The sequence below is a fragment of the Podarcis bocagei genome, assembly GCF_964188305.1.
Source record: "Podarcis bocagei genome assembly, chromosome: 7".
Classification (NCBI taxonomy): domain Eukaryota; kingdom Metazoa; phylum Chordata; class Lepidosauria; order Squamata; family Lacertidae; genus Podarcis; species Podarcis bocagei.
The window spans coordinates 89,559,162-89,777,694 of NC_138132.1; the positions used below are offsets into that span (position 1 = coordinate 89,559,162).

Here is a 218,533-nt window from a genome sequence, read left to right on the forward strand (position 1 = left end):
CTTCATTTTTCACTTACACTGTATGTATTTTTGGAAACAGCCATGCTCCCCCCCCCCCCATCATTGGGAAAGGGCGCATATGCCTGGTTAGAAACACTGCCCTAACCTAGTATAAAAACCCAAGAAGAGTCTGCTGGATCGGCCCAAAGGCCCATCCAGTCCACTTGACACCGAGATGCTCATGGTGTGATTGGACGGTACCACTTTAATCTGCAGGTGGGGGGGGGAGAGACTGTAATTGAATGGATGCTCTTCCAACCCTCAAAAATTTCAGACACAACAAAGTAATATTATAGTGGCCAGGTTACATCTTTCCCCCCCCCCCATATGATGCTACTATTCTGTCGTGCACTTGAGCCCCCACTGGACGGCTGGAGTGGCCCAGCACGGCCACCCTTTCACTCCTCCCCCCTTTAAAAAGCCCCTGAAAGCTGCGGCCTTTTGCCCCTTTCCAAGGTTGGGCCGGCGCGCAATCTCTTCGCGCTCATGCCCAATAAGGGCGCTGGTGGGTGCACGTGTGAATGGCTCATGCGGGAACAGGCTCGGCTCTTCAAGAAGCTGAAGCGTTTCTAGAGCGCTGCCACTTTCCGGAGCGCGAGTGTGGCCCGAACAAGTTTTTAAAATGCCCGCCGAGGGCCCTCCGGCTCCCTTTCCTCCTCTCCCGCGAGAGAGGCTGGCAAGCGCGGCTGAGGCGTCTCGTGTGAAGGCGCCGCGGGGCCGGGGAGGGGCGCGCGCCGAGGGCGGTAGCCGGGCTGGGGCCACGCGGCTGCGCCCGGGGGACCCTGGCCCTCCCGCTGCCTTGCCCGGAGCTCCTTCCCACAAGCGCGCGTCCGCGGCCGGGTCCCTTCTTCCGCGCCGCGGGGACCCCCGGGGGCAGAAGCGCGGCCGGAGGAGCTGCAACTTGGCGAGCCCGAGGCGCGGCCGGTCCGGAGCAGCGCTCGCCCCGCCGCCAGTCAGTGCCGCGCGCCCCGAGTCTGGCTGGCAGGGCGCGGGCGGGCGGCGCTGAGTCAGCCCCGCGCCGGCAGCTGGCCGCTCGCTGCTCCCCCCGGCCCGGCCCAGCCCCCGCCCAGCAACCGCGGGGGGAGAGAGAGGCACCTCCAGAACAAAGAAGCAGCAGCAGCAGCAGCAACGTGCGCTTCCTCCTGCTCCGCCGCCTGCGAGACGCTTCCCTCCGCCGCCCCGCCGAGCAAGCTGCAGGCGGGGGCTCCCGGCCTCCTCCCCCCCCCCGCCCCAACGGGCCCGATCCCAGCGGTTCCCCTTCCCAGGAGGAGGCGGCGGCGGCGGCTGGTGCTGGTGGTAATAAAGGGCTCCTTTGTGTCTTGGGCGGGGGCGGCGTTTGGAAGCTCCTTCTGGGGGCTTGACCAGCCGAGAGACTAGTTGGCCCGAAACACAACCCCCTCTTCTCTCTGGCGGAATGAGAGTCTTTTAGAAAGCCAAAGGAGGAGGGAGAAAAGTTCTCTCAAGCTTTGCCTGCGAGGCTTCAGGAGGAAGGTCCTTCCACCAGGGAGTGGATTCCCGCCGGGATCTCGCGTGGGGGTGGGGTAGGGTCGCGTTTCTAAAGTTTTTAAAGGGCGTTGCCAGGGAAGAGCTTCCTTCTCCTCATAACATATCAAAAACGACACTTTTTAAAATTTTTGCTGTCTTGGAAACCCAGGAGCGCTGTGTTGCCACCAGTTCGATGTGGAATGAGCTTGGGCTGACGTGTGTCTCCAACCTTGATGTGCATATGGAGGGGGGGGGGTGCTGTGAGTAATGCCCCCATTCCTCTTTAGAATACTTTGCTGAGGAAGTGTGACTTTGGACCACCAGGTGTGGAGGCTCCAACTGAACTCTCTCTGGATCCTCACCCTGTCCAAAGTGCTTTTCTCTCCAGGATGGTCAATGTTCAGAGCACCTCTGACCTCTGTTGTCCTAAAGATCCCAGCATTTGGGGGTGTAGCACCCTGGGAAGAGAGAGAATATCGGGAAAGAAATGTAGATGAAGGTACAGCAAGGAGAATAGTATATCTTTTTTGTTGTTGGAGCGAGTTGGACTCATTAGGTAACCCAAATTATTCACCAAGGTGTTTTTGAGATCTTTGTTCTGAAGAGGTGCAAAGTCTTGCACAGCTTCATGCCAGGGCATCACCCTAAACTGGCTCCATTGCCGTTCTCTGCCACTGCAAAGTCATGAAAAAGACCTGTTTCGCGCCGCCACTTAACAGCACCCTGGAGGGGGCCTGTCACTACCCTGACTACAGTGAGATGCTGAGCACAGCCAGCGGTGGCTTCCCAACAACAGTGCAGAATGAGGGTTGCATTGGTGTGGACTCTGCCTCCCAGTCCCGGAAGAAACGAAAGCGCTGTGGGCTCTGCACACCTTGCTTAAGGCAGGAAAACTGTGGGACTTGCACCCATTGTGTGAATCGGAGAACCAGCCACCAGGTCTGCAAGATGAGGAAATGTGAAGCTCTGAAGAAAAAGAAACTGGGGTGCATGAGAGAGGTAAGTGTTCCTTTTCTTAGATGTTTGTTTGAAGGGATTCCTTCTGTTGCCGGGCTTCTGTGGCACTGCTCAGTCTGGGAGTGACGGGAGCCCCGGGACCCTTTGCAATATTGAAGAGGATGTGCACTCTTGGATTGTGCCCAGTTGCACATGATCTGTGAGATGTGGCTCAGCTCCCACTGTGGCACTGGCAGAAGTGTGGATCTGGGGCCACCTGTGGGTTCCTTGCGTACTTTCAGGTGCTCCTTGAAACTACAGTGAGGAATAGCGTAGGGCAGTGGCTGATGAGCGAGAGGTTTCTTAGGAGTAACCTGAGAGACAGCCCACTTTTCAGTGTAAGCTTTTAATGTTTAAAAAGAAGTGGCTGCTGTCCTCTTCTGCAAGTGACTGTGTTCAAAGAATGGAAGGGGGGTGAACAAAACTGAATGGACCAGAATTTGATTCCTGGGTGGGATGCGTTTGGACCAAGGCACTTGTTGAACACCGTCCCCACCTAACTGCTATAGGTGGTGGTCTGCAAAAGGGTGAGCAAACTAGAATTGTGGTTGACTATAGAACATAGCTGGAAGAGCCACAGCTGCGTGCCATTTTGAGGGGTCATCATGGGGTGCACTCCTCTTACTGTGTTCTGCCTTGTCAGTCTCCCTAAAAACATGTGTCTTGAAATGGTTGCTTGTACTGTATAGTTGGGCCAAAACCCTCTAAGTCTTAGAATGGTAGAGTTGGAAGAGACCCCAAGGGTCATCTAGTCTAGCCCCCTGCAATGCAGGATTCTTTTGCCTAATCTGGGAGTTGACTTCACGACACTGAGCTTAAGAGTCTCATGCTCTACCAACAGAGCTATGCTTGCTTTCTTACTGCCCAAGTGAGTGGTGGGAGCTTCTAGAGAGCAGCTGCCTGCACTTCAGTCTGGATACTGTAGCTCATAGCTGGGTATTGTGGTACCTCGGGTTGCAGACACTTCAGGTTACAGACTCCGCTAACCCAGAAATAGTACCTCGGGTTAAGAACTTTGCTACAGGATGAGAACAGAAATTGCGCAACGACGGCGCGGCAGTAGTGGGAGGCCCCATTAGCTAAAGTGGTACCTCAGGTTAAGAACAGTTTCAGGTTAAGAATGGACCTCCAGAATGAATTAAGTTCTTCACCCGAGGTACCACTGTACCTTGAAAGCATCTGCTGCCCTTCCTGCAAGTGAATGTTTAATAAGGGATTCTCTCCGTATAAAGGTAGTTGTTACATCATGGTTAGCACTTAGACACATGATGTTCAGCCAGATGGGAGGTGTGTCATGAATTGCTAGTACCATGACATAATAGCAACTCATGTGGGTGGAAGACTTTAAGCTGCTTCCTCTTATCAGAGTATGGGAAACTGTAGAAGCAGCAAAAGCAAACTACGCTGCTGCACAACGCCACTTCTAAATGAAGGCAATGCACTTTCAAAGTTGATTTTACTGGATAGTATGGTAGCACATGCTGGAGTTCATTGCTCTGTGGCTGCTTTGCATGTGATTCAGTGTTGAGATGCGGCCATGGGAAGTTGTAATTTGCACAAGACTCTTTTCTGTTCACTTTTTTCCATGTGAAGGAGCCCGCGGTTCCAGTGTTAGAAATTAGTCAGGTGCATTTTGTGACCACATGGAGATTTCTGGATGCCAGGTTGCAGACTGACATCTCCATCTGGCAGGTCCTTCCAGCTTCCTTAAGCAAGTAAGCAGAATAACTTATTTATTGCATTTATATCTCACCTTTTTCTCCAAGGAGTATGTAGTTTACTCCCCTCCTCAGCTAATCCCTACAAAAACCCAGTGAGGTAGATTAAGAGGCTTTGACTGGCCCAGGGCCACTCAGTGAGCTTCATGACTGAGTGGGGATTTGAACCCTGATCTCCCAGGTCCTAGTCTGGCACTCTAACCACTACTCCACACTGGCTTCCTGGAGTACCTCTGCTATGGGGCAGCTATATGAATTAAGTAAATAAATAAATATGGGGAAAGCAAAATGTAACTCAGAGAAGGATCTGAAATATTTTCCTTGAAGCTTGAATTTGTTTTATTCTGGATTATTTTATTTTATATTATATTTCAATGTGTTGTAAATGGCTTTGAGATTTTTGCTTTAAAATATAAAGCAGGATATAAATGAAATGAAGAAGAAGAAGAAACTTCATTGGTGAAAAAATGGCACCTGGATATTCTTTTGCAGCGACCGTAACCTAGGTTTAAGGTGTCATTTGGTGATTAGTTTATACTTCTGAGTTTCTAATACTGCTCCTTGCCCAACAGAGCAGGTTGTTAGTGATTGTTAATTTCTCTTCATGGAAGGTTAAGAGGTAACACCTCGTCCACCTTCAGCATCTGGCTCTTCTTGTAATTATTATTATTATTACATTTGTTACATTTGTTATCTCAGGTGTCAAGGTAAAGAGATGTGTCTTCAGCATTCACCAAAAGTCATATAATGAAGGTACCAGAGGCATCTCTGTGCAGAATGAATTCCACAGCAGAGGCTGCCATAGAAAATACTACCCCCCAAACTTTGAAGGAGGTAGAACTACTATGTGGGCCTCCTCTGCTGTACTCAACACCCTAGAGCAGGGGTGTCAAACTCAAATTCATCGGGGGCCGCATCAGCAGTTTGGTCACCCTCAAAAGGCCGGTTGTATCTGTAGGACTTACCGTACAGGAGAGAAGGGTTCAGGCAGCCATTGGATCTGTCACATCACAGGATGGCATGTGCTCAATATAAAAACAAGTGGAGGTTTCCTGAATGCATGTAAAGTGGAGGTTTCCTGTGTAGAATGGCTGGCGCCGCTAGAGGGCAGACGTTCTCTGGCTTGTAGGCTGCCGCGCATGCGCTGAAGAGGCGGCTTTCTTGTGTCAAAAAAAAAAAGCGAGAATAAAAGGCGGGCCTTGTGTTTGACAACCGTGTCCTAGAGAATCTGCAGGGAAGGAGGCAGCTGTCCAGCTATTTGGAGCCAAAGTCACTTTGGGCTTTAGACTTGAGCATAAGCACTTTGAATGGGCCCTGAAATCAACTGGCAGCCAATGCAGCTGTTTTAGATCGAGGCTATAGGAGGCAACCCCAGCCACTTAACTGACCACTGTGTTTTGAACCAGTTGAAGTTTCCAAGCCATCTTCGAGGGCAACCTCCCATAAAGCACATTGCAATAATCTAGTCTGGAAGTCATCAAAGCATGGAGTACCATGGCCAAGGCATCTCAGTCCCAAAGGGGCTGTAGCTGACGAAACAGCTGCCACTGCAAATACACATTTGTAGGCTCCAGTGACAATGTTGGAACAGGAGTACCCCCAAGCTATGAACCTGTTCCTTCTGGGGGAGTACAACCCCATCCAGAACAGGCCATCTTCCCATCTCCTGGATTTGAGAACTTGGAGCACATAACATCTGTGTCTCTTCAGGATTCAGCCTGAAAGTTTTTGCCCACATCCAGCCCATTGTTGCCTCCAAACACCTGTCTAGCATCTCAGGCACCTCTCCTGACTCAGATGGAATAGAGTTGGGTGTCATCTACATATCTGTGATACCAGACTCCATATCTCCTGATGACAGCTCCCAGAGGTTTAATATGGATGTTAATGATAGGCAAGATAGAACCCTGTGGGACACCACAGGACAACTCCCATTGATCGCATTGGACAGTGCCCCCATCTCTATTTTCTGAAGTATACTGCCCCCAACCCCCTTCTCCTTGAGCTGCTCCATTATACTGTGGTCAGTGGTATCAAAAGCTGGGGAGAAGGCATGAAGAAGGAACCAGGTCCCACTGCAGTCAGATTGAAATGTATCCCATTATTCAGCCTCCTCCAAGTGTGCTGGAATCTGGACAGCCACCATCCTCTTGAGTTGTTGTTGTTTAGTCGTGTCCGCCTCTTCGTGACCCCATGGACCAGAGCACGCCAGGCACTCCTGTCTTCCACTGCCTCCCGCAGTTTGGTCAAACTCATGTTCATAGCTTCAAGAATACTGTCCCACCATCTCGTCCTCTGTCGTCCCCTTCTCCTTGTGCCCTCCATCTTTCCCAACATAAGGGTCTTCTCCAGGGAGTCTTCTCTTCTCATGAGGTGGCCAAAGTATTGGAGCTTCAGCTTCATGATCTGTCCTTCCAGTGAGCACTCAGGGCTCCAGTGATTTCCACTCAGGGCTCCAGTGATTTCCAGTGAGCACTCAGGGCTGGTTTCCTTAAGAGTACTCAGGGCTGATTTCCTCTTGAGTACCTTGCCCCAAAAGGGGAATATTTGCCACTGTGTGATAGTGGCTTAACCCTTCCTGGTCCAGGCACATTCCTATAGACTTCTGTTTTCGCATGCGGACAAGAATCTAGGCAAGTGAATCCTCAGTTCTTTTAGGCAAGAGTAGATGTGTTCGAGACACAACCAGGCATGGTGGAGAGAGAGAATGAGAGAGAGAGTGAATGAATGGAGCCCCTTAACTTGTTCATTTGCATATTCTAAAAGGCAACTCCTTTGATCTTTTAAGAGAGGGAGAGAAAGAAAGTTTTGTGGTTGCCATGTACAGAAGAATGGTGCATGTTGAAGGATGGTTGTGCCTGCATGAGGCTGCACTGTTTGGGGCTGCTGTTACAGACTGTTCTTTAGTTGGCTCAAAGTATGGGTCCAGAATGCTATTGGGAACCTATCAAATGGATATACCTTGGTTCTTGAACTTAATATGTTCCAGAAGTCCGTTCAACTCCAGAAACCATTTGAAAAACAAGGCACAGCTTCTGATTGGCTGCAGGAGCTTCCTGCACTCAAGTGGAAACTGCTTTGGACGTTCGGCTTCCGAAAAACGTTCCAAAACCAGAACACTTACTTCTGGGTTTTCAGTGTTCGGGAGCCGATTTGTTCAACAACTAAGCCGTTCGAGAACCGAGGTACCACTGTAATGCCAATCTTATTTTATCAACTACATTACTTCTGGGCTCATTTTTAAAGTGCTGATGGTTTTAATGGCCTGGGGTCAAGTCAATTTTAAGTGTCTTCTTTGCCTAAGCTGTGAGATTGGAATTGGGTGTCCTGCACCAGCTATGAGGTGCAGGACCTTTTATGAGTGGCAATGCCAAAACTTAGTAGGGGTCCCCCTGGAGAGATCAGTTGGGCCCCCTCTTTTCCTCCTTTTAGATGGACTTGAATGCCTGCCTCCCCTTCTGTTGTTAGTTGCGATTGTATTCTGTTTGTAATACAGTGGTACCTTGGTTTACGAACTTAATCCGTTCTGGAAGTCTGTGCTTAAACCAAAATAGTTCTTAAACTGAGGCATGCTTTCCCTAATGAGGCCTCCTGCCACTGGTGCCCTTCCACCGTTCGGATTCTGTTCTTAGACCAAGGTAAAGTTCTCAAACCAATACACTATTTCCAGTTTTGCGGAGTTTGTAAACCACATCGTTCTTAAACTGGACTGTTCTTAAACCAAGGTACCACTGTAGTAGGATTGCATGTTATATCTTTTTAAACATTATCTTGTTTTAATTGCATATGAGATTGCCACTGTTTACTTTGATGCATACCACTTTGGATGCAAATATATGTGAAAAAGTGAGGTTTCAATTGATGTAATCTGCAGCCAAGGGACTTGGCTGATTGGTTTGGGTCATCCTGCAACCATGTGCTAGCATGACTCCTTCCTTACTGTGGTTGTGTGCCTTCATTCTACAAAGTAGAAAGTTCCATCTAGTTGTCATGATGACAGAAACTGTCAACTGGTGGTTGGCGCTGCCCATTTTGGAGACTAGAGCGCGAGGGAGATGGTTTTGTTTGTGTAGGGCAGGGCTTGGCAGATAACCTTAAGATACATAAGGATTTACTGATAGATCTCTGGGTGAGTTGCAGCAGATAGGCCAAGATTTCTGACTTTTCTGACGTCCAGTTATTTAATAATGCCAACAACAAAATGACTTCCAACTCCAAAATTATATTGTTGTGATGAAGAAAGCTGGGGGATAACCTGTCATCTGGCTGGCCGCTCTGAAAACAAGATGCTAGAGAGATGGGCTGCTGGCTCTTACTAAGTTCTGAATAAGGACTGAATTTGTGTGGGACAGCTCCATTTAGTTCTGCTTCTCAAAGCAAATTGCTAGGTTCAAAATTCTTTTCATTCCAAATGTATGTCTCTTGCATTTGGATCTTGAGCTTCTAGTAAAAAATGAAGTACATCCCATAAATCTGAAATTTGCTCCCCCCTGGGATGGCAGGGAGTTGGTGGGTGTGTCTGCAGTTGCTGGTGCACTGGTAGGCATGTACCAATTGTCTGGTCAGTAAAACCACAGCAGAGATTTGGGCCTAATGTTTTTTGAAGCAGTGAGGGTTTAGTTTAAGTGTGTGTGTGTGCAGGTTCTGGTTAAGGGTTCCTTTCCCACGCACTGGCCTTGCAGCCAAGAATTGCCTCGCTTGTAGCCTTCTGAGGTTGCAGGAGTATCTGCCATACTTACCACGTGCATATGTTCTGTGGGGGTTTCCCCCTTATTCCCTGACCTATGAAAACTGAGACAGTGCTGCTGTTGTTCTAGAAGTAGGAGGCATGTGGAGAGAGAATTTCTGTGAAAGGGAGACTTGAAACTAAATTTAAAACCCCTTGTCACACTTCTGCATTATGTAGTTCTGCTTCTCAGAGAAAGGAAACTCCTCTGTTGGTGCTTTTTTGTCTTGTAAGCCACTGGTGCTGGCCTTCCTGTCAGTTAGTGACTAATTTTCCAATTTTTGCATGTTGCATTTGTGCAGCCAGAGCAAAGAAGCGCAGGCAGGAACTTCTGACTCACAACGTTTACCTACTTGGGAGGAGAGAGGGAGGAAGGAGCTGCAACGCCTAGGGCCACCTTTACACGTTAGGCCACGTGCTGCCCACCTAAGGACACTAGAAGAACCTAGCTGATGGATCAGTCCATAAGGACCCATCTAGTTCAACACCCTGTTTCCACAGCGGCCGGCCAGAAGCCTTTTTAGCACAGCAGACACTGTGTCAGTCCTGTAATCTGAAGGTCCTGAGTTCAAGCCTCAGAGAAGGCAACTTGCAGCTCTCCCATTTGGACAGGCAGTGTGGTGTAATGGTTAGAGTTGACCATGACCTGGAACACCAGGGGTCAGATCCCCACTTGGCCATGAAGCTCACTGGGTGACCTTGGGCCAGTCACCATCTTTCAGTCTAATCTACCTCACAGGATTGTTGTGGGTACAAGATAGGGGGGGGGGGGACACACCATGTAAATCATCTTGAGCTTCTTGGAGGAAAAGGTGGTATAGACATACATACATATGCCAGCCAGCCATCCACCAAGCCCATTATGTGAAACCTGCAAGCAGGACCTGAATGCAACTGCAGTGCCCCCTCCACCTGTGTTTCCCAGTCACTGGTAATTAGAAGCATGCTGCCTCTGACACTGGAGAAAGAATATGCTCATTGCTAGTCGCCATTGATTGTCTTGCCCTCCATCCATTTGTCTGGTCCTCTTTTAAAGCCATCCACATTGGTGGCCATCACCTACATTGGTACTTTAGTTGAAGTTTGACTTGCATGTGCCCACAAGTCAAATCCCCCAAGAGAGAATGCCACTCTAGTGTTCGCCACAGCACCTGTGCAGATCGTTGGGAGGCTTTGTCCCAATGCTTGTAATCCAGGGAAGCAGCAGCAGCCCAACACTGTAGCACAACCGGGCCTGCGGAACCCCTTACCCACATTTGTGTGCTCCATCCATGGAAGGTTCAGAGGATGGCAACAGAAGAGCAAGCCTTTATGGTGGTAGCCCCATTTGTGAAATGCTCTCTCCAGGGAGGGAATGATGCCTGTTGCCATCTCCATATAGTTTTAGGTGCCAGGCAAATACTTTTCGTTTCCCTTGGACTTTTGTCCCTTAATCTGAGGGACATTGTGGCTGCTTTTGGTGAGGTGGGACATGTAGTCTTGTATTTTTCATAGATTTATAGAATGGAGCTGGAAGGGACACAAAGGTTTATCTAGCCCAACCTCCTGCAGTGGAGGAACCTCCACAGTTTAGCTGCGTTTCCCCATCATTTTTATACTGGTGGTGTCTATAGGTTTTTATTGTTTTAAATTGCTTTTAAAGTAAGTTGCTTTGAGTTACCTCTGTAAGAAAAGTGACAAACAAATACAATTCCTCCTCCTCCAGATTTGCCACGCCTGGTCTTCCTGCTAATGCTGCCATTCTTCCATAGAATCACAGAACTGTAGAGTTGGAAGGGATCCCATTGATCATTTAGTCTAGCCTCCTGCAAGGCAAGAATCACAGTTAAAGAATCCCTGACAGTTTGCAATCCAACATCTGTTTGGAAACCTCCAGTCACCTTCCAAGGGGATTCCATCCCACTGCTAAACAGCTCTTATCACCAGAAACCCCTTCCTAAAGTTTGGTCGGGAACTCCTCTCTTGTCCTTTGAATCCTTTCGTTTGGATTGTGCCCCCTGGAGCAACAGAAAATGTGCTTTGAGCATGTCCCCCCCCCCCAAATGCTGCTTCCTGAAGCATGTGCTTTCCCTATGTCAAAGTTGGGGACACACTTTTACACCAGAGAAGGGTTGTGGGGTTTTTTTGGGGGAGGTGGTGGTTTAGAAACGACCCACCTGCAGAGGAGCTCCCCCCATCCCAGCACCTCTCAGCATGACTCAGAATTGCTCTGACATCCAGGAGTGCACATTTCCCCACCGTACCGCTTGCCCTTCAACACGGTGGCTACTGACTGTAGGTGGGGGTTGGGGGGGCAGCGTGGTTGGGTTTAACAGGGTATGTGAAATGATGCACATGATTTCACAGCACTGCCAACACATCATCCCATACTTACTAAGCACACCGGCTCACTCTTCAGAAATATGCTGCATTATCAATTACCAAATCCACCCACACAGCAGATCTGTGAGCAGGTCAACACTTGCCTTTAAAAGCTCGCTTGTGACGACAACAAGCACAAGAAGCTTCTGTGTCCCCCCCCTTTTTCTCTCCCCCCTCCCTCCTTTCCCCTTTCCCTTTGCCTTCTCTTTTCCTTCCCAGCCAGAGGCAGCCAAAGGCATTTGGCTCCTGAGGCACAAAATCTAAATGACATCATCCCTGCCACCCCTCCCCAAAAAAGTTAAAATAATGAACTCCATTATTTGGTGTGGAGGGACCCTCAGCTCAGTGGCAGAAAACATGCTGTGAGCGCAGAATATTCCGGTTCATGCCTTGGTATCTCTGGGTCAGGCTGGGAAAGATTGAAGCCAGAGACTGTGGAGAGCAGAGGCTGCTGCTGATCAGTGTGGGTGAAAGGTGGGAATGCTCCCACCCTGCTAAGGGCCACATTCTGTTGGGGGCAATGTGGGGGGGTGTCCAGTGGGGGGGGGGACGCTTTCAGGATCATCAGCTTTCAGTGTTGTTATGTTTTGAAGTTCTCACCCTGGGCCAGCAGGGGGATACTGTAGATAGTTTCACTCAGGTCCGCATATGCAAATAAGGAATTCAAAGTGACGTTCAGTGATTGGATAGTTACAGAAAGTTGTTACTGTTGCTTTGTAGTTGAACTCTATATAAGCAGGTTGGCTGAACCCTTCAGTTCAGTCCTGTTCTGGCCTGTGAATAAACAAGAGCTGTTTGAAGAATTGCTGTGTCGTCTGATATGTTCACCCACAACTTAACAAGTGTCACACACACACACACACACACACACACACACAGCGTGCTTCCATCCATCCATTCACCTTCCTTCTCTCTCTCCCTCTCCCTCTCCCTCTCTCTCTCTCTCTCCTTCTCCTTCCCCTGCTGGAGTGGCAATTAGGGTTTTGTTTTCAGTTTTAAATTTAAAAAGCTCCCATTGGTGTCTGTGGAAGCCCCCCCCCCCCCCGTCCCCAAACCTGATTGCCACACTTGGGAGTTAGGTGGGGTTTTTATCGTGTTGGCAGTGTGTGGCAGGGTGGGGAGCAGAGGGTTAACATTGTAGATCGAGTGGAGCTGGAAGCATCTGTGGGCTAACTCATGACAAGACAGCTGCCTACATTTTGAGCACAATTGCTGACAACCGGCTCTTCCCCTGCCACCCCCAGAGGCAGGCCGCCGCAGCTTGCCTTAATTTTGCGCTCAGTCCTGTCCCCAGATTTGCCTCATGCTCTGGACATGTTTATGCTCTGTCTCTGGCTCCCCCTGCCCTGCCCCAAATCAGCCAGCGATAGTGTTTGGAGCCAGACAAAGTTTAGTCTGCCCCAAGTCTCACTCCAGTGGCTTGCAGGCAGAGGGAGCTAGAGACCTTCTCTGAGACTTGGCTGTGCCATAGTTTTGTGGGCCTCACACAAGTGTCCAGGATGTGATTGTTCAGTGGGTTTTGTGCTGGCGACTTGGGGGCTGGCAGGCAGGGATTCAGACTTGGTTCACCACCAATTGTATGATGACTTGAGTCTTGATAGTTGCAAAAGGCTCACCAAGTCATGAATTGAGGTCCTCCCAAGTCCTCCATCACTTCTGTTACGGAGACACAACCTCTATTTAAGCCAGTTGGAAAGCTGTTTTAAATAGCATCCTTTTCCTTTCAAAAAAACTCTGGAATTTGTTGCTGTGTGTTGAAACTTGGGTAAGCTGGCAGGTGTCCAATTTTCTTAGATGTAAGCCATGATAGTTGAAAAGTCGTTTTTGAAATGGATTTCAGTGTGTGGTGTAGGTATGTCATAAGACCTTTCTTCCATGGGAGGTCCAGAGGGTGGCAACACGAGAAAGGGCCTTTTCTGCAGTGGCTCCCCGTTTGAGGAATGCTCTCCCCAAGGGAGGCTTGCCTGGCGCCTTCATTGCATATCTTTGGGCACCAGGCAAAAATGCCTCTCTTTAACCAGGCCTTTGGCTGATTAACATTCTATACCATTTTAAATGTGTTTGCGGGAGGGGGGTTATTGGCTTGTTTTTGTTCTTGTTTTTATTATGTATTTTGTGGTCTTGTTTTGTATTTTTATGTTGTGAATTCCCTATGATCTTTGGGTGAAGGGCAGTATATAAATTTGATGAAAAGTGAATAATAAAAGATATGGTTGTTGTTGTTGTTACAGCAATTATACACTGAGCTGTGCTCCTTTCTGTGGAGCAGGAGGAAGGAGAATGCAGAATCAAGCCTCTGTTTCTATTTGGTACTGTTCAGACATAGTGGCCAAGCCATAGCTTGTTGTGTTGTGAACAGACTTCAGACTCACCTCCTCCAATCTCTTTCCAAACCTTGCTGCCCTCCATCCAGTTTAAATAAGCTGAGGGTCTTGGTGAACCACTGAATTTTCTTCTTCTTTCTGTTGTAGCAATTGCAACACACTGTGCTAGTTGCAGTATGACTGTTAATTGTATTTTTAATTGCCTCTTTTATTTCTTACATATTGTGTTACAACTTGAATTCCAGGGAACCTTTTCCAAGTGTCTCATGTTCACCCTGGCCGTTTCTAGTCTATCCTGTTCACCTTGTGGGCAGACTGGGCTGCTGAGTACTCACAGATGCTCTGCAGAGCACCTCCATAAAGCTCATGGACCACTGCCGATCTGCAGGTTTGGGAGCCCCTGGTGTAAACCATAGTTTGTAATATCCAGATTGGGGAAACCACGGGTTGCTTAAAACAGGAAGGGAATTGTAGTTCATGGTGTTGGGAGGGGGAGTGCAGTAGTGTTTTAATGACAGCCAAACCATGTTGTTTGAACTAGGCCTTAACTTTTCTCTTTAACCTTTGTGAAAGTTTTTTTCTGGTGGAAGTAAGGTATTGGTTGGACAGTTTCTGTAAATCAAAATTTTTGTTGGGACTGCTTGCACTGAATTGTGTATGTTTCAGAATTCACATGTGACTTGGAAAGCTGTCACAGATTCATTTTTATGGGTGCCATCAATATTTTAATAATATATTGCAGGGAAGAACTATTTAAATAAGAGCCACCAGAGAAGGATTGGAACAACTGTTACAGCACTTTTGGTTTTTGAATACACACTCCAAATCTAGCTGTCTGTTTCTGTCATTAATAGGTATTTGGCTTAACCCTTGGCCTTACATGTATATAGTGTTAAAATCAAGGGGGCTTACTCCCAAGTGCCTGGTTTTTTCATTATTTAAAGAAAATAATGATGTGTTTAGCACGCTCCAATCGTAGGCCTTCACCTCCACCTCGCTTATGACTTTCTTCCTGATTCTCTTGCCAGCCAACTTTTAAATTGCTCTTTTTCCTTCCTTGAGACAGGGATCAAAGCTAATGGAAGCTCAATCATCTTTGGTCCAGTACCAAAGGAAATGTTTAAGAGGTGTTGATAGTGTCTATTCCTCCAATCTAGCTGCTTTGTCTGAGGTGAACCATGAAGTTAAATGGTTTAACGCAGCAGCTTTATAATACCTTTCAAAGCCTGGGAATACAATACCCTCATTCTCAGCTCACAAAAGGTCAGGAGCCAATTCTTGCCATCTGATCAATATTAAATATCAATATTGCCATCTGACTCACCTTTCTGAAAATGCTTTATGTTTAAAAAGTAACAATGCACCCATGGGTCCCTGGGCATCAAGCCCCTTGTACTCCTGTTTGAAGGATAAGCTGGAACCCCCAAAAGCATTGCTTCTAGCATAATAGAATAATAGAATCATAGAACTGTAGAGTGGGAAGGGACCATGAGGGTCATCTAGTCTAACCCCCTGCAATGCAGAAATATTTTTGCCCAATGTGAGGCTTGAACCCATGACTCTGAGATCTAGAGTACAGTCTTACCTCGGGTTGAATGTGCTTCAGGTTGAGCGCTTTCGGGTTGCGCTCCGCGGCAACCCGGAAGTAACAGAGCACGTTACTTCCAGGTTTCGCCACTCGCGCATGTGCAGACACTCAAAATGACGTCACACGCATGCGCGGAATCCGCAAAACGCGACCTGCACGCGCGCAGACAAGCCTTCACATCTTGCATTCTGTTCAGGATGCGAACGGGGCTCCAGAACGGATCTCGTTCGCATCCCGAGGTACCACTGTACCATTCTCTACTGACTGAGATGTCCGCTTCCCGTCAGACTGCCCATTCCTTTCATGTCCTCCTTGTGAGCTTCCCATGATGAATCTGGCTGGCCAGTGTTGGAAACAGAGTGCTAGATTATTTATTTATTTAGTCAGTTAAAAGCATTTTTATCCTGCTCTTCAGCAAATAATAAAATACAAATGTGACCTTAGTGTGGCTTTATAAATAGACAACAGCAGTTTACTACAAAGCCCAGCTTTCAGTTGCCTTTTGTGGCTGCTTATTCCAGGACTTGAGCATCCTTGTCAAAGTTCTGCTGTTTTCACCTGTACTTTGCTCTTCAAACAGTGCACAGAAAATGCTCACTTTCAAAAAGCAGTTCTCTGCAACTGCCCAGGAGTAGCAGTATTATCCCTACAGATCCTTGCGAGGCTTTCTACTTCCACATCTCTCTCTGAAGCCAAGAGATTTCTGCAGAGATTCACCACCCACCTCTCCCCTTCTTGCTGCATCACTGACGTCCCTGGCTGTTTTGAGAGTGATGCTGTAGTTGGGAAAGTGCGAGCTGTGTTACCATGCCGACAGTGATGATGTTTTCAAATTGTCTAAAATTGCTTTTTATCTGGCAAACTCATATTAGTGTGGTGGCTGGGTGGTTTCATGCCAGTCAGTTTACAGGGTTTACGTGTGTGTTTGCCAGCTGCATAAGGAATGTGAAAATAAGTTGGGTCCATCTTTGCAAAAATTTGATAGGTAGGGATTGTGGCTTGTATAAATTTGCTTTCATTCCTGTGTCTAATTGCCTTGTTGTACACTTCCATTATATTATCAAATGAAGAATAACTTGCATCTGAACTTGTGTGTGTGTGTGAGAGAGAGAGAGAGACAGAGAGAGAGAGAGACAGAGAGAGAGAGAGAGAGAGAGAGAGAGAGAGAGAGAGAGAGGTGTTTCATAAATCTGGAATAGATCTGACAGATCATCTGGTCCCCAAATCTTGATGTGATGCATCATGAGCATAGTGAAAGTACTATTTTTGGAGTGGATTGTTTTTAGTTGTTGTAGTTGTTGTTTTTTTAAAAAAGACGTGAACTGCCAATCCTGCTCTCGCACATTTCCTAAGCCAGGATTAGCCAAATGCCACCTAGATGTTGGACTGTATCTCCCATCATCCCTGACCATTGAGCATGCTGGCTGCAGGTCCAACAGCATCTGGAGGGCACCATGTTGACTAACCTTGCTCCAAGGAGCTGCACCAGCACACCCTCTGATTGCTGTGTAGCTTGTACAGTATTGACCAGAAATGATGTATCTCCAGCTCTGCAAATATCATGACAAGAATCATGTGTCTTCTGCTCTCTCTATAAGTGTTTTATTAGATCCCACAATGAGAGACCCAGAATGTTGGACCACAGAAGAGCCTGATGGATCTGACTAATGGCTCATATAGTCCAGCATCCTGTTCTTAAAGTGCCCAATCAGATGCCTGTGGGAAGCCTGCAAACAGAACCTGAGCACAACAGGACCTTTCCTCCCCTGGGGATCCCAGCAAATGCATACCCTCCAACATTTCTCCAATGAAAACAGGGATGTCCTATTTAATAATAATAATAATAATAATAATAATAATAATAATAATGCCCTGCCCATCTGATTGGGTTGCCCTAGCTCCTTTGGATAGCTTCCAATGTATATAAAGGTAAAAGGAACCCTGACCATTAGGTCCATTCGTGGCCGACTCTGGGGTTGCGGCGCTCATCTTGCTTTATTGGCCAAGGGAGCCGGCATACAGCTTCCGGGTCATGTGACCAGCATGACTAAGCTACTTCTGGCGAACCAGAGCAGTGCACGGAAACGCTGGTTTTTTTTTATATAAATTTTTTTATTCAATTTTCACCAATTTTTTAGACAAACAGAACAACACAAACAAACACAAAAACAAATAACAAGTATAGTTTCATATCCTTGTTTTCTTATAACTTATTTCTCCGACTTCCCCATACCTCCCCTTTCTGCATCCCATTTTGAAAATTTTTGTTTCAACAAATCCTTACTCTTAGTTTTATCTAATTTATAACCTCCCTTTTTTCTTTAAACTTAACCCTTACAGCTGTTAACCACTTAATTTTTTCAAACCAACATCATTCTAACATTCATTAATTTTGCAATGTTTCTTAAGATAGTCCTTAAATTTCTTCCAATCCTCTTCCGCCGCCTCTTTTCCCTGGTCGCGGATTCTGCCAGTCATTTCTGCTAGTCCCATATAGTCTATCACCTTCATCTGCCATTCTTCCAAGGTGGGTAGATCTTGTGTCTTCCAATACTTTGCGATGAGTATTCTTGCTGCTGTTGTAGCATACATAAAGAATGTTCTGTCTTTCTTTTGCACCAATTGGCCGACAATGCCCAGGAGAAAGGCCTCTGGTTTCTTAGGGAAGGCATATTTAAATACTTTTTTCATTTCATTATATATCATTTCCCAGAAAGCCTTAATCTTTGGGCACGTCCACCAAAGGTGAAACAATGTACCTTCAATTTCTTTACGTTTCCAGCATTTATTATCGGGCAAATGATAGATTTTTGCAAGCTTGACTGGGGTCATGTACCACCTATAAATCATTTTCATAATATTTTCCTTTAAGGCATTACATGCCGTAAATTTCATCCCGGTGTTCGGAAACGCTGTTTACCATCCCGCCGGAGCAGTACCTATTTATCTACTTGCACTTTGACGTGCTTTCAAACTGCTAGGTGGGCAGGAGCAGGGACCGAGCAACGGGAGCTCACCCCGTCGTGGGGATTCGAACCGCCAACCTTCCGATTGGCAAGCCCTAGGCTCTGTGGTTTAACCCACAGCGCCACCCGCGTCCCTCCATTGTATATAAAAACAGAATAAAACATCAAACATTAAAAAAAGCTTCCCTATATATGGGGCTGCCTTCAGATGTCTCCTAAAGGTTGTATGGTTACTTATCTCCTTGGCTCAGGGGGTCAGATAATGCCATACCCTCCAACATTTCTCCAATGAAAATAGGGACATCCTAAGGAAAAGTGGGACATTCTGGGATCCAATCAGACACCAGGTTGGCTTCTGCAAATCTGGGTCTGTCCCTGGAAAACAGGGACTTTGGGAGGGTCTGCAATGGGTATTGCTGCTTCTGACTGGGGGGCGGAGCAGAGCCTCCCCCCTGCTTGTGGAGTTCCTATTAGGGCACCCGGTTGGCCACTGTGAGAAATGGTAGATGCTAGACTGGGTGGAGCATGGTTTTGATCCATCAGGGCTCTTACGGTAGCCATGTGCATCACCATGAGTTGGGTGAAATTGTAACAGAAAGCCAACTTTGTTCCAGAATTGTTGCTCTCTCTTTTGGAGTGACTGTGTAACCTTCTGGTTATATATGCTCCTTAGTCTTAAAACTGTTGGGTTAAATGCCAGCCTTGACACACTGGTAACAGCTGTGATTTATGTATTTGTTGTGCTTTAGTCCATGCCTGCAGAAGAGTTCTGTGTAACTCAAAAAGTCACTTCTATCATTTTATCATCACAGTGCTTGCTCTGTGTTTTTTCTTCTGCTGGACTTTGGGGCTATAAAGGGTGGGTATTAGCAGAGCTCTTTCAGTGGGGCTGTCACGGGTGTTGTTTAAATGCAAGGGGAGGAGACATACAGTGTTTCTGTAGCGAATAGGGGTGATTTTCAGCTGCTTGTGTGTTAGAGGCAGGCAGGGGCCATGGACCTCTGTAAAGGAAAAGAGGAATGGGTCTTCCCCCCTCCCTGCCTGTTTTGTTCTAGAGGTCACTATTGATTAGAGGGGAAAAGGTGAATGACCATGGCTTTTATTTATTACAAAAGATCACAGTGGGGGATCTTCACTGCAAGAAGCAAGTACTCACTGACCCATGAAAACCTGTCCTCTCCCCACACCCTTTCCCTTTTTACTGCAGCGAGACTTTCTCATTTAAACATCAGCTGCTGTCCACATTGAGGTGCTGGTTAATGACTAAGCAGCCACTCAGCCCCCAAGTGACTTCATTGCTTTTCATGTGATGGCAGTTGGGTCAGTGGTAAAGCCCATGTCTGGAACAGGATGTATGAGCCATTAGTGTTGAGTTCTTTGCTTTCGGTGGGTCCAGTTGCTCTAAAGTTTGGTTGTTTGTGTGGTTTTGATACCTACCCAGTTCATTGCAGAGACAGCAACTGATTGAGATCATAGAATTGCAGAGTTGGGAGAGACTCAAAGGGTCTTTTGGTCCAAACCCCTGCAATGCAAAGATTCTGGTTGTGGTTGAAGCCTCTCTCCAGTGAAAAATTGTTCTTAAGCTAGTTTTGATTCATTTCCCCAATATTCCACCCCAGATAGCAGAGCTATAATTGCACTGGGAATTTTCCACCAGTGGTTAAGTTCACTTTTAGAGTAATAGTAATATTCACACTTTCTCTTACCAATTGAGTGTTAAGTGCTTCACATTATCTCTGTCAGTGGAAGGCAACTTTAATCAAGTTAAGGCAGCCTTTCCTAGCCTGGTGCCTTCCAGATGTTTCTGACTACAAGAGCTGTGCTCACTGAGACTGATGAAAGTTACGTGGTCATATCCATACCATATATTTAAAAGACTCTTAAAGCACCATAATAGTCATGGCTTCCTCTAATTTATTTATTTGTTGCATTTATATGCCATCTTTTTCTCCATGCAGATCAAGGTGGCTTACATGGTTTTCTTCTTCCCCCACAACAGCCCTGTGAGGTGGGTTGGCTGAGAGTGAGTGGCATCACTCAGTGAACTTTGTGGCCAAGTGGGGATTTGAACCCTGGTCTCCCAGGTCTTAGTCCAACCCTCTAACCATTATGCCATACTGTTGGTTAAAGGTGCTGACCTCACAGAGCTCTGACATCCCCAACAAACTACATTTCCAAAGAATCTCCATGGCTGGTAAGAGTACTTTAAATGTGTGGTGTTGCTGTGACTATATTCCAAAACATCTGCAGGACACCAAGCTGGAAAAGGAGAGGCTAAGGATGGCAGAGGAGTGTGAAATCTGTAGGGTTCCTCATTGACCAGCTTAATACCTGCTGGCTTTCCTGCTGGTGAAAATTGCTCTTGAACAGGCTTGCAAATGTGTCCTTTGCCTGGAGGAAGTTTTTGCTCCTTCCACACAAGTAGATAGAGGTGCTTCCTGATTTCTCTTCTCTTGCTTTTTGGCCTTAGAGGCTTAGATGGCTAACAAAGAACCACTATGTTCTGTGGTTAAGAGTTTTGGATCAGGCCTGGGGAGACCCTGATTGAAATCCTGATGGCACTTGGCTGCATGATCCCTCTCATCCTAACCTGCCTCACAAGGTTGTTGGGAAGATAAAATGGTGGCAACCACATATGCTGCCCAGTCTTCCACAATCCCTCTGGAAGGGATGTCATGATGGAAGATCTATAGCCAGGGTGATGAGCAGAGCCTCCATCTCGTCTCCTGCTTAGAGGCAGGGTGGGGGCAGAGGCAGCTGCATTGAGTTTATGGATGTCCCAAAGTTGGACACAGCTGTAGGGAGGAAACCCTACCCACCTCTTACAGGGTGGAAGGGGGCGTGGGGAGGTCCCCAGAGTGCGCAGGACTTTGAAGACCCTGTGATGTCTGGGTCTGATTGGAATATGGAAGCATAAGTGGGCCAGTTAACTTTTTATGTGAGCTCAACTGCCCTAAGTGGCAATCTGCAATTGTTTTGGACCCAGGTTCAATGGCACCCAATTATGTTGTGTGTGGCTTTTTTTACCCCATGTGTCAATCTTTCTCCTTCCTTTATAAGATTCCAATGCCTTGCAATAGTAACTTATAGTTGTTCATGTTGCTACCCAGGGCTGTGCTTCATTTAATCACAAAGGGAAAAGGAAAAAAGAAAATCTGAACTTTGCAACCTGTATGCATTATGCAAATTAAGGAGCTTTACCCATATTATCTTAGCTGGCATAAGACGTTCTCCTTCTGCTGGGCATGCAGAGAGCAGTGGACAGGAGTGCAGGGTTGCTGGAGCTCCTCAGCCTTCTTTGGCTTTGGACATTTCATTCGGCAACATTTCCAGTGCACTCTGATCTCCGGTGTTTTCAGCATCACCTATGTCTCTTCCCTCAGAGGCTCACAGTGGCTTCCCTCTTCTTTCCTGGAGGCAGCTTTATCAACTGGGATTGGGAGTGTGTAGTGTGTGCTTGCTTGCTTGCATGCGGGCTCAGGTATGGGCTGGCCATGCCCACTTTTGCTTTGGCCACACCCACTTTTGGCATGCAAGCCTTGGAGGGTTGGCTGACGGGAAATGCGGGCCTCCAGCTGAAAAGGCCCGCCACCCCCTTGCACGGCACCTGTAGTCATGAGGTGCATTCAGCCTCTGGCATGCACAAACAGGTCTGGCAACCAGTTTACTTGCATCTGCTGATTCCAGAAATGTGCTGGATTGTGGTAGAGTGAATTCTTTTCATGTAGGCAGCTGATTTCAATCTGGGACGGATTTCTACAGATGATGGGACAAGTCTGTGCAGATCTTGTAGAGCAGAATGTGACTGGGCACGCAGCTTTCCTCTTTAAGAGCACATTTCCATGTATTTTGCATGTCTGCATGAATGTGCTTGGGTGTCTGAGATGTTCCTGTGCATGAGGAATAAGCTATGAAGGTTGATTGTGCAAATGTGTTTGGGAGCTGGGTGTCACCCTTCTGTGTCTCCTGTGTTCCTGTAGGGCCCTCTGTTGCAATAAGGACACACCTTTTTTCTTGTTTGAATGAGACAACAAAGACCATTCTGAGAGGAATGATGTTAGTCCTGCAAACATTGCCTGCAAACTGTGATCCATCAGCCTAAGTATGACATGCCTAAGGAAACATAGCCTTTATCCTGGGATTGCTTAATCAGTAGAGCATGGACTCTTAATCTCAGGGTTGTGGGTTCAAGCCTCACATTGGGCAAAAGATTCATGCATTGCAGGGGGTTGGACTAGATGACCCTTGGGATTCCTTCCAACTCTACAATTCTGTAATTCTATGATACTATGAAGACTCACGTTCCACACACCCTGCTACCTAGATCAAGTTTATAACCTTATACTTTCAGCAGACTCTTGAGCAGCAAAAGCTTTGTTGGATTGCTCAGTTTCGAGTTGGATGTGAGGAATTGCCTATTAGAAAGCCTACCTGTCAGGGAAAAATATCTGTTCTGAACTAGAAGAGCCCTGCTGAATTGGACCAAACATTCACCTAGTTCAACATTTGGATTACAGCTATGGCTGGTCAGTGACATACCTCTGGGGACTCACGTGGGCCAAAAAAGGTCTTCCCCCGTTGTTTGTTTTCATCCAGCATCTGGCATTCCCAGATGTACCGTCTCTGTCTCAGGCAGCCACCCCCAGTCAGCGGCCCTCCAGATGTTGTCAGCCTCAAACAATGGAGCTGTAGGATGTTGGAACTAATAGGAGTTGTAGTACAGAACATAAGGAAGGCACCAGGTTGGAGACTGTGGATGTAAAGACTGTCATGGCTGATAATCCTGGATAGCCCTCTCCATGAAGTTTTCTACCCCTGCCCCTTTTAAAAGCCACCTAAACTGGCTACGTCTTCTCTTCATTAGATAGATTGCATCTTGCATTTTTTACCAGGGTTTAAATCCCTACTCCGCTTGTTGGGTGACCTTGGATCAATCTCTGGCTCTCAGCCTAACCTGCCTCAGGGCTGTTGTTAGAATAAAATGTGAAGGACCATGCACAACACAACACCTTGAGCTGCTTTGGAGGAAAGGTGAGATATAAATGTAATAATAATAAAAAAGACTATCTGAAAGCATAGTTGTGAAAGAACGTAGCAACCATCATTTTATGGAAGCAGAGTGCTTCCTTTTATCTGAACCTGCTGATAAGAAATTGATTGTGTTAGAGTGAGGGGTTCCTTGGCAGGCTGCTTTGGAGCAAGGACGGTTTCGACGCAAAAGTGCGGAGGAGAATTGATACATGAAATACAGACCTGCAGTGTGGGGAATATAAAGGGTGACCTGCCTGACCAGGAAGCTGAATCTCTCTGAACACTAAAAAATGCAGAGCATTGCTAGAAAAGATAAAAAAATTCCTTCCAGTAGCACCTTAAAGACCAACTAAGTTAGTTCTTGGTATGAGCTTTCGTGTGCATGCACACTTCTTCAGATACACAGTATATCTGTATATCTGAAGAAGTGTGCATGCACACGAAAGCTCATACCAAGAACTAACTTAGTTGGTCTTTAAGGTGCTACTGGAAGGAATTTTTTTATTTTGACTATGGCAGACCAACACGGCTACCTATCTATTGCTAGAAAAGGTTTGGGATCTTTGCTGTGATGGCAAAATCTATGACATGTTATTTGTGAGCAAAAGAAAAACCAGCAATAAAATTGGAAACCATTTGTTGAACACTGTGGCCGGGGGAGGGGGGAAATACATTGCTTCCCCAGTCAAAGGGTGGCTTTGTAATGTTTCGGGTGTGGATTTGAATCCTGATCTCCCAGGTTCTAGTCCAGCACTCTAACCACTACACAACACTGCTTCTCATGATTACATGCATTGCATGGTTCCTAAAGAGTTCTAATAGGAACAATTATTGCTAACTAAGTCTTTGAACTTTATATCTTTTGAATTTTTTTCTTTTTATGTGGTTTGTTTGTGGGTGCATTTTTCAATCTGTTATTAAAATTTTCGTACTGTTGTAATATTAAAAACTGTGGTGGTGGGGAATGCACAGCGTTATTTGTTTCGTGCAGAGCCACACGTGGCCGTGGTGCCCTTGCCAGGCGTTCATGGCATTCTTGGAGATGCCTGCCTTACTCCTTGCCAAACTGGCCCTGGCAGGCGTAGTTCCTCCTCCGTGAGAATCGGCCCACGTGAGTGAATGGCCTCATCCTTGCTCTGGACTTCCTCCTCCGAGAGCTGCTTCCCTCAGTAATGTGTCCATGCAGGGGAAGTAGCAGAGTCCCAGCTCCATCCCTGGTGGACAGATCTTGGCCGGAGTGGCACTGGGTCAGTAGGGCAGTGGTGACAGCTCTGGGTGACCCTCCTCGTCCTTCTCTTTGCTTTGGTCTGCTGCCTCTGTGAGGCAGGTGAGAGCTCTGGGGAGGCAGCTGCAAGGCCCTGCCCACCCTCACCGCCCTCCTGCTCTGGCTGCTGCTGCTGCTGCTGCTGGGAGAGTTGGGTTTCTCCCACCCCTCCCCTCGCCCTGCTCCTCCTCCTGTGAGGCAGGCAGGCAGGCAGGCAGGCAGGCAGGCAGGCGGAAGCCTGGGCATGCATGTCACGTCCACCCTGCTTGTTTGGTGGGGAGGGGGGGAAGAGGGCTGGGAGCTCGGCAGTATGATAATGACTCTAGCGTCTGGCAGGAGAAAAGCCCCTGACTGCACCAGGGTGTCTGTACCGCCGCTTCAAGGAGAATGAGGCAAGATGGCTGCTTGGTAGCGATGGAGGAGGCTCGCTGGGGCTGAAGGAAGGCTGGCTTTTGGGGGGAGGCAAGCTGGCTGGGAGGCAGCAAAGGGAAGCGGGCCAGCGGAGTGGGAAGCTGCAGAAGGAAGGTTTGGGGCGAGGTAACAAATGGATTCCTTTCTTATGTTTATGTTCAAAGACCTTTAAAAAAAATAAATGCAAGCCTCCCGCACCATCCCTTCCTCCTCCTCCTCCTCTGCCTGAGAGGATTATTGTAAATGGAGGATGAACATTTAAATAGCCCACCAAAGGCCTGGCAAATTAAAGCTCTCTTGCATCTTGCTGGATACCTCGTTGTGGTTGTTTTGCTTCGGCTGCTTTCTAAAATTTAGTTTTGATAGTTGTTGTTTTCTTTCTTTCTTTTTCTTTTAAAAAAATTCCTCTGCAGGTGGAAATAAAGGACAATAAAGACACCAGCACACGGGATCGAAAGCCAGCGGTGGAGGTACTGTTTCTTTGTATACTTTTAGAAAGACAAAGCGCTGAAGGGGGATTTGGAAGTGGAAGTACGGCCAACTGTGAAAGCTGATTGTGTGTGTGTGTGTGTGTGTGTGGGTGCGTAATATTGCACTAAATGATACACACACACACACCTCCTGGTTGTCAGTTTCTGAGGCTTGCTTCTCATCCACAGTTGGTGTGTATGTGTTATTTTTCTTGGAGTTCCTTTGGAGTTCCTTTGCATCCAAAGAGCATCCAAAAGGTGCCCCAGGTTTATGACAGGCAAGCCATGATTTCTCTCTCCCCCTGTTCCCCAGATCTCTGTATGAGCTTGTAAAATTATCAAAGGAGACGAGACTCTTTGAAACAGGTGTGACATCATCCTGATGTAACCATGGTGACTGTCTTAACCTTTCTGTGATGTGGCTTGAAGTGACCGCTTGGTAGTGATGGTGCAAAACAGGAACTTTCCCTCTCCTAATTTTGGGGAGGTATCAAAAAGGGGGAAAGCAGGTGAGCACTTTGATCATGTGCTTGTTCAGGACAAGGCCAGTTTCTGCCTCCTGGTATGCTGATCTTTGCGAAGAGCAACTTGACAACTGAAGAGCTTATTTTCCATGTGCCCCCAACAGAATCTGGTCTCATGGGCTGCTCCAGATCTGAGAGCTGCTTGTGGGAAAATCCCTAAGAGGAGGCACTTATGGTGATGATGAAACACCAAGCTCAACATTGCAGCTTGTGGCGGTTGGGTGTTCTTGGTAGATATGAGAGGGAGGGGAAAGTGAGTTGGAGAGGCTGGCTTTTCTGACTGGTCTGATAGAAGGTCGCACAACCATCCTAAGATTTGGCAATAGTTGCCATCCTACCAACCGCAGGTGATATGTGGGTTGCATTTCTCTATTTTCTGTTATCCAAGGTTTTGTTCTTTCCCAGGCTGTCCTTACACTACACACTCAGGTTTGGTTTATTAAATTTGGTTTGGTTTATTAAATTTCCTAGACACTTTATTCTAGAGAAAGGCTCAAGGTGTCTTACAATTTAAATATGCAAAGGTTAGAAACAAAACCGTATGGCTGAATTTCCAGGACTTACTTAATATTTTCTTATGAAACAATATGAATCTGCCTTTCATTGGCCACTTATTGCCAGTGGCTAGGCTGGTATTCTGAAGATACTGGAAATTTCTGGAGGGAAGTCTGCCAGTTAGCACTTGTGAAAAATATCTGACTAAAAAGTTATAATTAGTGAGGGGTTTGAAACAAAAGGACATATTTTCAATGGATCGGTGCGCCTTTACTAAAGAAGACATGCTGGAGTCTCCTTCACACTGCAAAAGTGTTGGTTGGTATACCTTTAAGCTATAATCTGTTCTGATATGTAATGGGCACTGACATCAGAGTACTCTGTAACCACGTATCCTGGGGCACTTTGGGGAGGTGTTCTTATATTGCTCTTTGTTGACCTGTAACGTAAGAAAAATGTAATCACCTCATTTGCTGAGGATGAAAAGGTAAAATAGAGCTGTGTGTTGTCTGTGCACTGATGACAGAACATTCCAAGCCTCTTGATGACTCCACTCAATGGCTTCATGCAGATGTTAAATAACATGGGGAATATCATACTGGGGAATCGGTGGGGCTGAGCAATATCCCCTCAGCACTACCAGCTGGAGCTACCCATTCAAGTAGGAGTGGGACCAGTGCAAAGCAGTGTCCACCCTCCCAAATGTTATAGTCCCTGCTGAAGGTTATAATGGTTGATAGTATGGAAAGCTGCTGACAGATCAAGGAGACCCAACAGGGTCAGATTCCCCTGTCCCTCTCCTGGTACAAGGTGGCCAAAGCAGTATCTGTGCCAAAACAAGGCCTCTTCCCCAATTGAAATGGCTCCAGAAAATTGGCTGGTTCAAGGAAGGGTGAACTTGCCTATGTCCTAAAGTTATTAAAGTCTTCCAGGGAGGGTGTCACTGCCTCTTTTAGGTAGCCTAGGACCTCTCCCTCCCACAAGGAGACATTGAGCCATCACCTCCTGACTGGATCTTAATGAGCCTCGAGACACAAGGATGCAATACACAAGTAATTGCATGAACAAGAATTGCACTTTGTCCTTGGGCTTCACCAGCAGAAATTCATTCAAGTAAAACCAGAGAGGTGATACTTCTCTAGATCTCACGCTTGCTGCAATAGTGGGATCCAATCCCTAGTACATGCAAGCAGCTTTATCCGCAAAATATCTTACAGATATGGTACAGTGGGCACTATTCAGCCTCCTTTGAGCTCCAAACATCTGGAAAAGTTCAAGCTGGATGGCATAAAGAGGATGCAGTAGAGGTGGAAAAGAGGGTTTTTCCATCACCTTCATTGCTACTGAATGGGCATGAAACATGAACACATACCAGTGTTTGGTTGTCTTCACTGGGAATTCCTCCCCCTACCTGAGCTCAATATGTCTCCCAGCCTGGTTCATCACTCTCAGATCTGGGGGAGACCAAAGAGCTTTCTGAGCTTTGCCAGACAAGGAAGCCTTCTCAGGAGCAATTGTGCCAGCTGCTGCTCAGCTCTCTTCTGCATTCTACGTTTCAACCAGGACTTCAACTGGAGAGCCAGCATTGTCTGGCGGAATAGCTCACAGGGCCCTCTGGAAATACATATCCTCTCTTGGAGGCACATAACCGGGCTCCTGCCAAATGGGACCACCGGCTTCTCAGACAGCAGATTTTCCTTGGAACTGCAACATCCGAAAAAGGGAGGGAGGAGGGAACCTTTCAAGAGAGATGTCAATGGAGTAGTCCTTGTGACTCTCCCCCCCAGGGGTGAACTCCCCTTTGCCACCCCTTTTGAGATTGCCAGAAACACTGCCTCCCACAAGGAAAAGGACATTGCCCCTCTGCTGGCAATGTTCTTCTAGTGTCCTCCTCACCTTCAAGAGCAGGGCCAGATGGAGAACAAACACACCTGCTTTGCAGATTGTCCTGCTGCTGCTACTCCAGCTTGCTCCTGAACTCCTCTTCAGTGGCGGAGCTTCATGCTCTGGCACTGGGGGGGGGGCGGGGGCGGAGAGCAGGTGATGGTGCACGTCCTGGGGCTGGTGCACGTCCTGGGGACATGGCGCGCTGCCTGCAGGGGTGTGATGTGCATCCTGGGGGCGTGGTGCCCAGCGTGGGCAGGGGGGCAGCCATGATGGCACCCCACTGGGATCGCGCTGCCGGGGGCGGTGTGCTCCCCTCGCACTTCTCTTCCTCTGCTAGTGCTCCTCTTACCAGCCTGTTGAGGCCCCTCCATAGGTATTTTCATTAGGAGAGTCTCATGAATCTGTTCCAGGCCTGCTGGAGCAAATCATAAGACTCTCAACTACTCAAAAGAACTTTCGGCTGGACCTATTACCTAGACTCTCCTTGATTAAATTGTTCCTACAAACTGGTCTTTGTATCTGCATGTGACCCTTCGGTCGTGACTCCCTTCTTTGAGCAATTGATGCACACTGTTATGTTATGGATCTGTTGCTTTTGTTACTGTATCCTATATTTTGTACTGTGCAACAATTTGATTTAAAATAGTAATTTTATAAGAAAAAAGTAGTCTGATCATATAACACCTGACTGCTGTACATTTCCTTCAAGCTTGGTACCCCGATACTTGACAGAACAACACTTCTAACAGGTCCAGAATCTAGAGTAAGGCACTGCCCTTTAGAACCAATTAAAACCTCGCAGAATAGCAAGCGAATATTCAGCTTACTCAGAACTCTTCATCAGTTAGGATGTTAAACAAAACAGGAAGCCAACAAGCGGAGGGGCCTTCTCTGCAGTGGCTCCCCGTCTGTGGAATGCTCTCCTCATGGAAGTTTGCCTGGCGCCTTCATTATACACCCTTAGGCACCAGGCAAAAACGTTCCTTTTTAACCAGGTCTTTGGTTGATTTGATTGACAGCCCTTTTAAAATGTAGTTCTTTTTGGGGGGGGCATTCTATTGGGTGGTTTTTATTTTGATTATATATTTTGTGGTTTTATATTTTGATTTTGTTATGTGAATCACCTCCAGGTATAAGGTGCTATATAAATTTAATAATGATGGTGATTATTTTTTTGGGGGGGGGGGAGAGAAGCTGCGAGTGGTGTTGAACTTAGAATGCCAGGGGAATTTTGCAGATGTTACTGAATCAGGTGCTCAAGGTGTGAGGCAGATTGTAAGAAACAACCTAGTGCTGTTATGTTTTCTCATTTTTGAGAGCATATAAATTACAGTTTTTACTCAGGTCTAGTTCAGGCCCTAATCTCCCTAACTGGGTTCCCTTGGAAGGCAGAGTGAAAAAAGGGAAAGGGCAGTGTAGTTGTCTTCATATTAGCAAATCTGGATATTAGTTTTTAGCTGCTATGCTATGGAGAAAATCTGATAGGAATTACGTTCAGGAACATTGCCTAATGGGTGGAGCACATCCAAAGTTAACTCCCATCTTCAGGTGGTAGACTACCATTTCCTTGTGGTTTCAGGATCCCTCTCGTGCATGTCATATAACACTCTCAGCTTTTCTCTTTCCTTTCTCCGTTTTATAGCATCTTGCCTGTTGAGAAGTGCTCAATAACTCAAGGGTTTGCTCACAATTCTGTGATATTTTAATTGGTCCTTATTAAACTCAACATCCCTATTGTGGATTTTGAGTGTTTCTTTGCCACTGTAAAATTTCATTATCTGATTGTTATTCTGTGTTTTCAGATTACATCCATATATGTGGGGGTTTGGGAGGGAGGATAATGGAAAGAATTCTGGAAACACAAAGATCTTTGTATGGTAGGAAAAGCTAAGAAATGGAGAATTGTGATTCCTGTTAGCTTGTGGCAGCTTGGAACACAGTAGAGTTGAAGGCATTCCCCTTTCCTCCTCCTGTCTCCTGCCCATCACTCAGAAGCAGCACCTCTTAAGTATAGTAGCAGTGCCAGTGCTTTTTTCAGCTGGAACTCACTGGAGCTCAGTTCCGGCACCTCTCAGGTGGGCTCCTTTGCTATTATAAGAGAATAAAGGCCGTGTTCATGGTGAGTTCCGGCCCCTCTTTCTCTAGAAAAATAGCACTGAGTAGTACTGAGAAATTCCATCCATGTGTGGCAGGACCTTAGAATGCTCCCTTTGTGCATTCTGAGCTTGGCTTTGTATAATTAATGTACGTGGGGTGGGATTCAAAGTTTGTCTATTCCTCTGAACTTTTTATTATTATTAAATGAAGTATCCCATATCTTACTCCAGCATGTTTGACTGCGGCATTTCAAAGTTAGCTGAAACCTATTGACAGTAATACCACTTAGCATTTTTAGAGTGCATTTCAAAAGTCCAAAGTGAAACACATTCAGTATAGTGTCAGTCGCCGTTAAAAAAGCCCTGGTGGGCAGGCTCTTTACCCCCCCCCCATCATAGGCTGGTGGGTACTAGAGTTAGTTGATGAATATTTGGGTGAGGTGAAATTTGGAACAGGAGAATTTTCCGTTCTTCCTGGTGGCTCATTTGCTTCTGCTTCTCTTACATTGTCCTGTGGAAGCAACAAGTGCCCCTCCCTTTTTGCAGCAGGAGTGAGTCCAAAACATTAAAAGACATTCATGAACTGTTGCAGTTAAAACCTGAATTTACTGTACTTTGATACAGAGCTGCCTTATGCTTGGAGATCTATACACTGTAAGGCTCCCTTCTTCAAGAAGCTCAATGCAAGCATAGCAGTGCAATTTGTGTAAAATATTTCTATATTAGTCTCAAACATGATAACGACCATCTGCAATTGTTCAGTAAAGCATGCAGTTATAACCTGGAAAATATAGCTCTCCTATGCAGTCTTATGCTCAGTTCTGGGCATCACAGTTCCAGAAGGATATTGACAAACTGGAACGTGTGCAAACAAGGGAGACCAATATAATCAAGGGTCTGGAAACTTAGGAGGAACAGTTGAGAGAGTTGGGTATGTTTAGACTGGTAAAGAGGAGACTGAGAGGATATATGCTGGCTATCTTCACATATCTAAAGGCCTGTTTTATGGAACGTGCAGCAGTCTTGTTTTCTCCTGCTCGAGGAGGGTAGGGCCTGAGCCAACGGAGTCAAATGGTAAGAGAGGAGATTTCAACTAAACCAGGGTTCCTCAAACTCGGCCCTCCAGATGTTTTGAGACTACAGTTCCCATCATCCCAGTATGTTTCCGAGCACAATTCAAAGTGTTGGTGCTGACCTTTAAAGCCCTAAACGGCCTCGGTCCAGTATATCTGAAGGAGCATCTCCACCCCCATCATTCTGCCCAGACACTGAGGTCCAGCTCTGAGGGCCTTCTGGTGGTTCCCTCGCTGCGAGAAGCCAAGTTACGAGAAACCAGGCAGAGGGCCTTCTCAGTAGTGGCACCTGCCCTGTGGAACGCCCTCCCACCAGATGTCAAAAAGAAAAACAACTACCAGACTTTTAGAAGACACCTAAAGGCAGCCCTGTTTAGGGAGGCTTTTAATCTTTAATAGACTATTGTATTTTAATATTTTGTTGGAAGCCGCCCAGTGGCTGGGGAAACCCAGCCAGATAGGCAGGGAATAAATAATAAATTATTATTATTATTATCCCTGACCACTGGTCCTGCTAGCTAGGGATCATGGGAGTTGCAGGCCAAAAACATCTGAAGGGCCGAGTTTGAGGAAGCCTGAACTAAACGTTAGAAGGAACTTTCTGACAGCAAGGGCTGTTCTACACTTCTATTGTTCTAAGATCCTATGATTCATAGTAAGTGCATGAAATAGTCCTGATCAATAGAGTACTGGTAATTGATGTTTAAATACAATGCTTTGAGTTTCCATGTATGTTGATTTCTAATTGCTTGGGTAGGGCTGGGCAATATCTTGTCTCCAACACAGCGATATATCACTATTGCAATTTGGTGATATATAATGATGTCTGAAACATTGAACTATGTGGGGTGGGCGTGGGAAGATCAACTGCCCTGAGACCTCTGGGTATAGGGCAGTATATAAATTCAATAAATAATTGTCATCATCATCAGGTGAAGGAGCAGCCATGGGGGGTTAGGTGGGGTGAAAGAGCAGTGCGGGTGGGGAGTGTGTGAAGGAGCAGCCTTTGGAGACTGCGCAGGTGTGTATGTCGGGGGGGGGGGGAGAGGTCAGGTGTGTTGGTGGGCAAAGGAACATGGAGATTGGGCAGTTGCGGGGCTTGAAGATCAGGCATTTGGGTAAGTCAAGGACACACAGACAGAAGGGAGCAAGGGAGGAAGGAGGCTGGAATGACACAGGGCTACTTACTTTGTGGCATCTCAGCTACCCAGCATTGGCAGTGGCTTCACAAAACCCTGCTTTCTGCCAGCTGCTTCCAGGCAAAGGCACATTGCATGCACACACACGCTGTGATCCGTGATGTATCGCCACATCAGTTATTTTCAAACTGTTATCATGATGTGGTCTAGAAACCAGTACTGGACGATCAGTATCAATATATTGGCCAGCCCTATGCTTGGGTTAAACTTTTTCAGTTGGGTTCCAATTTCTTCTGTGTCTGCCATCACGTGTGGTGATTCAGATGTGTTTCCTTCTTCTGAAACTTCCACCACCAAGAACAAGAATCTTCCTTCTTCTGAGACAGAACGTTGAACACTGACTGGCAGCGATTGTCCCGGGTTTCCCTACCTAGAGATGCTGGGGATTGAATCTGGACCTTTTGCATGCACAACAGATGCTCTACCACTAAGTTACGACCCTTCTCTGAAATAATATTATTCATCTGTTGGGTCTGGATTAAAAGACCCCTTTCTGAGACCTATTCCCTTGCTGTAGCTCAGTGCATATTTATAGCCCCATACTGGTAACATTGCATGTTATACTGTTTTTTCCAATGCTCTCGTGAAAGGGGACCATAATACTCGGTGCAGTGTCTTGCGCTAAGCCAAGGTTCTGCTGCTCATGATCCAAGAGTTGGGTGCCTCTTATGAGCCAAGCATTTTCTGGGATGTAGCAAGAGGTTCTGGAACTTTCAGAGGTTTTGCTTGTGTTCCTAAAATATATAATTACCCCGAGCAACTGTTTAGGTTGCTTGTGTAATTGGGTCAGTCCAGGAGAAAATTTTCTAAATTTATGTATGTTTGACAAATTATTTTCAGTTGTTTATTTGCAGTTGTCAGGAAGCAAAGCACAAAGTGGGGCAGTGTAAGGGTGTTGCTGAAAATTGCTGGTTCCACAGGACTGAACACCTTGAGCCTCCTATGTCTGTTTTGTAATGCTGTAAGGGATTTTCAGATGTTGATGAAGGCTGTGGTCTCTGGCTGAGCTGCGTGGGTGTCAGAGGGGCAAGAAAGGCAAAGGAATGTCTCTTTGCCGCTGGCAGTCTTCCTTGCATCCCACTTTGTGGATACTTGACTCCCATGCAATTTAGCTTAATGAGTGAGATAGGAGGCGAAGGTGACTCCTCCACTTTGCTGTCAGGAGAGGGTCTTAATTGTGATTGCTTTGCTGATGTGTGGAGGCAGCAATAATTTAGACTCAGACGGTGTCCTCCTGCTCATTCATCTTTTGACTCCTAAAAATACTTGTTGTGTTGCAAGGTCACAAACTGAGCTGTTGGCATGGTTATAGATCAAGCTGTCTTACCTAGTTGGACCATTGGTCAGTATAGCCCAGGTTTCCCTCTCTGATAATGGCTCTGAAGGTCCAGGTTGGGTCCTTTTGCAGCCATTGCCTCCTGAGACCCATTTAACAGGATTAGATGCTGGAAATTGAATCTGTGACCTGGTGCCTACAGAGCCTGTGCTTCTGCACTGAGCTATAGATCCTCTCTGAGACTACAACTCCTAGGATCCCTGATCATTGACCATGCTGACTGGGGATGATGGGAGTTGGAGTCCAACAACATCAGCTGGGACACTAGGCTGGGGAAAGTTGCTCTGGTGTGAAGTGCCACACAAAGACAAGGAGCTGGTGCAGGATGAAGCAGAGATGCTGGAAGCCAAAAAGACATAAAATGCTCTTATAAGTCCAGGTGCTGCTGTTAGGAGGAGAGGCAGTGGGCGTGTGCTCAAAAGATCAAAGGCTTGTTTTAAGTTGCAAAAGACCTTTAATTCTTCAGGAACCATCCCATCGTGCAATCCAGCTCAGAGCAAGCTATGTACACTGCAGCAAACAAGTAATAATCTCTGAAGGGCTAACTATCAGAGTTTCTCATCAAGAACAAATATAAGTGAAACAAGTTGGGGGCGGGGAGGAGAGAGAGAGAGAGAGAAAGAAAGAAAGAAAGAAAGAAAGAAAGAAAGAAAGAAAGAAAAAGAAAGATGAGAGATGCATCCTCTTGTCTCCTGGAGCTAGACCCCAAGGCCTGTTTAATATGTGTACGTACAGTATGTACTTTTATAATCAGGGCTTTGTGGGTGCTGCAGCTCTGGCCCAGAAGGGAGTATGATAATAATACTGAGCACAGAAAATGGCTTCTTGAAAACCTCAGTCCCACACCCTTCTTAAAAAAACACAAATTGCAAAGCACGTCTTCTGAACCAAGTTTGTGGACCATACGTGGTGGGATGTCGGAAACTACCTAGGGGTGTGTGTGTGGTGTGGTGTGTGCAGTAGCGATGGGGGTGGAGAGGTATACTGTTAGTGCCTGGTGCAGACTCTCCAGGCTTTTCTCATTGCAAGTAGATCAGGATAAACTATGCAGAACAAGACATATATATCAACTTTAATTTACAAAGCTGATCCGGGTCTCAGAATTCTGCATTTCATATAATTGTGGTGTTGGAAGGAATCTAAAGGGTCATCTAGTCTAACACCTTGCAATGAAGGAATCTCAGCTAATTTCCTGGTACAGTCATACCTCTTGTTACATTTGCTTCAGGTTGTCTTTTCAGGTTGCGTCCTGCGGCGACCTGGAAGTACCGGAAAGGGTTACTTCTGGGTTTTGTCGCTCGCGCATGCTCAGACACGCAAAATGACATCACACGCATGCGCAGAAGCGGCGAATCGTGACCCGCGCATGCGCAGATGCAGTTTGCGTTCCTTTCAGGTTGCGAACAGATCCCATTTGCAACCAGAGGTACCACTGTATAGGATTTTTGTTTTCATATTTTTAAGTACACATAGTTCATTGTCCTGTGCAACTCCTTTGGACAGCAGTATTTCCTTATCTCATATGTATCCCCTCAGCAACCTTATGTGGTAGGTCACTAGCATAATTCTTGTTTTATTTCCGTGGAGAAACAGGCTAATTTGCTCGAAACGAAGAAGTCCAGAGCAAACCTGGAGTTTTTCTTTTTTAAATAAAGATTGGAATGCCAAGTTATAGCAGAGATAAGAAAAGTTTTATGAAACCTATGAATTACCCCCAGTATCTTCTTCAGTCATCTGTGATAGTCTGCTTCTGGTTACTGTCTCTGATTCCTGGGTTTGGACTGTTCCTGTCCCACAGATAAATTGGACGCTGATGTTTGGATGGATCTCTAATTCTTCAAGAGCCCATATTGAAATGTGATGCCCAGGTGGGAAATCTGTGACCCTCTGGATATTGTTGACTACAATCACCATTAGTCCCAGCTAGTTATGGCCATTGGTTGGGTGGGGGATCCTTGGCAGAGGATCATTAGTAGTGCTGTACGCTCATGAGGTTTTGCCTTATGTCCACAAAGACCAGGGCTTTTAGCGTGGTAGCACCTGCCCTTTGAAATGTGCTCCCAATGAACATCAGGTGGGCATTGGCATTTCAACACCCACTGAAGACTCGTTTGTTCACCCAGACTTTCCCTGAGGGTGATTCAGTTGTGTTGATGTACGAGGGGCGTTCATTAAAGATTTCCCCTGACCCACTTCCAGTGATTGTAGGAGGATGAAATTGCGCATACATCTCTCCATAGGTAACGTAGTAATTTGTAGCTCTGAATTCCTAACAGTTTCTCTGTTATGAGTAATGTCTGCACATCATGCAGCGGTCATCAGGTTCTTGTACTTGAAAGGGCGCACACCATGGGAGACGTTCGATGAGATGAAAAGGACTTATGGGGAGGATGCTCCATCATATGATGTAGTCAAGCACTGGCATCGTCAGTTCAAGTGTGGTCGGACTTCGGTAGAATGGCTCCCATTCCTGGGTGACCACAGTCCTCCATTGATGAAGACACCATCCGGCAAGTGGAGGCCGCCATTTTGGAGGATCATCGCATAACCTTTCGCCAACTAGCTGCAGATGTCAGCACCAGTGTGGGCTCTGTATAAAAAATAATCCATGACCATTTGCACATGGGAAATGTGTCCGCACAGTGGGATCCTTGGCTGTTAACGCCTTTCAAGAAGCAGGAATGAGTCAGATGCTCACGGGCTCTTTGGGCCATGTGTCACAAAAACCATGATGACTTCTTCACCAGATTAATTACTCAGGATGAAACATGGGTCCATCATTATGACCCAGAGACTAAATCCCGGTCCAAACAATGGAAGAACTCTGCCTCACCACCTCCAAAGCAGGCACATATCTAACTGTCAGCAAGCAAGGTCATGCTCCCGGTCTTTTGGGACCAGCATGGAGTAGTGATGATGGATTTCCTGGCAAAGGGTACCCAACTGCTGTGACATATTATGCTTCACTGCTGCAGAGATTGCGGAAGGCCATCAAAATTGAGAGGTGTGGTATGCTGACCAAAGGTGTCCGCCGCCTGCAGGATAACACCCCGATTCACAACTCGCATGTTGCTCAGACTGAAGCATGGTCCTGTGGCTATGAAATCCTTCCTCACCCCCTTATTCTCCTGACCTTGCACCATCGGACTTCCACCTCTTTCCCACCATGAAGTTATTTTTCAAGGGCAAGCTTTTTCCAGATGAAATGCTGATTTCTGAGGTCATGTTGTGGCTTCTGACGCAACCTGCTGACTTCTGCAGACACGAGGTCTCCACAGACTCTTGTTGGTAGCTATGTAGAGAAGGACTAATAACTGTGTCCAGTTTCATTTGTCTCAATCCATGGGAAATATGTCAGGGGAAATCTTTAATGAACACCCCTCGCATTAAGCTGATCTAGCGATTTGTGGTGCCATTATGAATGTAATTTTTATTGCTGATATTGTGCTGTTCACCACAATAATATCTTCCATACCATTGGTATGGCATGGAAAGTTTATAAATACGTAAAATACAGTGGTACCTTGAGTTACAGATGCTTCAGGTTACAGATACTTCAGGTTACAGACTCTGCTAACCCAGAAATAGTACTTCGGGTTAATAACATTGCTTCAGGATGAGAACAGAAATCGTGCTCCGGCGGCGTGGCAGCAGTGGGAGGCCCCATTAGCTAAAGTGGTGCTTCAGGTTAAGAACAGTTTCAGGTTAAGAACGGACCTCCAGAACGAATTAAGTTCTTAACCAGAGGTACCACTGTAATTATGGAAGTTGTCACTCAACAACACCTGCAGGGTTCTGCATCCCTGTGATAGACTGAACAAGTAGAATTCTGTGTTGAGCCATGTTAGAAAGCGGGGGGGGGGGGGCAGTCACATTAAAATATATTTGAGTATCTTTGTTGGCATCTGTCTGTCTCAGAAGACAATGGAAGAGTGCACCTTCAGGGGTGAAGTCACAGCGCCTGCTGTGGCATTCGAGACCAATATGGGAGAGACATGTTTTGTTGCAGCTAGGGCAGATGCAAGTGTCTGATACACCAAGGCGTTTCTTCTCTCTGCGCTCCTTCCAGCGGTCATTCCTTCTCTGGTCACTGCGGTGGATGCACGACCCCTGACCGCTGTCTCCAGGCACTGCAATTGTCTGCAAGGGATTCCCACACAGCAGTTAGTTATTTGAGTATGCACTAAAATAATAATTTCAGAAGTTAAGTAAGGGTGTGCTATATTACGTGATTGCACCTCCCATTTGTTTGCTTTTGAAAAACTACTATTCCAAAACTTTCTCTCAGATATTGCTAGGAACTTTTTATTGATGTGGGAAGCATTACGAAAAACACGATTCCCCCTCCCACCCACCCACCCACTACTGCAGTCTGAAGTGGAACTGTCCCAGATTCTGCTGGCTTCTTCTACCATTGTTCTTTGGAGTGTGGAGAATTGATCCATTCAGTGCTCTCCCTACCCCCGCACACATGTTCCGAAATTCTCTATGCCTGTAAACCTAACCTACTTATCCTTTGTTGTATTTGTGACTCTACTGGAAGACAAATGATGATAATATTTAGCATTTATAGAACTAATTTCTAGTGGTTAAAGCACATTACACAACATTATTGGCTTCTCCTTCTATGTATGCACCTGGGTAAAGTATTACAATATTACAATACAGTATTACAAACATCAATAATTTATTGCTCTGTGGAGCCCCAGCTTGCGTTTGCCTTTCTTTATCCATGGTATAACTATTTCATTAAAGGCAAAATCAAGAGAGGAAGGAAGGTGCCTTTTTAAAATGGGAGAAGCTTTCAGCTTCTGCCTTGGCATTGTCTCCCACATTGGTTTCCTAAGGCCACAAATCTGGTCAAAACTGCAGAAGCACCTTGGATAATGGGCGTGCCTCATTCTAGAGTGTTTGGGACATTTGAAAGAGTATCCCTTCTCCTCCTCCTCCTCCTCCTCCTCCTCCCACCTGCCTGGAGATGAGGCCTTACGCAGCGGTGGTTGGCAGTCAAAACTACCAATTGGTTCTTGCTGCAGTCTGCTTGCTTGCTTGCCTGCCAGCACGTGGCTTTTAGGTTTACAAACATTGCAGGCTGTGTGTACACCTCCCTGTGAGTCAGCAAACCTCAGCATGGTCCTAGGGCTTGCAGATTGTGGATGAGAAGCTGGAAGACAAGGGAGAACAGCATTTTCTTGCTTCTTGGACCCAATCCCTGAAATGATGGTGGCACCAAAACCTATCTTGCTCAAAGCAGATTCCTTCCCTTTTCCTTTTCCTTTTCCTTTTCCTTTTATTTCCTGTTGATTCATTTGGCTACTTGGGAGACGCAGCAGGAAATCTGTGCAAGTCGTGGTGCTGCCAGAAAGTGTGTGGGATTCTCCTCTGCATAAGTGATTTGTAGAAGCAGACCTCTCACCCCCCCCCCCCACACCTCTGCTTGCCTGCATGCAGAAGACTATTTAAGTGCCTGCTTTTTGCAAATTTAATCTTAGGTTTTGGAGCGGCACACTGGGAATAGAAAATATGAGGACTTAACGCTGGACCAACTGTTATTGCTACACAATGGGCGGAATACATTTTCATGTTCAGCTTGCTGTTTGTGTTTAGTAAAAAACAAATTTTCATAAAAGCATTTTGGAAGATGGAAGTGTGTGCTTTTTTGGGCATTGGCTGGGATTTAATTACTGTGGCTATTTTAAAATTTATTTTGTTGCTTTTAGAGTGACTGGAAAAGGGGGCTGAGAGATTGGGGGACAAAGAAGTGGAAGGAGGAAAATGCTTCAGATGAAAATAATGATTCACGGCCAATTCTGGCAAGCAAGGCTACCTAGTAAATCGTGTCCTCTAGAGTCAGCTAATTGAGAAGAGAGTGTGGACAGGAGGCACCACCACAATCCGAACACATTGGTTATTTGAAGGGGAGATGTGGGGCGGGTGAGTGCTGTATTGGTTCAGCTTTAGTATGTCAGCAGCAAGCAGAGCTCTCTCCTCCCCCTTCCTTGCCGCTGCATTTGAAGAGGGCCTTTTCCACAAGGGCTATTTTTAGCCACCCGTCTCCAGGCATTAATGGCAAAAAGAGTGACGCCATAGCTCTTGTGCGTGAGCAAGATTTCCCCTGCAGCTCACTCACGTTTGATCCTCTGGCGCTGGGGAGGGGAAGATGGGAGGAGGGTTATGAAAACTAGATTTGGGGTTTAGCCAGAGATCCTTTTTTGTCTCAATAATGCACCAATATATTCTCTCTCTCTCTCTCTCTCTCTCTCTCTCTCTCTCTCTCTCTCTCTGTGTGTGTGTGTGTGTGTGTGTGTTGCCTGATCTGCTGGAAGAGAAGAATATATTCCTTCCTTAATATATATTCCTTCCTTAATGGAAACAACATGACTATTGAGAGAGACGCAGAGGAATTTCTCTGGCATTCATTTCTTGGAGGCCTCTTAGCCGCATTAATTCTTGAAGCACACTGAACGCATGTTGTTTGATTTACAGTTGTGTTCAGATTTTGGGAGGTTTTCTGTAGTGGGGGCAGCCTTATTGTGAGGCAAGGGGAGGCAACTATCAGAGGTGCTGGATTTTGGAAGTCATGGACATTGATATGGCTGTGCAAGAACACAGAAGTGCTCCTTTCCGTGGGGCTTACAGAGGGGGCCTTTTTCCTAACTGATTTGTGCCTTGTGTTCATTAGTTGAGGGGAGGTGTCACTTGAATTGGCTAGCTTGGGTACCAAAACCAGGCGAACCTGTCCTTACATCAGGAACACAGTGAGGGTGGATCTGTTACCGACTGCTTTGCTACTGGTTGTTTTTGGTTGCCCTTCTGCCTTATTTATATTGTTGTTGTGCTTGGATTTTGGGATTTCTGTGTGCTTTAATGGCAGAAGCAGTTTTGAGAACTGAGTGAAGGTGACAGGATATACATTTCAAAATAAAAACATTTACCCCTTTGCAGGGGTAGGGGGCTTGCTTCTGGGGACCGTAACTGCCACACTGCGGGGAGAACCTGGAAAATGGACCTCTGTAGATGTATACAGTAACTGTGTTCAGAAATGTTACAGATTAAATATTAGGAAATCATTTATTTAAAGCGGTGTTTCCCAAACTGAGTGGTAGTGCCCCCTGCGGGGGAGGGCAATAGGGTTACCTAGAGGGACACTAAGAGGCAAGGGGGTGGCAGGAGGGCACTGGAGGTGTAAATATCAGACTTGAAATGTTTGTGTCATTGGATCAAGTTCATTAGTTTTGTTGAATTAATTAAACAGTTTTAATTGGATTTTGCATAAATGTGCAATTAATTGATGTTTTTAATTTTTTGTGTTATTAACTGCCTTTGTGGACAATGCAAACCATTATTCTGAATAATGCTTTGGATAGGATAGGAGGCACAGGGAATGAGTTTATGGAACCAAGTGGGCTGTGGCTCAAAAAAGTTTGAGAACCACTGATTTAGAGCATTTTTACTTTGCTGTTCAAGAATTGTTTGATCCAAGTTTGGAGGCTCTTCTGTTATTTTGGGGGGTGTCTGAACTCAGAATTATTGTCATTCAAAGGCCCCCATTACTACTTTTGTTTGATTCTCTCCCTGCCCCCCCCCCATTACTGCTAACCTGGTATAGCCACACTTCCAAGTGTTTGCGTAGCCAGAGGAAGAATTGATGGTTTGTTTTAAGCCATTCATTCCCTTCCCTGAGTAAGTGTTGGAAACATGAGTTCAGAAGCTAAGAGTGCTTCTGCTAGGGGAGACAGCTGGTCTAGATGTAAGGAAGAGGACTGACTCCAAGTCTTTTCATTCCCTTGGAACTTGCTCCATCAAGTTCTGACTCAAACAGCTGCTCCAAGGAGCTTGGAAAGCCACAGGGTTTGCCCTGCCAGCTGGCTCCCCCCTGGACATACTTGCTTCTGCTGTGCGCTGTGTGGCTACTATGATGGGGAGTTCAAGTTACGGTTTGGGCACCAACATGAATGGCTGTGTTCTTGAAGACACTTCCTTTCCCTGGCAGCCCTTTTCTCTGACATTGTGGTTTCACTTTTTGTATTTGTATTTTTGGTTTTTATGGAAGCCGCCCAGAGTGGCTGGGGAGGCCCAGCCAGATGGGCGGGGTATAAATAATAAATTCTTCTTCTTCTTCTTCTTCTTCTTCTTCTTCTTCTTCTTCTTCTTCTTCTTCTTCTTCACTTTGTCACCGGAAGGTTTGTGCGCATGATGCAATTTACAGCAAGACACATCGGGAACTTCCTTACTGATCTGAAATAAGGGTCCATCTATCCACCTGAGTATCTTTTGGCTCCCAGCTACTTTCCAAGTTTGTGGCAGAGGGGCTTTCTTGTTGGAAAATTAGGGGCCTTGCATGGAGACCACCGAAGATGTTTTGCATGAGCATGCTTAGGGGTGGGATTCAGATAATGAGCCCCACCAGTGGAAGTGTACACAGGGACTTCCGCTAGCGCAACAGGACTCCCCTCCACCACCTCCTGCAAACTGGCTCTGGGGAGAGAACCCCAGGAGAAGCATGCAAGATGAGAAGATGGGAGATGATTCTGTTAGGCAAGCAGAAATGACAGGCAGTGCAATCTGCTTAGCAGATTAGACTGAATTCCTCCTAACCTCTGTAGACTGTTGTTCTAGAGGTTGGGCTGGCTTTGTGGGCAGCCTCAACACTGGTGTTAGCAGATTAGAAGAGCCTTGCTGGATATTAGCAAAGGTCCGTCTAGTCAAGCACCCAGGAGCAGGGGGTGAAGGCAACATCCATTTGCCAGCACTGCTCTCCAGGTAATAAAAGACCTGCTGCTTCCACTTCTTGAGTCGTGTGTGATAGACCTCCTCTCCCAAGAATTTGTCTGATCCCTTTTGTAAAAGGAGGCAATGGTGGCCACCAATCTAGATGGCTTTAAAGAATGATTAGACAAATTCATAAAGGAGAGGGCTATTGCTGGCTACTAGCCAGGGTGGCTCTGCTCTGCCTCTGCAGATGGAGGCAGCCGTGCTTCTGAATACCAGTTGCTGGAAGCCACAGGAGGGGAGAATGGTCTTGTGTTCAAATCCTGCTTGTGAGTTTCCCACCAGTGTTAGAAACTAAAATATATAAGCTAGTCACCAAATGGCACCTTAAACCTAGGTTCCAGTTCTCACAATGAAATGCCTTTTTTTACAATGAAAATTATTATTATTATTATTATTATTATTATTTTAATTCCATTTCCATACCGCTTTAAATTTTAAAGAAAAATCTTAATGTTCTTTACAATGCATTAAAACACCAAATGAAACAACCCAGAATAAAGTAAATTCTGCAAGCTTCAAGGAAAATATTTCAGATCCTTCTCTGAGTTACATTTTGCTTTCCCCATATTTATTTACCTACTTATTTTATATAGCTCCCCCATAGCAGAGGTAGTCTAGGAGGCCAGTGTGGCATAGTGTTTAGTGTCTTGGACCAGGATCTGGGAGATCAGGGTTCAAATCCCCACTCAGTCATGAAGCTCACTGAGTGGCCCTGGGCCAGTCACAGCCTCTTAACCTACCTCACTGGGTTGTTGTAGGGATTAACTGAGGAGGGGGTGAACCATGTACTCCTTGGAGAAACAGGTGGGATATACATGTAATAAATAAGCTGTGGCTCACTAGCTTAAGAAAGCCGACAGGGCTTGCCAGATGGAGATGTCAGCCGCCAGCCTGGCATCCAGAGAGCTCCACATGGTTGCAGTTGACCCACACCAGGAACACAACCCGCCTGGTGTTTCGTTTGACTACTGGGAGAACAGCATGCTGGTCTAGATGGACTTGAACCAACCGACTCCTCTTATGTTTTAAGCCATCTAAGCCAGGGGTGATTCCCACATTTTTCAGTTCTGTAAATTAATTATGTAATCATAGAATCGCAGATTTGGAAGGGGCCTCAAGAGTCACCTTGTCTAACCCTCTGCAATGCAGGAATCTCAACTACAGCATCCATGACAGATGGCCATCCAACCTCTGCTTAAAAACCTTCAAGGAAGGAGAGCCCACAAAACTCCCAAGGGAGACCATTCCGCTGTCAAACAGCTCTCACTGCCAGAAAGTTCTTCCTTATCTTTAGCTGGAATCTCCTTTCTTGTCCTGTTTTGACAATGGAATGGACTCTCTCAGAAAGTTGTGGTCTCATTCATTGGAGGTTTTTAAAAAGGAGGTTTGATGTCCATCTCTCAGGGAGTCTTTATCTGAGATTATTGCATTGTAGGGGGTTGGACTGGGATTTCTTCCGACACTATGATTTTATGAGGATGGTCTTACTTTTGTCTGCTGTGGATCTCCTGCCGGTCAGATTCCTATGATGTTCCTGAGTTCCAGTATTATGGGAGAAAGAGAAGAGAAACTCTGTACACTTTCCCCTCTGCCATGTATTAGCTGTCAGTCTCTGTCAATCTCTGTCATGCCCCCACTTTAGTTGCTTGGGGTGTTTGTGGTGTTGATAATGCTGAGTTTCTGCACAACTGGCTGGATCCATGTGATGGGCAGCTTACAGAATCATAGAATTGTAGGGACCCCAAAGGTCATCTTCAATGCAGGAATCACAGCTAAAGAATCATTGGCAAGTAGTCATTCAGGCTTACAGATGTTGTGGCTCTTAAGTTGGTGGATGCGGTTTTTTACAGCCTTCAGCTCCATAGGGATTGGGACTCAGCCTCTTGTGTTGCAATCTATTTTTTAAAAATCATTTTTATTGTTTTTTCGATATATACATCCTTTATGAAATATCTCTCTGACAATCTTCCATTTTTTTTCCTGCCCCCCTCCCATGGACTTCCCTCATACTTCCACTTTGTTTTACTTTCAATTTATTCATGCTGCGTATTATTTCCCCAATTTATTCCTAATACATTTACATCTATTTTTATTTTATTTTATTTTATACATTTGTGAATGTTTACTCAAACCCTGCCAATGAGTCCCAACTCTTCATGTTGTCTCTTCATATATATTGTAAATGGTTCCCATTCTCTTTTAAAGTCTTTGTTGTCCTTTTCATGTAAATTTGCTAATTCTGCATATTCCATGAGTTTCTCTTGCCATTGTTCTTTCGTTGGGGTTTCTTCTGTCTTCCAAGCTTGTGCTAGTAAAATTCTTGCCACTGTTGTTGCATACATAAATAATTTCCAGTTGTCTTTTCTTATTTCTTCATCTAAAATCCCCAGGAGGAATGCTTCTGGTTTCTTAACATAAGTCTTTTTAAACATTTTTTTTCAATTCATTATATATCATTTCCCAATAATTTCTGACCTTTTTGCATTCCCACCACATATGATAAAATGTACCGTCTTTTTCTTTATGTCTCCAACAAGTTTTCGAGCCCGTCTTACACATTTTAGCCATTTCACTGGTGTAATGTACCATCTATACATCATTTTCATATAATTCTCTTTCAGTAAAATATAATACATGCTGCTTCATAGTACAGTTTAAAGTCTGGGAGGGAAAAGCCTCCTCTGTCTTTTACATCTATAAGTATTTTATATTTTATTCTAGACTTTTTCCCTTTCCAGACAAACTCAGAAATATCTTTTTGCCGGTTTCTGAAGCAGACAAGATTACTTATTATCGGTATTGACTGAAATAAAAATAACATCTTTGGTAGTGCATTCATCTTTATCACTGCTATCCTTCCCATCAGGGAAAGGTCCATTCTGTTCCAAATCTCCACATCTTTCTTGATCTCATTCCAAACTTTCTCTTGTGTTGCTGCAATCTAAAGATATTGGAACTGATGACCAAGTGAGATGTGACACTGGGAACCTAGAGTGGTTTGTGAAACACTCAGATGAAACAACACACAATACAAATGGCACAGTTATTTAAAATATATATTATTCATTGAACCCAGCATATTCACAGTGAAAATTCTCCAACAGCTCAAGAGTGACATAAAGGAAAACCAAGGGACATTTATGTATCCAGTTCCCCCTAAAGGTCTGGGTAAAAACATGTGACTTGACACCGGAAGATTGTCAGTGAAGGAGACAAACAACACCTCCAGAGGATGAGAGCTCCACAATTGGAATGCCACCACATTGCCACACAATGGACAATACCTATTTACAAAACCACAAGAATCGTTTCCTCCATAGATCTCAAGGCTTTGAACTCTCCAAGGAGAGGATGGGAGAAGATGGAAAGAACAAGCACAAATCCTTCCGTTTTAATACAGAGAGTGTATTATAAATATATGAAGAGCAGTGGAGGAGCTTGTATCAGTGCTCTCCTGTCAGGGACTCGCAGGAGTGTGTACTAGGGGAATGGGGGCTGGAGTCTGACTCAGGAGAGGGTGCCAGTGATTTGTGGAGGAAAGAGTTGGAGGCAGGGGATGCTTCAGAGCTGGAGGTTGAGCACGGGATGGGTTGGAGGAAGAGGCAGGTCAGGCAAGAGTCAAGCCAGGTGCTTCCCCAACCTCTCCTGCACCACTTTCTCCCGGAATCAGGAGGGGACTGAAAAGGGATGAGCAGAGGAAGTTTTCACATAGGCACAGTCTGTGGCTGCATGTGCGCAGCCCATCTGGGGAAGGTACATAAGCTGGTGGAAGGGTGGTGGTCCCCTGTTGCTGGAAGAAGAGGCGAGGGGGGCCAGCCGCTGTGCTTACCTTCCCAGGGGCGTGATCCGTAGCGCATTTCATCTCAGTGGGCTTGAGCAGTTCTTCAGGCGCTGAACAAGTGGCCTTGAAACAATTGCTTCTTACTTGTGAGTAAGCGTGTCTTTAGGGCTATTAGTGTCCGTGCATCCAGTGGCAGGGCAGGGTGCGGCTACACGCTGAGATGTGGCGTCTCCTGGCGGTGTAGGTGGAAGCTGGCGGGGAAGGGAAGGCGGACTTCTGGAGGTGGCGAGGTGGGAGAAGCTGGTGGTGGGCACTACCTTTGTGTCCTTGTGACAGGAAGAAGAGGCCAAGCGGCGGCTCCTCTTTCAATCAAACGCTGCTGAGCTAAACCAGGCGCGGCGATTGAGTGGCAGAGCCGCCGCCCCTCGGCCTCTTCCTCCCTTCACCATCGCTGGGAGTCTCGGTTTTGCAGCATGGGGTGCGGGCTGGATTTATGACCCAGGTGGGCCTGATTTGGCCCACAGGCCTTAGTTTGCTGACCCCTAGTGTTGACCTAGGAATAGGAGCCTAGATGCTAGATTGGTGTGCATAGATAGGCATCCAGAGCTGTAGAAGCAACTGTGTTATCTTTGACAATCCAGAGTTAACTATCTGCCATGTGCATTCCTTTGGCTGTGAAGTGCCTAAGACTCCCCCCTCCACCACATCACTCCAAAAGAGCAGTTTGGAAGGCACTTTTGAGTGGAGAAAGAACAAGAGGGAGCAGACTTAGCAGCCCCTCCTTTCTACCGTTCTTTTTATTCCAATTAAGGATGCATTTTCACTACAAAATAAAATAAAATTGGAAGACTGACATGCACTCATGCACCATCTATATACTTTGGCCCTGAACCTATGCCCTTTCCATTACAGATAGTCTCTTCTTGTTATGGTATATATAGGAAACACCATTTTAAAGAGGGATTTCTCCTTTACGCACACAAAAAAGCCAGAGAAATTGTGCAACGTAAGAAATCATGCCATCAAATTTTGCTTTTCTTGCCATAGAATTTGAGCAGCAGGCATGCAGAAACTTAAGAGAGAGAGAGAGAGTGTACACATGCAAGCTCCACACCATCCTGCCCTGGGTCAAGGAGGAAACCAAGATTAGATTAGGCTCCTGTCCTGCAGACGTGCAGGCAGGCCTTGCAGCGGGTCATATGGGAAGAGCACTGACTCATGCCCAGCATCATGAAACTTCCAGTATTCTCTGGGTTTCACTGGAGCACATCTGTTGCCCAAGAGAAGATGCCCAGCATGTGAACTGGGCATAGCAGTGACTGCACTCTTTGGGGCTCGGGGCTCTGGCCAGTTGCTTGTGCTGCTTTGAGTTTTCCAGACTTTTTTTGGAAAGCATATGGAGCAGATTAACCACAGGCGTCTGAAAACGTTCTCCCTGTGCTATGGTGACAAGCAAAGGGGACACCTATGCTTTTATACTCTGTTTGCAGTTACTCTTCCTCAGGTATCTTCAGAACATTGTCCTCCTTCCATTTGCACAGTTCTGAGGTTGCATTCTTGCTGGACAGTTCGTGAACTTGCAAGCCTTTCTGTGGTGAGAGCATGGCGGGGCCAGCGAAGCAAATTGAACAGTTCAAGGAGTGTGTCCATCTTAGAAACAGGATTGCTGCTCATGGCCTTCTTTCCACCTTCCATGAACAATGTGAAAAACCATGGGCGAAGAAAGCTAACACAAAGGAGTTCAGTGGAACACACCGCAGAGCTCAGGCTGGGGAAGTCGTGGCACTGATAAATTCTTATCAGCATCATATTTGATTAGTGTTGGATACAAATTGTCCAGCAAGAGCCATCAGGGCACCTGAGGCAGATCCCCAAATGGTGCCCCCTTCCCTGCTTCTACACGAGGAATAAAGGGGGGGGGGAGAAAGATTGACACTGGGATCTGCTGCCCCTGTGGGATCCTGCCACTAAGGCAGATGCCTCACTTTTCTGTGGCAGGAGGAGCCAGCTACTGGAGCTGTGCCATGCTTGGCTCCATGCTTCGCCCCTGCACTTTTTGGTCATTGAGGGGCCCCAGCCCCTATTCCAATAATATTCGGAGTGGTGGCCAAAAGGGCTTAGCCCCCCGGAGCTGGTGCCCCTGTGTGTGGCTAGTTCTTTTTACATAGCTTCTGTTTCTGGGAAAGATCCTGTTGGGTTCCCCCCGCCCCAGTGGTTAAACCCACAGCCCTTGGTTTGCCTCCCATCTGCAGTCCTCATAGTGGCTTATTTTTCATTTGCCTCTTGAGTCTCTTGCTTGCTGCTTGTCTGAGTGTAATATCAAAACCGGCTGGTGCAGTCCCAGCCCACTATAATGTTTAATTTCCCTTTGTTTTCTTTTGGGGAGTTGGCAGGTATGCTCTTTGGCTCTTTAAAGACTCAGAACCTGCTGAGGCAGCTCCAAAGTCTCTCCCTCTCCCTCCCTCTCTCTCTGTGTGTGTGATTCAGTATTTGCATGTGCCCTTAAAAAAGTAAAATAAATAAATAAGTGAGCTATTAACAGACTTAGTTCAGCCTCAGAGCTGTGGTTCCAAGGTTGCTCCTGATTAGAGCCATGTGGTGAAGGAGGGGATTGTTTCAAGGCCACATGGCCCAAGCCCTTTCGCTCACTACCATAGCCAAGTCCTTCCAGAGTTCTCAAGACGGGTTTGTGTGCAAATGTAGGAAACATCTCTTAAAATACCTTTTAGCAACACTGACACTTCGGAAGAAGACCAGAAATATTTATTCAGAGGATTGTAGAAGATTTTTTTTTGGGGGGGGGGGGATGGAGCTCCAGAATTGGAGCATGTACACACACATCTCATTTTTGTCTTTCTTAGGCAGGTTTTGCCTGTCTGTGTTCTTTCAAGCCAACTGTGAAATGGGAGTGGGCCTCCTGCTTGGCTTTTAAATCAGGGCAGGGATAATCAGTAAATAAGTGAATGCTATTACATGATAAATACAGCACATGGAACAATGCTTTTAGCTTGGTTGTGTATGTATGTGCTTGTGGTTCTCCTTGGTATGTGAACTAGGGTGTCAGAAGAATGTCTCTAATTTTGTCTGTCAAAAGCTGAAGGATTGGCCTCTGAATAATTGGGTTTGTGCACCTCATTAATTAATTAATTGACTGGGGGTTTGAAAGGGTTAAGATACTTCACATAGAATCATATAGTTGGAAGGGACCTTGAGGGTCATCTAGTTTGCAGTGCAGGAATCTCAGCTAAAGCACCCAACCTCTGCTCAAAATCCTCCAAGGAGAGTCCACCACCTTCTCCATTCCATGGTCGAACAGCTCTTACTGTCATAAAGTTCTTCCTGATGTTTAATTGGAATCTCTTTTCTAGTAATGAGCTTAAACGTCATACAAAAGGTAAAGGGACCCCCGACCATTGGGTCCAGTCGTGACCGACTCTGGGGTTGCGGCACTCATCTCGCTTTACTGGCCGAGGGAGCCGGCGTACAGCTTCCGGGTCATGTGGCCAGCATGACTAAGCCGCTTCTGGCGAACCAGAGCAGCACACGAAAACGCCATTTACCTTCCCGCCAGAGCGGTACCTATTTATCTACTTGCACTTTGATGTGCTTTTGAACTGCTAGGTTGGCAGGAGCTGGGACCGAGCAACGGGAGCTCACCCCTTTGCGGGGATTTGAATCGCCGATCTTCTGATTGGCAAGTCCTAGGCTCTGTGGTTTAACCCACAGCGCCACCCACGTCCCAAAACGTCATATAGTTGTTGTCTATTAGAACCATATGGATATGTGACATTTATTCTTGCCCTTCAAGATGGGGGATTCAGAATGTGCTCTGAAATGGTTAAAGAGATATTCCCAGTCTGAGCCCTATATTGTATGAGACACCTTACAGTTAATAATAGAGGCGATACTTTCCTCCTAACGGAGCACGAACATAACGTAGAACAAGATTTGTGTGCTCAAAAGCTTCTCTTACTAGAGTGTTATAAGGTAAGTAGCCTTTGATGGGTAACAACTTGACGCTTTGATGCAAAGAAAACTTTGATTGGCTTCTAATTGGCTGCAATGGGAAAACGTGTCTCTCCCATAGCGTGATGACTAACACTTCCCCCTTGCTGTCCTTAAACTTGGCGCTTCCCACCAGCAGCGAGGAACCGAGCCTGGAGTCGTGTGACCCAGGACCGCATGCCCCAGGAAACGGGGTTGGAGATGCGACCATGTGATGTAGAGGAGGAGCAATGTCTCTGCAGTACTGGGGGCTTCTGGATCGCGTCAGAGGGATCATTTACGAAAGAGAGACCGGGGATGGGAGGCAGGTTTTCCGCTGCGCTTACCTTGGAAGGGATTTCGTTAGGATGAGACGATGCTCTGACGTCAGACTTGTAGTACTTGGATGGGGGGGGGGAGGGAGCTGCAATTGGCCACAGCCATGTTTCCGCACTTCTGTTGCAGCGAGCGCAACTGGTTCCTTTTAACAGAACGGTCAGGAGGGTCATCTGAGGTAGTTTTGTAGATGTCTGCAGTAGGAAAACACAGCACTTGCAAGACGCAGTGCTTTGAAGAGTGGGCGACTTCTTGTGCATACGTCAGTTTGTGGAATTAGATTTTATTCTTTCAAAAAATACATATTTTCAAAAGACCTTTTGGAAAGGTGAAGGCCTTCCTCCTCCAAGCCTGCTGGGGTGTGGCTTCCCCCACCCCTTCCAGGGGGGAAAAGTCTCTTCCTGTCTCCTGCAGCAATCCAGTCCTCTCTGACTCTATGCAGCACTGCAGCCATCCTGGGGATGTACGTGCAATGTGCAGGAGGGATAATGGCCCCCACAGCTGTTCGGAGAGGGGAGGGGGAGGTCTGTGTAGGCTGAATAACTAGATCACTGTTACCTCCTCTGCAATCGGTCTTCAGTTGTGGCATATCTCATTTTCCTCGGGATTCCTCCATGCTTTGCTTTTCTTCTCCTTCGCCGTATTTGGTTCTCTCTTGGCGAATTCTGGAAATGTAAGTGCTTCCTTGTGCTGTTTTCCCCTCTTCTCCCCCTCTCCTCTCTTGCCTGCAGTTTTCCAAGATGTCTGTCTGTCTCCTTCTTTGTGTTCGCTGGAGAAGCGATTGACTGGTTTGTTCTTTGCACAGAGCACTTAGCCAAAGGCAGCTTTTTCTGCACACAGGCTGGGCTGCCCTCCTGTAAGCCGAGTTCACAAATCTGGTGTGTAAGGCAGCAAACACACATGTCATTTTTAACAAACAGGATTTGCAGCACTGTAGCTAAAGCGGAGGAGAAAATTGGGGCACCATTAGGGGAGGCTGAGTGCGCTTTGGAAGCCCGGTGAAACGCGAACCTCTGTCAACATTTTGCTTGCTGTTTCTGAATCATGGCAGTGCCGCTGTGCAGAAGGGGTTGAGGCACGAAGATCTGCAGACAGAGCCCAGAGAGTGAATTGTGCCGAGTATATAGGGAGGCAGATGCAGTTCGTGGTGTGGAGGTTACTCTGTCATTTTGGTTTACTGCTTTTTTTGCACCTTGCAGCTTTGCAGTGGAGTTTTCCCATAATTGCATCAAACCACAAATGGCTGCTAACTTTTTGAAGTTGGATTTGAAACCTTTGCCAAAATCCTTGAGGTCATTTTCCCTTTAATGTTGGGAGTTCTTTACATTTTTTGTTTTAAATTCTAAAAGAATGTAAGCCTTTTGTGTTGGGGGTGGGGTGGGAAATATGTGACCCCCCTCCCCACTTTGATTTTCCTCTTGTATTGCTATTCCTTCCCCCCAAGCCACGGTGAGGTGTGGTGGGGAAAATGTTTTGTTTTAAAGCATTAGGATGACTTTGTATTTGGGGTGCTGCTTCCTCCAGGAACATTTAAGCAGGGGAGTGCATGCCACATAAATGATCCTTGCTCTGGGACCAGCATGTCCTCCAGGGGATCTTTGTTTGCAGAGGAGGAGAGGAAACCAAAGGGTTTGTTTGGATCATGGAGTTTTTGCAAGGGAGCTGGGTGGGAGGGGGATGAATGCACAAAAGGCTCTGGCAGACCCTGCTGCTACTGCTGTGCTGGGAAAGAACAAAGGAATGGATTGGAAAACACAGGAATGGGTTAACAAAAATGGGCAAATTTAATCTGCAAAAAAATAATACTTGTAAAAATCAGCAGCGTTCCATAAAAGCTGGTGTATTTATCTAGCATTTCAGAAGTTGGCCAGCCTAAGTTAGATTGTGATTTCAGGATAAGGTAAACTTGCCCCAGCTTGTTGCCAAGACTGGACTCAAATTTGCTGCTTCTTTTTTTAGCATGGGCTGCAAGCATAATTGGGGATGCATTTTATTTCTGCTGCTCCTGCTTCTTGAGGGAGGAATTTGCTTTGCAACCTGGTGTTTGTCCACATGCAGTTGCACCTGAATGTTGGAAGATTCAGGACAGCTGGAAAAAACAAACTTCTTCATGCAGCACAGAGTTAAACTGTAGAATTGACTCCCATAGGAGGCAGTGATGGCCGCCAATCTAGATGGCTTTAAAAGAGGATTAGACAAATTCATGGAGGAGGAGAGGGCTATTGATAGCTACTAGCCATTGTGGTTACACTCTGCTTCCACAGTCAGAGGCGTATGCTTTTAAATACCAGTTGCTGGAAACCATAGGAGGGGAGGGGGGCTCTTGCATTTGGACCCTGCTTGTGGGTTTCCCTTGGGGGCATATGGTTGGCCACTGTGAGAACAGGATGCTGGACTAGACGGGCCATTGGTCTGATCCAACAGTCTCTTCATGTGTTCTTTAATCAGGTACACTGCCACTGAACAATGTCTCCTCCCCTGAACACTTTGGAGGTGTAGACACACGTGCTCCCACTCCCAACACGTCATGAAAGCACTGGGCAATGGGCTTTGTGAGGTGGTGAATGCTTCCCTCTGTGAGAGAGTCTTCCTGGACCCACTTAAAGAAGCGGTTATTAAACTGCTTCTTAAAAAAACCATCTTTGGACCTGGCCATTGTGGCCAATTATCACCCAGTCTCAAATCTTCCATTCTTGGGCAAGGTGGGTGGTCACTTGAACAACTCCAGGCACATCTGGAGGATGCAGGACCATTTGGACCCCTTCCAGTCAGGGTTCAGGCCTCATCATGGGACTGAAACTGCCTTGGTTGCACTGGTTGATGATCTCCAGCGGGCTAGGGACACTAGCAGCTTTTGATACCATTGACCATGGTATCCTGGATTGTCTAGGGCAGTGTTTCCCAAACGTTTTTGGGCAACGGCACACCTGTTTACTGAAAAAAAATCTCGCGGCACACCACCATTAAAGCCCCGCCCCGTGACGTCAGCGCGCAGCGTCACGCCGGGAGGGACGCACAAAAGTGAAAGTTTTTTCCCTCCCCCTTGCCGGGGAACCTCCAAGCTTTGGGCAGGCAGGCAGGCAGAGCTGGGAAGGGGGTTTCCAGGGGACACGGCAGCTCCTTGAAAGGCTTCTCTCAGCTGCGCTCAATCCTCCTCGGAGAGGATTTCCCCTCCGGTCCCATGCCTTCGTTTGGGGCATCGCTCCGGCTGCTCCCTCTCCCGCCGCGCAGGAGCGATGCCTCTCTCTGGCTCTCCCTCCGCGCAGGCTGAGGGAGGGAGGGAGGTGCGCATGTGACCCGTCTCTGCTGGGAGACCAAACCCAGCGAGGCAGAGTCGCGCGGAGGCGCCCAGGCAGCGCTGCCGGCTGCGAGGAGGAGCGCCAGGCAGCAGCAGGAGGCGCGGCCTCTCCTCGCCGCCGCCGCCCCGCCTCTCGCCGCCCGACTCGCCCGCCTCCCTCCAGGCATCTCGCGGCACACCAGCCGATGTCTCACGGCACACTCGTGTGCCGCGGAACACCGGTTGGGAAACACTGGTCTAGGGGCATTGGGAGCTGGGGGTGCTGTTATGCTGTGGTTCTGCTCCTTCCTCCTGGCTCATGTCCAGAAAGTGGTGTTGGGACCCCTGGGCACTCATTTGTGGGGTGCCTTAGGGCTCTGTCCACTCCCCCATACTTTTAAACATCTATATGAAGCTGCTGGGAGAAATCATCAGGGGGTTTGGGCTAGGTGTTCACCTATATGTGGATGATACCCAGCTCTACCTCTCCTTTAAATTGGAACCAGTGCAGGCGGTGAATGTCCTGTGTGAGTGTCTGGAGGTGGTTGGAGGATGGGTGGTGGCTAATGGATTGAGGTTGAATCCCGACAAGACATAAATATTATTTTGGAGGACAGAGGGTGGGTGGGTGTGGAGGACTCCCTGGTCCTGAATAGGGTAACTGTGCTCCTGAAGGACCAGGTGCACAGTCCGGGAGTCATTTTGGACTCACAGCTGTCCATGGAGGTACAGGTTTATTCTCTGTCCAGGGCAGCTGTCTACCCTGGTATGCAGGCTGAGACCCTACCTGCCTGCGCACTGTCTCGCCAGAGTGGTGCATGCTCTGATTATCTCCCACTTGGGCTACTGCAGTTCACTCTATGTGGGACTGCCTTTGAAAGTGACTCAGAAACTACAACTGATCCAGAATGTGGCAGCTAGACTGGTGACTGGGAGCAGCTGCCGAGACCATATAACACCGGTCCTGAAAGACCTACATTGACTCCCAGCATGTTTCCGACCACAATTCAAAGTGTTGGTTCTGACCTTTGAAGCCCTAAATACACAGTATACCTGAAGGAGTGTCTCCACCCCCATTGTTCAGCCCGGACTCTGAGATCCAGCTCTGAGGGCCTACTGGCAGTTCTCTCACTGTGATTATGTGAAGTTACAGGGAGCCAGGAAGAGGGCCTTCTTGGTAGTGGTGTCCACTCTGTGGTATGCCCTCGCATCAGATGTCAAAGAGATGAGTAATTATATAACCTTCAAAAGACATCTGGAGGCAGCCCTACAGTGGTGTTGCCTGTTGCCAGTTGCTCTCTCTTCCTCCCTGTGTGTGGTGGTGAGGATTGTGCTGAGAGAGAGAGATGGTGGCTGTTGTTGTCTGGGCTAGAGGGAGAAAGTGAGTAGCCAGTGAACAGCAGCCATAGTGAATGGTGTGCCCCTTGCTAGGTTTGGGCCCTGGCGGGTGCTGCCTAATGATACCAGTTGCTGGCAGGTTTGTTCCTGGAATAGTTCACCTACATGAACAGCCCCATGACTTTTCTCGGAAGTCTTTGACACATAATAATCATAATCATATTTGGCACAGTTATTTGTCTCTGCAACCCACTGAAACCTTTAAAAAGTCCATGTAGCTGTAACCAATGGGCATTCTTTCCCTTCCTTGATCTCCTATCCCTTCCCTTGTCAAGTTTTAAATATATGTTCTGCAAGGTTAGGACCTGTTTTCTTTGCACAGTAACTTGGATGGTGTGGTATAAATAAAGTTGATCCCAAATAGCATTTTGGGTTCACAGGGTGGGAGAGAGGTTGGATTTGTACCTCATAAGAAAAGCCTGCTGGATCAGGCCAGTGACCCATCTAGTCCAGCACCCTGTTCTCACAGGGGCCAACCAGATGGCCCAGTGGGAAACTTGCAAGCAGGATCCAAATGCAAGAGCCCTCTTCCCTCCTGTGGTTTCCAGCAACCGGAATTCAGAAGCACTGCTGCCTCCAGCTGTGGAGGTAGAGCATCGCCAACATTGCTAATAGCTCTTAATAGCCCTCCATCAATTTGTCCCGTGCTCTTTAAAAGCCATCTAAATCATTGGCCATCACTGCCTCCTGTGGGAGTGAGTTCCATAGTTTAACCATGTGCTTACTACTCCCAAAACCACATATCCTCATTCTTCTCTTGTCCCCTGGATAATCTTCTCTCAGCTCTCCTCCCTTCATGCTCCAAAGGCCAACTCATAGCCCACCTTTTAAATCTGGCACCTACATGAATTGCTTCTCCACCCCAGTGAATAAGCTGCATGGAAAGAATTAGAAATATCAGCTCAGCTAGGATTTATCCAGATTAATAATACTAGAACAATATGGTGGCTGAGGCAGCACAGCCAGGCAAACAAGCAAACAAACAATACTAGGTAGTTATATATTTTATACTATTAATAAGTTTTTATATACCACCCTTCACCCAAACTGGTCACAGAGTGGTTTACAAAAACAAACATAATAAATGGAAACATTAAAACATTCTCATAAAATATAGAAGTAGCATAGTTAGAAACACCATAAAAATTACTTGACCCCATCAGCCACTGAAAGCCTGGTGAAAAATATGGGGTTTTGATCTGGTGTCTGAAAGAATACAAAGCTACACACCTCTGTGGCGAGGTCATTCTACCACCAAAAAGGCTGTCTCAGAGATGCCTACACCACATACCTTTTTTTATCTTGACTGGCCGAATCCAAAGAGTGCTCACTAATGGTTCCTTGTCATCCTGGAAAGAAGCGACAAGTGGGGTGCCACAAAGTTCTGCTCTGAGCCCATTGTTGTTCAACGTCTTTATGAACAACTTGGTTTGTATTGTGGGGATGATCATCATATTTGCAATTGACACCAAACTAGGATGAGTAGCTAATGCTGCAGAAGACAGAATCAAGATTCAAGATGACTTTAACAGATTGTAGAACTGGGCCAAAACTAACAAAATGAATTTCAATAGGGGCAAATGTAGGGTTCTACACTTAGACAGGAGGAACCAGCTGCACAGATATAAGATGGGGGACACCTGGCTTGCCAGTAGTTCATGTGAAAAGGATCTAGAGGTCTTAATAGACCACACACTTAACTTGAGCCAACTGTGTGATTCAGCGGCAGAAAAAAAGCTAGCACTATTCTAGGCTGCATCAACAGAAGTCTAATGTCCAGATCAAGGAAAGTAATAGTACCACTGTATTCTGCCTTGGTTAGGCCACACCTGGAATACTGTGTCCAGGGCACCACAATTTAAGAAGGATATTGACAAGCTGGAAGGTGTGCAGAGGATGTCGACCAAGATGATCAAGGGTCTGGAAACCAAGTCTTATGAGGAAGAATGGTATGTTTAGCCTGGAAAAAAGGAGACCGAGAGGAGATATGAGAGCCTTCTTCAAATATCTCAAGGGCTGTCACATGGAAGATGGAGCAAGCTGGTTTTATCCAATGGCATCAAGCTACAAGAAAGGAGATTCTGACTAAATATTAGGAAGCACTTTCTGACAGAGATGTTCAACAGTGGGACAGACTCCCTCAGGAGGTTGTGGATTCTCCTTCCTTGGAGGTTTTTAAGCAGAGGTTGGGTGGCCGTCTGTCATGGATGCTTTCGTTGAAATTCCTGCATTCCAGGGAGTGGGACTAGATGACCATTTATATCCTTTCCAATTCTATAATTCTATGATTCTTTGAATCACGAATACAGAGGGAAACCTTTCCTACATCTACACAGGCTCATTTCAGACATAGATCAGGCAACTTAACTTGATTCACTGTGATAAAGGAAATGATAAACTATGGCTTGTGTTGGGCTGGTAAACCAGAATCAGAAACCAGTGTTTGAATTATGCTCACACTGTGGTTTGGTGTGGTGTCTGAATTGCAAAAAGCAGTCATGGGACTGCTAAACAGAAGAGAGCAGACAATAATATATTCTATAGTAGATGATACCTAATATATCACGTTCAATGCACTGAACATACATTATCATGTTGTGAAAACAGTGGTGTGAGGTAGAGATCTGTATTACTAGTCCTAGATTGCAGATGGTCAGGGCTCCACAGTATTTGACTGTGGGAGCCAAGCCACAAACTGCAGCTCTCAGGATGCTGCTTTTTCACTGTTCCCCGACTTTGTATCTCTGCTCAGTGTCAGCCACTATGCTACCTCAGTTCGCTTACAGCTGAGATTTTCAAACTTTTTGAGTCCATGGGTCCCTTGACCAACTGCATTCTTTCTATGGCACTCCTATGGGGCTCAGGAGGCCAGTTAGGTCACCTCTTGCCTGCAGAGCTGGCAGCCTCTCACCCCTTTTCGAACACCCTCCCTTGGGGAGTGTTCCCTCAGCCTCCTCTCCTTGGGAGTCCTCCAGGCAGCCACTGCTGCCACCCTGGTCTCTGAGCTGCCCCCCTGCCCCAAAGAGAGGTGCCTCTTCACACTGCCCCTCAGAGGCCTGGGAAGCACCCCTGGCCAGCCCCAGAGGCACCATTCGCCTGGGGAGCTTGTAGCCAGGGCTGCTGCAACAAACAGCTACGCAAGGCTTTGGGAGGCAGAGATGCGGGAGAGCATCAGAGGAGGGAGGGAAGGAAAGAGGGACAGAGGCCAGTGTTGCCCATGGCACCCCAGACTATCATTCAAGACACCCCATGGTGCCACAGCACACTGGTTGAAAACCCCTGCCTTACAGCATCCTTCACCAACCTGGGATCCTGAAGATCTTTTGGACTACAACTTCCATCAATCCCAGCATCATATGGCCTTGGTGGCTGGGGCTGATGGGAGCTGTAGTCCAAATTGTTGAAGGCTGCCCCACAACCTTAATTTTTGAACTGGGAATTAATCTACTAAGAGGAGTGAAACAAAGGGAGCATTTCTCTCCCAAAAAGTTTGTTCATTTGAGGAGCTGCTGAAGTTAACTGATGCCTTCTCTTTCTTTCCTGGTTACACACACAAAATACCATTCCTCTTTTGTTGCCCTTTGTTGACTACTTTAGTTTCATGAATACCTTCTGGTGAGAGATTTTGTCAAAGACTTTTAGAAAGTCTAAACCTGCCTTATCAACTGAAACAGCCTTAGTTGCAAGGACATTGAAAGCCATGATAAACTTGATTAAAATTGTCAAAGGAAGGGAGAGGAGCCCAGGAATTTTACTCCTGAAATGTTTTAGGTTGGCTTTTTGGAACCTGAAATAGTTTTCCAGCACTTGATAGCTTCTCTACAGCATAATCTTAACTTGGAAAATATTCAGTGGTTTTGCTTGTGGCTGTTTCATTTTCTTTTTTTGGGGAAAAATTATGCCTGTGCTTTGAAGTGATGGCTTTGAAGAGGGGTGCGCCTCCTCTGGGTCCTACCAACAAGTTTCTTTCTAATGAAATGGCTTTCAGATGTTTCTTGGCAATGTGTTTAGTGGACATAATAGACTGCTTGTATGTCTGGTGTTGGAGTATTATAGTATGAAATTCAAAGGAGCAGCAATAGCCCTTCCTGCTAACCTTCAGGGCACTTGATCAATTGTGAATTTTCCCCACATGGTTTTTGCAGGAGAAACAAAAAACAACTCATGGATCAGTTCAGCTTTTAGGATTCTGAAATAGGCTTTACTTAGGAAACTGCCTTGGTCGTCCTGATGATTATTTTCTTATTGGCTCAGAAACAAAACTGGTGACCAGTACATGTTCAAGGTCTCTGAATAGCTCAGCTGGTAGAGCATGAGGCTCTTAATGCATAGGCAAGGGACAGTGAACCTCTTTGGAACCCAGCTGAAAGCTGTCTGTACTGCCAGGTGCTGTTTCATCTGGGCACATGTGGAGGAATGCTAAGCTACGAAGGGTCAAAGTCGCTGAAGCTGACTTTCCCATTATTTTCAATTCCACAGCATTAGGCCTCATCAATAGGTTGGGAGCAGGCTCTAACTGGCTGCAATATAACCTAGCAGGGAAGCAGCCTATAACATTTCCTAGGTTAGAGACATATGTGGGGTTTGCAGGACAGGCACAGCCAGTGTTGTGGTCAACCAGAAGTAGCCACAACCCCCACCTTCCTGCCTGTGCACAAGCTACCCCAGTAAACACTGGCAGCCCTGCTTGTTTCAGGAATGCTGAGCAGCCTTTGCGAGAGGAGGGTTGAACAGCTGCTGTATCCTTGACCGACTTGGATGGAGCCCAGGCAGCTTCCAGACCTGCCTTATCTGCTCTCTGAGCAGGGCTGCGCTTCACATTGGCAAGAGCTCACACAGAGAGGGTGTGCGTGTGTGGGGTGTGTGTGTGCGTGCACACCTGTGAGTGGGTTTATGTGCAGGGTAGCAAAAGACTGGTTTACAAGACAACCACAGGCAGCTTCTCCAAGAAGAGGCTTGTTGGAGCTTGCCCACTCCACTGGCCTGTCAGTGCAGAGCACAAGTCGCTTAACAGGCTTCTGGCCTACAGTGGCGGCAGCGGCAGCAGCAGCAGCAGCAGCACAGGAGAGTGAAATAACAGTGGGAAATCTTGCAATCTTTGGAGCGCTTTCCCATACTAAGTTAGAACTCCCAGACGGAGGATTTCTCAGGTACACAGTTTCAGCACTCTGATACGTAACTCTCTTCTGTGGCTGCCTAGAAGTTACTGGGCCCAAGTTAATGTGTTAATGTTGGCTTAATGAGAGCCAGTGTGGTGCAACAGCTAGAATGTTGGACTATGACCTGGGAGGCCAGGGTTCAAATCCCCACTTGGCTGTGAAGCTCACTGGGTAACCTTAGGCAGTCACTGTCTCTCAGCCTAATCTCAGGGCTGTGAGGATGAAATGGGGAGGAGGAGAACTATGTATGCCACTTTGAGCTCCTTGGAAGAAATGGTGGTATAAAAATGTAATATATAATATAAACTTACATATCCTGAATGATTTGGGACCCAAATGATTTGGGATGGAGTGCCTCTTCCCATACTGACCAGTCCAGTAATGGGAACAGCCATGACTCATTGGTAGAGCATCTGCTTTGCATGCAGAAGACACCAAGTTCAATCTCTGGCTTCTCCAGGTAGGAAACATTCCCTGCCTGGGATCTTGCAGAGCCACTTCCAAGCAGTGCAGACAAGACTGAGCTATTTGGGCCAATGGTTGTGTTCAGTATAAGGCAGCTTCCCATGTTCCTAAGGCTCTCAGTTCAGCAGGGGGGGGGGGCTTCTCTTTGCACACCAGCAAGTGTTGCTTGCTGTGTGTGGGTGCAGGATAGGCCCTTCTCCTTAATTCTTCTCCAGCTGTGGAACTCCCACCCCCTAGAGGCACAGATGGTCACATCACAGATGGGCTTCTGGCACCTAATCAAAACAAACCTCTGCAAATAAATACCCAGGTCTTGGAGGGTGTGGGGTGAGCTTTGCTTTGGTATTCTGGACACACAAGTGTTGTGCTTTGACCACTGCTTTTAACTGTGTTTTTTCTTAATTTACTGTTGCATTGTGTTGGAAACTGCTTTGGAGCTACATTGAGGGGAAAAGTGGTTTATAAATATTATAGCTAAAATAAATAATAGGCAGAATGGTACCCCAGGAAAAAAATCCTAATTTGGGAAGCGAATGGAGGGAGATACAAAGATAGTAATAAATAAAATTATTGGTAAAGGAAGTTACCTATCACTTCCCCTCCAGCAGCTCCCATGCCCCATTTCAAATTGTTCAACCCCACAGCTCTTCAGAGAAGGCTTAGAATCAGAATCTTCAAGTTTGAAGGGACCCCTAGGGTCATCTAGTCCAACCCCCTGCAATGCTGGCATCTCAGCTAAAGCATCCATGACAGATGGCCATCTAACCTCTGTTTGAAAACCTCCAAGGAAGGAGAGTCCACCACCCCTCGTGGGAGTCTGTTCCACTGCTGAACAGCTCTTACTGTCAGAAGATTTTTCCGAATGTTTTGTCAGAATCTCCTTTCTTGCAACTTGAAGCCATTGCCTCGAGTCCTCCCCTCCAGAGCAGGAGAAAACAAGCATGCTCCCTCTTCCATGTGACAGCCCTTAAGATATTTGAAGATGTCTATCGTATCTCCTCTCAGTCTCCTATTTTCTGGGCTAAACATACCCAGCTCCTTCAAGCGCTCCTCATAAGGCTTAGTTTCCAGACCCTTGATTATTTTGGTTGCCCTCCTCTGCACACGTTCCAGCTTGTCAACATCTTATTAAAATGTGGGGCCCAGGATTGGGCACAGTATTCCAGGTGTGGTCTGACTAAGGCAGAATAGAGTGGTACTTTTACTTCCCGTGATCTGGACACTAGACTTCTGTTGATGCAGCCTAGAATAGCATTAGCTTTTTTTGCTGCTGCATCACACTGTTGACTCGTGTTATGCTTGTGATCCACCAGGGTAACAATGTATTATTATTTTTAACCTCTCTTGCAAGCCTGAGCTCATTCTGAGCTTTAGCCAGCCTGACTTCCCCCCTGCAACTGTTGGCTACTCGTGTATACTCCTCCCTTGTGATTTCCCTTTTCTTCCATTTCTTATACATGCCCTTCTTAACTCCCAGCTCATCTGTAAGCTCCTTATGCAGCCACACCAGTTTCCTCAGATGTCTCCCACTTTTCTTTCTTGTTGATATAATCTGCATTTCGGCCTTCTCCTTTTAGAAACTCCCATCTTTCTTGGACTTCCTTCTCATTGAGTGTTTCTGACCATGGGATCACACCCAGTAGCTCCTTTAGCTTTTTGAAATTTGCCTTCTTAAAGTACAGAGTGCATGTCCGACTACACTCAGTTTTCCCTTGCCTCTGTTTCCTGAAACCCAGGAGAACATGACCTCTCCCAAGTTTCTCAGCACTTCCACTTCATCAGTTAGTTCCTCCCTACTGGTGCTGTGGTTTAAACCACTGAGCCTCTTGGGCTTGCTGAACGGAAGGTTGATGGTTTGAATCTGCATGATGGGGTGAGCTCTTATTGCTCTGTCCCAGCTTCTGCCAACCTAGCAGCTCAAAAACACACCAGTGCAAGTAGATAAATAGGTACCGCCGCGGCAAGAAGGTAAATGGCATTTCCGTACGCTCAGTATGGCTTGGTGGTCTATAGCAGACCCACACAGTAAGGTCACTGTTGTTTCTCTCTTCTACAATTTTTACCCATATACTCTCAATCTGCTCAATCATGCTCCAGGTCATGGATTTCTTCAGAAGTGTACACATCCTTTATATACAACGCTACTCCTGCTCCCTTCCTGTTTGGTCTATTCCTTTTGAACAGGCTTTAGGGATTGTAGGTGGCTGTCATGGAGAGAAGACAGTAAACTTTTCTTCCATAGACTTGCTTAAGTTAACATATCTTAGAACCTAAGAGCATATGCTGCATCAGGACAGTGGAACATCTAGACTAGCATCCTGTTCTCACAGTGGCCACCCTGTGGGAAACCCATAAGCACATGAGCATGGCTTCTTCCAACTGTAGAGGCAGAGTGAAGCTGTCATGGTTGTAACCATCGATAGCCCTCTCCTCCTCCATGAATTTGTCTAATCCTCTTTTAAAGCTGCCTTGCTTGGTGGCCATCACTGCCTCCTGTGTCAGAGAGTTCCATAGTTTAACTCTGTGCTGTGTGAAGGAGGACATTCTTCTGTTTGCCCTGAAGCTTCCAACCTTCAGCTTCTCTGGATGTCCACAAGTACTAGTATTATGAGAGAGGGAAGAAAAATGTTCTCTATCACTTTCTTCATGCCATGAATAATTTTATAAACTGTCATGTCACATCTTACTTTCTCTAAATTAAAATGTCCCAAATGCTGCAAACTTTCATTGTAGGGGAGTCTTTGTATTGTAATGGTTTTTAACCAGAGTAGCAGTGGTGCTTAGGCCCATTTTGAATGGCTGTGAGGGGTCAAGGAAGCAGCCTTGAAGGCTTGTGTTAACTTGAATTAAAGGATATATTGACTAAGTATCTCTGTTTAAGGGATACAGTTAACACTATCAAAATGTTTCCCTAATACAAGATACTTAGTCAGTATATTCTATTAGGCAACACTACTAAAATAACAGGCCTTTCTCCTATGTGTTCATATGGATGGTGCTACTTGCATAAAGCAATAGTGTATAAGGAAATGAATGTCAATTGAAGAATTCACCATATGTACAGCAATGGCCTTTCCTGGAATGATGAGATGGGAAGCACCTACCTGGGTGCTGAATTTTCTGGCTGTTTATTTAGAGCACCACCTTCTTGCTAGTTGAGAGGCTCCAGTTGGAAGAGTGAGAACCCAAGTGGCGCATACAGTAAGCCCACAACTTACAGAGGGGTTACGTTTTTGTTGTTGTTGTTTAGTCGTTTAGTCGTGCCTGACTCTTCGTGACCCCCTGGACCAGAGCACACCAGGCACTCCTGTCTTCCACTGCCTCCCGCAGCTTGGTCAAACTCATGTCTTGGTCAAACTCATGTTCGAGAACACTATCCAACCATCTCGTCCTCTGTCGTCCCCTTCTCCTTGTGCCCATAATCTTTCCCAACATCAAGGTTTGGAGGTCACACCTAAAGCCAAAATTGCGAATAGTCAAAACTCATTGAGTTCATGGCGGATGGGATTGCCAAAGCTTTCTGTCTGGGGCAACATCACCAAGATGCTGCTAGACTCTGGTTTGTTTGATCCACTAGAACTCATTATTTCTGTTTTTCTTCTCTTGTTTCAGACCGGTTTGGAGTGCAGTTCAGTTGATGGACCCAAAACAGGCCAAATGGAAGAAGGGCCATTTAGCCATGTTGAAGAAAGAAGGTTGAGCGAGGACCGTCTGCCTGGCCTGGCCAATGGAGGAGGATCCCAAGCCGCTGGAAGAGGGGCCATGCTGATGGAAACGCCTGCATGGCTCAACAGCTCCTGCGCTGAGCAGAAAGCCAACTGGGAGAGGCTGCCACCTGCCCCAAGCCAGGGAGACTCCTCCTCCAGCAATGCCAACTTGGAGGGCGCTCAGAACTTGGTGGATTTCTCGGCAGCAGCCGAAGCAGCCATGTCTTCACACGGGATGGTTTCCCTTCGGTCCCCTTCCTTGCTGAGCATGCAGCTCTATGAGAAATTCAACGCCGAGATGAATCGCAGCAGTGGGGTAGACCATGACCTGGCAGCGCCTCTTTCCAGCACCTGCTCTGGCAACGAGGACCTGGCTGCTCTCAAAGCTGCTCTGAATTATGCAAAGCATGGCGTCAAACCACCCAACTGCAACTGCGATGGACCCGAGTGCCCAGACTACCTGGAGTGGCTTGAGAAGAAGATCAGATTGGCCACTGGAGAGGAGCAGAGCTGCACCCCACAGCCTCTCAGCCAGGAACACCAACCCCCCTTAGACAATGGTGCTAATCATAAGCTGATGCCTGCTACAGAAGAGAAGGAGGCTCCGTGTTCCCTGGAGGCCCTCCCTCTTACGGAAAATGCACTGAGTATTGCAAAGGAGAAGAACATCAGCCTCCAGACAGCCATTGCTATTGAAGCCCTCACACAGTTGTCAGCTGTTCTTCCTGAGCCAGCCCAAGAGACTCCTCCCCCTCCTCAGAGTCCCTTGCAAGCCATGGCATTCATCTCCAAGGAACAGCTGGAGCAGCCTTCCCGTTTCCCGGCACACAACCACCCCAACTCGGTGCTATCTGAATCCGGTGCTGAGCTGTACCAGAGCCAGGCCTCGAAATCATACATGAGCCACAACCTGCTCCAAGCTCCTGCATCATCAGCACCATCTTCCTGGCAGCAGGGAGCAAAGGTTGCTCAGGATATGGCCCCCTATTGCCTTGATCGCAACAATGGACATCTGGAGCCATCAGAGCTGTTCCCCAACTCCTCCACCCCGCAAAAAGTGGAGTTCCCTGAGCAGTGGGGTGATGAAGGCAAGCTGAAGAGCAGCCTATGGGGCCTGCATTCCAACACCCCTCCTTCTCCACTGGTGAGTGATCCCATGGCTGAGCTGGAGCAGCTACTGGGCAGCGCCACGGACTGCATCAAATCCGTGTTCAAGCGACCTGAAGCAATGCCCAGCAAAGCCAAAGCTGCCAAGCCAAAGCAGGAGCCATTCGCCCAGAAGGACGACAGCCCCAGCTACCCCAAGGCAGCAGCCTCCTCCAGCCCACAGCTATCGCAGCTCCTGCAGGAGACGAGCTTCCACAAGAAGACCCAGAAGGCTCTGCAGCACCACCTCCACCATAAGCGCAGCCTTTTCGTGGACCAGAAGACGCCTCCGGGAAGCCCCCAGGAGCAGATGCCAAACTGGTGGGCTCCCAGCACCCAGGCCCAGCCACCACCACTACCAAAGCCATCAGAAAAGCCTGTCAAGGAGAGGAAGAAGAAGGTCCAGCCTGATAAAAATACTCCAGCCAAGCCGCCGCGCAAGCAAGTGCAGATCAAGAGGTCCAAGCAGAAAGATGCTCAGCCCCTCTTCCTCCCTGTCAGCCAGATCAGCTTGGAAGGACTCCGCTCGGTTGCCACTCCAGAGCGTCCGAGCAAAGAGATGCCGCCTGAGCAGCTCCTGATCTCCAGCACCCCTCCCAGGCTCCTGCCCCCTCTTCCCATGCCCGCCAGCCCTGCAGAGCAGTCTCCATTGCAGAAGTTACTTGAAAACAGAAGCCCGGCTCCCAACACTCAGGAAACATGCTGTCCCAACAACCAGGAGGAGAGCCATTGCTACTACCCTGAGAACTCTGCATGCAACACGGCTTCCCTTGCCACTCCTGTGCCTGGCTTTGCCCCTTGCTCATCCTCTGTGGCCTGCAGCAACGGGCACGAGGAAGCCTTCCACAGGACTGCAAACCCCGCAGACCACCCTCTCTTCGCCCACAGTTCCATCGCCATGGATGACAAGCTGGAGGAGCTGATCAAGCAGTTTGAAGCGGAGTTTGGAGAAAATTTCAGCTTTCAGAATTCTGAGCTTCCTGCCCCACTGCTCCTCGGGGACGGGCCACTTTCAGCTCCCCACCCTCCTCCTCCTCCTCCTTCTCCTCTGCCCCCATTGTCTTCTCTGAGCCATTCTCCAGAGCCCACGGTGGGCTTAGATGCAGCTCTCCAGCGTCCGGCTAGCAAGGACTGCCCCCTTGGTGCTGCCAGTGCGGGTCACAAAACGTTACCCCTCTTGCCAGGGGCTGGGCAGCCTTTTGAAAACCCCTTTGCAGCTCGGTCCCCTAAGCAGATAAAAATCGAATCTTCTGGTGCTATTACCGTGGTGTCCACCACGTGCTTTTACTCTGATGAAAACCAAAACACAGATACCGCTTCCATGGAAGGGACACCAACCAAGGATAAAGTGCCGCTCATGCCTACTCTCAGTGGATTTCTGGAATCTCCCTTGAAGTACCTGGACACGCCAACCAAGAGCTTGCTGGACACGCCTGCCAAGCGCGCTCAAGCAGAGTTCCCGACTTGTGACTGCGTGGGTGAGTCATGTGATTTCCCTGCCCCCTTGTGTCTTGCAAAGGAATAATCCTGAGTTCTAAAAAACGAAAACAAGTGTTGCCTGAGGGTGGGTTTCAGAAGAGGGTTTGTGTCTGTGTGCGCGTGTGCATATGTGCGGAGTTGCATGGCATTTGCACCCTCCACATCAGGATTTTGAGCTCTTGCAAATAACGCTGAGGCTTTCTGTGTTAACTCTGGCACAACTTTGAAACAAAAATGAATCTGCAGCACAGGTGCAACTCAGCTTGTATTGCCAGTCCCTTCTAAAGGATTACTTTTCACAAAACAACTAGCTGAGTCATTTTTACTGACTGCTCTTCTGGTAGGGTAATGGGGCCTAAACTACGTGTATCTAAGTCAGTGACCATCACCACACCTTGTAGCAGTGAGTTCCCTCAGTTAACTGTGCATGAAGTGAATAAGTGTTTCCTTTTTATCTTCTTCAGAAGCATGGGACTTGCTGCATTTAAGGAGTGCAGGGGCGCCCTTGCCACCATTGAGGAAGCTTTAAAAAAGTTGTTTGCACACAATAAGGAACTGTAAGGCTATGTTTCCTGCACAGCATCTGATTGTAGGTGTGGGGTTAGCTGTATGGGAAAAGAGCCTTCAGCTGAGTACAGGTGAAGGGAAGGGCCCCATAGGGTTTTGAGCTGGCAGCTGTGCCCTTTCCTACATCTTCCATTGATGACCCCTGCAGCAGAGGTTTGGGCACCAGATTGTGGGTGCCCAGCGGCTCACGCACGACATGATGTCTTTTCGTCACTTGCGTAACCATGTGACGCCCACTGCCTTGCCTCCACTGGCTCTCCGGCGTAACGGCAGTGACTGGGACAGGAACTTTGTTGGCCCCATGGAGATGGTGCCTATGTCATGCCATGTGATGTCACACACGCAATGTTTTGGGGTGCCTTTGGGTTGCCTGGCTGGGTATCTGGGCCCGCCAAAGATGGCACCTATGCCCTTCAGTGTGGTGGCTGTGAGCTGAATACAACACATGGAAAAGTCAGCTCTTTGTGCTGTGCGCATCGGCTTTCTCCATATGGGGGAGAAATAATGCAATAAGGGAGAAGGCAGCCAAGAGGAGTTACTAAGGACTTATGCCATCAGCTGCTGGTGATAAAACCAGACGGCATTGCATGTCCATTATTGGTCGTTTGTCTGGATGGCTGCTGTCCAGCTGAGATTTGTTTTCTCTTTCTCTTGGCACTGGGCCACAAAGATGTGCTTGGAATAAAAATTAGGGTTGGGCGAGAAAAGGGCGGTGGTGGGGGAAGCAGGAGTTCCTTTGTCCCTCAGAAACCTTCAAGTCAGCGACTTCCAACTTTGAAAGTGCTTTAACCCCTGTGGAAAGGAGCCCATGCCAACATGGCACACTCCCAGGGGACCATATGGTGGGAATTGTAGTCCAAAACATCTGGAGGGCATCAGGTTGGCAAAGGCTAGTGTAAAGTTTGTAGAGCACCAGCCATGGGCTAGATGTTGTACTGGGCAAGTTCTGAAATATCTCCAAACTCTCTTGCTATGGTCGCCACAATGTTTGAAGAAGCTGCACTTGGTGTGATCTCCACCAACACCGTTCATTATGTAGCAGAGAATTCTGATGGTGGCCACAGGTCTCAGCCCACTTACTGGCCTTGTGTCAGTTGTAGCTAATGTTGGTCCCTTCAGATGTTGCTGAGCTGCAACTTCCATCATCCCAAACTTTTAACCAGGCTGCCTGGGGCTGATGGGAGTTGGGATCCAACAACATCTGGAAGGCCTAGCGTGAATCATCCCTGCCTTTCATAGATATAATATATAAATGATGTTGGTTTTCCTTTACCATGGCTATGTGTTTAGTTTGAATTCCTGCCCCATAGTGAAGTATCGGCTTCAACTATGGGGTGTGGGGACCTGTGTGTGGTCAGGGCCCAACAAATTCATAAGCTAGCCTTCCTAAGCATGTTCAAAGTTATCTGTAAGTTACCAAGTGGCCAAAACTGGAATATATGGTGTTAAGCCTTCCAGCTAATAGCAGCAGCCACAGCTGCAAAAAAAGCAATTCTAGGATACATGTTGCTACCATTGGCTGTTCTCAGCGGGGTTGACAGGAGCTGAAGCCCAACAACATCTGGAGGGCATCAGTTTGCCTATCCATGCTTTGCATAGAATCATAGAATTGTGGAGTTGGAAGGAATCCCAGGGGTCATCTAGTCCAACCCCCTGCAAAGCAGGAATAACAGCTAATGAATCCCCGACAGATGGCCATCCAACTTCTGCTTAACAACGCCCCCCCCCCCCAGTGAAGTGGAGTTCATTCCACTGTCAAACAGCTCTTACCTTCATAAAGTTCTTCCTAATGTTTAGTCAGAATCTCCCTCCTTCTCATTTGAATCCAATGGTTCGGGTCCTGCCCTCTGGAGCAGCAGAAAACAAGCTTGTTTCCTCTTCCGTGTGACATTCCTTCAGATATATGAAGTTGGCTATCATAGCACCTCTCAGCTTGTCTCTTCTCCAGGCTAAACTGACCCAACTCCCTCAACCGTTCTTCATAAGGTTTGGCCTCCAAACCCTTGATCATCTTGATCACCCTCTATGTCTCAGCCAACCTCTCTGGCCTTCATGCTGTCTGCTCTTGTGAATATCTTTTGTTTGTATTTTTACATAGATTGATGTCTTCCTCTGCCAGCTTCCTCTAGCAACCTCTCCAGGCAGTGATGCTTTCAGAGGTGCCACTGAAATCCCCTTCTCCAGCTGTTTACAATGAGCCTACCTGTGTTATCCTGCTAAGTCTCTTGGAATATTTTGTTATACAGCAGGTCATACACCTTCAATTTGGTGGGGGAGTGGCTTTTCAGGTTAGACCTTCAGCCCTGCCCTGGACCCAGTCCAGTAAGGCTGTCCTTAGCTTCCCAACAGTATTAGCAGGTATAGGCAAACTCGGCCCTCCAGATGTTTTGATACTACAATTCCCATCATCCCTGACCACTGGTCCTGTTAGCTAGGGATGATGGGAGTTGTAGTCCCAAAACATCTGGAGGGCCGAGTTTGCCTATGCCTGGTATTAGGCTCAGTTTTTTCCACCTGGAAAACAGGCATTGTTTCTTCCTTCCTCACTGTATTTTCAGAGGAGTACTGAGCTCATCAAGTCCCCCCCCCCCCAAATCTGAAAAAAGGCTCAATGAAGGGATTTCATAATGAGTGCCTGGTTGAATCAGGCTGTAAGTAATTATGTACCTGGTTGCCAATGGTGAGTAAGAAATTTTTGCAAGTGACCAGTGAGTGGACCTGGGCCAATGCCAATTGTTTTCTTTTAGGGTATATCTTACTAACTTAAGGATCTCTGGGCAGGTGGGCTTGCAACTTTTGTGGACTTGTTTGCAAAACAATTTTACTGTTTTAACAGTTATAAAGCCATCTTACATGTTGCTATGTCACTGATTAACTGATCTTTGGCTGGCCACTTGTAGCTGAGATCAGGCCTTTAGGTCAGCATAGACCAACCATGCCAATGCCTTTGCATTTCCTGCCCTAGCAGTGGAACTGGCCAAGATTTAAGGATTTCTGTTTTGGGTCTCTTGTTATTTTAAAGTAGCTTGGCAACTGAGCCAAGTGTAGTCTGGCCAAAGCCAGTTTCCATCAGACTTCAAAGAAAGGACCAGCTGTGTTTACACCCAACAGAGGGCAAATCCTTGCAGCCTGCAACAGTGGAGCAAGTCTCACCTTACTGGAGGGTTTGGTTGCTTTCTCGTTTGCTTGTTTCAAGAACAAATATGGGAAGAAGGATATGACGCTTCTCAATTCTGGAAAGGCAACACCATAGGTGCAGCTGCCAACAATTGCCACAAAGCTGAAATCATGCTGCAGCTAGGTTGGTGGCTTTTGCTGAATTGGTTTTGATGAGAGCCAAACACCAGTGTTCTAAATTCCCAGGTAGGTACCAGGCACATATTGCTGCTGGCACAGGTCCAATCACAACCAAGTGGAGAGTTTTGGGCACCAGGTTGGCAACTGAGCCAACTGACTTGCATGCAGTCCTCCATCATCATATCAAGGAAAGTAGGTGCAGGGCTGAGTACAGAGATATTTGACTGTGCTGCAGCCTCTCTGCAGGCCACCCCAAGGGAACTCACAAACCACTGTTTAAAAACCTCTGCCTTGTTCCATAGTTAATATCATTTCCATTTCCACTGTGTGCGTTTCTCTGTCTTGCATACTGGGACAAGTGAATTGTTGTAAGAGCAAGCTACAGTCAAGCAATGTAGTTGAGATCATAAACATGTAGAATTGTAGCATTGGAAAGGACCCCAAGGCTCATGCAGTCCAAGCTCCTGTGAATCAACATCTTGTGGTGACCATAACCTAGGTTTGAAGCGCCGTTTGGTGCCCTGCTTATATATCTGAGTTTCTAACACCACCAAGCACTTGCTTGATTCAGTCAGTTAGGGTTGCAGGAGACTTTGGTGTGATAGTTGGCTGAAAGGGACTGTGAATCCCCCAGGACCTGCTAGGGCTTGACAGCATGAACTGTCTTTTCCATATACCCTCAGAGTCAAAGGTATGGAAGGTATCAAGTGGTAGTTTCCAGGGCTTTACCTGCGACTCTGCTAGCAGAATTGGGCCTTGGACTTGGACTTCCACTTGCACTTGAACTGTTGTTTCTGAGGGGAAGAGAGTGGCATAGCAATGAGCTCAACCCAAGGTGGGGACTCTTGTCTTTCCAGGTATGAAGTGATACGGTGTCCCAAAAGTCCACAAGCTCATAGAATCGTAGAGTTGGAAGGGACCTAAAGCATTGTCTAGTCCAACCCCCTGCAAGGCAGGAATCACAACAAACAATCCCTGACAGATGGTGTTGGGTCACTGTTGCCAACTTGTGCATGAAATGGATGAGACAGAGTGGGCCAAAATCTGATCCATGGTCAGTGACCTTGGAACTCCATTTATAATAATAATAATACCTTTATTGTCAATGTACAACCTGTGTACAATGAAATTAACCAATTTAAGCTCTAGTCAGGCCTCCTCCAGCTGCTCTCCAGCTTTTTGGGGCTACAGCTCCCATTAGCACCAGCCAGCATGGGTTTGCCATTGTTCTGATGACCTATGAGAAGCTGAAGAAGCCCTAGAGGCAGGGCGGTGAGGCTGAGGACCCTGATTTCATTCTGTGTAATGCGTAACACTGGCCTGACGTGCTCCTAGACCAGGCATAGGCAAACTCTGGCCCTCCAGATGTTTTGGAACTACAATTCCCATCATCCCTAGCTAACAGGACCAGTGGTCAGAGATGATGGAAATTGTAGTCTCAAAACATCTGGAGGGCCAGAGTTTGCCTATGCCTGTCCTAGACCTCTGACAGCTGCTTTCAAGGGGCTTGCAAATAAAGCGTCTGGAGCCCTTTTTGGCATTTATGCAATGTCAGATGGGAAAGGCTTGGTCTGGTGGACCAAATTGGCGTAATTAAGCCCGAAGGCACAGGTGGGAATGTTACTGTAGCTTTTCACCATCTTACTAAGACCTGCCTTTTCTCCCAGGCCAACTAATACTGCCTTAGGTCCAGGTGCTTTTGTACATCTCATGGTCTTGGTGCAGTAACATTGTGTTGTAGTGCCTGGAATTGCTTTTAACTGACCTTGGTCTGTTGAACTACCTTTATATTGTTGTACAACTCTTTGGGGCTTCTGGTGAAAATTGGTTTATAAATTCTATGAAATAAATAAATCAAATAAATAAATAACTACCATGAGTAGCCTTGTTGGTTTATTTGAAGATCCCAAAGTCATAGGAGAGCAATAAATTGATTAGGACCAAGTGAAATGTCACAAACAGCATGATCATTCTTTCTGCAGGATTTTTCTCTGTGATGTTTTGGTTTGCCCCAGACTGTTTTAACAGATCACTGAGGCCGCTACCTTTAATTAAGGTTTAAGGATGCAGTCCTAACTAGGGCTGGGCGATATCTGCTTTCCAACATCGTAATATATCGCCAGCTAAACTTCACGATGTGGCGGTATATTACGATGTCAGAAAGGAGATGGGGAGGAAGAAGGCAGTTGCCAGCCCTGGATATGATTAGCATCACCCTGTGCAACTTCTGCCTCTTCCTGGCAAGGCTGGGCAGGTGCTACTACCCTGGGCAGAGCACAGCACCCAGGGCACCACATGCCAGCTGCAGTTCGCCCCAATGATAGTCTCTCACTGTACAGGCGGTGGCTACCACAAACCACTGTTCTGCTCTGCGCAAGGAGGAATGGAGAGAGGAAGCGGCACTCACATGGCCAGGGAAATAAATGAAGGTACTGGCTTGCAGGCAGGCAAACCCCACTCCTGAGGCCAGCGGCTGGGCTGCGGGCTGTGTGTGTGTGTCTGTGTGTGTGAGCAGGGCCAGAGATTAATGATACATTGTATGATTGGAAATTATAAAATTGCTCTTTCAGTTTTAAATTTAAACCAGTTTCAGGCAACGTATCAGTACATTGACCAGGCCTAGTCCCAACCATGTCTACTTAGAAGTAAAGTCCCATGTAATGTAGCTAACTCCCAGATAAGTGAGGTGAGGATATTTGCAACCTTAGTTAATTAACTGGTGAAAGCAGTTTCAGCTGAGAGAGGCTACATAAATAGCTAGCTGTTGCTATTCTGGTTCCAGTTTGTTATTGTTATAAATACAGTGGTACCTCGGGTTAAATACACTTCAGGTTACATACACTTCAGGTTAAAGACTTTGCCAACCCAGAAATAGTACCTCGGGTTAAGAACTTTGCTTCAGGATGAGAACAGAAATCGCGCGGCAGCAACGGGAGGCCCCATTAGCGAAAGTGGTGCTTCAGGTTAAGAACAGTTTCAGGTTAAGAACGGACCTCCGGAACGAATTAGGTACTTAACCCGAGGTACCACTGTATAACATTATTTTATTAGGAAACAGAAGATATTGGCAGCCATCCTCTTTTTCCATCAATGAGTTGTATTTTTTGTTTACTAAATTGTAGGTTATCTTATGACAAAAGGACGCAGGAAGGGTAAATCTCAGCTCCCAGCTAGTTGGTATGGGATTCATTAGAACTGACTTATTAAGATGGGCATGTGGACCATTTGGGAGCCTTTCAGAGATGCAGAGCTGAAGGCATTCCTGTTTTTCAGTCAGATACCTTTGTTGTGCTCTGTGGAAACAGGAAACAGAAGCACTTTGTTTTCAGAGCTGGGAAATAAGTTTTGAGCTCAAGTCAGGGTTACCATTTGAGCAGTGAAGAATTTTGTATTTGTAGCTTACCTTAATTACTAGGTCAGCAGACCCGAGATCTTAACCAGAAGGGCTTTCCCCTGATCTTGCTTAGGGCCTCTAGATGCGGCTGCACTTTTGTCTGGGGTTGCAAATATCAGTCTGGGACCAGTCCCTTTTGCTACTCCAAGTAGGTGAGAGGTCCCTGCCACTTTAGGATCTCCTGCATGTTTCTTAAGGCATTTGAATGAATATCATGAAATACACAGCAGTATTGCAGAGGGAGGATGCACATCTTTTAGCTTGTACTTTTGCTTCTTTGACACCACTTATATATAAAATGCCACCAGCTCTCAAGGAGCCGACAGGGGGAACAGGGCATTTGCAGAACAGAGAATGACAGTGACATGGCAGCTAACTTACGGTTAGTTTCTTTATTAAGGAAGCAGAACAGAGAAAACACTGAGACTTCTAAGGGTTGCTGCTAACTAGATCAGGCATCCCCAAACTCGGCCCTCCAGATGTTTTGGGACTACAATTCCCATCATCCATGAGCACTGGTCCTGTTAGCTAGGGATGATGGGAGTTGTAGTCCCAAAACATCTGGAGGGCAGAGTTTGGGGATGCCTGATCTAGATGAACCAGTTGCCTGGACTGGCTTGTAACTCCCCCCCCCCCACTCACTCTCCAACCCTCTGTGTCAAGCACCTTCCTAAGGGACCTTCTCTGTTTCTGCCTGGCTCTCTGCTCTGTGACATGCAGTAGATGCCTTGTTCTGGGAGTGGGGGGGGGAGGGGGGTTTGCAGGCTGTCCGCAGAGAAGCTGTCAGGGTAGCTCTGTGGTGGGGCTGCCAAGTCTGATACCTGTGGGCACTCACCTCTCTTCCATCTGTGGAGGCAGAGCGTAGCCATTGTGGCTGGTGCCCATCTCCCTCCCCTCCCTGGTCAGGCTTGGAATTGAGATTGCAGAAAGAAGCCACAAACAGCAGAGTTCCCCTCTTGGAGAATTAGTATAATGCTTAGCCTGTTCTTGATGATGTCACGGGGAAGACAACAGAGTCAGGTGACTCCCACAGCTTCCCCTGTGAAACTCCAACCAGCCTGCCTGCCTAATTGACCCTTCTTGCTGCTGCGGGGGCAGCAAGGGAGTAGTTGGGACTGGAAAACCTCCAGCCAATGGACTCTGTCAGCCTCAGCCGGCCTGGCCAGTGAGTCAGGAGAATGGGAGTTGTAGTCCAGCAACATCTGGAGGGCACCAGTCTACTCCTAGAATAAAGGAAAATTAGTTCTTTGAAAATAATTTTAGGCAACTTTTGAGCATAAGCTTCGCAAAGTAGTTTGTAATTTATCATGTTGTGTAAATCACAGTGCAGTTTAAAATCCCAGTTGTGTTTTGGTGAGCTGTGCGTCTGCTCTCTCCCTCCCTACCCCCTCGTTTTTGCAGTTTCAGTGGGGCATCTGACCAAGGGCTTCATTCTGCCCACCTTCAGCTTAACAAACTTTCAGTTACACCTGTTCCCTTTGCTATAAAAAGGCAAAGACACCGAGGTGAAATAATTCATCTGGTTTTGTTTTTAAACAGAGCAAATAGTGGAAAAAGACGAAGGGCCCTATTACACCCACCTGGGATCTGGACCAACTGTGGCAGCCATCAGGGAACTCATGGAAGAACGGTAAGTTGCAAAACATCTGCAGTTTAAAAAGATTTCTTCTCTTTTCTTTTTTAAAATTATTGCATCAACATAGATAACCTTCAACACTTTGATTCTGTGATCACCGTAACTCCCTATAAAAGGGAGCCAATAGGAAAAGGGTGCAGGTGCCCCATAATTTTTTTAAAAAGTTTTTAAAACAGGTATTTTCAGCAGAAGAGGTATTGCACAAAACAGCTGTGTTAAAAATAGAAATTTTCCCTTGTCAGGTATAGGAGGTGGGGAAGGAAAAGAAAGTAAGAATAAGGTTTTCATGCAAGTGACTCCAAATCCTTGCCTGACTTGGAGTGACACAAATTTTATATATTTACTGAAGTTCTGTGCAAGTCTGTAATATTGAAAAACTTACATTTAAAAGAAGAATGAAAAGGAATGTGTGCCTGACAGGTATGCAAATACCTGTGCACATGTCCCCAGTAGACTTTTCTGTGATTCTGTGGGAATCTGGAATATTGGAAAACTTATAGTTCAAAATTAAATTAAAGAAGTGCTTACACACAAAGAACCAAATACTTGCACACAGTGCCCATAACGGGCCTCAGATGTTTGGAACTTACAGTGTGGGGGGAAGTACTATTTGGGAGCCAGTGTGGTGTAGTGGTTAGAGCAGGCATAGGCAAACTGCCCTCCAGGTGTTCTGGGACTACAACTCCCATCATCCCTCGCTAACAGGACCAGTGGTCAGAGATTATGGGAATTGTAGTCTCAAAACATCTGGAGGGCTGAGGTTGAGGAAGCCTGGCCTAACCTATCTTGAAGGGGTGATGGCAATTGGATGAGGAGGGAGAGAACCATGTATGCCACCATGAGCTCGTTGGAGAAAAAGGTGGGATATTAATGCAACAAGCAAACAGCAGCACACAGCCTGAATACATCCCATCAGGCGCTACCCACTAGTGTGGACAGGAAGCACCAAGATGGGCTTGGGAGGCATAATAATTTTGAAAGTGCTCATAGATGGTTGAAGGTATACAAATGTGAATGTGGAAACAGTGACCCACATATGCCTGAAACCTTGAATGTCCTAGTGTTGGTGCAGCCTTGCTGGAGATTCCTCTGCCTCTTCTCCTTTCTGCTTTAGCCCTCAGTGCTGCAGGCGTACAGTCTCAGTCCTCTGTTTTGACTGGCAGGTCCATATATGCTGAGTCAGGCATTCAGCCCAAAGACAAAGGGCCTGAGCAGACCTCTTCATTTTCCTGTTATATGGCAACATGCATTGTGGTCTGAAACCAGCCAACCCAGTTGAACTGATCTGAACTTGTTTGTGTGTTACTGATCCTGATCACTCTTTCCCACCACCTAGACTTTTAAAAACACATGAGAAAACAGTTTAAACATACTAGCAAATTGGTTTCCTCCTTTAGAGAGAAGGGTTTTAATATAAATTATACTACACAAATTACATATGTGTATGTAAAAGTAACAGTTGTTGAAGTACGTTATCTCTTAGTTGGTTGCCTCCAACTAAGTTCCATTCACAGTAGAAGCATTGAAACTAATGGGCCTGCGTTAGTCATGTCCATTCATTTCAATGGATCTTCTCTTGAGTAGGACCCACTGATATTATTTACATGGGGTGGGGGCAGCACACATCTTTTTTGTATATTCAGATTCAGTGAAAGTAAACCCTTCAGTGTAAATTTGGGTTTTGTTTTTTTTAAGGGAAGATATGCCTCTAATCTTTAGATTATTAAAAAAAACCTCCCAAATTAAGGTGTTTTTTTTAAAAGGTTTAATAATTACTTGTGAAATGTGGTAGAAATCTATTGGAAGACAACAAATGTCCTACTTTGCAGGGTTGGTGTGGGGATTAAATTAAGCAAGGGGAGAACCATGTACCGTATTTTTCGCCCCATAGGATGCACCGGCCCATAGGACGCACCTAGTTTTTTGGGGGGGAAATAAAGGGGAAAAAATATTTCGCCCCCAGGTGCGGGGCTGGGGTGGGGGAACAGAAGGAGACCCTTCTCTTCCTCCTCCAGCTTCCAGGCAGGCGTGTGGCTGAAGGGTCGCTGTGCAGTTCTCCCTCACTGCGCAACACCTCTCCTGCGAAGGAGAGGCGCTGCGCGGAGAGGGAGAACTGCGCAGCGCCCATCAAGCGAAGCTGGAGGAGGAACTGAAGGAGACCCTTCTGCTCCTCCCCCGGCTTCACAGGACAGGCGCCTCGCTTCCATAGCCGTGCGTCACCTCTCCAGCTGGGAGAGGGTCTCGGGGCTATTCCTTAGCCCCGCGCACACTCTCCGGGCTGGAGAGGTGGCGCGTAGCTAAAGAGGCTGCTGCCATAGCCGCGCGCCACCTCTCCAGCCGGGAGAGGCTGCGTGCGGCTATGGCAATACCCCCACCTCCCGCAAAAGCCCACAGGAGCCGCACACCCTTTAAGGAGCACGCGGCTCCTGTGGGCTTTTCTACAAGGAGGGAGAAGGGACTGACTGGCGGCGTCAGTCCCTTGTCCCTCCTGAGGAAAAGTCCGCAAGAGCCGCGTGGAGCTTGTGTGCGGCTTTTGGCGGCTTTTCCTGCCTGCCTCCCCCCTGCATTCGCCCCATAGGATGCACACACATTTCCCCTTCATTTTTGGAGGGGGAAAAGTGCGTCCTATAGGGCGAAAAATACGGTACTTCACCTTGAGCTCCTTTGAGAAAACGGTGGGATATAAATACAATTAAATAAATAAATAAATAAATAAATAAATAAATAAATAAAGTCCACATGAGTTTTCTGAGAAGGGAGGAGGGAGCATGCAGCTTGTTTCTCATCCTCCAAATCATGGTTTGGAGAATTGTTTGAAGACTGCCGTGTTTTAAAAAAGGGAAGGTTGGGCTGAGGCTCACATCCTCTCAGCATTAAAAATGTAAGATGTCCAGGTACTTCTTTTAATTGTTGCCAGTAGAAGTGTTGTCTCCCTGGCTCATCCAGAAGTTCATTTGAATTTTAAGTATAACATACAAGAAAGAGGTGCTTTCCCCCTATTGTTTCCATTGAGGAGTTTTACCCAGGCAACAGGGAGGGTTAGTGCTGCAGACTGCTTGCAGGTGGGCCAACACGTGTTCAGACTGATTAGGTTACTCCCCTGCAGTTGACTCATAGGCTGCTGAAGAAGCTGAGTCACCTCTAAACACATTGCCACTGAATCACCACCGCAGGCAGCACAACCAGGGCTGGGAGGCTGACGATCCTAAAGGCGGAGGTGGGAAACGTACCTCTGTGCATCAATAACTGATATGAAGAACATCTCCCACGCTCAGTGAGTCCTTTTGAGAAGCACGTCTTCTGCAATAAAGTGAAATGCAACCTTTTCCCAGTGAATAGCAAAGCCCCAGTGTGTGACCTCCGGTATCCTGGAGTTACTGCTCTTTGGGAAGGTTGAGTTGCAGTTAATAGAACTAAGGTAGGAAGTTGTATTTGCCTGTCTCTTAGCTATGATGCCCCGAAGCACTGGGATGGCAAAACAATAACCACACCAAGCATTTTAGAGTACATGTTGGGAGAAACATACACAAACCAGTCCTGGCTTTCATAAGCCTTGCACTTGCATGTAGGCTCCCTTTGCTCTTCCTTTCACACATGCAGCTGAACAAGTCATCTTTCATTTCCTAACCACAGCTTCCTGTTGCATCCAGACTCCTAAACTATGGTGAACAGCTAAAAAACAAGCTAGAATATTAAACCATGGTTTTGAAGTCCTGGCTAGCAGGGCCATCTTAAGCATATGCGGCGCGGGGTGCAAAGATCCGCCCGGCACCTGCCTCCCCAGGTTGCCCAGTCCTAGGCACGCAGGAGGGTGGAGTCGGCTGGTTGTCTCAGCGTCTTGCTGGCTCGGTCGCCCCTGAACTTGCAGCACAGAGCCACCCACAGCAGAAGAGCCCACTGCAGCGCTCCGACCGACAGGCGGGCTCTTCCCCGGACTCAACTCTCGTGCCCCGGACTCTTGGCCTGCCACCCCTGAGATCCCAGTGCCCGGGTCCCCCACACCCCTAGCACCTACGGGTAAGACGGCCCTGCTGGCTAGTTTGCAAGCCATTTGGCAAGTGGAAGCCCAACCCATCTTGTAATCTTTCTCCAGTCTTTCAGAAAGAGGTTTCACTCAGATAGTCCTCCAGAGCAGAGCTCTCAGTCATGTGCCCTGTTTGTCTTCCTAACGTTGTGACTTTTCCAACCAGGTATGGTGAGAAGGGAAAAGCCATCAGAATTGAAAAAGTGATCTACACAGGGAAGGAAGGAAAGAGCTCCCGCGGCTGCCCCATCGCGAAGTGGGTAAGTGGCTGCCCTCCTTTCCCCTGGCATTTAGCATTTATCTCAGAAACCTGGCTGAATAGCAGTTCCTATGCAGTCACTGCCAGCAAACAAGAATGTTCCCAAATTCTGCCCAAAAGACCCTCAATAACTCTCATTTCAGGAATAGTGGAAGGAAGATACAATTTCATAGTGGTGGTGGTAGTGGAGGAGGAGAGGGGCAAGGGCTTTCACCTAGGATGCCACTTCATTCCAGTTCCTTGGGCATAGCAATGGAGGAAGGCTTCTACAGCCCACTTATGGTCTTTCCAGAGGGATCCGGCTGGCCACCGTGGGAAACAAGATGCTGGACTGGGTGGGCTTTTGGTGGTCTGATCCAGCAGTTAGGCGTCTCTTATGTTCAGGCATTGATGTGGAGACTGTCACCAGCCAACAGAAGTGCAGCACTGCCACGCCCGGGCAGTCAGCAGCAACTGCAGTTCCTTCAGTTGTATGGAAAATAAGTCTACGGTGTGTCCCTTTGCCCCATTAATGTTGACTTCTCTTTGGGCAGTTCTGCCCAGGAGGCTGGGCAGCAGCACCACTCTGGCCCCGTTGGGGGAGGATGGCAGGGTGAGGTTGGAGGCTTTATTTCCCTTAACCAAGCAAAATCCTCTCCTGTTTTCCAGGTCATCAGGAGGCACAACTTAGAGGAGAAGCTCTTGTGCCTGGTGCGACACCGTGCTGGTCATCACTGCCAGAATGCTGTCATCATTATCTTGATTCTGGCCTGGGAGGGGATCCCTCGTGCCCTGGGGGACACCCTGTACCAGGAGCTCACTGACACCCTCACGAAATATGGAAACCCCACCACCCGGCGATGTGGGCTGAACGACGAGTAAGTTCCTTTAGCCCTGGCCAGGCTGCTGGAGACAAGAGGCTGCTGTGGGACACAGCATTTTCTCAGAGATCTTGGCCGGGAGGAGACAAAGCAGCTAACCACAGCCCTGTTCTGCTTGTGTGTGTGTGTGTGTGTTTATTTGCCCATGGTTTACTCTGCAGTATGAAGTTTGCCTCACTTGCCTGAGCAATGGAGTTGATTTACTGAAAGTTCCCTTGGACTGGGGAGAGGCGGGTCCTTTATTGACTCCTGATTTCTGCTTCTGACGAGGTGAACATGTTACCTCAAAAACTAACAAGTTTCTCCTGCTTTCCCTCCTTCCTTCCTTCTCTCCCCTGACTACCATTGATTAGGGCCCAAATAGAAGATCCTTGGGTCCATATGAAACTTGCCCCCTCCAGGCCAACATTTTGAGCTCTTCCCTGCTTAAAATTATCAGATTCAGTGATAGCGGGAATTGGCAATCCTTTTTTAAAAACAACAATCTTGACATGAGACAAAGAATACTAGAAGCACACCCTTGGAACCGCCCCCACCAGAGCACTTTTACCTTCTGGAGCTGTTGTGCCAAATGGGCCTTAACCCTCCCAAGCAAGGCAAAGGGTTTTTTTAATTTTCAAGTTCTTTGCCTTGCTTACCAGCTCCGGGAGGCTCTCATAGGGATGTGTGAGACATCATGAGAGCCTCTCAGAGCCCACATGAGAGCCTTCTAGTAAGCAAGACAGTAAGCAAGACAGAGATAAAATAAAACTTTATTCGCATTAGCCAGTGCCCATAGCAACAGTAAAACATTACAGTATACGCAGAAAAGGAAATTTGATATAAGAGCACAATTTAAAGTCCTGAATCAGCTGTCAGTTAGTGGCCCTTATTCTGATTGCCCCTGCTATGAACCAAGCAACCTTTGCTGTTATCTGCTCATTTTGATCTGATAGAAGAAAGGACATTGTGGCCGTAGCTGAGCGCCCTGGGATGGTTAGTACGAGTGGGGTGATGATCTCATTCCTCAGGTCTTTGTAGAGAGTGCAAGACAGGAGGACGTGTGCCGCTGTTTTGATGCTACCATCTCCACAGGGGCAAAGACATTTCTCAGGTGGGATCTTTTGAAATCGACCCTCAAGTACCGCAGATGGCAAAACATCCAGTCTTGCAAGTGTAAAAGCGCGTCTGTATTTTGGGATAATAAGTTTGTGTAGATATGGGGCCAGAGAATCAAAATGGAGAGGTGGAAAATGAGCATACCAAGGGCAGAATTTCCTTATAGTGGCCAGCTTGTTCTGATGCTCGATATCTTTTAAAATAAAAAAAATCCTTCCAGTAGCACCTTAAAGACCAACTAAGTTAGTTCTTGGTATGAGCTTTCGTGTGCATGCACACTTCTTCAGATACACAGATATACTGTGTATCTGAAGAAGTGTGCATGCACACGAAAGCTCATACCAAGAACTAACTTAGTTGGTCTTTAAGGTGCTACTGGAAGGAATTTTTTTATTTTGACTATGGCAGACCAACACGGCTACCTATCTGTAACCGATATCTTTTAGACGTTGACCAATTAGACTGTTTGCTTTAGTAGAGCCCATAGTGAGTAGGTGTTGTGGGGATAGGCCGCAAGAGTAAAGTTTTTGATAGATGGTTTTAAGCCAGGCACTTTTATGGGAGTCTTGAAGTACTAGGGATAGTAATCCGGGGAGATTTGAGTTTAGGCGGAGCCAGAAGTTAAGAGTTCTTTGCCAAGCCTGTACTTCTACTGAAGGGAGACTTGCCTCCAGTCTCAGTGATGCGTTTGGGACGCATGGTGGTACAGAAAAAATCTGCCTTAGAAACTTTGATTGAACAGCTTCCAAAGTGCTAAGGTGGTTACCAGGCCAAATCTGAGCCCCGTATAGTAGCTGTGCTAGGGGTTTAGCTTAGAAGACTTCTAGGGCTGATGGTATATGTTTGCCACCCTTTGTACAGAAAAAGTAAGTCAAAGTCTTGGCACTTTGGGATGCTTTTTCTTTTGCACATTTTGGTGTGCTCCCCATGACCCCATGGACTGGAAGATATTTGAAATATTTGAAAGCTTTGACCTGTCCAATTGGCTGATTGTCCATACACCAACTGTGGGGCCTATATTTTCTTGAGAAAACCATAACTTTGGTTTTCTGATAGTTTACGACCAGGTGTTCTCTCTGGCAATACACTGAGAATTCTCTCATCAATCTTTTTAGGCCTATTTTTGTTTGGGATAAGAGGACCGCATCATCAGCATATAATTGTACAGAGATTGGTATTGAGGCCAGTTTAGGGGCCTGGAACTCTGGAGATGTTAGCCACTGGACCATGTCATTTATGTATAGGTTGAAGAGTGCCAGAGCTAAAATGCATCCTTGCTTGACTCCCTTTGTGGCTGGTACAGATCCTGTAAGTTGGCCATTTGTAGAGCAACGCACTTTCAGCACAGGGTCTTTATAAAGGCAGTTAATAAGATCTTTGTCTATGCTTGAGGTGTTCAGTTTAGCCCATAGTCTTACTTGTGAGATTGAGTCAAAAGCAGCTTTCAAATCAATGAAAGCAGCATACAGCACATCGCGAGATTGCTTGGCGTACTTATCTATGAGGTGGGCTAGGACGAAGCAATGGTCTATGGTAGATCTGCCTTGCCTGAATCCTTCTTGCTCTTTCACAAGCATAGCCTCAACATCAATCCAGTGGATTAATTTATTGTGGAGGTGTTTTGCATATAATTTACTAACTATAGGTAAGAGGCTGACAGGTCTGTAGCTGGCCGGATCCGAAGTAGGGCCCTTTTTGAATATTGGGATGATTACCGCTTTGGCCCAGCTATCAGGGAGTAAACCAGAAGAATCAGTGTGAGAGAATATTGCCGCAAGCAGAGGTGTCCACCAGTCAATATTGGACTTCAAAAGTTCTGGGGGCAGGTGATCAATGCCTGGGGCTTTATTGTTTTTTAGCTGTGTAATTAGGTCTTTTACCTCAGTCGTGGACACTGGGGGCCAAGCTGGTAAGTTTTCTGGAGATACTGTTGGGTGATTAAGCTGAGTATCCTGGTCTACGAAAAGTGAGTGGTAGTACTGCGTCCATTCTTGGGGTTCGACAGTACAAATTGGCCCTCTCCATGCTCCAGTAGGCCTGATATGGTACGCCAGAAACAGGATGTGTCCTTGTTGTGCGAGGCCTTTATTAGGCTGTACCAGGCGTTTCTTTCAGCTCTGCAAGACAGAGAGCTTAAAAGCTCTTTCTGTGCTGGGGAATACCCTGTACAAAAATAGCTTTTAAGCTCTCCATTCTGTGCATTCAATTTGTGCAGTTTTAGCTAGCCAGCCTTCAGCCAGGTAAAGTTGAAACCGCACATGTTAACCTGTACACAATAAATTGTTACCTGTACACAATTCTGAGTTACCTGTACACAATAAATCGTAGCTATGTGTGTTAGAAAGCTCCCATGATTATGAACACATATTTAGAGAAAAGACCATAAGATTTAAGCTCATTAAAATACTGCAACATATTAGCCACTGATAAGACAGGTATACATAACAGTTAACACACTACGTTGCAAGCACATTAAAAGTTAATCTTGGGAATAAACTTCACATCACATTAATATGAGCACAACCCATACCTCCCACATTATCAGAAAGGAAAGGCAATCCCCTTAACTGCTTTATAAGTCAATGCTTTTTAGCGGTCAAGTGTTGGTTTATGGTTGGGCTCCCTTGATGGGCACCTCCTGATGGGGGGATTTGGCCTTCCCAACTCATTTGTGGTTGACACCTTTGGATTCAGTGGGTTGGGAATGACAAGAGCACAGGTCAGTAGCTCCATTTGGCTGCTGTGGACAGCATCTGAAATGCCTTCCTTTGTATTCATTGCAGCCGGACCTGCGCATGTCAAGGCAAGGACCCCAACACCTGCGGTGCCTCTTTCTCCTTCGGCTGCTCTTGGAGCATGTATTTCAATGGGTGCAAATACGCTCGAAGCAAAACGCCCAGGAAATTCAGACTTCAGGGAGACAACCCCAAAGAGGTTAGTGAGACACCCACCCACCACCACGCCTCCCTTTCTTTTGCTTGTTCATTTTTCAAGGGGGATAGGGCTCCAGGGTTCACCAGAATCTCTAAAGGGGAAGAGCAATGACATGGGATTCTGGCAAAGTTCATGACTTCCCCAAAAGTAGGCTGACCAAATACCTGCTTGCATTTGGTCAAGCAAGTCATTGCTTCCTTCTTGTAAACGTGAAAGGGCTGGAAAATAGCCTCTACAAACCATACCAAAAATAAGTGGATGGAAAAAGTTTTGGAATTTGTCCTAATGGCAAAAATATTTAAGAACTGAAGGAGGGGGCTGCTGGTGGCACTAATAGGGAAACTGCGTCCCGAATTGTAACCATTGTACTGATTACTCCAGAATGAATTTCTTGTTTCCTCATTTGAAAGGTGTTCACAGTTCTTATAAATAATATAGGTTACAGATCACTATGGATTGCATCCAACTAAGTTCTACTCAGAGTAGATCAAGTGAAATGAATGAACCTAAGCTTGTCATGCCCATGAATGTTGGTGGGTCTACTGTGAGTAGGACTGGCATTTGGCTACAACTCTATGATGCTAGCTTTTAATATTTGGTAGAAAGGATTGGGTCTGGGTGAAACGCTTGGAAGTATTACCCCTTGTTTTGGAAATGTCCTTGCCGGCACTAGTTTTTGATGCAGCCCCTTTGAAATGCTTTACTATGGATCCATTAAAAAAAGGTGAAAGGGTTAGAGGCTATTGTCCTGTAGAAAAGCCCCTGCTTTGAGTGCAGAAAGTTGCAGCCAGAATGAATCTCTGGCATCTCCCATGAAAAAGGATCACAGGCGGTGACAGCGAGGTAGGAAATGACTCTGGGCCTCAGGGAGATGCTGTTGGCTGCTGGACACAGGAGGCAAGATTGAACTAGGTAGTCTGACTCAGCAATGAGCAACTATGACTCTCCCAATCTCTCCCTGCAGGAAGAAGTTCTCAGAAGAAGCTTCCAGGACCTGGCCACAGAAGTCGCCCCACTTTATAGGAGGCTGGCACCCCAGGCCTACAAAAATCAGGTACCTGGAATGGCCCACTGTACAGCTCTTGTTATTATTGTGCTGCTGATTTAGGTATAGATCCCAGTGGTTTTCAAACTTTTTTCTTTGAACCATATTTCAGAATAAAAGTTTGCTTGTGCCACACTGAATTTTTTGCCAGGGGTGGGGTGGGGACCAGCTTCTAGCAGTGCTTGACTGGTAACATTGGACACATCTACTTGATATGCTCATGGGACATCCAGAAAGGATAAAACAATTCAGTTACATAAGAACATAAGTCATTCCAAAATATTATTATAAAGGACCTCTTTCATAGTTACTCCACAGTGAGAGGTGTGAGCTTGCAGCATTACTTGATGCTCTCATGTTAAAAGATAGCTATCAATATTCTGCAATAATGATACTATACAATACTGAAATGTTTAAATGTTTCTTTGATTATCCTCAAATCTTCCCACCACGCTTGCCATCCTCTCCTGCTGGTGTGCCACAGCCTTTAAAAACCATTGACCTATACTGGCTATGAGGCTGTTGCCAAGGTCCGTTGCAGGAAATACTCTGATTCGTTGCATACTGGTTTGACTGGTTTAAAGCAGTCTTTGCCCAGCCTGCTATCTTCGAGATGTTGTTGGAACTCAACTCAGCTCCCAAAACATTGGCCAGCACTGCCTGGGGCTGATGGAAGCTGGAGTCCCAGCAACATCTGGAGAGAACCAGATTGGCACTAGAAGAAATACTGAGCAAACAAAAGATGGAGCCCAGGGTAGGGCTAGGTAAATGAAGGTTCAGGTCTTTGTGTCATCATAGAATTCTAGAGTTGGAAGGGACCCAAATGGTCATCTAGTCCAACCCCCTGCAGTGCAGTCTTGTTTTCAAGGACAGTCCAGTCTTAGACTGCAACTCCCATCAGCTCCAGGTAGCATAATGTTGGATTCCAGGGCAGATGGGAGGGTGGCTCTGGTGGCTGGGGCTGATGGGAGTTGGAGTCCAAAATGTCTGGACAGCACCAGGTTGAGAAAGACTGCAGGAGTCCATTGAAAGTGTGGATGTTGCTTTTGTCTTGGCACTCAGACTTTAGCCCTTTGTCCCTTTACAGCTCTAACAAATGCCCCTCTCTCCCAGCTTGTGGAAAGCTGTCCCAAGAGAGGCATGCCTAGCCCCATCTTTGCCCACTTTTAGATTGGAGGCAGGGGCTTTTACCTTTCCCAAGCCTTTTGGTCTCTTCTAGTGGTGTGGGAGCTGTAGTACTGCCTCCTCTCCCTATCTAAAGCTATGTTTTTAGCCTTTATTTGTGTTGCTGTGTTTTTACTTATTGTTTTTATTTTATTTTAATGTAAGCCATTTGAGTTGCTGCTGTTGCTGCTGCTACATTTACATTTATTCATAGCCCGCTTTCTCCCAGGTGGCTTGCACAAATTAAAACGACACAGATAAAATTCAAAAATTTGAAAATGTATGAAAGACAATTGTTACAAAATAATTAAACTCCATCTGATGTCAACTCCAGGGTGACTTCAGTATCGTCTTATTTTTATTCTACTTCTGACTGTGTTCTGTGGGGAGAGGGAGGGTTAGGGAAATTAGGTGAGTTTTTCTTGTTTTGTTCAACTTCATGCTTTGTATTACATCATCATCATCATCATCATCATCATGTCACAACAACAGGTTTTAAAACTTACATATTAATATAAACAAACAAACCACACATCTTTCCCAAGGTACTGCTGTGATTTGAGTTGTTGCTGTCTTTTCTCACCAGGTTACAAATGAGGATATAGCAATAGACTGCCGGCTTGGACTGAAAGAGGGGAGGCCCTTTTCTGGTGTGACAGCGTGCATGGACTTCTGTGCTCACGCTCACAAAGATCAGCATAACCTGTACAATGGCTGTACTGTGGTAAGGAAGCATCATCGCTCATTTTATTAATCATTTATTGCATAAATGATACAATAACTGCGTTCATTTTCTCCAAGGAGCTCAAGGTGGCATACATGATTTCCCCCCCCCCCCAATATTTTTATCCTGTGAGGCAGGTTGGGCTGAGAGGCAGTGAGTGGCACAAAGTCACCAGGTGAACTTCATGGCTGGAGGTTTGAACCCTGATCTCTCCCAGATCCTAGACTGACATTCTAACCACTACATCTGGCTCTCATTTTGGTTTGTGTGTGTTTTTTTGTGTGTTTTTTTGTGTTTTTTTTTGCATTTCTCTCTGCAAAGTTCCACAGGGGTGGCTGTCTTAGCCTGTTACAGCAAAGCTGCTAAGATTCTTGTAAGCCATTCTTCACCAACCTGGAACTTTCCAAATGTTTGGGACTGCTGCTTCCATCAGCCAACTTAAGATGCATCTGACTTTGTGCATTTGACTAAATGAACTCTAATCCATGGAAACTTTCTGACGAAATCAACTTTAAGGTGTCACCGCAGTTGTGGAAGGAAGAGTAGGGGGCTTGTTCGCTAAGCAAAGATACTTTTTCTTTATTGTGGGAAAGTGAAGCAGAAACTGAAACGCAGCTCAGGGAGACCCAAATTAAAGGAGTACATGGCCTTAAGACAACCTTTGCCAACCTGGTGCCCTCCAGTTGTTTGGCTACAACTCTCCTGGTTGGAGCTGACGGGAGTTGTAATCCAGCAGCATCTGGTGGGCACCGGGTTGGAGAAGGCCACCTTAAGGAAATGAAATATGATGCCTGAATGAGGATGGATGGATGACTCTGTGATCCATGTCATGTTTGCTGGTTGGAAGATTCATGGAGGAGAAGGTTCTTGATGGCCACAATACACGATGGCTCTGCAGTTGGAGGCAGCAGTGCTTCTCTAAGTACCAGCTGCTAGAAAGCACAGGAGAGCAGAGTCCTTTTGTGCTCGCTTGTGGGTTTACCTTTGGGGCATCATGTTGGCCCCTGTGAGAACATAATGCTGGCCTAGATGGGCCAGTGATCTCACCCAGCATATGTTCTTATGTTAGGCATTCAGCCATATACTCATGGTGTCTCGCTTTAGCATTATTATTTTTTAAGTGTTTCAATATGTGCTTCAAATACCCATCTCTATACACATTTTTCTTTCAAGATACCACTTTTTCAAATGCCCCATTGTAAATGTTGTGAGCCAAGGATTGTTTTGCAATATTCAGAGCAGTGCAAAATCCACGGGATAGTGATGTTCCAATCTGCACACTTGTCAGGGAAGGGCCATGGCCCGCTGGTAGAGCGCTGGCTGTGCAAGCAAAAGCTCCCTGGCATATCATTGGGGGATGGGAGGCACTCCTGTCTGAAAGCCTTGAGATCCGCTACCAATCAGCACGGGCGCTACTGAGCTAGGTGGACCAATAAGACTACTTCCTCTTTCCCATGTTCTACATCAGGTCAGTTCATATCAGGAAGATGGAATTTCTCCACCATCCCTAAGACACCTTGCCATTAATAAGAAAGCAAACAGGTCTTGAGGAATTCAGATTGAGATTACAGTGGGGGGGGGGGCTGAGAGGAGGGAATGTGTGTCGTCCCCCCAGTTTGCTTAACTTGTAGAAATAACCCCCAAGCTAGAGGGGTGCTGGTGGTTTTCAATGGGAAAACAGTATGGGAGTTAAGGTTAACCCTTTGTCCGCCATATTGCCCACTCTAGATCCCCTCCCACTCTAATAGCTGCAGTTAATTCTTTAACATGCAGGAGATCCTGTCACAGTGGGTTTTCTCCAATTAACCACATCAGTTGAGGTGTTCAGGATAGCTTTAACTGGTTAAATAAGTGGCCGCTGAGGAATCTGCGAAGGTTTAGTCCAGGCATAGGCAAACTCAGCCCTCTGGATGTTTTGGGACTACAACTCCCATCATCCCTAGCTAATAGGACCAGTGGACAGGGATGATGGGAGTTGTAGTCCCAAAAACATCTGGAGGGCCAAGTTTGCCTATGCCTGGTTTAGTCCATAGGCCTATTAATTACACAGGCCTTATACAGAGGCATTTCCTCGCCTTAGCTTTACACACACACAGAAATCAAGTCACCTTCTCAGAGGGGAAGCAAGCCTCTGTTATCAGAGCTGCCGAATTCAGAGAGAAGAACAGGCTGCCTCCTGCACAAACATTATTGTCACAAAATCCCCCTATAAGGTATTTAGGTAGAAAAACTAGCCAAATATAATCATGATAAATAAATGAGAAAGATGGACTCTAATGAAAACCTCCTAGATGGAAAAGATGGCAACAGTTAAGATTATGATACCTCCCAAAAACTATTCTTCTTAAATCTTCCACTCAAAGTAGACCTAAGTATAATAATGGCATGCCCAAAACTATGGACAGATTTCCGTCTGGGAGAAGAAAAAGCCTAGGGCATCTGCTGAGACATTAAGAAATACAATAAAAGATGGATAATTGTCTTTCCCTTCATAAATAAACTTCTGTTAGCTGCTGCCAGAAGATTTCTTTGTCAAAGTTGGGCAAAAAAAAAAAAAAAGGGAGAACATCATCCATGAGAGAATGGATAACTAAAATCTGGGACGTAGTATGTATGGTTAAGCTTACATGTATGTAAGAACTAGAGAGGGCAGACAACAAGGAAACGTCTTCATTTTGAAACGGAGCCTTTTCATAATGTACTGGAGTAAAAGGTATAGGAGAATGCAAATCCATTTGTGTTACTTGGAACTTCGTGATACTAATTTATTATGTTTGATTTTGGTGTGGCAATCTTTTCCTTCATGTTTAGCTTTAGATACCACCTTTGACTCTACTTTTATTTCATTTTATTTGGCATCTGTTATTATATTTTTCTATGTTTTGTTATACATACACACAAACAAAAACAAACCAAACATTCCTGACACATTTATTAGACAGTCTCATTCATTAGACACTACTCTTTTTATCCCACATGTAGCCTGCCTATCATGGCATATATTATAAATTCCTACTACACTATTCACAGCTCTATCTCATCACATCAGTTTGACCTAAATATATAACCCGTGATTAATTGGCTCAGGTAAAGTGAAAGTATTTGTTCAACCAGCTGGCAATAGATATGCCGTCTTGAAATTCTCAAGCTTCTAGACAAGTCACTTTTTAGACTCTGGCTTTGCCGTTTTGTGTCCCCCCGTTGAATTAGCTAACTGGGACTCCCTGTGTGTCGTCTTCCCATTTCTTTAGGTGTGTACCTTGACAAAAGAAGACAATCGTACCACTGGGAGGATCCCTGAGGATGAACAGCTGCATGTCCTTCCACTGTATAAAATGTCCCCCACCGATGAGTTTGGCAGCGAGGAGAATCAAGCTGCCAAGGTGGGCACGGGGGCAATCCAGGTCCTCACCTCCTTCCCCAGAGAGGTGAGGAAGCTTCCTGAGCCAGCCAAGTCTTGCAGGCAGAGGCAGCTGGAAGCCAGGAAGGCAGCGGCTGAGAAAAAGAAAATGCAGAAGGAGAAGCTGATCACACCTGAGAAAATCAAGCAGGAGGTTTTTGAGATGCCACCACTTCAGCAGGATGCAGGTGAGGGCAACAGGGGCTGGAAGCTGAGAAGGCCACTTGTCTTGTGCTTTTGATGTGCTAATCTGGTTAGGTTTCTTACGCAGCTGCTGTTGGGATGCAGCCTGATCAATAGTTTTCAAAGTTTCTGGCCTTTGGGAATGCTTTATTAATCAATGTCTCTGTTGAGGCACTGCTAGGCACAAGCAAAGGATTCTGGGACATATTCTTGGGTGCCAATCAGATTATTAGCTGGGCCATTTGGGCCTCACCATTTTCCTGTGCAGCCTGTGTACTCTCTATCAGCTTTTTCCAGCTTGGGACCCTCCAGAAGTTTTGGACTACAACTCCCATCAGCCTTAGCCTGCACTGCCATATTGGCATGGCTGTGCTGGCTGGAGTTGATTGGAGTTGTAGTCCAAAACATCCAAAGGGCATCGGGTCCGGGAATGCTACTTTAGAACAATATTTTTCGAGTTAGTTGCATGCCACCCAACTTACTCCAAAGGCACCACCAGTTGGAAAGCACTGCTCTAGAGCATGGCAAACAAACACTTTCTGCACAACTTAGAGGAAGATTGGTAATTGTAGATGAGTCATTCCTGGAAGACTGCTGTCCTCAATTACTATTTTCATTTGTAAATTTCATTTCTATTCCACACTTCCTCCAAGCAGTTCAGGTCAAGCGTTCATGGTTCTCTCCTCATAAGAAAGAGCCCTGTAAGGAAGGTTAGGCTGAGAAATAGTGACTAGCTCAAGGCTTCCTCTAGGTTGAGTGGATTTTTGAACTTGGGTCTCCTAGTCTAATACTCTAGCCACTATACCACAATGACTTTCTCATTTACATTCTTGTTGATGAATCTCTAAAGCTGCCTGGAATGCAGAGGATTTCATGGAACCTAGGCTGATGATGATGAAGATATTTGCACATTCAACAAAGAAAGAAAGAAAATAAATTAAATTAAATTAAAGAAGGGGGGGAACAAAAAAATCAGCATAATCATAATAATATACTAATAATACCAATAATAGTAGACCATCATCCATTCAGTTACCATCAGCACACTAATCTTAAAATGAGACATATAAGTTAATACAAGCTATCCAGATGTCCAAGTAGGTAACCATATGAAATTGATGCCTATATGAAATATGTCTGAATGTAGCCAGGATGGTAAGGTAATTATGTAATAGACGGTGGGTGTTTATCCTTCCAGGTTTGAGGTATAAGCCTCTTAGGTTGTCTTAGTTTTGAAATTATCAGCATTGATAATTAATTACGGTGCGAATGACCACTGTCAGTTTGGGTGGCAGAAATCCTGTTCAGAAAGCTTCTCTTCAGTGCTGTGAGAAGCCCCAGGGCAAGAAGCGAATGGCATGCTCCATAAAAATTCTGGATCATCACAACTTGCTCCAGTGTTCTCTTTCCTTTGTTTTTGTGGTGGGGACTGGATTGTCCCCACCACAAAAACTTCCAGCAGATGTCAAAGCGATAAACAACTACCTGACATTCAGAAGACATCTTAAGGCAGCCCTGTTCAGGGAAGTTTTTAACGTGTGATATTTTACTGTATTTTTGGTTTCTATGGAAGCCGCCCAGAGTGGCTGGGGAGGCCCAGCCAGATGGGCGGGGTATAAATAATAAAATTATTATTATTATTATTATTATTATTATTATTATTATTATTATTATTATTATTGTAGCACTGCTGCCAACATCACAGGATTTGTCAGGAGGATTTTGCAAAGGAAAATAAATGTGGTTGGAATGTGCTTTGCAGGATGATTTGAGATTCCCTCGCCCATACCCTGTCTGTGGGGGCAGAGATAGATCCATGATGTATCTTAGACACTAGTAATGTGTCTTAGGCAGTGCAGTCACACTATGCAAAGGCCTTGCACAAGTCAAGTGCGCAAAGAGAGAGGATTTCTAAGTTTTCCTGAAGGTGGTCAAATTTTGCCACTTAGGAGGATAGTGCAGACTATTACAATGTGCATGTAGCCACTTGGTTAAGTTTCCCCCTCCTAAATGGTGTTCTTAGACACTCAGGCAAGGGACAGAAAGTCTGCTAGCCAGAAGAGCGACCCAGATCTTCAAAGGTCTTGTGCCAAAGAAGCAATCCTGTTTCTGCAAATTAACATTGGTTCTTGTTTTGCATCTGCAGATATGGCTTTGAAAAGTGGACATTCCCAGCGGCCAGTCAAACCTTCCATCAAAGTGGAACCTCAGAACCACTACAACACTTTCAAATACAATGGGAACGCTGTCGTGGAAAGCTACTCGGTGCTGGGGAACTGCAGGCCCTCTGACCCATACAGCATGAACAGTGTTTACTCCTACCATTCCTACTATGCACAGCCTAACCTGCCTTCCATGAATGGGTTGCATTCAAAGTTCTCTCTTCCATCCTTTGGGTATTATGGATATTCCAGCAATCACATGTTTCACTCCCAGTTTTTGAATTACGGTGACACTAGGAATGCACCCTGGGCAGGCACCAGCTACGAGAAGAAGCCTGATGTCCAAATGTTGCAAAATAACTTGAGCCATGGTTACAAGAATTCCGAACAGTTAGATGAAATCCCACCCACTGTACGAAACAAAAACCACCACCAGCGCACCTACGAGAGATCCAGCAGGCATTCAGGCAAGCCCACGGCTGTGCCCCAGAGGTGTAACTCTGTCCCTGCAGAAGCCCTGTCATTTGCACAAAACACAAACTGCTTCAATCACCGAACAATCAAGCAAGAACCAATGGACTCTTTGTCACACATGGAGTCTTTTCAGAGAGCGGCTGCTATTAATGGCCAAAATCCAAATCTGAACCTATCTGATTTGTCCATGTCATCTCAGAATGGAGGCCCAGAACAACAGTGGAGCCCTTACAAAGTCAACAGAAATGAGTCCCCTTCGGACAGGACTAGTCATGCTGAGAGCCCTTGGAACATGTTTACACCCAATGACAATGCCGGCGTTCTCAATGCAAACACACAGAATAAGTCCAGCTTGTTTGGTTCCCACTCAAATGCTACCAGGTTACCACAGTCCCACCTCTTGGAAAAACAGTGGAATATGTTTCCTACAGAAGGACAGCCTTTGCCACCTGGCCCTGATGTGCTGGGGAAATCATGGAGCCCTTGCAAAGTCAATGAGAACTCTTCAGCCTTTTCAGTGAATTCAAACCTTCAGGAGAAGCCCTGGAACTTGGGGCAGCTGAATTTTGGTTCCATCAAGGGAAACTCCAGACTTCAAGATGAACTTTGGGGTTCTGTCAAAGCAGATGACAGGAGGACTCCTACACCGGGCACAGGATTACCCAGCAGACCATGGCCTTCCTTTGGCTCATTGCCCTCTGTGGCATCAGGTGTGTGTGGGGAGAAGCCATTCCCTTCCTTGAAAGCCAATGGTGGTACAATGCTTCTGGATGCTGGCCAGGAAGAAAGGCCGTGGGACTCATTTAGCTTAGATGGCAGCATGGAAGAGACACCCGAAAAGAACATCAAGGAGGAAGAAGAGGAGGAGGATGAAGAGGTGTGGTCAGACAGTGAACACAACTTTCTGGATGAGAACATTGGCGGGGTGGCAGTGGCTCCGGCCCACGGCTCCATCCTCATAGAGTGTGCAAGGCGAGAGCTACATGCCACCACGCCGCTGAAGAAGCCCAACCGGTGTCACCCCACACGCATCTCCCTGGTCTTCTACCAGCACAAGAACTTAAACCAGCCCAATCATGGACTTGCCCTCTGGGAAGCAAAGATGAAACAGCTGGCAGAGAGAGCCCGGGCGAGGCAGGAGGAGGCAGCTAGGCTTGGGCTCCAGCAGGACATCAAAGCCTTTGGCAAGAAGCGGAAATGGGGAGGCAGCTTGGCCACTGAGCCCCAGCAGAAGGAGAAGACAGACACTGTCCCAACCCGGCAGGCCCTGGCCATCCCCACAAACTCAGCTATCACTGTGTCCTCTTATGCCTACACCAAGGTAACTGGGCCGTACAGTCGCTGGATTTGAGCAGAGCGCAGCTGGCATGGGGCCATTTTACCTCAAAGTCTGCAGCACTGGAACACAGTGCTGGTTTGTGGTGCTTTTTCCTTCGTGTGTCGGAGAGAAATACGAAGCCAGGCCAAGTGTGACATTTCCAGTATATTATCTGCACTTGGGAGTTGAGCTGAAGAAACTTATTGCTGTTAACATTTTTCAGTAATCTAAAAATATTTATATCTGTGCATTTTTAATCTGTACATCATGATAATGGCAAGAGAAATTTGTAGTGTCCTTTCACAAAGGAGAGCTTTTTAATTCCATTCCAAATACACATGTGTATATTGGATTTTTAACAGAAATTATGACAACTCTGAAGGGGATTATGTAACATAGAAGCAAAATTTAAAACTCAGCTGCACCCTAAGCCACTACGAATCTGCACCATCACATCCAAGTGGGGTAGAAATCTCACGTTAGAGACCTCCCAGAAACCAAGACTTACAATTAAAGTAATTGCTGTGTGATGGTTTCTTAGAGATTTAGTAGATCTCTTCCAGGAAGGAAAAAGGTTGGTGGAAGAATTAAGTAGAGAAGACAAGAGACTACAAATAGGCAAGGTTTTGAACAGAGCATAAAATTTTGTGTGACACTTCTTTTGACTTGGGAGGGGGCCCCAACAGAATAGATGGATTCACACGGTGGGGAAGCTGTAAAAAGGTGACCCAATTTGCCTGTTTCAATCCTCAAGACAACTGAGTCTGCCTAGAGCATCTGAGGGGAGTACCAGTCCTCTGGCATGAGTGCAGCTGGCACATGTTGCTGTCTGTGTAAAAATTATGTTGTGTAAACCACTGCAAAGTCAGGTTTGCTGTGAGCTTGTGGCCTAACTTTAACCAGTTTCAGAGGAGGTGGAAATGAAAAGAATGAAGATAAAAGATATTATTTCTGCCACTGCATGTGGTTACATTTTTATTTAAAGGCAAGTTCTTGAATGAAGTTCTTTCGCCAAAGCAAGAGGCAGCGGCCGTGCAGCCTGTGTAAAATTAAGCTAGTTTAACTTCTCCATTAACTGTTTTGGCACATAAATATCTTACCCAGTTAAATTCATGAAGGAAGGAACTGAGAAAAGGACAGATTTAAGGAGATGAGGTGGAAGGGGAGGTGGGGAGGACTGGGTAGAAGAGAAGCATCATAAAACAATATTTGGAAGGTGCTGTGTTTGCCCAGGAAGTGACCTTTTGATTTTCATGTCTCTCACTCTGTGGGACTCACAGAATAGCACTTAGCAATATTTCGGTTCTTGCCAAATTTATCATACAGTGTAACCATCCACACTTAATTTTTCTGTAGGCCAGGCCTGACTATTTCGAACTGATGTCCGCCTCAATTTTGAATCTTTTATTCTGTAGTGGTAAAAGAAAAGCCACTCTGGAAACAAAAGAATCTCGGGCTGAGCTCCTGTATCTTTAAGAAACCATCATGGCAAACCTCTTTTTATCATCTCTGGTGCAGAGTCCGATGAAAAGGAAGGACACAATAGATCTCCTTTGTGCTGTGTTTTCAAAAGGTGCATGCTTACCAAATGAAAATGTCCACACACACCAACCTTTACACGTGGACATTTTCAAATGCAAAAATGAAATTGGCTTATTGTAAGTTTTATTTTATTTTTCTTGTGCCATTTTTTAAAGAGGAAATATCAACATTATGTGATAACTGATTACTGCAAAACAGCTGGTGCTTTTAAAACTTTGAATCACAACTTTTTAAGGTTAACCTCCCTTTCCCCATCAGTAATGCAAGTTGTCTTAAGAATATCTGATTCACGTAAGTGGCTACACTCTCTGAAGCCAGGCCTCCCCTCGACAGAAGCATTGTGTTGCTAAAATGATGATAGGAAATCTTCCCTAAATTAGGATGAAATTCACTCTAATTCAGAACCCTTGTACTATTTAAACTACACCAAAAAGTTTACTTATATCAGGGTTGGTTGTTGTTGCTGTTTTTATTTAAAAAATCTTAATAGGACAGGGCTCAAGGACAGAAGGGTTGTGTAAGAGGAGGTTTGTGTCTGTGGTTCTTTTCCATATTGTGTGAATTTCATCCTTTACTGGGAAAATATTAATGATGAAGTCCCTGCTGGGCTTTAGGTGCTCTCACTAAATTTGCTCAGAAAATCTCCATGAACTTCCATTGGAATTGGGGGTAGAACCTTCCAGCCTTGAGGGAGCACCTTCAAAGCGTCTCCTCAAAATGGGTGCCATCTTCAGATTGGGTGGCGGCAACTCTTTTGGCAATGGGTGCAAGAGTATTTTGCTGCCTTATACTACGGGTCTTTCTGTAGAAAAAATGGGAGGTCTGACTCCTTCAGCAGAGTAGGTCCCCTATGGCTTTGATAAGCCTGTGCATGCGATTTCTCAACACTGCAGAAGGCCAGAAGATCAAACACGTTCGAGATCTGAAACTGATTATTCCTTGGCCACCTCCTTCTGCACTTAACAGGTGCCTTTTGAGAAAGAAAAAATGGCTTGCAAATTAAAACCTGTACATAGCATTTTGTTTACTAGGGAACCTTCTCAATCCTCACGCGCTGGAACAGGAAAAAAACTAAACCAGGATCTCTATACAGCATCCTGAGTGTTTTATGTGGTTCTGATTTTAAACTGTAAATAGAGAAAGATTTTTTTTAAAAAAGCACTTTCACCAAGATTTAAAAGAAAAAAAATTACCCAATAACTTGAAGAGCAGTATGTTTTAAAACAGATTATTGCGGGAGAAATGTAAATAGAAACAAAATATTTAACATGCTTTTCCGTCCTTTTTTTGTTTTTACTGTATTCTGTAAAGATGCTTTTTTTTTTTTGGCAAGGGGAAAATCAATGAATGATAATTGATTTCATATGCATACCCATGAGCGTATCGTGCTTGTTAAGAATTGTTCCAAGTCAGATTTATAGGAAATGTTCTGAATGTCATAGGATGATAGTGATGTCGTCCCATGCAAGGCCTGATCCTCCACTTCCGTAAATCAGCCATTGATTTCAGTGGGGCTGCTCTGAAGGCCATTCTACATGTTTGTCGAATCATGGACTAGTAGGCCTGCCTCGATTATACCACTTCAGGCTTCAGGTGGGAAAATCACATTTCTTTAAAGATTCACATGGTCCCTCACCCCATAAACAACCACACGAAGTGGAACAGCTTTCTCTCTGTTATTTTAGATTTCTGCATGCAGGGAGGGTTGTTTATTTCTATTTAATGTTGAGGCGTCTGCTATCTGAAGTCTGATGTGGTCCAAATCCTGGAGGTCTCTGCATAAGCATGTAGCTCCAGTCCTCAGTCAAATCACCACATATTCCATCTTCTCAGGCTTTTTAGGCCAATGGCTGCTTGCTATTGACTGATGTAGGATGGATCCGTTAGCCGGCTGTAGTTGGGGAAAAGCGTTGGACTTGTATCTCTTTCCAAAAACATTTTAGTTTGGTTTTTTTGTTTCTGTAATTTCCTTGTTAACGTCTCATTTGACTTTCCTATTTTAAAGGTGTTGCAGGGGTGCCTTGGGTGCTTCATTTGCATGACTTTGGAGAGCAAGAAATTGTAATATATGTGGGAAGGGAGGTGTTTCGTTTGGAGGCATGTCGCTGTGCATCTGACCTGTTGAAATCCTATTGTGTGTTCAGCTTCCGTTTAGGGATTTTCCTGAGCTGTCTGATCATGGCATAATGTGGCTCTGGAGCTGTAACTTTCTGACCTAGCAATGGTGCCCTTAAGATCTCTGGATGAGGGAAATACCTTTTTGTAGAGGCAAGTTTAAAGAACAGGAGCTGTCTTGGGGGTCAGAAGGTGGCAACGCAGGAAGACCCATGAATTATTCCAAATTTGCCTGTGTCCATTTCCACTGTTTTTTTCACAATAGGAATAGAGAAAAGGAGAAAAACAAATTGGCAGGGCAAGTCCTTTATTTGTCTCACACAAATAATCCAAAAGACCAAATGGTGCTTTCCCTTCACACTGACGCAAGTCCAGAGTGAATAAAACTGGAATAATTTTTCCCTATTGAAATTGTGTGTCTAAGGCAAAATTCTCATTTGCTTCATCTTAGATGGGTTTCTCTAAGACTTTTGGACTGAGATTCTCTCTCTTTTTAAAAAAAGAAATCTGGCTCTCCAAACCCATTGTGCCAGGCGTTTGCCAGTATAATTGGTTGATCGTGGTGCAGATAGGAGGCAGTCCACATGCTATTTGATTCTGGCAATGGCAGTATTAAATCTATAGCAGCATTATGTGAATGCCACCATAATTTTCTGCAGCACATACGTTATATGCACACTTTAAAACAAGGCTGCTAGAAGTAAAGGCAAAACTCCTGACTCTCAAAATTCTGAATAAATTGATGTACTTAGTATACTTACGAGTAGGGTGCAATCTGAGGTTGTTTCTCACTACGTATATAACCTACCTCGAATCTCAGTTGTTGGGAAAAGTTACCATGCCTCAGATTTATGAATAGAACTGTGCACAGATTGTCTACTCCTGCTTTAAAAAAGAAAAAAAAAGAATTATTTTATTTGGCAGTCAGCTTTTTGCTTACACATGGACAATTACAGCTCCTGTTGTGGTCAGGGTCATTTAGAAAAGTAAATGGAAACAGATATGTATTTATTTACAAAGGTGCTTGTAAAAGGTGTCTTAAGGGCACCACGTTGGCCCGACCATACTGAAGCCAATGGGGTAGTGCTAAAAATGATTGCACTTCTCAGTCATAGGAAGTTGGATGTGCCATTATGGCAGGTCTTCCTCAATCTGCAGCAACATTTGTGAGCTTAATTATGCTGTTTGTTGCATAGAGTAGCCTTCCCTAGTCTGGTGCCCTTGAAGGACTCATCAACCCCAGCCAGCACAGTCCATGGTCATAGGTGATGGGAGTTCAGCAACATTTGGAGAGCACGAAACTAAGGCTGCCTTAGCTCGTACATCTCTATATGCCACTGAACATCCTATTACGAGGTGCGGGAAGCCAAGACCACCAGGGCCTTGAGCATCATGTTGGCCTTTTCAGAAATCATGAATCCTGACTGCAGCCCTTGTCAAAGGCCAGGCAACTTCTGCAGGCGGTAGTGAGAAATTTCTTTGAAATGTATTTTTTGGGGGTAGTGATGTGAAACAAGTTAACAGCAACTAACCCTCAATCATAATAGCTGATGGTGCTAAAATTACAAACAAAACTGTAATCCCTGGGGGAAAAATATTCAAAAAGGGAGTCAGTGGTGCTCCAGCTTAAGTTATTAGCAAACTCCCCTCAAACTTCTCTGGGAGGAAATTTGGGTCGGTTAAGGTCCCTTCTTTAAGTGGATTCTTATTTCCTCTGTATGCCTTGCTGAGCTACTGGGCCATCATGAGTGTCATCTGTTTAAAAATATTTCCTTTGGGGCGCTTACTCTTCTGGGTCAATCAAGAGCTCAAGCAGATCGTGGTAAATAATTATTTATGAAGAAAAAAATGCATGGACCAAACAGTATAGAAGGCAAAGGAACAATTCTGCATACAGGGGGTCCAGTTTGGGAAGGTGACGAAAAGGCTCATTGCTTGTGAACTTGCTATGAACTTGTGTGTGTGTGTGTAAGAGGAATGTTGTGTTGCTGTCTCTGGTTAGCAGGCAGTTGAGGAGCTGCATCAGTGAGACACAAGGTTATCCCAATATATCAGTAGAGTTAGAGAGCTCCCTTCTTTCTATTTATCATAGGTTGTAACTGTGTCCCATAGAAAGGCAAAGAGAGAGAAAAATGAGAAGAAGCCCTGAGTTGCTTCAGCTGAAGCAAAGTCTGCACTGTAGGCTAAAGACATAATTTTTAATAACCGAAATCTTCTGATGAAATGGTGCTATCTTGGTGGGTTTGTTTTCAAAAAGGGTGTTTGGGCTTGTTTGTTTTCTGCCAGATTCCATCTTGCTATGGTGCTACAGTATATGTCAAACCAGAGAACTGTACAATTAACTGATAATAGAAAGTTTCAATGTTTTAAATACATGTTGTTTTTTTTAAATCTATGCTCTGAGTCTAAAATTTACAGCTACATAATTTTTAGCTCATTTACATGTGTGTAGATCCAGCAGAGGTTACTTTGGTATAAATGACAACTATCCACATCCTAGGGCTCGATCCTAAGCTGATAGAAATGGAGCAGCTCAGCTCAGGATCAGATGCTGAGAGTTATCTTTTTACTCATTCAAGTAGTCCTACTTCGCTCGATGGAATCAGGTGCTGGCAAAACTACCACCAGTGAAAAGGGCTTCTGGGATCAAGCTCAAAGGAAGTTTAACTATGAATAAGTAAAATTTAAAATGCTTTCCTTAAGCAGCTGGAAAATAAGGTACTACAAACTACTTTGAGATAACACTTGTGCCAGTTTAGCAAGTGTGCCTGGTGCAGGAATATGTAACATTCTGTATTGGTAATTATTATGCAAAAACAATGGGTGCTGAATTAGAAGTTTTGAGGTCACTCCAAGACAGAGCAGCTATTTATAAAGCAATGTAGTTGCGTCTTCTCCAGCTTCCTTGCTTGCTTGCTTTTATAGTTAACAGCAAAAAGTTATGACTTAGTCCTGCATTCCTTAACCAAGGAAAAATCCTTCTTGGACCACATCTGCATCTCAGTGTAAACAGGTTTATTCTATAGATGTTAATATTGAAAACGGACCCAACCTGTTGAAGGTTCATAGTGGAGAAGGAAACCAGGGTCTGGCCACACTTGGATTTGCTACCCTTTAGTCTAAAATGCCTGCTTCATTCTGCTACTTTATGATGGCTTTTTCTTTGTATATTGCTATTTGTGAGTAGTTGTGTCTGAAAGTGTTACAAGATACCTTTTTGGTGCTATTTATTTTCTCTCTCACTCTGTCTTTCACTTTTTCTCTCTCTTTTGTTCACAAGACTTGTTTTAAATGTGTACAGAAGCCAGGTTTTCATCATATAATAAGCTTGCTGTTATCACAATACATACAAAAAATACCTCAGAAACAGAGTATTGTGGCAACCTGTGATTCAGTTATAGCTAATGGGATTGATACAAATATTAGAAACAAGGTGTGTATTTTATTACGTCAACACTGTACTTGACATCCTATAAACTGTATGGCCTTTGTTGTTCTATTCTTGGGCAAGTTCTCACTTTCAAAATAATGAAACATAATGAGGAATCAGTGTACAGAACTAATAAAAAGGTGAACTGGGAGAGTGGTGCTTTCATTTCAGTAAACAGGAGATTTTACTGAAGTACCTCAGAACAGCGTATGGCCCACATGGGAAAGCATTTTTAGAAATAAGATCTTAAGCAGCTATATTATCAGTAATCAAATAATAGTTTCTGCACGTTTGGTTAAAAAAAATCTGCCCCAATAGAATGTTCTCAAACTCTTTTTGCTGCAGAATTTGCAAAGGTTTCCAATGATGTTTTGATTTGGGAACAGCAAAATCCTGACTTGATTCATCACCACCCCTTCCCCCCGCCAGCAAAAAGTGCATTATTTTTTCAAATATGCCATCCAGTTGGATTACTCCACTAAGTAGTTTTGAAAATGCAGAAATAACAACTCTGGGTGGACTAAGAAACAGATTCCAGGGGCAAAGATGAAATGTTGGTGCTAGATTTGGTCAGATCCCCCGGCATATTGCTCTTAGCGCCATACCACTTCATGGACAGTATGTGACTTGTTTTTCCAGACAGCAAATTATAAATCTTACGGTAACTAGCAAAGAGCAACATTCCTGTATTCTCTTAGGAAGGCAGTTCTCTGTGGAATGCAACAAGAGTCTTGCCTGCATTAAGAATATTTCATGGTCAAGATGTGAATTGCTGTTTCTCTTTTTTGCCTAAGAATAGTAAAGCAAATTGGCCAGTTTTGTCTTCTGCTCCAATATCAGGGATATATTTTACAAGTGATTTTTGTTTGCCATCCTTTTCCTCCTTTTTTGACACCTGTTGTTTAGAGTTTACTCACTGCTGTTCAATCTTTGGAAAACGTCTGCTGTCCAGCTGGCTTTTGGCTTTTGATTTTCTTTTTGCGTGTAAAACTAATTAAAAAGGTATAAAGCTGACTTCTAAATACTTTTTTTTTTTAAATTTAAGAGAAATGAGGAAAAGAAACAGGTTGGATTTGGCAGACTAATTCAGTTTAGTTAACCGAAGGCTGTAACTTCTCAACGTATTTGATTTCTTGTCTCTTTGAATTCACATTTGGTAAACGAGGCCTCCAGTGGAGGCCACCTTGTGGACCACACTTGAAGATTTCTTTGTTGATTTGTGACTTGAAATGAAGTTTATCTGGGGTTGGTTGACAAATGGTAGATTTTACAATGTCTCAAGGCAATAGGACTTGTGTATTAAACTGTAGATATCCTTAGTATGGTAAATTTATGCTGATAATTTTATTTTGTATAATTTCCCCCTCTTGTCTGTATTTTTTTTTCCTTTCACACTTCTCCCTTCAGTGTCTCTGAAAATTTATTTTTAGGATGCCTAAAAATTGCAAATATGGACCCTCCTTTTTTTTAATTTGTATTTTATTATGTTACACAACCAACTGGTTTGTGAAATGTATTATTCCCGATATCTTTAAACTATTGTGGGTGTTTTAATAAATTTTATATTTATTTTTTGCACTCAAATTCTGTGTGTTTTTTTCCTCTCCGTCATCCACGCTTAAGATTTCTTCTCACATTACATTTAAATGGTATTGAAGTAGTAATGGAAGTCATCAGGCTGAATTGCCACTTGCCTTATGCCCCTCACGCCCTGGCCATGCTGACACTCACTTAACTGCGTGGTCCTCCTTCACGGACAACAACGGGCACGTGAGATGCCTGTCCTTCACTCTTCCTGATACATAATAATACAAGAATAATGTGGCTGGACTGCTTGCTCAACTCATTTGGCTAGTTTCCTATTACAGAGGTCTAAAACAGCACTGGACACACTTAGTTTTCCTGGGCATGTTCACAGAGTCTTCATTGTGACACCCTGCAGTGCCCCCCCCCGACTCAGTGTTCAGTGCAGGGAAACCAGTTGAGGTGCCCTAAACCCGCCTCTACCCAGGGGGTGCAAAAACCATGCCTCTCCACTCTGGCTTAGCACACTCTCTGAGCTGCTCCTCTGCTGCTCTGGCTGGCTGGTTGAGGAGTGCAGTCTCCTGTGGCCACCTTGGTGGAGGAGCATAAGGGACTGGGCAGTGGTGTAGCGTGGGTTGTCAGCACCCGGGGCAAGGCAAGTAATTTGCGCCCCCTAACCCGTGGATTTGCGCCCCCTAACCTGTGGATTTGCGCCCCCTAACCCTAACCCCCAGATGTTGCGCCTGGTGCGGCTGGCCCACCCTGCACCCCCCACGCTAAGCCACTGGGACTGGGTGTGTGTGCTGATACAGCTCCTTGCCAAGGGCGCTAGAGAGCCTAAGTATGCCTGTGATGCAAAGTCCAATGCCTGTTTTCCTCTGTGTCACATACACACAAACTGCCTTCCTCTTTCTCAGTCAGGTGATAATTAGGGCTACCCCTAATCTCCCTCTGCCTTGGGCTTGGAGAGTGACTCTCTGGGCAGGGGCATAGTGTGGATTGCCAATGCCCGGGGCAAGGCAAGCATTGCATCCCCAACCTGTGGAACGTTAGCACTTCCTGAGTCCCTTCCACCAGTCCAATATTGAACCCCTTCTTCTTCTTCTTTTTTTTAAAAAAAGATATTTATTGAAAGTTTTTAAAATATAACAAAAAAAGAAAAATAAACATACAAAATAAAAACAGTATTGAACCCCTTCTTACCCCCAAGCATATGCATTGTATTTTAAGAAAATACTGATGTAATTAAAGTAAGATGCATTTAATGACAGTATACTTACATGTATTTAAAATCGCTTGGTTTAAATTTGTGCAACTTTTTCAATAACAGTCTTGAAATCTACCTTGAAAGCTCTCTCCATGGACAGTATTGCTAGGTTACTCAGTCTTTCTTGGCTGATTGTAGATCTTTTGATTAAAGTATTGCGATCCTCAAGATGGGATGCACTTTTTTCACAGTTGCTGCCATGCACTTGGGTGGCATCTTCGCCACCTTGACGTCTTGTTTTGAAGTTGGTGCAGGTGGGAAATCATAGGAGGGTGCAGGGACTGCACAAAGACACAAGAGGGTGCTGTAGCCTAACAAATGAGGATCAAGGAAGCCTTAAAAGCAAAGCTAACATTCTCCTGTTGCCTCGATGAGCCAGGATACCTGTTCCCTAAATGGAATAGGAAAATTTGGAGACTTCGCACATATACGGACAAGCTGTGGGCTTGTGCTCTCAGGCCACAACAGCTCTCCCGGGATTTCATTCTGTACTTGCAAGAAATGGATCTTTTAGTGTTGCAGCAACCACAGTTCGTTTATTTCACAAAATGTATACGCTGGTTTATTTGGTTTTTTTTAATGGTTAAAGCAGTTTTGCTAAAAAGATACAAGAAAAATGATCAATAAGAAAGAACAATAACCATAATTTAAGACTTCAAAAAGTTTTAAACAACTGTAGATTGAAAACATTAAAACATGCACCACCTTTCCAAGCATCTGGGTAAAAAGGTAACGGGACCCCTGACCATTAGGTCCAGTCGTGGCCGACTGTGGGGTTGCGGTGCTCATCTCGCTTGATTGGCCGAGGGAGCCGGCGTACAGCTTCTGGATCATGTGGCCAGCATGACTAAGCCGCTTCTGGCGAACCAGAGCAGCACAGGGAAACACTGTTTACCTTCCTGCCAGAGTGGTAACTATTTATCTACTTGCACTTTGATGTGCTTTCGAACTGCTAGGTTGGCAGGAGCTGGGATCGAGCAACGGGACCTCAACCCGTCGCAGGGATTTGAACCGCCGACCTTCTGATCGGCAAGTCCTAGGCTTTGTGGTTTAACCCACAGTGCCACAGTGTCCCAAGCATCTGGGTAGGCTTGTCTAAACAAAAATGTTTTTTTAGCAGGCTCTGGCAAGCACCCTGTGAAGGCATCTGCCTGATGTCAAGAGGCGGGGAGTTCCAAAGTGTAGGTGTTGCCGCCCTCCAAGGTGGAGGTCCCACGTGGCACCAGCGGCAGAGCCAGTGCCGCCGACTGAGTAGATGGAGTAGGACCGCCTGGAAGGTGGTGGCCTCTCCTTCGGCGGAGGGTAGAGAAGCTTCTGCTCCGAGCTTTCCCCTGTTAACTCTATGCTCTTGGGAGAGCCGGAAGAAGGGGCGGCATTGCGACTCTGCACGTTTCCTAACTCTGTGCTCTTGAGAAGAGCCGAGAGGAGCAACCCGGCTGCACGGCGCACGCGCGGAACGTCATCTTCCAGCGCCTCCAGGGCGCGCTCCCCTCCGACGCAACGGCGCGATGGCTGCCGCCGTAGCGAGGATGGCCGCTTGTCGGGGGAAGGTCGGTGATCTGTGGGCGGAGAGCTGCGGCCTCCTTGGCGGCGCTCTTGGCCGGAGGCCCTGGAGCGGGGAGGCCCCGGGCAGCGCCGTCCAAGCCCGCTCCTCTGCCCCAGGCGCAGCCCCCGCGGTGTGGGGCCCCCGGCGCCCTCGGCTCTGGAGCAGCGCCGTCGCCCCAAGGACGAGGAGAGCGCCTCCTTTGCCTTCCCGCTCCCGGGCAATAAGGCGAGGCGCTCGGGGAGGCTGCTGCCTGACGCTGCGCATGGGTCCTCCCTTCCCCGCCCCCCGAGTTTCTGGTTTATTCTGCGTCGAGTTTCTGGTTTATTCTTGGTAGGGATCATAGCTGTCAACTTTCCCCCCCTTTTAAGGGAAATTCCCTTATTCCGAATAGGATTCCTCGCAAGAAAAGGGAAAAGTTGACAGCTATGGTAGGGATCCCAGTGCGGAATAACTTGTGGGAGAGCAAGAGCCAGGCATTTTATTTTATTGCGTGTGCCGTTGTGATTTAGGGGATTGTCAGTGGTGGAGCATGCCCTTAGCATGCAGAAGGTAGCAGGTTTAGGCCCCAGCATTTCTAGTTAGGTTGGGAAAGATTTGGGGCTGAAACGCTGGAGAACCACTGCCAGTCAGTGTGGGCAATACAGAGCCAGGTGCAGTGTGACTCAGGTGGTGGCAGCTTCCCGTGTTCCCATAGGGACGTTTGCATCCTTTGCCATGATTATAGTTGGCTTTATTCTGATGATATCCCAACTAACACAAACTCTTTCCATTTCTCATCAGATCCATTTTCTTCTGCACAATATAGTGCGAACCTTTGCTTCACAGACGGAGGGAGAAATCAGGGTGGCACAAGTGCTTAAAGAAAAGTTCCCTCAGGCTGCTGCTATCAAAGTAGTAGATATATCAGGTAATTAGCAAAGCCTCAGGCTCTGTCTGAACACTTGCCATTCTGCAGGCTTTCCTGTGATCTGAATCATTTCTGTAGATAAGATTTGGAGAAAGGCATTGCTTTGTGGTTAATTGTAATTTTGGGTTAAGATTAAGAGTTGGCATTGTGTGCCCCTTAGTCTACCTTGTGGGTTTACATTAGCCTAATGAGAAATTCTGTTTTTCTCATTTTGCTCTTAGGATGCCTTTAATAAAGGTACTGTATATTGAAAAATGCAGTGGCAGTACTCTTAGAGAATCAACATGTAGAGAGAAATGAAAAGGCAGGATGAATCCCCCCCCCCCAAATCTTGTAAATTCTAAGTCCAACTAACAGGCAGTTGGTTGCCTTAGGTTTCCCATGTTGTTGTTGTTTTTTGGAGATTACTCGTAGCCAAATAAGATTGTTTTCCATGAATATGGTCTTAACAGAGTGTCCGTAAGTGACTGTGGAGGCCAATTCTGGAGCTGCAAATCTTTCCACAGTGAGGACATAGGTTTCTGGGCAGGATTTGATCACAGTGAGGATTTGCCAAATGTGCCTACCTCTTAGCTCATGCAGAATACAATGCAGTTTTCATTTGGTATCCACTGCAGTCATGAACATTTCATTTCATTATTTAATACTTTATACCATGTCTTGGCTGCCAAAGTACAGCACAGAACACAAAATAAAAATCACCTCCGCAAAATTATAATCAATAATGAAATTGAATGAATCCTAAAACTTAAAAATAAAGTTAAATGTTAGAATAAAATAAATTTTATAAGCCAGGTTTGGGCCACCTATTAAAACATGAAGAGCAAAGTGGCTCAGATATGCTCCTTACTGAAATATAAGTTCAGGCAACACCACAGAGAAGGGTTGACTGTGTTCCTACAAATCGCACTAGTGTGAAATCTGGGGCACAGAGCATTGCTTCCCTTAAGAGTGGGGTAGAACATATGGGAGAATCCTGAAAGTATAGAGGACCTGCACTATGAAGGTAGTTGCCAGGATGTTGAATTGGGCCCTGGAGCATATTAGACCAGAATAAAAGTGATATTGCATTGTGACATTCCATAGCTCCCAAACATGGCGAGCAGCACCTTCTGTTATCACCAGCTGAGAAACTTAACAGGAAAGTAGCACCAAAGAGAACCCCACCGTGTTCTGAAGAGCTGGAGAGCCAGCATGGTGTAGTGGTTAGGAGCGGTGGACTCGTAATCTGGTGAACCAGGTTCGCTTCCCCGCTCCTCCACCTGCAGCTGCTGGGTGACCTTGGACTAGTCACACTTCTCTGAAGTCTCTCAGCCTCACTCACCTCACAGAGTGTTTGTTGTGGGGGAGAAAGGGAAAGGAGATTGTTAGCTGCTTTGAGACTCCTTAAGAGGAGTGAAAGGCAGGATATCAAGTCCAAACTCTTCTTCATCTTCTTCTTCTTCTGAAGGAAGTGTAACCTTATGCATAATGCCAAAACCGACAAGCTTCCCAACCTAGGCTCTGCCACCATCATGATCTTTGTCACTGAGTAAACAGCTTGCCTGCCCTCAACCATCCATCATCATAGGGTTATAGAACTGTAAAGTTGGAAGGCATCCCAAGGATCATCTAGTCCAACCCCAGCAGTGTAGCAATCTCCACTAGATCATACATGACAGAAAGGCACAAATGATATATTGTAGAGTTAGTTATTATAAATTATCATGTGGTTTCTGTTACCATGTAGATTTCTTTCCCTGGTTGATCGTGTGACACCCCCCTCCAAAAGCCCCTATTTAAAAGTGATATCAAGTTAAAAGAGCATAGGGGATTGTTAAAATAAAATAGCTGAAAATATGGTAAAATCAAATCCATTTTGTCAAGGTGGCTGTGGAGCAATGTATGAAATCCATATAGAGTCTGAAGAGTTTAAGGAAAAGAGAATGGTACAGCAACACCAAATGGTCAATCAGGTAAGCAGGTTAACATATTCTGGGTTGTCTATCTCTCTGTGGGAAATTATATTACATTTTCAGTTTCATGGATGCTTTGGATCTTGAGTTTTTGAGTTTCAAGCATTTTGCAGGATAATCTGCTCTGTTTAAGCTCCCCCAAACTGTTCCCTATTCCATTTTCTTTGAATTAACTTAATTGTTCAAGTCTTTGACCTTAGTTGGGATGAGCTAATACAAGCAGTAGAATAAATTTTTGTATGGCCAGATGTTTAGAGCATGCTTACAAGTTGCTTTGGGTTGCCTTGGACAAGATAAACTGACCAACAGTTACAATAAATAATAGTAACAACAGCAGAGATGGAATACTCTGAAGGTCGGTAACAATTCACCTGCTGCTCAGTGCATTGCAGTAAACAGCATCCATACCTGGACACAAATAGCTTCATTTTTTAACTAGTTGGGTTTTAAAATTCCACAAGCAGATGACCAGAAGCACCTTTCCCCACTTTGAAAGCAAAATACATTGGATCAAATAGAAGCTGCTACTTTGAAATCTGTCTGTGCTTGGGTGTGTGTGTGTCTTGAACCATGCTTGGGTGTTGCCTTCTGGTCTTTGAGGTTGTTTCACCCCTTTTTGTGTAGCTGCTTGCAATGCTTTCTTCCTCCAGGCTTTAAGTGATGAAATTAAAGCAATGCATGGACTACGGATATTTACTTCTGTTCCCAAGCATGGAAGCTAGGAGTGGCTGACAACGTGCAAGATTTTCATATTCCAGAAACTGGTGAGGCTCTGAGAGAATGCTGCTTAGCACATGATACAGCCAGATGCCTTTATTTCCACCCTCCCATGCTTCTCCATCTCCCTCTGATCTACAAACTACAAATAAAATCAATGTGCTGATGTGCTGTAAAATAAGGGTACCTAAGGCTTGTTTCAAAAGCAGTATTTATTTCAGATGCAGAGGTCAGCTCTCTTAATTGCATTGATTAACCTCTTTTCCCCAAGAAGAATCGTGTCAGAGTATCGTGTGAGTCTCTTTGACAACAGCTGTAGAGAAAGAATGAAGAATATTGTAGACAGGAAGAAGTACTCCTTGATATCCACCCCTCTTTATGCAAAAGTATGCCAAAGTTCAAGGGAAAATTATAGATGAAATGTGCTGCACTTGTTTCTGGGGTTTATGGCAACTGAGGAGCTGAAAAGGAATTTCAGAACAACAACTTTAGAGAGATTACTGGAAGAAGAATGCAGATGCCTTGTACACAGAGTGCCTTCCTTGTAATAAGGTTGCTTTAAACCAGCTGTTACAAACAGCGCAGTTTTCTAGGGTTAAATGATCCTAGCAACATTGTTTTATTAGCTGTGATGAGCAGGGCTGCCTGTCATGACCTTTCTAGGAATGTTACTGCAGTTAGTTTCTTGAAATGTTAAATGAGGCGTGATCTTTGGTGAAGAGTCATTTGCCATTTTAGCATGAGCAGCAGTGTTGAATTCTGAATATCTAAAATAAAAATGCTACTTAAGTTTTCTTCCAGTCTAACTGCAAAGCGCTCTCTATTCTAATAGTATTGTATAGTGGGCTGCACTGGAATACAAAAGGGACTTGTTGGACTGCAACTACAATCAGCCATATATCACACTGTGGTCTCTGGGAACCGCCAGTACCATTGCGTTGCAACCCACTGTAATATTGGTATAGGATCCTTTGAACGCCCTGCAGCAATGTTGAAAGGGGAACAGCATCACTTCAAGCCACAGAGAATGCAGCAACAGTATTAGATAAACCTCAGCAAACATGGCAACGTTGCTGGCATCCACCAATTACACTGCAGCATTAGGATGTCTTCACATTAACCTTGTGTGCCAGGAACCAAGCCATGCATAGTGACAGGGCACCCCTGTAATGCCATACTGCTCATCACACAGATGAGACTCAAACTGGCAGATACTACCAGCACTTTCACCATTGTTTGAACCACTGTGGTGTCCTCAACACAAGGCAAGTTTTTTTTAAATTACCACTTTAATAGGTTATCTTCCTGTGTGTTTAGTTCTCTGTAAATCTCACTGGAATCAAGAACTGAAGGGAAGATACAGTGGTGCCCCGCAAGAGGAATGCTTCGCAAGACGGAAAACTCGCTAGACGAAAGAGTTTTCCGTTTTGGAGGTGCTTCGCAAAACGAATCTCCAATGGGCTTGCTTTGCAAGACGACAATGTCTTGCGAGTTCCTGCGGGTTTTTTTCCTCCCCCCCTTTTTCTAAGCCGCTTATCAGCTGATCCGATCAGCAGATAAGCCGCTAAAAGCCACTAATAGCGCTAATCCTTCAATGGGCTTGCTTTGCAAGACGAAAAAACCGCTAGATGAAGAGAATCACAGAACGGATTCTTTTCGTCTTGCGAGGCACCACTGTATATGCATGTTTTCATTACATAAACAGTCCAGCACTCACTGCAGCTGGGGGATTGAATCCCCTTTTTCCACATACAGAGCTTGCCAACAACTGCCTGTGTTGAAAGGAAGCAGAATGAGGTGCAAAGGAGAAGGAAGATGGAAGCCCCTAAGAGCCGCCATTCATACTCAGCAGTTCTGAGCACTTAGCCTGGCAGAACACAGTATGGAATGTGAGCATTGGATACCACCTGCTAAGTGATTAATGTTACAAAATGGCTGTGGAACGTGATGGAGCAGATGATACATCTGTGCCTCAACACACTTTTGTCTGTTTTTTAGTCATGTTAATAGAGAGAATCGTATCACCTTATTGTCTCTTGGCACTATAAAACACCCACTGTGATCCTAAAACATAGCTTGTGCTACAACCTTTATCACAGAAATGAGAGTGTTTCTTCAAATAAAACATAACCTCAGTGTATCGCTGATATCTCAAGACTTGTTTTGGAGCTGTTTCACCAGAGTTCTAGTCAGTTATTAATTCATTTTCTTGACTGCTTTCCACAAGAGTCTTAAAGCAACTTACAAACACTATAAAAATAAGAGTATTTAAAATTGGCAATTAACACACTAAAATAATCCCCTAATATTTAATAAACAAATGAAACGATGGATAAACTTGGTCACCATAAAAGAATGCCTGCAGGAGCCGTAATGACCCATTCAAAAGCTTGGGAGAAGAGAAACCTTCATTTTGCACCAGAAAGATGTTAATGTCCCTGTTCACTTGCACAACAGAAACTATGGATGGACTTGGGGGACTGGCCTGCAAACAGACCGGCTTCACATTGTAATGAGAACTGAAAATATTGGTGTAAAACCAGTCTCCACAAGGGGGAGAGTGGAGCCGTCCTTGCTTCGTGGTGCAAGCAGGAAGAAAGCAAGCAAGATGAGCTTACCTGCCTCTTATTATTTCTCCTCCTCCTCCTCCTCAGCACATTACAAACATTTGAGGCTAGCTTGAAACTTGCAGGGGTCTTACTGGCAGAGGAGATTGTCCTGCTGTCACCTCCCACCTCTGGGAGTGGCCCTCGGGCAAAAAACGTGTGTGTGAAATACCAGGTGTTAGACCTGCTTTTCACATTTAGTGGGCAGTATTTGACTAGCTACTAGAGATGTATGTTTTTGTGGCAAGAATAAGGCAATGAGTGGTTGTGCTGTGGGGGTGGAGAGTATTGAGAAATACAAAGCACATATCTTTCTAATCGCACCTTAGCACACTTTGCTGATTAAGAGCATGGTAATTTGTTTTGCAAACAGGCATGTTCAGCAAATATATGAATTAATCTCTGCATGGCATAGAGCACCCTTCCCCAACTTTGTGCCCTCAGGCTGGTTGGGCCTGATTGAAGTTGTAGTCCAAACCATCTGAAGATCACCAGGTTAGGGAAGGCTTGCATAGAAGTCCATGCTAAAGAAAGTAGATCCCAGCACAAATTTCTCACATCTCCATCGCTGACCTTATTTAACACCAGCTACTGTGTGGGAAAAGCCACTGGGAATTGTGTTACATATTATAGTGGGCTCTTTGCCAAGCCTTCCAGAGATTTTTTTCTCCCTGCTTGCCTGGGAGACTAAAAGCAGCAGGAGAGCTTCCATCAAGCAGGTTGTCTGAGGCTAAGCATCCATATGCACACTGAGTACAGTTGCCTAGCAGGCTTTGATAAAATCAAAGAATTGTAGAGTTGGAAGGGATGGATGGCGGCAAACAGATTGAGATTGAATCCTGACAAGACAGAAGTACTGTTTCTGGGGGACAGGAGGCGGGCAGGTGTGGAGGATTCCCTGGTCCTGAATGGGGTAACTGTGCCCCTGAAGGACCAGGTGCGCAGCCTGGGAGTCATTTTGGACTCACAGCTGTCCATGGAGGCACAGGTTAAATCCGTGTCCAGGGCAGCTGTTTACCAGCTCCATCTGGTACGTAGGCTGAGACCGTATCTGCCTGCGGACTGCCTCGCCAGAGTGGTGCATGCTCTGGTTATCTCCCGCTTGGACTACTGCAATGCGCTCTACGTGGGGCTACCTTTGAAGGTGACCCGGAAACTACAACTAATCCAGAATGCAGCAGCCAGACCGGTGACTGGGAGCGGCCGCCGAGACCATATAACACCGGTCTTGAAAGACCTACATTGGCTCCCAGTACGTTTCCGAGCACAATTCAAAGTGTTGGTGCTGACCTTTAAAGCCCTAAACGGCCTCGGTCCAGTATACCTGAAGGAGCGTCTCCACCTCCATCGCTCTACCCGGACACTGAGGTCCAGCACCGAGGGCCTTCTGGCGGTTCCCTCACTGCGAGAAGCCAAGTTACAGGGAACCAGGCAGAGGGCCTTCTCGGTAGTGGCGCCCGCCCCGTGGAACGCCCTCCCACCAGATGTCAAAGAGAACAACAACTACCAGACTTTTAGAAGACATCTGAAGACAGCCCTGTTTAGGGAAGCTTTTAATGTTTGATGTATCACAGTATTTTAATATTCTTTTGGAAGCCGCCCAGAGTGGCTGGGGAGGCCCAGCCAGATGGGCAGGGTATAAATAATAAATTATTATTATTATTATTATTATTATTATTATTATTATTATTATTATTATTATTTATTATTTATTATTATTATTATTCCAACCCCTGCAAAGCAGGAGTCTTATCTAAGGCATTCATGATGGCTGGCCGTCCAATCTTCAAACCTCCAAGGAAGGAGAGTCCCCCACCTTCTAAGGAAGTGCATTCCTGATGTTTAGTTGGAACTTCCTTTATTGTAACTTGAAGCCATTGGTTCGAGTCCTACCCTCCAGAGCAGGAGAAAACAAGCTTTCTCTATATTCCATGCAACAGCCATTGAGATATTTGAAGATGGCTATCATATCTCTTCTCAGTCTCTCTTCCAGGCTAAACATACTCAGCTCCTTCAACCATTCCTCATAAGGCTTGGAATTGTTATAAAATTTAGAGTGCACACAGATAGCAGACACACCACAGAAAACCAATCATTCGCCCTTCAAAATATAGGAAATATTTTCTGAGAAAATTACACATTAGTTTAGCACACAGAACAATCCCCCAAAGCCATCCTGACTCTCGACTAAATATTTCCTCTGCAGAAGAGAAACCTTTCCCAATAGTTCTTTCACTTTCAAATCCTGTCTTAAGGGCATATTTTGTGTATGAATAGCGTGGGCCTGGCACCTGGATGAGAACCAAAGTATTTTCCATCTCAAAAGAATGGCCAGACTGCCCAGGTAAAGCTATCAGTAAAACCTTATCAGGTATCCTGGCAGAAAGGAGAGAAGCCACAAAATCAAATTTCTGTCATAGACTGCCTCTTTCTGTGATTTATATTTGATGCTTTTAGTGCATAATCTTTGGCTAATGGGTTGGGCAACGTCTATAAAGGGGCTTGCACTCCTTTGTTCGGGGTCTCTCGCCTCCCTGCAAGGAGGTGGGGAACCCTGTTGCAATAGAAAAATAAAGTCTGCCTTGCTTTCACTAGATCCTGCCTCCAAACATCCTTGTCTGACTGATCATGGACTTATGGGACTCAAGAGTCCCTTGGGGAATTGGGCAGCAAAAGCCAACCCCCCATTTTTCTACAACAGTTTCCAGACCCTTGATTATATTGGTTGCTCTCCTCTGCACATGTTTCGGCTTGTCAACATCCTTACTAAATTGTGGTGCCCAGAACTGGACACAGTACACGCTAGCAAGGTTATGCTTAAAATTCTACAAGGCAGGCTTAAGCAGTATGTGGACCGAGAACTCCCAGAAGTGCAAGCTGGATTTCGAATGGGCAGAGGAACCAGAGACCAAATTGCAAACATGCGTTGGAATATGGAGAAAGCTAGAGAGTTCCAGAAAAACATCTACTTCTGCTTCATTGACTACGCAAAAGCATTTGACTGTGTCGACCATAGCAAACTGGCAAGTTCTTAAAGAAATGGGAGTGCCTGATCACGTCATCTGTCTCCTGAGAAATATCTATGTGGGACAAGAAGCTACAGTTAGAACTGGATATGGAATAACTGATTGATTCAAAATTGGGAAAGGAGTACGACAAGGCTGTATATTGTCTCCTTGCTTTTTTAACTTATATTTAATTCATCATGCGAAAGGCTGAACTGGATGAATCCCAAACTGGAATTAAGATTGCCGGAAGAAATATCAACAACCTCAGATATGCAGATGACACAACCTTGATGGCAGGAAGTGAGGAGGAATTAACCTTTTAATGAGGGTGAAAGAGAGCACAAAATATGGTCTGAAGCTCAACATCAAAAAAACTAAAATCATGGCCACTGGTCTCATCACTTCCTGGCAAATAGAAGGGGAAGAAATGGAGGCAGTGAGAGATTCTACTTTCTTGGGCTCCACGATCACTGCAGATGGGGACAGCAGCCACGGAATTAAAAGACGCCTGCTTCTTGGGAGAAAAGCAATGACCAACCTAGATAGCATCTTAAAAAGCAGAGACATCACCTTGCCAACAAAGGTCCGTATAGTTAAAGCTATCGTTTTCCCAGAAGTGATGTATGGAAGTGAGAGCTGGACCATAAAGAAGGCTGATTGCCGAAGAATGGATGCTTTTGAATTCATGGGCCTCTTGAGAGGCCCATGGACTGCAAGAAGATCAAACCTCTCCATTCTGAAGGAAATCAGCCCTGAGTGCTCACTGGAAGGACAGATCGTGAAGCTGAGGCTCCAATACTTTGGTCACCTCATGAGAAGAGAAGACTCCCTGGAAAAGACCCTGATGTTGGGAAAGATGGAGGGCACAAGGAGAAGGGGACGACAGAGGACAAGATGGTTGGACAGTGTTCTTGAAGCTACCAGGATGAGTTTGACCAAGCTGCAGGAGGCAGTGGAAGACAGAAGTGCCTGGCGTGCTCTGGTCCAGGGGGTCACGAAGAGGCGGACATGACTAACGGACTAAACAACAAATGCCTTTCCTTGACCTGGACCCTCGACTTCTGTTGGGGCAGCTTAGAATACCGGTAGCATTAGCTATTTTTGTACCGAGAACTAAACACACAGGAAGATACGCTACTAAAGCTGTGATAAAAAACTCGCCCCGTCTCTTGGACCCCGCAGTGGAAACTTCCCCCTTTCGGAGCAAAAGAAAAGAGAAGGAAGCGCCGCCCGCGGGGTTTCCTGCCTGCACAAGCCACGGCCACGCCCCTTCCCTCAGATCGCTTTATTTCAGGACCTGTAAACGCGCTCTTCTTTCCTGAGTTGGCCAATCAGGACTTTCGATGGGCGTTTCAGCCCGCCCCCCGGATCCCGCCTTTCCCGGGTTGCATCAGCCTTTCCCTCCGCCGCTTACAGTAGAAGCCACGGAGCGCTCCTCGGAAGCCCCCCGCCCTGCATTGGCGTCATTCCCGGCCGTCGCCCAATCGGGGCAGCCGCGACTCTCCCCTCGCCGGATCGCGTCATTCCCCTTTGCGGCCAATGGCGGCGAGGCCGGCTTGGGAAAGGGGGCGGGGCGGAGCCTTTATAAGGCCTTGCTCTGGCGCCGCGGCCGCTTCCTCGCCCCTCGCTCTTCGCCCGCCTTGCCGAGCGCCGTCGCCATGGCAACCGCCTCCGCGCTCCCGCTCTTCCGGATCCTGGCCCGAGCTGCCTCGGCCGGCCCCGCCGCCCCTTGCTGCTGCCCGCGCCTGCCCGGCCCGCGGGGGACTCGCAGGCTGCACCTCACGGCGCCCAGGTAGGCGGGGGGGGGGGTCGTCTGTCGGGCGGTGGAGCCTCCCTGGCCGGGCGCAGACTACCTGAGGAGGAGGAGGAGGAGGAGGGTGATAATGGCCAGTCCGAGGGTTCCCCCTCTCTTTCCCTGCTCCCCCCCCCCCGCGTGTCCCTGGCTTCGCCCGGCCGCCGCCTTGGGAGAGGAAAGGGGGCAGGAGGGGCTGGCGGCGACCCCCCCCCGCGACCCCCCGGCCCATCTCTGCCGCGCTGCTTCCCTCGGGGAGCCCCTCCCGGGCGGGCGGGCGGGCGTCGTGGCGCGACTCCCCCTGGCGGCGGCGCGGAGGGCGGCAGGCTGATGAAATCGCCCCGGCCGCTTGCATGGCTCGGCCCGGAGCTGCTGCTGCTGCTGCTGCTGCTGCTGGCACGGAGTCCCGGGAATGCTTCAGTATTATGGGCATCGGAGGCGCAGGGGCGCCCCAAGGCTTCCAGGAGCAAAGAGGTGGAGGTGCAGTGTGTTGTGTAATGGTTAGCGTTGGGCCAAGAGACCCGAGGTCACTGCACTCCCCGGGGGGTAGCAGCCACTGTCTCTCAGCCCACCCTCCCTCGCAGGGTTGTTGTGGGAGATTATACGAGGAGGGGGAGAACCACATGCGCTGCCTTGAGCGCTTTGGAGAAAAAAAGGTGGGCTATTAAATAAATACATAAATAAATAGTCGTTGCCTGAAAAGGAGTACGGAATCCTGTCCCTAGAAACCTGCTGGAGTGGAGGGTGCGGGTCCCAAGACGTTCAAGGGCAAAGTGTGGAGCCGTAATTGGGAAAGGGGCACCTGTCATCTTTCTCTCTCCCTGGTGCTCTTATCGCTTGAGGAAGCCTGGTCTGCTTGCATGCAAGATAATATTCTGCAGAGCGCAGTTGCACCTTCCCCACTTCATGAAAAACAGCTTTGAGAACTTGGTTGGTGTTGGGAAAACAAGTTTCCCAGGCACTTTTTGAGATTCTGGAAGTTTGAAGAATGTGCAAAAGGAATGTGTAAGAAAGATGATCTCTTTCCACAGCAGATTTGCCCTGTGGGTATCAGTGTACCTGATTCACCAAGACCCATGGCATGCTAGCCAAAACCCCAGCATGGTTGGCTCACAGTAGCGGCAAGGGGGTTTCCTGCCTCACTGCAGCAAGAAGTGAAACTTGCTTCGGAGGCTGCACCAAAATATACTCCATTGTTTGCACAGAGATAGTAGCTTGAGTAAAATGCTTTTGCCTGAATATATTTAAATGTTCTTCCAAATGGGCTCTGTGAAGTCATTCTACTGATACTGCAGTGGCAATTGCATGTAGAATTGGGCATTTTCAGTGCCTCTGAAGTTATGTAATGCCTTTGTGGCAGTTGTTCGTGTGAAGTTTTTAGCTCCCTTGCATTCTTGCTCCATTTTGCCAACTGTTGGCTGTAGAGCGCATGCATTCGGCTGCCCCCCCCCCCTGTCCTTTAGTTAGGCTCCTGCCTCCCATGAGTTCTGTGAACCTTTAAGTGTTGGGTCAGATAGCCTGGGAATAAGTGTAAGCTGCTCTGTGGGAAAGTAATGAATTTCCAACAAGACACTACTAAGCTTTTTGGGGATCAAATGCTTTAAAAACTCTCTGCTTGCAGGAATGAAGCAGTTGTCATTTCTGGGAGGAAGCTGGCACGGCAGATCAGGCAAGAAGCCCGTCATGAAGTGGAGCAGTGGGTTGCAGATGGAAACAAAAGGCCCCATCTCAGTGTGGTTCTAGTTGGTGAAAACCCTGCCAGTCACTCCTATGTCCTGAACAAAACCAAGGCTGCGGCTGATGTAGGTAAGTCTTTCCTGGCCAGTGTCTTCTGCAGTATTAGTCATTGCACTATTGCTGGCAGAAAAAGGGTCTCAGATGAGTGTCGGTCCCCATAACTCAGCTTGGTTTGTCTCTCCTCCTGACCATCTCCTGGAGCTGGCTCAGCTGCTGCTTCAACTGCCCTTCGTTTTGAGCAGTGTAACCTCGCCTTAACCTCAGGAATACTGGCTGCAAGTGGTTCCCAGGGTTTAAAAGAGGCATCCTTCCTGGCCCTACCTGGGCACACCCAAGACTGAACCTGGGATCTTTTGTATGCAAAGCAAGTGCTCAGCTGCTGAGCTACAGGCCTCTTCTAAATTTTGGGCAGTGAAGGGGCTGGGGTGCAGACGGGTGTGCCTTTCAGCTGTATGGCAGACTGCAGCAGGGTTTGGCCAATACACTCTCTCCACAGTCCACTTAATTTTGGTTTCTCTGGTTTCTGCCATCTCACCCCTAATGCTGCTGCTCTAATAATCCTGCTTCACTTTTGTGTCAGTAATTGTTTCAAAGCTTGAGGTGGGAAAGTAGGACTTGAAAAGTTTCAAGCCGAAAAATGCAGCAGGTGTTGCCTCTTTAGTACTTCCTGCTACTATGGTGGTATTAGTAGCAACAGCAGAGATCTAAACGCTTTAAAACAATATTTTGGGTTGCTGAGCTTTGTCAGAACTCTGTCTAGGCAGCAGTTGGCTTTTGGGGCTTCACTCTAGATGTGACTTTTGAGTGGAAAATGTAAAAGGAGAAAGACCCCAGGGCTTGGCAGCCACTTGAGGTTTTCATTTCACTGGTCAGATTGCAGTTACTGGATCTTCACTGCCTCATCCACTCTTGCACTCTTGCTGTAGTTTGACATGAGGACAGTGGGCCTCATGTATCCTAAAGAATGTACACAACATTTTTGCACTGTTAAGCAACTCTGGTATTCATAGCTTCGTTTAGCTGGCTCCAGCAGTTCCCTTGCATAGTTTGCAAGCCTGCTAAGTGTTTTGGGAGGGGAAGTGCTAACCAGGGGCAAAAGGCACAGGCTCACTGTCCAGATGTAGGATCATATATAAAGACACTTGTGCTTCACCAACTCATGGACAATGTCACAATTAAAAGCCCTTCCCCATAGTCCAGGACACTTTTCACTAGAAAAGCCAAAATGGGGTGTTGCTCACTGCATCTATTATTTCTTTTGCTTCTTCAGAATACTTTTCTAACAAACATTGCAATATCTATTGTATTCTGCATTTCCATCTGGATCTGTTCTGTATCTTAATTTTGTGTGTGCTGCTGTTTGCCTATTGTGTTCCTTCTCTCCTGTATTTTTCCTCCGTAATGACTTTTTAAAAAATTGTAAATGGCTTTGGACCGGGATTCTATTTGATTTCTCCCCTCCTGCCCCACAAATAAAACAGAATAAAGTTTACACTGGAGCCATTCCTTGGCTTATTCTCATGAAGTATGGTTTACCAACTTCAATCGTCTTTTGACCCTCTTTCATCACTTTTGGTACTTGTAGGAATCAGCAGCGAAACGATCCTGAAGCCAGCCTCCATCACTGAAGAGGAGTTGCTTGATTTAATCAGCAAGCTAAACAATGACAGAAATGTAGATGGCCTCCTGGTTCAGCTCCCTTTGCCTGGTGAGTGCCGTGCTTTAGGAGAAGCTCTTCATCCAGCATCCCTAGACACAGACCCATAAGTGTCAGCTTCTGATTTCCCCCTCCGTTCATCCTGTTCCTGGGATTACATGCATCTGACTCCTTGCACTAAAATCTCTCTCTCCCCCCCCCCCCACTTTCCCCTCCAGAGCATATCGATGAGAGGAAGGTCTGCAATGCTGTGAACCCAGAGAAAGACGTGGATGGCTTCCATGTGGTGAATGTGGGCCGGATGTGCCTTGACCAATACTCCATGCTGCCAGCGACACCTTGGGGCGTGTGGGAAATCATCAAGAGAACAGGTAGGTGTTTGTGTGCAAATACTGCTGACCTTGAGTCGCTTGAAAGAAGGCAGACCCTGACTTCTGTGTGCTGTGTTGCAGGGATTCCGACCCTCGGCAAGAATGTGGTTGTGGCTGGACGGTCAAAGAACGTGGGGATGCCCATTGCCATGCTGCTTCATACGGATGGGCGGCACGAGCGCCCCGGAGGTGAGGGTCTGGGGGGCCTTCAAGTGCAAGCTGCTTTTCCCAGGGATTCTTTTCCTCTTGGTCCACTTTCCTGGTGAGACGGAGGCTTTTATGATCTTTGCAGGAGGCAGCAAGTCATGTTTGCTGCGAGTTCTTGTCACTGTGTGGCCCCAGACTGACAGGTCCACTCTGATACTGCCTCTTGCTTGCCTGGATAGAAAAGGGTGGGGGGTGTTGCAGGGGTGGGGGCTGCATGTGCAAAACTGGCTTTTACAGTACAAAGTTAAGACCCACACTGGTCACTCCACCCACTGCCTGCATGTTGCCCATATAACCCTTGCGTTATATGGAAGGTGTGCCTGCCCCACATTTTCCCTTCAGCTGAAGCCTTTAACTCCGAATTGTTAAACTGTTGTTGTTTTTTAATGCGCTTTTTCTGGAGGCGCTGGGAGGTCTTGCTGGACCTCTTAGTGGGAGTATACAAAGTAATCAAACCCAAACTGTTTCATGAGGCAGGTGCGAGGAGTGCAGACTCTGTGGGTGGTAGGAGCATGTGGCGAATTGCCAGATGAGATGCAGCCCCATTCCACCTCCCTAGCTGCCACTTGCCCTTCTGAAGGCTGTTGGAGGCTTCTGCCAGGAGGCCCAGTGTGTCCTGTTCTCACTGTAACTTTTCTCTTCAGGGGATGCAACGGTAACCATCTCTCACCGCTACACTCCAAAGGAACAGCTCAAGCAGCACACGATTCTTGCTGACATTGTGGTTGCAGCTGCAGGTAAGATTCTGCGTGTCTTCTTTAAGAAAAAGAGCCTGAAAGCAGAAGCCCTTGAAGAACACGGCTGCCATTCCTGTAGTGGCCATGCTAAGAATAACTAGGAAGGCTTCCGCTAGGAGTCTGAATGCTGACGCTTCTGCCTGTGGAATTTCACATGCTGCTTCAAGCAGATGGCTACTGGCTTGCAGTGGCTGCCCTATGTTATGATGGATGGCAGGCACCCTTTGTCAAGCTCTTGGGCTTTGTCCTGTGGATGTCTGCCTGTGGCCGCATTAAATGAAGATTGGTAGCTGCCTTAAATGTTACATGCCGAAATGAAAGTGAATGAATTAAAATGTTAACCCCTGAAATGTTGCTTTGCAGGCATCCCTAATCTGATTACAGCCGATATGATCAAAGAGGGAGCTGCGGTTATTGACGTTGGTATAAACCGAGTCCGGGACCCTGTTACTGCAAAACCAAAACTTGTTGGAGATGTGGATTTTGAAGGTAAGCAGGGGGCTTTGTATTTGGACCCCCAGTCCTCACAGTGTCTGATCTTGCCTTGCCTTAGGCCACCTGACGCCATGCAGCTGTTTTGGGGTACGCCTCCCATCCATCTTGCTCTGACTGGGGCTGATGGGAATTGTAGTTCAAAACATCCTGAGAGCGCCGGGTTGGGGAAGGCCGGGTTAGGCAGATAGGCTCCTGCTGTCTCAGCTATCCTTGGGAGGGTTGCAGTTTTGAACGAGCTGCATAGCTTCTCCTATAAGGCAGTGGGCTAGCTTGATGCAGAATATATCCGGTTACTTGATATCTTACATAAAAAAAGATTGTAATTCTTCCTTGTAACTTCATCCTGCAACTTCTGGATGGAGCAGCTGGTGGGCTGCGAATTTTGAATCTGGTGCGTGCTCTTGGCATCACGGAGTGGACTCTTGCGTGTGACCTTGTTTCAGCGAGTAATGGCAGGAGTTCAAATTTCTGAAAGCTTTAGCACATGCAGCTCTTGATACTTAGCTAACGTATTAAGACAGTTTGCCCGGCAGAGAAACACCTAGATCTGGCCAGTTTTGTTGTAATGTAAGGATGGGCAGCTGCCCAGAACTCCTGCTGAATGTACACCACTGTGTGGTTTGGGGCTTCTGGCAAAAGGGCGTGACTCCCTTTCCACTGTTGCCCTCGCAGGACTTCTCCTACCAATTACTCTGGCTGATAATATGGAAATACTTTTAATTATGGAAGGCATCTAGAATGGAGAATATGAGGGGTGCAGGCAGTGGACTTTGAAGGACACTGTAGCTCCTTAGGGTTTGTTTGTTTTTTTGGTAAAGGTTAATAAGGATTCTGAGCCTCTTATAGGACAAGGATACAAATTATGGGTATGTTATCTCACAATGCTAACTTTTAGATATTTTGTTTTTGTTTTATTTGGCAACTAGCATGGAGACAAAAGCTCAGCAGTCTCTGAATCTGGGAGAGGTCTAGAGTGGCTTTCCAGTGGTCAGGGGAAGTGGCAGTAGTGCTGTCAGCAGCACCTGTGGCTCTTACTGTGCCCTGCTTGGTCCCCTTGCCCCAACATTCACACTGTTGTGTCACCACAGCCTTTCCCAGCCCAGATTTCAGGATTAGCTTCTTTGGGGCAGCCTCCCTCTGCACCCCCCCCCCATCTTCTGTGATGCCTCTCTGCCTGTGGAATACTCTCCCCATGGAGACTTGCCTGATGCCTTTGTTACATATCTTTAAGTGCCAGGCGAAAGCATTCCTCTTCTCCCAGGCCTTTGGCTAATTAAACAATCTATGGCCTTTTAAACTGTGTGTGTGGGATTGTTTTTGTCTGTTACTATGGTATACATTTTTATGTTATATTGTAAACTGCCCTTTGATCCTTGGGTGAAGGGCAGTACAGTGGTGCCCCGCAAGACAAATGCCTCGCAAGACGGAAAACCCGCTAGACGAAAGGGTTTTCCGTTTTGGAGGTGCTTCGCAAAACGAATCTCCTATGGGCTTGCTTCACAAGACGAAAATGTCTTGCGAGTTCCTGCAGGGTTTTTTTCCTTTCCCCCCGTTTTTCCCAAGCTGCTAAGCCGCTTATCAGCTGATCCTAAGCTGCTAAGCCGCTTAACAGCTGATCCACTAAGCTGCTAATAGCGCTAAGCCGCTAATGGGCTTGCTTCGCAAGACGAAGAGACTCGCGGAACGGATTCTTTTTGTCTTGCGAGGCACCACTGTATAGAAATACAGCAACAATTTTGTCCTTGATTCGCCTCTGTCCTGCTTGCAGCCTCCTCCTAGGGCTTTTGACACTTGTTTTCCTTCTGTGCTCCATAATCTCCTTTCCTCCTTTCCTCCAGGTGTGAAGCAGAAAGCCAGCTACATCACTCCAGTCCCTGGTGGGGTTGGGCCCATGACAGTTGCCATGCTCATGAAGAACACCATCATTGCTGCAAAAAAATTGTGGCGGCCTCAGGAGCTGGAAGCCCTAAGTGCCTAATGCTGGACTTCCTAGGGGCAAGCAGCAGCAGCAGCATTCCAAATCTCTTCCCAAACACAGCCTAAGGGACAATGCAATATTTATTTATTGGCTGAAAGGGCATCAGAGAGTCTCGCTCTGGAGTATTTATTTTAAAGCATTTTTTTTCCAAGGCAAAAGGGTCCAACATGATACATGATTCCGATCATTTAAGCGTCTGCGTTTATGTGCAGGAACCAAGCTTGAGGTTAGGATAGAGGGGAGTGATTGTGCTATCTCTCAAACCCAGTAGGAAGCTGTAACTGAGGGCCAAGTGTGTGTGTACATTGTACAAAATGTCTTAGTGTGTACAGTGGTGCCTCACAAGATGCAAAACGCGCAAGACGAAAGAGTTTTCCGTTTTTTGAGTCGTTCCGCAAGACGAATTTCCCTATGGGCTTGCTTCGCAAGACGAAACATCTTGCGAGTTCTTGCGAGTTTGTTTCCTTTTTCTTTAAGCCGCTAATAGCCGCTAATAGCCGTGCTTCGCAAGACGAAAAAACCGCAAGACGAAGAGACTCGCGGAACGGATTAATTTCGTCTTGCGAGGCACCACTGTACATGGTTCAATTTCAATTCACCAACCTCTGCTGAACCCAGGAGATACTATGTTATCTGCTAGGATTATACCACAGCTATTCTGGAGTCAGATGTTGCTATTTTCTACAAAGCCTTATTTGTATGACCTTTTGAAGCTCTTGTAACAAAAGTTCTCAGTTCCTAAACATTTTTTTTGAAGATGGAATGGACTCAAAAGCTAGACAGTATTTTGAGATATAGTGTTGTGTTAGCCTGCAAAAACTTGGGTGAAGTTCGCTGTGCCTGTTTAAGCTTGCTTGCTATTTACATGGGCTGTTACTGGAGCTTGGAGGTTGCATCTGAATAAAAGCGATTCACATAGCACATTCAAATGTTTGCATTCCAATGTGTGCACTGACAAGGGGGATCTTAATTGTGCAGCAGCCGAAGAAGAATAGTAACTCGGTGGTAAAGCGTATGTATTGTGTGCCAAAGGTCCCAAGTAGTATCCCTGGTATTTGTGTCCCCAGGTTTCTTTGAATACCAAATCTCCGTGTGACCCATGTGATTTTTTTGCAGTCTGGTAAGAGTCCCATTTTTTGTGACACTTGACATTTCCAATATGTGACTACATCTGATAACGCACTATTACTCTCTCTCTCCAACCTGGTGCCTTCTAGATATGTGGTCAACGGTGCCCATCAACCCCAGCATCATCCAGCTATGCTGGCCATGAGTCATGGGAATTGTAGTCTAAAGCATCTACAGGGGCACCAGGGTGTGGAATCCTGAATTACAGCACCCAAGTCATTTTAGATGGTATAAATCTGAGAATCCTTAGCAAAATACTGAATTGGCTCTTGAAGATGAACATGATTTTCATGAGCACAACACAAATGGAAGAGGTTCAAAAATTTATTAGACTATAAATGTTACTATAGTAGCAATGTAATAGCTCTGGGGCTGAAAATCTTTTGCTTTTGAAATTGTGTGTGTGTGTGTGTGTTTGTAGTGGCACTGAGCACTGCAGTGCTAAGTAGCTGATGGTGGGAGTAATAGATTTCACAAGCCCAGGTGCATGAAACACTTGGCTTCCACAAACAGCCTTTTGATTTACAAATCCTGCTAAAACTTTATAACAGTATTGTTAAAGCAGCCTCTACTAAGCAGTACACAGTAGTGGTACAAAATAAGTAAGGAAAATATACAAGGCTATGTTCAAGTTCAAGTTGTTCTTGCAGCCTTCACTGGCTTGGCACCTTCCAATGGTTTAGGAATCCAAATCCTACGAACCTCCACTAGCCTGGCCACTCTACAACGGACTGATGGGGCACAAGTTTCAGGGAGGCTAAGTTAATTCTATTTAGAAGTTGTTGCCCAGGCATAAAACACTGTTTTGTTGAATTTTGTCCAACAGTTAATGGGTACTTGATTGACATAATATGATAAATAGGATGCTAGATTCAAGTTTTTCTTTTGTTTTGACTTCAATATTTACAAAGTTACAAGGAAATCACCATTAAGTTCACACAGGTTCAAACCAGGTGCAATATTTAGCAGGCCAGAATATTCTGTACATAAAGAGTCCTGCTTTAGAAGTAAAGTATCCTTTCCAAAGAAAATATCAAGTCTTTGAAACTGCACAATAGGGAAGAAATGGTAACTGAAATTTTTTTGATTCCAATATGTTTTTTTCTGACAAGTAGAAGGAATGATCTTTAAGCCAGTTAAGGCCAACAGCAATCAGCAAACTATCTCATAGCTTGACAGCCAGGTGACAAGCCACACACTCACATTTCTGTTGTAGATCACCTTTTTCTGTGACACGTGTGTGATGCTGTTTGGGTGGTCCTTGGCTAAGGGACAATTTCTAAAGCCTTTAAAAGTTCTTGTGCTCCTTTTATCTGGGTCCTCACCTCCTACTGAGCGGGGGGGGGGGGCTTCTGTTGCAACAGAATAATAAAGATCTGCCTTGCTTTCACTGGATCCTGCCTCAGCTCATTCTTCTCTTGACCAATAATAGCTCAGTTGGTAAGAGCAATAGTGCAGATAATGCAAAGATTGCAGGTTCAGTCCCTGTATGCAGCAGCTGCATATATTACTACACTGCAGGGGGGTGGTCCATTCCAACTCTATGATAACAAACTTGGGGGACTTAAGTCCCTTAAAAGGGATGTTAGGCTGTTAAAGCCCACCCTCCAATTTCTTGGGGACAGTGGTATTGGCACATACTGAGGGAGGTATCTCATGGCACTATGGTTGGCCAGGGATGCCATGCTGGGAACCCCCAGCTCTTAACAGAAAACACTCATTCACTAAGGGCTTACCCACATTTCCTCGTGTTCAGATGGCGAAGGTGACCATTCTCTTGGAACCAGCTTGGGGCCTTCATGGTAAATGCACAAACAACCAGCATTTCTCATGAAGGAATTCCACAGGAGGTGTCTCCTTGGGCAAATTGTTGAGAGTCATCAGAAGTCCAAATCTGCTTTGCTGCAACTGGAATCTGTGGCTCCTCCGCCTTCGTCAACAAGCTTGTGCAGCATTCAGATAAATGATACGTCATTTGAAGATGGCAGTAATCCGGCTCCTCCTGCCTCTGCAATACTATGGTTGATAGTGAGAGAGAGGCTTTTTCTACAGGAGTGGAAGGTTTAATACACTTAGCTACAAAGTGAATAAAAAAGCTACTGGCTCCACTGAGAGATGTCCTACTGAAATCCATGAGCCTTCAGAGGAAAAGACCAGCAGGTCCAATTGGAAGGAACTGCTGCAGACCACAGGGAAGACACCCAAGTCCAAAAATGATACTGTTCATCCATCCAAGGAGCTCAAGTTCTAATAAGTTCCTTTGTTCCCACAGACTTTTAAAGTCCTATTTCCATGTTGCTTGGATGGATCTTAAGCTGGAGATCTAGGGTCATCATGGCATGTGACCAAGCAGGATGGAATGTCACAAATTGTCTAATTTTCTGATGCTAAATGTGTATATATATATCTACATACAAAGGACCCCCCATTCCTGGGACTATAGAGTGGTCTCGCTGCCCATGTCCCGGGGGTGCTTCTCTGTGTCAGTGTCTTCATAATCTGACTCCATCTCTATCTTCACCTGGGGCACAGCACAGATGGGATTTCGAGAGTAATTAAATGCAGGAGAAGACGGGCAGGAAATCTTCAGGTGAAGTGTAATACTGGAAGAAAAGCAGAAAAGGGGATTAGTTGGTCAAACCATTGCAGCCAAGGAATTCTATTCTATTCTACCCAGGCCTTGCTGTCCCTCTGCCTGTCAGCTCATCATGCGGCACATCTGAACAAACCCCCTTTCCACCCCTCTCTTGCGGACCCTGAAGGCTCACGAAGCAGCTGCAACCTGGTGCCCTCTTGGCTCCCTGGTCCACAGTTCCAATCCTTTCTCATCTTGCCACTTCCTCCTAGGCTGACCATGGTGGCGGTGGCAGAGTTGGGTCCAGCCCTGCTTTTTGGCTTGGCCAAAGCTGCCCTTTGTTTCACTGGGTGCTGCTCTTCAGTCCATTGCTTGCTTTGCTCCGCTTCCTCCGGCCATCCTGTGCCTTGGCCAGTCTCTCTGCATCTCTCTCTGACTTGTTGCACAGGCTCTCTCCTGACTCTGAGGACAGCGGGCTTCCTTCCAGTTGCCTCACTGTCATTGTCCTTTTCCTCATTCCTTCTCCTTCACTTAACATTCCTCATACCTCCATTGGCTTGACCTCAGCTGCCTTGCCAATTATTTAATTTATTTACTTATTTACAGCCCACCTTTTCCTTCAAGGAGCTCAAGGTGGTATGCATGGTTCTTCTCCCCCCTTTTCATTTAATCCCCACAACAACTCTGAGGGAGGTTAGGCCGAGAGGCAGTGACTGGCCCAAGGTCACAAGCAGTGAGCTTAATGGCCAAGTGGCAATTTGAACCCTGGTCTCCCAGGTCCTAGTCCAACACTCTAACCTGCACTGCAATAGCCCTCCCTCCCTCCCAAGATGTCTTCCCAGCTGTCAGTTGGTGCAGTAACACTATTTGTGCCCTTGATTTGACTCAGAGCTAAATGGACCAGTTTTTATGTCATGTCACTGAACTTGACTTGAAAACATTAGTTGTTACATGAAATGCTCACATTCCATATTTTTATTATGCCAAACTGTGCTGCAAGACTAGAAGATAGAGGGTTGGGGGCCCTCAGGAAATCTCCACTTGGACATGTTCACCTGGATGAGTTGCTCTCCAATTTGTGTGCTGTTTCAAAGTGCCAAATAAACATTTCATTGTGTAAATCAGTGCCATGACTGCTTAACATTGTAGGGCGTAGAAGTAAGAGATGGCAGAACCCTTTGCAAACTGAAAAGGGATATAGCAATGAGGCATTTAATTGCTAACCCCTTTATAATTGTTAATAATCTTCCTATTCTTAATTCGCCTTTATCAGGATTCCCCCCCCACCAGAACTCAGCCACTGCCATTATAAGAGAACAAGGGTGGTGTTCATACTGAGTTACAGCACCTCTTTTTCTAGAAAAATAGCACTGCCCCTTATAACCCCATCTTCTTCTGCTTTCTGCCCCCCAGATCTGGAGGATTCTCTATTTGCATTTCTTTACGTTAAAGTAGGAAGGCTGTCAGCTGACCAGGTGTGTTGTTTACCTGCGATCCAGGTCTGACCCGTTAGGAGATGCATCAGAACGCAAAACTGCAGCTGGAAGACCTCTTTCCTGCAGAGAAACAGAGATGGCTATGAAACTGTTTCAAGGCAGGGGAGGAGGAAAGCATGAAATGAATAAGAGAGAGGAAGAGCTGCAGAAGGAAAGGCCCAGCTTGTTTCCAACCAAGTTCTCATCACCCATTCCCAAGGTGCCTCCATCCATCACTGACCACTTTCTTGGAAGGAACTGATTAGTGAAAAAGGATTTTGGATTTAATGAAATTTGCATGCCCTGCCCTGCCCTGCCCTCAACCAATTTTAGTAGAACTACGTTCTTCCAATAGTCCTTTAAAAGCAATGGCTTGAAGCCCCCCCCCCAATGCAAAACCCCACCCCACCCTCTGGCCCTGGGAGTGCTTTAGGGCGGGGAGTGTGGGCTCAGTGAGAACATGGCACACCATGAGATTTCTGGGAGCTCATGACCTCTGGGCCCCTGTTGGCACCCCCACTTCCAGAAATTAACACGGGGCACAAGCAATCCCTCTGTGCAAGCCCAACTGAAGTGAGTGTCACCCCTGCTGCTCTGCCCCAGCTCCCACCCCTCTCAACAGGACTCCTGGCAGCTGGTGACCTGTTGGGCAGACTTTGCCCTCAAAGCACCACACTGGTTTGACTCCCACTCTGCTGCCACCGGTAACAGCATCCAAAATCTGCTGCCTCTCACCTTGCTCATGGTAGGGCGGCCTCTGATGACTCCACTGAACTGGAGCCTTCTTGCAGGAAAAAAGTGAAGTGTGTATATCAGACATAGGCATAGTACGGAAGACAGGCATTTACGAGTCCTGAATAACCCAGAACACTGTTCACCTTGGCTCTTCTGAATGCTCTTCAGCTCATCTCAGAGAGGCAGCACGTCGGTTTTTGCATTGCGTTTATCAACTGGCCCTTTCCAAAAAGGTTCACAGGGCGGCTGGTGGGTGATTACTGGCCACAGCTCAGGATCCTTCCCCAAATCCTTTCAAGTGCATAAGGGCCTAACACTATGCATTCCACCCAAGAGCAGGATGAGAGCAGGAAAGGCTGTTCCGCGCAGAGTGCAGAGGGGTGATTAACCCTTTCTCCACCACCCACTGCATCTCCCACCCCCATGCTTTCCCTCCCACTGGGTTTCAAACGCCTCTTTGCCTCCCCAGGAGAAATACAGCTCTGCCCAGGTGATGGATTAACTGCTGAGGAACTGGACAATGGTCTTCTGAGAAGTGTTTTAGTGCAGAACTTCATTTCCTGCAACTAGAAACAAAGGACTCGGCCATCAGTATTACCCAGGATATGCTGCAAAATGCACCTATGAAGTCCTCGTGAGATAAGGCCACAAAACTCATTTGCATTACAGCCCACACAGGAGTTTAGTGTGCGATTGGTGCTGCTCATCCATACAAGCAGCCTACAGGTTCCACATTACATTGCTGGCATCATAATGTCACAGCCTGTATTTCATATGAATTTACTCTTTTCATGGAAAATCTGATAGGAACAGTTTAAAATTAGAAGGGTAAAAAGTACCCATTTGTGATATTCAAATGACCTCATTTGCAATATCCTCTGCCTGGAGGCAGCCCAGGATAGTTTTGCGGCAAGTGTCAGCAACAGAAGAGATCTAAGGTTGTTCTTGAAATCCTGAACATCCCTAGGATCACTGTGAGCCAGCTAAATGCTCATGATATCTCCAAACTGCAAGCTCTAAATGGCAACCTGGAGTATCACTGGGTGTGCCAGGGGCCTTAAAGTGGTGCCTCTGCAGAGCGCTACTGCACCATCATGTGAGCTGGGTATGTTTAGCCTGGAGAAGCCTGGAGAAGAGGAGACTGAGAGGTGAAAGGACAGCCATCTTCAAATAACAAAAGGAAGATGGAACAAACTTGTTTTCTGCTGCTCCAGAGTGCAAACCTCAAACCAAAGGATTTGAGTGACAACAAAGGAGATTCTGACTAAACATTAGGAAAGACTTTGTGATGGCAAGAGCTGTTTGACAGTGGAATTTATCTGAAGAACTGGAGGCAGAGAATATCCTAAAAGCACCCAAATTCTCTGTCTTTCTCCTTATCCACACCCTGCAAACCTGTACACATTACTTCATGCTGCAACGTGAAGTCAAGTTATGTCTCATTCTCTCCATGGGTTAGTGTGATTAGTAACCAACAAAAGATAAAGCCCCACTGAAATGAAGGGGAAATATGCAAGAAGCCCACTCCTCTTCTTGGCCAGTTCCAGTTCAGTTCAGTGGCTCTTGTGTTTCTGGTCAAGCATGTCCAAAGGTTTTGAAGTTGCTGAGTTAGCTGTTAATTTAATATCTGACAGCGCGTGAGCATGTTACTTACTGGAAATGCAATGCATACTGTTTTGGGGTTCAGATGGGACAGGGTCCAGTGGGATGGTTATGACAGAGGGAGTGGGGAGCTTGGGCTGGGAGAAAAGGGGAAAGAGAGACAGTGAACAACTCCAGTGGTGCCGATGGGTTCAGGTTTATCATGGCAGGGCAGACGCAACACTCAACCCAAAGGAAAACACATACAATCTGAGTATTTGGAATACATCGCATCCTCAGATTCATATTAGAAGCTGGGCAGAAAATCAGCCAAGTTACCATGACTTTTCCAAAGCACTTCTCATAATAAATGAAAACTCTTTCACAGGGACTGTAGTAATGTTGTTTCAGTTTGAAAATTTTGGTCACTCAAAAACAAAGTAAAAAACCCCTCACTTTAAAAATAAGAACAAACTTGATAAGAAATTCATTGCCGGGGCACTGAATTGTCATAATGTCTATTATGCTGTTGAATTGTTTATATTGTTGAATTGTTTATATATTTAAATAAGCAAACCAATATTTTTGAGAGAAAGGCATTTTCATGAATGCAATGGGCTGGTGAATTATTCTTTCTTTAAAAAAAAGTTAAATCGCATACATTGAAACATACTAGATCTACATCAGGTCTTGGACCTTCCATTGCTTTGGTTTCTGGTGCTTAAGAGCAGAAGGAGAGCCTGCTGGACCAGCCAGACTGGGCCCATCTAGTCCAGCCACATACTTGTGGGAAACCCGGAAAGAGGACCTGGGCACAAGAGCCTAATGTGGTTTCCTGCAACTGCCGCCAGTTGTGGAGGCAGAGCAGAGCCTTCCTGGCTAGTAACCATTGATAGCCCTTTCCTCCTCCAGGAATTTGTCTCATCCTCTTCTAAAGCCATCCAAGTCGGTGGCCATCCCTGCCTCCTGTAGGAGCAAGTTCCATGATTTAGCTCTGCACTGAGTGAAGAAGCACTTTCTTATGTGGAAATGGTCCAAAGAGGTAGGCACTCCGTAATGCTTCTTTTCAGAGAAGAACTGCTCCGTGCGTTGACTCTAATGAGTGCCAATGCAGACCATTTAATGCAGGGGTCAGCAACCTTTTTCAGCCGTGGGCCGGTCCACTGTCCCTCAGACCTTGTGGGGGACCACATTTTGAAGAAATATATGAATGAATTCCTATGCCCCACAAATAACCCAGGGAAGCATTTTAAATAAAAGCACACATTCTATTCATGTAAAAACATGCTGATTCCTGGACCGTCTGCGGGCCAGATTTAGAAGGTGATTGGGCCAGATCCAACCCCCAGGCCTTAGTTTGCCTACCCATGATTTAATGGGTCTGGCTGGCAAGAAAGAAACACATGTCCCACCACACTGCCCCCAAGCGTCACGGACACACCTCGTCACTGCTATCATCCTCCCCTTTGTTGCCTTTCTTCTTTTTCTTCTTCTTGTCATCCTCCTTCTTCTTATCCTTTTCAGGGATGATGTTATCAATCCATGCGAGGTCATGTTGGGAAAAGACAAGGTCTAGCATCTTCCGGACTAAAATCAAGGCTAAAATCTAAAAGGAGAGGGAGAAAGAGAAAGAGAGAGAAAGGAAAACAAAAAGCCACCAAGACAAGGCTCAAATAATCTAGCATGAAGACTATGAGTTGTTTAGAATTCAAGTACCCAAAGTGCAATGAATGAGATCAAATTTCAGTGAGTTACAGGTTGATTCCTTGCGGGGGCTGATTCTGTGGCAGACCTGGGTTGGTGTAGAAGCAGCAGCAAGAGGAGAACTCCTGGCCATGATACTGGCAGGCCAAATTCTTAGGAGGGGATGCAATTTGGAGTGGGAGTTCATTCATGTTTCTTACTCCTTGCCTGAAATTTCACATGCGGAAGGCACAGAAAGGCTGGTTTTGGGCCTGGCACTTTCCAACTCTTAGGTGGAACTGTTTTTCTTTTGCACCCTGACTCAGACAAAGAGATGGTCTACAGATTAACTGCTCCCCATCCCACAGAAACAGAGATATATTTCTCTCTCTGGACAGAAGCTGGCATTCATTGCTTAATTTCATCCAACAACCTGGAGCCCTGGTTTGGTCTACAACTCCTACCAGTGATGGCTGGGGCTGCTGGGAGTTGTAGTCCAAAACATCTGAAGGGCAATAATTTTTATTGGTTTTATAAATGAACACAAACTGTAATAAAACAAATCTATATAAAGAGATTCTCCGAATCTCAAGACTTCCCCCCATCCCCTCCATGGGGTCTCATTTTAGACATCTACAACTGCATATTCAGCCGTACTCCAATTTTTATATCAAACCATATTGTCCATAATATTTTTACGCTACAAGTGAGTCAAAATCCTGGGAAAGTTGCTTTCTTTAGTAACAAAAGAACTCTGAATAAGACACATTTTGGGCAACAGGTCATTGGCTTTGTGGGTGGATGTGCACTTCTCAGAACCTTCTCCCATTGGGCCCTAGAACAGGAGACAACAGTGACCATAGCTGCCTACCATCACAGGGAAGATTATGGCTGCCACAGTGGATTTCAGGATCCAGAGGACAGCCAGACAGACAATCTGAACCATGGTGAACAGGTGGATTCGCCGCAGAGGGACATGCCTGAGGTAGACGTAGTCAGGCTGGTGTTTGGCTGGCATCAGGAAGAGCTTGCAGCGATCCCAAAACTGTTGGGGGGAAATGGAAGGATTAGTTCTGGGGAGGTGGCCAGTGCTGAGGAGTGGCAAAGATACTGAAGCAATCATTGAAGGTTTCGTTAAATGTTAACAATGTACAGTGGAACTTTGGGTTACGTACCGTCCTCCTTCGGGTAATGAGCTCTGCTGACCCAGAAGTAGATGCCCCTAGTTGCAAACTTTGCCATGGGATGTGAGTGGAAGTCATGCACCAGTGGTGTGGCAGCAGTGGGAGGCCCCATTAGCAAAAGCATGCCTCATGTTAAGAACGGTTTCAGCTTAAGAACGGACCTCCGGAATGAATTAAGTTCATAACCGGAGGTACCACTGTACAAGGATCTGTGCTAAGCACAGAATTTTATAAAGTCCATTTTCTGTGGGCTGCTGTTAGGGTTGGCTCAGATGCAGGTCAGCACTCAAATGCAGAAATGAGCAGGAAGTTTAATTTTTTATTCAAGGAAACAGTAAAGAACGCAGGGAACCCTCAAGGCAGGACCAGCCTCTATAGCACAGTTGCCAGGACTGACGGTTCCTGCTTCCCACTTCCCCCTAAAACAACTCTTCCTCCAGAGGCCACCAACACAGACATAAGCTATGGTGGGAGGGAACTTTGCCTGCTTGGCCTTTTCAGGAATAGGAAGAAGCTGTGTACTGTGATGCTAATTATCTCCATGGCCGGCAACTGCCTTCTTCCTCCCCGGCTCCTTTCCGACATTGTAATATACCACCATATCACGAAGTCTAGCTGGCTGTATATTACTATGTTGGAAAGCAGATATTGCCCAGCCCTAATGCATAGCTCTTCGTGTTCTTGGAGGTAACGGGGGCGGGGGAGGGGCGGGGGAGCCTAATACAGCAAGACAGAACCACTGTCTGCCCTTGACTCTTCCCTCTCGCTCATGCCTGTTGCTTCTTCAGCAGCCCACCATCCCTCCCCTCCTTTGTCTCCTGACTGTCCTCAGTGTCCCACCCCCACCCCCAGAGCTTGTACCTTTGTCTTCTGAGGCTTCCCTAGGGGATTCGCCAGCTGGTGCCTCTCCCCACTCCTCACCAGCCAGCCAGTCCCTGACAGCTTGGTAGTGGGGCTGGCATCAATAGATGGAGCAGCCAGACGCCTGCACCTCAGCAGCAGCCCCACAGACAAGGATCCCCTCGGCTTGGTGCAGTAAGGAGATGGGTTCCCTGAAACAGGTGGGCCTGTGGATGGTGCCTTGCCCATGGGACCTCCAAAAACCCTGTGGAAATGTAGCCTACACTTTTCTGAGCAAACTATTCCATTGCTAAGTAGAAACCTGGCCACTTATGCAATAACCTGAGTGGGTAGATAAAGGTGGTGATTGCCAAAATCATTATGAAGTTGCCAGAACAATTCATGTTCTTACCTGGATGCCATTTAGCGAGGCCACTCCCATGTAGAGGAAGACTCCATACAGCACAGGCATTGGGATGTACTATGGAGAGAGAGAGAGAGACAGAGAGAGAGAGAGAGAGAGAGAAGGCAGGTGAGGCCTCCTCTTTATCAGACATTTCCACAAATGCTTTTGCAAGGGCTGCTAAGGCATGTTCCCTTGATTAATCTGCCTTTAAAATGATGAATCACTGAAGGCTGAAACAATATGAATGCTCACTTGTGAGTAAGATCTTTTGAACACGGCAGGATTTATATCTGAGTAAATATATATAGGGCTGAACTGAAATTAATCTGATGTAGATGTTGAGATTGGACCAAAGCTTTGGATAAAAATAAGAAACCACATGCTAAACCTATGCTGAAGATGATGACAAAAATCTCTGGAATGTGTTACCTTTAGAATAGGAGCCAGGAAGACAGAAATCCCAGTCAGAACAAAGACAATGATTCCCGTGATTCTCTGCTCCCTGAAAAAGAACAGAAGCAGTGAAATTGAAGATTCAACTGTTACCACATTCTCTGTTTGTGGTTACAGCAAAGCTCCATGAATGTTGACTTGGAGAGCATTCAGTGGAGCTTACCTCCAGGTAAGCGTGCACAGGATAAAGCCTAAAATTATTGCGATGCTCTACTAGAGGTCATTACTGTGCATGGATTGGTTCCTCCCATGCCTAGCATAAGTGCTGTTAAGAGTGTCTGTTGGTGTATGGCTGAGAAATGATCTACAAATTTAGTAACAAACAAACAAACAAACAAACAAACATTGTTGTACTGTTGACTCGAATGGCAGAACTGCATAGGATTCTGATTACATTATGCTGATGGCCAGTTTTAGTGGCTGCTGGCAAAACAGGACCACTGAATTAAGATCTAAGCAAGGTGAACAGGAGGCAGCCAGAAACACAGTCTGGTGAACTGCAAGATGTGTAACAGGCCTGCTATAATAATATGCCCCCCCCAAAACCCTCATGGTCAAGGAGGAACTTATGTAGAGCACTGTTACATTGCACTTCTATTCGCAACTGCCCTTTACAGGTGAGTTCAAGGAACCCTCACCTCACTCCCAGGAACTGAGGCTGCTCTCCTGGTGCACTGGTCTCTGTCTCCATCTTTAAGCTGTCAATGTGTGCGATGGAAATGACTGTGGCTGCTACATACCATGGTAGCCCCATGAATGAGCAGACCGCCATAAGGATGCCCACCCAAAAGAGGTCCAGATGATAGCCTGCTGCTTTCTGAAACAAAAGGACACACCGTTTTCATAGAAGGAAATGGATTCTACCTCTTTAGCCAAATAAGCTCTCAATATACCCAACACATTAGAACTAGGATTTGTGGAGGATGCTGGGACCCTAAGGCTAAGCATTTGTAACAACTTATCTGTTTGAAAAACTAGAGAAATTAAGGCACAGCCAGAAGTATAGTCAGGTATAACAATGGGCCGGTGGAAAAAAGAGCTGTGATAACTCCTGTCTGCTTCAAAGTGGCAGAGAATCTGTTTTGAATACAGAAGGTTTAATCTCAGGCATCTCCAGGGAAAGCTGAGAACAATACACAGGACACACAAAAGGGAATGCCAGACCCAACCTCTAAAGGGTCAGCTGAGCCACAAAATTGGGCTGGAGCAAAAGAAAATGTATGGATTGCTATTAAAATTCATATAAAACAGAATTCAAGTTTAATCTTCCCCAAAATTTAAAGATACATAAACAATGAATGAAATTTCTAAAATGCAATAATTATAAGGTAAAACATAAAGCTAAAGGACCCTTGGACAGCTAAGTCCAGTCAAAGGTGACTATGGGGTTGCAGCGCTCATCTCGCTTTCAGGCCGAGGGAGCTGACGTTTGTCCACAGACAGTTTTCAGGGCCATGTGGCCTGCAAGACTAAACCACTTCTGGCGCAACTGAACACCGTGATGGAAACCAGAGCGCATGGAAACGCCATTTACCTTCCCACCACAGCAACATCTACTTGCACTGGCATGCTTTCGAACTGCTAGGTTGGCAGAAGCTGGGACAGAACAACGAGAGCTCACTCTGTCACAGGGATTTGAACCACTGACCTAATTGGCAAGTCCAAGAGGCTCAGTAGTTTAGACCACAGCGCCACCCATGTCCCTAATAATTATAAACACAGAAATGATAAAATGAATGCTGCTGGCCATGGGCACTTCAACCCACAAGGGGTCTTCCTCAGCAGCCAATAAATAAATAAATTACAGAGGTGTTGCCAGAAGTAAACATTTGACTGATCTAAACAGATACGGTGAGCTGACCAATTGTTCTACCAAATAATTCTGCATGCATGGGAAGCCTGGAGATGAATGGATTGATAGAGAACAGGAATTTTTCTATTGCCCAATCATGTATATTTTGAGGGTATTCTCCAGGGTTCTGAATATCAATTGTCACCCACTCACAAGTACAGTATTCATCATGGGTTGTATTTTAGAAATTTCATTCATTTTTTTAAATGTATGTTTATATTTTCAGATTAACTTTCAGATTAAAGTTGAATTCTATGTTATATAAATCTTAGCAGCATTCCATACACATCCTTTTGCTCACACCCAGTTTTCTGTCAGGTTGTTGTTGTTCCTGTGTCAAACCTGGGGAGCATGGAATCTTTATGCAAACTTGCGGATAAATGATCAAAGAGATTAATACGTAGAAGGGGAAATGTTTCCCTGGAGGCAATGGGACTACTGAGAGGGGCGTTAAGAGCCAAGGGGTGCTGGAGGTCTAATGACTATCCAACTTTGAAAAATTGGCATCACTGGATCAATCCATCAATGTTGTTGCATAGTTTTAATTGGATTTTGCATAACTTCACAATTAATTGTAAGGGAAGATTATTCATTGCATTTATATCTCACCTTTTCTCCAATGAGCTCAAGGTGGTACACATGGTTTTGTTAGGAGCGTCCTACTCATGTGTAGGACCCTGGCAGAGACACATGCCCAACTGGCATGTTCTCTCCCTCCTGGTCGGTTGTTTGGGAGCTTCAAAAGCTTCCTCCAACCTGAACATCACAGCGACTGATGCCAAAAGGCATTAGCACACTTAGGGATTTGCAGAGTATTCAGTTTGCCTAACAGAACCAACAACACAGCATTTTGGCTAATCTACTTTATTTACATATAATGCACTTGGAGCATCGTGCTTTAGCTCCTTCCTCTTTCTCATCAGACAGCAGAGAGAGAAAGAACAAAGGACAATAGTCCCACTTCAGGGAACACAGTGATACCAAAACATCCTGTCTCCGTCACTTCCCACACTGTGGAATGAAAACACACACCGTCATGTGATAGACAACAATCCCATGACTGCAGACACGGGGAATGAATCTCCAACAGGTTTCACCCCCCCGCCCATTTAGTCCCCCTGACAACCCTGTGAGGTAGGTTAGGCTGAGAGGCAGTGACTGGCCCTGAAGTGATTTATAGGACGGCTGAGAGGGAATTGAAACCCTGGTCTGGCACTCTTAACACCACACTGACAACTTCTACTTCTAGACTCCACAAAGATTCCTGGGATAGTGAGACTCTTAATCCCAGGGCCAGAGGTTCAAGCTTCACATTGGGCAAAAGAATCCTGCACTGCAGGGGGTTGGACTAGATGACCCTTTGGGTCCCTTCCAGCTCTACAGTTCTTTGAATCTATGAATTTTATTATCTTTCTTAGTCGGTTGTGCAAACTGCTGTTCTGAATAATGCTTTTTATAGGGAAGGAGGGAGTGGAGATGAGTTTATGGAACCAAGGGGGCAGTGGCCCCCAAATATTTGGGAGCCACTGGTATAGACAACACTGAGCCAGATGGAGAAATGGTCTGACTTTGGATAAGGCTAAGTTCTATGTTCCTGGCCTTGCATACTGATCCTATCCCTTTCCTTTTCCAAATGAGTGGGCCTTTGAACTCCATGCCCACCAGGGCTCCATCATCAACGCCTTCTTCCAGGTTTCACAGCAGACAGTTTTCTCTCTCTCAGTGGGTTCAGTATTGGTGAACACCCAAGTTGCAAGGCAAGGCAAGGCAAGGAAAGGAAAGGAAAGCAAAGCATACCCGGAGCTTGTGCTCCTTCCTGTTCACTATGACAGCTGTAATTTGCTGGTCCATGAAGATCAGGATGGTGACCAAGAGAGCGGGGAGCGCGCTGGCCAAGTAGATCCACCAGGGATTCTTGCCAAATGGGAACACAAACCATCCACGGTCTAAGCGAGTGGGCTGTAAAGGCAGTTCAAGGGTAGAAGGTTACCTATCACCACATTACGAGTATGGCGGCAGGAGCCCTACATTTCTTGTATGCTGCCTCACAGCACAGGTCTCTCACTTCAGATTTCAACATCAAAAGTGCTCAAATGGAAAGCAGAAATGTAGTTGGACAGGGGAAGCCCAAGAGCACATGATATGGTGGTGGGATGGAGGGGCTGTTAGATGGCCCATGCAGGCCTATACAGTATCTTAAGACATATTGAAACAAACAATAAGAAAGGTTGAAATGAATTGATTACTTCAGTGCAAATTTATCAGGGGTAAGGTGGAGGCACCGGGGCTATGGGCATGGGCAAGAAAATACTTGATTTGCACAAATTAAGTGAACCAAAAACATTGCTATCCCTGGAAATTCTTCTTTTTCTGAATTCAGCAGTGCAGTTCTCCAGCCAAATAACATGCACAGAAATATACATATTAGGGGAAAGTGTGGACAGAAAGGCAGGTAGCCGAGAAAACAGAATAAAGGTATGTATTATGCTTGGGGAATGTGTATACTGGGCAAGATTGCATTAAAATGTGTGTATGAAATGAAATAGGAATGCAGCCAATTTTTAATGAGGACTTCTTCAAAAATGGAAATTGATGTGGAAATGTGAAGAACTAAATTTAACATTAGAAAAATGGAACCGCAAAAAAACGAAATTGACTAATTCATCCAGTTCTAGTTGGGGCAAGTTGGCGTTTTGATCTGATCTACCTCTATGATGGTCTCATTCATTGCTTTTACCTTAAAATCTGTAGGCACTTGTAGTTTTGGAGTATTCAGTCCAAAAAGACAATCAAGACCAACAAACATTAGTATGGACATGAAGATAGAGAAATCACTAATAAGCTTTCGGAGCTGGAAAAGGAGCAAAGGGAGAGAAGACATACCAGAAAGAAAGCAGAAAGGGGCCGTGTGAGAACATCCAATAAGAGAGAAAGAAAAGATTTCAGTTAAGAAATTGTTTTAAAACAAACAAGCAAATTCTTATTCTACTTTGAAGGGAGAGAGAACCATGATTTATGGATATTCGTTACAATACATTTTTCAGCATACTGGGGTCCAGATCATTCTGCCCTCCCCCATCCCTTTCAAGCACAACTTGCTTTGCAGGCTCCGAGTTCAGCATTGTCTGAGACACTGAAAATCCTACATGCAACTCTCAGTCCTTGATCTTTTAAATCTGACACCGCTGCCCTCTTGTCTTCTGTTCTGCATGTGCACTATCATCATGGTTGTGGCGCCCAGTGGTGTCCCTCTCGGCTTGGTGCCATGTGTGTGGAACTGGACGCGTTGCCCTAAATCTGCCTCTGGCTTGAGGTTACCCCATTCCTGAGATATACCAGTTCACTTTGACCGTTGGTTGTTGTTCAAGTAACTGGGCCGGCCAACCACAAAGCAGTAACAAAACCTTGAGGCTACACAGAGAAGTTTTTGGAAGCAAGCAAGCAAAGGGGTGGAGCAGAGAGGCATTAGGAGATAAGAGCACATCAAAACCCACAAGGGAATCCGAACCTTAATTATACTGGGCACATGCAATTTGGGAGTTTCCAGTCCCAGACAGGCATCTATTCCACAGAAGAACAGGATGGAGAAGACAATGGAAAAATCAGCAATCAGGGCCCTGACCTAAAAAAAGAGGAGACAGGGTTTGGAAGGAAAAGGCAAATGAAGTGGAGTGATGACACAGAGGGACCCTTGGCATCATTTTTGCTGCCACGCAGGTAAGCAGGAAGGGAAGCCATCTGCAGGTTTGCAGCTTCTGAGAGCTAGATGAGCAGACACACAGAGGTTTCAAGCTCAGGCTGGTTAAAGCAACTGGTTCACACCTCATTTTATTTCAGTTTCACACCCCATTGGCTCAGAAGAAATCATTGCCTTTTTTCTGTATAAATGTGCCTTCTCTTAGAGTTGGAAGTGCTTTTTCTTACTAAATTTGTGCAACTGTTTTAAACTGTTTGTAACCCTGCTTAGGGTCAAGGGCAGGCAAATAGATAAAAATAAAAATAAACATAAACATAATACAATTGTACCCACCTTGAACTAGTTGGGGGGGGAGTGTTGGATAGAACTGATTAACATGTAGCCCATAGATTTTTGGGGGACCCGAACTGTTTTCCTCCTACTGAGACTCTTAATCTCTGGGTCATGGGTTTGAGCCCCATGTTGGGCAAAAGGATTCCTGCACCGGACCCTCGGGATCCCTTCCAACTCTACACTTCTATGATCAATTGCCCCCCTCCCAGACAAGAACCCTTTGACCTAGTTCTGTGCCCCCTGGCAGAGCTCACTGCTGGATTCAGGCTTGGATGCATGTCACTTTCCTGATAGTACTTCCAGCAGATAAGCTTGCATTTTGTGATTGAAAAGTTTTGCTTTTGGAGTATAGAGCTGTCTTCCCCAACTTGTTGCCCTCCAGATGTTTTGGATTACTATTCCCATCAGCTTCCAGCCATCTTATCAGTGCTAGCTGGGGCTGATGGAAGTTGTAGTCCAATACACTGGAGGGCACCAGGTTGGGGAAGGCTAGTTGAGAGGATCTGTGGTTTTACTTACCTTTGTAGGAAAGTAGCGACTGAACTTGAATTTTTTCAGAGTCAAAGTCATGGAATAAGTCCCAAAGAAGAGAATGAAAGACATGAGGGCCAGGTCAGGGACGAATTTGCAGGACTTCCCCACCAGACTTCCTCCATATTTCAGACATTCCTTTTTGCTCAGCTGGGTCCAGTCCAGAGCTGTTACATTAATAGGATTGTACTTGAAAGAGGGAAGAAAACAAACCACAGTATTTTTAGGATGCTAAACAATAATTTGTTTTCATTGTCAAGTAAAATGCTGTTGGTCTTAAAAGGCACAAATCTCTTGAATTTAGAAGATTAACTATGTTCCTAATCACTGTCCTGTCTGAAAAGCATCAGGGGGAAGTGTAGAGTATACAGTAGAAAATGAAATATTAGTAGTAGCAGAATTGACAGGTAATACAGTTTTTCAAGGTTGCACAAAGTTATTTTGAAACATTTGTTTTGCTTTGTACAGTGTTTTAATTCTTATTTATTTTATTTTACATTTCTTACTGGATTATTTTAACTTCATAATAAAGTCTTGAAAATTGAAGAAAAGTTATTTTGAAGATTATCACAATTAACATTCACAGCCTCTTCAACAACTTTGACCTATCTAAAAACATTTTGGATTGCTCTGATTTATATGAGCAATCATACTCCACTCCTTTGCCATTTGTAATCAATGAAATAACACTACCAAATCCCATGGAAAAAAGCAGCTACAGGGTTCGAAGGCAGATAAAGGGTGAAGAATCCACTCTAGCAATGCAAAATACCCACTAGGTGGCAGCAGTCATCGCTGTTCAACTAGGTACCTGGAAATTTTGGTTGATTCACAGCACAGTTCTATGATTTAAACAACTTCGCAGGTGTGCTCAAGGGAGTTTGCTCCTGTGCTTGCCTCTGGCTACCTGACGTGCTTGTACTTGATGGGAAATTTTAATTATGCCATCCTAGCTGGGGCTGATGAGCATTGTAGTCTAAAACATCTGGGGAGCGGGGACTTAATCAAATCTTTTTTCCTCAGCCTAATCTACATGCTTTGTAGATTCACCTTGATATAAAAAAGGTAAAGGTAAAGGACCCCTGACAGTTATGTCTAGTTGCAGATGACTCTGGGGTTGTGGCGCTTATCTCGCTTTATAGGCCGAGGGAGCCGGCGTTTGTCTGCAGACAGTTTTTCTGGGTCTTGTGGCCAGCATGACTAAGCCGCTTCTGGCACAATGGAACACCAAAACCAGAGCAGCGCACAGAAACACCATTTACCGTACCCTTCCCTATTTATCTACTTGCACTTTGATGTGCTTTCAAAATGCTAGGTTGGCAGGAGCCGGGATAGAACAATGGGAGCTCACCCCGTCGCAGGGATTCGAACTGCTGACCTTCTGATCGGCAAACCCAAGCGGCTCAGTGGTTTAGACCACAGCGCCACTCGCATCCCTCACCCTGATATAGGGAGCATTTAATCTTATATAGAATATGCATGTCTGTTTTGCTGTGTCAGGGCTGTTCCCAATGTCTTGCTTGTCCTTTGAAAACACTGGTCAGAAAGTGAAAAAGAAATGGCTGAATTCTCCCTTCTTTTATTCGTTTACTTCTTAATAGATTTCTTTACTGCCCTTCACCAAAAATGGCTGCAGGGGCCATAAATAAGATTTTTTTAAAAAGACAATAAGCAAAGCATTAACATGGTTCTCATAAATTAATTAAAATGTAATTAGCATCATCATTCAAATGACAAACCATCAGCCTCTGAAAGCCTGACTAAAAAAGGTATGTCTTCACTTGGCATTCAGGAGAATTATAGAATCATAGTATCGTAAAGTTGGAAGGGACCTGAAGGGTCATCTAGTCCAACCCCCCTGCAATCTCAGCTAAAGCATATAAACAGAATATAAACATGAGAGGGAGGCCATTCAATGGGCACAGAGCCACCACGGAAAAGGCTCTTCTGCTCCACCCCTTTGACACACAGACCACCGGAGAGCCTCCTCCTCTGATCTTAGTGCCTGAGCAGTTCAATGCAAGACTTGAATGTCAACAGAAACATGCTGAACCTGGTTATTGTTGAGATGTCAGAAAATAAAGTTTTATAAATGCAAGCAAAGAGTTCTATCTTCATGGAAGTAGCCCTGATTCCACTGGCTTTATCTAATTTTGCCTACTCTATGGAGTTAGGTAAAACATGTAAACAAATATGCAAGCAGCAGTTGGGAGGGGAGGCAGAGTAGAAAATAAATCCCAGCTACTTACCACAGAAATGTTAGTGTTGTTTGGGGCCAGTGGAACTGAAGCATTGAACAATGTTGTATTCACTGCAGAAAAGGAGTTAGTTAAGATTTTAAAAATATATATATTAAAGAAAAAGTCTCACTCCAGATATGAAATCTTGCTTAACAAGCCACTGTTCTCTCCACTGGCTTGAACTGTTTCGAATAATCCCTATTTTATAGGCAAAGCAGAAGCACAATCCGTATTCAGTTACAAATTCCAGGGTGAGATCCAGAATCTCCAGTCAGTTGCATGATGAGGCATGAAGCTTGAAACATTGACAAAACTCTGACCAAATTTGGGGATGCAATTACAGATTCTTTATGGTGGGTTAACAAGGAAATGCCTTTCTGCCTGAATGAGGTTTGGCAAGTTGGAGGACAAATGCCCTGGTTCTAACTCCAGCAGAAACTTCTCCCTGATTAACATAATGTGTGGCCTTCCAATTTGGCTTCAGGGGTGACTTCAAAAAGCCAAATTAGATGCCTCCCAGATACCCAAGGTGTCTTTTGGCGCATATTGACCTTATATAATAGCTACTGCTCAAGAGACTACATGGCTGAGAGGCAATGGTCCAATTCAGATCAACCCGGAGGACAGGATCTACAACTGCACGGAAAACTCTCCATCTTGGAAGAGGCAGCGACTGATCCTTATTTGATCCCATATTTGCTTCCAGACATCCTGGCTGCCAAGCAAGGCTGTCTACAAAAATGCAACTATCTCAAAAATAAAGAGCCATTTACAACAGAGAGCCAGTGTAATGTGATGGTGATATTGCTGAGCCTTCATCTACCTGGTGCCATTCCAGCTGCAGCTGGTGGGAATTATAGCCTAATAATAATAATAATAATAATAATAATAATAATAATAATAATAATAAAATTTATTTATACCCCACCCATCTGGCTGGGCTTCCCCAGCCACTCTGGGCGGCTTCCAAAAGAATATTGAAATACTATGATACATCAAACATTAAAAGCTTCCTGAAACAGGGCTGCCTTCAGATGTCTTCTAAAAGCCTGGTAGTTGTTGTTCTCTTTGGCATCTGGTGGGAGGGCGTTCCACAGGGAAGGCGCCACTAAAACATCTGGAGGGAACCAGACTGTTTAGTTCAAATCCCAACTCAACCAAGATGATCACTGGATAATCTTGGGCCAGTCTTGATTTCCGAGTAAGCTACTAAGTTGAGGTGTGGGGGTGCCACGCATGTTGGCGAACTATTTGAAGCCTAGCCCATTGGAACACACACAGTCACATTTTGAGAAGGTTGCAGTTCAAAACAGACAAGATACTCACCTGTTATGAGATGGGAGAAAGTGGCAGGAAGAACTGACCAGATGGCTTGCTCATAATCAAGACTTATAACTTATTTTTATTTTAACTTTTTTTTAATTAAAAAAATACCACATAAATATGACTTTTGTACTTTGCTAGGTTGCATTCTTTGGTACAAACCTTTTATATTCTGGAATTATTGTCCTAAGACAAGAGATGGAGTAGAAATTTGTTTTCGTTTACATTCTGACGCAAACTCACCTAACTCACACTCCCCAAACTAGCTTGCGAACTGAAACAGTTCACAATGCAAATTTTGGAATGCAGCTTGCAAAAAAAAGGGCATAAAAAGCTTATGTTAACAGAAGGTGCATGTACACATTAGTGAAAGGAACCAAAGAAAAAGAAAAATTGGGCAAAATTGTGTACAAAAATGTCTATGTTTAGGAGAAAAGTGCATGAAAATGCATATAATTTTCCTCTGTAGTTTTTTATTGTAAAATGATACAGAAATAGGAACTGAAGTTAAGATTGGAAGCAGGAGAAACTGAATTTAACAGGTCCCTCAATCCCTACTGAAGGCCACCACTGTGGCAAATACAAATAGAAAACACCCAGCCCCCCTCCAAAATTTGTGGTCAGTGGGTAGCAGCTTCTTCAGGAAGCGTTCTTCATCTGCCGTCCTGGATTCTCACTGCAAGAAAGAGGGTTCTCTGGATCCTTTCCCACCCACCTTTTCCAGAAGAAAACAGAGAAAAAGCAGGCCACCTTTCAGGGAAAATATGAAGAGAAATTCCAAATAAGCAGCACTGAAACCAAAACAATCCTTATAATACTACTCCAGAATTTCATACTAAGGGATCTCAAAAGATGTGCTTTTGCAAATAGTAGTGAAGTCCAGAACAAGTCAGCATTATCCTTACAGGTTTACAGATGTGCTCTATCTGCTTCAGCTTGGTCAGGTAAACGGGTGCCTTGAAGGAGCTGCGTGGCCAATAAAGGCAGCAGGTTGACTCACCGACGTCTCCTTCATTGGACTCTCTCACCCCCACTGAGCTTATAGAGATCAGACCTCAAGCAGCCAGGATCTCTTCTTGGAAAGCCTCCTTGTTTTGGGGACTGCAAATATTTAATTCATCTCTGCTCAGGATTCCAGAATGATAATAGTGGGGGGAAGGAAAACATGTGGCTGAAAATAACTCTTATCAGCCTGAACGAGCCCCAACATGAGCAATTTTGTGCAGAAATGTGTGTTTGGTTTTGATCACTGGGTCAACTAAGCCAAGCTGTGGTACTGCATTATCTCAGTGATAATGAATCTTTCCAGTGGAGGACAACATTAAAGGAGTTAATGAAGGAGAAGTGATTGCTGGGTTAGAATCAGAGTTTTCGGTACTATTGGGTCATAACACTCCACTGCTGAAGAAAAGCAAAATAAGACCAAGCAGAGAACAGAGAAAATCACTGTTATTCATTCCAGATTCCTTTATGGGGTTACAACAAAGTTTCTCTCCACAACTGTCAGTTTTTTCCAGGACCAGACATATTTTGTGATTTCCAGTAGCTTAAAAAGTGATTGTTTCATTACCCAACTTAAAAGAATTCTGTAGCATTGGCTGTATTATTCTAATTCTTATTTAAATGGTTTGGATGAGAAGGCTTTATGTAAGCTGTGTATATTCAGAACTAGTGATGAAAGTAATAATTAAAAACAAAAAAGGAACGAGTATCAAATATTAAATAATTTTAATATTTATAAAATGATACTCACTTGAGATTGAAAGCAGCCAAATAGATGTGTGCAGCAGAGACAAATATGGTACAAATCAGTTACAGTAATAAAAAATCATAACTAATGAAAAGAGAAAACAAAAAAAAAAGCACCAGAGGGCGATTATAGCAAGCACTCTCAGTATAAAGAGGAGAGAGATGTTTAATTCTGATACCATTTATGTAAAAACATAAAATAACAAAATTAAGCTGATCTGTGGAAGGACCATCAACAACATGCAAAATGCTAAAAAGAGAATGTACCAAATTATCCTACGGTGCAGACAAGACAATGTCAGGGACCAAAAAGTTCGTCTCAACATGGTTCAGCATCCATTTCTGGTTTGCCCACAAGCTAACACAGAACTGAATCCCATCCATGGTTTCTGAATGACTGGAAATGGATCTGGGATTGCCACAGCTACCCTGTTGTTGTTATGTTTACGGATAACATTACTACCCAGTTATCTGCAAACGTCACCCTGTGTCCAATTCTGGGCACTACAATTTAAGAAGGATGTTGACAAGCTGGAACGTGTGCAGAGGAGGGCAACCAAGAAGATCAAGGGTCTGGAAACTAAGCCTTATGAGGACCTTTTGAAGGAGCTGGGTGTGTTCAGCCTAGAAAAGAGGAGACTGAGAGGAGATATGATGGCCATCTTCAAATATCTTAAGGGCTGTCACATGGAGGAGGAAGCAAGCTTGTTTTCTCCTGCTCTTGAGGGGAGGACTCAAACCAATGGCTTCAAGTGGCAAGAAAGGAGATCCCAACTAAACATTCAGAAAAACTTTCTGACAGTAAGAGCCGTTCAGCAGTGGAATGGTCTCCCTTGGGAGGTGGTGGACTCCCCTTCCTTGGAGGTTTTTAAGTAGAGGTTGGCTGGCCATCTGTCATGGATGCTTTGGTGTGATTCCTACATTGCAGGGGGTTGGAGTAATTGGCCCTTGGAGTCCCTTCCAACTGCATGATTCTATTTGGTACCTGGTAATGCAGTCTGCACCAGGTTGCTTTGGCTCAGAAAAAAGCTTAGCTCTGCTCTGGTGCACACACAAACATCTCATGGATGTGGACGGCCCAACTCACCTCAATGGAAAAAGCAACAGTGCGCACACTGAGGAACACCCATCAAGGCCTGCTTCCCCCAATGGAAGTGCTTGGGGATATCCCTGGGCTCAGGTCAGAGCAGTCTCTGCACACATCAGAAGCCCCTCTCCTAAGGAAACACTGAACTTACTGGAGACCTTGGCAGTAAAGTGGGAATTTTACCTTCACCTTCAGTCAGGCATGGAAAGGAGACTGGCCAGTGTAGCTTTGGGTTTGTTTGTGGGAGAAGCAGGTCCAAATCTTAGTCATGAAGCTGACTAGGGAACCTCAGACAAGCGCTCAGTTGGTTGCAGTAAGGGGAAATTGCAATAAGAATGAATAATAAAGTGCTTTGTGCACTGTTATTGCAACCTTCCCCAACCCGGTGCCCTCCAGATGCTTTGAACTGCATCAGCCTCAGCATCCACTGGCTGTGCTGGTTGGAGCTAAGGGGCACAGGAATCAACTCCTAGGGGCTGAGGTCCCTTTGCTGCCATAAAATATTTGAGCCCCCCCCCAGTTGATGGACATTGCCATTCAAATGGTATGTGTGCACCACTTTATGTGATTGATTATGCAGGATGGGGCTTCCTTGTCCCCCCCCTATTTTATTCATGTTGACATCCCTGCTAAGGGGAGTTGTAATCCATATCATCTGGAGGGTACCAGGGTAAGGAAGGCTGGCTTAGTGATACACAGAGGAAGTAGTTGAGGTTGCTTCTGTGTATGGGGCTTAGGATCAGTAATACCTCTAGTGGCCAGAATGAACCTTGAGCATAAGGCTCTCTCCTGAGATGCTCAGGAGATGTTGACTGCCAGGAGCAGCTTTGATCAGCTGTCATTGATTCACCAGCCACGGGTCCTGCTCAGAGTAATGGATCTAAGCTCCTGTGCTGGTGACATCCAGACTGTATTGCACTCTGTGTGGGGCTACCCTGAAAGGGTGACAGTTGGGAAACTTTGATAGCTGCAAAAAGCAGTCGCTAGAGTACTAGTAGGACAATGTCAAGCTCACAGTACACCTACCCTACAGCAGTTAACACTGGTTGACCATTTGTTCCTGTGTTCAATTTAAGGTGCAACCATTGACCTGTAAAGCCCTAAGCACTCTGCGACCCAGTTACCTGGAGGTCCCCCTTCACCCTTAAGAATCCAAGTGAGTCGCTTTAAGATGATAATCTCAGCAGAGCAGAATTATGCTAAGTGCTAAGGAATAGGCTTCCTCCGAGAACATGCTCAGCACAAGGATTTTTGATGAGTAGCAGAACCAAGCTCACAAGTCCTTCAGTACAAAAATCCATGCCTGGTTTCCCCCACAAGCAATCTAAAGTGGGAAAGCTTTTAAATAATTGCTATAGACAACTGACAGTCAGAAAGCCTTTTCTCATCTATGGCAGATCACCAAGAGATCTGCCAGTAGCTCCCAGTCTTCCTGATTTAGAGAGCAATCATAGGTACGGTTACTCAGTCAGAATCAAGTCACACTGAATTCAACAGGCCTTCCTTCCTTCCTCCCAAGTAAGTGTGTATTGGATTGCAGTTTTACTGAACCCTGGGGTAATATCGATAGATTTCACAGCCACCCAAGAGCCATCACAAACAGTTCCAACAACAAAGTGAAGTTCGTATCTAAAGTTCAAAAACCTAACACAGATGGTGGGGGTAGCTGTGTTGCCCATGGCCTGTGATGCCTCAGTTAAGTGTCCATAATATTTGAACACATTCTATAGAGAATTTAGAACAGCAATGAACACTATCAGGCTAGGGAATGCGGAGGCCATGTGTCCTTTAGTGGGGGTGAAGGTAAGGAGATAAACCAGCAGCAGAAGAGTGACCCCAACAGAATAGGAGTAACTAACTGCAAATTCATTGCATGAAAATAATGTAGAGAGGAGAGTGTGACCTGACACCCCTCCCCAAATGAATGCCTTTTCCTCCAGCTCAGGATGGAGACAAGTAACCGAGAAGTCCAAGTTGGAGCTAGAGAACATATGAGAATGCAATAACTTCAATAGTTGTTTTTTTTAAACTGCAAAATTTCCATTTATTTTGTTCCAAATACCACTTCTTCTGAGAGTTAACGTTTTCTGTTGCCCTTCAATATAATAAAGGTAAGTTTTGCACTTTTTGAGCAAATATATACTTGAGAAATGGCAAGTTTTGGTGCAGCTCAAATGGGCAGCTGCCCCCCAGGAGTGGGGATGAGGGAGAAACTCAATTCAGCTGAATCTATCAAATTTGCACTTTCCAAAACAATATAAGAACCGAAACATAGCTGTCCATCAAAATTCACACTTACATGAATTTTGCAAGACAGTTCTCCAACCAGACAGTGTTTACAAAAATGCACACAATAGGGGGATATGTGTATAAAAATGAATATATTAGTGAGAATTACAAAAGTGCATTTTATCAGGAGAAGCTGTTTGCAAAAAATGTGTTTGTTAGTCAAAAGTGCAGACAAAAGTGTGTTTATTAGGAGAAAATCACATTAAAATGCTGAAGAATTTCCATGCTGTTTTTTAAAACTGCATCCTGGGAGCTCATGCTGATGGTCTGTTAACAAATTGACTAACTAACTAACTAACTAACTAACTAACTAACTAACTAAATAAATAAATAAATAAATAAATAGCCTTCTACAATACAGCCACTGTCAGAGAAGAGTACATCATGGCTCTGGAAAAAAAGAATTTGGTTTCTTTTTCCCTGATGAGATATTAAATTGTCTTGTAAGTCCGCTCACCCCTCTTGGTGTGGTGGCATTGCAGGACAGTGGAGGCTTCACTGCGGCCCCAACGAGGGAACTGGAACCTGCAGTGCCCTTCCTGATAGGCAGTGGGGGCATAAGCCCCTGCCACCTATCAAGGACAGGGTCCTAGCCCCAGACGGCAGTCCCTGCGGGGGTCACCCTATTTGATGTAAATCTTAGGAACCCCTGCCTGGATTGACCACACATCACTTCCAGCAGGTGGGCCAGAAGTATTTAGATTGCCCCGTGCCCAAGCCAAACCTCTTTCATCTGTATTCAATAAGGGTGTGGCCTGTTTTGACCTAAAGCCAGTCTTATTGGTTTCTTATTTGCATGGGTTGGGGTATGGGGAGCCCGACGCCTGGTCCTGCAACTAAGATGCTCTCTTCTTGCAGTTGTAGTATCAAACACTTTATAGACATTCAGGAAAACTTTTCAAATGTCAATATTATAAGTGGAGATATATCTAGATCATGGGTGCCACATAAAATTTTTAAATTTCAGTAGAACCCCAAGACCAACCAATGAGAGACTGGTGGTGTTCTTTTAAGAGGAATGGTTTGTGGTGGACACAGGGTGGGACCTAAGGGGATTTTTTCTTCTGTAACTCTCACTGAGTATTACAAAATGAAAGTAACTGGGTTTTCATCTTTTATTCATCATTTGTAGAAGCGGAGTTCTTTGGTCATTAGTTAAGTTTGTCAGTTTAAAATAAAAGTAATCAGTGTTAAAGAAGCTCATGAATTCATCTACCACATAAATCAGAGATGGGTTACAATAACATGAACTCAATTTTTGTTTTGTTTCAATCTGCTTATATAAAAAATAAGAGTTCTTCTCCTTGGGAGTATCTCAGAGAGAGCTTGCTAACTGAATGTGCAAATAAATCCAGACTCAACTCTGTGTGAAGGTATCTCAAATTCAGCACCAAAGAAACGGCAACTTATGCATCTCAGATGAATTAGGCAAATTTGCTGATATTTTCCTATTTTTTGTAATATCTTTTGCTGGGATGTATTTTTACTGAGGGGCAACTACTCTGCTCGATGTCACTGCTCTTTCCCTTTCTGGAACTTCACACATTTTCAAGCTCAACTTCACAGCCATAAGGACTCCAAGCTTACATTACAAAAATCCAGAAAGCTGGAAAAACCCCAGGAATTTGAATTCTGTATACAACACCATATACCATGAGTGTCCCTTGATCTTTCAGTATGCATGCAAGCCTCTTTGTGACCCATCAGCTTTAAAATCTCACATGGAAGGAACATTGATAATATTGAAGTAAGATTCAGTTGCCAGTCCAGTCAGCTTCTGTGCATGGTCTCTGCCACAGGCAGCAAAATGACTTGGGCTGGCCTTGACTATGACTGACAGACCCCGGGGTCATTGGCTCTTAAATAGCATTTTGTTAAAATGCTGGTTAAATTATTTAGTACACCAGCCACCAATTTAACTTGAACACATGGAGACTTCTTGCATGCCAGTTTTCACCCGCTTGCCTCAACATACGATGCCTCCCACACGGTGCACCCTGATGCCACCTCTATGCACAATGCTCCTGGTCACTGGCCTGAGCACATTACAACATCATGCAGAACAAGCCCCAATGAAGAGGGGCAGCCAGAGATGCCTCTGCTATCTCAAACCAGTCTTTGCAAGGATACATCAGAAACCTTTTGCAGGACTCATTTCCTTCAGGCACAGGGTATCAACACAGAACTGTGGTTCAAACAATGGATGGCAGCAAGGAACGCACACCAGGATTGCATCAGGAGGATGCAAGACTTGTACTCACCTGGGTCTGGAGCAATGCACTCGCACTTATACATTGTCACGTAGTCTGGCTTGAAGCCTGCATTGATGGGGTAGTACTTGAAGGCTCCAATCATCTTCTTGATGGCGTCGTAGATGAAGATGAAGCTAATGAGAGTGGAGAACCCTTCCTCAGTGAACCGTGTGATGTATTTTATAATGAAGCTGGCATCTGTAGCCACCAGGATAAGGCACTGGAGAGCAGAGTGCAAGCCGATCCAGAGGCGAAACTCCATGTAGTCAATGCCATTGCCTCTGAAATTGGAAATGAAATGAAGTCACGGGTTGTTTTAAGTAATACTCATAAGACATTTGATCCTTATAAGGAAACGCAAGAAGAACACGTGAATGATGTTGCCATAATTCATCTAGTATTTTATTTATTTAGGGTCCTGCGAGGCTGCTCGTCCACTAGCCCAGGAGGCTCCCACTGGTACAATGGAGCCTTCCTTCCTCTCTGCAGCCCCCTCAACTGCTGATGCAAAGAAACATATAGAAAGGAGAATTCCTGCATGACAAGACCCAAGTCTGGGGCAGTACACTTTGGTGAGGCAACCCCAGCAGAGATTTAATAAAATCACAAAATCTGCAGCAAAGTAAAATGCGGAAATATAGGCTGTTAGACCTTTAAAATATGTGCCCCTCCAAGTGAGTTCCAAAATGTCCCCTTAAAAAATTTCTTGCAAAATGTTTTCTTAAAAGGTTTGTTTCTTTCCCTCTCTGCCCAGTACACAGTTGGGAAGTTAAAAATTGTTTACTTACAAACTCTCCAATGGTCAGGTTTATGTGCTTTTCCATACATCAGTCAGAAGAGATGCACAGGAAAACTTATTTACAAAGTGGTAAAAGTCCCTAAACTATCTATACAGGAAGTCAGGAGAGGCTTGTGAAAACTGTGCAACAGCTCAGACCTCTTCACATGCTGAGCTTCTTAGGTGGACTGGGGGAGAAGAAAGGCTTACTCTATGGTATCAAACCCTTCGTGCATTAATTAGACTGAAGCATGTTGGATATATGAGGCTGGTTCTCCCACAAACACCCTGAGGGAGTTGGATGAACATCAGGAGCAGATTTTGAGAGTGCCCAGGGAGTGAAACTCTGCATCTGTCATGTTGGATGCAACCCTTGTTTATTCATACATTTTGCAGAGCCCTTTTCACTGCAGTCATTTCCAACACAAATCAAAACACAGCACTTAAAACAGAATGACAGTGAAAACATAAATTAGCAGCAGAACAGAATCGAACAATCCTAAACTCCAGAGTAGGGTTAGCCAAATGCAATAGAACGAAGCAAGCTTACTTCTGTAAATTGATCCTGTTAGGAATGATTTCACTTACTTGCTGAAATCGTAGAGAAGTTTTTCAAAGATCAGGATGGGTCCTGTGCTGCTCAGGATAATGAGGGGCTGCCCAGCAAAGAAGCAGAAGACGGCCCCTGCCATTGCTGTGCCAAGAAAGCTCTCCATGACTCCCTGGTGGGAGGAAAACAGCTAAATGTCAATAGGTGCCATTTTAAGCGCTGTCAAAAATGACACTGTTTGGGTGCAAAACAACACCACAACAATCATTGCCACATGTTCAAGAGTGCCTGGGTTCCAGGTACCTGCGGATAACAGGGTGGGGCTCTGGGACCACGGGCAGCCTGCAGATTCATGTCTGTGCTGATGGTTCTTCACTCACCTGCAATGCTTTGTCCTACATGCCCACATTTGGAGATGGAAGATGAGCCCAGGTGCACTCAGATGCACTCCCACCTAAATATGGACAGCTTCGGTCCCACAGATATGCATTTAAGCATTTGTTTATGTATTTTCGTACAGGATGGAATGGTTTCTAAGAACAAACACATTCATAACTTAGCCTGGACCATGAATCGGCTTATCTACCCATTCCTAGGGAGCACTGCCTGTTCCTGAAGCCTCCGTTTTGGCCCAGACTTGCCTGGTAGTTTTCTGTCGCATCCCCCAGCAGCCCGCCAAACGTGATGGCATTTGTGATGCAGCCAAGGTAGATGAAAAGGATGGCAGAGATGGACTGGATGTGAAAGCCCTCATAGAAGTCACTGGGAAACCAGGGCAGCTTCCTCTTGATATCCAAAAATAGGCCACCACAGAACCTGGAAAGGGAACAGGAGAAGCTGGGCGCACTCTGCACCAGAGGAAAGCACACAAGAGCCACTGAGGGAGAGCAGGGCTGGAATCCCCCCTCAGCCATGAAGCTCACTGGGTGCGACCTTGGGCCAGTCACGCCCTCTCAGCCTAACCTACCTCACAGGGGTGTTGTGGGGGTTTGATAAGGAAGGGGAAAACAATATACGCCACCTTGAGCTCCTTGGAGGAAAAGTGGGCTACAAATGCAAATACTACTACTACTACTACTACTAATAACAACTGAGTAAATAAATAAACAATAAATAATTTTTTAAAAAAATACGTTTCCACAAAAGTCAACTTCTGTGACTAGAACATATTCTGCAAATCAAATAACTCTGGCTAGATTTTCAGTGTTGCCCTGTGTATTCTACTACTGCTGGCCATAGGGGGAAGACACTGGCCAGCACAACACTGTGGCTACCTTCACACAACAGTTCATTCTGTTTCCCCAACGGTTAATTTCCGCATTATATTTGAGCTTTCACATGACGTAAAAGCCATTTCCAGAAATCTAGCAGAATACTGTGGAAGTTTAGTGCTCTTTTTCATGTTAATTGCTTCCAGAAAAAACAAAACAAAAACAAAGCTGTTTATAACTCCATTAACTCTGAAAATCGAGGGAGTAAAGTGATGAAATTTGGGGTGGTATCCTGCCATACAGTTTTCAGGGGGGAATTTAGTGCAGCTTGTCAGTACATCAGTCCAAAAGCTACAGGTCCAAAACACAACAGGTACTGCAGTGTGAAAGGAATATTAGAAAATGGAAAAGCTAGCATTATAATCAGGAAAACTAACATAACATTCACCCTGCTGGAATGCCCTCTGTCACTATCCCTGCCCCAGCCCCTGGGAGTCCTGCTGTGCTCGTTCTCCATCAGCAGCGCAGTTTACCTTTTGCATGCTTCTCCCACGTACACAAATCCCAGGTGATGCAAAAGAACAAGAGGCTAGCTTCACATGGCTGTTAGAATTTTTGAGTGTAGGTTGTGCAGTATTGAAACATAAGGTGTTTTCTGGAGCAACACAAGGCCAGACTAGACATAATAGCTGCAGGAGTGGTTGGTGGGGCATGAATGACGACCTGGCTTCCCAATGCTGTGATTCCCTGCTTGTACCAGAGAGGCACAGGCGAGGCAACCAATCTGAAGCTCCTGCCACTGCGCTTGGGTTGAGCTTCCTATTCTCTTGCCTTTCCCCCTCTTGGTACCAAATAGCTCCACACCGTCACACAACCCTTGCCGCACCACCACCCCACCAGCCGCTACTGGATGGCAGTGAGTTCATACATTTAAACCTGTATCTATCTATCATCTATCTATCTATCTATCTATCTATCTATCTATCTATCTATCTATCTATCATCTATCTATCATCTATCTATCTATCTATCTATCTATCTATCTATCTATCTATCTCTATCATCTATCTATCTTCTATCATCTATCTATCTATCTATCTATCTATCTATCTATCTATCATCTATCTATCTATCTATCTATCTATCTATCTATCTATCTATCTATCATCTATCTATCTATCTATCATCTATCTATCTAGCTAGCTAGCTAGCTACCATCGTCATCAACATAAAAGTACAAAATGAGAACACAAAATACTTAAAAAACAAAAACAAACCAGGAGCCCTTATGGAGAGAGGTGGTCCTTGAGGTATTGTGGTCTTGAGCTCTTTGGGGTTTTATAAGTCAAAGCCAGCACTTTGAATTGGGCCCAAAATGTATTTGGCAGCCAGTGCAGTCAGGCCAGGACCGGTGTAATATATTCAAACCGTCTTGTCCCAGTCAGCAACCTAGATGAAGTTTCTGAACCATCTTCAGAAGCAGCCTCGTGTAGAACACATTGCAATAATCTAACCTTGAGGTTACCAGAGCACAGACAACAGAAGTTAGGCTATCCCTGCCCAGATACGGGTGGAGCTGGGCCTCCAGCTGAAGCTCAATCCTATAGAAAGCAGGGGGTTGGAGGGCAACCTGCAGCCTGCTCCCGAAGGCTCCTGCTCTGGTTAGGCTGGGATGATGGAGGTGAACCCGGCTAGGGACTAAGAGTTGAGAGCCCAGCTTAGATGGCAGATTGCAGAAAGGACTATTATTATTATTTTTTTGGGGGGAAACACCCTGTTCTACACATTTGCAGTAGGTCTGGGTTTAAATACATATATTTGCTGCCACATTATTTAGTTTGGTCCATGATCTCAGGAGCTCTGTACCATGGGTGAAAATACCTCCAGCTTTAGGGTTGTGTTTAGCGCTTTCCCTCAGTCCCTAAACAGATTCTCTTTCTGCTCACGGAGTCCAGAATGTTTTGCTTACCTTCCAGTCCAGATAAGCTCCTCCCCAATCTCGTGCACTGCTGGCATCTCGTCATCTTCGCTGCCTCCCCCACCACCGCCCCCTCCGCCCCCTCCGCCTCCGGCTCCTCCGGCCGTGCCATTCATTTGTCCAGCCTCACTCAGGGAAAACACAGATTTTCTGGTGGAAGAGAGAAATAGCAAAGTGTTAGGAAACCTGGTGCCTGAAGCACAACACCGCTTAGCCCAGCCTGCAAGCCTTTGTTCCTCTGAGGTTCTTTCATCAGGACTTCTGCTGAAAAGAGTCCTCCCTTTACCTCTTCTCGGCAGACGGCACTTTCTTGGGTGGCTCTATTCTAATGTTTGGGTCCCACTCTCCAGGCGGCAGAACGATGACCTCGTCCAGAAACTCATCTATTCCAGCTATCAGGTCATCTCTGTCTCTAGCTTTGTAGGCGACATCACTGAACAGCTGGAAGTAAAAGTGAAAACAGGAATTATCTGGACAAGTCACTACCCGAGAAAATGCAGTGGAATACAATGGAGAGTGTTAAGTTGTGGGTGAACATATCAGACGACACAGCAATTCTTCAAACAGCTCTTGTTTATTCACAGGCCAGAACAGAACTGAACTGAAGGGTTCAGCCAGCCTGCTTATATAGAGCTCCAGTACCACGTAACTGTAACAACTTTCTGTAACTATCCAATCACTGAACGTCACTTTCGATCCCTTATTTGCATATGTGGACCTGAGTAAAAACTATCTACAGTATCCCCCTGCTGGCCCAGGGTGAGAACTTCAGTACATAACTCTGAGCCTCATTTCTTATGTGTTAACCAGTCTCCACTTGCGTAATGGAACTCTCCCCCCCCCTCTACCGGTGTGCTCTCCAGATCTGTGCTAGGGTTCCCCCCCAACCTTCTGGAGCAGATCTGGGAAGGGCACTGGAGGAGGGAGGTGTCATGCAAGCAAAAATCCTTCACTGACTTAGTTGAACCCTTTGGTTCAGTTCCATTGCAGAGTTGGCTACGTGTTTACCACCTTTCTGCACAAGGTACAGAATATGCCTTTTGTAATGCTGACCCTGGGTTATGCTATTGCATGGCATCCTCAATAAAATATCAGAGCAGCCAGGATTTTGTTACGGGGGCAGGCTTAATGTTTTTTTCTAGGAGGGCAGAACCTCAGTTAGTTAAGTATTTTTATTGATTTACTTGATGAGGGGGCAGCTGCCCCCCTTGGCTCCGCCCATGGAGAAGAGGCATCTACGAAGACATTGAAAATGCACTTACATCATCTACCATGAGGGTGGCGATGGCTCTGCCAATTTCATTGTAGGATTTTGCCTTTCCAGTGGGACCCAGGAGGATAAAGAGGAATCTGGTTTAAAGAGGGGGGAAAGAAACAAACTCATGAAGCATGAATGATGATATGCAAGCCATCTCACTGTGCTGCTCCCAGCTTAAATGACAGTTAGGCTACTTCAGTGTCTCCCAACATGCTGTTTAGGACTGGGGCTGATCAGCTGCGGCTGATGAGAATTGGAGGGCACCAAATCAAGGAAGGCTGTACTAGGCAAAACAGTTTCTATCTATTGCTCCCTTTTGAGGCTTCTATCCCAGACTTCTCCTAATGAATTAAAACATCTTGAACTCCTTGGGTGTATTGTTCAGACAGATTTGCTCTGCCAAAATGGGACTATAATGCAGGCTAATTTCACTATTGCTGTCTAGATGTACAGTGGTGCCTCGCAAGACAAAATTAATTCGTTCCGCAAGTTTTTTCTTCTTGCGAGTTTTTCGTCTTGCGATGCACGGTTTCCCATAGGAATGCATTGAAAATCAATTAATGCATTCCTATGGAAACCGCCTTCAGACCAGGTCCAGGGACAGTCTGTCCCCCGACATCTTCTGAAGGCTGGGGGGATGGGACAAGGGCTTTTCTTCCCACCCCCAGCATTTTAAAAAACCCCGGGACAGCGGAGGACTTCTCCGCTGTCCGGGGCGATCTTAAAATGCTGGCGGGCGGCATTTTAAAATCGCCCGGGACAGCGGAGGACTTCTCCGCTGTCCGGGGCAATGTAAAAGCCCCTGGGAAGGCAGGCAGGGGGGACAAAGACTTTCGCCCCCCGCCCGCCTGTCCGGGACAGCGAAGAAACGTGCTGCCTTTCTCCGCTCTCCCGGGAAGGCAGGCAGGGGGGAGCAAAGACTTTCGCCCCCCGCCCGCCTTCAGAAGAGGTCCTGGACCTCTTCTGAAGGCGGGCGGGGGGGCGAAAGTCTTTGCTCCCCCCCGCCTGCCTTCAAAAGCCGTCCGCGATAGCGGGAAGCGCTTCCCTGCTATCCCAGACTGCTTTTAAAATGCTGGCGGTGGGGAGCAAAGCCTTTCGGCCCCCGCCGGCCTTCCTGGACCTCTTCTGAAGGCCGGAGGGGGGGAAAGGCTTTGCTCCCCACCACCAGCATTTAAAAGAGGTCCCCGGAGATTTCCCTATGGGCTTTCTTCTTGCGAAGCAAGCCCATAGGGAAATTCGTCTTGCAAAGCGCCTCCAAAACAGAAAACCCTTTCGTCTTGTGGGTTTTCCGTCTTGCGAGGCATTCGTCTTGCGAGGTACCACTGTACTTAGAAACATTACCTTGATGTTTTGTACATACAATGGGCCAGTTACAGTCACATCATGCAGAAATTACTATTGCTTGTAGCTGCATCAATTACCTGAGATTTAATTCAATAGCACAGAAAAAATTATCTGTGCCTATAGTTTTGGGAAATAAAACCAGTAGCTCCTGATGGGTCGTTTTTCTGCTAAATGCAAATATTTAGCAGGTCTGGGCTTGGTCAGTGTACAGTTGGATGGCTGCCTGCAAACTGTGTATTTGCTGCTTTGGGTGCAGTGATGACAGAAAGCGGAGATAAATATACATGTAGCAAAATAAAATTAAGAAAAATGGAAGCAGAGTTGAGAATGCTCATCAAAACGAATCCCAGCAAAAGCGTGTACTTTCATGGGATGGTGTCCAAATGGCAGACATATTCAGGGGCAGAAGGCGTTCCTTCTGAAGGCCTTGCTTTCAGCCACCCTCTCCCCCAGCCTTTGATTTTGTGTAGGGCTGGGTGGGGGCAGGGCCACAATCCTCCTTTTAATCAGCTACCTACCTCGTTGGGACAGGCACTTCTGTCACTCCACCCAGCATGGTCGACTGAATGAGCCGGACAAACGCTACAAACGGCTTGTCCAGGAAGTCCACTTCTCCCACAAGGACATTGGAGGCCTCAGCATCTTTGGGGATCTTCTTAATGAATTTGTTTTTGAGCTGGGAGAAAAAACAAAAGCATTTCTCTAAAGATCAGTGTTAAGTTGTGGGCGAACATATTAGACGACACAGCGATTCTTCCAAAGCAGCTCTTTATTTGTAAGCTGGAACAGAACTGCTTGAGGAGCTCAGTCAGCCTGCTTATATAGAGCTCCAGAACAATTGTAACTGTTGCAACTTTCTAAAACTATCCAATCACAGAACGCCACTTTTCGATCCTTCATTTGCATACAAACTATCCAATCACTGAATATCACTTTCGATCCTTCATTTGCATAACTATCTACAGTATCCCCCTGCTGGCCCAGGGTGAGAACATCAGTACATAACAATCAGTGATGCCCTTCTTTCGGTTTGTCTCTTTCTGCCTGAGTCAAAGCAAGAGCAAACTCCCTGCCAGCTGGGGAAACACATCACTTAGAATCCGCCTGGGACTCTTAACACTCACAATGTGGCTGCAGTTGGATCTGTGGTAATTTCCATTTGAGCGGACAGGCGGAGACCCCTCTGACCCTGGGCGACACATGCGTGGAATAATGACTCAAGGCAACGTGTTATGGGATTAAAATTTGGCCACTTAATTAAAACTTCAGACAGTGGCGTAGCGTGGGGGGTGCCAGGGGTGCCGGCCGCACCGGGTGCAACATCTGGGGGGGCGCAAGTCCAGAGGGAAGGGACAAATTCCTTCCTCCGCCGGGCTCCCCCCCCGGCGCCGCCAGCCTTGCGCCCTAGCGCGCGCGCCCCCCGCCGCTGCTGCGGCTGCGCTCCACTCACTGCTCGCAGGAGGAGCAGCCGCTGCAGCAGCGCCGACGCCGCCACCGACGCCTGGCCGGGCACAGGCAGCCTCCGCACCCCGCCGCCGCCGCCATCCCCTCGGCCCAGCCACAGGTGGCGGCTACTTCTGCTGACTGGGAGGGAGGAGAGCTCCGAGGGGCCTCGCCGCGCCCTGTGCTCCCCAAAACCCTCCGAGAGGAAGCCGGCGGGCGGGCGAGGATCTCCTGGCAGAAGGGGGCGCCGCTGGCTCCGGCTCTCAGCCGCGGGGGGGGGGGGCGAGGACGGAGCACGGCTGGAAGCCCCTGGACCCGGCCGGGAGGAGGAGAGGCGCTCGCCAAGCCCGGATCTGGAGCTCCACCTACAGCCCAAGGAGAGGAGGGGGCGGGGAGGCACCCGAGGGGAGGGGGCTTCAGCTGCCTCGGCCCGCGGGGGCTCCGCAAATAATAAATTTAATAAATCCCTGCTGAGCCCTTGGGGGGGGGTCCTTCGCTCCTTCGCTCGCCCCCAGCCCCAGTGGCGTAGCGTGGGAGGGTGCAGGGGGGCCGGGCGCAACATCTGGGGGGGCGCGCTCGCACTCGAGTGTTAAAATCCACGGGTTAGGGGGCGCAAATTACTTGCCCCGGGTGCTGACAACCCACGCTACGCCACTGACTTCAGATGTAGGGAGACCTTAGCTCAGGCATTGGGCGTTTATCCCTCCCAGTCCCCGGCCAGGGATCTGGGGAACATCAGGGTTATTCAGAATGTGTGGGGATTGGGTTGGCTCTGGAGAACGTCTGTTCAAGCAGAGAGCCCACCCCTCATTACAACTTAACAGCGGAAGGCCAATGCCTCCCCTCAAAACAACCCCTTTAACGGGGAACTCTGAGATCACCGCCACCCCCAATTTAGGGAAGATAGACTAAAGGATTCCGCCCAAGGCCTGAAACCGCCAAAGTTGTGAGGTTTTGCTATGGGGAAGGCAAAACCTGCCAATGCAGGAAAATTCATTTCTGGCCCTTCAACAGCAACCGTAACGTAGCAGCGCCTGTGCACCTGTGGAGAAGAGGTCAACCTGAAAAAGAAGGCTTAACTGAGGGAGGGCAGGGTGGGAGAAGCTCTGAAGCCGACTGAGAACTCCCAGGTAAGTTTCGCCCACTGTTGTGTGGGCTGGTCGATCTCTCCCCTTACCTGGCCAACTCTCTCCTGGCTACGCCCCCCCCCCCAGCTGGGACTGGGTAACTGGCAGAGGCAGACGGCTACCTCCAGGTACTACCCTCAGTGTTTACCCAGTTCCATATTATTCACCCCTCAGATTCTACAGCAGTAAATGCTGCCCTCGACAAATGCTAAAGTCGCTCAGTGATGTGGTTAGTACATCCTCTATTGAGAGTATTTTTATTTATTAGCCATTATGCCAATTTACTTAATTTTAATCTGTTTGGTAGCTGTACCTCTTGAAAGCCTAGCTTTGTAATTATTTAATGTTGCTGGAGACTGGGTTCCAGCCATCTTAGTTTTGATTCTCGGTAGTTTTACCGAATGTTGGGGATGGAGAAGAAATTTGATTCAGCATGAATTTAAAGCTGAACCTATCAAATCCACACCTTCTGAAACAATGTGTAAACTGAAAAACAGCTGTCACTTGAAATTCACACTTATCAAAACTGTGCAATTCAGTTCTTCAACCAAAAAATGTTTACAAAAATGCACATATTTTGATTTTGCATGTTAAATTGGCTTAACACCAAATTGGTTACTGTGTATGTACTATGTTACTACTATGGGAAATCCAGTTTTGGTGTTTACAGTTTCTGTTTGTTGTTCTTATTGTTAAAATTGTTAATAAAAATATTTTTTTTAAAAGGAAAACAAAAAAGAAACTATAAATATTGTCAAATGAAATCATATTTAACAGAGACAAATGCACATATTATGGGAAAGTATGCACAAACATGAAGATATCGTGAAAATAACATACAAAAATGTGTTATATTTGGAAAATTGCTTGCAAAAATGCATATTTTAGTCAAAACTGCATATGAAACTGTTTATTAGAAGACATTTGCAGTAAAATGCTGATCAATTGTCATGAGTGTTTAAAAATAAATAAATTCACAAATTGCTGCAAAATGTGGAGAACTGAATTTAAGATTGGAAAACCTGGAAATAGAACAGTGACAATGACAGATCCATCCTTACTGAAGGTAGACCGTGTGGCTGTAGTGTCATTGCAATAATTATCCTAAATTGGCCTGACCTGACTACAACTCCCATCAGCCCCAGCCAGCAAAATCATAAGATGTGGGTGCTTAGGGGAGCAATGCTGTACTGGCTAGGGCTGATGGGAGTTGTAGTTCAAAATTCTGGAGGCTGCCATATTGGTATAGGCAGACTTAAATCCATTTTAGTGGTTCATTGGGAAGTTCTACTGTGCTGTCATTAAATCCAGTGGGGCTTCAGTGGTAGAACATCCCTGTGGACTGTGCCTGAAGAGTATGAAATTAATCCAGAGTGCCAGAACTTGACAGTATAAGCACCCACCACTTCCCTTGCTAAGTCCTCCCCATATGCCCACCACAGAACATCACAGTATATTCATATTTTAGGAACAAGAAAACGGCCTTATATTGATCCATCTAACTCAACACTGCCAACACTGACTGACAGCCGCTCACCAGGATTCCAGACGAGGGTCTCTTCCAGCCAGCAGCGGGTGGTGTGTTGGGGACATCCATCCAAACAGATGAGTCACTGCTGCTTACAAAGAACAAGAGGGGGAAGTGCAAAGGCATTGGCAGGAGTGCTGGATTGACTCTGATGGTACCAGCCTCCCGGCCATCTCCCACTTCCTCTTCTCCTTCCCCGTAAGCAGCAGCAACTCAGCAGTCAGGAGGTCAGATGTGATAAGTGAGAACTGGCATCTTAAGAGACTCTGTCACAAGAGACTAGGGCCCTGCGGGACCTGACATCTTTCCGCAGGGCCTGCAAGACAGAGTTGTTCCACCAGGCCTTTGGTCAGGGCCCAGCCTGACTCCCTCCTCTGGCAACCTGCACGGAATGTTGCTTAACGGTTGGCATTAATTTGCTTTTAATTAATTTTTATAATGAAATGTTTTTAGAATGTTGGATTATTTGATTGTTTGATTATTTGATTGTTGTTAGCCACCCTGAGCCCGGCTTCGGCTGGGGAGGGCGGGATATAAATAAAATTTATTATTATTATTATTATTATTATTATTATTATTATTATTATTATTAAGTAGGGCTACTAAGTGAGCTCATAGCTGAGTAACATGATTCAGTGTCTTACAAGTTCTCATAGCTTGTACTCTAAACCGCAATGCTATGCTAAGTTCATCATCTTGATCACATATCCCATAAGTAAACATAAAATGTAAACATAAACATAAAAAGTAAACATCATATAACCAACATGCTTAAGTCTAATTAATGAATGGAGGCATTAATACCATAAGAGTAAGCTCTCCTGCCAGGCTATGACCACTTCCCCTTACCTTGGGAGGAACTAGGTAATCAAGCCTTTGTTCTCACAGTATACATGTGAACTTTGGTGTGTGAGGAGTTCTGAGCTGCTCCTGCCAGCCACATGGCGTTAACCAGCCTCTCTTCATCATCATCAAATTCTTTATTCGACCGATAGTCAGAATTAAAACATTACACAATAATTATAAACTATAACATCATAGGGGATACATAAGTAAGGTAGGGCCACAGAACTAGACCTCTCACAGATAACCCACATCAAAGCATTCAGTTATACGTTTCCGACACTTGAGTGCCAGGAAAAGAAATTTAGCCACTGACAAGGTTGTTTTCCCAGAAGACTTATTTAGCAGATATGCTGTCTGCTTTCCTCTTTGTCGGGAACCGAGCTGGGGTAAGTATGGAGTTATAAGATACTGTCTTAAATCGTTGTAGAAGGGACAGCTCAATAAAATGTGCTCTGTGGATTCTACCTCACCCAATGCACAGTGGCATAATCTCTGGTCATATGGAACTCCTCCATAGCCAGCCTCTCTTGAGTTCCTATACCAATAGTTTAGGAACTTTTACCACTTTCTAAGCAAGCTAAGTTTTACTGCCTGTGCAACTTTTTCTGAATGCTGTATGGAAAAGCACATAAACCTGACCTTTGGAGAGTTAGTAAGTAAACCATTTTAAATTTACCATACATGTGATCTTTTTCCTATGCTGGGGAAACAGGGAAACTTTGGAAGGAACTTGAAGGAGCATATTTTAAAGGTCTAACAGCCTAGATTTCCACACTTGGATGCATATTTTGTGATTTTAAAGCTCCACTGGGGTTCTCTCCCAACTTGGATCTTGGGATCCAGGAATCCCCCCTCCACGAAGGGTGAGGAGATACAAAGAAGGAGAGCACTTCTTTGATCTTATTACTTCTGTAGGAAGGAGAATTCAGCTTTTGATAAAACACCTTTGTGGAATTCTTTCTTCTTTGCAAACATTGAAGCCATTGCAGCAGAAGAGCAAGATATGGATGTAGTGGAGGATAGAAACCTCATTTAACAGATCCATGCCCAAGACTCTTCTTGTCCTTTTCTGGCTGTTTCATTATTATTAGCCTAAAAAGGCTCAATAAACTTCAGGCTGAGGTTTATTATAATCTATATGCTGGCATGAGGAGAGGCATGTGAGTAAGGCAGAAAGCTCTCCCTCCTACCCACTGCTGCCACCCCCCTTTTTACTAATCTTTTAAATCCATAATGGAAAAAAAGCCAACAAAGCTTTTGGAATAAGCAGAGAGCAGGAGTTAGGAGCAACCTCTAAGCTTCATGTAAAACTTCATGTAAAAGTCCCTTTGTAGTGGCCCTACTAGGCTGATTAAGACCAGTGTTCTTTTGGGAGCAAAATACTTTGCATGCCTTCAGGTTAACCCTCCCCACACCCACTTTTCAAGCAGGAGACATGAACTTGCATTCAGAAGCTGCCAGATACCGAGTCAGAGCGATCGCCTGGAGTTCACTAGCAGAGCCTCTCCAGGATTTCTGATGGATCTCTCTCAGCCACACCTAGAGATGCCATGGACGGAATTTAGGACCTTCTGCATCATGCAAAACAGGTGCTTTGCTACAGATGTGCTGCTACAGCCCTTCCCTTTGTGTCAAAACAAATCCTTACTGCGCAGAACTTTGGAGGTGACCCCAAAGCAGTATTTCTGCCCCCTGCCGCCAGTGCCTTTGACAGAATTTGGCATTAGTTGTGTGGGATAGCTCAGTTGGTAGAACATGAGACTCTTAATTCATGGTTGTGGGTTCAAGCCTCATGTTGGGCAAAAATAATCCGGCATCCCAGGGGGTTGGACTAGATGACCCTCGTGGTCCCTTCCAATTTTAAAATTCTATGATTCTCAGGCAAAGCTTTTTCATGCTGCCCCTACTGAATTTCTGTCAAAGCCCTGTATAGGAAGGTTTTTTTTAAAAAATGTTTAGTGTTTTTTAATGTTTTTATATAACGTATTTTTCGCTCTATAAGACACACCAGACTACAAGACGTACCTAGTTTTTGGAGGAGGAAAACAAAACAAAAAAATATTCTGAATTTCAGAAGCCAGAACAGCAAGAGGGATCGCTGCGCAGTGAAAGCAGCTATCCCTCTTGCTGTTCTGGCTTCTGGGACAGCTGCGCAGCCTGCATTCGCTCCATAAGACACACACACACACACACACACACACACACACACATTTCCCCTTACCTTTTAGGAGGGAAAAAGTGAGTCTTATAGAGCAAAAAAATGCAGTATGTTGGAAGTTGCCCAGAGTGACTGGAGGAACCCAATCAGAAGGGTGAGGTATGATAACAACAACAACCACAATAATAGAACAGGACGTCCCTATTTTCATCGGAGCAATGTTGGAGGTAGCTTCTGAAAGAAATGTCATTTGAATTTACATTCCTCAGAACATCCATTCCTTTCACAAACTCCTGTCACTAGCCCTGCCAGCTGCCAGTACTTCCTACTGAATGCTCAAGCTGCCACCGCCACCACTCCCAATGCAATGGACATGGTGCTCAAAAGTGGACTCCAAATCCCCCCTCCCCATTAGGATGAAAAGGGATGGGGGGGGAGGGAATCTGTCAGTTCTGGTTCTCTCAGTTCCTATTTTTCCAAATCATAAATTATGTTATCCAGATTTCTGCAGCAACTTGCGATTATTATTATTATTTAATTTTCATGAAAATTCATGAGCATTTTGGTGCAAATTTATCCCAATAATATTTTTGTTGGCAGTTTTGACTAAAATGCATTTTTGCAAGCAATTTTCTTAATATGATGCAGTTTTGTACATTATTTTTCTAAATATTTTAACTTTCATGCACACATTCCCCTAATATATTCATTTTTGAACAGACCAATTGATTGGAGAATTGCACATACAAAATTTGAATAAGTGCAAATTTTAAAGGATGACTGCGTTTTGGTTTTCTCACTGTTTCAGAAAGTGCAAATTTCACAGATTCATCTTTAAATTTGAACTTGTTTTGTTGCACCTTTCAGAAAGAGGTTCCTGCTTTAACCTGTTCCCTCCTCCTGCCATCCTTCTGATGCTGTTGAAAGCAGGCCACTTGGCCCTGCTGCTGCTGCTGCTGCTGCACAGTGGAGCCGGTCCTTACCATGGACAACAAGACACCTCTACTTTGGAAACAAATGGATTCACATATAATAATAATAATAATAATAATAATAATAATAATAATAATAATTTATACCCCGCCCTCCCCAGCCAAGGCCGGGCTCAGAGAGGCTTACAAGCAATAATAAAAACAAGATGAATGATTACAACTTAAAAACAAAAATAAAATACAACATCAAAATTAAAATGTTAATTTTAAGACATTAATGTTTAAGACATGTGAAGACCACTGTAATGAATTCTTCACAAGAGGAACATCCTGCACAGCAATGAGAAGTTCTGAAAACAATTTCAAGTTTGTTTTATTGTGACAAGGAACACACATTGCAACTGGTTTTCGTTTTGGGAAGCCAGTGACTACATTCGTGGCTGACATTTGGTCCTGGGGCTTGGGAACCTAAAAGAAAAGATTTTAGTGTTTGGGATTTCCTACCTGATCTGTGCTTGGTGTATCTGTGATGTCGTTCATGCTTCTGCTTTGTGCATGGCCTAAAGGAGTAAACACATTATGCACCCATATATGATAAAATATAATTTATTTATTTATTAAAAAAATTGAGAGCTGAGATTCTGGAAATTCTGTCTAGAGATTCAGACTTTTATGTTGTCTGTCCTTGATGTGATTTCTTCACCAAGAAGCTGCTACAACCCAACCCTGAGTATACCACCACAAAGTTTCTCAAACTAGATAGACTCAGGGCAGGCTATTAAATGAAGATTGATTTGGGGTGCTGAGTATATTCATACAATCCCTTCATAGCCCAAGAAGACCTCCAACCACATTTTCTGCAACACATTCATTGTTACCACCAATTTGCATATGTGGCAGAAAACTTATAGATAGATAGCTTACAATATACAGGCATTAAAAAGAAAGGGTCAAAACCATGTTGAGGAGGGGATATTGAAAGAAAGGAAAAAGTGGTCTTTGAAGATGTGTGAAGGAATTTGCTGATGAGTTTTATGGCCCTGCTCTTCCTCTCTGCACCTGAGATGCTACTTTTGCTCTGCCTGATAAGGCCTAGTTATCTAACTGTAACCTCTGCTAGTTATGTGACTTAATTTATATGTACTAGTAAAGCTCAGTCAAGGAAATGCCTCCATATAAGCCTGTACAATTTACAAGCCTGTGGACTCCACTTTTGTGGTTCCCCAGCAGCTGCTGCTATTCTGACCAAGTGAAAGGTGTTTCAAACATCACAACAGCTGTGGTTAACTGAAGGAAATTCACTGCGCCTGGCCCCATGCTCAGCACCAGAAATCATGGCTTTCCTCCATCATCCTGCTATTCTGGTACTACAGTGACATGCACCTGTGCAGAAGTGTATCACGACAAGGATGCCAGGGCCTTCCCCCAAGTGCCAGGACATGGGGTTGCCACAGTAAGTTGTTCCCTGCCTGCTGAGTTCTCTGCCGCCATTCTGTGACAGGAAGAACTGGAAGGAAACTCACGTAATCGCCCATAACTTGCGCTCTGCCTCATTCTGAGATCTTCTGACGAACGATGAAAGCTGGCGCCTGCAGCTGGACTCCGGACAGGGCTACGATCTGCAAACAGGAAGAAAGAAGATTGGAAATGAGAGGATCAGCTTGACACCTTGGAAAAGTTACACTTTGCATTTTTCTTTTTGAGACAATGAACGAAACAAATTGTTCATCACTGCCTCAATGCCTCTGTTTTCGGATGGGCATGCAACTCCATGAAAACCATTTTCCTGGCTGAGGTGAAGGACAAGATGGCACCTCTCCCTATTCCATAGACCAAAAAGCTGATTGGACGGGCACCATTGACAGGGCAGTGTCCTCCCCCGAGTGCGGCAGGCTTGCTTAAGGGAGCGTAGGGTGGTCGGGCATTTGGCATGGACAGCTCTGTCTTCTGACACCTCACGGCCACCCCCCAGCATCTGCCACCTGAGGCAGCTGCCTCACTCTACCTAATTTGTGGCATGTTTCTATACATTGCCTACATTATGATTCTGGATATGAAGCAGCCAGTGTGGAGCAGTGGTTAGAGTGTCAGAATCGAACCTGGGAGAGCAGGGTTCAAATCCCCACTCGGCCACGGGGCTCACTGGGTGACCTTGGACCAGTCACTTCCTCTCAGCCCAACCTCCCTCATAGGATGGACATAACCCAGGGTCCTTTACCTTTACCTGTGGAGATTAAATGAGGAGAAAGGAGAACCATGTATGCCACCTTGGGGGGAAAGGTGGGATACAAATGCAACAACAACAACAACAGAACTATATGTGGGAATGCACCCAGGGTGAACCTCTGTCTATGCTACCACTGCAAAGGTGTCTCTTCCACCTTGCCTGTGCAGAATGGCAAGCCAGGCAACCTGCACTCACTTGTGTTTGAGACAGATTTGCCAATATCTGCCAGTGATCGGTGGATGGGTTTCTTGGTCTGATGACGGTGTTTTCTCAGGAGCACGTAGCTTATTTTCTCGCGCAGTTCTGGTTTCAGCAGGCCGTCTTCTATCTGCTTCTCAATGACATCATCTGGGAGGGAAACGTCGCACATGTTACTGGTCTGCAGGGCCACCCCACCCCACCCCCGGTCGTGCACTTAACTGTGACAATCCTTGATGCCGCAGGAGGAGGGGGAAAGTCACTGCCATAAGCCTCGTTAGTGCCAAATAAGGCTCTATCGGTCTCTATCTATCTATAGATGGATATCTAGCCATCTATATCTATATCTATCTCTATCATCAATCATCTATCATCTATCTATCTGTCTGTCTATCTATATCCATATCTATATCTATCTCTATCTATCTCTATCTCTATCTATCTATCTATCTATCTATATCTATCTATCTATCTATCATCTATCTATCTATCTATCTATCTATCTATCATCATCATCTATCTATCTATCATCTATCTATCTATCTATCTATCTATATCTATCTATCTATCTATCTATCTATCTATCTATCTATCTATCTATCTCTATCTATCATCTATCATCTCTATCTATCTATCTATCTATCTATCTATCTATCTATCATCTATCTATCTATCTATCATCTAGCTAAAGGTAAAGGGACCCCTGACCATTAGGTCCAGTCGTGGCCGACTCTGGGGTTGTGGCACTCATCTCGCTTTATTGGCCGAGGGAGCTGGCATACAGCTTCCAGGTCATGTTGCCAGCATGACTAAGCCACTTTTGGCGAACCAAAGCAGCGCACGGAAACGCCGTTTACCTTCCTGCTGAAGCAGTACCTATTTATCTACTTGCACTTTGAGGTGCTTTCGAACTGCTAGGTTGGCAGGAGCTGGGACCGAACCACGGGAGCTCACCCCGTTGCGGGGATTTGAACCGGCGACCTTCTGATTAGGAAGCCCTAGGCTCTGTGGTTTAACCCACAGCACCACCCGCGTCCATTATCATCCAGCTAGCTATCAGCTATTTGGGATGAACAGCATGTCAAGAGACTAAGAAATGTGTGTGTGTTTTTGTACATTCACAGTCACACTTAGAATGGATTCCTGAGTGCTAGTATGGTTGGTAAAGATATTTGACCACCCAGTTCCTAGAAATACAGGCTGATAACTCAGGATTTTGCTACTTTGATAGTGATTTCACTAACCCACTGACCCGTGACAGGGTCTTATTTGCAGCAGTGGTGGTTCCCCATCTGTGGAGTATCCTGGTTGAGGTGTGCTTGCCCACCTCACTATTAACATGCAGGAGGGATATAAAAACATTCCCATTCACCCAGAAATTTGATGACTGAAAAACGCCTAGCAACCTAGAAATTATTAGCTGTGACAGTATGTGACTGGTTTGAGTTTGTTTTTTTAACTTAGATGTTCCTAACGTTTTAATTTTTAAAAGTATATTCTTTGTTATTTTAATTTTTTTAAGTAGTTTTTGTTTTATTTTTAATTGCACTGTTTTATTACTTTGTTGTTTGCTGCCCATGGCTGCTTCCGGACGACAAAGGGTTGCAGCCATGCAAACAATAGAATCCTCTTTTCAGAAAAAAATAAAATACTCAGTGCCCCCCTGGGAATCTCCTTTAAGCAAACAAAGTGATAAATTTCTGTTCTTTTATGTATCTCTAGTTTCTCCCTATGTCCTACAACATAGTAAAGAAAGATGATGTTGTAAATAAGGCACCTTGAAGCTTGAAATTATAAAATTATTTATTAAAACCCATGGGGCAGACTGGAGTGAAGCCTGCCGGCTCAGTCCAATCTGCCTGCCATTGGCCAAATAGGCAGGCAAGCTGCAATCCACTTCCCGGGCCTGAGGGAAGCCAAAAAGGGTTCCCCCAAGCCTGGCCAAACCCCACGCCTCCAACAGGACTGATGGATCCAGGAGAGGCGTTTTTTGCCATCCTGCAACAGCACCCGATCTGGTGGTAAGCGTCATTTCACAATAGATGAAACATGTATGAACGGTTTTTCAAAATTTTCTTCTCTTGTTTCTTTATGCTTCTTCCGCCCCTGTATTTTTATTCAGTGCCCCCCAGTTGCACCCAGGGGGAAGTATTGCCCACTTCGGGAAGCACTGGACTAGTCATGGCATTGGTCACCAACCTGGATAGCTTTAAAAGAGGATTAGACAAATTAAATGGATGATAAAGCTATCAATAGCTACTGCTTGTTGTGAGTCACTTTGAGTTGCTTTTGTAAAAATAGAGACGAGTAAGCTTAATAAATAATAATAGCCACAATTATGTTCTAGCTCCACTGTCTGAGTCAGAATGTCTCTGAAAATCAGCTGCTGGGAATGACCAGTGGGGAGAGGCCCACTGTTCTCAGGCCCCACCTGCAGGATTCCCTTTGCGGCACCTGGTTGGTCACGGTGAGAATAGGATGAAGGACTAGATGGGTCCCCTTTGGCCTGATCTAGCAGGACTCTTCCTATTGACTGAAATACATTATAATCCATGGTCCTGACACCACCCCTCATTATTGGTTGAATCACAGAATCATAGAGTTGGAAGGCACCCTGGGTCATCTAGTCAAACCTGCAATGCAAGAATCTCAGCAGTAACTTCCGAATGCCTCGTTGATTTGCTCAGCAGCTTCTGAGTGGATTGTGCTTATAGTTGCATGTTTGAGGTCCATATACCTATTATTTGTGGCAAGGAGTAGCCATCTAGATCGAGCATCACGGTACCCGTCTGCAGGCAAGTGCGTAGCTCAAAGAGGCTATGCAAAGATAAGGTTGACACGTGTGGTTTGCTCCATCTCTCCCCTCCTTCTTCTACCTTCTCTTCAAACTTGATCCACCTGAAACAAAGATGAAGGAGATGAGACATGACTAGTGCTCAGCATAAATGATACACATGTGGTATGACATGTCTTATTAATGCATGAAGGGGTTAATGCCATAGAGTATGCCAGGCACAGCTAGGGCACTCCCTCTCCCCTTGGGAGTAAGCTAATCAAGCCTATTGTTGTATTTCAGTCTACCCGATAAGCTCAGTGTGTGAGGTCTGAGCTGGTTGCCACCAACAATATAGTTGGTGCAATCACACAGTAAGTGTCTCTTGGAACAGCATGCTTAAGTTCTGTTAAGAGACAAGTTCTGTTAAGAGGCAAGGCAGCTGTTGGGGAGATTTTCACTTTTGGCAGCATTCAGGATAAAACTGCAAAAACATACAGTGTATTTTAAGTGTATTTGCTATACAGTGGTACCTCGCAAGACGAGTGCCTCGCAAGACAAAAAACTCGCAAGACGAAAGGGTTTTTTGTTTTTTGAGCTGCTTCGCAAGACGATTTTCCCTATGGGCTTGCTTCGCAAGACGATTTTCCCTATGGGCTTGCTTCGCAAGACGATTTTCCCTATGGGCTTGCTTCGCAAGACGGAAATGTCTTGCAAGTTTGTTTCCTTTTTCTTAACACCGTTAATACAGTTGCGACTTGACTTCGAGGAGCAACTCATAGAACGTGGTGTGGTAGCGTTTTTTGAGATTTTTTAAGACTTTGGTGATTTTTGAAGCTTTTCCAAAACTTTCCCGACACCGTGCTTCGCAAGACGAAAAAAATCGCAAGACGACAAAACTCGCGGAACGAATTAATTTCGTCTTGCGAGGCACCACTGTAGTTCTTGTTGTTCCCAATAGTAATAACCAAATAATCAATGCAAGGCAGTCATCTTTTTGTTAAGCAAAATGATATGTCTGTTGCATTGCTGGTACTAGTGCCATTTAACGATTTATGGCCACTTCCAGACTGTCACTAATTTGCAGATACGTATAATTAAATTGTACACCAGCCAATTTAGGCTGTGCAATTAAAGTGGATTTGGAGCCCCTGTGCAACAAGTTCACTCTCAAAAATGAAACAACTCCCCAATGCTTTTATGTTATGAAAAGTAACAGGAAAATGCACTAGAATGGCTGGGATGATGGTGATACTGGGCGATGAATATAACCTCCATGCAAACAAATCCAAATGAGTGCTGCTCAATAAACAGCAACGTCATATAACTATACATAACCACGTTGGGCTATATATAAGGATGAACACTTAATAAACAGGTCATGTGGAAGAGCCCCATACAACTGTCATTCAGTTATAAACTACTGCTTTAAAGAAGTCATTACAAGTGATCCTACATAAGGGAGGGGGTACTTTTAAAAACAGTATGCTCAAAAGTCTGGACTAAAGTTTTATTTATTTCTAGATTGCCTATTGACCAAAATCTTCTGGGTGGTGTACAAGAATCAATAAAACAGCAGAAGAGCTCCATTTTGGCAGGCCCAAAATTTTACTTTCAATCTCCTTCTTGCTTAAGGGTGTGTGCATTTAGTCACTTAGCTCCCTGTGTAAATTGGGAATCTGACATCTTTCCATCTTTAGTGAGCATTCATTCTGATTTCTTTGTGGGGAAGTGATATGATTTGATCCTGAACCTCATGCCACTTGGCCACAGCCATGGCTTTCCTCAAAGAATCAAGGGAACTGTCATTTGTTAAGGGTGCTGAGAGTTGATAGGAGACCCCTATTCACCTCAAGAGATGCACTTCCCTGAGTTCTCTGGGAAGAGGGGTTGATTGTTAAACCTTCTGGACATTGGGGGGTGGGATATGGGTCTCCTAAAATCCCTCACCACCCTGGACAGATTACAGTTCCCATGATTCTTTGGGGGAAGCCATGACAGTTCAAAGTGGTACATATGACCCTGCTTTAAATGTATACTGCAGAGGGGGCCATAGGCTGTAACCACCTTGTAGCAGGGACCTTCCTTTTCATAATTTGTAAAGGATCATGAACACGGATTGTGCTATACAACCAATGAACATCGAGTCTTCCTTTGCAAATTCTCCTCAGAACACATGAGCCAGGCGTGTGCACAGAAATGGGGAAATCAGAATGACTGCACAACAAAGGCTGAATAACTTCCCTGCAAAATTTGTACAAACAGTGCAGGATGAATGCCCAAAAAACAGTTTGTCTGGAAGTGACCAGTGTCACAGAAGTACATAATGAGTTGTGAGCCAAAGCATCTGTGGAAGAAGGCACCACAAGTCAAAGGCAACGCATTTTAAACATGGCTGTTATTATCTTTCTGTGTGCAATACAAGTATAACAATTAAAAGTGGGGTGTGTAGACATGAATATTCTTTTTATTCCCCCCCCCCTTAGCATTGCAGTACTATATATAACCAGGAAAGTAGGACCATTACAGTGTTTCTTGCTTGTTGATGTGCCATTTTTAGGCAAAGGATGGTAGAGAAGTCATTCCCTCCACCCCCCCCCAGCACGCACATTTCAGGAATGCTTTGATATGTGGCCAACTCACTGGTTCTACGCTCCTCTGTACCAGGTATGCATGCCAAAGGTGCAAATCCCTTTATTCAAAGAGGCAAATGTTTAGCCTATCTTGATAATATTGCTTCAGAATTATTAGAGCAAAACAAAATAACCCTAATAAATGCTCATAAAATATGCTCCTGTTTTGCAATTTAATCCAGAACAAAGAGCAGGCTGTGAAAGTTTCTCAGCTTTCAACTAGCTGGAGAACTACAGAGTTCAATGGCTGCATTGCCTGTGGGCAAGTGGTGGCTGCGACCACCAGCAGGTGGAGTCAGAACCAATGACAGGCAGAGTCACTCGGCTGCACTGGATGTAAGGAAACAGGCAGGTGGGGAGAGGCTGGCTGAAAGCAGACGGCATTTGGTGGCCAGTGCCTCATTTGCCCGAATGGACCAGCCTCCATGACTGTGGGTCCTAACACAGCAGACAGAAATATCTTTAGGTGCCATTTACCATCTCTCTGAAGCCACTGGGAGCTGTCATCAAGTGTGATGAAGCAGCAAAAAAGGCTAATGCTATTCTAGGCTGCATCAACAGAAGTCGAGTGTCCACATCGAGGGAAGTCATAGTCCACCCTATTCTGCCTTGGTCAGATGCCACCTGGAGTCCTGTGTCCAGTTCTGGGCACCATAATTTAAGAAGGATATTGACAAGCTGGAACGTGTGTAGAGGAGGGCGACCAAGATAATCAATGGTCTGGAAACCAAGCCTTATTTGGGATTTCCATAGAATGCTGTTTGCTCCAATTCAGCTTTAAATAGTGGGTTTTTGCAGGGAAAGCTCCAGAGTAAAAAAGACACTCAGACACAGAGCTTTAAAACACAGAACATGCCTGAAAAGTGCAGAGGGAAGTGTGGCCAGTGGCAGGCCTTGGCACCCCAAATTTCAGTGGCTCCTAGATCTGCCTTTGGTACGGCTAAGCCCTAAGTTAGGTTGTCTAGGATGGGAGCTTTCTATTTAAAGCAACTGTGCCATTTTGATTGGTGCCGGGCTCTGAGGATGAAAATTCCTATTTTGACTTGCCAAAGGTTCATTTGCAAAGTACCAGCCTTTTACTATGTGAAACGAAGCCTAGGCACCCTGCAGCTAAATTCCTGATCTGGATTCCTAAGTCAAGGAGAGCGGAAATCCTGAGCTGGCAATGCTAAAATGCTGACAAAGAGAGGCAAGCAGATATCCTCGTGGACTGTGGCAGCAGTACAGAAATTCAAACAGTTTCAGCCACTGGCATTTTGTTTGTAGAACAGGAAATGCACAGTGCTCTCACCCTGGAAACAGTAACGTATGAGTGTTTGATGGGTTAATCTCCACATGTTCAATGGACAGTATCCTGCCCTGTCACGATAGATCCATGATAGGGGACATATGATTTTAAAGAACGTAATAATGTAAGAAGAGTCTCACTGCAGTAACAAGCCAAGGACTCATCCAGTGTTGCATCCTGTTCTCATATTCCTCCAGGAAGTCTGTGAGTGGAACTTGAATGCAAAGAGGGTTTGGGGCTAGCACAACCTTCCGGGACTCACTGAAATCTAGCACGGCCTACCTTCTGGAGATCACCTCAAGCAGCGTTACGCTGGGAGGCCGCAGTAACAGGCCCTTAGCTTCTCTCCCACAATATTCTCCTCTGTTAGAGCAGAGCTATGTCTCTCTCTCTCAAGAATATAAGGAGAGCGTGCTGGAATCAAGCCAAGAGCCCACCTGGTCCAGCGCTCTGTTCTCAAAGCGGCCACCCAAGTGTCTATATAGGAAAGCCCCCCTAGAAGCACAACAATGTTCTCTTGCCTTTTGCCTAACTCAGCAAATTTTCTTGGACGGGCTCTGCTTAGAAACCAGGGATTAAGATGTTTCTGTTATGTAGGGCTCACTCAAGCTGTGCTTATCCAGAGCATGGCTGTTGCCTTTTCTGGGGGCTTTTCAGTATCGCCCAGCAGAGTCTCGACATTGTTAACCCATGCTTTTGAAAATCTCCTCCTCCTCCTTGATAACCATACTAGACATTCCTCTTAAACAATCATTATCACAGCTACCTAGAATGCGGATGGTCACCCGTTGCACGCTCAGGGACCACCCCTCTTCTCGGTTCTCTGGAGCAGCCTTTCCCCCTTCCGATATTTTGAGTTATTGGCTGCATTCGTATGGCAGTTTGTTCTGTTTTTCTGACATTTCCCTAGTTTTAATTTCTGCATTATATTTCTTGCTTTCACACAACAGGGAAGCAGCTTTTGGCAGCTCTGATATACAGGAGCTATTCTGAATACAAAACCAAAGTATGAAGGTTCTGCCTGCCCCGTCTCTCCTGGCACTGAGGGAGCACATTAGACAAGGTCATTATGTGGCGCAAGCTTGGAGCCACTGCGGGGCATGTGGGGCAGAGGGAGACAGAGTTAATCAAAATCTATCTTATTAACTGCCTGACCTCACGGCATTGATCCCATTTAAACATGGCATAAACACCCACAAATCCCTTTGTTCTTCACCATTGAGAGGCTCAGCGAGGCTCAAACCTGCTATTCGAGTCCCCGACTCTTCCCCTCCCTGCTGCTCAAACTCAGGATGTGAAATTTAGTAAATAATAATAATAATAATAATAATAATAATAATAATAATAATGAAAAAACGACTGGTTATAAAGCCTCAGCTGGAAAGGAAATTCCATGTGGATTTCGTTTGTGTGAAAAAGTTAGTAAGCTGGTTATTCAATGAAGTAAGGACATCTTGCATTCTCTTTAATACTTTGATAAAAGTTATGGGGCTTTTAAAAGGTTTACTTTATTGGTTTGCAATAAAAGAGCAAAGTTAACTCTTTAACTGCTGGCTGCAAATAAGGCTCATAGCAAGGTGGCTTTTTCTTGTGACTTATTCACATAGTTCAGATTTATGCTACCAGTTCAGCATGGGGCTGGCCTAAGGGAACTGACTTGCACACTGCCAAGATAATGTTTAATTCAGACTCAACAGCCTATTTCCTTGAAAGCAAACCCCACTGTGGCTTGCTTCTTAGTAAATGTGCTTAGGATCTCACTCTGACAGCTCTAAGTTTGCGGGGGCGGGAGATGGCCAGAGGAGATCTGGTGCCAACTGGGGAAACTGGAGGAAACAGTGTGTGTGTGTGTGTAGTGGCAGGGGAAAATCACTGAAGTTGGCTGCAGCCTTCATGCAGGAGCAGGAATGCAGGGAGGAAATGGTAAAGGAAACTCTTAAAGGGGGTTGGCCAATCTGCAGCCCTCAAAATCAGCTCCAAGCCTGAGCCCAGTAGCAGCAGAATGGATTTAAGAACATAAGAAGAGCCATCTAGATCAGGCCAATGGCCCATTGAGTTCAGGAGCATGATCTTACAGTGGATGACCAGACACCTTTGGGACCCAAATGCAAGACAATCCCCCCTCCCCCTGGTCTCCAGCAACTGGTCTTCAGAAGCGTTGCTGCCTCCAACTGTGAAGGCAGAGCAGGACCGTCCTGGCTGGTAGCCTTCAATAGCCCTCCCCTCCATGAATGCCAGACCCTTCTATATTCTATATTCTGTTTCAGTGTATCTGAAGAAGTGTGCATGCACATGAAAGCTCATACCAAGAACTAACTTAGTTGGTCTTTAAGGTGCTACTGGAAGGAATTTTTTTTATTTTAACTATGGCAGACCAACACGGCTACCTATCTGTAACTGGACAAGGTGGTAACCCTTTCCCCCTGATAAATAATATTTTGCAGCTTTTAGTTTGCCCAGAAGTGACAGCGTGACAAAGAAGATTGTGAATCAAGGCATCTCTCAAACCAGGTTCTACTCTCTTAAAAATTATGGTCTGCCTCCAGCAAAGGCCTTCTTCCTTCAAGAGCGCATACCTCAGGAGGAAAATGTGTGAGTCACCCAAGAGAAGCAGCTGCTTACAACCCTCCCGCTTTTTCCATACCTGGCTGATTCCTTCCACTCCATTTCTTCTCCATCATGCTGGAGCGTGTCCATCTCAGTGAACAGGGTGGGGTTGGGGGGATCGTCATCTTCACCCAGGATATACCGGAGGCGTTCAGCAGCTGGAGACACTGAGCCAAGATTGGAAAAGAGAATCAGTGACAGGCAGGTGACAGGCAGTTCAGTTGCTCTAGAAAACCATCTAGAAGAGATGATGATGATATTTTATTTATACCCTGCCCATCTGGCTGGGTTGCCCCAGTCACTCTGGGCAGCTTCCAACACACATAAAAATAATAAAAATAAAATCAAACATTAATAGTAACAATCTGATCCAATATAAAAAGTCACAATAACTTTAAAATAAACAACTTATATCAAATAAAGCCATATTCAGTATTATTATTACTATTATTATTTATTCAACTTATACGCTGCCCTATACCTGGAGGTCTCAGGGCGGTTCCAACAAGACTACAACATATAATGCTGTATATGAAAACAAATTTTAAACCATTAAAAACACTAGCAGGATAGACATAAACATGAACAGAAAGAAATAACTTAAAGGGAGCAAAAATGTTACATTTGTAAATAGGTTTGAATTGGTTATGCAATAAGATTACAATATAAAATGAGGAACCACCCAGAGGGGAGGAGGGAAGTAAAAGAAAAAGCAGGTTGAATTTGTTTATATTTATATTTTGTTGTTAAAATATTGTAGAATGGAAAAATAAAATATTATAAAAAAGCAATATTCAATAATCCATTAGATTCCAATCCATTAGAATCCATTAGATTCCAATAGAAACAGTAAAATTAAACATCAGCAAATACCAGTAATAATTAATCAGTTTACACTTATCAATTACAATAAAGAATTACTAATCTATAACCAATAAAAACCACAGCAAATCACAATGCATAAAATACCACAAAACATACAAAACCATTTAAAAGGATCAAAATGAGAAACAAGGACACACAACTTATAATTTATTTATTTTCAACTATCCCTGAGCTACTCTCTTTCCAGGTGCTTCTGCTATTCTCAAAGTCATGGTCTGGGAAAGGCTCCTAGGGCTGGAGGGCGGGGAAAGGCAGGGGCCTGATGGCCAGCAGAAAGTCTGCCTCCCTTCAGTTCTTCAATTAAAGATCAAGTGAGCGTAGGGTTTGTTGCAAGGAATGTAGCTATGGTGAAATGCACCTTGGGACCTACAAGGTGGAAGTCCCACCTTGAACCTTGTCAGTGGGGCTGAGCTAACCCAAACCTAATCTGCTTTTGGTGGTAGTGAGAGCCTTTCCTAGCTTGGTGCCTCCAGCTGCTTTTGACTACAACTCCCATCAGTATATTTAAGGCAGGATTGACTGCAATACCTTCCCTCCATTTACAGTACAGTCATACCTCGGGTTACAGATGCTTCGGGTTGCGCAATTTTGGGTTGTGCACCGCGCTGAACCTGAAAGTACCGGAATGGGTTACTTCTGGGTTTCGGCGCTTGTGCAGAAGCGCTGAATCGCAACCCGTGCGTGCGCAGACGTGGGTCTGCGGGTTGCAAACGTGCTTCCTGCACAGATCACGTTCGCAACTCGAGCGTCCACTGTAATCTTTGTAAATTGTGGTGTAGGTTTAACTGTTATACTGTCCTTCCAACAATAGGTGGTACTGTGTCCAGCTGAGGCCATGAGCCATGCTGTTGTTCTGGACCAGAGCTTTCCAAACTGTGTGTCATGATACATTAGTGTATCGGCTGCAGTGTGTAGGTGCGCCACACGAATGCTCTCCATGCCCCACCCAGGACTGGAAAGGGAGTGGGCAGCCCGCTGGTTTACTAGTAAAACTGAATTAGTGTGTCACGAAATGATGCATAAAAGGTGTGTCACCAACATGAAAAGTTTGGAAAGTTCTGTTCTAGACTGTTCTTTTTGCAATAAGGCTGTTACATGACCAACAAAGTGCATCACATAATCCCATACATCCTGGAAGATGAAATGAAACAATGGGTGCACATGAAGATAGATAAAACTGGAAACACGCACCCTCTACAGTGAATCCATTCCTCCAAAACAAACTAAGGAAAATTCCCACAACGCTAAACAGATCCACACAATAAATGCTTAAAGCATGGAAGGAAAAAGCAAGAAAACTGGTGCCATTCCCATCGCTACTAATTCCCCTGGCCCAATACCCACTATTCCACCAAGAATCCCAAAGCAGCCAAATAAAAACCTGTCAAACTAAAGGCCTATATTGCCTACCGACTTTTACAAATATCACAACCCCATATCAACATGGGAAATACAAGATAAACTAGGGGACACTCCAATACTCTGGCTGACCCTAGCACCAACTACAAGCCTTCCTAAACAACCCAGCTACAAAAACAGCAGCCACCAGGCCACTGACTAGCTTTGAGAAGCTCCTCCTAACAATGGAGGGACAGAGTAAAGGGGTGGCCTCTACAATATATAAAATACTACTCCAAGACTCTACAAACCTCCTTACCACGATTAAAAACCAAGGAAGCATGACATAGGATATGAATTAAACCCTACCCAATGGTCTAGACTATAGACCACCATCTAAATCCATCTCAGCCAGTAGTAGTAGTAGTAGTAGTAGTAGTAGTAGTAGTAATAATAATAATAATAATAATAATAATAATAATAATAATAATAATAATAATTTATTACTTACATTACTTAGGGGGAGAACTCACCCTAAAACTTATACATAGATGGTACATAGCAACATGGAAGCTGGTACTCATACACCCAGGAACCTCCTCTAAATGTTGGAGAGACTGCACTTCCATAGACACACATGTCCACATGTGGTGGAAATGCCACAAAGTTCAAACTTTCTGGATATCAGGGCTGCAGGAAATTTCCAAAATAACAAAACAGGTAATAGAAGCAACTCCAGGACAGCACACACACACACACACACACACACACACACACACACACACACGACAAGGAACTCATAAGTTACTTGCAGCAGCTAGAAATATCATAACTAGACACTGGAAGGAGCTATGAGGAGTGAACATAGACCACTGGCACCAAAATGTATGGAAAACCGCCCTGCTAGAGAAGTTAACCAACAAACACAAAATACCATGGGGATAAGCAAAGGAGGACACCTTCATCTCAGTATGGTTTCCCTTTATCGCATACACCACACAAAAAGACAGCACAACCTCTCCTCCCCAACAGCATATGACTCAGTATGGATAACTTCATCCAACAACCTACCCCCCCCTGCGCACACAAACAAGCCACACTGCAATCAACAGAGGACAACCAAAAAAATCTGGGACCCCCAACCTCTTGCAGTATCAATGAAAAGAAATAAAGACAGTCATACCTCGGGTTGCAAATGTGATCCATGCGGGAGGCACGTTTGCAACCCGCAGCGCCGTGTTTGTGTCTGCGCGTGACGTGATTCGGCACTTCTGTGCATGCGCGTGACATCATTTTGCACTTCTGCACATGTGCGAGCACCAAAACCCGGAAGTAACCTGTTCCAGTACTTCTGGGTTCAGCATGGTCTGCAACTCAAAGACGCGCAGCCCACAGCGTTCGCAAACCAAGGTATGACTGTACATAAACGAAGGACTACCCATGTGATGCTGACACAAACCCCTACACTAGCAACAGATAATAGAACAATACTCTCTCTTTCCTCCTCCCTTTTCCCTCATGCAAGATGTATACGACAAAATAGATAAATGTAAATCACTAAATGCAATCAAACTCTGTAAAAAGCATACAAACTGAAAGTGGAGACAACAAATGAACCTTTCCGTGTTTATCTTTTTTTTTTTTGTAACAAAACAAAACAAAACTTTAATAAAAACTAAAAAAAAGAACCTGTTCCTTGGCTAAGCAACCAATTTGGCCTGGCATCGTCTCTGAAATAACCTGACAGAGCCTTGTGTGACTGCTGAAAGGCAGGTTCCCAGCACCTTTATTATTAAATAAACAACAGTCCCCAGACTTCCTTGAGAGTTTGGTGGATTAAACCACTTGTAAACTGCCCTGAGATCTTTTTATGAAGGGCGGGATATAAATTTCAACAACAACAACAACTTGCTCTAAGATTTTACTGTTGATGGGCCCTCAGTTTTTCCTCTCCTCGGCACCCCCATCTTCCTCCGCTCTCTCTCTCTCTCCTTTCCTTCTTCAATTTCCTTCTAACAAGTGACAAAGGGAAATGAGTACCTGAGAAGTTTTTAATACTTGGGCTGTTTGTACACCATGCCTTTAAAGCTCATTCAAAACACATTCCTTTCCCTCCAATAATTTCTGGGCATGATAGTTTAGCCCTCATAGAGTTGCAGTTCCCCCAAACCCTTAACAAACCATCGGGCTCAGAACTCTCTGAGTAAAAAAAATGTGCTTTAAAGGTATATTGCAGGTGTGGAGAAACTTTGGCCCCCTTGATGTTGCTAAATTACAATTCCAAACTAGAACAATCAGGGATGGAGGAAGTTAGAATCACAGAATTGCAGAGTTGGAAGGGACCCCAAGAGTCACCTAGTCCAACCCCCAGCTCCATTCCAGCTTGTCAACATCCTTCTTAAACTGTGGCACCTAGAACTGGACACAGTATTCCAGGTGGGCTCTGATGGAGGCAGAAGAGAGCAGGGCTATTACTTCCGTTGATCAGGACACTACTTCTGTTCATGCAACCTAGAATTGCATTAGCCTTTTTTGCTGCTGTCTCACGTTGTTGACTCACATTAAGTCGTAGCATATCCCGCAACATTTTGGAAGAACAAATGAGGGTATACCCCCACCCCCAACCCGCTGCCTCTATTGCTCACCCCCTCATCACAACCACCACCCCCTCACTCATTTGCTGCCACCCCCTCACCCTCTCCCTCCCGGCTCATGGCTTTTCCACGGCCTCCACCTCCTCCTTCTTCGCAGCCTGAGCCATTTTTTGGTCCTGCGCTCTGGTGTGAGCCAACTGACTCGCAGCACAGGGCAGGATGGGAAAATGCTTGCCTTTTGGTCCTGCATTCTGGCGCAGTCAGAGCATGGGAGGCAAAAGGGAACATGCAGGATGGGATCAGAAGTCGGACCGGCTTCTATGAATCCAGATGTCCCGCTTTAAATGGGACAGTTGGGTGGTATATCTTAGTTCAGCAACTTCTGGAGGGCCAAAGGTTCCCCACATCATATATAGTCCAAGCAGCAAACAGAGGCAAGCACTGGAGGTGGTTTAAAGGCCTTCCAGCCCAGCCCCTCTCCTCCACGCTCTGGTGCAAGGCAGACTATCAGCCCCCACAGATCACCCTATTGCAATCCAGGCCAGAGGCTGCCACACGCAGGGAGCAAACATCAAGTGCCTTGGGCAGATTCCCTGCAGAGAAATCATATGGCAAAAATAACCCCTGAACCAGAGGTGCCAGCTTGTGAGGGCCGACATTGTGTGCAGGACATCAGGAGGAGGAGCCACGGCAGAACGAAATGCAGCGGCAGCGTGGCTTCAATGGCCGGTAGCTCCTCCTGCTGCCGCATTTTGGCCAAAAAAGGGCTGGGCCCCAGGAGTTGGTGCCCCTGCCCTGAATTGCACACAGTTACAGTGGTACAGTGGTTCGCCAGAAGCGGCTTAGTCCTGCTGGCCACATGACCCGGAAGCTGTACGCCGGCTCCCTCGGCCAGTAAAGCGAGATGAGCGCCACAACCCCAGAGTCAGCCATGACTGGACCTAATGGTCAGGGGTCCCTTTACCTTTACAGTGGTACCTTGGGTTTCAAATGCTTTAGGTTACAAACGCTTCAGGTTACAGACTCCGCTAACCCAGAAGTAGTACCTCAGGTTAAGAACTTTACCTCAGGATGAGAACAGAAATCGCACAGCAGCAGTGGGAGGCCCCATTAGCTGAAGTGGTACCTCAGGCTAAGAACAGTTTCAGGTTAAGAACGGACCTCCAGAATGAATTAAGTTCTTAACCGGAGGTACCATTGTACTAACTAATATGGAGATTGGCCGGATGCAGGCAGAGACCACCTGCCAAACCACTTGTACTTAAGTGAATCTCTCCACTCATTAATGGCAGAAAAAGTGACTTCGGAATCTTCAAATATCAAACGGCTGTCAATTGGAAGATGGAGGCAGCTTGTTTTCTGCTGCTCTGCAGGGTAGGATTCAAATAGCAAGAAAATAGATTCTGACTAAACATTAGGAAGAACTTTCTGACAGTAAGAACTGTTTGAATGGACTCCCTCAGAAGGTTGTGGACTCTCCTTCATTGGAGTTTTTTTTTAAAAAACCAACAGATTGGATGACCATCTGCCGTGGATTCTTTAGTTTTGTCCTGGATCTTAGACAAGTCAACCAAAGAACTGCAACCCTAGACTAGATTATTATTCCATTAAGCCAGAAAACCCTTTGGCACAACAAAATCTTTGCGCATTTTTCAGTGGCCCAGGCCCGTCAGATTCACAATTTCAGAATGTGGCTAATAGCCACAGTCCCAGCACCTCAGATGAAAAGACCGCTTGAATAATAATAATAAGCTGTTTGAGGCAACAACTCATTAAAAAACAATATGCCCATTCAGGACCCAACAGTATGAAGATAATTAGCAATTCATGCCTAACTCCTTTCACAAAGAGGGCTTGAAATATGGAATGATCGGCAAAATAGAAAATAATGGTGAAAGAAAGTACTGTTGGCTTGCAGAGATCATTTTTATTTGGAGCTTGATGAGATTGGGACATGATAGTCCAAGCAAACTGTGCAGCTGAGCTGGCTTTTGGGGTTCTGTGCTGCCCTCCTAAATGTTGGGATGGAAGAGGGGTTTGTTTGGTCTGTGCTTTAAACTGAATTGACCCAGGGTTGTCTCCAACTAAGCTCTACTCAGAGTAGACCCAATTGAAATTACCGGTAATGAACCTTAGTCATGTCCATTAACTTCAGTGGGTCTACTCTGAGTAGGGCTATGCATTGGATACAAGCATTTATTAACACTTCTTGGATTAATAAAATGATTGGAAAGTAATAACCTTTCAGATTTCACACTTCTCCAAATTATTCAATATGATTCTTAATTTAGAAACTGTACCAAAATGCATAAAAATTATATATTTTAGGATAAAGTAAAAACCCACACATTATGATAAAATACATATGTAAACACATAATTACATGGGACGTGGGTGGCGCTGTGGGTAAAACCTCAGTGCCTAGGACTTGCTGATCGTATGGTCGGCGGTTTGAATCCCCGCGGTGGGGTGAGCTCCTGTCGTTCGCTCCCAGCTCCTGCCCACCTAGCAGTTCGAAAGCACCCCCAAGTGCAAGTAGATAAATAGGGACCGCTTTATAGCGGGAAGGTAAACGGCGTTTCCGTGTGCTGCACTGGCTCACCAGTTGCAGCTTCGTCACGCTGGCCACGTGACCCGGAAGTGTCTCCGGACGGCGCCGGCTCACGGCCTATAGAGTGAGATGGGCGCGCAACCCCAGAGTCGGTCACGACTGGCCCGTACGGGCAGGGGTACCTTTACCTTTACCTTTAAACACATAATTATGATGAAGAGTGTTTTAAAATACATATCTAAGTATGAATATTTTGTACAGATATTTTAAAATTGCAGACTGATGCAAAAATGGGACAGAAAAGACATATATTTACATTATATTTGCCAATAATTGATATGTTTCAATGTTTAGTTTGTTTTACAATGACTTTAAAGTGTTATAAAGTTCACATATTCTAACTGATCTATTTGTTGCACTGTCGACTTCCGGGTTGGCGCCATCGCCGAATGGCGGACTCCCTCCGAGCTCCGGAGGGAGTCTGCTTGGCAGGGGCTGGGTCCTACCGCGCCGGCGACACGGGGACCCTCAAAAACCACGGGCACGGAGCCCGTGGACATGGGGACCCGGCTGGCACCGCTAGCGCCCTCCCGACTCGTGAAAGAGCCTTTTTAAAGGCTTCGGATCGGGTGCCGGGGAGTGGCGTGGTGCTTTGGGTCTATCGCTTTCCCTGCCGAACGCAGCCGCATGCCATTCGACGGAGAGCGCTGGCTTCTTCCATTTGAAATTCGGACTATCAACAACAACCCGTGAGTAATTGGGAAACCGGGTACAAAAGGAGAAAAAAAGAAATTTTTTCCGGATTCGGCACGAGCGGGGGCGATCTTAAAAGGAAGTCAATCCCCCCCGACTGTAAACATTCTAAAACAAGGACTGGGTAACCAAGATCGATTCAGAAGTCTATCACTGATAAAAATCATTAATTCCACGATGCGAAATTAGAAGAATTGTGCTGGAGGAGAAGAGTGGAGGGTGAGAGGGAAAAGGCAACCCCCCCTGGGAACCGGGGCGATTCGCAAAGCCTGGCGAAGAGAGACGGAGACTTTGACAGCTGTCAAAGTAGCTGTCAAAGCTTGAGAATATAAAGAGGACTTTGTTACAAGTATTTTGTTGGCTAATTCTGTTACAAATTGACATTATTTGGATATAAATTGTCGGGGAAAAAAGAAACAACAACTTGACTTTTGGATTAGAGGATACAAAGTTACTGCAATCCCCCTAGAGGGGTTTCGGGACATTACAAGTGGTCGTATGTGGAAAATTACTCTGGGCTGAGCACAGGACTTATTCTCTGGGAAAGCGGCAAAACTGAAACAGTATTTTGTCTACAGAGGTGTTTGCACTAAAAGGAGACAATAGAATTCTCTATTGAAGAAAGGAAGGGACTGGACGTAAGTTTTTGTTCCTGAATAACAAACCTCTGTAGAGATACCAGAATTCGGAAAAAGAACGTTTTAGCAGCTGAACAAGACAAGAATCCTGAGAAAGTAAGGAATAAAAAGATCAAAGGACTAACTACGACACGGAAAGAACAATGGGAGGAGCAACAAAGACTAAGGAAACTAAAGGCCTCTATTTGACTGGATTTTTGAAGTTAAACATCATTAAAATAAACAAATTAAAAGAAAACCGGCAAGGCGAAACGGGGAAAAATCTGGCTATGGACTTGAGATCTCCAGGCTGATAACATATAGACTGATGGACATGGGGAATTCAAACCGGGGAAGGGAGGGGGAGTTTTGGAATCCAAAGGCTATGTAACCAACTTTTTGAAGTTTCTTATATCTTTTGTCTTCTATTTCTTTATATAACTTTGGTATTTTGATTTAACATGTTTTTTTAAAAAAGGGGGAGCTCGTGGAAGGAAATTGGGACAGATCTTCGGGGAAAAATCTTTTTATTTTTTCTGTTAAAGATGAGGAGTGATGGTAAGATTGTATAAATTTTGGCTAATGGGTTAAACATATTGGTTTTAAATTGGGAATGAGAGCTTGTGGAACCAACTTAAGGAAAGGGGAATACAGTCGGGAGGGGAAGGAGGGAGTCCTAGAAAGGTTATGAAAGTAAGGATTTAAGCTTCTCTTTCTTTTTCTTTCTTTCTCTATCTTTTCTATCTTTCTTATTCTGTTATTATTGGAAATTTTAATAAATATGATTATAAAAAAAAATATTTGTTGCACTGTCATGTTGCGTTTCAAAATGATTTAGTATTCGTTTGTTCTTCTAATGAAGTACTGTATTGGTTGTATTTTTTGTTGTTGTGAGTTGCTTCGAGCATACCTATATGGAAAAGCAGCACACAAATTAAAATAATGAGTAAATTTAAATGACAAACGCATGCAAAACAGGTAGACCTGTGAGGGTTGAAGTGCAGTTCCCAGGACTCTTTGTGCTTTAAATGCGTGGTGTGCAATTGGCCTCCCTGTGAAGGAACTGGAAGGGTGAAGGAAGCGCCTGGCTGCTCGACTGCCCCACTCAGCGCTGCTTGCGGAGAACAAGCTTGGCAGATTTTCTTCTAAATCTCCACGCTCACATGGTTTTTAGATCTTTGGCGGCATGCAAGGCAGCAGGCAGGACGGCCTTATCCCATTAGCTAGTGTGTGTTCATAGACTGCATGTGTGCATGGGCATAAAAACAAATTCAGAAAATAAAGGAACTGTGAATATTGATGTTGGAAGACAGGCTTGAGTTCTAACATCACCAGCATTTCAAGTGGGAGGCTAACGCACCCATTACCCACAAGTTTCTTCAGCAAACCATGAGTTGTCCCACAGACAAGCAAAGATGATGTGGATTGTTTCTCCAAAGCTCATTCCCCCACACCCCCAGCTGCTCTCGTGACTGGGCAGTAGTTGTTACAAACCCCAGGGTCTGGGGGGGGGGGCTTTTTCAGGAGTGGGTGCATTACTGCCTTTTTAAGGGAAGCAGGTGCTGTTCCATTGCAGTGGGTGCCGATCACCACACCCTGGACCCACCTGGTCAACCTGCTCAGACTGGGTTTCACCAGGCAGGATGGACAAGGATCAAGTGAGAAAGCTGGTTACATCATTGCAGGTGTCTTCTTGGCACAACCAGGCTATATATACTGAAACAGACCCCATAAAATATAGGTAGGCACAGTACTGGAACCTTGACTGAATTTGCAAGATTTGCACTGCACTATGGAGCTGAGCAACTTTTTAATCCGCTGAGTGCCATGCAAACTGGTGCTGAGTGCTCCAGAAGGTCACCCATCACTTCTGCTATGGCTAGCCTTTGGACCACCTGGAACAACTCTACTGGATTGCTCATCGAGGATGCAATACAGGTGGACTCTCAGGAGAGAGTGGGTCAATAGCTCTCCTCCCCTCCCCACAGCGAAACAGAGTCTCTCTGGAACACCCCTGCCCCGCCCCGAATATTCAGAGATCTAACATAAGTCTCCAGGGGCAGGCCAACTGACTCAGTTCCCCATCACGGCAAGGTGGGTGTGCTGCGCACAGTCCAAACTTCACCAGGAAGTGGCCTGATCATGCCTGAGTGCCTTGGTGCCATGTGGTGGATCTCAGGTGAGCACTATCTGCTTAAAATAAAGTTAGCTTTAACGTGTTAGAAGTTAATCTGATTATAAAGATGTCTGTGCTCAAAATCCTCCAGCTTGTTCTTTCACACTGGGTACAAACAGTGAGCATTTTTGTGTTTCAATGTGTATATATGTATATATATGTGTGTGTGGTCATAAGATGAAATCTTAATGCGGCAAATGTGTACTAAATGCCACTTGCTTTCCCTCCTGGAGAATGTTCCTGTTTTCTGCCAAAAGAATCACAATGGCCCCAAAAGAATAGGATGTTCGCTATTACTATAGATTAGCCTGATTTACTTGCTAAGAACCTTGAAGCCAAACTACTGGAAAGAAGGTGATATCGTCAAGTGCTTAGTGGACTTCAAAGCCTTGGCAAATTTATTTCTGGTTTAGGGCTTCCATCACAAAAGCACCCAAGGTGGGACAAAGGGTCTTTGGCATTAAGATGTTGGTGTTAGCAAAACAACCCAAAGCTCGGTGTTAGGAGCAGAGTTGCTTGTGGCACCCGCCTGGCATGCAAAGGTCGCAGGTTCAATCAGCAGCATCTCTCAGTAGAGCTGGGAGCAGTCCTTAGAAGCCGTGTTGATGATGCCAAGCTAGGTGAATCAAAGGTCTGCCTTATAAGGCAGCTTCCTTCCAATGGAGCAACAATTCTGGGTCTGAGTTTGCTCAGTTCACAGCTTGCCAATGATCTGGAAATGTCACTACAAATGCTATCACTGTAGTAATAATAATAATAATAATAATAATAATAATAATAATAATAATAATAATAATAATAATTTATTTGTACCCCGCCCATCTGGCTGGGTTTCCCCAGCCACTCTGGGCGGCTTCCATAGAAACAAAAAATACAGTAAAAGGACATGAAAAGGTCCCACATAGTTTTTAAAGTTGGAGAGCCTGTCTGCTTCACATGGGCGGTGGCGCGCATGGCAGTCTCAAGTGGCTGCCCCAGATTATGCAAGCAATTCTGCAATAATGCAGAGGCTGGTGGGGCAAAACTCTGGGAGTGCAAGCAGTTGAGGAGTTATACCTTGGCATCTCCAGCGATATGGCAAGGGGTCCTGAATGGAAACCTCTTGGGATGTGCACTTTCCCAATAGTACCTGAAATTGCCTGTAATACTCAAACTATGGAACTCCCACAGGAGGCAGTGATGGCCACCAACTTGGATGGCTATAGAAGAAGATTAGACACATTCATGGAGAGGAGGGGTATTGATAGCTACTAGCCATAACAGTTATGCTGTGCCTCCACAGTCGGAGGCATCAATTGCTGGAAACCACAGGAAGGGAGAATGCACTTGAGCACGGATCCTGTTTACTGGCTCCCCATAAGAGGCATCTGGTTGGCCACATCTGGTTAGTCCAGAACAGGATGCTGGAAGTGATGGGCCATTGGCCTGATCCAGGAAGCTCTTCTTATGCTCTTATGAGTTATGAGCAGGGATGCCAATCGGGGGGGGGGGGAGAGACTATAGTCATTAATCATAAATGTTTAGATAAATTAAACCTGTATAATATAAGTGTGAATATGAATCAAACCATCCAATTCTGTATGCCAGTATTACACTGCAAGAAAAGGGAATGCCTGAAATTTTTAGCTTTTGTGAGTTCTTGTATTAGAACTGATGACTTAAAAAAAAGAAGTGCTGATAATATATTTAAGGAAAAAGCAATTGATTCATCAAACTGATTATCATAGAATCACAGAGCCGGAAGCAACTTCAAAGTTCATCTAGTTCAGGGGTTTACAAGCTAGGGGGCCTAATTTTTTGCCATCACCAATTTTGATGACGGTGGCAAACGGTGGGGGTGGGGTGGGGGGATAATTTGAAGAAGACACGTGTTGCTTTGGGTAACAAATCATCTCCTAGTCACTCATCAGATTGAACATTTGATGAGCAGAAAGAGGGGGATACAGCCCCGTGCTCATTCAATCTGCATGGATCATCAGAGGAGAGGGTGCCTGCGTGTGTGGTAGTGTTTGGGGGAGAGTGTGGGATGATCACGCCCACTTGTTACCTCCGTACAGTAGACTAGTTTGCACACACACTTGCTATTCAGGAAACAAAGAGGAATTATTAGAGTTCTATCCAGGCAAAAACACTCAAGAAGGATGTGAAGCAGGGCAGGTGAGGGGCGTGGCCTGAGGAGCAGGGATAAGGTTGTGGAGGGCGGATGGTTTGGGGATAGTCCAATGAGCTGGACAGAGAGGCTTGGAAGGCTGCATTTGGCCTATAGCAGCATCACAGGGCTTGCCCACACTTCCACTTGTACTGCTGCTTTCCCACTTCATCCTCGAATCGGTGCAAATGTCCACTGTGTTTTCCACAGACTGATGTTTGATCCAAGTCAGCAGTAAAGAGCAGGTTTTCCCAGGGAAAGGAGTGGAGCAAACAGAAAACCATTTGAATCCATGACTAGAAAGCATGAGACAAGTGGAAAACCTCTCTAGGCACGGGAAAGCAGAAGTGTGGATGAGCCCACAGTGAATAAAAACAGTGAAAAGATTACCATCTGTTCCACAGGCATGCTGGCAAGAGGTTTTGGTGCAGGACTTAAAGTTCCCAATAGCAGAAAATGTGTGGAACGCTGTATGGAGTGAAGCTCCTTTAAGAAACATATATTCCCAAACTAGAGGAGTGGTGCTGAAATTAACCTACCAATGGCACTTTAACCAACTAAGGGCTCACCCACAATTCTGTTTGTCCCATGTCTAGAAAGCACGGGGCTGAGTCGTTTTCCCTTGATGCTGCCCCTTTCCCAGGGAAAACCTGCTCTTTATCTCTAAATCAGAGCAAACACCAGTCCTGCCCAAACTCGAATGGCTGTTTGTTCTGACTGAGCGCTAAAGAGCAGTTTCCCCTGGGAGAAAGGAGTGGGACTACCAGGGCACCGTCACAGAGGAGCCCCATCCCACTTGAGAAGGATCTCTCCTGCAGAATGTGAGGCCCAAGCCGGCATATATAAGTGGAGGGGCTCCTTCAAGAATCTGGCTCCTAAACTGTTCAGGGCTTTCCATGGAAAGGAAAACCCATTGAATTGATTTCAGTATTGAATTGGCAGCCAGAACAGTTCATACCAGATAGGGATTATATGATCTGTCTATACTATACTGTTCCCCTCAAATCTGTTGCAGCTGCATTCTGCACATTTTTAAAACGTGTATCCCATTTTAGAGTATGTGACAATAATCACTTATGGAGAATTGCGATTCTGATTCTTTGCATCCAAGACTTCCTCCAAACCTTCCTGTGCAGAATTTTACTTATTGGATTCCCTTCCAAAGGAGAGCCACATGACTGGCTCATGGAGAACAGCCATGCAAATGTCCATGTCAAATGTTTGGTGGCACATTCATTTTTGATTAAGGTGTTCTCATTTAAAGTAATGCTTTCTTGAGGTGAGAGAAAGAGAAAGAGAAAGAGAAAGAGAAAGAGAAAGGAAGAGAGAGAAAAGGCTGGATATAAAAGTGATCAGTCAATCAATCTGAATGTTTCTGGCACAGCACAAGCAAATAATAATAAAAAAGTTTTCCCTTTTTAATGGTTCATTAAGATATCCCAGGAGACCAGCAGATCTTTCCTGGGAATGAGAGATTCTTGGATTTGCAAAATTATCTCCCTGTACAATTGATTTCTTATTCATTTATTCATTTCCTTATTCATTTATTTAAAATTTAGAAATCATGTTTCCATGGTGCCAAAGGGTGCACAATAAGCAGCTATTATTAAATACTAAAACAACGAGGCTGTGGGGATGGGAGGGGATTAAGATCCTAAGGACAGCTCTGCTCCCCCATCTGGCTTCCCACAGTGGCCCCCTGGGAGCCACAGAGCAGGAGCGCATGAGGGCAGGAACATTTCCTGCTAATGTTCCCCAGCAACTGGCTTTCAAAGGGTTACTGTTTCTGACTCTGGAGGAAGAACAGAGTCACTAGTCCCTTCCAACTCTACAATTCTATGTGTCTGCTTTTAAAAAAAGGAAAAAATGAAGGGTGCCCCCCACTTTGTATCAGCTCCAGAAGCTTAACCAGTTAACTGGCATATTAGCTGCTTGTTCATTTCAACTGTGCGCTACTGCATTAGAAAAACAAAACCCAAAATAATAATTAAAAAACATCACAGCAAAACTACCAGTCACAGAAACAAACAGAAAACAAAGGAGGACATTTAAATAGAAAATAAGGTTTTTTTTCCTTTCCTTTCCCATTTCCCCAGCTTAAGGCCTAAGCCGATCTGTCTATGGGCAACACGTAACCTCGGCTGCATTCAGCTTTTGCTGGGATCCACGAGGCATTCTATCCGCCTGGAGGAAACTCCATCATTCAATATTGTGTGAATGGATGCTCTTAGGGTCGTTTTACAGGTCTTTCCTCTCTCTAAACCTGCTTGTGTTGGGTTTCCGATTGGGGTCACTGGTGCAGACAAAGAGTCATTTGCGAAAGCGGAGAGAGCAGCTGCGGAGGGCAGGAAACAGAACAGCCAGGGCAAATTCTTAGTGCTCATTCACCTACAAGACCTTTCTTTCTTTGCAGTCAAACCAACAAAGGCACTGAAGCCTAGCTGTGTTTGCCAAGTATAAAACACACCTGGAAGACGGGGGGGGGGGGGAGGGAGAAGCTTTAAACTCTATCACTGATGGAACCAGAAGGTCTGCAAAACACAATCCATTTTTGATTGCTCCAGTTGGGCGATGGGGGGTGTCTTCCATCTTAAAAGGAGGATTCCAGAAGAAGCAGGTTAAATCTTTTGAAGCTGTGATTCAATAGAACAACTATGGATTGGTGGGTTAAAAAAAACACCTTAAACATTGATTATGCTTATATCTAAAGACATTATATTTCAAAAGTGCCTCAGATGCTCACATATTTAAGGCAGCGGGGGCTAGTATTTTGGGGCCTAAGGGTTACATTCTTCTCTGGGGGCCACAATCTCTCATGTGCACTCTCACATGTACACGGGACATGTACACACAGAGGCAGATACCTACACACAGACCCCCCTCTCACTCCTCTGCTGATCCGTGGAGGTGTCCCCCCCCTTCCTGCTCATCAGGTGTTCAATCTGAGGAATGAGGAGGGGGTGATTTGCTCACCTCAGCACTGTGGTGTTTTTCAATATTTCTCCTCATATTGCCATTGCCAGAAAAACTGGTGGGGGCTCTGTGGGCCAGTGAAATTGTCCCAGAGGGCTAGGAGCTAGTAGTCACCCCTGCTTTACAGCTACAGTGGTACCTCGGGTTACATACGCTTCAGGTTACAGACTCCGCTAACCCAGAAATATTACCTTGGGTTAAGAACTTTGCTTCAGGATTGAGAACAGAAATCGTGTAGCGGCAGCAGGAGACCCCATTAGCTAAAGTGGTGCTTCAGGTTAAGAACAACTTCAGGTTAAGAACAGACCTCCAGAATGAATTAAGTTCTTAACCCGAGGTACCACTGTACTCTCTTGCATGATTAAGAAGATACCGTATATTTGTTGGAGTGGCACACGGGTATTCACGCCCCAAGACAGCCTGTCACTGGTATGAGCAGCAAGATTAGATTAGATATTTATTACGGCCATAGGCCCATACAGATAAAAACAAGACATAAATAACAGCTTGTGCACGTGGGGAAAAACAGCCGCTAAAACATCACTATAACAATAAAATACTGTAAGATGGAATGACATACTGCGCCTTAATTAGCTTGTAGTGCTCCTTGGCAGCGCTTTTGGGTAAGGACAGCGACCAGAAACCTAGCCACTTTCAGGGTCGTATGGATATCCTTATCCTGCAGGAATTGGGCAAGGTGGAATTTTGGTGGGGTACCCTCTAGCTTCTGTATGATTGATCCCAACAAATTTGCCCGTGGCACACTGAACAAGGGGCAAGTGAACATAATGTGCTGAAGCGACTCCGGCGTCTCCCTATCACATTCGCACATGGCGGAGGCTTGTCCCTTTGAGAATCTATGTCTCAGGACATTGGAGGGAAAAACGTTAAACCTCGCTTTGGTGAAGGCCAGCCTATATGAGCAGCAAGCAGTACCTCAGTCTCAGATACAGACCCCACAGTGATTTGGATGCATATTTTGGGGAGGATGGAAGTTATAGGAAGGTTGTATGCATTACCATTGCTTCTGCAAATGGAGAGATCTTGTAACTGCTATGTTTATTTAGACTTTATGTTAGGGAAGGCTGGTTGAAAGAAAGAGAGCATGCAGAAAGCAATCTGGTCTACTGGGAGACTCTGAGGGCCTTTGATACTTCAACACAAATGATGCCAGGGGAATTTGGGAGGGAGATGCTTTGGTCCTGGAATTCAGTAACACTCTATTTCATGGTGCAAATGTACAAGGCTCACACTACAACCCCACCCCCCCAGTTGTCCTTCATTTGATGTTATCAGAACTGCTTCTTAGGTATTTTGAAGTTCCAGCACACATGCATGGCTTACATGTCTCATACCTCTAGTATCAGATCACAGTTTATTTATTTTTTACTTGCTTTTCCTTACCCTGTATCTCAGCTCATGCATTTATATAGCCACTACCTTTTCTGCCAGCTTCATGCATCTGATAAAACAGGCTTCTGCCTACTAAATATCAGACCCAAATGTATTAGCTACCCCTCAGGACTAGCTAATTATATCACATAAATCTTTGCATAAGAAGAAACAGATATGTATGGCAGATGAAGGCTGCACAGCAAATTGTACCATAGAATCAAAAAATTTCAGCTCTAGCTAAACCACAAGAGAGGATATAGACACAAAATATTTCAATCTCCCTCCTCATTAACAGCTGATGACATGTTCTAGCAGTATAACTGCTTTCCATCACTCATAAAGACAGATACCTGGTTTCATTTGCTTCAAATCAAACTAGACACAGAATTTTTGCACTTCTTCTTTTTTTTTTAAAAAAAAAAGATTCCTAGACTCTTTTGAAGAAGAACATATGGGGGCTATCAGATAGAGGGGAAGAAAAGACAGCAGCAAATCCAAATGCCAAAGGCAAGAAATGCACACCTGAAATCACAGTATGAATAGATATGATGATTTAAAACACCAGTCCTTTTACCTCTGACCTTTATGCACAACACTTGCTTAGGCATCCATGTAGCTTTACATGGAGTTGCTGTCTATCACATTCTTTTCGGTGCCTCTCCTCTGAGTGGACAGTGCACCATTTCAGCCACCACAGTTTCCAAAATGCTCTTTCATCTTACATTTAGACACCTGTCTAAGGGGAAAGAATTTGGTTGCGCCACAGCCCCTTGGGGTTGCCATCCACAATCCAAATTTGTTCCTTTGGGAGTGTCAGATACAGTACCCAACCTCCCCTTGGGCTGTAAAGAGATGAAAAGGCAAATCAAGACTCCTACGCAGGTGTCCCTTAGATCGAAACAAAACCTTCAACAAGACCACAAGGCAGACTACCAAAAACTCTCTAGTGAAAGCCAAAGGGCTTTCCAGACCCCAAGATATTGAAAATATGTGAAATGATTTCCTACCTGGAAATGTTTGGAATCTGTCCCCCATTTTTTTCCTGGCTGAAGAAATATTCACAGCACTACACACAACCCTCCCCCCCACCCAAAAAAACCCAACCAAAATGCAGCAGCAGCAAAAAACAAGACCCTCAGACTTATTTTATCCACCCTGTTTAGTTAAACTCCACAGCTTACTGAGCAGATTACAGGGCATAGGAAGCCCTTTCCTTTGCCCTCAGCTCTCATGACGTGAACTTACCAAATAAACGCGATGCCTCAGAAGAGGTGGGCCTGTTGGTGACGGGGGGGGGGTAGTGAGAGGAGTGAGGTAGACAGAGAAGATGGAAAACAACAGGACCTTTTAAAAGTATATGTAATCCCTTCGCAGCCAGAAATGTTAAACATGACAACGCCTGCTGCAAACTATTCTGAGGAAGCGCCTTTGACAATGCCACAAGAAAAACAGGTGCTTTGATAAAATACCGTATTTTTCGCTCTATAAGACACACCAGACCATAAGACGCACCTAGTTTTTGGAGGAGGAAAACAAGGGGGGAGGGGAATTCTGAATCTCAGAAGCCAGAACAACAAGAGGGATCGCTGCGCAGCAAAAGCAGCGAACTCTCTTGCTGTTCTGGCTTCTGGGATAGCTGCGTAGCCTGCATTCGCTCCATAAGACGCACACACATTTCCCCTTACTTTTTAGGAGGGAAAAAGTGAGTCTTATAGAGCAAAAAATACGGTAATTTTATTCTGATATGCCCGTCGATCTGGGAAATTTAAAATTGGCTGAATCAGCTGGCCTATTTGTTTCACATATGTGAGAAATTGCTTCTCTTCAGCATGGCTTGGGCCAGCCTTCACTAACCTGGTGTCCTCCCAGCCAACAAGCTGATGGGAGCTGTAGGAGGGATTGGTTACTACATTACCAGAGGCAGAGAGTGTGGAAAGCTCCAATGCCTTGTGCTTCTCCATCTCTGTGCTGCTCTGCAACATCTTCAGTGAGATGTGCAAGCTCTCTCTGTGCTCCTCTTCAGGCATTGCGGAGAAAACAGGAAGTAAAGAACGCGAGAAGAGAGGCAAAGGGAGCCTATCTAGTCCACCATCCTGTCCCCAGTGGCCCACAAGGTGACTCAGCAGGAAGCCTAAAAGTAGGGTTTGAGCACAACAGCACTCCCCTCCCCCCCTTGGTTTCCCACCGGTGATATTCAAAGGTGTTAGGGGACACATCATGCTCCTTCTAGGGTAGTTTGTCCACCTTTGGTCTCCACCCTGCACTCAGTTTTCACCTGTGGCTCTAGAAGCTGTCTGCATGTGACAGCAGCCACACCCGGGAACAGCCTAGGCTGGCCAGCTAAGCAGGTGAGGGGAGCAGATTGGTCTGAAACCCTCAGTGAGTTAGGGACTTGCCCTGCATGTGGAGACAGACTCCGGCGGATTGAGTGGACGAGGCCAAGAATGGGTCCAACATTCAAAAAGGCGGTTTCTGCATGTGCTGTAGAGGGAAGTGAGGGGAGATGGGACTCATCCACCTGGGGAGGTAGCCCATCTAAGGAAAAGGAAAACTCCGATCCTAAACCTTGCAGGATATCTTCAGGAAAAGAAAAGGCTAAGGAGTAAACTCTACACAAATGTGGAATGGAGTCGCAAAGGCAGTTGGATGGCACCTTGTACGCCTCCTTCTGGCAACTCCGGCAGCCAAGCTGGTGCCAAATGTACTGCTATGCTTCCCTTTGGACCATATTAGTGAGATTGAGAAGGGATCCTGTTGTTTGGGCAGCCCAGGACCTCTATCTATACACACTGCCCAGGTTTGTGCCCCGGGGAGGTCACTTTGATGCGGCTAACACAGCGGTTTTTCACCCCTGGAAGTGTACTCCATTGTCTCTTGAGACCAGGGGTGCCAACTTGAATAAAATATTGTGGGGGCCCAGGCAAACCCAGCCCTGCATAATTGATTGCATGACGCAGTGCGCACACACCATTTGAATGGGAATGCCCATCAACTTTGTGGGGGGCCGGTCCCCTCAGATATTTTATTGTGGGGGCTGAATCCCCCATGGCCCCTAGGAGTTGGCTGCTATGCTTGAGACAGACGGATGCCAACAAGAACTTTCTCCAACAGTGCAGGAAAACATAGCCATCAATATCCCTCTCCTGCATGAATTTATCTAATCCTCTATTACAGCCATCTCTGTTGGTAGCCATCCCACTGACCCTAGTGGGAGACATTTCCATCGTTTAACTATGTGTTGTGTCAAGAAGCACTTTCTTTTATCAGTCCTGAATCTTCCGGCATTCATTTTCACTGGATACCCACAAATTCTAATATAATTGGAGAGGAAGAAAAATACCTCTCTGTCCACTTTCCACATGGAATCCATATCTTAATGCCCTTCTATCATGTCCCCTTATTCTCTTCTCCCTCAATCAAACAGCCCCAAATACTGTAATGTTGCTCCTTCCTCTTGATCATTTTGATCAGTCTTTTCTGAACCTATTCCAGCTCCACCATGTCCCTTTTACGGTGAGGCAACCAGAAATGTACACAGTATTCCAAGTGTGATCACACCATAGATTATGATATCAACAATTTCAATCCAATTCTAACCACTATGGCGGGAGCTGCGCCTGAAATTACAGGAACTTAAGATTTGGATCGCAATCCTTAGTAGAAACCAATAGCTTGTCCTTTCGTTAATTCCGACAAACAAAATAGGTAAAGCATCAGCCTCAGGGAATCAGAACCCGCTGGATGAGGCCAATTGTCCATCTAGTCCAGCACTCTGTTCTCACAGTGGCCAACCAGAAACCCCAAAGGAGAACCCACAAACAGGATCTAAGAACAAGAGCCCTCTTCCCTCCTGTGGGTTCCAGTAACTGGTATACAGAGGCATCGCCGCCTCCAATTGTGGAGGCAGAGCTGAGCCAATATCTTGGATTTACAACAGTAAAAACAGTAAAAAGCAGTTATCTAACGCAAGAGGACAACAAGACCAGGTGATTGGTTTAACCTTTGCCCCTTAATGAATACCCATCATTACTTCACTCCTATGAAAACATCATACAGCGTTCTGTTGGGGCAGTGGCGTAGCGTGGGTTGTCAGCACCCGGGGCAAGGCAAGTAATTTGCGCCCCCTAACCCCTGGATTTGCACCCCCTAACCCTAACCCCCAGATGTTGCGCCCAGTGCGGCCGGCCCCCCCTGCACCCCCCATGCTACGCCACTGTGTTGGGGATTTCACAGTGCGAGATAGGGGGCAAATATTGGCCTTTGCCCCAAACATGAGTGGCTGAGCTAGCCATGGAGAAGGGCCTCACCAGAGAGTTGAGATGGGTAGTGCCGTGTGTCTCTGTGTGCAGAACAAAGAGGCACACTGGTCTCCCCCTCCGGGGATCCTTGCAACTTCTTGGCCTCTGGCCGCCCCTGCCCACCCTAATGACGGACATTGTGCTAATGATTTTGTAAAACCCAAGCAAAGTTCCTTACTGAGTGCACCATGGAAAGCAGACAACTATTTTGGTATGCAAAATGCTAAGCTTTCCTAAGGAGCTTACAGACTAGGCTGCATGGAATAGACGGGAGTGAACAATTCCATGTTGGCCTCCAAAGCAAAGTCTGCAGACTCTGCCATTCGCAATGGAGGATATTAAAATGGTAAACTGTGTGTGTGTGTTCTCTTCACTTCTGTGCTTCCCACAGCAAACAGACACTTTATCCCAAGCATCTCTCTCTCCATTTTAATTTTAAGCTTTCAAGCAGCAGTGGAGTTCTGGCTCCCAGGGCCATAGCTAGGGGGTGGCAAGGTGGGCCCCTGCCAGGGGCACAGGTGAGAGGGGGGTGCAAAATTGGCTAAAAATATGTCCGTAAATAAGAATATTGATTATTGCCTCGTAAGAAAAAGTTTTAAATAGAGGGTGAAATGAATGGGGTGGGGTGGGATTTGGAGGAGAGGTGGAAAGAAGAGCTACTTTGTCAGTGGCCAGGGGGCACAATCTGGACAGTTCTGCTAGGGGCGCAAGATCACCTAGCTAGGGCTCTGCTGGTTCCTTAGTCAAAGAGAGCATGCAAACTTCCTTTTTTTGGTAGCATAATGCGATCTGTCTTGCAAACATTAATCTGCAGGGGGAAAAACCCACCCTCAAGTGCAGGTTGGGAGTGGGGCTGGATGATCTTGGCAAGAGAGATCTGTTTGCATATGCAGAGCCACCAATTTAGTTCTTGTAGAGATGTGTTTTCAACTTCTTTCTGATTCTGCAGCGTCTACCTCACTCCCCATATAATGCATGATGAGCTGTGTGGAAATCAGGCATTGTTCCTTTTTCATGCAGACTGCAAGGAATTGTGATCGCTTGCCCTCCCTCTCCGCTGTTAAAATTTAGCTTGAGGGCTCCCAGAGGCAGCAACTGGTCTTTCACTTAGGCAGGGTTGGCAGCAAGGGTTGGCATGGTTGGGCATTTGCTGGGGACCCAGCGACAAGAGCCCCCAGGACCTGCTGCAGGACGGGCACACCTCCTCCAAAACCTGGAGCCAATACTGTGTTTACGGTACCATGTATGCTGAGAGCAGTGATGCTGAGATAATCATGATGATCCTAAGGAATTCTTAGCCTTATGTCTCCCCCTTTCCCTACTCACTAGTCCTGCTGGCACTGTCGTTTCCATTCTCATAGCTGATCCTGCCCCCGTCGTCTGTGTCTGAGCGGTCCTGGCGCTCATAATGCCTCTCACTGTCGCCATTCTTGTCCCGACTGGACGACGATCTCCTCCTGCGCCTCTTTCTCCTGTAGCCACGTGGCACTGGCACCCCAATGTAGATGGAATGGTAATCTGCTAGGAAGAGGAAGAGACAGAGGCGAAGAGAGAGTGCAAGGGAGGGAGGATCAGAAGGGGACGAAAGAGAAAGGTCCACCGGGCAAAGCTCCAACATCATTCCCAACAAATTTCTTGGGCTCTCTTTCGTTCTGTCCCTGGCTCTGTTGGAGGGTATGGAGTGATGTGACCCCCGAAATACCACCATTAGAAAAAATCTCAAGGCAGCCCTGTACGGGGAAGGTTTTTTTTTAAAAAAAGTTTAAAGTTTTATTACAGTGGTACCTTGTTTTTAGAACAGTTTAGTTTATGAACAACTTGGAAATAGAACGCTGCAAACCCAGAAGTGGGTGTTCTGGTTTGTGAACTTTGCCTTGGAAGATGAACATGTTCTGCGTCCTGTCAAGTGTCTTCCATTTGTTGTTTGTAAAAGAAAAAGAAAATAAGAGCCTTCCTGTTGAGTCCTGAGAACCCAGGCAACACAGAGGTGATATTTGGAGCTTTTGTTTTTGCTATTTTTTGCGTTTTTGTTTGTGTGGCTTTTTCAATTTTTTTGGACTGCGACTTGTTCTTTGTTTTATGGGACTGACTTGTGACTGTGGCTTGTGACTTTATTTTTTGTGACTTGTTTTTGTGACTGTGTGGAACCCAGTTCAGCTACTGATTGATTGTGTGACTGCAGAAATGGATACAAGCCCCCCATACAAACAATGACTATCATCAGTGCACCTAAGAAAAAACAATAATTTTAATTTTTATCATTTACAATACTGTCTTATTTATTTTATAGCGCAGTACATTGATTATTGCTTTCATTTTATGGATCAGTGGTCTCGTTAGATAGTAAAATTCATGTTAAATTGCTGTTTTAGGGGTTGTTTTTAAAAGTCTGGAACGGATTAATCCGTTTTGCATTACTTTCTATGGGAAAGCATGCCTTGGTTTTAGAACGCTTTGGTTTTGGAACAGACTTCCGGAACAGATTAAGTTTGGGAACCAAGGTACTACTGTATGTCATTTCAACAAGTTAATTAATTAATTAATAAATAATAATAATAATAATAATAATAATAATAATAGAAGCTGAACAGGGAAAACATGCAAGGGCAATATTTTCTTCATGCTGATGTTCAGATGCCCCATAAAATGGGATGCTTGGAGGGTCTGTAATTGTACCCTGCCCATCTGATGGTTCTGCTTTGCCTCTGCAGCTAGAGGAAGCAATGTTTCTGAATCCCACTTGCGGGAAACCATTGGAGGGGAAAGTGCCGTTGTACTTCAGTCCTGCTTGCAGGTTTCCCACAGGCGTATTGTTGGCCAATTTGAGAACAGGATGCTGGACTGGATATGCCAATGACCCTGTAGGCTCTTCTGATGCTCAGATTTTCTGAGCTTTGTGCCCATAAAGGTTTTTGTTGATTGTGTTTATTATGATTAGTTTAGTATTTCTGGTGTGCTTGTAAGTCACTTTGGGTCATTTTAACAAGCGAATTATTATTATTATTATTATTATTAATAATAATAATAATAATAATAATAATAATAATAATAATAATAATAATAATAATAGAAGCTGAACAGGGAAAACATGCAAGGACAATACAGTCGTACCTTGGTTTTCGAACATCTTAGTTCTCGAACGTTTTAGCTCCCAAACGCCACAAACGTGGAAGTGAGTGTTCCGGTTTGTGAACAATTTTTGGAAGCTGAACAGGGCTTCTGCGGCTTCCAATTGGCTGCAGGAGCTTCCTGAAGCTAATCAAAAGCCGTGCTTTGGTTTTGGAAGTCAAAGGGACTTCCAGAATGGATTCTGTTTGATATCCAAGGTATGACTGTATTTTCTTCATGCGTTGCCCCATAAAAAGGGAGTGTACAAGGGTGCAAGCCTTCGCTAGTGGCCACAATGGAAGGCAGACAGATCAAACTGTGACACGTGGAGTCAACTTACCATCTTCATCATCATATCGCATCCTGGAGGTGCTGAGGCCTCTCTCGCTCATTGCATCTTCATCCTCCATCGTGGCCAATCAAGGGATGCTTAGAGTACAAAGAGTACAAGGAACAATTAAAGTCTTCTGGGTTTGGTTTTGTAAGAAAATCATTTTTATTGTGATTTCTCATCAACTCAGGACCTACACAACGTAAGAGAGAGCTCCTCCACATCCCTGTCTTAGCCATCCATGAAAACAAAGGCAGTGTCATCAACACAGTGTAGTCAAGCTGGCACATTTTCACCCTGTCTTTCTTCCTCCTTCTCCTGTAAGGAACTTCCTAACAGAGCAATCCTGTCTCTTTAAAAAAATGGATGTCCTTTTATCCAGATCTCTATATCAGATTTTGCTAAGCCTCAGTGCAGTAGGCAAATTAGAGTCCTGTATGACATTAGCACCATCATGCCCCACCACCTCCATTTTATCTGTATGCTGCCTTTCTACAAAAAATGATGCCCAAAGCGGCTTACAATAACAATGAGAACAATAAATCACAAAACAAGGGTTGCCATATTTCAAAAAGTGAAAATCCAGACACAAAAGTTGTTGCAAAGTTGCTGAGCTGGTTGGGGCAGGGCGGGGGGGGGGCAATAAGTCAAAAAAAGAGAGTTTTTAACCTATTTTTTTTTCAGGAAATTCGCCAAAAAATCAACACTTCCTATATGCCAATATGGGCTGCCGGACATTTTAACCGAGTTCCAAAAAATTCCACCCAGACACAATTTCTGACAGACGAATCCCAGCTATGTCCAGGAAATTCCAGACGTATGGCAGCCCAAACAAAACCCACTGTCTCAATATCAATTTCACTATAACAGCAATAACAAAACTGGAACATATATCAATATCAACATAACTTTATAACACAAAGCTTATAAACTATGGTGTTACGGGCAGCAGAAGTTGCTGAAATAAATAAATCAAAAATATTATTTGGTGGGGAGGGGAGACAGGGACAAAGCCACCCCCCCTTACAGCAATTCTGGAACCTGGGACTACTCAACTAGTTCTCCATAGCTGTTGCAGGGTGGATTGGTAAGGTTGCTTCACAGTTAAGTTTTCCACAATTGTTTAACTGTTTAAATTGTTATGCTTTTTAACTAGCTTCTGGTTTTTTTGTATATTTTAATTACAATTTTTTAAAATGCTCTCATAGAATTGTCTTATTGTGTGTGCCTTTTAATAATTGATGGATTTTGTAATTGATTTTACACTTGCAAACCGCTTAGAAGCCATTTGGGCATGTGAGCAGTAAATAGTAGTAAAGAGCAGTAAATTCATAAATAGTAAATAGGTAATCAAATCTCCTCCACGCAGCATTGGCTGTTAACCTTTTACCTGTGAAACCCAGCGGGGGAGAAGAAAACAGAAATTTCTGATCCAGCGGGTAACTGGCCAATAAATAAGAGAAGATGGAGAATTGAGTGATTGCTGATGTGCTGATGGTGTTTTGCACTTCTAAAAATGGCATCAGCCTGATCATGCAAGCCAGTGGTTAGTCACCACCAATGTAAGTGTTAGCAAGGGGCTCTGCCTCACCATCATTTTAAGGCTTACCCTAACAGCTTCTTCATGCTAGTGAACTCCATTTTGCCAGGGAAGGCGAACTAAGCAGAGGCCTACGGAATTGGCACAAGTGCATCCTTTACCTTCAGGAGTGATGCTCACCAACTAGACAAAGGGATGTGAGGGAATGCAGGCGCCTTCCTCTCTGCCTAGTCTCAAACTCAATCAAGTCGCCCAAGGCATGCCGACTCTTGGGCCTTTCAAAGAGCCCCAGTAAAGGCAGACCCATGCCCAAAGCACTGGGGAACCCACTGGCACACTCACTCCAGATACCTGGCCAGCCATCAACACCCATTAACATTTGCCACGTATAGGAACCCCATCATAGGAAGCTGCCTTTTACTGCCCCAGACCACCTAGCTTAGCATTGTCTACAATGGTCACAGGCACCAGCTCTCCAAGGTTTCAGGTAGCAGTCTCTCCCAGCCCTGCCTGGAGATGCCAAGGCTTGGGACCAGGATAACCAGAAAGATCCCTCCTTATATACCCAGCTGAGGTGAGGGCCTCTTGCAGGTGCTTTCTTATCAGGAGGCCTGTTCCACACAGTGTAGGAACCAGGCCTTTTGTGTAGTGGCCCCTGCCCTTTCAAATCCGCTCCCCTGGAATGTTAGGCAGGCACAACCTCCCAGGCTGTCTTTTAATTGCCTGCTGAAGACCTTCCTTCAACACATTTAAAAGTTGAGGTCTGCTTCTGTGCTGGAATTGTTGTAAAGATGTTTTTATAGTGTTTTCGCTTGCGGTTTACCATCCTGGGCTCCTTTCGGAGGAAGGGCAGGATATAAATAAAATGAATAAATAATCGAACAAGGAGGCAAATAGAGGTGGGGACTCATGTGACTGAATGACACTCCCCCATACTTCTTTTCTGAATGCCCTGAACCTAGAAAACATGAATGGCACTGGGAAATCTAAGCTAGCACCCTTCCCCTTTGTGTCTAGTTTTACGGGGGGCGGGGGGGAGTTATGGAGGATCATTCAACCAGCTGCCACCTGCAATCTAAAGTGGCCCAGGCACACACAAGTTTATCACCTCATCTGCTGCTTGTGAGATGTAGGTCACACAGTCTACTTATTAAGGCAGAATCATTGAACAGCATCATATTCTTCCACAAAGAGCGTTTCTTCCAAGGCTCAGCTTAAGCCATAGTGTCGAATTTCTATTCTGTGGCATCTTTCCCTGTATAGCACCTGCAGAGTATCTGAGTCTTTTTTTTAAAAAAAAAATAAAAATAAAAAATCACGAATGCATATTAGTTTGCTAATTATTTCATGTGCCCTGATTGCCCTTCATGGGTGCCTGAAAATGAAAGGGTGATTGCTCATGGCAGGAAAATCAATCCCCTCCAAAGTCACTTTGAGACTGAACCAGCAGCCAACACCCATTCAGGGCTTCCACCCGCTGCAAACGAAGAGCTGGAATCCATTCATTTCATTACTGCAACACCCTGACCAACAACTAAGAGAAAATATTGTTGCATTGCAGCTGATTAAGGAATATAAATACTTATTTAAATATTTATTATGACTGCTGCCAGCCAACTGACAAAATTTTAGTTGATTAATCACCTGAGTTTTTTAATCAGCCTATTGCAGTGACTTTACAAGTAGTCCCACCACACTGCAAGACTGAAAAGATAAGTTGCAATATCCCAAATAGGCTTACTATGGAGTAAGTATCACTGAAGTCAATAGGCCTTTTCTTTGGTTAAACATGCACAAGGTCAAGCTGTTAGTTGATTAAAGCACCCATGAGAGCTTTTTGCCTCTTTGATATCCCACTTTCCTTTTTTGTCGAATGAAAATCCTAAACTAGGAGAAACCACAGAGCTCAGTGTTAATGCAGGCTGCCTACATCTCCCTTTTCTGAACAATTCCAGCACCTGACAGGACTACAAAAGTTGAATAAATATTGTACTACTCACACTTGAAACGTCCCAGGAAATACTCCAAACTGAGTTCAGGGGATCTGCAGCCAGTCTGGGGCTCTATCAGGTCTCGGGTGGCTGAAGAATGAGCATAGAAGTCACAGATGCAAGGGCACTATTGACTCCCAGTGCCCAAGGCTGGACAGCCTCCCAAATGAGGCCACCAGGATTGATTCTTTCAGAGCACAGTGACATCACATCATGGGACACAGATAGATCCCCACAGACGCTGCACCAGCAATTACTGCTTCGCTCAGATAAACGCAATCAGCTTAAAGTAGCCAGTCTTCAGGTGGTCCACAAGCCAAGATGGATTTTCGCTTAGGGCTCTGATCTGTTGGAACTCACGAGTGGAGGGACTGAAAGGCCACAGTGGATAAAGTTAGGTGAATTGTTTGGATGGGCAAAAAGTGATGGAGTTTCTGAATGATACAGAGGGAATGGACTCTACCACTGAGTACCAGATAGGAACAGCAACATATCCTGTCGGGAGGGCCATATCTGCCAATTTCACTTTCTCTCTTAAAATCAGTTCTCTGCTTTTTAGCACCAATGTCTGTTTTTTAAAACAAAACAAAACAAAACAAAACAAAAGTCCTCATGAAAATTCAGCAGCATATTAAATGCAATTTTGTCTTAATGCATTCTTGCCTAATATACACATTTTTGCAAAGCAATTCTCCCAAATATAATGCATTTTTATATTAGTGAATACATTTTTGTATGCATTTCTAGGCACACTTAACCCCATTGTATGCATTTTGTAGACATTACTTGGCAGGAGAAGAACCGACTTTCCAGATTCAGAGAACAGTAAATTTTGGAGGCTTTTGGTGTTTCCGCTTGCTTATTGTTCTTGAAGGTGCAAAAGTAGGTAGCTTCACTTTTAAATGTGTGCTGAATCAATTATGTGCCCCATGCCTCCTACCAGCTATGATAAAAGCATCTGGAGAGGCCGGTCCTCAAAATTTGAGCCTCAAATGCAAGTTGCACCATTTCAATAACCTCTCACATTTGCTTTAACCCACTATGCTGATTACCATAACCTACATTGCAAAAAATAAAAGGTACCCCTATTTGAATAACCCTAGAAATCGTTCTTTGTTTGACAAGTGTTGTTCTATGACATCCCATATAAGAAGTTCAAGGGATCAGAGGCAACCTGTACCCTGAGCTGATGCAGAAGTCATGCACTGAATTCTTTAATAAAAGCTCTGGGATTTCCTGAGCCATGAGTTTGAGGCTTTCATCCAAGGGTGGGAATGAGGATAGCTGTATGTGTCATGTATGTATCATGTGCTCTGAGCTGTGCCCCCTGTGCTAGCTTAACCATCTCAGAGATGCCTCTCTAGAGACCCCATCCTGAGCCCTGCCTTGATCCCCAATTCTCCCCCATCACCCCCTGCACCTCAGGTACAATGGCAACGGTGGACCAGGCAGGAAGCCCAACATCATTAGGCTGGCATACAGTTTTAGTAGCAGGGGTCTTCAGGGCAGAAGACTCAACTTGGGAGGAGCAAGAAGCCATCGCTCATCAGAGGACCAGGAAGAAGCAGGGACTATTTCAGTCTGTCTCCTCTGGACCTCTACTAGATTATCAGCAGCTCCCCTTGGAGCGCAGTACCTCCCCAGCACCTGCTATGACTAGGTTGCTGAATCTGGCAAATGCAAGCCCATAGTGCTCCCGGCCCCAGTGATTAGGCTGTCGGTGGCTACTAGCCACATGGCTATGCTCTGCCTCCACAGTTGAGGCAGCAATGTTTTTAAATACCAGTTGCTGAAAACCACAGGAGGAGAGAGTGATCTTGTCCTGGAGTCCCGCTTGCTAGTTTCCCACAAACATCTGGTCAGCCACTGTGAGAACAGGTTGCTGGACTAGCAGGTTCTTCCTATGTTCTTAAGTTCTCCTTGTGCAAGGGAGAAAAGGGCACCAGGAACAGATACTTGCCATGACTAGGCTTCATTCGCCAGGCAAACAAACAGGACCAGGCATGAAAGGGCTGCCATTCCTACCACACCTGGCAACTCACTCCCGGTTGTGTAGCTATTGATAGGATGACCCAGAAGCTGGGTTTAAGTCTCTACCGGACATATGCTAATCAGAATCCACTATAGTTGTTATGGTTTGCAATGGACAATTGATTCAAATTACAATTACCGGTGAATTAGGTGAGGTGCATACATCTCCAACTGTGATTAACAACCAGCTCCTAAAATTCTATTCGGACCTGTATAGTAAACCGTAAGAGGTTATGGAATTTTTAATTTTTTTTTAAACTACCGGGACAAGAAAACACATGAAAACAACTATTGATGTCTCCAATATCAGAAGTTGAGATTAGGGAAACAATCTGAAATATGGCAGTTGGTAAAGCACCTAGGTTAGAGGGTTTTCCAGTGGAATGGTATAAAAAATATATTGATCTCCTGTCACCTAGATTATATCAGTTATATGATAAGATATTTAGAGAAGGAATCGGCTTAACACTATTCAACCAGGCTTATATTACTGTTATTCCAAAGCCCAGCAAGGACCTCACACAATCTGCCAACTAGCTCCCAATTTGTTTGATAAACATTGATACAAAAATATTAACAGTGATATTGACAAATAGACTCCAAGGAGTAATACCAACTATTATTAAAAATTACCAAACAGGGTTTATAAAGATGAGACAAGCTGCAGATAACATCAGGCTGGTAGTGGCTTTGATAAATTTAAACAGAAATAGTGAAGATTTAGCTATACTATCTTTAGATGCGGAAAAAGCTTTTGATAAGGTCCACAGACAATATATGGAAAAAGTACTACAAAAAATGGTTTTCTATTTGACTTTATAAAATGGATAAACATATTATATTGCTCCCCTACACCTAAAGTTAAGACAAACATCATAATGTCTGCACCTTTCGCATTATCTGGAGGTACCAGGCAAGGCTGCCCACTTTTGCCTTTGCTTGGAGCCCCTGGCATATATTATTATTAGACAGCATAAGGAAATCTTTGGTGTAATTCAAAACTCACTTGAATACAAATTGGTAATGTTTGAAGATGATATTCTTCTGTTTATCACGAAACCTCACAGTACTGTTCCAATATTAATGCAAAATATAGATGCTTTGGCAATATCTCTGGATATACTATAAACTGGTCCAAATCAGAGTTGATGGTAATGGGAAATAACTTTTTGGTTCAACCGTTTAAACAATGCCAATTTCATATTTGCATAGACAACATTAAATATCAAGGCATATTAATACAGCAAGACTTATCTAAATTAGCATCATTAAACATCAACAGAATATATCATGAGGTATCAATAGACATCAACAGATGGGAGTCATTGAACCTGACCGTGTGAAGAAAAGTCATTGCTCTTAAAATGAACATAATACAGTGGTACATCGGGTTAAGTACTTAATTCGTTCTGGAGGTCCGTTCTTAACCTGAAACTGTTCTTAACCTGAAGACCACTTTAGCTAATGGGGCCTGCCACTGCTGCCGTGCCGCTGGAGCACGATTTCTGTTCTCATCCTGAAGTAAAGCTCTTAACCTGAGGTAATATTTCTGGGTTAGCAGAGTCTGTAACCTGAAGTGTATGTAACCCGAGGTACCACTGTACCTAGCCTAGTTTATATCTTAAGAGGAATTCCAGTTCATATACTGAGCAAATACTTTCACAAAATTAAATCTTTGTTTAGAAAATGCCTTTGGGACTCTTCAGTTCCAAGAATATCTATGCAAAAAACACAAATACCAATAAAAGGAGGAGGATTTGGGATCCCAGACTTAGAATTATATCACCAAATGTATTTATTGTCAGGTACACAATTCTGGGGACCCACAACTGAAAACAACTGTCCAAATTGGGCTACTTTGGAATATTCCTATGTAGCTCTGCTAGAAAGATGGGCGGCACTTGGGTCTCAAACACATTAATACTCAAGATGCTATTGAAACAATAACATCAGTTCGAACAATATGGACCACATGTCCCAAAAATATAAATTGTACCTTTTCTCTCACAGCAAAATGACTTTGTGGGGAAACCCACCCTTAAAAATAGGGAAAGAAATGGTCGTATGGAAGGGGTAGATAAATTCGTGTATATTAACGTTAGACCAGCTGATAAACAAAGAGGATGAATTTTATACATATTCAGTTTTAAGAGACAAATACAAATTACCTACAAATGCTCAATGGCAATATATCCAGAAAAAACACTTGCTAACCATCATCTATGGACCAGCAGCATTTACAGCCTCAGAGACCCCAGAGATATTGAAGTTGATTAATTCTTACGCAACAAAAAAACATACTGTATATAAATCTTTGTTACTAGCAAACCAATTTGACATACAGGTATTGAGGGAGGAATATAAGAAAGAATTAGAGATCTCAATTTTGACCACATAGTGAGAAATTGTTTAAACAAGGGTGTCCCTGGACCTTAAATTGAGGTTCATACAAGAAAAAATAACATTTGGAAAATACTGGACCCCATTACGTTTGTATTAGAAAAGGCCATCTAAGGCAGTGTTTCCCAAACGTTTTTGGGCAACGGCACACCTGCTTACCGGAAAAAAATCTCGCGGCACACCACCATTAAAGCCCCGCCCCGTGACGTCAGCGCGCAGCGTCACGCCGGGAGGGACGCACAGAAGTGAACGTTTTTTCCCTCCCCCTTGCCGGGGTGGGAGGAGGCAGCAGAGCGAGGGCAGCTGAGGCGGCGGCGGCAGCTGAGGCGGCGGCGGCTGCGATAGCGGGCGGAGGAGGAGCCGTCGCCGGGAGTTGCTGCTGCTGCTGTTGCTGCTGCTGCCCGGACATGCCGGCCTCCTCCTCCTCCGCTGTCTCGCGCTCCTCCCTTTTGCGCGCGCTGCCCCGCCGCTCGGCACCACCACCGCGGAGCCGCCCCGGCTCGACGCGGATCCTCGCCGCCGCCGCCTCTCGCCGCCGCCTCTCGCCCGCCTCCCTCCCACGGCACACCAGCCGGTGTCTCACGGCACACTAGTGTGCCGCGGAACACCGGTTGGGAAACACTGATCTAAGGTATCTAACTGTTGGAGATGAGATAGGGATGATGCTTCTCTAAAATATGTTTTTTCATTGTCCTATATTGAAAGATTTTTGGCAGAAGGTAACTGAAACTATCAACAGAACTGTATGGAACAACCTTACATTTACAGAGCAATATATCCTTTTGAATTATATGCCCAGCACATGGAACCTTACAAAAGGACAATACAAGAGGACTCTCCATGCCCTGACCATGGCAAAAAGACTGATATTGATAAATTGGAAAAATAAAAATGTGGCTCCCTTCTATAACTGGATTGAAGACTTATACAAACTTGCAACATGTGAACAACTTGCATATAAATGCAGACTTGCCATGGACAAATGCAATGATATTTGGAATCCATTCTTACAAATACTGTGATAGGTTAAGATCTGGTGAAGTACAATAACAGCTTTGTAAAGTGTACAGTTTTGGGGTTTTCTCCCTCCCCCCTTTACTTTCCCTTCAACACGGGTAATGTTTCTCTGTTTCTATTTCTTTCTTTTATTTACATCTCACCATGTTGGGACGCGGGTGGCGCTGTGGGTCAAACCACAGAGCCTAGAACTTGCTGATCGAAAGGTTGGCGGTTTGAATCCCCGCGCCGGGGTGAGCTCCTGTCATTCGGTCCCAGCTCCTGCCCACCTAGCAGTTCGAAAGCACGTCAAAGTACAAGTAGGCACCGCTCCGGCGGGAAGGTAAACAGCGTTTCCGTGTGCGGCGCTGGTGCTGGCTCACCAGTTGCAGCTTCGTCACGCTGGCCATGTGACCCGGAAGTGTCTTCGGACGGTGCCGGCTCCCGGCCTCTTGAGCGAGATGAGCGCGCAACCCTAGAGTCGGTCACGACTGGCCCTGACGGGCAGGGGTACCTTTACCTTTTTATGTTTAGTGCACATATAATTATGTACGTTTAAACTTTTAATAAAGATGTCTGGTAAAAAATAAAATAAGCTACAAGAAAGGAGATTTGAATTAAACATCAGGAAGAACTTTCTTGTACAAAACTGGGTCAAATACATGTTGTAAATGTAGAGAAGGGACTTTTTATCATATGTGGTGGGAATGTAAAGAAGTTAATTTTGGGGGGGAAATGATATATAATGAGTTGAAGAAAATGTTTAAAATGACATTTGTTAAAAAACCAGAAGCATTTTTGTTAGGGATTGAAGGACAAGACCTGCCAAGGAAAATAAAGAATTTATTCATGTATGCAACAACAGCGGCAAGAGTCTGGATAGCTCAAGGTGGAAGAATGAGGAAATCCTGACAAAAGAACAGTGGCAAGAGAAATTGATGAATTATGCAGAACTGGCTAAATTGACACACAAACTGAGAGATAAGGACAACTGTGACTTTAAAGAAGAATGGGAACGTTTCACAAATTACTTAAAAAGACAACAAAATGAGCTGGACTCCTTGGCAGGTTTTGAATGAACATACACAAATTTACTGATTGATAACATGGTAGACAGATGATGTAAGGATTCGTATAGTTTTATAACATGCAGAGAATAATACGTGTGGAGAAATCAGAGAGAGGAGCTGAGGGAAGTCTTTGAGGGAGGGGAGGGTGGGTTTGAGGGGGTGGGGGGGAGAAAAAAGGGGGGAAATAATGAAAATTATATGTTTTGATATGCTGTTGTGTGGAAATCGTTAATTTTTTTTTTTTAAAGGAAGAACTTTCTGACAGTAAGAACTGTTCAGCAGTGCGATGGACCCCCGGGGGCGGCTGTGGACTCTCCTTCCTTGGGGTTTTTAAGCAGAGCATGGATCATGGATGCTTTAGCTGAGATTCCTGCATTTCAGGGGGTTGGACTAGATGACCCTTGGAGCCCCTTCCAACTCCACAATGATATGATTCTATGATTCTACAGGACCCCAAAGCAGGATCTGAGCACAGGAGCCCTCTCCCCTCATGTGGTTTCCAGCAACTGGTGCTCAAAAGCATCGCTGCCTCTGACAGCGGAGGCAGAGCAGAGCCAGCTTGAGAGGTTTTGCTGCTATAGGCCAAACCCCCGATGCCCCACCTGCCCCTGTGATGATGCCCCACTGAAGATCTGGGCCCTTGCCCCTCCCCCCCACCATGCCCACACTGCCACCAGCACCACCACTGTCCCCTTGCCAGGGGCTGTGGTGAGGGTGCAGCAGTTAAGGGAACAGCATTGTGGTGGGGCTGGCAATGGAGCAACGGCAGGGGCGGGAGTCATATCTGCTGCCCGAGGCAAGTGGCTTCACCTTGCCTCATTGACAGACCACCCCTGAGGCAGAGCAAAGCCTTCTCCTTCTCCATGAATTTGTCCAATCCTCTTTTAAAGCCATCCAAGCTGGTCATTCTGCTGTCCCCTTCACCAACAGCTACAGATGACACACAGCTCTCTGCTTCTGCTCTGCATCTGCATCATGTGTGGCAGTAGATGAGCCGGACTGGTGTCCAGCTTCAGTAATGGACTGGAAGGGAGCAAATACACTGAAGCTCAGTCCAGATGATTGATTGAAGCAGCTGAGTAGAGACAAAAAGGGGCCAGGCCATCCAGTGATAGTCTGAATCCATTTTACAATCCTGGCAAAGTTGCCAGCCACTTTTCTATGGCTACCAAAACCATGAAACATGTATTCCAAGAAAGTCTCTGGCACATGGCTGGGAGAAATCTAATGATCACCTGGAAGTCCCAACCACACCCCGTCAATGGACACTGGAGAAATAGTCTCTTGGCAGGAAATAAATGGCACTACAGCAACATCAGTTCGAGAGAGAGACAAATAGATCCATTTGGGCTTCTATCAGCCTCTTATTTTCCAATCTTGATTTCACTTTGCCTCATTTCTGGCACACCACAGGGATGTGTGCTAAGTCCCTACCTGTATTCATTGTATACATACGAA

The 218,533-nt window shown here is 45.5% G+C and overlaps 4 protein-coding genes and 1 long non-coding RNA gene across 15 annotated transcripts; 4 read left to right on the forward strand and 1 right to left on the reverse strand.

Annotated features, from left to right (window-relative positions):
- Positions 1-1,119: 1,119 nt before the first annotated feature.
- On the forward strand, positions 1,120-104,116 carry TET3 (tet methylcytosine dioxygenase 3). 6 transcript variants are annotated; one of them, XM_081200893.1, is made up of 11 exons: positions 1,120-2,484; positions 25,284-25,340; positions 64,738-67,456; positions 76,255-76,345; positions 80,542-80,635; positions 81,283-81,491; positions 85,376-85,526; positions 86,491-86,580; positions 88,322-88,459; positions 91,711-92,047; positions 94,189-104,116. In XM_081200893.1, exons 1-11 carry the CDS (start codon positions 2,170-2,172, stop codon positions 96,027-96,029), a joined length of 6,042 nt encoding a protein of 2,013 aa, XP_081057019.1. In that variant the 5' UTR covers positions 1,120-2,169; the 3' UTR covers positions 96,030-104,116. The 6 variants fall into 6 exon arrangements, with proteins under 6 accessions (XP_081057019.1, XP_081057020.1, XP_081057021.1 ...); XM_081200895.1 differs by lacking the exon at positions 1,120-2,484 and adding an exon at positions 24,353-24,442; XM_081200896.1 differs by lacking the exon at positions 1,120-2,484 and adding an exon at positions 24,656-24,851.
- Positions 104,117-107,296: 3,180 nt separating this feature from the next.
- On the forward strand, positions 107,297-113,139 carry BOLA3 (bolA family member 3). 3 transcript variants are annotated; one of them, XM_081201061.1, is made up of 5 exons: positions 107,297-107,424; positions 108,201-108,327; positions 110,194-110,282; positions 110,933-111,046; positions 112,755-113,139. In XM_081201061.1, the coding sequence occupies exons 1-4, from the start codon at positions 107,383-107,385 to the stop codon at positions 111,002-111,004; spliced, it is 330 nt and encodes a 109-aa protein (XP_081057187.1). In that variant the 5' UTR covers positions 107,297-107,382; the 3' UTR covers positions 111,005-111,046; positions 112,755-113,139. The 3 variants fall into 3 exon arrangements, with proteins under 3 accessions (XP_081057187.1, XP_081057188.1, XP_081057186.1); XM_081201062.1 differs by lacking the exon at positions 112,755-113,139 and adding an exon at positions 111,313-111,793; XM_081201060.1 differs by lacking the exon at positions 112,755-113,139 and having other exon boundaries at positions 110,933-111,793.
- Positions 113,140-117,941: 4,802 nt separating this feature from the next.
- Positions 117,942-126,510, forward strand: MTHFD2 (methylenetetrahydrofolate dehydrogenase (NADP+ dependent) 2, methenyltetrahydrofolate cyclohydrolase). Its single transcript, XM_081200970.1, has 8 exons — positions 117,942-118,405; positions 120,027-120,211; positions 121,728-121,850; positions 122,018-122,170; positions 122,252-122,359; positions 123,022-123,114; positions 123,478-123,603; positions 125,448-126,510. Exons 1-8 carry the CDS (start codon positions 117,957-117,959, stop codon positions 125,585-125,587), a joined length of 1,377 nt encoding a protein of 458 aa, XP_081057096.1. The 5' UTR covers positions 117,942-117,956; the 3' UTR covers positions 125,588-126,510.
- SLC4A5 (solute carrier family 4 member 5) lies at positions 126,422-210,658 on the reverse strand. Of its 3 annotated transcripts, XM_081200918.1 has the most exons (26): positions 210,588-210,658; positions 207,057-207,145; positions 204,935-205,129; positions 181,917-182,046; positions 175,316-175,476; positions 172,576-172,728; positions 171,677-171,772; positions 170,658-170,713; positions 162,638-162,795; positions 160,780-160,867; positions 159,804-159,958; positions 159,509-159,667; positions 156,970-157,144; positions 156,367-156,500; positions 155,010-155,281; positions 146,310-146,371; positions 144,049-144,249; positions 143,008-143,121; positions 141,297-141,458; positions 138,286-138,464; positions 137,624-137,696; positions 137,201-137,269; positions 135,636-135,809; positions 134,523-134,687; positions 130,779-130,846; positions 126,422-129,318 (listed from the first exon to the last, which is right to left on the reverse strand). In XM_081200918.1, the coding sequence occupies exons 2-26, from the start codon at positions 207,124-207,126 to the stop codon at positions 129,153-129,155; spliced, it is 3,435 nt and encodes a 1,144-aa protein (XP_081057044.1). In that variant the 5' UTR covers positions 207,127-207,145; positions 210,588-210,658; the 3' UTR covers positions 126,422-129,152. The 3 variants fall into 3 exon arrangements, with proteins under 3 accessions (XP_081057044.1, XP_081057046.1, XP_081057045.1); XM_081200920.1 differs by lacking the exons at positions 204,935-205,129; positions 207,057-207,145; positions 210,588-210,658 and adding an exon at positions 200,556-200,593; XM_081200919.1 differs by lacking the exons at positions 204,935-205,129; positions 207,057-207,145; positions 210,588-210,658 and adding an exon at positions 200,318-200,466.
- On the forward strand, positions 167,607-170,219 carry LOC308590811. 2 transcript variants are annotated; one of them, XR_014009911.1, is made up of 3 exons: positions 167,607-167,715; positions 168,494-168,652; positions 170,089-170,219. It is a non-coding gene; the product is annotated as an uncharacterized lncRNA (long non-coding RNA). The 2 variants fall into 2 exon arrangements; XR_014009912.1 differs by having other exon boundaries at positions 167,613-167,715; positions 168,491-168,652.
- Positions 210,659-218,533: the final 7,875 nt, after the last annotated feature.

Bases quoted from the DNA above. Each gene is read 5' to 3' on its own strand.
- TET3 (XM_081200893.1), top strand. From the start codon at position 2,170: ATGAAAAAGACCTGTTTCGCGCCGCCACTTAACAGCACCCTGGAGGGG. The intron at 67,457-76,254 runs GTGAGTCATGTG...GTTTTTAAACAG, and splicing joins CCCGACTTGTGACTGCGTGG to AGCAAATAGTGGAAAAAGAC. The intron at 80,636-81,282 runs GTAAGTGGCTGC...CCTGTTTTCCAG, and splicing joins GCTGCCCCATCGCGAAGTGG to GTCATCAGGAGGCACAACTT.
- BOLA3 (XM_081201061.1), top strand. From the start codon at position 107,383: ATGGCTGCCGCCGTAGCGAGGATGGCCGCTTGTCGGGGGAAG. The intron at 107,425-108,200 runs GTCGGTGATCTG...ATTTCTCATCAG, and splicing joins TGGCCGCTTGTCGGGGGAAG to ATCCATTTTCTTCTGCACAA. The intron at 110,283-110,932 runs GTAAGCAGGTTA...TTCTTCCTCCAG, and splicing joins AACACCAAATGGTCAATCAG to GCTTTAAGTGATGAAATTAA.
- MTHFD2 (XM_081200970.1), top strand. From the start codon at position 117,957: ATGGGCGTTTCAGCCCGCCCCCCGGATCCCGCCTTTCCCGGGTTGCAT. The intron at 118,406-120,026 runs GTAGGCGGGGGG...CTCTGCTTGCAG, and splicing joins CTGCACCTCACGGCGCCCAG to GAATGAAGCAGTTGTCATTT. The intron at 122,360-123,021 runs GTGAGGGTCTGG...TTTTCTCTTCAG, and splicing joins GCGGCACGAGCGCCCCGGAG to GGGATGCAACGGTAACCATC.
- SLC4A5 (XM_081200918.1), bottom strand. From the start codon at position 207,126: ATGGAGGATGAAGATGCAATGAGCGAGAGAGGCCTCAGCACCTCCAGG. The intron at 182,047-204,934 runs GTGAGTAGGGAA...ATCTTGGCTCAG, and splicing joins CGACAGTGCCAGCAGGACTA to TGTCTCCAGCTGCTGAACGC. The intron at 170,714-171,676 runs GTGAGTTTCCTT...TTACTCCTTTAG, and splicing joins CGCAAGTTATGGGCGATTAC to GCCATGCACAAAGCAGAAGC.